The 230,044-nt window shown below is 32.4% G+C and overlaps 11 protein-coding genes, 3 long non-coding RNA genes, 3 other non-coding genes and 1 pseudogene across 21 annotated transcripts; 5 read left to right on the forward strand and 13 right to left on the reverse strand.

The window, feature by feature from the left end:
- The first annotated feature begins 34,740 nt into the window (after window positions 1-34,740).
- Window positions 34,741-39,233, forward strand: LOC25495639 (uncharacterized). 2 transcript variants are annotated; one of them, XM_039827188.1, is made up of 6 exons: window positions 34,741-34,755; window positions 35,046-35,233; window positions 35,700-35,770; window positions 36,099-37,691; window positions 38,180-38,291; window positions 38,381-39,233. In XM_039827188.1, exons 2-6 carry the CDS (start codon window positions 35,065-35,067, stop codon window positions 39,091-39,093), a joined length of 2,658 nt encoding a protein of 885 aa, XP_039683122.1. In that variant the 5' UTR covers window positions 34,741-34,755; window positions 35,046-35,064; the 3' UTR covers window positions 39,094-39,233. The 2 variants fall into 2 exon arrangements, with proteins under 2 accessions (XP_039683122.1, XP_013451319.1); XM_013595865.3 differs by lacking the exon at window positions 34,741-34,755 and having other exon boundaries at window positions 34,970-35,233.
- A 496-nt stretch (window positions 39,234-39,729) lies between these two features.
- Window positions 39,730-41,457, reverse strand: LOC25495640 (uncharacterized). The gene has a single exon (XM_013595866.3). The coding sequence runs from the start codon at window positions 41,323-41,325 to the stop codon at window positions 39,961-39,963; it is 1,365 nt and encodes a 454-aa protein (XP_013451320.1). The 5' UTR covers window positions 41,326-41,457; the 3' UTR covers window positions 39,730-39,960.
- A 3,647-nt stretch (window positions 41,458-45,104) lies between these two features.
- On the forward strand, window positions 45,105-51,759 carry LOC25495641 (plastidic glucose transporter 4). Its single transcript, XM_013595867.3, has 14 exons — window positions 45,105-45,285; window positions 45,600-45,860; window positions 47,077-47,191; window positions 47,574-47,641; window positions 47,790-47,922; window positions 48,005-48,104; window positions 48,190-48,302; window positions 48,520-48,613; window positions 48,881-49,034; window positions 49,756-49,902; window positions 50,147-50,220; window positions 50,452-50,540; window positions 50,666-50,780; window positions 51,280-51,759. The coding sequence occupies exons 2-14, from the start codon at window positions 45,605-45,607 to the stop codon at window positions 51,460-51,462; spliced, it is 1,641 nt and encodes a 546-aa protein (XP_013451321.1). The 5' UTR covers window positions 45,105-45,285; window positions 45,600-45,604; the 3' UTR covers window positions 51,463-51,759.
- Window positions 51,760-51,996: 237 nt separating this feature from the next.
- LOC25495642 (uncharacterized) lies at window positions 51,997-55,413 on the reverse strand. The gene is made up of 4 exons (XM_013595868.3): window positions 55,276-55,413; window positions 53,740-53,800; window positions 53,455-53,629; window positions 51,997-52,392 (listed from the first exon to the last, which is right to left on the reverse strand). Exons 1-4 carry the CDS (start codon window positions 55,387-55,389, stop codon window positions 52,350-52,352), a joined length of 393 nt encoding a protein of 130 aa, XP_013451322.1. The 5' UTR covers window positions 55,390-55,413; the 3' UTR covers window positions 51,997-52,349.
- A 13,168-nt stretch (window positions 55,414-68,581) lies between these two features.
- On the forward strand, window positions 68,582-94,424 carry LOC25495643 (delta(7)-sterol-C5(6)-desaturase). 3 transcript variants are annotated; one of them, XM_024785634.2, is made up of 3 exons: window positions 68,582-68,977; window positions 92,489-92,794; window positions 93,893-94,424. In XM_024785634.2, exons 1-3 carry the CDS (start codon window positions 68,749-68,751, stop codon window positions 94,183-94,185), a joined length of 828 nt encoding a protein of 275 aa, XP_024641402.1. In that variant the 5' UTR covers window positions 68,582-68,748; the 3' UTR covers window positions 94,186-94,424. The 3 variants fall into 3 exon arrangements, with proteins under 3 accessions (XP_024641402.1, XP_013451323.1, XP_024641401.1); XM_013595869.3 differs by lacking the exons at window positions 92,489-92,794; window positions 93,893-94,424 and adding exons at window positions 70,350-70,655; window positions 71,801-72,345 and having other exon boundaries at window positions 68,595-68,977; XM_024785633.2 differs by lacking the exon at window positions 68,582-68,977 and adding an exon at window positions 90,896-91,124.
- A 2,065-nt stretch (window positions 94,425-96,489) lies between these two features.
- On the reverse strand, window positions 96,490-98,107 carry LOC120575890 (uncharacterized). The gene is made up of 3 exons (XR_005642132.1): window positions 97,659-98,107; window positions 96,711-96,865; window positions 96,490-96,547 (listed from the first exon to the last, which is right to left on the reverse strand). It is a non-coding gene; the product is annotated as an uncharacterized lncRNA (long non-coding RNA).
- An 8,516-nt stretch (window positions 98,108-106,623) lies between these two features.
- LOC25495646 (delta(7)-sterol-C5(6)-desaturase-like) lies at window positions 106,624-110,262 on the forward strand (annotated as a pseudogene).
- Window positions 110,263-113,488: 3,226 nt separating this feature from the next.
- Window positions 113,489-114,529, reverse strand: LOC25495647 (floral homeotic protein AGAMOUS). Its single transcript, XM_013595873.1, has one exon. The coding sequence runs from the start codon at window positions 114,527-114,529 to the stop codon at window positions 113,489-113,491; it is 1,041 nt and encodes a 346-aa protein (XP_013451327.1).
- Window positions 114,530-117,640: 3,111 nt separating this feature from the next.
- On the reverse strand, window positions 117,641-125,183 carry LOC25495648 (alpha/beta hydrolase domain-containing protein 17C). Its single transcript, XM_013595874.3, has 5 exons — window positions 124,658-125,183; window positions 122,602-122,638; window positions 118,990-119,226; window positions 118,857-118,904; window positions 117,641-118,463 (listed from the first exon to the last, which is right to left on the reverse strand). Exons 1-5 carry the CDS (start codon window positions 124,993-124,995, stop codon window positions 118,044-118,046), a joined length of 1,080 nt encoding a protein of 359 aa, XP_013451328.1. The 5' UTR covers window positions 124,996-125,183; the 3' UTR covers window positions 117,641-118,043.
- A 7,637-nt stretch (window positions 125,184-132,820) lies between these two features.
- Window positions 132,821-143,028, forward strand: LOC25495649 (choline/ethanolaminephosphotransferase 1). The gene is made up of 20 exons (XM_013595876.3): window positions 132,821-132,987; window positions 135,733-135,925; window positions 136,846-136,855; window positions 136,964-137,014; window positions 137,265-137,342; window positions 137,775-137,850; window positions 137,940-137,962; window positions 138,042-138,142; window positions 138,614-138,708; window positions 138,989-139,057; window positions 139,989-140,058; window positions 140,303-140,366; window positions 140,440-140,480; window positions 140,565-140,649; window positions 140,995-141,057; window positions 141,386-141,444; window positions 141,539-141,591; window positions 141,913-141,985; window positions 142,377-142,421; window positions 142,801-143,028. Exons 2-19 carry the CDS (start codon window positions 135,771-135,773, stop codon window positions 142,396-142,398), a joined length of 1,188 nt encoding a protein of 395 aa, XP_013451330.2. The 5' UTR covers window positions 132,821-132,987; window positions 135,733-135,770; the 3' UTR covers window positions 142,399-142,421; window positions 142,801-143,028.
- Window positions 143,029-147,165: 4,137 nt separating this feature from the next.
- Window positions 147,166-150,717, reverse strand: LOC112422440 (uncharacterized). 2 transcript variants are annotated; one of them, XR_003012723.2, is made up of 3 exons: window positions 150,582-150,717; window positions 150,253-150,404; window positions 147,166-147,567 (listed from the first exon to the last, which is right to left on the reverse strand). It is a non-coding gene; the product is annotated as an uncharacterized lncRNA (long non-coding RNA). The 2 variants fall into 2 exon arrangements; XR_003012722.2 differs by lacking the exon at window positions 147,166-147,567 and adding an exon at window positions 149,813-150,035.
- A 13,510-nt stretch (window positions 150,718-164,227) lies between these two features.
- Window positions 164,228-170,041, reverse strand: LOC11408825 (uncharacterized). Its single transcript, XM_003618705.4, has 8 exons — window positions 169,658-170,041; window positions 166,873-166,953; window positions 166,720-166,779; window positions 165,733-165,776; window positions 165,310-165,352; window positions 165,140-165,211; window positions 164,783-164,884; window positions 164,228-164,516 (listed from the first exon to the last, which is right to left on the reverse strand). Exons 1-8 carry the CDS (start codon window positions 169,970-169,972, stop codon window positions 164,397-164,399), a joined length of 837 nt encoding a protein of 278 aa, XP_003618753.2. The 5' UTR covers window positions 169,973-170,041; the 3' UTR covers window positions 164,228-164,396.
- Window positions 170,042-171,668: 1,627 nt separating this feature from the next.
- On the reverse strand, window positions 171,669-175,137 carry LOC11422537 (GDSL esterase/lipase At5g33370). The gene is made up of 5 exons (XM_003618707.4): window positions 174,831-175,137; window positions 174,149-174,276; window positions 173,463-173,705; window positions 172,580-172,832; window positions 171,669-172,347 (listed from the first exon to the last, which is right to left on the reverse strand). The coding sequence occupies exons 1-5, from the start codon at window positions 175,072-175,074 to the stop codon at window positions 172,115-172,117; spliced, it is 1,101 nt and encodes a 366-aa protein (XP_003618755.1). The 5' UTR covers window positions 175,075-175,137; the 3' UTR covers window positions 171,669-172,114.
- A 7,080-nt stretch (window positions 175,138-182,217) lies between these two features.
- On the reverse strand, window positions 182,218-198,595 carry LOC11416863 (uridine kinase-like protein 5). The gene is made up of 14 exons (XM_003618711.3): window positions 198,475-198,595; window positions 198,292-198,383; window positions 197,890-197,959; window positions 197,624-197,739; window positions 185,526-185,622; window positions 184,917-184,996; window positions 184,444-184,635; window positions 184,263-184,346; window positions 184,117-184,177; window positions 183,793-183,853; window positions 183,397-183,490; window positions 183,223-183,295; window positions 182,552-182,634; window positions 182,218-182,463 (listed from the first exon to the last, which is right to left on the reverse strand). Exons 1-14 carry the CDS (start codon window positions 198,593-198,595, stop codon window positions 182,317-182,319), a joined length of 1,371 nt encoding a protein of 456 aa, XP_003618759.2. The 3' UTR covers window positions 182,218-182,316.
- Window positions 198,596-207,340: 8,745 nt separating this feature from the next.
- LOC25495653 (uncharacterized) lies at window positions 207,341-208,093 on the reverse strand. The gene is made up of 2 exons (XR_003012790.2): window positions 207,895-208,093; window positions 207,341-207,766 (listed from the first exon to the last, which is right to left on the reverse strand). It is a non-coding gene; the product is annotated as an uncharacterized lncRNA (long non-coding RNA).
- Window positions 208,094-219,053: 10,960 nt separating this feature from the next.
- Window positions 219,054-219,126, reverse strand: TRNAA-AGC (transfer RNA alanine (anticodon AGC)). The gene has a single exon. It is a non-coding gene; the product is annotated as a tRNA-Ala (tRNA).
- A 490-nt stretch (window positions 219,127-219,616) lies between these two features.
- TRNAA-AGC (transfer RNA alanine (anticodon AGC)) lies at window positions 219,617-219,689 on the reverse strand. The gene has a single exon. It is a non-coding gene; the product is annotated as a tRNA-Ala (tRNA).
- An 8,881-nt stretch (window positions 219,690-228,570) lies between these two features.
- On the reverse strand, window positions 228,571-228,643 carry TRNAA-AGC (transfer RNA alanine (anticodon AGC)). Its single transcript has one exon. It is a non-coding gene; the product is annotated as a tRNA-Ala (tRNA).
- Between the last annotated feature and the right edge of the window lie 1,401 nt (window positions 228,644-230,044).

Below are 230,044 nucleotides of genomic sequence, written 5' to 3' on the forward strand. Positions count from 1 at the left end.
ATACATACAACATTCATTTGAGGTGCCCATCTTTCAAATTCGCGCTCCCAGTTTCGTAGTGTAGAAAGTGGAGCAACCACCAAATGCGGAGAAACACATACCTCCTGAAAGAAATTCGGGGGTATGTTCATACTGTTGAAATTCATTCTGCTGCTTTATCAATTCAGCATCATCACTAACACTGTTTTTTTGCTTACTATAAGAAATCTTCCTAGACCTAGAACCAAATATATTGAATCTCTCTATTTCTGCCTAAAACGAAGAGATATCTGACTCAAGCTCCCAATGGCATTCATCATAAGGAAGCTCTTTCCACTTCACAAGATATTCCTTCTCAGCACCATTGTCCCTGTATTAAACAAAATATTCCTTAACTTGGGAATTTTACGACATTTTCATAAAAAAGATGGAATAAAATTACTCCAAAAAAATTAAGCCATGGAACAACATACTTCAGTGTCAAAATTCTCTCACAAGTTAAATACAAAACAATTATAAAATCATTTCAGAGGCGAAGGAGACTAAAATACACGATTCATCAAACCATAAGGATAAAACTAGATGAAAAACATGGTGATGAAGTGATGAAACGGACTCCTTTTTGAAAATCTCAACAAGAACTTATATAATGGTCTAAACCCTCCATCCCCAGCACTTGTTTATGGCAATAAAAAACCCAAGCTTGCTTCCTAGGTCAATGATTAGTGAGCCTAAATTAAGAATTATAGTTTGAACTTAACTTAACAACCAGTTTTCTACCAAAGTTCCTGTTAACATTCTAGGACAAATGAAACTCAATCCGAAGTTCAAAAACATTTAACGTAACCAGGAACATAATCATCTCATATTATTTTTCATATAAACAAGGATAGAGAAATGTAGCTAATAGCTGAACCTGTAAGCAAGTATTCAATGAACCGTAGTCCATTCAGGTCGAATGGCAACAAAATCATCATCCGATTTTCTGACTGGTCCCATTTGACGATGAAATTTGTTTACTTTGGTCTTTAAATGATGATTGATCTTGAAAGCCTTCAGAAACGCTTCCTCTGGCACCCTGAAAAGAAAATTTATAAAGCTGGTAAATAGAAATACCCGCAGGCCACAGTGATAAAAAAGACTCGGCAAATAAAAACTCTTTAAAGCATTTTTGGAAAGTGAAAATTGTACATAATACTCAAAACTGAAAGTTGTAGTGATAGTAGTAAATTGGTTGAGATTCGGAAATGGAAATTTATATATATAAGATTCACAAGACACCGTTAGAAGCTGAAAAAGCAGGTGTTAAACTTAATTGTAAAGCCATTTAAAAAATACAAAATTGATTTCCCAACAGCGGTTTTGAAAACAGATGTGAAATATACATATTTAATTTCAGGGTCTATTTTAAAACTGATGTAAAAACCACATTGTCAATTGTTAATAACAACAGTGGAAGAGAGATCGGATGTAGAAAACAAGATTTCACAACAGTCGAAAACCGATGTAAAAGGATGTTGACTTACCACATCATGTCACCTTACATCTGTTGTGACCCGATGTAAAAACTCATTTTCAACTGATGTAAAAACTTTGTTTTGCAGTGACCTATTCTCAATTTCAAGCAAAAATAAGACGGTGTACAACTTCTATTGGTTCGTGATCTAAGTGTCTATAATATCGACAACAATATTATTATTATTGCGATTTCAACTTCATAAAACAGTAGTTTCTACAATCTTTAAAAAATGATATATATATATATATATATATATATAAAACATTTACAACCAGTCAATCAACAAAGCTGTTAGAATTAAAACGAAAAATTCAAATAAACAACAAATAATGTGCCTCATAATAAAATACAATAAAAAAATACAATAGTATTAGTCATTCAAAAATTATATATATAATTATAAAATATCAGATAAAAAAAATATATAAAACATTTACAACCAGTCAATCAACAAAAGCCATTAGGATAAAAACTGAAAATTCAAATAAACAACATATAATGCGCCTCACAATAAAATACAATAAAAAAAATACAATAGTATCAGTCATTAAAAAAAATAGTGTATATGTTTATGATAACATTTACCTTCTTCAATGCGTCTCAAATCAGTTATATTTAATCAAAGAAATTACACTCGTCGAAGATTTCTGCAGAGCAGCATGGATGAAACATTTGATCATGTCATAAATGATGATCCGTAAGCAAAGTCTTTTTACCTTGTTCGTGGATCTAGAAAAGAAAAAATCACAAGATTTAACGGAAAAATGGAACCAACAAGAAATAGATGAAAATAAAACAAAACACGATGATAATTACCGATGATTTTTCATATATATAATACTACTTTGAGTATTATGGTGTTTCCATTGCTGTATCCTGATCTCTAACATTAGATCAGAATCAATCCAATCATACACACAATTCTAGATCGAGGGAGGGAGGGAGGGAAGGAGGGAGGGAGGGAGGGAGAGAGAGAGAGAGAGAGAGAGAGAGAGAGAGAGAGATGTTGTTTTGGGGCTGCCGTCGTTGGTCCTTGTCAAGTGAACACAACCATTAATTTATAAGAAATTCAACAGAGGAGAGTTGTTGCCACTAGATTGCACGTTAGTGACATAATGCCACATGACATAGACCAATCCAATTGTGCCACGTGAAACAATAATTTTTTAAAACATAAAAGGATGCGACACACACAAGGAGAATAATTCAATTGGTACACGTGTCACAATTGAATTGGTCAATGTCATGTAATATTCACAACATACTGTCCCTGAAATACAACCCTGTTTGATCACTCATGTGAAGCTCCTAACTTTGAATATCATTGCACTACATTAATTATTGCAATATCATTTTCTTTCATATAGATAAAAAGCATGTATTAAAATCAAATAGAGTACAACATATCAAAATCAAATACAATGGTTGTTCGTAACATTTGTAGTGAAGAAGAAGTTTGTCCTTCATCTTTGAAAGAAAAAAAAAAAGTGCGTCGTTCATCTTACCTAGAAAATATTTCGATGGTATGGCTTTAACATAGTAATCTTTGACACACATGAAATCCAAATGATGGAATGCCAAATAAAAATAATTAACTTCCTCCACTTTCCTCTCCTAGCTAGACGAAATATTGTGGAAAAGGATATATAAATCCCTTGGCATAAAAAAAAACTCAACACAAATATTATGGAAAATCAAAAAAATTCTTCTTAAGTTGATTTTTTAATGATAACAAACTTATTTGAACGTAAGATCATAAAGATGTAGAAGGACTTAAAATAAAATTTGTGATATTTATAGGGATAAAAAAATTATTTAACTCTAGAATTAATCTTCAAGCTCATTGGTTCCTTAAATTGGTTTTTATGCTCCTACACAATCATTCTATTTGTTTGTTGTTCACTTTATTTTCTTTTATCACAAAGCTAAGAGATATAAACATAAAAGAAAAAGAAGAAAAAAAAGAAAAAGAAAAAGAGCCTAAAGTCTACGGAACCCAGGTTTCCGCATAGTCTGCAACTAGGAGGTTTGATAAGCATGTCAGAGGAGATCTATGAACTACAAGCTCTAAAGTAGAAGAATCACCAAGTGTAGCTAGGAAATATACACAATTCTTTCTCCAAGGGTGTGATCAATGGAAGCTAGTCAATCAAGGTTGAGGAGATCATAGATGTCTTGAATCAACGTAGCATACTCATGAAATTTAGAAGTTGTCTCCTTAAGAATTTTAACACATTGGAGGGATTCCGTGTAGGACACTTCTTGAAAGTTCATTTCCTTAACAAATAACTTCCCACGGTGAATGGATGGAGCTCACCAAGGAGGATGTCAAATTGGCTGCAATGTAATTTAAGAAACTAGCAATTTGACACCCAGTTTGGTGACTAAGCAAGCCTCCATATCCCACTTAAATGGAATTGCCTAAACAACTGCCATCAACATTAAAAATGTTGCATGTTTGATTAGAAGAGTTCCACCGCATCCATATCCTTAAGCCTTGAGGTCGGAGAGGTAGAGAAGCAAGACGTTAGAGTGTAACCAAAATACTAAATTAGAAGAGTTCACTTTATTCTTTCAACTAAACTATAAGATTTAATTTATCGTGGAAAAATACTAAATTATATATTACTAATAACAATAGTAATGATAATTTTTTTTGAAAGAAACAATAATAATATTTGAACCTCTTATAATTCCCAACATTTATTTCATACCTCATCTTATATTTAACTCTCTTTTTATTACATCCTTTCCCATCTCTTTATTTTTATTTTACGTTGTATATAGTATTAGGGGTGTTCACCTAACATTTTCTAACAATAACACAAGTACTATGAAAGGTTTTTTCATGTAACGTATTTTTTTTGCATTAGGTTCGAGAAAATTCAACTGTATAGTTTCGTTCATTACTAACTTACTCCCATATTATAAGTTGCTTTATCTTCACTCTTTTTCAAACCCGTAACCGTCACCTAACATCTCTTTCTTCTTGTTAATCCAAAATCACCCCTATGTGTTGTTTCCCCTTTGTTTTTTGTGGAAAAGAGAGGACTATAACTATAATTTTCAACTTGTTAGTTGTTACTAGACATCTAGTCTAGAAAGAAAAAGAAAATGAGAAAGAGAAAATTAGTACACAAAACCCTAGCTTCTAGAACATCATAGGATGAATACATCAATTCTTTGATCCATTGGTTGTGTACGACCATTTTACTACTTGCACTTTCCACTATTACTAGTAAAATCTCATATTTCTAGATTAATCTGAATAAATCATATTTCATTTACGTCACAATCTAGAAAAATATAATTAAAACATATATCACATCACACTTACTAATAATTAAAGTGAACACACACATGCATCAATAAAATCAACTTAAAGTTGTCCCCGTGAGTATATTTCAGTTGGTAGGGGCAAACATTGTTGTTATACCCTGTTTTTGGACCTAAAAATACTGGGCCCAATTTCATTTCAAACTTTGTCAAATGTCAAATTTCAACTGCACAGTTCAATTTGTCTCTGCTACGCAATGTTTTCAGTCACATTTTACCTATGTTTTTCTTGCATAAAACCTTTCGAAATGTCTTTACTTGTCTTGTAAGTCATTCAAAAGTGTCTCTGAATCATCATTTTACTTTTCCTACAGTTTATTTCAAAATTTGCAAAAAGTCATACAGAAGGGTATTTTGGTCATTTCCTGCAGTGGGACCCATTTTCATCCTTGTGACTGTCTCTGAGTCTTTTCAAATGGTTTTTTTTACATTTCATCAGTAACCTTTGTTAAAATTCATTTCAAACTTGCGTCTGAGTCAGTGTCAAGTCAATTTGAGTCTGTTTAGGTCATTTTTAGCCCTAGGGGCATTTTGGTCATTTCACACGAAATTTTGGCATGGGGAGGTTACTTTGAAGTACCTCATTTAGGCCATTGGTTCGTTTTAGTCCGTTTTGTCAATTTTTATTTTTTGTTTCGCTTTACGTTTGGTCAAATTACGTTTTTTATTCAATTTTATTTTTAATTACATTTTGGTCCCTCAATTGAGGTCCCAAAATTACATGTCAGTCCAGTTTCTTTTCCAATTTTCATTTTAGTCCTTTTTCTGGTCAATTACAGTTTAGTCCTTAAGTGTTGTTTTTTGCAGAAAAGTCCATTTTTTTTTTGTACAAGGCCGTGTCACTTTTTTTTTTCAGGTCCAGGTGTCACTTTCTCATTTGTTCAGAGGCACACATGTCATGCTATAAAAGGTGCACAGTGCCACTCAAAGCCATTAATCACACGCCAACTCATAAACACAAAAGAATTTTCTCTTTCTCAGCAATTAGATCAAAAATAGAAAATTCTCAGAATTTCTCAAGAACACCAAGAACATTCAAACCCTAACCGTTTTTCAGAATCACCAGAATCATTGAATCATCAACAAGTTCATCAAATTCTCTGCAATTCTCAGAGATTCAATACTGAATCTTCATCATTGAATCGCCTCCTTCACAATACGAGTGCGAATCCATCGCTGTTAGCAACGGACTCAAGCACGATCACGAAGGGGACAGTGAGAAGAAGAGGGAAAGAAAACGAAGGAGACTGAACCGGTGAAGCAGACAAAGGATCACTGATTTATTTTCAGTGTCAAAGCCAAGAATCAACAACACAGAAAGCACAGAATCAAGTTTCCCGGAGAAACTCAACAGAATCTCCATCACAAACATCAGGTAAAACTCAGAACCTCATTTTCAAAATAAAATCATAGTTAAACCTGTAAAAATCACGCGAGCATATCAAATTTTTTTTTTCCAGAATCACAAACCGTAACTGTAACCGTAAACGCGTAAATCTCGCTTTTCCCTTTTCAAAAAGCATCAACGTAAGCGAATCGTTACAGATCAAGAAGGATAAAAAGATTTGATCCAAGGAAGTTTCAAAGGAAAAAAGAGTTTCAAAACCGTGACATAAAACCTCAGATCTATAACGATTCAGACCTTGCATGCAAAATCTAACGCCATATTCTTGTTTAGAACGAAAAAGGATGTCTTAATCTGTAAAAAATTTTGAAAACGGTTGAGTTTCTCGCCTCCGGCGCGGCGGCGCCGCCCTGTTGGGCCGGCAAGCCACCACACCGGAGCGGTGAAGCTCACCGGAGAAGACAACCGGAGGAGAGGAGAGAGGTGAGAGCTTCTCTCACTAGGTTTAGGGTTAGAGAGAGAGAGGAGAAGGAAAAATGGACTGGACCGGTCCTGTAATCCTTTTATAAGCAGCTGAACCGGACCGGTCCAGCTCTGGTTCGTTCCCTTCAATCTAGACCGTTGGATCTAGGGTTCCATCTCCTGGATCAATCCAACGGTCCCTGCGTTTTCCTGTGTTTTGACTTTGGGCTTTGGGCTTGGGCTTAGTCTGTTTTCACGTTTTCTTTGTTTTTTTGCTACTTGTACCATACTTGCCTGCTGTTTGCACCCGTTGTTCATGCTAATTTTTACCAATAAATTCCAAGAAAATTACCATGTCATTTTGCTATTTTTTTGATAATTTTCAGTGGTATTTTACTTGGAAAAGTTGGTAAAATTTTGGTGTTGATTTGTCAAAGGGTTTTTACTATTTTAGGTCACTTTTCTCGCATTTTTACCCGTTACTTCGTGTGCATAATGTTCGTATTCGTCATGTTTGATTTGCATACTATTTCATATGAATTTTGCTACTGTTTGCTATGCGTATGTCACTGTTTTGATGTGTTAGGTTTTATTCTTGCATCATACGCATTATTCATCACATGTTTCCGGCTTATTTTCATCGTCACTCTATCGTCTTATGCCATACTTTCTTCTATCACTTTATGCCGTATTTTTCTTTTACCATTTTCTACTAACATTTCCTTTCATGTTGATCACTTCATAGCACTTCATTATCCTCACTATTGTCTTCTTTAGTTTAGTTTTCTCTTTTACAAATTGTAATTCATTTGGCGATGTAATATTTTACCATTGGTTTGTAGCTTGGCAAAGAGGCCATAGAATGTATTTAGGAAATGTTGTAATATGGACTATGGACACTATGACGCACCGACACGCACACACTCACCTTAGATGTATGCATAGGATTGTATGGTTAAATAAGCGTTTAGGTTTTAAACACTTAGAGAAAATCCATCTTTTTTCCAAAAAAAAAACAATTGAACTTCACTTCAAAAATTTTTCATAATAAATATGAAGTCAACACTTCATTTTCTCCTTTCTTTTTCTTAAGGAAAAATTCAATTCATCTTAACCATTTAGACTTTCTTTCTAATCACTAATCAAACCTCACTTTTTTGCTAAATCTAACGCTCATGAAGCCTCCCAATCTCCTTCTTCAAAATTTTTTTTCAAAACTTAAAATCAAACAATTAAAACAAAGAACGAGTTTTTTTAGCAAGAACTACGCCGGTTTTGATCCCGTAAAACGGTACGTAGGCAATGAGTCAAAACTCATCCAAGCCGAAATAAAATTAAAATCTTACAACTTCTCTCCCCCATTCTTAACTAAATAAACCTCCCATTTTCAAAAAGTAAGTAAAAATAAGCGTGAATATAGACTTAGGAAAACGGCTCCTATAGAGGACTATAGTTACTCCGGGTGCCTAACACCTTCCCGTAGTAAAACCGACCCCCGAACTTAGAATCTAAGGGTTTTTTCTCAATTTTTCCCTTCCCAAGAAAAAAGAGAGATATCAACGGTCAAAAGGTTCAAGTCCAATTAATGGCTTGGCACCCAAAAACCATGATAACAGAAATGGCGACTTCACTGGGGACTTCTTTTAGCGGGTCGCGCCTAGTTTTCCTTAGTTTATATTTACGCTTTGTTTTATTGCTTACATATGTGAATACTTGTTTACTTTCATTTGACATGTGGGGTGAGAATATCAAAAGTCCTATACCCGGGCTGAGTGAACTTATGTTTAGGTAGAGATATAATCGACAATTCGATCCGGGGGTTGCCTCGTGTATTGGATTATGCGATCAATCTCACATAGCTGAGGCATTTTGAAGGTGATATTGTCGGCGTGTGTTGTCATGCTTAGGCACTTCACTTTCAATTGTTCGACGAAGCTATGAACCGTAGTTACCAAACCCATCCTAGCCTTTTTAGGACGTAGTGCGGTGGCTAAATTGAGTGTTGTCTCAAACTTTAGTCGTCACGCGATACTACACTCAAACTAGACCTTCTCACAAATAATCATGGAACGGGTGTCGTCCTGTACTACCATGATATATGTGAGAGAGGTTGCAGTTTGGGAACTGTGTTAGAACATTGGTTACTACTATCCAAAGCCTTAGTTCACCGGACGCCGTGTCCATCCGTGGCCCTGTTACTTTGAATCTCAATCCACCTTGTTCTTTGTAACTAAACAAAACAACCATGCATACATGCATTCATGCATAAGTTTTTTTTCACGCATACATCGAAGATTTTTTTAGACAGATCGAAACATTGTAAGACACCGCAGGTGTGAACTTGTATTCATAAGTTTACCATTGTAAAACCTTATTTTGCTTGTTTAACAGTGTTTACAATGTTTCGAATTTGTTTAAAAAGTCCTTCGATGACATTAAAAAGAGTCGTTTTTGCATTTGCATCTGCATATCATGCATCATATGCATCATACATCGGTCACAAAGGCTTCCAATTGCTCACTACTTCCTGGTTCCTCTGCCACAGTTTGAAAAGTGGCTCGTGCTCAGAAGGTCTACGAACCTGACAGAATTGATCGAACCAGAGAATACAGAAGAAGGAAAAAGGCTATGGAAGAAGAGAACGCTCAGCTCCGTACCGAGTTAGCCACTCTAAGGGAGGAATTGGCTAAAGCTAATGATGTCATGACTGCTCTGCTAGCCGCTCAAGAACAATCAGCTACGGCTATCCCTATAGTCACAGCTGTACCGGTGACTACAAGCGTGCTCCCAACCGCATCTGCAGACGCTCGCTTTGCTATGCCAGCTGGGTTTCCGTATGGGCTTCCACCGTTTTTCACTCCTAGTACTGCAGCTGGCGTTTCTGGTACTGTCAATAATGGCCAGATTCCTGGGACGAACCCTGTCTCTGTCAATACCAGCTTGCCTCAGACAACGGCCACTCCGGATCAATTGAGCTATCGGGGAACTCCCTTGGGAAGGAGCACCTTTCTGGTTAAAGCCTTCGACGGATCCCGTAAGAACATTCTTGGGGAGATAGATCTGCCAATAACTGTCTGTCCCGAAACCTTCCTGATCACGTTCCAGGTCTTGGACATCAATGCTGCTCAGCTACCTCCGTCGTACCCGTATGCGCAATACTCTCAGCATCCTTTCTTTCCACCATTCTATCATCAGTATCCTTTGCCATCGGGACAACCTCAGGTACCCGTTAATGCCGTCGTTCAGCGAATGCAACAACAGCCTCCAGCTCAACAACGACAGCAGCAACCAGCTAGACCTACCTTTCCTCTGATACCAATGTTATATGCTGAATTACTCCCGACTCTACTTCTCAAAGGGCACTGCACAACCAGACAGGGCAAGCCTCCACCTGATCCGTCGCCTCCCAAGTTCCGTTCGGACCTCAAGTGTGATTTTCATCAAGGTGCTCTGGGTCATGATGTCGAAGGATGTTACGCGTTGAGGTACATTGTAAAAAAACTCATAGACCAAGGAAAATTGACCTTTGAGAATAACGTCCCTCATGTCGTCGACAATCCTCTTCCGAATCATGCTGCTGTAAACATGATTGAGGTATATGAGGAAGCTCCCAGATCGGACGTTTGTAACGTTGCAACTCCTCTGGTGCCACTACACATCGAGTTATGCCAAGCCTCTCTGTTTGACCATGATTATGCCAGTTGCCCAGAATGCTTCCATAATCCTTGGGGTTGCTACGTCGTTCAGAATAACATCCAGAGACTGATGAACGACAATTATCTGACTGTCAATGACATCCAAGAAGGACAAGCTGCCGGCTGGGGCAAGTTAATACAACTCCTTGAGAATAAGCATAAAGAGGGTCTCGGATATTCCCCAACTTCAGGAGTCTCCACAGGAACCTTCTACAGTGCTGAGTTTGTCAATGCAATTACTGAAGAGGCGACTGGATGTAGTCCTAGGCCTATGTTTGTTATACCAGGAGGCATTGCGAGAAATTGTGATGCCATCAACATTCATTCAATCATGCATGTTTCCGAATAATGTGTCTTGTTGCTTAAGTGTTTTGTTTTTCAAAATAACCATCCTCTCGCTCTGCCCGAAGCGAAAGTGATATTTCTGGAAGGGCGTGTTTGTTTCGGCATCGCCGTTATTAACAAAAATCGTCGTTTCTTTCACGACTTTTATTTTTTAGTGATTTTTTTTTTTTTTTGGAAATAATGGTAATACCAGAAAAAACCAAAACATCTTTATTTTTCTTATCAATTTCAAAGAACTGCATAAAAAGAAAAAAAAACTCTTTCTAAAATCATTCAACCATTCTATGCAGTTTGAACCATAATAAACCCGTTGAACACAGTAATCCTACGGTTCCTCCAAATTTTGAATTCCCTGTGTATGAAGCCGAAGATGAAGAGGATGATGATATACCATATGAGATCACTCGACTGCTTGAGCAAGAATCAGCCTATTGTATGGAACGATGAATGCCAAGAAGCTTTTGATAGCATCAAGAATTACCTGCTGGAGCCCCCTATCCTTGTCCCACCCGTGGAAGGAAGGCCTTTGATTATGTATTTGGCAGTATTTGATGAATCCATGGGATGCGTACTTGGTCAACAAGATGAGACTGGAAAGAAAGAACATGCTATCTACTATCTAAGCAAGAAGTTCACCGATTGTGAAACTCGGTATACAATGCTTGAGAAGACTTGTTGTGCCCTAGCTTGGGCTGCTAAACGCCTGCGTCATTACTTGGTGAACCATACAACTTGGTTGATATCCAGAATGGATCCGATAAAGTACATCTTTGAGAAAGCTGCTGTTACTGGAAAGATTGCACGCTGGCAGATGCTTTTGTCTGAATATGATATTGTGTTCAAAACTCAAAAGGCAATCAAAGGTAGCATTCTTGCAGATCATCTTGCTTATCAACCTCTTGATGATTACCAACCAATTGAATTCGATTTCCCTGATGAAGAGATCATGTATTTGAAATCCAAAGACTGCGACGAACCGTTGATTAATGAAGGTCCAGATCCCAATAGCAAGTGGGGTTTAGTCTTTGATAGTGCTGTCAATGCTTATGGTAAAGGAATTGGGGCAGTCATTGTATCCCCACAGGGGCATCACATTCCTTTTACCGCCCGAATTCTGTTCGAATGTACCAACAATATGGCTGAATATGAAGCATGTATCTTCGGGATCGAGGAAGCCATTGACATGAGAATCAAACACCTCGACATCTATGGAGATTCTGCGCTCGTCATCAATCAGATAAAGGGTGAATGGGAGACCCACCATGCTAAGTTGATTCCTTATCGTGATTATGCGAGACGTTTGCTGACATATTTTACAAAGGTTGAGCTGCACCATATTCCTCGTGATGAGAACCAAATGGCTGATGCTCTTGCTACTCTATCCTCCATGTTTCGAGTAAACCATTGGAATGATGTGCCAATAATCAAAGTGCAACGCCTTGAAAGACCTTCGCATGTGTTTGCTATTGGGGATGTGATCGATCAGGTTGGTGAAAATGTGGTTGGCTATAAACCCTGGTACTACGACATCAAACAGTTCTTGCTAAGCCGTGAGTATCCGCCGGGTGCTTCCAAACAAGACAAGAAGACCTTGAGAAGATTGGCCAGTAGATTCCTGTTAGATGGAGATATTCTGTACAAGAGAAACTATGACATGGTATTATTAAGATGTGTTGATGAACATGAAGCAGAGCAGTTAATGCATGATGTACATGACGGTACCTTCGGGACCCATGCTACAGGGCATACTATGTCAAGGAAGTTGTTACGAGCAGGTTACTACTGGATGGCCATGGAGCATGATTGCTACCAGCACGCCAGAAAGTGCCACAAATGTCAAATCTATGCTGATAAGATTCACGTGCCTCCGCACGCTCTCAATGTTATTTCGTCCCCATGGCCGTTCTCAATGTGGGGCATTGACATGATTGGAAGAATTGAACCGAAGGCTTCAAATGGTCATCGTTTCATCTTAGTGGCAATTGACTACTTTACCAAATGGGTTGAAGCAGCATCTTATACCAATGTGACCAAGCAAGTGGTAGCTAAGTTCATCAAGAACAATATCATCTGTCGATATGGTGTTCCCAGCAAGATTATTACCGACAATGGTACCAACCTGAACAACAATGTGGTGCAAGCTCTTTGTGAAGAATTCAAAATTGAGCATCATAACTCTTCTCCCTATAGACCTCAGATGAATGGTGCAGTTGAGGCCGCGAACAAGAATATCAAAAGAATTGTCCAGAAGATGGTAACCACTTACAAGGATTGGCATGAAATGTTACCCTATGCTCTGCATGGCTACCGTACTACTGTGCGCAGTTCAACCGGGGCAACCCCTTTTTCTCTTGTATATGGTATGGAGGCAGTTCTTCCTTTGGAAGTGGAGATCCCATCTCTCCGTGTGATCATGGAAGCAAAGTTATCCGAGGCTGAATGGTGCCAAAGCCGGTATGATCAGTTGAATTTGATTGAGGAAAAACGTATGGATGCCATGGCTCGTGGACAGTCATATCAAGCAAGAATGAAGACTGCCTTTGACAAGAAAGTCCATCCTCGAGAATTCAAGGTAGGGGAACTTGTATTGAAAAGGAGGATAAGCCAGCAACCCGACCCAAGGGGCAAGTGGACGCCTAACTATGAAGGTCCTTATGTTGTCAAGAAGGCCTTCTCTGGTGGTGCTCTAATCCTTACACACATGGATGGTGTAGAACTTCCAAATCCAGTGAATGCCGATATAGTCAAGAAATACTTTGCCTAGAAATGTGAAAAGAACAGCGTGGTAGGTCGAAAACCCGAAAGGGCGGCCTAGGCAAAAATGTGCTTCCCGGTGGATCGAAAACCCGAAAGGGCGGTCCAGGCAAAAATAAGGGACAAAAAACAAATATGAAAAAGCTCGCTGAGATTGTTCGCAACTCAGGCAAAAATGAGCGTCTCGATGAATCGAAAACCCGGAAGGGCGGTTCATGCAAAAATGAGATTGAAGCAAAAGGCAAGTAACTATATCTGGCTAACCACCGTCCCCTTGGGGCATCTGCAGCTGTTAATGACCATCTTCATCAAAAGCTCCTATGCTTGCGAATTCAAAGTTTCTAGGAAATGTCATGATTACTGTGTTCAATGTATCACCAACCAATAAAATTACCATTTTCCAAGCTTTGTAAATCCGTGGAGTCACGCCTTCGGCTGACCACCACTCTTATACATCAAATTGAGCCTGTGCTTTTGTTTAAAACTCTACTTTCTTCTACTTTCAAAGCTATATACAAATCATTTTCCTTCTATTTTGATAATGACAATGCCTGAAACGAACATTTTTGAAAATTGAAAACTTTTTGTCTATTTTGAAAAGCAAACCTGAGCAACAGGGTACATTCAAATGAAACATGCATGAGCGAGAGTATGTTGATGTCTATTTCAATATATGTTACAAGCAGGTTCTCCTCCGGGATAGTCTGTGGTCAATGGCAAGAATGAAAAAACAGAATGAAAATGCATGAAAATGAATGAGCTCGCTAAGTTGAAAACCCGAAAGGGCGACTTAGGCAAAAATGAGCACCCCGCTGGATTGACAACCCGAAAGGGCAATTCAGGCAAAAATGGGGCATTGAAAAGAATTTATTTCCCCGGTGGATCGAAAACCCGAAAGGGCGATCCAGGCAAAAATGGGATGCAAAAATGAATGAAAATGAGAATATAACATGCAAAAGCATTGACCACAGATGCAATGTCTACAACATACCCAGCGCTGAAATGCCCAGCACAACGGCGTTTTCCCCAGTCGGGTCTTCCAAGATTCTATCCCCAGCAAGATGCATAGCTACCTGCCCTCAGCCATGGTTCCGAAACGTCTCCCAACGACGTCATCTCCAAAGAGGATTTCCAAGAATGTGTAATATAGCACGAGCCACTACGTGCCCAATACTCTGATGTCTTGTCTTCCCCGTGAAGTCGTGCCTACAAAATGCCAACAGTCATGCATTACAAGCATTTATACATGCATAATCATGCATATTACGTACCCATGCATTTAATGAAACTGTTATATCATCCATGCATATTGCATTTCCAATGTCAACATCAGTCTCCATTCAGTACTCATGTCAGGTTCTCTGTCAAAACCTTGTGAGCCAATAATATCGGTCAATTTTTACCTTTCAATTCAAATCGACGTCAAGTCAACCTCAATCTATATTTTGTCAACAAACCAATCCCCAGTGAATGTGTTTCTGTTTGGTCAAGTTACTAGTTCGCATCCAAGAACGACTTGTACCCGTTTACTTTTCAATGTTATCGGTCGAGTGCCCAGCTCAATCCAAGAGCAGCTTGTACCTGTCAATATGTTTCTGTTTGGTCAAGTTACCAGTTCACATCCAAGAACGACTTGCACCCGTTTACTTTCCAATGTTATCGGTCGAGTAACCAGTTCAGATCCAAGAACTACTCGCACCTGTCTGTCTGCCTTTATTCCCGGTCGAGTGCCCAGCTCAATCCAAGAGCAGCTTGTACCTGTCAATATGTTTCTGTTTGGTCAAGTGGCTAGTTCAAGTCCAAGAACAGCTTGTACCTATCAATTTGCTTATGTTATCGGTCGAGTGCCCAGCTCAATCCAAGAGCAGCTTGTACCTGTCAATATGTTTCCGTTTGGTCAAGTGGCTAGCTCAATCCAAGAGCAGCTTGTACCTGTCTATATGTTTCTGTCCAGTGGAGTAACTAGTTCGCATCCAAGAACAAGCTCACACCTGTTTATTTGCCTTTGCTTTCGGTCGAGTGACCAGTTCGAATCCAAGAACAACTCGTACCTATCTACTTTTCCATGACCCCGGTCGAGTTACCAGTTCGAATCAAGAACAGCTCGTACCTGTCTATGTGTTTATGATTTTGGTCAAGTGCCCAGCTCAATCCAAGAGCAGCTTGTACCTGTCAATATGTTTCTGTTTGGTCAAGTTACCAGTTCGCATCCAAGAACGACTTGTACCCGTTTACTTTTCAATGTTATCGGTCGAGTTACCAGTTCGAATCCAAGAACGGCTCGTACCTGTCTATGTGTCTATGATTTTGGTCAAGTGGCTAGTTCAAGTCCAAGAACAGCTTGTACCCGTCTATCTGTTTCTGTTCGCTCAAGTGGCTAGCTCGATCCAAGAGCAGCTTGCGCCTGTCTATTTTGTCTTTGTCTCCGGTGGAGTAACCAGTTCGCATCCAAGAACAAGCTCGCACCTGTCTATTTGCCTTTGCTTTCAATCGAGTGACCAGTTCGAATCAAGAACAACTCGTACCTGTCTACCTTTTCTATGTCCCCAGTTATAGTCTCGGTGCGTCTCTCAAACGACGTTATCCCCAGAGAAGATTCCCCATGAAGGAAGTCTATTTCCCTAGTGAACATGTGTTATAGCACGAGCCACCACGTGCCCAATACTCTAATGTCTTGTCTTCCCCATGAAGTCGTGTCTACAAACTGTCAACCATCATGCATTTCAATCATTCATGCATGCATGATCATGCATATTACATGTCTATACATCTGATAAAAATTGTTATACCATCCATACATGTTGCATTTCCAATATCAATGTCAGTGTCAAATTTCAGTTCAAATGTCAATGTCACATTCAATTTCCAATACAAATCTCAATTCAAATGTCAATGTCAATTTCAATTCAAATATCAATGTCAATTTCAATTCAAATGTCAATGTCAATCTCAATTCAAATGTCAATGTCAATTTCAATTCAATGTCAATGTCAATTTCAATTCAAATATCAATGTCAATTTCAATTCAAATGTCAATGTCAATCTCAATTCAAATGTCAATGTCAATTTCAATTCAATGTCAATGTCAATTTCAAATTCAATGTCAATGTCAACTTCAATTCAAGTATCAATGTCAATTTCAATTCAAATAGCAATGCCAATTTCAAGTCAATAATCAACACCCCTGTTACCTTGTGAGCCAGTGCAGTTTGGCCACTTTCCACCTTTCAAACTAAGATGACGTCAAGTCAGTTTCAAATTCTTATTTCAATCTCCAGTGATTCCCATACATGTTCGGATAAGTGGCTAGTTCAGTCCAAGAACAGCTTGTCCCAGTCAACTTACTTCTACCTCTGTTATCCTGTGAGCCGGTGCAGTTTGGCCAATTGCTACCTTTCAAATCAGGACGACGTCAAGTCAATTCTAATCCCATTACAAATCCCCAGTGATTTCCATCCATGTTTGGATAAGTGGCTAGTTCAATCCAAGAACAACTTGTCCCTGTCTATTTACCTCCGTTATCAGTCGAGTAACCAGCTCAAGCCCAAGAGCAGCTCGCACTTGTCAATTTTCCATGTTTCCGGTCGAGTCACTAGTTCGAATCCCTAAGAACAACTCGTACCTGCCAATTTTACATGTTTTCAGTCGAGTCACCAGTTCGAATCCATAAGAACAACTCGCACTTGTCAATTTTCTTTTTTTTTCAGTCGAGTCACTAGTTCGAATCCTTAAGAACAACTCGTACCTGCCAATTTTACATGTTTTCAGTCGAGTCACCAGTTCGAATCCGTAAGAACAACTCGTACTTGCCAATTTTCTCTTTTTCCCAGTCGGGTCACCAGTTCAAATCCATAAGAACAACTCGCACTTTCCAATATCCCCAAGTGAGTTACCAGTTCGAATCCATAAGAACAACTCATGTTTGTCCAAGTAACCTCTATCCCCTGTGAAGTGACCAGTTCGAATCCATAAGAACAACTCGCAGTTGTCTGTTTGTTTCATTCCCGGTCAAGTGGCTAGTTTGAATCCAAGAACAGCTTGTACCTGTCCAACTTGTTTCTAGTTTCCCGTTACTCTGCTATTCGCTATCTTTGTCAATGTCTACCAATCCCGCAATGGATACGACATATTTTGTTAATTCCAATCCCCATGAGGTCTTGCATTCATGGCATGCATATTATTTGAAAATGGGTAGGTGTATTTTTACGTCCAAACACAGTGCAAATGCTAATATTTAAGTATCTTCGTCCTGTCAAGCCAAAGACCCCGTCTCTTGACTCTCCAGACAAAGAAACTTAAATAGGGGCAGCTGTTATACCCTGTTTTTGGACCTAAAAATACTGGGCCCAATTTCATTTCAAACTTTGTCAAATGTCAAATTTCAACTGCACAGTTCAATTTGTCTCTGCTACGCAATGTTTTCAGTCACATTTTACCTATGTTTTTCTTGCATAAAACCTTTCGAAATGTCTTTACTTGTCTTGTAAGTCATTCAAAAGTGTCTCTGAATCATCATTTTACTTTTCCTACAGTTTATTTCAAAATTTGCAAAAAGTCATACAGAAGGGTATTTTGGTCATTTCCTGCAGTGGGACCCATTTTCATCCTTGTGACTGTCTCTGAGTCTTTTCAAATGGTTTTTTTTACATTTCATCAGTAACCTTTGTTAAAATTCATTTCAAACTTGCGTCTGAGTCAGTGTCAAGTCAATTTGAGTCTATTTAGGTCATTTTTAGCCCTAGGGGCATTTTGGTCATTTCACACGAAATTTTGGCATGGGGAGGTTACTTTGAAGTACCTCATTTAGGCCATTGGTTCGTTTTAGTCCGTTTTGTCAATTTTTATTTTTTGTTTCGCTTTACGTTTGGTCAAATTACGTTTTTTATTCAATTTTATTTTTAATTACATTTTGGTCCCTCAATTGAGGTCCCAAAATTACATGTCAGTCCAGTTTCTTTTCCAATTTTCATTTTAGTCCTTTTTCTGGTCAATTACAGTTTAGTCCTTAAGTGTTGTTTTTTGCAGAAAAGTCCATTTTTTTTTTTGTACAAGGCCGTGTCACTTTTTTTTTTCAGGTCCAGGTGTCACTTTCTCATTTGTTCAGAGGCACACATGTCATGCTATAAAAGGTGCACAGTGCCACTCAAAGCCATTAATCACACGCCAACTCATAAACACAAAAGAATTTTCTCTTTCTCAGCAATTAGATCAAAAATAGAAAATTCTCAGAATTTCTCAAGAACACCAAGAACATTCAAACCCTAACCGTTTTTCAGAATCACCAGAATCATTGAATCATCAACAAGTTCATCAAATTCTCTGCAATTCTCAGAGATTCAATACTGAATCTTCATCATTGAATCGCCTCCTTCACAATACGAGTGCGAATCCATCGCTGTTAGCAACGGACTCAAGCACGATCACGAAGGGGACAGTGAGAAGAAGAGGGAAAGAAAACGAAGGAGACTGAACCGGTGAAGCAGACAAAGGATCACTGATTTATTTTCAGTGTCAAAGCCAAGAATCAACAACACAGAAAGCACAGAATCAAGTTTCCCGGAGAAACTCAACAGAATCTCCATCACAAACATCAGGTAAAACTCAGAACCTCATTTTCAAAATAAAATCATAGTTAAACCTGTAAAAATCACGCGAGCATATCAAATTTTTTTTTTCCAGAATCACAAACCGTAACTGTAACCGTAAACGCGTAAATCTCGCTTTTCCCTTTTCAAAAAGCATCAACGTAAGCGAATCGTTACAGATCAAGAAGGATAAAAAGATTTGATCCAAGGAAGTTTCAAAGGAAAAAAGAGTTTCAAAACCGTGACATAAAACCTCAGATCTATAACGATTCAGACCTTGCATGCAAAATCTAACGCCATATTCTTGTTTAGAACGAAAAAGGATGTCTTAATCTGTAAAAAATTTTGAAAACGGTTGAGTTTCTCGCCTCCGGCGCGGCGGCGCCGCCCTGTTGGGCCGGCAAGCCACCACACCGGAGCGGTGAAGCTCACCGGAGAAGACAACCGGAGGAGAGGAGAGAGGTGAGAGCTTCTCTCACTAGGTTTAGGGTTAGAGAGAGAGAGGAGAAGGAAAAATGGACTGGACCGGTCCTGTAATCCTTTTATAAGCAGCTGAACCGGACCGGTCCAGCTCTGGTTCGTTCCCTTCAATCTAGACCGTTGGATCTAGGGTTCCATCTCCTGGATCAATCCAACGGTCCCTGCGTTTTCCTGTGTTTTGACTTTGGGCTTTGGGCTTGGGCTTAGTCTGTTTTCACGTTTTCTTTGTTTTTTTGCTACTTGTACCATACTTGCCTGCTGTTTGCACCCGTTGTTCATGCTAATTTTTACCAATAAATTCCAAGAAAATTACCATGTCATTTTGCTATTTTTTTGATAATTTTCAGTGGTATTTTACTTGGAAAAGTTGGTAAAATTTTGGTGTTGATTTGTCAAAGGGTTTTTACTATTTTAGGTCACTTTTCTCGCATTTTTACCCGTTACTTCGTGTGCATAATGTTCGTATTCGTCATGTTTGATTTGCATACTATTTCATATGAATTTTGCTACTGTTTGCTATGCGTATGTCACTGTTTTGATGTGTTAGGTTTTATTCTTGCATCATACGCATTATTCATCACATGTTTCCGGCTTATTTTCATCGTCACTCTATCGTCTTATGCCATACTTTCTTCTATCACTTTATGCCGTATTTTTCTTTTACCATTTTCTACTAACATTTCCTTTCATGTTGATCACTTCATAGCACTTCATTATCCTCACTATTGTCTTCTTTAGTTTAGTTTTCTCTTTTACAAATTGTAATTCATTTGGCGATGTAATATTTTACCATTGGTTTGTAGCTTGGCAAAGAGGCCATAGAATGTATTTAGGAAATGTTGTAATATGGACTATGGACACTATGACGCACCGACACGCACACACTCACCTTAGATGTATGCATAGGATTGTATGGTTAAATAAGCGTTTAGGTTTTAAACACTTAGAGAAAATCCATCTTTTTTCCAAAAAAAAAACAATTGAACTTCACTTCAAAAATTTTTCATAATAAATATGAAGTCAACACTTCATTTTCTCCTTTCTTTTTCTTAAGGAAAAATTCAATTCATCTTAACCATTTAGACTTTCTTTCTAATCACTAATCAAACCTCACTTTTTTGCTAAATCTAACGCTCATGAAGCCTCCCAATCTCCTTCTTCAAAATTTTTTTTCAAAACTTAAAATCAAACAATTAAAACAAAGAACGAGTTTTTTTAGCAAGAACTACGCCGGTTTTGATCCCGTAAAACGGTACGTAGGCAATGAGTCAAAACTCATCCAAGCCGAAATAAAATTAAAATCTTACAACTTCTCTCCCCCATTCTTAACTAAATAAACCTCCCATTTTCAAAAAGTAAGTAAAAATAAGCGTGAATATAGACTTAGGAAAACGGCTCCTATAGAGGACTATAGTTACTCCGGGTGCCTAACACCTTCCCGTAGTAAAACCGACCCCCGAACTTAGAATCTAAGGGTTTTTTCTCAATTTTTCCCTTCCCAAGAAAAAAGAGAGATATCAACGGTCAAAAGGTTCAAGTCCAATTAATGGCTTGGCACCCAAAAACCATGATAACAATTGTTATATGCAGGGGCTGGGGTTTGAACCTCGGACACCCCACTTATTCACCTTGAAAAAGGTGAATTCTAGCCAATTGACAAAAAAAATCAACTTAAATTTAATTTTTGGTCAGACTTTACTTACCGCTCGACCTCGACCGAACTCTAAATTATCAAGGTTTCCTTTCATCAAGAACAAGAAGGTTAACACACAAAAAAAAAAAAAACAACTTGAGGCTTATTTAATACACATAGAATAAGTTAGTTATGTTAATTTCTTCCCTTAATAGTAAGGTCCACTATCAATTCTTTTTGTCTATCTTTCTTCAAATTGTATACTCCATTTATTTTATCCAACGGAGAGGATTTTAATTCTATCTCATTTTGGTTTCTAAGGCCTCTTCAATTCATGTAACTCAATTAAATTTTTATTATAATTTCTCCGCTATGCAAGCGTAATGTATTTACAAGAGAGAATTGGCATACATCTCTTAATGGGTTAAACCTCTTGCGTCAATGATATATAACGTTGGTACCTTAATGATACACAAGTTCTATCCCTTGCATGGCCGTGCTTCTCGTGTAAACCAACTTGATCATCATCGTAATATCTCAGAATCACAAAGTTAGATTACATTTTAAGTATTTGCATACCGGTGGAAAAAAATGAAAAAATAATAGCCACTTTCCTATTTTCTGGAAATAGTGATAAAGAGATTTTTTTTTTTTTTTTTTTTTTGTGGTGTATGGGGTTCGAACCCCATGACCTTACATGTATTATGCAATGTAATCATGAGCTTTCTCTAATAATTAATGGGAGCTTTTACGGTGTAGTCAGGAAAATGATTTTTTTGAAAAAGTTAATTTTGATCTTAATGTTCGATTTATTTTTAAATTGTTGATTGTTGTTGATTAATGATCAATAGTAATTCATCTAGTAATGTTTGCAACATCTTGGACTTACATGTACTATTTTATCGTTGGCATTTTTAACATGCAAACATAGTTGATGATATTATGCGATAGTCTTAAGCGTTACACTTTCTGGGGTGTTACACTTAAAACAAGGTAGGATAAAATTAGATTAAGTGCAGTCTTGTTAATCTGATGAATTGATAATACTATGAGACTGAACTTTTGATGGCACCGTACAAACAGTGGGGTGCTACTCACTACACTTTTGATGTTATAGTGTTGACTTCACCGGAAAAGTCATTCTCATAACTTCACCATAGAATTTTCCATAATTAAATGAGTTAGTTGGGAAAGTAGTATACAAATGACCATTTAATGTAGGCGTGCTATCCCTCTTTAACCTAGGTGTGTTATTGCTTTGCTAAATCATAAGATGCACATATAATAAAGGAGAAACAACAATAAACAAACTAAGGACATATTAGAGGTTGTGTGAGGCATGATTCCAAATTCCTAAATGAAAAATAATTACTCTCTGTGTTCCTTTTAAGTGTCATTTTTGAAGAAAAAAATTTATTTTAATTTAACTGTCACTTTCAAAGTTTAATGTAATATTAAATGTTGTTTTACTAATATTACCCTTAGTTATTTATTGTGGAGAGAGGGATATATGAAATGAGATATTAAATGAATAAGGTTATTATAGTAAAAGTATATTGTATTGTATCAAAAGTAGTAATATTTATTGATTGTTGATTAAATATAAAAATTAACTAAGAGATGAAAAGATAATAGAAGAGACAGAGAAACATAAAAAAAAAAAAAAACTAACCAAGAGATTGACAAAGAACTTGAGGAGAACGAACAAAGAACTTGAACCGAAGAGATAAATAAAATATGTGAAAGTGAGTCTGAGTGATGAGATGATGATGGGAGAAACCGAATGAAAATGAATTAACTAAGGAGTCTTTTATATCAAGTTTTAATGTTGGGTCTAACCTCAAGTTTGTGTGAGGAGGAATGATATTAGTAAAATGACAGGTGATGTAACGCCCTAATTATTTATTTAATTATTTTATTATGTGGAGTATATATATATATTATTATATATGATGTTTGATGATTTATGCGGAGTATATATATGCATATATTTGTATATATGTGATTTTTGGATGTTTTATGTGGTGCATTATTTTATTATATGGTTTATTTAATAATAATTAAAATAAGTATGAAATAGTAATTATTTTGAAGTTTGGGAAAATATTAGGAGTTATTAGAAATTATGGGGAGTTAAGTGTAATTAGGAGAGAGTTACTTTTAAGAGGGAAGTTATCAGAGAAGTTAGAATTAGTTTTACGTAGAAGCAGTTTTTGGGAGAAAGCAAGAGAGAACCAAAGAGGAACCAAGAGTGGACTTTTGCTGCACATTTCTTCTGCAATTTTAAGGTAAGGGTGAGGTTTACTTCAATAGTGTAGATTTTAAATTCTGATTTTGTGTTTAACAGAGTTCTGGTGAAAATTGGGAAATTATGGGTTTTGTGAGAATTGATGATTTTGGGTAGAGAATGTAGTTCTGGTGTTAGAAATAATCTCTGAATGTATACAGCAAGTCAATTTACATCTGGAAACTAATTTGGGGAGTGAATTGAAGAAAAATGGGATTTTGGGGAAAAACATGTTTTCTGCCCGTACAGAAGTTCATCGCTCGCCTCGCGAGCAGCTGTGCTCGCCATGGCGAGTGAGCAACTTCATAGCTCGCCTCGCGAGCAGACCAACTCGCCATGGCGAGTAGCCCATATCAAAACTTGATTTTTGAAAAGTTGTTATAAGATGTTTTGGGGATGGTTTAAGGTACCTGGATGATTTTAATGATGAATGGTGAAAGTTTTGGATTAAAAAGATGAATAGGAAACTTAGAAATGGGATTTGAGTGAGAAAATGGCATTTTTCCCGAGAGCACCTGATTTTCATTCGCCTCGAGTTCGCCTTGAACACGCCATGGCGAGCTAGTGTTTTTGTGAACTCGCCATGGCGAGCAGATGTGCTCGCGAGGCGAGTTGCACAGTTCCTGAGTGCTAACTTGCTTGTATGATTAGTAGTGGTTTGAGGTTGTTGGATTTGAGCATAGTTATATTTAATTGTGCATTATTATGGATTGATGAATTGCTGGTTGTTGTTATTGCTGATGGCTATGATGTATGATTAATTATTAAACCATACAAGTTGTATTAATTGGAGTCACATGGAGTTGCATTGCATGGTCAGTTGTATGTAGATATACACAAGTAGGTCCATTGCATATGCATAAAACAGCGGTGAGGGCTTCGGTCCTGGAGTACTAGTTGCTCAACAGCGGTGAGAGCTTCGGTCCTGATGAATGCTTTAACCATTCAAAAGCGGTGAGGGCTTCGGTCCTGATTGGTACCACATGCATAATGCATTTCATTAAGAAGTCTAAGATGGTGTCTTAGCAGTGGTCATGTCATTTGCATGAGTCTTGGTTGTTGTTCGGTTTATCTGATGTTGATGTTGATGTTGAATATACATTTATTTATATATATTCATTGTGATCTTGATGTGTTGTTGATGTTATTGGTAATATGTACATTGTATACATACTTGCTAAATGGATTATTATGGTGATGTTGTTGTGGCTTGTGAATTAAATATTGATATTTGCAAGATTAATATGTTGGAAGTAATAGGGTGTTAGATTCATTTGATGATTTTAATATCTATATTTATTGTTGTGAATCTCACCCCTTCTGCTTGAAAACGTTGCCCTTCCTATGGGTAACTTGCAGGTGATCCTGAGTAGTAGGTGGTGGCTCAAAGTCGTGTCTAGGGCTCTGATACGTGGGATGGGAATTATCATTTTTTTTGTTATTGTTGCTTTTCCTTTCCATGTATCAAATTTTGGAACTTGTTGATGTGGCCTTTGTTGGTCGACTTATTGTTGTTTAGGCTTAATGCCAAGATGTTATTGGAGACTTAAACCGTTGTAGTTGTTATTGAAATGCAAAACTTTCCGCTGCATGATTTTGAAGTTATGAATGATGTTGAATTAAATAGTTTTATTTTCTATTTAAGAATTTTGAAATGACGTGTAGCATGCCCGTTTGTGGAATTACTCTGATGTATATATGCTATGTTATTGTTTTTGGGTAACGGGGTGTTACAGGTGATGTTAGCATCGGTTTGGTCCGTTGGATCTCAAAATCAAAACCAAAAACTGAATCAAACTAGGTCGGTTTGGTTTTGAATTGATCATACTTGATCAAATAATTTTTTGGTTTGGTTTGAATTTTTGTTTTCATCGGTTTTGTCCAAAACCATTTCCACTCCTAGTTTCAATGGTCAAGCAGCCCAAATTTCTAATATCTTTGTATTTTCTTTGATGTAGGTTGAACGATTCGTTGTACCATTTATTTTCATATTAGTTCATATTGTAAAAAATTTCATTATAAATGAACTCAATAAATAAAAATATTTATCTCAACTTATTGTCAAAAAAAAAAAAAAAAATCTCAAAACTTGCACGTTTAACTTTTAAAAGTCAAAATATCATTCTTATTATCAATATAAAATTAAGTTACAAGTTTGCAAGATTCATAAATTAAAATACAAGAGTATCGTCTAAAACATTACTATCTTTATTGCAAATTGAATGACAAATTTCATACATAGTCTAACAACAAAAAGAAGACACATTTTCAATTACACCTTAAACAACACAATTAGCCTTTCACAAACACCACTATCACTCTTTTCATTTCCATTTTGCAATGTCAATGTCTACTTACAACAAAAATAACACACATTTTCTATTCCACGTGCTAATTCCACCATCTTCTCCGGCCCCTCAAACTTCTTCTTCCGAAATCATCTATCCACACCCCCTCCCCACTATTTCTTTCTTCCAAAACTTTGTTCTCATCAATGGTGACCAACCTGAATACATTCATCCCTACCTCATTAAATCATCGAACTCACCACTATTTAGTTCAAGATCATGAGTTGGTTATAGATGTTGTTGTTGTCTAGCATATTGCCACCAACTTGAATCATAGTTGTTTCCACTAAACTATGTTGATTCTCTATTATTATAGAACTTGTAGCTGATGGAGCATTGAGTCAGAGAAGAAACAAAATACTGGAAATATTGATCCAAGAAAAACACGTTATAACAATAAATAAATGACCTCACAAAGTTTACCTTATAATAAGGTAAATCAATATTAATCAAACATATATATTCAATGCTCATATTCCATTGATGCTATTCCTCTTTGACCTATTCTCAATTTAAACAAAAATAAGAAAGTGTACAACTACTATTGGTCTGTGATCTAAGTGTCTGCAATATTAGCAACATTATTATTATTATTTATTATTATTATTATTATTATTATTATTATTATTATTATTATTATCATTAGTGCAGTTTCAGCTCTATAAAACAGTCATTTCTACGATTCTTGAAAAAATTCTATATATAATTAAAAAAATATCAAATAAAGAAAATATATAAAACATTTACATCCGGTCAATAAACTAAGTCGTTAAGATTGAAACTAAAAATTCAAATAAACAATAGATAACACGCCTCAAAAAACGTTACAATAAAATAAATACAATAGTATTAGTAATTCTGTAAAAAAATATCATCACCGCCTAAAAAAGAGTGTATATGTTTATCATAACACTTACCCTGTTCAATGCCTCTCAAATCAGTTATATTTAATCAAATAAATTACATTCATCGAAGATTTCTGCAGAGCAGCATGGAAGAAATATTTGATCATGTCATAAATGATGATCTGTAAGCCAAGTTTTTTCAACTTGCTCGTCGATCTAGAGAAGAAAACATCACAAGATTTAACAAGAAAATGGAAGCATAAAAAAATAGAGGAAAATAAGACAAAATACGATGATAATTATCGATGATTTTTTATGTATATAATACTGCTTTGAGTATTATGGAGTTCCCACTGATGTATCTTGATCTCTGACATTAGATCATAATCAATCCAATCATACACACAATTCGATATATATATATATATATATATATATATAGAGAGAGAGAGAGAGAGAGAGAGAGAGAGAGAGAGATGTTGTTTTGGGGCTTCCGCTGTTGGTCCTTGTCAAGTGAAGGCAACTACTAATTTATATGAAATTCAATAGAGGAGGGTTGATGCCACTGGATCGCACTTTAGTGACATAATGACACATGACATAGACCAATCCAATTGTGCCACGTGACAATAATTTTTTTTTACATAAAAGGATGCGGCACACACAAATGGAGAAGAATTCAATTGGTACATGTGTCACGATTGGATTGACCAATATCATGTAACATTCGCGACATATTGTCACTGAAGTGCAACCATATTTGATAAGTCATGTGAAGCTCCTAACTTTAAATTTTCTTATTCAAAATTTTGAGGTGGTTTCAACTGTGACCTCAAAGATTTCACATGTTATACACTTTCTTATGTTTGTCTCAGTAAACCTGCATTCACTTTTCCTTTTCATAGCAATATGTAACAAAATTTGAGTGACGACAACCGTAATATCCCGTAATCTTAATATTTGACTAGTTTGTAGACGTTCCATTGCATCTTGAATGGCAATTTTGATTATTAGTCTGCACCAATAGTGCTTTTATCATTTGAGGATCGTGAGTTGGTCCAAAAAGTAGTTGTTGTTGCCACCAACATGAAACGGGTCGGGGTTCCCTGCTATAAATAGGAACCCGCATGTACGCATCGAACTTCAAGAACTGTCAAATCTTGATCGACAGTCTAAATTTAATCTCCAAATTTAAAATTATAATACAAAAATCAAATCGGCCTTTCTTTTGAACCGTCCCATCTAGATCAGACAGTTCGGATTGTCCCAAATGCGTGACTTTATGCTTTTGTTGACAATCGTAACTTCAATTTAGTTGTTTCCCTTGAACTATGTTGGTTTTCTGCTCTTGCTCTCGAATCTAAGAAAGTCATCAAAAGAGTGAAAAGTTGTACAACTTATATGGGTTTGTAATATGTGTTTGCAATATTGGCCACTTTTCTTTGATGTTTCAAGGTTCAAAAAGTACGATTTTTTAAATATTTGGTGTTTATAATCAACTCGCTTTAACTCCACTTAAAACTAATGTTTTCATTTTAAGTATTGCTCCATAAAAAACCATTCACTTACAAATGTAACAAAAGAAAATATGTCTTGAAGGAAAAAGAATGTTTCTTTTTACTCATGGAATTCAACGATCACAATCTAGTATATCTTTATAAATCATTTCTTTCTTCAATGATTTAAAATATTCGGTAAATAAAATATCAAATAAAAATAATAATTAAACCTATAAATTCCAATGAAATATTAGAAATTACACTTCAAAATAAAAATAATAATTTAAAATGAGTAACAATTGTAATTATACGAAAGAATATATATTTTACATAACAATTACTTTCTTCAATGCATCCAAAATTGTTTATATTTAATCAAAAAAATCACAGTCATCAAAGATTTAAACAGAGGAGTGTGTACAAAGGAGTTCATCAAACGTAAAATGATAGTCCATGAACCATGTTTTGCTCCCTGGTCGTGGATCTATTAAAAAGAACGTCACAAGATAAATAAAAGAAAAAAACCATTGTAAGAAAACACCTGCGGATGCGTCTTCTGGGTTGTCACCTATGCCAATTTCATTTGATATTCCGATGACCGTAGAATTTTCAACCTCAAAAAGGGGTGGAGGGTTTTATGATTTTGAAGATGATGGGATATCAAACTCCATTGGTTCCCATTTCACACATCGCGAGGATGTTGCAGCAAGAATTTCTCTTCTTGCTCCAGACTTCCAAGCTATCTCAATTCTATCTGGATCTAGCCCTATTTCAAGCTTCACAATTGGTCTACCGGATTCTAGTATATCAAAATGAAAGCAGTAAATAAAATATACATACGATATTATTAGTAATTATGCAAAATAATATATACTTATCATAATAATTACCTTATTCGACGCATCCCAAATATTTTATGTTTAATCAAAGAAATCACACTCGCTGGAATTTTTTTGCAGAGCAACATGGATAAAGATTTGATCATGTCATATATCATGATCCATACACCAAGTTTTTCTACCTTGCTCGCAGATCTAAAGAAGAAATATCAAAATATTTAACTGGAAAAAAAAAAAGGAATCAACAAAAAATAGTTGAGAAAAGGCGAAAAAAACAGTAATTACCGATTATTTACTATGTATCTAGTATCTATTGATTAAAGTAAGATAAAACACAATGAATCCCGATCTCTATACTCGATCCAATCAAATGCAAGATGAGAGAGAGAGAGAGAGAGAGAGAGAGGGAGGGAGGGAGGGAGGGAGGTTGATGTTATTTTGTGAAAGCGGCTGCGGCCGCGGATGGTACTTGCCAAGTGATTCCCAACCCTAATTTATAAGCAAATAAAAGGAGGAGGATTTTTTTTAGGTCAAGCTTTCATTAGGGATGTAATATGGGTTGATCCACACGTTTGGCCCATCCCACTATTAGCCCGTAAAGAATGAGATGGGGACAGGCCAGGTGGTGGACACAAAGGAAAATCAAGCTCAGCCAAAAGACGGGTTGATGGACTGGCCCGTCGAACTTATTTTCTCGAAATCAATTTTTTTATAATTGTTATTAAAAATAGACGCAGTTGTTGTATTTTTTTTTCTTCAAAATCATTGTATTCTAATTCTAATCCCATACAAATAGAAAATTCTTTTAATATTGTTGTTGTTGTGGCAAAAAAAAGTTTTGTATTGCTAAAACATTACACAATCCATGCAATAAAAATAACCAGGAGCATGAACAAGCATCAAGAGGAAGCGACGACATCCCAACTAGGTTGGCACCCCGAGGAACCCCCATTCTATACCGATCAGCTCAAAATTTTATTAAAAAAAGGAAAAAGATGTACAAGAGGAGGATTAGGCCAAGACCCTCGAAACAAAAAAAAAAGAGAAAGAGAAGACATGAAATTCGAATCATATACACATGCTTTCATTAAGTCAATCTAACAAAAGTTCTTTAAGCAAAAGATCTAAGTCAGTGATTAAATCGTCCATAACTTTCAACCATAAATTATTTTCATTGCTAGCAGTTAGGGATGTAGACCTACACCAAAGTGATAAAAAAAATATTCCTATAAAACTACAAAATAAAAATATTTTATACTCAAAAATAAAATAATTGATTAAAAATACAAACGCGATATACTCATTCAATTCTTGAATTAAATATTATTCTCTGTGGTCCTTTATACAAGAAACAAAAGACATAAAATATCAGGACCAAAGAAATACATTGAAAATAGTTATCTTCATTTAATACACCTCTACATTTAAAAAAAATCCATGAATACCCCTAAATTAATTATTCTTTATTCCACCAACTTACTTACTTTTAATATTCTCTCTCATAATAAATAAGGGCACAAATGAAATTTAACTTCAAACATACTTGAAACTTGGTCAATATTTCTTATAAAAAAGACCAAAAAAGTTCTCACTTTTGTTTATAATAAAAAGGACCGGACAGAGTACAAGAGTTTACAATTTGATTTGGAACTCAACCACCAGGTTTTCTGTCCATTATGCAAATCTTGGTTATGTATTAACATCACTGGATTATTCTCAAGACCTGTCAGACCCGTTTGACACAGAAGTTCAGCAAACCATGTTTTCAGAGCTTCTTCAGCATAGTGTTTCCCACACTTCTTCATCTTCTAAAGTGCTTCATCTATCTCCTCACTAGAAGCATCCCAGTTAGTAGCGTGCTCTTCAAAATTCGTAGTGTTTCTTCTTTCATCTAGTACGTAGACTCTGAACTTTAGTATACATAAGTGTCATGAACTCCTCAAGTTCAGAGTGTGTTGTTGGTAGTGGTTCAGATAGGTTTATGGTGAAGTTGGGAAGGTTTATGGTTTGAGAGAGTGGTTGTTCAGAGTGTCGTGTCATTTTTTTTGAGATTAAAGCTATTTTATTAGCTATTAAAGCTATTTTATTAGCTTTTGACTCACTAATTATTTCACAATTGAACATTTAATTTTTTCAAAAGAAAGTGGAAAAAAGGTTAAAATACCACATTTTTAAAGATTAATGGTTTAAGGAATGTATTAGCACCATTAATATTCGTAGTACTTTACGAGAACCTCATGATTTTATTTATTTTTCGTGTTATAACTTGCTTGCTTTTTTTTTTTTTGTTTAAAAGAAGGAATTAAAAAGTAGTGATTAAAAGAAAAGGAAAATTTTTATTTACATTTTTTATTGATTTGGAAGGACAAGGTTCTTTGCCTATGTACTCGTGAGGGATCAAAACCTCGTAGTTCAGGGTAGAAATAACGTTTGATTTGTTTTGTGTTTTTTATTAGTTTTGAAAAATGTTTTAAAATGTAAAAGCAAAAGTGGCAAATAAGTTGGTTTGTATTTTTTAATATTAAAAAGAAAATAAACTCGAGGTATGATTAAATTGATTAAAGTTTGATTAAGAAAAATAAAATAAAAAAAGGATCACTTGATTTTGCAATCAAGGTTTATTATGAAAATATTTGTGATTTTGATTATTTGCATGTTTTTGTTGTTTTGGAATAATAAATGAAAATTAAACTAACGGAACAATAAAAATAAAAACGCATGAATTTTTGTAGTGACGTTGGATCACCACAAAATCCCTAATCTTTTTTTTCTTTTTTTTGCATTTTTGGATATATATATATAAGGCCGTAAAGAAATAAAAGGACACACACACACATTTTTCTCATTTATATTTACATTGGACCTAAATACATTCTAATTGCTGAAAAATAAATAACAATAATTAAAATGCTAAATAGAAATAAAATAAAATGCAAAAATGTTGAAAAGAAAATAAAAATGCAATAAAATAAAAGAAAGGGACAACCGAAGGGACAAAAATTATCGAAGAGATAAAATTCCGAAGGGACATAAAAAAGAGGGAGAAAAAAAGAAGAACTCGTCAACACAAGCTAAATAGGGAGAAGAGTGAAAAGTTCTTTGACAACTCAAGAGAAGGTTGATATAAATGGAAAATTGGTTTAATGAAAATGATGGACAATTATGGTGAATTTTGAAAAAGGAATGTTAAAGTTGACACTAAACTTGCAAATTTTTTTGGACCTTGGACATTTTATTTTTAGACTTATCGACACTTTGTTTTTTTTTTTTGGACACTAATTAATTAAAAAAGAAATAAAATAAATCTAATACGAAAAATAAAAATAAATTATCTGAAGTAAAATAAAATTAAAAGATGGAAAATAAAAGGTAAGATAAAACTAAAAGACTAATAAATAAAAAAAAATAAAAAAGTGAGAAGAGGGGTTGGAATCGGTATATAGATGATGTATTTTAAAATACCTCCCTGTCGAATTTTTCACTGAAAAGTCAGTGTCAAACGACGTATGAACGTGGAACGTTAGGTCAAAAATTGGGGTATAACAAGGAACTTTATTTATGTTTTTGTTGAGTCAATGATCTTTGTTGTTATTGTAATGTATGAATATTATGTTTTACTAAAAAAAAAAAAAAATGTTTGTGAAGAACCTTTGTTTCTTAAATTTTAGCTAAAAAAAGTTAAAACAAATTTTTTATTTTATTATTATACTCCCTCCGTCCTAAATTATATGACGTTTTGGACATTTCACGCATATTAAGAAATGTAATTAATATTGTGTGATAAGAGATATTATAAGTTGTTTTACAAAATTATCCTCAATAAATGATATGGGAAAGATAAATGAATGAATTGAAAGAAGAGAGCAATAAATAGTTAAAGATATAATAGGAAAAATAAGATTAATTTTTCATTGGTATTGTAAAGCGACATATAATTTGAAAGAAATATTTTTTCTAAAATGACATACAATTTGAGACAGAGAGAGTAAATATTATCCATATCTGTCTAAACCTGCGGATACCTAAAAATTCGTAGATTACCCGCTAAATAGGTACTCGCACATATATGAATAGGGTATGAATTTCATAAGTTTTTTTTTTTTTGTTACAACTCCTCTCCTCTCCTTCAAGTTTGCTTCAATCGATGCGCGTGGGTGACTTTTTTGTATCACGTGATTAATGAATGAATCCCACGCGCGCATGTTACTGCACGCGCTGCTTCACTTGCACCAATAAAAAGGTAAAATTCGCTGGCAGTAACAGGTTTTTTCCTCGAGCTACATTTGTGTCTAGGGTTTCTCAAAAACTGTCCCACGTTGCTTGATTATTGCATCATGTGTTCGTTTTGCAGATTCTTGTTATTTGTTACAAAGAGATTCTTGTTCTTCATTGTTACTCTCCGTCCCACTCATTTGCCAACATGTGTTTTTAGAGTGCAATCAAAAGTGATAATTTGTGACCAAAATCCAAAAATTGACCAAGTAGTGGGATTAAAATTGTAATTAAGTCTAATTATTTTAGGAAAATGTTAACCGGATGCCTTGAGGGCACTAGTTAAGGATGCTAAAAGAAGAAATTCTAAATTAAAAAAGATATTTTTTAAGCTTTTAATGTATTGATTACACAACTATCAATGCAAATATACTATATTTGTTTCCTTAACCAGTGCCCCGGAGCACTAGTTAACATGACCCATTATTTTACTATAATTGTTCTCAAAGATTTGAATGGTGTCCCTTAATACTACACAAGATTAAAAATCAATGGAGGTTAGATTTAGCATAAGAGACTAAACTCATACAATGGGACAAACATCGTTGTTTAAATATTGATGGAGAGAAATGTCCATATTTAATATCCTACGATGTCTCGAATATGATTAACTTCAGCGGAATACTCACTCCATTTATAAATATAAGCAAAATTGACTTTTAGGTTCATTCAATTAATGATGTATGTGGTCCACATATATTATTAATTGAATGAACCTAAAAAATTAATTTTATTTATATTTAAAAACGGAGATAGTACAAAATTAAACTCATATTACTGAGACGACATCACATTGAGTTTCTCTTCAATAAAAAATAGCTGAAAGTTGGTAAACAAATTCATGACGTATGAACTTATAGAAGATATATGATAATAGATAAACCAGTTGATTTAATTTATACTATTTGATAAAATTAGTGGTTCAAAATAGATATATGATAAAAAGATATATTTAATGAACAAAATTTGAGATAACATGGGTAAAAATTAAGAAAAATTAATATACCTTATAAAATACTTGAAATAGTTTATCGTAAAACAATAATAAAAAACTAAACTCCTGAGAAATAATTGTTATAAATCATATCTATTTTTTGTCATATAAGTCTATATCCACTATAAACTTAAAAAAATATTCATGTCAAACATGATTTTGTCAGACGTGCATGTGTAAATTACTCTTGTATCATGTACAAATTTGTTTTTTCACATTAAATCAATAAATTTCATAACATAACATTTGATTCAACGATAAAACTTATAAAAGCAAATTTGTGCTCAATGTAAATCTTGTCTCACATGGGTCTAATACTTGGTGGCCAAACATAACTTGATAATATATTCAAATTATATTATATCAAAAAATTATATTCAAATGTATACTATTTTATTTTATATTTTGATATCAAAAAATTATACTATAGTTTTCCAACAGAATCATATGTATATTCAAATTTGCTTTATGTCTCATCTTCGGTTCTTCTACTGCTCCTATCTGTCGTTTTTCCCATGAAGGGTCGTTTTCTTCTTAGGTGGTTTTACAGGACTGTTCATTCATCTTGTCCTTTTGTGATTGTCATTATTGCTTTGTTCTATGCAGAAACTTCTTTCTTCCTTTGTTTCTTCACTTTGTATTTTGGAGGGAAAACAATCATGTGCTACTCTTTTAGATTCTAAGTTTGAAAAATGTGTTTTTGTTTCTAGTGAAGCTGTAAAAGTTATCTTCTTTTTTTTTTTTTTTGGATGTTTTTGTTTTTATTAGGTAGTGAAGTTTTGGTGTTTAGTTTTTTTATTTAGTTTTTTTTTTGTGTTTTTTCATTAGGTAGTGAAGTTTTGAGAAAATGAGTGATGATGCAAGTGTGAATGGTTCTTCTTGTTTAGCAATAACAGAGAAGAAGAATAATCAAAAGCTAGGTGGTGGTTGTATTGGAATTTTCTCTCAGCTATTTGATTGGAATAGTAGACTCACAAAGAAGAGATTTTTCACCAAAAAACTTCTTCCTCCTCCTGGTTAGTCTCTTCTAATCTAAACAATACAAACAAGTTCTGCATTTTATTTTATTTATTTTTATATGAAGCACGGATACAGACATCAGACACGGCACCACTAATAATCTGAGGAAATCACATAATTCAGGGTAATTATATGTGTTGGAGTCGTGTCGGTGTTGGACACAACATGTGTCCGACACCGGGACACGTCAAATCCGAGGAGTGTCCGTGCTTCATAGTATCACACCACTTGAGGTTGGTAGTGTAAAGGATGCTCTCATTTGACTTTCATTGTCAAATGAAAGTGTTTTATGTCCATTTCTATTGTTTTCTTAAATAGTTAAATAAGTGAGAAATATAGAAATTATCAATATTTATGATAAGTGAGATAGGCAACATAAATGTGAAAATTTGACATGAGGGTCTTATACAAATTTGTGGAAACTGATGAGAGGGTTTGGTTTTTTGTTGTGAACTGTGACAGCTAGTGCAAAACAAGATTCTTTGAAGAAGTTTAAAGGAGATGACAAAATGCCTAATTCCAAACTCCATTTGGTAAGAACATATGATAATTTGTGCTGGTTTGAATTTAGTTTTCTTTGGTGTTAGAAAAGCTTTCTTTTAGATTGCAGCCGTCACAAATTCCACGTATTCACACGGTCAGCACTTCGATGACCATTGGATTGTGATCGGACGGTTCATAAAGCAAGCAAATTTTGTTTTTTTAGCTCGAAAATACCGAGTTTGAAATTTAGACTGTTCGAACTTGACTCGTGGCTTTTGATGTGCTGACTGCATGGATTTATTATTGCAGCAAATTCAAATCCTTCTTTTAGGTAGTTGCTTATTGTGATTATATTAGATATATTTATTTTGATTGTAGATTGCTAATGGGAACAGTGGAGGTTTTTCAAATGCGAAAAAAAGTGGGAATTGTGTTATAGAGGTAGAACAAAAGCATGAAATGAAAGCACCAAGTCTTGTAGCTAGGTTGATGGGTCTAGAATCAATTCCATCTTCAAAGAGAGATAAATCCAAGAAATCTTCATTTTCTGATAGTGATGATGGTGAGGAGTCTTTGGAGATCAAAGCTGCGAATGCAAGGAATGAGTCAAGGCCTCAGAAACTTCGGAAAACGGAGGCGAACGAGAGAAGAGCAGTGACTAGGTTTGGTGCTGATGCATTGCAAATCAAGAGTGTTTTGTCACAAGTGAGAAGGTATAATCATCACCGTCACAATCACCATCACGCTAATAAACTTGTTTCACCTTTGAAGAGTCCTAGAATTTCATCGGGAAAGAGTACATCTCGAAGCTCAAGGTTGATAGAAGCAGCTACTAAGATCTTGGAACCTGGTTTGCAGGCTACAAACAGATCCAAATGTTTTCTTGCATCTTCCATTTCAAAGTGTCCTCCCAATAATGGCATTGTGACAGAAATGGCTGGAACTCGGGCACTAGATATACACAATCAATCATGTTATAATTCTGGCATAGACAAGTCATTGGGAGAGCCTACATGCAAAAATTGCGGCAATTTGCTTGATGTTGAGATCAGCAGACCTATTGTTTCAGATGTTTTCACCGACTTCTCTTCAGCATCAGTGAAAAACAAAAGGTCATTCATACCCTCTCATGAAAATGATGTAGTTCTTCTCAGAAGCCAGGAGAAGATCATAACTCATGTTGATGATGATGTTAAAAAGAATGTTTATGCTTGTAATGAATCCACTTCCAGAAGAATATATGTGCTTGCAAAATGTGATTCATCACGCGAACCGCATGGAGGCTTAGAGGATGATGGTGTATCGTCTTTTTCCTTCAAACATAAAACTCAAACACAAGAAGGGATGTTAAACAATGAAAGAATATCATTTGAATCAAGAAATAGTAATATGCAAGAGAAGAGAGTCTCATCAGCTACAACTTCAAGCACTGTGAGTGGAAATAAAGACTTTGTTTGTTTGAATCAAAGCCTAGGTGGTCGAACTCGGATAAGGTCTCCTACAAAGGCAGATAGATGCAAATTTGATCTAGAAAGGAAACCTTCAAGCAGACAAGGTTCTGATGCACAAGGAGAAAAAAGGAAGAATTTTGACGCTTTCTCTCCAAACAATTCTAATGTCAGATGTAAAAGAGGAGGTTATCTAAACACCGATAAGATTAACGACAATAAGATGAACAAGGTAGTACCATCTACCTTTAGTTCACCTCTTAAGAAAAAGGAAGAGACGAGAAGTGATAATGAGATTAGAACATGTTTACAAAGACATCATCAACCCCTGAGAGAAGATGTTCTAGGTGCTTTTCTAGAACAGAAGCTAAAAGAATTAAGGTCTAGAGAAAATGTGGAGTTGGTTACTGGTGATCAACCTAAAAGATCACCGGCATTGATTCTTCAAGAATTGATATCTGTTCTGAATGCAGAGCACCTAACATGTTCCAATGATCAAATGCTCAATGGCAAATGTCCCAAGGTTGGTTTCCATGTACATTTTCTCTTTCTATATTGTCTAATTGTTATTTCTTTGGTCCTTCTGCATCTACTTTTAGTTATCACTTATCAGTAAATGTAGGTAATACTCAGTTCCTTATTTTCATTATAATCAATGTTTTTTAATTGACTTATTCATCATTTTTTTGGTCCTACGAATCATATGTTGGATATTAGCTATGGGGAAACCTTAGATTGAAAGTGTGTCTGGTGTCCGACATGCCATCAATACATTGATTATATTCAATTACTTTCATTTTCTCAAATTATTATTGGTGTCAACGTGTCAGTATTAATGTCGTGATTGGTGTCCGTGTCGGTGCTTCATAGCTTATAGCCAAAGAGCTTTTTCTTATACTCGGTTTAAGCGTGATCTCTCTGTTAAATGTAATGTTTTATTTAAGCTTGTACTTTGGTTGGCACTTTATGACTATTATATCTGACATCATACTTTGTTTCTACGGATATCAGTGTGAGACAAATCATGTTGGATTATTCGGAACCTCGTGCAATGGTAATCATCTCAGTCCTGGATCAGTCCTGGAAGCTTCCTTTTCTTCCAGTAGTTTCGATGAAGGCTCAGGTAAACACAGTTAAGAAAATATGATTTCTAATTTTCATCACAATTTAATCCTCTCATTTTAATGTCTTTGATCTTCAATTGAATTTCAGGGCATTGTTTTCACCCTGGCTCTATAAACTGTTCTTACGACCAACCTGAACCGTTGAAACATGAAGGCGAACTTTTAGATTCTGCAGCATCATTTAACACAGGAAAGATAGGTTGTAAGATACTGACCAAACTTGTTTACCGAATCGATAAGATATTGCAAAGTTTAGATTCTTTTTGGACAAGATTGACAGAAAGCAAGCTAGATCATATGAAAGAAGTTATCTTCATTGCTGAGTTGGTTCTTGGAAATGTCACTAGGAACAATGAGGAAGGAGTGTTGCCACAGCTTCTCATTTCTTGCATTCTTCTTGATGAACTCAACATTGCAACCGAGGCTATGCAGAGAAATTTCAACCGAAGCCAACTTAAGGGATTTCTATTCGATTGTGTAATAGAGTATCTAGAATCAAATTGCTGCCATAACTATTATAGTGTGTTTAGGTCATGGTGTGCATGGACAAAGGCTCCATTATGCATGAAAGCTGAGATTTTGGTTCAAGAGGTCAAGAGTGAGATTAAGAAGTGGGAATGTATGGTTGGCATGGAACTAAACCAAGTAATTGATTGGGAGATGAGTCACTCATTAGGAAAATGGACTGATTTCGACATTGAAGCTTTTGAGACAGGTGTTGATATTGGTGGGGATGTGCTTCAAATTTTGGTTGATGAAATTGTTGAAGATCTTGTAGATTCTAGGCACGGTAATGTTTGAATTTAATAAGATTATGCTATTTGTTCATGCAACATATCACCACTAATTTATCTGGTCTTTTTTTGTTCTGATATAAGAATCATTCTTTTTTTGAATGGCTGATGTAAGAATCATAGTAATTATACATTGGTGTACAAATATTGATGATGGTGTTTCTCTAACAAAGGTCTTTTGGAATCTTTTGCATAATGATCCTTAATTTTGTGTATTTTCCCCGAAATTCTGACCAACGTGAGTGTTTTTAACAAAGGTTTATGATCATGATTTATGCTGCAATATCAAATTTTTTGTCTCCGCAACCTATAACACAATTGCAATTGAGATTGTATTTGACTACAATTTTCTGCGATATTAAAAATTCCAACGCAACTACGGTTTTAAACTAATATGCTTCATATTGAAGACCAAGTCAAGCAAATGGAAGATCTAACATCAATCATTTCCTAAGCATACCATAAAGAAGCAAAAGATTCCCCCAAAATTCCGACTAATATGCTTCATGTTGAACTTGATCAATTACCAGATTACTATTTTTTATGAATCTTGAAATTATACTTCACTTCAGAACACAATTAACAACTTCATCAATAAAAAGAAAAGAACACAATTAACAAAATCAAATCCACTTAAGAAGAATGATAACTATGTATTTTTCCTATAATATTTGTGGTATAGCAATTAACACTCGTACTTACATCAAATCTTTACAGAATACGATACTGTAAAACCATCAAAAGCAATTCAAAGATCCAACAGAATGAATATCGAAAAACAAAAGAGAAATATCAGAACAATCAACACAGCCTCTCAAATCAACAAATTCAACAAACAATGAAAAAAATATTGAAACTTTAAGGAACCTAGCATTCAAAACTGTCTGTGTGCTGAAACAGACTTCCTCAAAACTCTACTGTTCCTTCCTGCTCTTCCTTCACCATTGATGGCAGTAGCAGTAGCAGAAGACAAACTCCTAAGCTCATCAATGCAAGCATAACTCTTCCTTCCCATCAAAACACCGCCACCGCCAACCGTTTTCTTCTTATTCTTCTCCCCTGCACTCTCTGACTTACTCCCTCTTGAGTTTGACATCATTCTATCATTATCCTTAGAAAAACTACTCTTGGAAGGTGGTGTCATTATCTCCATCACTGCAGGCAAATAATTCAATGGCTTCCTATTCTCTTTCCTCAATACAGCAGAAAAATCAGGCACAGATTGACCAACAACAGAAGACCCTTTTCTGCCACTAACCAATCCACCTTGAAACTTAACATCTTTTCTTGCTTTGGTTGCAAGTTTTTGTGGTTCAATCTCAAAATATTCTTGTTCCATAGAACCTTTTCTCCCATAAGAAAATCCACCTTGAAACCTAACCTCTTTCCTTGTTGAGGCTACAAATTTATGTGGTTCAATCACCAAATTTTCTTCTTGTTCCAGTGACCCTTTTCTCCCATAAGCAAATCCACCATGAAAATCAACCTCTTTCCTTGTTTTGGTTGCAAATTTTTGTGCTTCAATCTCAAAATATTCATCTTGTTCCACCAACCCTTTTCTCCCATAAGCAAAACCACCTTGAAAGTTAACTTTTTTCTTTGCTGAGTCTACAAGTTTTTGCAGTTCCATATCAAAATTTTCGTCTTTTTCCAATGACCCTTTTCTCCCATAACCCAAATCACCTTCAAACTTAGCCTCTTTCTTTGTTCTGGCTGCAAATTTTGGTGGTTCCATCTCAAAAAATTCTTCTTTTTCCAAAGACCCATTTCTCCCACAAGAAACAAGTTTCTGAAATTCAATCTCAAAACTCTCATCATTTTCCAATGATCCTTTTCTCTCATAACCAAATCCACCTTCAAAGTTAACATTTTTCCTTGATGGGGCCAAAACTTTCTCTGATTCAATCTCAAAAAATTCTTCTTTTTCCAACAACCCATTTCTCCCATAACCTAAATCACCATCAAACTCAACCAAATTCCTTTCTGGGTCAACAAGTTTTTCACTTTCAATCTCAAAACTCTCATCTTGAACATTCATCAAACACCTTAACTGCAACCTCTTTTCCCTCAATTCAGCATAAGCATTGTAATTCCTCCCTCTCTCCATAACAAAACTATCTTCTAAAGAAGAAAGTCTAAGAGGACAAGGTTGGTTTGAATTTGAATTTTGGTTAAGGATCAATGGAATTGGATCAAGGACATGAAGTAGAGGTTCAAGAATTGGGTTTGTTTTTGACATGATGTTTGGTTTTTTTATGATCAAATGTTGAAATTGTGAAAGTTAAGGTTTTTGAGAGTGTGTTTTGTTCGTGTAAAGTGAAAATAAGTGCTTTTGTGTAACGGTCTAATTTTGGGTGAGAGAGTGAAGTCAAACCTAACGTTTAACGTTAATAAATCAGATACTTTATTTGTAATTTTTCTTGCTTAACCAAATAATTAAATTCAAATCTACTAATTAATATAATATATCAGCAAAGTGACTAAACTATCCTTTTCTAATTTTAATCATGTTCCCTAAAACTAATTGATACAATATATGCATTTATTACTTCTTTGGGTTAGTTTTTTTTATTAAAAAATAATCTACTCCGGTCTAAGTCGGTCTGCTATCAATATTTTCAATTTTTTTAAAAATACTCCATTTTTAAAAATTAAAACAAAATATGATCAATTAATTAAAAAAATTATATCCATATATTTACGGTGTACATCTATCATCTACAATATAAACAAATCAAACATATTTCATTCTCAAGTATATTTGGAACTTTTTTCCGCCTAAGATACAGTTAATGTGTGTTGTAATATGTGAAGCTTCGATACTTCAAAATGGACGATGTATCGTATCCCCTGTGTATCATGCACCGATACATGCCCGATACGTATCAGAAGAGTATCCGAAGATTAAATTTTATTTAAAAATAATAATAATTATCTGATACTTCCCGATACGTATCAGGAGAGTATCCGATAAGTATCATGCACCGATACCTGCCCCGATATTTTCCAATTAATGTTAACTTAAATAACTTAACTCTTGAGTACTGATGTGTTATTTTTTTGATATAGTGCTTCTTTTTTGGATCGATATAGTATAACATTAACAAATGTTCCTTTTGGATATAGTATAGCACTGATTGTGCTCTTTGTGGGATATATTGTGTAATTGACTAATCATCACTCTCTTAATCGTCAATATTATTTATATTAATGTTGATGTGCTACGAGTCTATGACTGATTTCTTTTGTTTGTTAATATATTTGCATATTAAAAAAATGGTTATAATTATATTGTACATTTAATTATATAATTTTTTTATTAACGTATCTCAGTCGTATCGTATTTTAATTTTTGAAATTTTTCTGTATAGACGTATCGGTGCAGTATCGTATTCGTATCTCGTATCCGGGCTTCATAGGTTGTAATCAATGATAATTGATTCGTTTTTCAAATGTTTAATAATGATGCACTTCCTCAGATATTATTTATGATGAGATATTTGAGCTAACAAAAGTTAATGTATTTGATCCAATTTTTGAATTAGATACATTATGTTTTATTGACTCAAATATCTCTTATAAATATGATCAACACTATATGGATAGACTAGATGTATATGTAATTTTTTTTAAGGACAGATACATATGTACTTAGTTGTATTTCACTTATAGTCTGAACTTGCTATCCATTATACACCTGTTAGAAAGGGAGATTAACCCAAATCACCTATATATATTGCTATATTAGAGCTATGTCTCGAGGTTACAAGGTCAAACTTTTACCAACCATTGAGTTGAAACCTTATCGACAAAATAATCAGTTAATTATAAGGAAGAGGAAAGACAATCCGAATACATAATTCGACCCAATTATTCTCTTTATTGGTATTTATTTTGCTGAATTAACATGCAAATTAACATATCCGGTGGCAACCTGTGATAGTAAAAAGCATGTCAAATTAACATGCAAATAAGACTAGCCATGCAATACAAGAGATACAGCATATACAAATCAACATATTAAGCATGCAACAACCAGATGGTTCATTTTTCCGTTTTATCATATCAAGCATGGTTATCAAATCGAGATTCAAATCACGAATCAGAAGACCTATGAATCGTAAGATACAAATACAATGACCAATGCAAATATGGCATTTTTAAATAGAAATTAGATACACACTTGAGATTTGTATCGATAGAATTTAGTTTTTTTTATCTAATCGAGATACGACTAGCATATATAGTAAGATACTGACAACCATGCTATCAAGTATCGACATTACTGCACGGTTACAAAATCCTCACAAGGAGAGCCTTCTTAACTGTCTGAGGTGCAGCCAAACACTTAAGTTGAGTTAAAGTACTTTATGTCAAAGTGGGAAAGGATTCCTCCAAAGGAACCAACGAACTGTTACAAAAGAAAAATGATCATATCACACGTCTTACACATTTAGGACATTATAAGGAGGAAAATGTAAAAAGTTTAGAACCTGTCATGGTTGATTAGATGAAGATGATGATGATGAAGAGAAATACTTATCCTCTCATAATATAACTTCGGTTTAAGGGTTAAAAACAGTCTAAAAAATACTTTTTGAACTTCAGTTTTTTGAGACAAAGTACAAAGTTAGACTATGCCTTTCAATTACATCAATCAAATACCACACTCTTTGAAGTTGTGGTGTGAAGTCAGGCAGTCACGTGAGTTGAAGAAATAAAAGAAAAATATAAATAAAATTGACACAAAAGAAAGTGTTATTATAAAATAAAAGAAAAAAAAAATGTCATTCATATAAGTTTTAGAGTTGTTATTATAAACGAGATAAGTTCTCACTAATACAAATTTTAAAATAATTATTAATTTATTATTCACGAGATAAGTTCTCTTTTCTCTTCCTCTCTCTCTGCTTCTCTACTTCTATTTTAAACAGAGTTTTTCATAACTGGAGTCTATTATTAGGGGTTCCATTATTTTTCTTTATCTATATAGAAAAAATTCAATTGGGACCAGTACACGTCAGAAAACAAGAAAAAGGACATTAATCAGCAGAAGCAGCAGTGCCAACGTGCGATCGACAATCTAAGCCACAACTCCCACGTAAGCAAATTATGTTTCTTTAACTAGATTTTCTCAAAACTCCATTGTAAAAAATTAATTTTTTTTTTTTATTGTGTTGACCTTCTTGTTTCTAATGAACAATACTACTCCCTCCAATATTATTTACAAAAAAATATTTGACTTTTTTTATTCATTGCATAAATAACTTATTTAGCTTATATTATATATCAAATACATTAATTATTCAATGAATTTAAAAAGTCAATTTTATTTTATAAATAGGATCAGAGGAGTACATTAATATGGATTTTGATCCAAAAATAAATAAAATGATTAAAAAATGTTTTATCTAAAAATAAAACTAATTTACAACTTTACATTTATATGAATACATCACATCATATTTAACAAGATTTTACTGAGTTGATTTAGTTTTAAATCGAACTCCAGATTAGTTATGTTCAAAAGGGTTAAAAAAAAATCATAATGAGACTCTAAATTTTTATAAGAAGTTAAATTAATTCACTTAAATTGACACTGAAAAAAACTACTTTAAAAAGAGACATACTCTCAAGTCAATATCAGCATGTCGATCAAAGTTGGTTAATTAAGATATGAAATATTTACGATATAATCATTGATTGATTATGTAATTGACGTATCATTCTTAATCAAATGAACACCACATTATGATAGAAAATTAAATATAGTCGGACAAAGACGGCCAACAAAACAACATCAACGGCCAAAAAAACAAAAACAAAAAACTTTTATCCCAATTATCAATTATTTAAATTAAAAGGGAAAACATAAGATTATTTCGAGAAAAAATGACCCAAAATCACTTGAAAAAGAAAATTATTATTTTTGAAAATGATGAATTTTGCACCAAAAAAATATTGGTATTCTCTTAGCACATAATAATAAAACAAAAAAAATTACCAGATTTTCCATTTTTGTTAATAATTGAAATTCATCACCATCTTTGATCTTTGTCATTAGTTTACTCAGTATCGATCCATTCAAAGCTATTTCTTCATATTCATCTCAAATCTCAATACAACAAAATTTTCGTTCTCTATTCACTGATATCACCAAAATCTTCAAACTCAAAAGATTTCATCACCCTTTTGTACGGTAATTCATCTTTAACTCCCTTTTCAATCTTTTTTTCATTTTGTTATCAAATTCCTTTTTGCATGCATGCTTTGCATTTTTTTTATCTATTTTCTACATTTTATGTATTTTTTGATTTTCTGTATATTGTAATTTAAGCATTAGTATTTTTTTTGTTTTCTACATTTATATTTGCATTTTTTGAAAAATAAGTGTTTTGATTTTCTGTATATTGGAATTGAAGCATTAGTATTTTTTGTTTTCTGCATTTTCTTTATGAAGTTTTTGAGAAATTTAAGAGTTTTGACTTTCTGGGCCATGGATTTTTTGAGCAGATAATATGCAAGCATCAACTGTTTCTGTTAAAGGTAGCATTTTTGGTGCTAAAAACCAAAAGGGCTTGATTGGTTTTGGAGAATTCATTAATGGGAGTGGTTTAAGAACAAAAAGAGTTTGCATGAGCAAAAAATCCAATTTCTGTGGATCAAGGCTTGGTTCTGTGGCTGTTGAAAGTGGAATGAGTAGTGCAAGAGTTACTCTTGGTGGTGTTTTGGCGAATTCTGTTAAGTCGAGATCAGTCAGGGTTCAGGCTTCAGGTTTGCATACTGTTGCTTATTGCTTTCATGAATTTTTTTGGACTGAATTTGATGGAGATGTGTAATGCATGGTTCTAAATTGGTGTCTTTATATTGCGATAAAATTCGGCTGATGTGACTGCAATTGTGGTTTGATGCAATCGCTAGGCTTCTAAAACTGTTATAGTGACTGCAATTTAAAACTATGATGTATTGTGCTTGATTCATGTAGAAGAACCATGTTTTGTTTGCTTGATGATCTATTTAGCACCGACACTTCATATTGAAGGTGTGTTTGACACTGACACTTGTGATCACATACAATCACTTCTATTTTCTTAAATTTACCGGTGTCTATGTGTCTTTGTCGTGTCCGGTGTCTGTGTCAGTACTTCATTGTTGACTTGGCACGGTTTTTTCTAGAAGGCTTTGCACGCTGTTGCTGATTACTTTTTAATGTGTTTAGTTTATTGGCTTTTATGAATGTTTTTTGGACTGCATTTGATGGAGATATGGAATGAATGGTTCTAAATTGCAGCCGCGGTTGCAGTTATTCTGTAAACCTTTATATTTTGATAAAATGTGGAAAAATACATGCATTGAAATTGTGGTTGTGATGTCGTTGTTGAGGCCTCTAAAACTGTTATATTGCGGCTGCAATTTAAAACAATGATGTAATGTGCTTGCTTCATGTAGATGGCACATGTTTTGTTTACTTGATGATTTCTTGTTTGACTTTCATGGCAAGATTGGTTATTTGATGGTTTCTAGCTATGCAGCACTGAAACTTCATATTGAAGGTGTTTCCAATGTTCGACGCCGACACATTTAGTTTCTCAAATCATTACCAGTGATCGGTGTCGATGTGCCAGTATTGTGTTTGGTGTCCGTGTTTGCATTTGTTCTTCAAAAGTTTATTGTCCAGTTGGTGCATCATACATGAATGGTTAATTTTGCAATAGTTAAGAAATTCAATTATCAACAATAATGTTTATTTTCTTTTTGGTTTTGTAAAACTATTTTAAGAGTGTATACTATATGTGTTGTGGATTTGCTTTGATTTTGAAAATACAGTTTTAGTGCTGAAAAATCTGTTTAAAAGTCTTATATTTGCAACAAAGTCTCTGAACAATTTTTGTAGGTTTCATAAGCTTTTTGTGTGAACCTAGTACTTCTTGCTTTTTTCATGTATTACTGCGCTGTTGAAACAGTCATGACAAGTAAAACCTGATTGCAGATGGAGATACCGAGCATGTTATCCCCTCCGTTCCTCAGGGAAAATCTTCCGGAACTGTTCTACCCTATGTTGGTGTTGCTTGCCTTGGAGCCATTTTATTTGGATACCATCTTGGGTAAGGATACGTCTTTGTTTTAGTATGCTGGTCAATGGACTATAATTGCGCATGCCATTTTCTTCATAAATCAATCTGAGTTATATGAATGATCTGAGCCACTTCTATTTGTCCGGAATTTGGTGTATGCTATGTAGCACCACCAACACATCGGATTGAAGGCACACTGACACGGCATTGACACATTTAGTTACATTCGATCACTTCTTTTTTCTTAAATTACTATTGGTGTCTATTTGTCAGTGTCATGTCCGGTGTTCGTGTATGTGTCCATGCTTCATCAACTGGATGGCATGTATTGAATCTTATGTAGACTGTAACTACTTTTCATTTAATAATATATTTTCTTTGGATAACTCTAGCAATGCCCTTTTTTGTACAGGGTTGTAAATGGTGCTCTTGAATACCTTGCTAAGGATCTTGGAATAGTTGAAAATACGGTTCTACAAGGTACTCAAATTTTTTAAATGAATACATACTTTAAAATTTATGATTGATTTTTCAAACAATGAGAATTGTAGATATTTAAATTATTTATGAAAATAATGTCTCTTAATTTTTGAGTAGTCTCATTCATGAGTGCGAAATCCATGAACAGGATGGATTGTCAGCTCGCTACTTGCTGGTGCCACTGTTGGTTCATTTACAGGTGGAACATTGGCCGATAAATTTGGCAGAACTAGAACTTTTCAGTTAGATGCAATCCCTCTCGCTATTGGAGCATATCTCTGGTCTGTCGTTCTTGTCGAGTAAATTATTTGATGTTTTATATATTTTTGAAATCTGATTTATTAATCTGCGATGTACTCACAGTGCTACAGCGCAAAGTGTTCAGACAATGATCATCGGTCGTGTGCTTGCTGGAATAGGAATTGGTGTTACATCTGCTATAGTACCGTTATACATATCTGAGGTGGTGCCTTTGTAAATTTATTGAATCTTTGTGATTGTGATTACATATTTATATTTGCAACACAGTGACTTCTTCTTTTGGGCAGATTTCACCAACTGAAATTCGTGGCGCGCTTGGATCTATTAATCAACTTTTTATATGTATTGGGATTCTTGTAGCACTGGTGGTTGGGCTGCCTCTTTCAGGAAACCCTTTATGGTATTGAGTCATTTCCCCTTACCACTTCTGTTGTCGGCGTGAGTGTGTTTTTCATTTCATGTATCCTATCCTAACATTTGTCATACTAAGTTAATGTACAACAAGAAACGATAGGATAGTTGCAACTATAGTACACGAGAGATTGAAATATTCAACATGCAATATGTTGATGTATAGAAAACGATACTAATCCTTTTTTTTTTCTTCATCTTATCAGGTGGCGAACAATGTTTGGCATTGCAGTGGTTCCATCCATTTTATTAGCTCTAGGAATGGCAATTTCTCCAGAAAGTCCCCGTTGGCTTTTCCAGGTTTTCCTGCTACTCTCTGGTATCTTTTGTTGTGGAAGCAATAGGTTCACATCGACGTTAAAGTTAAACCATTGGAAAAAAAAGTTACAATAATTAGACAAATCGATGACTTTTGTCGAGTATTCATATCATGACCTTACCATACTCCAACAGAATATAAATATTATACATACATGTTATCTTGTCCTTTTATGTATACCTTTTATGAATTTAACAAGATAATTTTATTGTAGGTTTTCATAAAAAATTCCATGTGTTGTTTTACAGCAAGGTAAAATCGCTGAAGCTGAAAAGGCTATTAAAACACTATATGGAAAAGAAAGAGTTGCTACAGTTATGTATGACTTAAGAACAGCGAGTCAAGGTTCTTCTGAACCAGAAGCAGGGTGGTTTGATCTGTTTAGTAGCCGATATTGGAAAGGTATCCTATATTTCATTTTAGTTTAACTCTAGGTTGGATAGCACTATGGACAAAAATATATTTTACTTTTGGTGCTATCCTGCATCTTTTTAACGTCTTTTGGTAGCAACATCCTTGTTTGAAAGGTGTTTTTGTAAAGGTGGTCTAATGTAAAAACCATAATCACTTAATAACTTAGGCTTTGTTTGGTAAAAACTAGCAGATAATGGATATAAGGATAAGCTAGCAGATAATAGATTGAGTTTGAAGTGTTTAGTAAAATTAATGGTTGAACAAGTGATAAATATAGAATGACATAAAACATATATTTTTAAATAATATTTAATTTTTTCAATTAGGGTAAAAACGAGAGAAAAAATGATACACTATAAGCTATAAATTCAAACGCTACTTAAAGTAGCATCTCAAAAAGCGCTATAAGTTTGTGAGAGAAGGATCGTATCCAAACAACTCTACTTTAATCATACAAACGTGTACACTAGTTGTCCGCTATAAGCTAGTGGCTTGTCCTTGTCAAAGAGAGCTTTAATCTAAAGTCTAATTTGATAAACCATGAGACTTCCTTGTATAATTGATTGTAAGAATGATCATGTAATGATACTCATGTCATGGTATTTGTTTTAATTTTGTCTCACCACTTTCTTTTACGTTACTCAATAGTTGATTATTGCTTTCTTATATGAAAAAGTGTAGCACTATACTAAAAAAAATCATCGTGCAGTTGTCAGCGTTGGGGCAGCGCTTTTCTTATTCCAGCAGTTGGCTGGAATAAATGCCGTGGTGTACTATTCAACTTCTGTCTTTCGCAGTGCTGGAATTGCTTCTGATGTTGCAGCAAGTGCCTTGGTTGGGGCATCAAATGTTATTGGTTAGTATTTTTTAAATCTTAAAAAGGTTATGTTTGGTTCCACTTTTAGATGAGGCAAAATTGATTCTAGAAGTGTAGAATTGATTTTGACATTTTAGGATGTTCTCGAGTATAATTGATTTTTCCTCCAATTTTTTTTTTTTTAACTTGAAGCGATTTTGGAGCTTTTGCTTCTACAATTGATTTTTAGCCTTGCAAAAATACGAAATTGTTTCTGACTGCTGTTTTTTTTCTCTTGTTGCAGGAACTGCTATTGCTTCCTCATTGATGGACAAACAAGGAAGGAAAAGTCTCCTTATCACAAGTTTTAGTGGAATGGTAATTGGCTATTTGTTTTAGTGCACGCCTTTCTTAGACCTATAGCAAAAAAAAAAGTGAGATATTACACGATAGATCAATGATATGTGTGAAATGAATCATCTCAATCTCAAGTTTAAATGTAGAATATATCGTCTTTTGAGACCAATGCTTTGATTTTAGAAGCTTTCCGAACACACGCTATAACTTGTATTCATATGATTGACATTGTTTGCTTCATTTCTTTGTCAGGCTGCTTCTATGTTACTTCTTTCTCTATCTTTTACTTGGAAGGTCCTTGCACCATACTCCGGCACTCTTGCGGTTCTAGGAACTGTTCTGTAAGTCATTTAATTTCATCAATCATTGTGATTCTATTCATGAAGGACTTAACTTCAATGAACTTTGGTTTATTATTTAAAATTTTGATTTATATTTGATTCTATGATCTATGAATTTTAACCAGCTATGTCCTATCCTTCTCTCTTGGTGCTGGTCCTGTCCCCGCCCTTCTTTTACCGGAGATATTTGCTTCGAGAATTAGAGCCAAAGCAGTTTCTTTGTCATTAGGCACACATTGGGTGAGTGACTTCACTATGAAATCTAACATTCTTCCTGTAGTTATGATGTCTTTGTCTTTCCTTAAATGTTGAAAGTTGAAACTGTACTTAGAGGCTTGAAAGAACAATATTTTTTCGTACTTCATGTGTGTTTAGGGGATCTAGATTCGCTGCAGTAATGATTCCATGCTGTTATCAATATCCATTGATTCGAGATCAGACGACTTAAACCATACATTCACTAATTCAATATTAAACAATCTCAACCAACAATTTAGATTAGACAGTCGAGATCATTAACTGCCATGCCGTTACTGCAGGGAACCTATTTCTGTGTTTAGGTGATTGATTGTAAACTTTATTTTATATATTTTGATTTTGCGAAATTGAGTTTGAAGTGTAGTTTTCGTCTCAAAAGTAAATTAATAGTAAAACTTGGACCGGAAATTTTCAACCTAATGAATAACCTGCATTTTCTCATTTCTAATTTAACATGGTTTGTTTTTTCTTGTCTTATCAGATATCCAACTTCGTCATCGGCCTCTATTTCTTGAGTGTTGTAAACAAGTTCGGTATCAGTTCCGTGTACTTGGGATTCTCTGCTGTATGTGTTCTTGCTGTTTTGTACATAGCTGGTAATGTCGTGGAAACCAAGGGCCGGTCATTGGAGGAAATAGAACGCGCTCTTAGTTCTTCGGCCTGAGAAACTTCAAGAAGTAATTGTAGTCGAAACATCGATGCTTCTCAATGAATTGTTTTTATCTTTGTACTCTTGCTACTTATCTACACCATAGGGTGGCAATTTGTGCAGGAAGAGTGGTAGCCGAGCTAAGGCGAAGTTGTTTATTGTAAACGAATTTTGTTTCTGTAAAGTATGGTAGTAACAATAATGTGAGGTTTCGTTAAGCATTTGTATTCAGTATCATCTTTTACAATTTTTTTGCATATTAGGAAGGACATTCTCACTTTAATTTGAAATAAAATATGCCCCTGCACAGTATGCAGTCATTTGTACATAGTTGACATAAAAAAATCATCACTGTATTTGACAACACTTCGCAATAAATTGCATATCACAAAACAATAGCGGATTGTTAAAATTCTGCTACACTATAGTGATATAGCGCCGCTTTTTGACAATATTGTTTACACTAAACTTGTAGTACCTAATCTTCAATTTAGGAAATGGAGGGAACAAAAGATATTAATACAAACAGATAAAAAGGAAAAAAGAACATTAAATTAAACAAGAACTCTTAGCTTTCTATTTGTCTAAAGACAAATATGTTGTTTGTTTGCATTGTTGCTAATGCTAATATTACCAAAATAGAACTCTATTATTTAACTCGTTACCTATCATCTTATATTTGCTATAATAAACAGAGTAGAGTTACTGTGAACCATGATTATACATGCCATCTTAAATAATGGAGCACACATGCAAGTGCCCTTATCATGGAGTACATGTGCAAGTGACACACATCAATTTGACCACTTCCAGGACCAGGACTATCCTCAACAATACTAATTTACAAAACATTTGACAAAATTTGATGGATTCCTCATTGCAGTTCCATGGTGATATGATATCTACATGTTGGATTTCCTCTCCCACCTCTCCTTGGTGTCAAGCCTGCAAATGTTCACAACAAACAGATCAAAAAGATTGTAAACAGCTCACATGAAACATAAATAATTAACCATATACATGAATAACATAAAACTAATATATTACTATCAATGAAGCACGGACGCTCCTCGGATTAGGCATATTCCGGTGTCGGACATGTATTGTGTCCGACACCGACACATATAATTACACTGAATTATGTGATTTTCTCAAATTATTAGCGGTGTTGGCGTGTCAGTGTCCGAATACGTGCTTCATAGATTACTATAACACATTTAAGGCGACCTGTGCAGCTAAAATCAGGATTGGTCGACAATACACTCTTTTCGCAATCTATTTCTAATGAACTGGAATTGCTGCGTAAAAAATCGTTCAATCACGGCAATCTGAAAATCAGAACAGTTGTATGAGATCAGATGACTCATATTCTATTATCTATGTGTTTCTATTATAAAGTAAAGCTTTGATTTTCCAACTGCAGTGATTGAACTGTTCTTTTTAGCCTCATTTCTAATACTTTCATTTAATGAAATCCCATGTAAATATCCTAAGCTCACTCTACTAGTGGGCCAGAGCCAGTGTTGTCAATTATGGATCACAGAAAACGGCAGTTTTTTCAAATTTCACTACGCTGCAGCCGCTATTTGACAATATGTTGTATTAAATCGCGTATCGCAGAACAAAAATGGTTAGTTATATGCTACGCTATAGTATCACTGGAGCCGCTGTTTGACAACACTAGCCAGGGCAACATGAAATTTCACTAGTGTGTGTTTGTTTTAGATTGTGCGGCCCCAAAGGTCCGTTTGATAATTATCGTGTTTTGAATTTTATGAGTAAATCATGTGTCAATCGAAACCGTTGCGTGAAGGTTAGATAACTCATATTTTGTTTCTGCAAGTCAAATTCAATACAAAAACTAAGAATGTGAACTATCAAATTTTTAGCCGTGGATATAATTTTCTGATGGGCATGGTTTTAGGATAGCAATAAATCCAAATTTATTCCGAAGAGTGTGTAAAAAAACAACTTTTTTTTTCATTTAAAGTAGAGTTAGAACTATACCCCCAATGCAATTTTGGCTTCTTTGATGCAAATATACCACCCTTTGAGTCTTCATTTTTCGAATCAAAGCTTTCACAATTGTTCAAGAGGCTTTGTTCTTTGTTATCAATTTTGAATCCTTGAGCACTGTTCTCACTATATACATCATTGCCTCGTGCCTTCTTCTTGGTGTCATCTGCAGAACCCAATTCAGAACACACAAGATACATATCAACAGAATCAGAACAAAAACAATATCAACCAAAATTTGAAAACCACAAAGAACTACAAAAAAACAAAAAGAACCTTTTTGTTTTGTCTTAAATTTTGATTTTGACTTTAGTTGTAATCGCTTCTTGTGCAGTTCCTACAGATTCAAATGTTCACTCAATGTTAACAGGGAAGAACAACAAACATAGTATAAAACATGATGTTGAATGCAAGTGGTTAATGTGCTCCATGTAAAGGAACAAGCTTGGTTGGTAACCGAGTTCGATCCTGGTGGCTGAATAATTCATAGCCTAATTTTAATAATCTCCTTACCAAAAACAGATTAGTCAGCAGACTAGTCCATGGCCCATTTTGTAAGGTCGCGAGGGAACCCTAACATATTGGGGAATCATCATATTGGACCAACAACAACTATATAAATGGTTCAGACACCGCGTCTTTTTCTAATTAAGGAAGCTATTAAATGTTTCTTAAGATAAATTAGATCGAAATCTCGAATATATACCAAAATATAGATTTAGCATTCCAAAACTCTCCCCTCCATAATCCTCTGAAGAGCTCCATCCAAACATACGCTGGTTATTGAGTATATGAATCTACTTATCTGTTATCTTGCTCAACACTCAAACTTAATGTTTGTTGGGATTGACTTATTTTAACTTATCTGTTGACATAAGAATTTACAACAACAAAACCCAAGCTTTATCTCACTATGTGGGGTCTGCTACATGGATCAAACGACATCATAATGTTGCATCATATATCATATTTTTATCCACCTCGGCTATCGCTAGATCTTTCTAAATAGTTTTTCTTATGAGCCTATTTAGAAGAGCTTATGGAAACAACTTACAACATGTCCAAAAGTTAATTTCACCTTATAGCTTTCTAGAATAACTTATGAAAATAGCTTATAACTTATATTAAAACAGTTAGAACTTATTTTAATTCTGGTTAGAGATATAGCTTATATATAAGCACTTATGTGTAACACTTATTATACTATATACAATTAAGTTGTTTATCCAAATAGGGCCGGCCCATTTGGATTGGCTTGTTTTTTAGCTTAAGTAAAACGGCTTATGCAAACAAATAAGCTTTTATGTATTATTCATAAGCTTGCCAAGGTAGTTTATGAAAAAACAACTTATGAAGGTACAATTTTCGCTGGTGAGAAGTGAGAACTTACGAATTAACATAAAAGCTTATTTATTTGCATAAGTTGTTATTCATAAGCTTAAAAATAAGCCAATCCAAACAGGCCATCTACAGACATAAGCACTTATGGGATACCTTTTGAAAACCCACTGCCTTAATTTTTCGATATAAAAATAACTTATAAATAAACACTTATACTATAAACACTTAATTAAGTTGTTTATCCAAGCAGGGTCTTAAACCACCAACATTTTTCTTCAAGAATTTGAAAACCAGTACATAAAAACACACAAACAAACCTAGTAAAACAATACCCAGGTTCCAGAATTTTGGGAAAATAAAAAAAAAATCGATTTTTTTTCAAAATAAACAAAAAAGGGGAAAATTTGCAATTTGGAAAATGTAAGCAAAAAAAATTGATGAAAATTGAAATGGAAAGAAGAGAATACTGACACGAAACTTGGAGAGTTGATCTTGAGAAACGCCTTTGGGATTGAAATTGGGTTGCAAACAAGGTGTTGATGAAATTGCTGCTTCTCTTCTTCGATCTTCTTCTTCCTTTTCCATCTTCTATTGTTTTTTAGGATTAAATATGTTTTTAATTCCAATAAATATATCAACTTTTCATTTTAATCCCTTTAAAATTTTCCTTCAACTTTTAATCGTTATAAAATTTTCAATCACTACTTTTAGTCTCTATTTTTAAGTTAATTTTTGTATTTTTAAATAAAATTGTGCAAAAATGTTAAAAATATTGTAAAAAATTTCCCAAAAATTCTAGATTTTTTAGCAAAAACACAAATTAAATATGAATTTTTAACCTTCAAAAATATAAAAATTCATATTAAATTCATGTTTTTGTTAAAAAAATTCTAAATTTTTTTAGAGAGATTCTTATAATATTATGAATTTTTCTGGAAAATTTCATTCAAAGATATTAATTCTAGGGTTAAATATGTTTTTGGTCCCTATAAATGTACCAACTTTTCGTTTTAGTCCCTCTAAAATTTTCCTTCAACTTTTCGTCCCTATAAAATTTTCAATCACTACTTTTGGTCCCTATTTTTAAGTAAATTTTTGTATTTTTTTAATAAAATTGAGCAGAAATTTATGGAATATTGTAAAAATCACTCCAAAAAAAATAGAATTTTTTAACAAAATATGAATTTTTTACCGTAAAAAATATAAAAATTCATATTTAATTCATGTTTTGGTAAAAAATTCTAAATTTTTTTGGAAGAGGTCCTTGTATTAGTGTCTTATGTACGACTTTTGCGTACATATACGTCTCTTGAATTAGTGTCTTATGTACGACTTTTTGATATTGGCTAGCTTGTTTAAAACCTCACAGAATGGACATATGGCTGTTAATTTTTCAAATTTCTTTGGGTGAGCCGTGGTCCACCTCAATTCATGAAGGACTCCGCCATTGCGTGAATCAACTTAAAAAGTATCTGAACCAATCTAAAAAGTATTGAACGGTAGTTAACTTTTGTTCAACAAGTGTCTAAGAACAATTAGTAGATACATAAAGAGCAGGTGTCCTCTTGAATAATGGCAGAGAAAGATATGTTGCCAGTTCAGGTTTAGAGGGGATGATCTGGTCCATTATGTTTAGGCCTAGTTTTTATTTATTTTTCTTGGGTGAATTTCTTAGGCCTAGTATTAGCCTTACTCGGAATAGTTTTTATATTAGTATTTGGAATTGGAATATTTTGTTTCGGTTTCCCATGAAGATAATATGGAAGAGCTTTTATATTTTGCATTTTAATTTTTGGAGAATGTTTTTTTTAACAAGTATTTTTTTATAGGGTCATATTAACTTGTGCCTTTAGGGCACATGTTAAACATTAAATTCTTGTCAGTAATAGTAAGTATTAATTAAAAAAAAACTAATATTAAATTTTTTAAGCAATAAATTAAAAGTGTGTGGTCCCGCTTTAAAGTGGGGGTCTTAAATAAGACCCCGGATCTTATGAGATTCTGAAAAAAAATTTCCCCAATGAAGATACCTAATAGATATCGGATCTTAAATGGTTAAGACTCTTCTATTGGAGATGGTCTAATCAGAAAAGTAGAGTGGTAAAATTGAGGCTAAATTACTTTTTTAATCCTCTAACTATTTAATTGGTATTGGATTGGTCCTCTAACTAAAAATTGATTTATTTCGGTTCTCTAAGTTTCTCACCGTTACTACATTTAGTCATTTCTGTTAGTTTTTTATTTAAATAAATGTTAGGGTTTGTGTTATGTGGGTCCTCTAACTTTATTTATTAGTATCATTTTGGTCATATGCCTTGTTAAAGTATTATGATTAAATAGTGACTGATATTGTTGATAACTGTTATGGTTCATATGTATGTGTGAAACAGGAGGTCAGGTACCCACATACCACAAACTCTAACGTTTATTTGAATAAAATTAACAGAAAAGACTAAATGTAGTAACGATGAGAAATTTAGAGAACCAAAAAAAATTAATTTTTAGTTAGAGGATCAATTCGATACCAATTAAATAGTTAAAGGACCAAAAAGATAATTAAGCCTAAAAAATTGACTTGTTATATTTATCGACTAAAAAACAAAAGAATTCAACAAGACAATGTAACTCTATAAATGCTCATGTGAGGAGACAGGTGGTCAACCACTGCATGTGGTCCAAATCCAATAGCTATAGTAGCTTATAGCCATAGCCATAGCCACTTATAAACTCAACAATCTCTGTCTCTGTTTCTGATTCTCATTCTCGAAAACCTTTGTTTGAAAGTCCAACATCTTTACTTTCATGTGAAAATTAAAGTCCAACATGATATTGGATTGGTCCTCTAATTAAAAATTGATTTATTTTGATCTTTTAAGTTTCTTACCGTTACTATATTTAGTCTTTTTTGTTAGTTTTATTCAAATAAACGTTAGGGTTTGTGTTATGTGGGTCCTCTAACTTTATTTATTAGTATCATTTTGGTCATATGCCTTGTTAAGGTATTATGATTAAATAGTGACTGATATTATTGGTAACTGTTATGGTTCATATGTATGTGTGAAACAGGAGGTCATGTACTCACATAACACAAACCCCAACGTTTATTTAAATAAAACTAATAGAAAGGACTAAATATAGTAACGATGAGAAACTTAGAGGACTGAAATAAATCAATTTTTAGTTAGAGGACTAATCTGATACCAATTAAATAGTTAGAGGACCAAAAAGGCAATTAAGCCTAAATAGTACTCCCTCCGTCCCTCAATACTTGACAATTTCACACAGATTAAGAAAAGTGTAAAGATGAAAGAAATAGAATGATATTTTTACTGAATTGCCCTTGTCATTATTTTGAAACTTTTTCACTTTTAAGTAATGATTACTTTCTTTATTCCACTACAAACTTTAACATGGGGACAACAAAAAGTATTTATAAGGGGTAAATCTGTCAAATTCTGCTTAGAAATCTAAGAAGGTCAAGTATTATGGGACAAATATTTTTTTTCAAATAGGTCAAGTATTGAGGGATGGAGTGAGTAACACATTAATGATGATATATGGATTTATAAATAAACTTTGTTTGGGACAAAAGCACTCGTTATATATTCCGAGCGTTTTTGTCCCAAACAAATCAGGAAAGAGTATTGAGTGTTGGATTTAGTAGTAGCAGGGCCGTATCTAAGGTAGAGTGAAGAGGACGATCGCCCTAGGTCCCAAAAAATAAGTACGAAATTTGGGTCCTCAAATTTTTTTAGGGGTCTATTAGACCGTAAAAAAGTTGCTTAATTTTTTGTATCAAGTTTGATGTTTGAGAATTGCTCTTCTCCCATTTGTTTTTGCTCATTCTCATGCTACTGAGTTAACTCACACTGAAAAAAATGTCTGACTAACGTTGAAAATACATCTACGTGAGTTAACTCACGTTCGGGTTTTTTATGGGAATGGGCTCTAAATGGAAGAAGAGAAATTCTCTTGATGTTTACATATATATTTATTAGTTAGGTTAGGATCCAAATTGTAGATTCGTCCTATGCCACCAAAATCTCATAAACTGCCATGTATAAAACATGGTGCAAGCAAAATGAAAAGGGCCCACTATGTATAACTACAAATCATGTGTCGTGATCCTCTCGGGAATAAAATTTCGTTAAATGTAGCATTTACGAATAATTCATCATGTTGTCCTTTGCTATTTTTTCTGACTTAAATACAATTTTGATCCCCCTATTTTTAAAATTGTAACTTTTGATACCCCTATTTTTAAAATCAGTTTTTTGATCCCTTTATTTAAAAAGTCAACAAAATATTATGGTCCCCTCCCCTTTGAATGATGTGGTATGTTCACGAATGATGTGGAGCTTACGTGACATTGTTTACATGACTTATCATCTAACACCTCATTTCCACGTCCTTTAATTATACATTATACTTATTACAATTATCAAAAAATTAAACAACATATTATTATTGAAATTAAAAAAGAATTGAGATTTATCTGAGTGGTTTTGTTTATCATGTTTGTCGTTTATGATACCTAGGATTTGATTGCATTATTTTAATACCCTCTTTTTATTCACACTATATACATGCATTACACATAACAGAGTCAATTGGTTACCAATTGTTACACATAATTCAACTTAAACAACACAAAGAGGGTTGATGACTCAACTTAAACTTGATCATATTGAAGGAAAATGATGTTGAAGGAATAAGGAAAATCTGAAGATTAATTTGAGGATTTTTGGTGTTAGGGTTTTAGTGGAAATCAATTTGGGGATTTGAGGTTTTTTTATTCTCCTAATTCTTATTTAATTTCAATAACAATTTATTATTTAATTTTTTGATAGTTGTAATACAGAATTTATAATTAAAATGATATGAAAATGATGTGTTAAATGATATGCTATGTAGACAAGGTCACGTAAGTTCCGTGTTATTAATGCATATCTACATCATTTAGTGGGGAGGAGGACCAACATATTTTGTTGATTTTTTAAATAAGGGGATTAAAAAATATGTTTTAGAAATAGAAGAATCAAATGTTAATAATTTCAAAAACATAGGGATCAAAATTGCATGTAAGCCTCTTTTTTAGGGATTCTCTGGTATTTTTTTTAAAAAGATCAAATATATTAAAATATAGAGGAAACTGAATTTTTATTTGTTGATATAATTAACGAATCACCATATAACCATTAACGTCCCCGTGAGCTTAACTCAGTTGGTAAGGGATAATGAATAATATATGCAAGGTCTGTGGTTCGAACCCTCGACACCACAAAAAAAATATAACCACTAAAGTGTAGACAATCCAGTGAGTTGGAGGACACATTAATTTATTTTATGAGGTGGAGGTGGCATGATTGTTGTTAACTTCACTTAAAAATCAATTTAATGAAGAGTGATGATGCATGTACCACCCCATGTGGTAATACACTCTTTACACCCACACAAAATTCTGACACGTGGCAACTTGGACCCCACATAAATAGAAGATAAAGTGTGATTGTGAGATGAACTTACCAAAATATCTCTAATACATGGGGTGTACAATAAGGTGTAGGAATAAAGGGTGTTCATGTAACATTTTCCTTTATTGAATAGATAAACTAATTGAAAATCCTTACTCTAATGAATAAATAAACAATCAATTTAAGAAGATGATATAGTTTCTCTCAAAAAACAAAAAAGAAGATATATTAATTTTTTAATCCGATATTTCAAAATACTAACTCTAACATAATTTTAAGTGTAATTTTTTTATTTTATAAATCTTGTTAAGGTCGATCTCAAACTTAAGTATAAATATAAAGATAGAGTTGGTTAGACCTCGACAACTAACATAAAACTTTGTCGACTCTATGATATGTTTCTTATTCTATGACATGTTTATTATTCTATCAATGTAATTTTCAACTCCAATCAATTTTTTATAGAATGATAAAAATCTAACTAAAGAGACATGATAGTAAAATATAGTGGGAAGAAAACAAAAGAAATCAAGGTATTATACTTATTTTAGTACTACTCCTATTTCCATCTTATTGAAGAGGCACAAGTGAAATAATTTTCGATAAATGTCCATGTGAAGAGACAAGTGGTCACCACTGTCCAGTGCATGTGGTACAAATCTAATAGCCATAGCCAGTTAGCCACTTATAAACTCAACAATCTCTGATTCTGATTCCCTTTCTCGAAAAACTTTGTTTGAAAGGCCAACATATTTAATGTCAAAGTGGCAAATCAGTTTGTTTGTTTTTCTTTTTTTAAGTATGTGCACCAATGAATGAGCAAATTAAAGTCGACATAGATTGGGTATATTTATTTACTACTCATATTATTTCAAAAGAGAATGTTAACCATTGTCTTTGGGACATTGGACAAGGGAATAAATATAGAAATATAACATTGGAAAATGACGAAAAGTGATAAATTTAACATTTTAAAAGTTAAAATGTTGTTGAAATCAATACAAACATGTTACTTTTGGTTTCCTTAATCATTGCAAGACCCTATTTGTAATGATTCTTAAACATATGAATAGGATTTTGATCTCTAATTGGAGTACATTCATCGGTGGAAGTCACACTTTTAAAAAAATATTCTTATTTAAGAGTTTATTGATTCATCAACTTTCATCTAAAGATAACTTAGAAAAACAAAGATGAAAATGATAGGGAGAAATTAAAAACAAAGACATTCTCAACAATGATGAAATAAAAGAAAGGATGAAAAAAGAACGGTTGAATCTAATAAAAAATATTTATATTTTATAATATTTTGAATAAATGTTTAAATTTCAATTGAGAGATGTCTTTATTTAAGGTATGTTTAAATGGAGGAAAGTGTTTATTTTTCTCGTTTAAATTACAAATACTATAAAATGTATTTTAAAATCAACTAAATGTGATTGGAGTACTATATGATCATCTATCACGTTGTTATTTGATTTTATTAAAAAAAAAAGCAAATGTTTTAAAAAACATACTCCCTCCGTCCTAAATTATAAGCAAAAAAACAAAAATCACACTTATTAAGAAAACTAAAACATAAGAATTTGTAGCATAGTTTTTTGTATTTTCTTTGGAATAAGTTTCATGGGAAGATGTAAAAACAATTTTCATTGGCTATTGGTTATGGAAAAAATGAAAGAGAGAGAAAATTAAATGTAATTTGTATTTAATTTCATGAGAATAAGCAAAAGTTTTTATTGGAAAAGATGATTTTTTTTTAAAAACAAGATTAAATATAATAAAAGTTTGTATTTTTTGCTTATATTTTAAGACAAATAAAATGAGTTTTTTTTGCTTATATTTCGAGACGGAGGAAGTAGTTAGCCCTCCCATCCCAAATATAAATTACCGTACAAAATTTTCTTTAAGAACATAGAGAGCAAATATATTACGAATGGTGGTTTGATGGATAGACTCTGATACTTTATAAATGTTTATATCGAACCTAACTCAATCTTACAAAATTGATTAGTAAGATGACGATTGTCACTATTTATAAAATTTACTCCGGTCATGTCTTAAATCTTTGTAGAACTTGAGTTTTTCTCAATAATTTTTATGAGAAATATTCTAAAAATGTAGTATTTCATTAATGCATCAAGAAGATTAAGTGAAATTTAAGTATTATTATTCTTAGTAATTATATTCAAAGTCGGGCGGAACTTTTGTTGTTTAGTTAGAACAACCATATAAATAAGTTTAGACACCACATCTTCATTCAAAATTTTAAAATAACTATACGAATAATCTTACTTATATGTTGTCTAACATCAGCTTTTCTATCAAATTTAACTTGCATTTGACAAATATCAACATTTTTTTTCTTTTTCTTTTTTTCTTCTTTTCTGTCTCTTTAGACATGAAACAATTGCAACATTTTTAAAATCGGAGGGAATATTCTTTTATATAAAATGATGAAAATACTGTATATAGAAGCATCATGTATGTGAGTATGTCCCTTTCTTACTTACATACTCTATCCTCTAAGGAATTAAAGAAGCATAGTGTCCCTACCAAGTTTGTCTTCTTTGGGCCCACATGAAAAGGAATCCTGAATTGGCATTCGCTGGAAAGTTCAATTCTGCAAAAACTTTTTAGTCAAAGATGGGATCACAAATAGTCAAATACACAATGCACCCTTTATGAGTAAATTTTAGTATGGACCACTCTGTCATAGGTTGGTGACACATCACTATGTAATGCTATTCTCAAGATTTTATAGTGTGGTAAACACATTTGAATATTCTATTTCCCTCTCAATTTTATTACTATTTATCTATCTCATCCTTATGCATATTTCCTAAATACATGCACTAACGAAATGTCGCATATTTAATGTGCCTACGTAGACAAGATTAGGTTTAAGTCTTACAATAGTGATTTATAGATTCTTTACATATTTGGTCCTTCAGAAATAGTGACAAAGATCCACCAATGATCATGGAGTTTGGTTAAGAGATGGATTCGACAACCGACGGAAGATGAAAATATCGAAGAAAGGGAAAGAGATAAGTGAAAGAATGTCTGAGGTGATGAATACATTATAAGTTTTGTAAATTCATTTTCTTCAAAAAAAAAGTTTTGTAAATTCATTTGATCGAACATTTGAAAAGTCTAATCCATAAAGTTGTGCATTCATCCTTCAAGTCTCTCATTTTTTCTATTGTGGATCGAGGAGACAAGATTTATCTACATATGATGAATAAAATAATCTATCGACAATACTTGTATAAAAAGATCAAGATAAATAAAAGCAATCAATTCAGCTAACAAATTATACATTTGGAAATGTTTATGTAATTTTAGTAAATTCATGAAGAACAATGATAGTGGCTCACTTATTCATCGACCAAATTAAAATGACTATTTACGCGTAAATTTACCGTTTACTTTCTTGTAGTATTTAATAGCACATATGATGAGAAGATATTTAAGTCTAATTGTCAAAAATACACCCTTTCTTAGAATCCTACAACATGACCAATCAAACTTTAAATTCTCGCTAAAAGATGTATTCATATTTAGTGTCTGACATGTCTTGAATAAGATTACCTCAAGTGGATGAAACCTATAGAGAAAAAACTCTCTAACATCAAAATCACCATCTTTCCAGATGAAATTGAAAATTTTCCATAGAAAGTGAACTGTATTACCAATCCTTCCCTTGCCTAACTTGGGGATCTTCGTATGTATAAAATGTTGGCTAAAGTTTTAACAAATCGACCGAAACTGATTATTGACATGATTAAGTTTAATGATAGTATTTAAAGGTTGTTATGATTCAAATGAATTTCTCAGACAAATGGGGGAGACTGGTTTCGGAGTGTGTGAGTACAGTCACTGCGTCTATTTTAGTTAATGGAATCCTGACCGATGAATTTGTATTAGAGAGGGGTTTTGAGACAATGTGATGCATTGTCACCTTTCTTATTTTCGTCAGCCACAACAGGTTTAAATATAATGATATGTAATTTTATTATAGTTCATTTATTTTCTGATTTTCAAGTTGGAGTTGATTTTGATTAGAGTATCTTTTTTTTGAACAATTGATTAGAGTATCTTATTTGCAATTTGCAGACAATACTCTCATTCTGGGAGAAGAAATTAGGGCAGTAGTAAGAACTCTTAAGGCTATTTTGTTGCTATTTGAATTGATGTAGAATTTAAAAGTCAACTTTCATAAAAGTTTTCTCGCTGGGGATATCAGCTTAACTCCCAAATTTGTAAAGTTGTATTTAAATATTTTGGTCTCCCAATATGAGGTTATTTCATATTTCATTCTGGCTCTCTTTTATTGAAATGATTGATAATAGTCTAATTGGTATGAAATGTTGTAATATGTCAATGAGTGGTCGTGTTGTTCTTCTTAAAGTTGTATTGTCTTCTTAATTGGATTATTTTCTTTCCTTCTTCAAGGCTCTTTCAAGTATTATATCTCAAATTGAACCCCTTTTTAGGTATTTTTTGTGAGGTGGGGATGGTGGGGCTCGCAAGGTTCATTGAGTGCATTGAGACCATGTGTACTTGGATTGTGATAAAGGAGGATTGGGTGTTAGTGGGGTGAGAAGTTTAATTATGCTTGGTTAAGTGAATGGTGTTGGAGGTTAAGGATTAATCATGGAATTCTTTGGATTAAAGTGTTATCTTATAAATATGTATGAAAATTATAGATGGAAATATTTGCATATGGTTCATGATGGGGTTGGGTTAGATGCTCCTAATTGGTTTAATATTCACGTTGTGATAAGAGTTGGTAATGGTAAGGAGACATCATCTTGGTGTGATCATCAGTTGAATCTAAGAATGTTAATTGGACCCAAACCAAAAATACACCCGCAAAAAATACCTACAACGAATCGGTAAATACCTACGTTGTTGAATTTGGTGGCTTAAAGTGAAAGATTAAGGGATTTGATTATGATTTAAATCTCTTAAATGTTTTGGTTATGTTGATCGTCTAATTTCATACTTTTTTTTTTTTTTATCCTTTATGCTTCAATTGAGTTGGGATTTTCTTAGTTTCCACTTTTGCATGGTTGTGTGTTGTGTTATCACACTTTATCCTCATTGTAGTTTTTGATCTTGTTGTCTTATTTGAGCATACCGTGTGTCACATCAAACAATTTTTTTTCAAACATGTTACCTATTTTACTTATTAAAAAAAAGTTTAGAAACCAAAATAAAAATATATTTCTCACAAAAGTAAAAAAAAGTTTTAACCACAAATAAAACTAAAAGGATGAAAAAGAAGTATGAATGTCATAAGTACAATGTTTAATGAGTCCAAATAAAGAAAACATTTATTAAAGAAATGAAATATTTCAATCTTTAATGCATTGAATGCATATTTTTTTCATCAAAATCTATTGTTTTAAATAATTTCATACATCACCATTAGAAAATCCTCAAGAAAAAAAAAAGTTTTTGGATGTTTAAGTTTTTCATACATCCCTTTCAAAAAAAGTTGATCACCCATCTCATTACTTATTTATAATATTTTAATGCTACTATTTAATAAACACACAACCATCCTTTTTTTTTGAAGAAGAACACACAACCATCCTTTAAAAAAAAAAAATACACAACCATGTGAGGTAGTGGCTTAATATGAAAGTTTGAGGATTTGATTATGATTTGCATCTCTTAAATGTCTTGGTTATGTTGATTGTCCAATTTCATACGTTCTTATCCTTTGTGCTTCATTTGAGCTTGAATTTTCTTAGTTTTCCATTTTTGCATGGTTGTGTGTGGTGTTATCACTCTCTATCTTCATTATAGCTCTTGATGATATTGTCTTTTTTTTTGGTGGTGCTTGATCTTGTTGTCTTATTTGGGCATATCTTGGGTCACATTAAACATTATTTTTAATTTTTACCTATTCATCTTATTAAAAAAATGTAAAGTCTATAATAATTTATTTTTCGTAAAACTAAAAAGTTTTAACCAAAAATAAAACTAAAAGGGTGAAAAAAGAAGTAAAAATGTCTTAAGTACCATGTTTAATTTTTTTTGAAGAAGCATAGGTACAATGTCTAATGATTCAAAATAAAGAAATTATTCATTAAAAAATATTAAATATTTCAACTTTTAATGGATTGAATGCATATTTTTTTTTTTTTAAAGTTATTGTTTTAAATTTTTTTGATGGATTTGATTATGATTTGAATCCCTTAAGTTATCTTTGTTATAAAAGATAGGCAAAATTACACTTTTAGTTTCTTAACTTAATTTCAAGTAACAGTTTGATCATTTATTTTTTTTTTCATTTTAATTTGTTCCTTTTTGTCCATTTTCATATGAATTTTTAAGCTTGAATTATGTTGATTGTCTTATTTCACACGTTTTTATCATTTGAGCTTGGATTTTCTTAGTTTTCCACTTTTGCATGGTTGTGTGTGTGTTTTGTTATTGCACTCTATCCTTATTGTAGCTCTTGATCTTGTTGTCTTATTTGGGCATACCTTGTGACAATTTTTTTTTTAAATTTGACCTATTTATCTAATTAAAACAAAAATTTAGAGACTAAAATAATAGTTTATTTTTCATAAAACTAAAAAGTTTTAACCAAAAAAAAAACTAAAAGAGCGCTCTAAAAAAACTAAAAGGGTGAAAAAAAGAACTAAGAAAGTCATAAGTACAATGTTTAATTTTTTTTACGAGGCATAAGTACAATGTTTAATGATTTCAAATAAAGAAATTATTAAAGTTTAATGTTTTCAACTTTTAATGTTTTCATTGCATATTTTTTTCTTAAAAAGTTATTGTTTTAAATAGTTTTGACGGATTTATTATGATTTGAATCTCTTAAGTCATCTTGGTTACAAAAGATAAACTATTCCTCTAAAAAAAGATAAAAAATGTAAATTTTTTATTTTTTCTTTTGAAAAAATGACAAAACCTTTTAAAATTCAAACACGCAGTTGCAAGATCTCATGTTTGAGTTCGAGTAAAAATGTGGGTTAAACAATATCGGAATTATCAAATGAGAACTATATAACATGTGTGTGTTTGATTCCACTTTTAGAGGGGTCATAATTGATTATGGAGGTGTAACTTTTTTGAACAATTGAAGGTGTAAAATTAATTCTCACATGTTTGGTTGCTTTCAAGTAGAATTGATTGTGTCCCTAAAATTGATTTTACTTAAAACTAAAACTTGTAGCTTTTGATTTCAAAATTACTTTTTACACACAAATTTATCGTTCAATTCACTTTTATATAAATGTCTTCAAACACAATTCACTTTTACATTTATCTGACTTTTAGTCAAAATCAATTTTACAGAACCAATGCATCCAAAATCAATCATTGTAACCGCACAACTAAAACATACACTATATAACCTTAAAAAAAAAAAATCAACCGAGGTTAACTGAGATTAATTCTAAAATTTTGCTGGATAAAAGACTCGTGCATTCGTACGAGTCGCGTAACATTGCCCTATTTATATTTATATAAACATATATAATTATATTAATAACATTATGAAATATTTTATAATATTAAATGACAATTATTAGTATTAATGTAATGTTTCTATTATATAATTTTTCTTTGGGAAATGTTAATGAGTGTCTTCGGGCACTCTTTAAGGACCATAATTAAAAAATATTTATGAAAAAGCGCGTAATCAATGTATTGAAAATTGAATCATTTGATTTAATTCTTAAAGAGTGGCCCAGATACACTCGTTAACAATACCATTTTTCTTTTATATGCAAAAAGCTGTCACATACTTGCACCACCCCGTTGCCTATTTTATTTGCTCATATACGTGGATGCAAATTTTATGTACCGAGAAATTTGATATGATAAAATTTAGAAAACTCGTGACTATTTTTAAAATATAAACATTAATGAAGTATTTTTTTAGTATTTTATACACAAAATACTGTTAAATATTTACACCGAATTCGTTATTGATTTTAGATGCCTATATGTGCGAAATCAAATTTTTATATAACAACATAAGTCGATGTGATATAATTTTAAAAATTCATAACTACTTCAACATATTAAGATTTCTTTTTTGTGGTGGCCGAAGTTTAAACTCCAGATCTTACATATATTATACATTGTCTCTACCAACCGAGTTAAACTCACGAGGACTAACATATTAACATTAATATAGCGTTTGAATTAATTTTTTTTTTATATTCATAAAACACCGTTAAATATTTGTACCACATTCGTTAACAAATTGTTCGTCTTTATACTTCCGGCCATTAAAAAGAATTGATGGAAAACACTTTAGTAAAATTTATTGGACATTAGATTGATCATTATCACCACCAAAACTTTGCTATATAAACAACTTTACCAAAAGAACAAAAGAGAGAGAAATTCAACTGAGTTTCAACACTCTCTCTCTCTTCCTCGTACTCTTCTGTGTCTGTCTCTTTCCACTGTCACTGTTCCATCTCCAACAATGCACACGATGGAACAAGATTACCGTACTCTCTTCATTGAAGACACAGATTTCTACAACAGCATTTTGTTGGGTACCTTGTTACCTCAGTTTTTGTGGGTCCCACTTCCAAGGTTCTTCCAAACATGGCTTCGTAACTACATTGGTGGTCTTCTACTTTACTTCATTTCTGGTTTCTTTTGGTCCTTTTACATTTACTGTTGGAAACGCAATGTTTATCTTCCTAAAGGTGAAACCTTTTTTTTATCATCATGATCTTTGTTTTTTTTTCATTGATTTTTGAGCTAGATTTTACCGAATTTCAAATGGGTTTTGCTTTTTTGTTTTTAAAATAATTTTTGTTGTAATATTTCGTTTTTGATTATTTTTTGTGAATTTTTTAATCTTTTTGGTTTAATCTGAAATTTGTTTTTGTTGTTTTGTTAATCTCTGATTTTTTTTGCTTTTTTTTTTTTGTAATGTTGACTCTTTGACTAGTAGTTTTATGATTGATGAAGCAGAGACACACGACACTGACACATTGACACCGATAATAATTTGAAAAAATAAATGATATAAATCAGCGTAACATGTGTCCGACATCAGACATGCCGTCGATTAGAAGTTTTTTTGCTTCAGAGATTATCATATCATATTTGGTTTTGGATTGATCTTTTTGCTTTTTGTTTTTTTGTTTTTTTTTGTTTTAAGTGGATTGATCTTTTGTTAAAGATGTTATGTTTTTGATTTGGTATGAAATGGATTTTGTTTGTTTTGTTAATATTCATTCTTAATTTAGTTTTGACTTTTTGACTATTTGTTTTATCATTTTGCTTTTGGATTGTTCTATTGTGAAAGATGTCATCTTTTGAATTTGATATGAATTGTGTTTTGCAGAAAATACTAAATACTTATACAGGGTATGAAGCCAGTTATAATTTTCAATGGTTGTCATTTTTTTTTTTTAAATACTTACACAGGCTGTGAAGCCAGCTATGATATCCAACTATTCATGCTGATATAAATATTTTTAATATTTTTTGGACTATTAATTGTAATGTAATGTACTATTATTTTCCCTTTTGAAATGACCATTTTATCTTCATGCATTATTAGAGAGCTTTGTCACACTCATCTTTGAACTTTACAAGATGTAGCAGACTTATGTTTTCTGGCAATAGTTTAACCAATTAGATTGTTAGATGTTCATTGTTGCATACTACATGTATTGATTTGAGACACATTTAGATCATACCAAATGTTAGATGTTAATTGTTTGTTTACACGTTTGGAAAACGCAATGTACATCTCAGGGGTCTTGCCGAAATCGCCTTAGTTCATGTTTGATTTCACTTCCGGGAGATACAAAATTGATTTAGACATGTTTAGGTGTCATCAAACAGAATTGGTTTTGCCTCCGTAACATATTCAAACTTGAAGCTAGAATTTAGAGCGTTTAAATCACTCTTACCTGAATATATCCAATACACTTTACATTCTGGCATCCTTGTGTATAGTATTTGTTTGTCATTGTCTCGGCAGTTGTTTATTTCTGCGTACAAAGTATTTACAAGACCTTTTGTAACATTGTTTTGTTGATATATTGAAATCTGTTGTTGCAGATGCGGTTCCCTCACGTAGAGCCATATTCTTACAAATATCGGTTGCTATGAAAGCCATGCATTGGTACACTTTGCTTCCAACTCTTTCTGAGTACTTGACAGAAATCGGCTGGACAAGATGCTTTCCTAGATTAAATAATGTTGGCTGGATTGCCTACATCGGTTATTTAGCGATGTATATGGTTATTGTAGAGTTTGGTATTTATTGGGCGCATAGAGTGCTGCATGACATAAAACCACTTTACAAATATCTTCATGCGACACATCACATGTACAATAAACAGAATACTCTCTCCCCGTTTGCTGGTGAGTTCATCAAATATTCAATATTTCGATGCCACAATCGTCGTTATGTGAAGTTAAATTCTTTTATTTTATATGTTCACTTTTTTTAATCTCTTATTATCCTTGATATAGTATTGAAAATGTTTTTGGTCTATTGTTTGGGTTATTTATTAACTTCTGTTTATGATGTGTTTGATGATTCTGTTATCGAGTTAGTGATTATGTTAGAACTCTCTCATAGATGAAGATAACAACCTCTAAATCACCACAATAAACTAAGTTCATAACCATAAATTCATCGGTTCACAACATTAGTGAAACAGAAGGTCCTCACGTAAGAAACAGAAATGAAGGGAAGATGGAGGACACTGTTTTGCAATCGCTGGTGGAGGAACAAGGTGACGTTGCAAAAACAGTCGCCAGCAGAGGAGGGTGTGAGAGACTTGCGATCTTACCAAAACTGCTCAAAGCTACTTTAGCTATGAAGTAAAAGCAGTCCTTCTGAATCGTAAATCATGGAAACATATCTGTTACACCAAGAGTCAGTGATTCTAGGCAGGAAGTGAACCTGACCAAGAAGCTGAAAGGGCATACAAAATTGAAAATCTACAAAATAATTTTACTACTTAATAATATGCGATGGATGAGTGGTCATACAAAACATGCAGGTGATTAGTACAAAAGTGCAAGGAGGGAAGACAGTCCAATCTCAGAGGTCGAGGTTATCTAATGAAAAATAAGTTGATCCCTTAAGTTAGATTTAAAGTTAAATAAATGGTCTATCTTTCCATATGGTTCATGACAGTAAGACTTTGGTGGTTATTGTTATTTTTTGATATAGCATAGTTTCATTGTTTATTGTTAGGACTAAGGTTTTAAGAAGTACAATTACTTGATCTACACTAATGTGATTTCTTTTTATTCATTTTGCTCCTTCAATGTTTTAAAAACCAAACTCGGAGATTTAACTAGTTGAACCGTAAACCTGCACTAACCACGGTTCAGGCAGTTCGGCCACAGTTTCGTCTTGGTTCAAGCCATTTATAGTAGTTGAACCATGATCTTGATATCGTGCCAGTTCCATATCTGGTTTGGTTTTGTAATACGTTGTTTTAATCGCAAGATCAAGGGCGGACTAACTTTTTTTTTTTGGTGATAAATCTCAGGTTTGGCTTTTCATCCTCTTGATGGAATACTTCAAGCATTACCACATAGTCTGGCTTTGTTTATTGTTCCAGTCCATTTTATCGCACACTTAGTGCTCTTATTCATTGAAGGTGTTTGGACCGCAAATATTCATGATTGCATTCACGGAAAACTTTGGCCTGTTATGGGAGCTGGTTACCACACCATTCATCATACGACATATCGGCATAACTATGGTCATTACACCATATGGATGGATTGGGTGTTCGGTACTCTTCGTGATCCCGAGGAAGACGTAGGCAAAGTGATGTGATTGGTTAAATGTTATCTTTACTGGATTGCTGTTGAGCATAAAATTGGTAAGTGTAATTTTTGTTGTGTTCATCAGAAGGGTGATGGTAGAAAATATAGACAGGGTTAAGGGTTAAAATGGGAGAGTACCCTATATCTGACTCAATTGTTACTTTGTGTATATCACATTTTGGTTTACTTGGTTACTTTCTCTCTCAAATTGTTCTGCAATTGTTGGGATGATGATAATACAAAATTTTCCATATTGACACCATTTACTTTGTCAATGTTTTCATTTCTTTCTTTCATATTGTGTCTATGCTTATATTTTGAGTTTAATTTTGATACATCATCAACTAATCGGTATCGATTAGTATTACATTAATCTTAATAATCATAAATAATCATAAGCTATTACATGAGTAATGTAGCTTCCACATAAGAACATGTAACATGAAAACATATTAAATTGAATCCATTTAAGAATATGATATAGGAATATCTTCAAGACTGACTAAGTAACAATGATCAGTGGCGAAGAATATATAAAAAGATAAATAGGGAGTACATGAAACTTATCAAATTTAGCTTCCAACGCAAGTCCGTCACCATAGTTGACAACTCAAATCAAATCCGCTACGGAATCGATTACAAAGACCTGCAAAAGGAACAAATTGTAAAATAGTTAGTTAATCACGTCGTCCTTAACGTAATATTCGCTAATCCCTCGAGATTCAACAGACCCTTCTGATATAATCGAGGACACAATACTAGCAAGAAAGAAAACACTTTCAAAAAGATGCCAACCCAGAGTTTTTATATGAATGGAAGAATATATAAAAAGGGGTTTTGTTTATGGTATGAGTTTTTATATGAAATGAAAATGATGTTATTCTTATATCTGCGTTGCCCTTTTTAGAGCCATAGAAAATAACCGTTTTACAGAAGGGGACGTATGTTAACAATTACTCATAGCATGAAAATAGGGAGCACATATCTCATGTATGCATGATTGGCTTCTGCTCCTTATAATAAGGAGTAAATAAATATGTTCAAAGATTTTCATTTTGGGAAAATAGGTTTAGACTAAGTCCACTATATTATATGACCAAACGGATTGGACCATGTCTAATAAAATAGTAATAAGTTTTTACTAATATTATTTTTTTATTTTTTTATTTTTTTATGTTTCTCACTTGAAAATGTTGTACACAATATTTTTTTTTAACAAGTAAAAATGAAATATATTAACACCGACCGAGAGTCCTTACTAGCACAAGGTGTGAATATTGTACACAATATATTATGAAACTTTTTTTTTTTTTTTTAAATATACAAAAATTTAAGAAGAATCAAATATTGAAGACGGTCAACTTGATAATAAGAAAAAATACAAAAATGTTTTTATGAGACGTTTGGCCAATTTGAACAAACCTGTGGTTCCTATCCTAGTGGTATAGTGTTCCTTATATTTGAAAAACAAAAGGTACTTGATGTTTTGATGAATGGTATTTTCAAAAGATAGATCAAGAAGTTGTGAAATGAAGGTTATGTTTGATGCAAGAAAGTGTGCTTCGACATGCAAGACCAAAATCCAAATTGTGCATTGGTGAAGATCTTTAAAAAAAACAATGCTATAAAGAAGAGTTTCTTGTTCTGCAAATTGTTGAAATATATTTGTTGTAAAACAATGCATCAGTAATATACTTGTCATTCATGTGATGCGACGACAAATTTAATTTTGTCAAGCTGTTGAAGATATATGACAAAGTAATGTGTTAGTATCTATCTAGGGTTTCAACAAAACCTCAATAATTTTTTTTTATAGGTAAATGTTAGTAGTTATGTTAGTTTTCGTAAATCATAAGCTTTCTATCAACAAAGTTAATCTAAGTATTCATTTTCTCAATTAGGACCAACATTGTCGATATTTCTATTACTTAAGTATTCCATTTTTAAGAAGTATTTTCTTTTACACACTTCATCCCTCTTTTATATCAATTTTTAGGGATGCTTTTATTTAGATCATTTAACATGATGTGCTAACAAAGTTGTTTGGATAGTTGATGGAAACTCAAGGTTTTCATTGAAGAAGAGAGACAAAAGGGAGTTATCAATTTACTTAGATGACATTCCAGGCTTTTCAAGATTATCAATGGATTTTGCAGTTTTCTCTCCACCTTCTCTCTCTTTGATTGACTATCATCTATGCTCCTCATTTTTGTTGTGGACTGTGGTTGATTTGTAGACTACCATTTTTTAGTTGGAATTTTTTTGATGAAGTGGAATAAGAGATTCACTAATATATGTGGTTTCAAGTTGGACAATTGGGGGATGTGTTAGAATTTCTAATAATTCTTAGAAGAAGAACAACAGTGGAAACGAAAATTAGAATTAAGGCACATGCCTCCGACCATTGCCCTTACTTGAAGATATTGAGACTCTTTCAAACCTTCAATGGTCTCATTTTGATGGTGCAAGTTTTCTAAATTGGGACTTTAGGCCTAGAGGTCCAAAATAAGTGAATCGTACTCCTTCATATAACATTTATGGAATAGGCCTAGAGGCCACTTGTTGGAGCCGTGAAGAGGCAGTGCAGGACATTCTGAAGCCTCTTGACCCACCCTAGATAGCCCAAGCCTTTCGAGATTTTATGGTTCATGTCATATCGTTGGTTGATCTGGGTGTGGTGGCATCAGATCTGTGGCTGACTAGAGGGACGTATTTTTCTTGGTTCTACAGTATCTCTCATCCGCTGATGAGCCATCCAACAAAGGTTGTTGAGAAGCCACCTCATAGACCTTCTAATCAGGAGGTCATTATTGAGAGGAGTGTGCGAGAGAGCGTCCCGACCCATTCCAGGTTATGTGAAAAATCTACGGCATTATGGAGGAGGTGTTGCGTGATGGCGAACCACATCCATACTATCACAATATGTTTAAGAAAATCCAGGAGAAGCACCCAATGACCAAGCTACATATTGTCCAGAAGAGGAGGAGGGAGATATAGAGTCCGAGCTTGTGATATGGTTGATCATTTTTTTGGGTTTTTGTGATTGTAATTTTTCGATTTTTATGACATTTTGGCTCTTGATGTAATATAATGACATTTCTATGACATTTGAATGATTTTTGAATTGATTTTGATTTTGTGTATTTTAAGTTAGAATTGATTTTAAAAATGATTGAATGAATGGATGAAATGATTGAGTGAATGTGGTGGTAGTGAATGATTAGAAATGAAATGATTTGAATGATTGGATAATGTGGTGGTAGTGAAATGGAAAAAATGCACGTCTCGGGGTTTAGGTGCTTAAAAAGAACAAAAAGCAATTATGTCAAGAATTGCTATTTTGTTAGTAAAATTGAAACCAGCGTAAGTTAGCTGCCATTGGGGGTCAATGTAAGTTAACTGTCGCCGGTTCCTAGCGTGAGTTAATTACTGTTGGTACCAAGCGGCAGTTGAACAATTTTAAAAGGGAGAAGAGTAATTTTCTTTTGTGCATTAAATAGGACCGACTCTTAAAAAAACAACTCTTAAAAAACTCTTTGTGTGTAATTGAAAAGACCGAGCAATGAAACCTAGAAAAAAAAACCAAAACTCAGGTAATTGCAAGGAAATCATTAGTGATTCACGCCAAGTCACCTTATTCCCAAATGATTCTTTCTTTAGATGAATTGCTTCAAGTTTATGTTTTTTTTTTTCCAAGTATCACCGTGAAATTAAGTCCATATATGGATGATGATTGATTACTTTTATGAAGTCTGTGTTTTAATTTTCGCCTTTTTCCAATTGAAGTTTGCGACTTGTGTTGTGTCAATATGCAATTAGTGTCTATACATTATTCTCGTGAGCTTAGCTCAGTTGGTTGAACAATACATCAAATATGTAAGGTCTGCCGTTCAAACACTGACCACTACAAAAAAAAAAAAAAAAAAAACAATGTCTATACATTAATATTGCAATTTGTGTTGTTTCAATAGATTAATCTTGCATTATTCAATAAAAATGTTGGACAGTTTCTTATCATAAGTGATAAAACTATTGACCTGAGTTGCTAAAATTCCAGTCTATTTTTCATCTTGCATTATTCAATAAAAATGTTGGACAGTTTCTTATCATAAGTGATAAAACTATTGACCTGAGTTGCTAAAATTCCAGTCTATTTTTCAAGTGCTATTGTTCTTAACTTTAGTATTTCTATGACTTTTTTTTTTATTGGTTTATATTGAATATTTGATTTATTTTAAGATGCTGTCTAAAAAATATTTATTTGCTAATGAAAAACGAAGGAAAAAAAACGAAATGAAGAGTCAATAAAATCACAACAAGAGTTCTTGATAAATTTGTTTTCAAAAAGGTTGTTAGCCAAGAAAATGTTTCTAATGATGTGCCACATTTGGGTTCGGTTCGGCTCCCCCAACTTTTTATGTTTTATTTTTCCTTTTTATTAATAATATATATAAGATGAGGTGTATTTGACACACAATGTTTTGGGTGTGATTATAGCTGGGATGTCAAAACATCTTATGATGGTGACTTGGGGTGCAAGTGTAGTTAGGATATCAACCACCATAACTAATTCATGTCTCATTCATCATTTGTTAGAAGAAAAATATGTTTATGATGCATTATATAAATGACATTTTTTCCATACTATGCATAAGACCAGTAAAATGCTAGGAACGACTCTGGTCATTTTTAAGATTTTGAGTGTCATACGTACCTAACCAAAAATTTTAACATAGAAGAAAATTGTAATTCAAACTTCTCTAGGGGCTCCATCATCTCTTACGTCTTCCACCCGTTTCCAAAATTCCTCCAAATATGAATTATGTCATCATTTACACTATGGCTCTGTTTGGTAAAAACAGCGAATAGCTTATAAGTTAGCTGATAGCTTATAGCTTATAGCTTATGGAATATAGCTGATAACTGATAGCTTATAGCTGATGTCTTATAGCTGATAAGCTAATTAAAATGTTTGGTAAAAATTAGCGGTTTAACTAGCTGATAAATATAAAATGACATAAAAGGACATTCCTGATTCGTAATAAAATCTATATTAACTAATAGTATTTCAGATATTTGAAAAATTCTTGTTTTTTTAAAAAAATTGGTAATTTAAGTATTTATATATTATTAAATTAGTTTCTTTTTTTTTTTCCTAAAATTTTATTTTGAATTATTTTTCATTTCAGTTTTTATAGTTTATAAAAAAAATTAATGTGTAAAGTTTTATTTTAAATCAAAATACAAAATAATATACCCATAAGATAAAAAAAAAAGTGCTAAAGGAAAAAAACAAAGATGCATATATATATATTTTTTTAAAACTAGTGAGGTGCAGGGAGCATACTCACCAAAATATATACCAAAAAACGATTGTTACAAAAAGAGAAGGGGGGTCATGCCTGACCTTCTCAACCAAAAGAAAATCTGTAACTAGGTAACCCTAGTCTCTTGTGTACATAAGTTTCTCTAGCTTCCAAAGGCAAAGTGTAAAAATACTGAAAAGAGGTTAGTGATAAACCTATATGAGCTAACCTATCTGCACAGACATTCCCATCCCTATATATGTGGGACACCATGAAATTAATACTTTCAATATATTTGAAACAGTTAAACCATTTGTTCCTTATATGCCAAGGAACTATCTCTTTGTTTTTGAAAGCAAGAACTGATATCAAATAACCAGTTTCCAACCATAAAAATTTGTAATTTCTCTGTTGAGCTATTTCCAATGTTCTCATTATGCCACAAAGCTCAGCAAAAAGAGAGTTACCACCGAGCAAATTCTCAGCAAAGCCTCCAAGAAACTGACCTTTACAATTTCTGAATATTCCACCACATGAGGATGCAACTGTAGTGGCAGCACCATCACAATTAGCTTTTATCCAATTCAGAAAAGGCAGACTCCAAAATACTTCTTTGACCATGCTAGAAGGAGGGGGATTGATCTTACAATTGAGAGCTTTTAAAATTGAAAACTCAATCATTGATGAACTAGCAGATAACCTTGACTTGCTTGTAGATAAGGAAACACCAGAGATAATGTTTGATACTGCAGTTCTCCACGGTATAATTTTGTTGTTGAATCTAGCAGAGTTCCTGGAGAACCAAATAGCATTGAAGATGAATATTAAAGCAGCTTTAACAGTCAACTAACAATGAGGAGACCAACCTCTATTGCATAGGTTCCAGACATCCTCAATATCAGAAAACTGAATTGTTAATTGAATGATAGATTCAAACCATCTCCATATTTGCATTGAGTAGGAGCAGTGAAAGAATAAATGAGAAGTAGAGTCTTCATGTTTGCCACACAAAGATTGCAGATGGAGGCCAAACTACAACCTCTGTGCTTAAGGTTTCCATCACAAGGTAATTTGTCATTCATTATTCTCCAAACAAGAAGGGACTTGGAGGGTGGGATGTGTTGAGACCAAATAATCTTTGCCCAATTTAAAGGCTGATATTGATGAGCTTTGAACTGGTATGCTTCTTTGAGGGATAAGGAGCCTGAGGTTGTTGTCTTCCACACCAATTCATCTTGTTTATCTTGAGCAGCAATTGTTACTTGTTGAATAATGTGGGGCAATTGAGGAAAATTATTGATGAAATCTTGATTAAAATTCCATTGGGAATCAGTAATGAACTCTGAAACTCTAGTGTTAATGTCAATGTTGTCAGCAGACACCTGATTAACAAAAGGTTCCCCACACCAAGAATCAGTCCAAAACCTAATGTCTTCACCATTTCCAAGAAGCCAAGAAGAGTTTTCCATAATAACACCATATTCTGTTTTGATGCTTGACCAAATTGAGGAAAAAATATGGTGGTTAATAACTTTCTCATTTCTGATCACTCTGTTAGTTAAAAGGGAGGCCCAGCTTTGTTTAGATTGCAACATGTTCCAGCATAACTTCAAGTTTGATGCTGAGTTTAGCTGGATAAGAGATCTAATCCCCAATCCTCCTTGATCAAAAGGCCTGCATAACTCGATATTAATTTGAAGTGCCCACTCGATGTTCTATTAAGGTAATAGCCTCATTTTGTTTTAAATAATAATATAAGTAATATTATTATTATTAAGGGTAAAAGTGGATTTTAATTAAAATAATAAGAGTAAAACTGGAATTAAAAGTGAGACGCTATAAGCTATAAGCTCAAACGTTACTTGAAGTAGCTTATGAAAAATAGCTTATAAGCTTCTGAAATAAGCTATAAGCTCATTGTAAAAAAGCGTTATCAAACAGAGCTTTTTTTATCCGACGAGCTTATAAGCTATAAGCTCTTTTTTGGATGTTATCAAACAGACCCTATATAATCAAATCTATATTAAAAAGGAAAAGGAAAATGTTACAAGAACACCATTTATTCATACACCTCATTATACACCCTATGTATTAGGGATATTTTGGTAAGTTCATCTCACAACCACACTTTATCTTCTATTTGTGTGGGGTCCAGGTTGCCACGTGTCAGAATTTCGTGTGAGTGTAAAGGGTGTATTGCCACATGGGGTGGTACATGTATCACCGCTCAATGGAAAAATAGACTTCTCAATCAAATTATATTGAAGGAATTTACACGGGACATGTGATGTATATATATGTTAATTGATGTTGCGTAAGGAAAAAAGAATTTGAAATTTTGTTGATGGATTTAATTGATTAATCCTTTCAAAGATTAAATAAAATATCCTAGTATGACTAATTTAGTCATTTGGTTTCTTAAAGAAGACAATTGAAAAATATATTAAAAAGTTATTCAAACACAAGATATGTCAAGAATGGGGCAATCGTAGAGTATAAAATAGAAGCACAACATCACATAAAATATCTTTAAATAACGTTTTAGAAGAATCAATCATTTTAAACGAATTAATTGAATTCAAGTGGTTAATGAACTCCACTAAAAAATAAATTGTTTGGAGAAACCAAATTCAATTTCTAAGAGAAACAATTCCTCCTCAAAAAACTAGGGGATTATTAAAAGAAAAAAAGAAAGAAGAATCATAGTATTTGCTTTTAGGAAAAATCATATACTATTTTTAAATGGATAAATCCAAGACTTCTTTGAGCCTTTACGCTAAAATTGTCAAGTTATATATCAAAAAAACTCTTTTAAGTTTATCATATTTATTAGTTCCCTCGTTATATATATACATAACACACACTGTTGTTTTATGACTCAAAATTGATGTTTTAGAATCTGCTAAACTTGGCGGCTGATTTGGTAAATCGGGGCTCAATTTTTGGCTCAGTTTTGAAACGTTTGCCTCGATAAAAATTGGTGCCCGAAGTGATAAAATCGGAGCCCAATTTTGCGCTGAAGGAGAAAAATAAAACGTATTTTTTAGCTTGAGATTTGTTCCAAATTTTGAGGGTTTTATTTCTCTATAAATACAGATCACATATCAGATGAAAAAAGAGAGAGTAGAAAAATAGGGTTTAAAAGCAAACAACAAACTAGGGTTCATAGAGATTTCTCTTGGTAAGAAACACTAGGGTTGGTATTGTTTTCGCTCACCTTGAACAAACACTATTAAGATAGAGTCTCTTGGTCACGTAAAGAGATTCAAGACTTAGGGTGGAATTAATTTTGAAGACTAATTCTTGTAACCTCTTTGTATAGAAACTCATCATTATAGTGGAACAGAGAGTTGCTCTCTCCCCCAGAGTAGGTCAGTATTGGACCAAACTGGATAAACAAATTTTTGTGTGTTATCTTTCTCTCTTTCTCCTTTGTTGTTCTATCTTTTGCTTGATTTATAACTGCCACTCACGTTGTTTTGATTCCTTGATTAATTTTCTCCACACATCAAGTATTTTATTGGTGTGATTTTTTAACGAATTCACAACACACACAATAAACGTGAATATGTTAAAAGCCACAATGATACCAAAATTTTGCATGGAAGAAGAGAAATGACCTTTTACTAAAAGAGTCAACAAGATGTCTCTGTGGGATAGTTAAATTGATTGGAACAGTGCATTGTAATATGAACATGTTAATGTTCGAATCTTAGACATCTCATTTATTCGATTTTAAAAATGTATTCTAACTGTAGAGTACTTGCCAAAAATTAAATAACTAGATGAACATGAGAATAAATATAAGACAAAGAAGCATGAAATGACAAAACCTTGTCTTAAAAGTTTTGATAATTTCTTCACCTCCAATAATTTAGCAAGAATGAATAATCGTTGAACAGACAATATCTAAACCTTGGGAGACTAGACACAATGAGAGATAATATGCCATTAAAAAAAACACGATGAGAGATAAAAAAAAAAACACGATGATACATGTTGAGTATGATTCATATATAGACACAAAAGATGAGAAAAGAATGGAGGAGCTGAGCTAGTAGCTTGTAATATTGTAAACCCTAATTTATTCAAGTAATATACAGAACTATAGTTGTGTTATAATCTATAGCCGTAGAGGTAGGCACAATCGATCGAATTGCGTAATCAGATGATCATGTTTCATTATTTACGGTTTACATAATCTTTTGTTACTAATTGTTGTTCTAACAATATACTAGTATGATCAATCGAAAGAACAATAAAAATGCTCCATAGTTTCAGCAGTTGTATGACAACGAGTACACATGGTTACTAAATAACAACCATGACTCTAGAGAGAACAAACTTTATGTCAAACAATAATCACTAACTTCTTGACATTGGTTCCCCCATACCAAATGAAATTTCTTATCAATTGATTAACCTGGTTTAACAAAGATATACACCATTAATAGACCATAAAAACATGTAACGAGATACCTTGCACCACAAACATGTATAGCGTGGAAGATGTCCACGAAAACAATTTATTTTTGTTCTCATCTGGAACAGGGCCGGCCTAATGTATTTTAAGGCTTAAAGCGAAATTTAAACAGAGGCATTTTATATGCGTTTAGATAGAATAAGACAAAATTAAGAAAATAATTTCATAAGTTCCTTTAATCAAAAGTAATTATATACGATGTGTGTCAAACACTAAATAAATGAGTATTTTGTCAACTAGAAATCAAACTTTGGTTTGTCACATTGTGTGAGTATATCCTCTTTCGCTATAATCAACTCCGTTAGTGCGTGACCTTTTTAATAAATGTATGTGCGTGCGCGTGCGTGTGTTGAAAATAATATTTTAATATAAACATTATTTACCAATTGTTCAGATAGAAAAAGACAAAATTAAGAAACTTAACATTTGGAGAAAGATTAGGGGGTGGATTTTGTGGGTTTTCAATAGTTGGAGTTTGAAACTGAACATTTGAATGAAGATTAGGGGTTGAATTTTGGGGGTTTTGAAATACAGTAGACATGTACCATCTCAGATCATAATCAATAGAGGGAATTTGAGAGTGAAAATATGAAGGAAGATTAGGGTTTGAATTTTGTGGGTTTTCAATAGTTGGAGTTTGAAACTGAACATTTGGAGAAAGATTAGGGGGTGAATTTTGTGGGTTTTCAATAGTTGGAGTTTGAAACTGAACATTTGAAGGAAGATTAGGGGTTGAATTTTGGGGGTTTTGAAATACAGTAGACATGTACCATCTCACATCATCATCAATAGAGGGAATTTGAGAGTGAAAATATGAAGGAAGATTAGGGGTTGAATTTTGTGGGTTTTCAATAGTTGGAGTTTGAAACTGAACATTTGAAGGAACATTAGGGGTTCAATTTTGGGGGTTTTGAAATACACTAGACATGTACCATCCCAGATTGTAACACCCCGTTTTCCCAACATAAAAATTTCATTTAATAATCAAAGTTATTCACGTAAACGGAATGCTACACTTCTTTTCATAAAATCATAAACTGAATAAATAACTATTTATCCTTTAAAATTCAATAACAAAATCTTTAATACTTCGCAGCGGAATTTATTCAATAACTAAAACCAGTCTTTGGCACTAAGGCCTCTTTACAATTATGTCATAAAAATCCATTCTAAAAACATAGTCATAATTCTTCAAAAACAATACGTAAGGAATAGAAAGCAATAACAAAGTTCCTATCAGAGCACCTAGAGACACTTGAGCCACCAGTCCTACTAATCATTAATACCTGCAAGTTACTCATACGAAGAGCAACATTTTCAAGCAGAAGGGGTGAGATTTCACAAAACAATAATATCAAGCATATAATTCAATAATTATATTTAACAACATAAATAACTTCATCTATTAGTAATAATAATTCTTCATGTAATAATTCTTAATAGTTCAACCAACTTTTAATTATCATTTACTTCATATTCATCACATTATAAACATCATCATATAACACATAATAACCAAATCATAACCAACATAGATCATCACATCATAGTTCATATACAACATAACAACATCTTTAATTCGTAATAATACTTATTCATCAAACATCTCATTATCAATTCATGAATAAAAGACAACTTATCAATTTAACATAAACATCATCAAGTACACTTAACAACTCATAGATATCATCATCACTAATAACTTTAAAACAACACAATGTAATCAACATCTCACTATAATAATAATCATATATGACACAACATAATCATCGCTTAATAATAATAATCATATACAATACAACATAAATCATCATCTTATAACGACATGAACAACACATATTAATCATCTTAATTATATAATAACAACATATACATCATCTCGTCATAATATAATAATATAACAACAACATATTCATCTTCATATAATAATATAACAACAACAACATATTCATCATCTTATCAAAATATAATCAACACATACTAACAGCATAATCAACATCATAAACCTTCAACATAAACATCTTAAACATAATCATCTTAAACAATATCATCTTAAACATCATAGCATCTTTGATAAACAATTACCAAGTAATCACAACATTCGATCATCATCAATAACATAACATAATATTCACTTAATAATATTAATCATATATAGAACAACATATTCATCACTTAATAATAACACTTATATACATCACAACATATAGCATCATAATAACATCATATAATCAACATCGTAAACAACATCATAACATTATAATCAGTATCATATACAACATCATAACAACATAACAATATAACAATATCATAATCAATATCTTAAACAACATAGCAACGTAACAATATCATAATCAATATCTTAAACAACGTAGCAACATAACAGTATCATAATCAACATGTTAAACAACATAGCAATATTTTAGTCAACATCATATAATTCACATCGTATAATCTTCGTAGGTACTTCTTTAACAACACATGGGTAGAAGACAACTCGACAACTCTTCGTAGGTACTTCTTTAACAACACATGGGTAGAAGACAACTCGACAACTCATAGATGATAATTCATCGACAACTTAACAACTCATGGATGATAATTCATCAACAACGACTTTGACTCGACAAATGCGACAATGCAACTTAGACACTTATATGCATGTGGTACCAATCGTCATCATAAGTATTAATATACTTTAATCGTGCGGAGGACAAAGCTCCTAATCGTGCGGAGGACAAAGCTCCTAATCGTGGTGAGGACAAAGCTCAATGAAATGCTATGCATGGACTCTTAACAACAAAACACCGTAATCATCGTAATCAACATATTATCATGCATCCAATAATTTGGAGCTAAACGTCATCAACTTATTCATACTCTTGCAACTTAGTTAAATAACAATTGCAGCATAATCAAATCACATCAAGTTAAATAACAAATCATTCTCGAAAGTTTCTTGATCATTCAACAACAATTCAAGTAGGTATAATTCAATCCATAATTCACTTCTTAATCATTTAACAATTCATTTTAACAACATCTTGATCATTCAATAATATTTCGAGTAATGCATTTAATCATTAAATCATATTACAAACAACTTAGCAGTTCATAACAGCAACAGAAACAACACAAACAATTCACAACATAGCAATATTAATATGAAGTATCAACAACTTAAACATCATACATCTTCCACATAAGTCATATAAATATTTCACATAACCAACAACAACAACATAGGCGACACATAAACATCTCAGGATATAACAATATCAAATGATAATCAACAACAACTCATGCAACTTAGTTAAATAACAATACCAGCATAATCAATTCATATCAAGCTTAATAACAATTCATTTCAACATCTTGATCATTCAATAATATTTCAAGTAATGCATTTAATCATTAATTCACAGTATATAATATTCTCTCATTAATCATATCATTAAAGTAAATCATATTCATCACAACAACAAAATAGCATCAATCAATAATGATAATCATCATATATAACAATTACAAATGCACGTCATCAACATCTCAATCATCAAACATAATTCATGCAATATATATCTAATTATATAACATTATAAATATCATCAAATCATCTTAATCATTATCTAAGGTCTAAGGACAGTTTCTACATCTTTTTAACAAGTTTCCACCGTTTATTTATTCATTAATTCTAGAATTTTAACCTACTTTTCAATTCCTCAAAAACTCATCCTACATCATGTTAAACCTAATCATTGATTCACATACTTAATAGAATTGCAAAGTTAGTCTCACCCTTACCTTTGGATTGATCGACGAAGGACTCTACTGCTTTCTCTTATCTAAAAGGATATTAAACCGAAGAGGGATTATAGTCTTAAGAACACTTTTAATTCCGAAGGGACAGAAAGGAGTAGAAAAAGAAGAAAGACTCGTCAACACAAGTCAAAAGAGGGAGAAGAGAAGAAAAGCACAGGAAGTATCAACTGTGAATTTCGGTGTGTAGAATGCACTGTGTGAGTTCTCTATTTATAGAGATAATTTACAACTAATAAGTGAGAAACAAGTAATGCACCTATTAGATCTAGTAATTAAATATATCAATTGAGTACCAAAATATATCATATTAAGTACAAAAATATATTATTCAGTACAAAAATATATTAGATTGCCTACCAAAATCTCAATATTCTATTCTAATATATATATAAAATATTTATACAACAAATAACAATTATATCTCTATAACAAATATATTTCTATAACATATATATATTTCTACACCAAATAAGAAATATATTTCTACACCAGATAACATATATTTCTACACAAAATAACATATATCTCTACACAAATTAACATATATTTCTACAACAAATCACATTTATTTCTGCAACAAATCATGTGTATTTCTACAACAAATAACATTTATTTCTATAACAAATCACATTTATTTCTGCAACAAATCATATGTATTTCTATAACAAATAACATTTATATTTTTAAATCAAATAACATTTATATTTCTAAACCAAATAACATATATATATTTCTAAATCAAATAACATTTATATTTTTAAATCAAATAACATTTATATTTCTAAACCAAATAACATATATGTTATACTAATAAATACCAACATATATCATAACAAAATATCACTCATCAAAATAAATCATATAAATTATACAAATCATATAAATGTATTCTAAACTCATTAAAAATATTTAAATAATTAGAGAGGGCGTTACACAGATCATCGTCAAGTAAATTGATTTCCTCCATTGCGTGATCAATACTTTTGATTTTTTTAAGACTCCACTTTTTACATTTGTGTACTGAATTTAAAGAAGAATTCACTTTTTATGATATTATTTGTGCAGAATTAGAGTCATTGGACCTTATAAGACTCCACTTTTTACACTTGTGTACTGAATTTTAAGACGCTGCAATATCAATGATGTACTCCCACCGATTTTCGACCCATCAATGGTGAGCGACTCATCCGGCTCGTGCGCAGAGGCATGCACACTGGCCAAGCGTTTGATTACACACTACTTGTCTTAATATATTTAAAACAATCAACATCGAATTAGATTGATAGGAATATGAGGCCTAAAAAAATCGAGGTAAAATATTTTGTCAATCGAAAGTAATTCCATACGATGTGTGTCATCCACTAAATAAATGAGTATTTTGTCAGCTAGCAGAAATCAAACTTTGATTTGTCACAATGTGAGAGTATATCCTCTTTCCCTATAATCAACTCTGTTACTGCGTGGCCTTTTTAATATATGTGTGCGCGCGTGTGTGTGTGTGTGTTGAAAATAATATTTAATATAGACACTATTTACCAATTGTTAAAAATCTTAAAATAACAAAATAATATTGAAATAATACAAATATAAATATAAATGAATTTTTTACTTTTACAAACTTTGAATACACACTACTTATCTTAATATATTTAAAACAATCAACATCAAATTAGATTAATAGAAATACGAGGCCTAAAAATCTAGAGATCTAAAGCCCTCGCTTTAGTGGCATCTCCTTAGATCGGCCCTGATCTGAAATGGATTTTTAATGTATAGTCCTCAAGTTAAACAAAATAAAGCCTACACGTCGAAACACCAAGGATTTTAGAAATGTGAACCTTACTTCCTACTAGAGATGTTACCTACATAGAAAAATATATTTATGAGCATTGATGATCTGCCTAGAAACAACAACATACTGCATACTAACCATCGTCATCATTATCAAAATCATAAAACATACTCACTCCGTCTCGGATTAACCGAGGCAAAAGCTTATTTCACACGTATTAAGAAAAATGTATAAATAAATGAGAGAAAAATAGTTTTAAGTGTGTTTGTTAAGTATTTGTGCATTCTCCATTATCATAAATGTAAAGTGGAATATATTGAATTGAAAATGATGAAAGTAATATTAGTTAGAGTTATAAAGGGAAAAAAATAATTAATATTGTATTGAAAAGTGAAATGACTCTATTATTGGATTTAAACGGCCAAAAATCTTGTGAAATTTTGATCATCATCAAAATCACCATCATCATCAAGAGTGAGAACTGCTGGGGAGTGGCAATGAGTTAAACGTCTAGGACCACTAAGAGACACTCTTGCCCAAAAGGCATCATGTATATGTGTCCCCTTTCTTATATATCCAACGTTTCCTCCATTTCTAGTCGATGTGGGACATAATCACTCACACTTAATTTTCAACAATATCCTCCTCAACTGTGACTCACCCACATCACTAGCCTGATCCACATTAGGATCCCGCTCCCACTCCCCCATCGAGCCTAACCATGGCTCTGATACTAGTTTGTTGGGGAGTTTGGGGAGCGACAATGGGCTAAACCTCTAGGACCACTAAGAGACTTAGACACCAAACTCTTACCCAAAAACCTTAAGATATTAGGTATATGTGTCCCCTCTTTTATATATCTAACATTTTCTCCATTTTTAGTCGATGTGGGACATAATTACTCACACTTGATTTCCAACAAGAACGAAAAGGAAAATATGATTGTAGTTCAAGAAAAAAAAAAACTCATGGACTCATAAACTCATCATACACTTGTGAGTCTATACGAGTCTACCCGAGTCGACAACAAACGATTCTATATGTGATTTAACTCATTTTTGCCTTCTAGACTCGTAATCTCTCGTCTACAAGTCTACTCGAAAGATCACTAGCCCATTACAAAGGGAGTATATAATTGTTTTTTTTTTTTTGTTTTGTTGATAAAGTGGTAAACACCACTTAAAATTCACACACACAACTATAATGTCTCATGTTAGAACCCAAACGAAAATATCAATATTACCAATTGAGCTACACCATACAAGCATATAAATTTCAAGAGAAAGGAATTTCTCAATTGCACAACTCACTCTTTTCCTCCCTCGTGCTCTCTCTCTATCTCTCTCTATCCATTATCACCATTTCTTCTTCTTCTTCTTGTTCCAACAATGCAAATTATGGAAGATCCAACAACTGACTATCATAGATTCTTCGTAGAAGACACAAACATGTACAACCACGTTGTATTAGGAACCTTGTTACCACAATACTTGTGGGTGCTACTCCCACGGTTCTTCCAAACATGGCTTCGAAACTACGTTGGTGCTGTCCTTCTTTACTTCATTTCTGGTTTTTTATGGTCCTTCTACATTTACCATTGGAAACAGAATGTTTATGTCCCTAAAGGTATCTTTTTTATTTATTTATTTTTTATTAATTTTGGTTATCATCTTTGTTTTTTTTTATTACTCTTTTGTTAAAGATGTTATCTTTTTTATTTCATATAAGTGTGTTTTGCTTGTTTTTGTTTTTTTTTTTTAAATAAATGAGATTAACGATAGTGAGTTGACAGTCCAAAACAATTTTGCACACACAATTAGTCAAAACATTTAGAATTGCTACATTAATTAATGTGATAATTCTAAATGTTTTGATTAGTTGTATGTCCAAATTTGTTTTGGACTGTCAACCCACCACCATTAAACTCATAAATTTGTTTTTATTTCGTATTCATCATGGTGGAGTTTTGTTTTTCTTTTTTCTTTCTATTATTTATCTTTCTCACAAGAAAAAACAAGTCACTCTCTGAATTTTAAAATACATGTCGCAGTCAACTATTACACGTATGCAAATAAACGATTTTGACAATTACTCCTTTCGTCTGAAAACGACTGAGCCAGTTGAAAAAGAAAAAAAATCCAAAATAATTATGATTCAATGAAAAATTATTCTTGTTTATGGTGGTCTCTAAGATTTTGAATTTCATGTGCACCTAAATTATTTTCCCATCTAGCGCCAAAGAAAATTATTCTTGCATTTTCTTTTCTAATCATTGCATCATCTCTTCCATCTTAATAAAAAAACAAAAGGAAGCTGTAAATGAAAAATTAACTATTGGAGGAAAGTGAAAAAAGAAAAGACAAACTAACATTTTTTTCCTTCACTCTTTTCCTTCTTTTTGGGTGTTTAACGTCTCTCTTTTTTAAGAAGAATCAACTTCTGAATCAAATTTGTATTTGCTTAAAAAAATATTTTAAAAAAATATTTTAAAATATTTTAACCATATCAGGGTGACTTGTTTAAATCAATATAAATATTACATTATTTAAAAAAAAAAAAACAAAGAAGAAAAAAAAATCCAAAAACTCACGAAATTAGAAAAAACAGAAGTTAAAAATATGAGAAGAAATGCTAACAACACACATTTTAATACACGTTTTTCAATACATTCTCTTTGATTGATAAAATTTATATATGATCCACTAAATTTATATGGAACCCACATGATTTAATAAGATCTATTTAAATTTTATCCAATAAAAAAGAATCAATTGAAAAATGTGTGTTAAAACTTGTCTAGTTAAATATGAGATATCCAGCAAACAAAAACAAAAGTTAGAAAAGAGTGATATGCAATAAAGCAGCAACAAGAGTAACTACTAAACTAAAAAAAATAATAGTAAATGTAAATCTAATAAAGAATGTTATTCCACCTAGTAAAAATCTTGCACATGATGTCCCGTGAGCATAACTCAGTTGGTAGGACAATATATTATTATATGCAGAGGTTGGGATTCGAACCCCGGACATGGGGTCGGGATTCAACCCCGAACATCTCACTTATTCATCTTATAAGGTGAATTTTAGCCATTATACTATTGACAAAAAAAAAACTTTCACGAGATCTAAAAACAAAGTCAACATATTTATTCATTATATACAGAGGAGTGATATTTGAACAACTCTTTTGATACAACTTTTGAGACAACCTCATTGTTCTCTCTTCTCATTGGTCAAAAACAATAGAGAGAGAGAGAGAGAGAGAGAAAAAAAAAAAGAAAAAAAAGAATAAGAAGATAATGTAAATATGAGAGAGAAAGTTGTACAAAAATTGTATAGAAATCGTTGTACAAATATTATTTCTCTTGGATATATATATATTGAATGAATAAGAGATACAATGAAGATAATGGAAGATCTGAAAACCGATTATCGTAGATTCTTCATAGAAGACACAAACATGTACAACCACATTGTATTAGGAACCTTGTTACCACACTACTTGTGGGTTCCACTTCCAAGATTCTTCCAAAGATGGCTTCGAAACTACGTTGGTGCTGTCCTACTTTACTTCATTTCTGGTTTCTTATGGTCCTTCTACATTTACTATTGGAAACGCAATGTTTATCTTCCTAAAGGTTCATAATTTACTTTTATTTTTTTAATTTTTTGTTCTCATAATCTTTGTTTTTTGATTGATCTTTTTGTTAAAGATGGTATATTTTGGTTTTAATTTGAAATGAGTTTTGCTTGTTATGTTAATTTTATTCATTCTTGTTGTAGTTTGACTTTTAGATTATATGTTTATCAACTTTGTTTGTCGATTATTATTATTATTATTTTTATCATAATCTTTGTTTTTTGATTGATCTTTTCTTAAATATGGCATATTTTGGTTTTGATTTGAATGGGTTTTGCTTGTTTTGTTAATTTTATTCATTCTTGTTGTAGTTTGACTTTTAGATTATATGTTTATCAACTTTGTTTGTTGATTAATATTTTTTTTTAATCATAATCTTTGTTTTTTGATTGATCATTTGTTAAAAAATTTATTTTTATGATTATCTTACAAACATGGCTTCCAAACTTCATTGGTGGTGTCTTTCTTTACTTTATTTATGGTTTCTTATGGTCCTTGTTCATTTACTATTGGGAGCACAATGTTTATGTCCCTGAAGCTGCCTTTTTTATTTAATTTTTTATTAATTTTTGTTATCATCTTTGTTGAAGATGTTATCTTTATGATTTCATATAAATGTGTGATGCTTGTTTTTATTTTATTTTAATAAATTTGTGTTTATTCCATATTCATTTTGGTGGGGTTTTGCTTTCCTTTTTTCTATTCGATCATATACATAATTTTTCACTCTTTTTAGCCTGAAACCTACTGTTGAATTCACTTATTCAAGTAAGTTTTAAATTACATTATAGCGAATTCATTAATCAATTTTTCAAAACAATTCATCTAAAATTATTTTGTATTGAGTATCGCCCACATATAGACATAGAAGAGGGAAAAGGGATACAAAAGGAGATAGTTAGCGGAGCGAAGCTTCCTACATCCTTATGTTTGGCCCAATTGTTGTTGGGGATCCATGGGGCGATAGTCCCAGCAATACTATTTAGAATTATTGTTGTAATCTTTACCGTTGTACTATATGTGTTGTTTGTAACATCATAAACCCTAATTCATGAATGATTAAATACAAATCTATAGTTGTTCTACAGGCACAAAGATATATGAACAATTAGCCGAAACACATAAACAAAGATAGTGTCTCATTGTCTTTCGATTTTTGTTTCTTTTATTATGCTATTGCTAGTTGTTTTTCCAACATTTTGTCACCCTAAAAACATAACACATATTTAAAGCATGTTCCCTGACAACATGGCCTTTGTTTTACAATTGACAATATAAGTTGGTTCGTGTGTTTATTTTTTATCTCTACTCAAACATCTAGTTTTGTTTTCTTGATATATTCAAACATATTAATTTTTGCAGATTCCATCCCATCACGTAGAGCCATGTTCTTGCAAATATCGGTTACAATGAAAGGAATGCCTTGGTATAGTTTGCTTCCAACTATTTCTGAGTGCCTGGTAGAACTTGGCTGGACAAAATCCTTTCCTAGAATAAATAATCTTGGTTGGATTGCCTACATTGGTTATTTAGCAATTTATATGGTTATTGTAGAGTTTGGTATTTATTGGATGCATAGAAAGTTGCATGACATAAAACCGCTTTACAAATATCTTCATGCAACACATCACATCTACAATAAACAAAATACTCTCTCCCCATTTGCTGGTGAGTACCCTAATTATTTAATAATTTCAACAATACAATCATAGTCATGTGAAGTTATTTTTTTATTTATTTTATATGTTCATTTTTTTTTTAACCTTTTATTGTCCTTTGGTATATTATGGAAAATGTTTTTTTTTTATCTATTTTTTCGGTTATTTAATAACTTATGTATATGATATGTTAGATGATTCTGTTTTTAAGGATTAGAGCTTGGTTAGAATTCTTAAATGTGTTGTGATTATGAATAAGTGTTTTCCAAAATTAAACATTCATATTGTTTGGGTTTGAACTCCGAGCTCCAGGTTAGAACTCTTTCATTGTCCTCCAGTTCATTAACGGACCTCCCGTGTATTAAAACTATGAAATGTTCTATTCAAGTGTTTTATCATACACGAGAAAGCTATATAGAAAATTCACACAGTTTTCCGCAATAGCAAATTTTGGTCATCAATTTATGATATGACGGTTCTAAATTCATAACATGGATTTCAACAATTTTACACATTATCAAATCTTGATCGTTTACTTTGAATCGGACAATGCAGAACAACTAGTGCGTCCATGTAGCAACTCTGTTATACCCAACTCCATATTTCTTAATAATTGAGTAGGACCAGTCAAATCAACCAATAACTCTAGTACTATATTCATTTCATTCCAAAGAAGTTGGTCATTTCAACGTAGCAATGAGCCAATAACACTATATTCCTTTAATTCCAAGAAGTTGATAGCTTCATATATGAGCTTAAAATGCTAGTATAATTGAAACACTATAAATGCATGCTATGCTACTTTACGATCAAAGTCTTGAATTAATATAATTTATCACAGTTAATAATTTTTTTGCCTTATAGATAAATGCATCTCTAGTCCTTTTTTCTTTTGATTTAGGCTGAAATATCTTTAGTCCTTGAAAAATAGGAACGTTATCTTTTGCTTCCCTACTTCTTTAGTCTCTAATATTAATTTTTGTTCCGAAATACGACATCGGTTTTGTATCTTGAGATTGTGCGAGTTCTATATCTTGTTTGATTTTTAAAATATTGCATTAATAACAAGATCAAGGATGGACTAACTTTTTTACCCTATGTATCTCAGGTTTGGCTTTTCATCCTCTTGATGGAATACTTCAAGCATTACCACATAGCCTGACTTTGTTTATCGTTCCAGTCCATTTTAATGTACACTTAGTGCTCTTATTCATTGAAATTATATGGTCTTCAAATATTCATGATTGTATTCATGGAAAATTGTGGCCTTTTATGGGAGCTGGTTACCACACCATTCATCATACAACATATTGTCATAACTACGGTCATTACACCATATGGATGGATTGGATTTTCAATACTCTTCGGGACCCTGAGGAAGTTGAAGGCAATGTGATGTGAATAGTTTACATGATCAAAGCTCGAATTATCTCGGTTTCATCAGATAAATGTTATCTTTGACTTGATTATTGTTGAAATAAATTCGGTTTGTTGCATGTAACATACATTCTTCCGTCTTTATGATAAGCAAATATTTCTTTTTTAGGTTCATGTAATAACTAGATAAATCAATTATTGAATGTACCTGAGAAACAAATATTTGAATATAAAAATGACGAAAGAGTACGAGGACTAGCTAATAATTAAACATATAAAATTGTTTAGAATTGATATTGTATTTTTAGTATTGATTATATTGACCTATTGTGATAGCTCACACCATTATAAATAAATAATATGTGTGGTCTCATTTGAAACATAGCCATTATATAGAAATATAATTTCTTTGAAAAAATATTGTATAATTTAATTTCTACATGGTATTACTCGTTTTTAAGTTTTCAGATCAACATGTGAATAGTACGTGCGACCACTTAGTGCCTTTGCTCCCAAATACATAGGTTCTATACAAAATACAACACCTAACATACTATTTTTTTTCCTACAAAATATAATACACTAAATATTAACAATTATGGATGTAAATTATTGGTTAGGTTTAAAACATACGAAATTGTAAAACAAAATCGATTAAATTTAACTAATAGTTATTATTAGAAAATAAATAAACCAACAAATAATAGATGCAATATATGTAATGATTGGCTTCAAAATCAGCATAAAATAGCATAAATGTTTTTTGTCAGGGCTGCCAATTTGCGCTTAAGCGAGGTAGTTTTGCGCCCAGGCGCAGTGGGACAACATATATATATATATATATAGCTTAATAGGTTATTTGGTCATTTAATTAATTTCAAGTTTTCATTTTGGTCCCTTAGTTGTCTCTCCGTCTGTCAAAAAAGTCCCTTCCGTCAAACCATTGAGCTTCTGTTAGTTTTTATTACTTATAGGACAAAAACTAACATGAGTTTTATTACTTATAGGACCAAAATGAAAACTTGAAATTAATTAAGGGGCCAAATGACCTATTAAGCCTATATATATCTAGTTTTTTCTGCTTTTAGCAAGGGCTATTGCTACCAACACTAAAACTAGGGTTAAGAGAGATTTTTTTTTTTTTTGCTTTCTCTGCTCTAGGATTAAGATTAGATTCACCTTCTAGCCCTAGGATACTAAATCATAAAATCTATTGGTCATGGAAAGAGATTCAGGAAAATGCTAGAATTAGGTTTGAAGATTGGTTCTTGTAATTCCTTTTAGAATCTCTTTGTAAAGTTACTCTTTTGATTAGTGGAACAAAGAGATGCTCTCTCCCCATAGTAGTTCATTATTGACTGAACTGAGTAAACAAATATTGTGTGTTTCTTCTTGGTCCCTTAATATAGGCTAAATTGCATTTTTGATCCCTTAATTAATTATTGAGTTTCATTTTGGTCCCCTAATTAAAAAAGTTCCATTTTGGTCCCTTAATTTCATCTTTGTTTGGCAAAAATGTCATTTTCGTTAGTTTGTTAACATCTAATATTCATGATATGATTTTTGCTATTTCATTGCAGGTCCATTATATGAAATTGTGAACCACCAACACATAATTGTTTTCTACTTTTCTTACTTCCTCTTTCCCTTCATCTTCATCAACTTCACAAATATTCAACAATCAAACCCAAAATAAACCCAAATTAAAATAAATCAAAATGTTTTTTTCCTCCTTTTGAAAACAAGATTCATATTTATGATTAGCCCGTAAAAATTAATATTGTTAAGTCTACCTATTATTGTTCATCAATCTAGAACCCTTTCACAAAACCAATTCCCCTTTCTTCTATCTTTTTCTTCTTCACCCAAAAATAAACCCAGAAAATGGTGATTAATGCAGTAAGAAAACTTCACATTTCTTCTATCTTCTTCTTCACCCTTTCACAAAACAAGTTCATGTTTTCTCTCAACAAAAAGTATATAATTTCTCTTACCACCAACTCTCACCGTTTCCTTTCAGCTTCTTCTTTTCCTTCTCTCTGTCGAGTACAACTTAAACTTTTTTGAGAACCCAAAACCCATAAAAAGTCAAGAGGATGCTAATTTATGGCTTAATTAAACCTTTGGTCCCCTAACTTATTTGTTGTTTTTATTTTTATCCCATAACTCTAAACAATTCTTTTCGGTCCCTTATTTATACTTATGTCAGTCAAATTGATCTACTCCATTTAGATATAATTTCAGCCATTAGATTGCAGGTCCATTGTATGTAACAGTGAACCATCTGCACCTAATATTTTTACCTTTCTTCTTCTCCTTCCTCTTATTCCTCTTCATCTTCATCATCTCAAATATACCAAGGAACAACAAATATACCCTTTTTTTTCTGCAAAAACAACAAATCTCATGACCCCAAATCGAAATCCAAGAACAACATCAGCAACAACAAACAACAAACGTGAATTAACACCAAATCTCATGACCCTAAATCGAAATCCAACAACAAGGATCGTGCAACAACAACACCAAACATGAGAGAAGTTACGAACCTAAGTGGAAGATGAAATTGGGGGATTATTAAGGTTGTTGTAAATTTTGGAAAGACGACCAATTTGGAGCTTAGATCAAATAGTTTTTTTTTGGACTAAAAATCTCTTGTACAAAGGAACGTGAACCAACACCAGTTTCCATGCCAATAACCAACCTACAAAAAAAACTCAATTTAATAAATTGTAGATGCGATGGAGAAATAGATAGAAACAAAATTAGCTTATTTGATCCATCGGTCCTTTAAATAATTTTAAGTTTTCATTTTGGTCCCATAATTAATAAAACGTATGTTTAAGTCCTTCAGGTTTTTCTCCGTTTACCAAATAAATCTCGGCTGTTAAGTTTAACTCCAAATGTCTATGGTGAACCAACCTTAAAAATGGTCCATCGTAGCAACTCATAGTAAACAATAGCAGCAACAACAACATCATCAATTCAACAGCAACATCATCGTCATATATCCAGAATTTGGAATCATCATCAATTAAACAACAACATCATCACCATATATCAAACTAAACCATATCTATATGATTTTTTTTTCTTTTCAATTAGTTTTTATTTCAACACTATCATTTAATTATTTAAAAGCAAGACAACAAAATATAAGAAACAAAGCTAAAATAAAAAGAACCCATTTTTCCCCACACTGGTGTGCAATTGGAGCTGGCGGTGGGAGTTTGTTCTTCGTAAATTACAAAACAACACTACAGGACATCATCATTGTCATTCCTTCAAAAAGAAAGAAAGGACATCATCATCTTCATGATTCATCATCCCAGAAACTCATCAATTCCTTTCTATTTTATCTTTTGTTAAACTAAAACCTTATCATATCATTTTTCTCACCCAACCTTTCTTTCCCCATCTTCATAACCCACCCAATCTTATGTGATAAAGATAAAAAAAAAAAAAAAAACCAGAAAATCAAACCCTCTCCGACTCACCTGACTCCACCGTCATTAATTCTGATTTCGTCATCATCCTCGTCTCTCTTCAACCACAGAGGCGTCAAGAAGAAGGTTCTCCTCTCTCTTCCAAAGCTTACAACAACAGAGGAATACGCCGTGAAATTCTATTACACTATTTGTTTAAGCGAATTCTCCGTTGAAGATGAAATCCGAGTGTTGCCTCAGTGCGGCCATGGATTCAATTCTAGATCCAAAGTTGTAGTGCATTTTCACTTGTTATCTTCTACCCTCCTTTCTCGTTAGATATGTTGCCAGCGATACTGAAATTAAAAACGCGAATGTTGTTTGTTGATTCCGTGTTGTGTTGTTGATGATGAGAGAATTTGGAGGAGGGATGAAGATGAAGGATTTTTTAGTTTGTGGAAGGGATTAGGTGATTGGCTTTGAAGAGTTGATGAGATCTAATTTTTTAAAAAAAAAAATATAAAGTTAGAGTTTTTAATATTTAATAATTTTCTGGGTTTTATATGGATGAAGATGTATGAAGATGATGAATAAGAAGAGGAGGAAGATGAAGAATAAGAAAAAAAAAGTTAAGTGTTGATGGTTCAACGTAAGATAAAATACATCTATGTGATCCAACGGTCCTGCTTTAAACAAAAAAATCAAACGGTTTAAATTAAAATAATTAATAGGATTTATGGTGGACCACTCTTAAGGTTGGTTCACCATAGACATCATTTGGATTAAACTTAACTGTGAGGATTTATTTGGCAAATAGATAAAAAAGTAAGGGACCAAAAGGTACGTTTATTAATTGTGGGATCAAAATGAAAACTTAAAATTATTTAAGGGACCATTGAATTAAATAAGCCAACAAAATTATATACCAACCTAGAGAGATTAAGGAGAGAATTAAAAGTATGACGAAGAGGGGAATTTAATGAAGAGTTTCAATTGTTTATGGGTTTGTTTATGAATTTGAATGTTGCTGAATTTTTTATGAATTTGAATTTTGTTGTTGCTGTTGATAGAATGTTGTACTCGACTGCAAAAAAAAATCTTGAGTTTTTGAACTTTTTGATGAATGTATGAAGATGATGATGAATATGAGGAGGGAAGAAGATGAAGAAATGTTAACAAAATTGGATGTTGATGATACACTGTTAGATGCAGTAGACCTCCATAATCTAACCACCCCCTTTTTGGAAAGAAAAAAAAAAGATCAAATGGTTGAAATTAAAAAATTAATAAGATCTACGGTGAACCACCTACAATGTTGGTCCATCTAATACATTTGGGGTTAAAGTTAACTGACATGGATCAAATTGAATGACGGAAGTGTATTTAAAGGAGCGAACTGAAAAATTTAGAGTTATGAGACCAAAATAAAAACAACAAATAAGTTAGAAGACCAAATATTCAATTAAGCCCTAATTTAATCATGATTATGTGTTGTTCAAGTGAAATTGAAAGGAAGCTGGTATTTGGAAAGGGTGAATGTGACAGTTGATGATATTCAGGGTGATTTGAAATAACAACAAATTGAATGATATTTTCTCTCAAAAGAGGAGTTAGGAAAATGAATCAGTATTATTTTCACCGAAATTGTTTTTTCGAAAATGAATCAGTGTATTGTTTGTCAAGATAAATTTGGGAATTGATGAATCAAAGAGGTGTTTGGGATTTGTGTTGAAGTGAATCAATTGAGAAGGGATCAATAAAAGAAATGGTAAAAATTGATTATAACTATTAACATGCTGAAAAACAATTTTGAAGATTTTTGAATAAATTTGATATAAATCAATTATGTTTTTTCTTTTTCTGGATTTCTGATGAAGGTGTTATGAAGATGATGAAGGTGAAGAAGAAGAGGGAGAAAGAAGATGAAGAAGTATAAAATAAAATTAGGTGTTGATAATCCATTATTAGATTTCATATATATAGACCTTCAAAATCCAATGGTTCTCTATTTGAACAAAAATCAAACAGTTTAAATTAAAAAAATTATTAAAGCCTATGGTGGACCACATATAATGTTGGTCCACCTTAATGTTTTATGGTTAAAAACTAACAAAAAATGACTTTTTGGCAAACATAGATGGAATTAAGGGACCAAAATGAAATTTTTATTAATTAGGGGACCGAAATGAAACTCAATAATTAATTAAGGGACGAAATAATATATATATATATATATATATATATATATATATATAAAATATAATAGGTTCTCTATTTTTTTTACAAAATATAATACACTAAAATTTAACAATTATGGACGTAAATAATATTGTTTACGTTTGAAACATATGAAATAGTAAAACAAAATCGATTAAATTTAACTAATAGTTATTATTAGAAATAAATAAACCAACAAATAAAAGATATTAGAAATAAATAAACCAATAAATAAAAGATGCAATATACTATGTGCAATGATTGACTTGAAAATCAACATAAAATAACAGAAAGATTTTTGGGTTAATGGTGCTTTACCCCCTGTAATATAGGTCATTTTTTGTTTTCCCTTCAGTAAAATATTTATTTTGATCTACCCCTTGTAAATTTTTTTTTTTTTTTTTTGGAATACCCCCTAATAGGTCATAAAAAAATGAAAAAAATAATAATAAAGTCGTTTTTTTATGACCTATTAGGGGGTATTCCAAAAAAAGAAAAATACAGGGGGTAAATCAAAAAAAATATTTTACAGGGAAGAAAACCAAAAATGACATATATTACAGGGGGTAAAACACCATTAATCCAAGATTTTTTGTCAGGGCTGCCAACTTGCGCCAAAGCAAGGCAGTTTTGAGCAAGGGAAAACACAAGGGTTATTGCTGCCAACACTAAAACTAGGGTTAGGAGAATCATTATTGGATTCACCTTCTAGCCCTAGGATACTAAACCATAAAGTCTCTTGTCATGGAAAGAGATTCGGGAAAATGCAAGAATTAGGTATGAAGATTTATTCTTGTAATTTCTTTTAGAATCTCTCTATAAAGTTACTCTCTTGATTAGTTGAACGGAGAGAACTGCTTTCTCCCCCAAAGTAGTTCATTATTGATTGAACTGGGTAAACAAATATTGTATGTTTTCTTCTTCTTCTTCTTCTTCCTCCTTCATATTGTTATTTAATTACTTTTGTTCAAAATGTCATGTCAATGTTGCTTTCATCCTTGGATAACATTTTAAGCTATACAATTCTAATTATTTCAGTAAAGTATAATACATTTTTCAAAATAATGTTTTTTCAAAAATAACGGTAAAATTAGAATGAAAAAATTATAAGTCATTCTATTCCGTCTCATTCTCAAACAATGGAATGACAACTTTGTTCCATTCCACCATAAAATATCCAAATAATAGAATGAGATCTCTATTCCGATCCGCTCAATTCCACTCCATTTCATTTTATTCCATTCCGTTTCGCTCCGTACGTTTCCATCATTATAAACAAAGTCTTAATGTGTGATATTTTGAGTTAAAATCATTTCACTTCTCATACGTTAAGGTACATCATTTCAGTCCCTACCACTTTATGAATTAAAAAAGGGATTAATAGTGCTTTTCACCCCTGTAATATATGTTATTTCCGGTTTTCGCCCCTATAAAATTTTCGGTTTGATTTGCACCCTCGTAAATTATTATTTTTTTTAGAAAACACCCCTAATATGCCATTTTCAGATTTTTTTTTTTCAAGAAATTTCGGTTTTTGAATGGCCTATTAAGGGAGTTTTCCGGAAAATAAATTTTTTACAAGGGTGCAAATCAAACCGAAAATTTTATAGGGGCGAAAACCAGAAATGACATATATTACAGGGATGAAAAGCATTATTAACCCATTAAAAAGACAAAATTTAGTTTCTTAAAAGGTCCCTCGGTAAAAGAATATGAATAATATTTTTTTGGCTAAAGTGCACTTTTCCCCCTCTAACTTTCAAAAACTTGCAATTTTGGCCCCTAAGTATCAAAACAACAATTTTGACCCCCTAAGATTTAGCCCCTTTGCATCTTTGGTCATTTTGGTCAATTTTGACTTATTCAACGCCTACGTGGCAGGCCACGTGTGTAATTAATTAATTAAAAAAATTTAAAAAACCAAAAAATCAAATTTTAAATTAAATAAATGAAAAAAAGAATTAAAAAAATCAGAAAAAATAAATAAAAATAAAACCCAAAACACTTCTTCATGTTATCTTCATCTCTTCCAATCCAACCCCAACAATAAGAAACATTGCTGTCAGAATCATCAGAAATATCACTATCACTACCAGAAATTAAATAATTCAGAAAAATTAATCTTCATCATCTTGTTCATATCTTGATAATTTTGTTCATCATCTTCATTGAAATCCTAGAAGAAAATTTTTGCTTCATAAACAACAATCACCCTCTGCATACTATTCCCCATAATATATTATTCAAATCCAAAATATCAACAATTACAACAAATTCAATGCAGCAATTACACAATTGCCAAACATCTCTTCATACTGTTTTTGAAAAAATTCATGGGAGCAATTACGAATATGCGACGGAACTCCACAACAAACACAGCCTAAATTAAATTGGAGAACAATCACAACAAACACACACTTCCATATCTTTTTTAGATCTAGTTCTTCATCATGGCAAGCTGCTACAACTGATAAACAAACCCCTGCCTACTGTTAAAAACGCAGCAGCATAAAGCGCATGTGCAGAAAAAATAAGCGCAACATACAGAGGGACATACAAAGCCAAAACACCAAAAATAAACAAAGCAAAATACATGCCCACCCTAAATGCCGAACTGCAACAACAGAACCTGCACCAATAGCTGAAAGGTCCAAAAATACCAATCCCCATAGCAGATCCAAACAAATTAGCGTCGTTCATCGTCCTCGTCGTATTCGTCAGTGTCATTTTCGGGTTCGTTGTTGGGATCGGTGTCGGAAGAGCAATTGACGGTGGAGGGAAGTTCAGAATCGATGTGGTCGGATTCTTCTTGGTCTACGGTGGTGGCAGTTGTTACCTTGGGGGTTTTTTTGGGAAGGTGATGGGTTCAAGAGGAAGAAGAAGAAGCCATTGGAATGGATGGTGGTGCTGGTGGCTGGGGTTAGTAGAGAGAAAGAAGGGAGATTGAACCAAGGTTACACATAGATTGGAAGAAGCCATCAGAAGTGAAAAGAATGGATTTTTTAATTTTTTCTGATTTTTTTAATTTTTTTAATTTATTTAATTTAAAAATTGATTTTTTGGTTTTTTAATTAATTAATTACACACGTGGCTTGCCACGTAGGCGTTGAATAAGTCAAAATTGACCAAAAGGACCATAGATGCAAAGGGGCTAAATCTTAAGGGGCCAAAATTGTGGTTTCAATATTTAGGGGGCCAAAATTGCAAGTTTTTGAAAGTTAAGGGGGGAAAAGTGCACTTTAGCCTATTTTTTTCCATTTTTTTAATTTTATAGTTATAAAAGAAAATCCTTGTGGCAACAGCCATACGACAAGATTTCTATTTTGAGTGTCATATGCACCTAAATTACCTCATCTCTTTATCTCTTCCACCTGTTTCCAAAATTCCTCCAAACATGAAATTATGTCATTATTCTAAATTATATAGTCAAATCTATATTAAAAAGGAAAAATAGACTTCTAAATCAAATTGTATTGAAGGAATTTAGAAGGGTCACGCGATGTATTTGTTAATTGATGTTGCGTATTAATTATAAATAGAGAGCTTGGAATTGAAGTAATTCACAATCTACTAGACTTGTCAATCAAATTGTATGATTAAAAAAAGAGAGCATGGATATTGAAGTGATATTGAAAAAAAGGGAAAGAAAAATATACTTCTCAATGAAATGAAATTTACACGGAACCAAGTGATGTTATATGTTAACTGATGTTGCGTACGGAAAAAGAAACGTGAAATTTTGTTGATGGATTTAATTGATTAAACTTTTCAAGGATTAAGGCTCTGTTTGGTAAAAATAGCGGATAGCTTATAAGCTAGCTGATAGCTTTTAGCTGATAAGCTAGCTGATAGCTGATAAGCTAACTGAAGTGTTTGGTAAAATTAACGGTTCAACTAGCTTATAAACGTAAAATGACATAAAAGGGTATTTTTAATTCATTATAAAATTTGTATCAATTGATATTTAAAATATTTAAAATTTCATAGTTTAAATATATTAATCTAATATGTCTTTTATATGTTATTTTTAAATTCATAAATTGGCTAATGTTTTATTTAAAATTGATTTTATTTCAGTTTTTAGACTTTATAAAAAAATTAAACAAAACCTTTAAAAAAAAATTAATTGTTACCCACTAAAACAAAATTAAACGTATTGACCCAAAATCAAACAAAATTTTGTTTTTAGACTTAAAAACAAAATTAAACATAACGTAATATGATTTATTTAGGCAAACGTAACATATATTTTTTTAAGAAAAAATGTAGTTTTTATTTTTGTAAACATGAGCAAATATTTTGTAAAAATAAATAAAAGCGTGAGCATATATATTTAGTTAAAGTGAAATCTGGGATTAAAAGTGCTATGTTTTTCTTCAACGTAGTTATTTATTACAAAGGGTAGATATGAATTTTTGTTAAATTGATAAGGGTAAAAATGAGACAAAAAATGAGAAGCTATAAGCTATAAGCTCAAACGCTATTTGGAATAGCTTCTGAAAAATAGCTTATAAGCTCGTGAAATAAGCTATAAGCTCATGGTCAAAAAATGTTACCAAACAGAGCTTTTTCTGTGAAACGAACTTATAAGCTATAAGTTAAGAGCTAAAAGCTCTTTTTTTGAGTTTACCAAACAGATCCTAAATATCCACGATTGAAATATATTTATAAGTCATTCAAGCACGGAGATGCGTTAAGAATGAGAGAATCATAAAATTTCAAAGTATAAAATAGAAAAGCAACATCTTATACAATATTTTTAAATAGCGTTCATAAGATTCAACCTGGATAGGATATGTTCTCTCAGTTTCGATGCGGATTTGGTCACTTAAAACAGCCGTTACGGTGGTCAATTTCTAGGTTTACAAACTATCGCCACTTGCCTACCGGTGGAGGTGGTTCTGGTTCTATCCGAGTTTGTTCTTGTTCACTGAAGTTGGGTTGTAGATCCTTCATCTTTGGATTGAAATATAATGCTCGAAAGGGCTTTTGTGGTGGGTTTCGGGGACTTATTTCCGTGTTGACGGACAGTTTCATCTTCCACTGTTTTGATTCAGTGGAACGTATATGATTTGGAGTTGAAGGCTCGAATACTATTGCAATTCAATGTGTGTTGTGCTGGTAGACGATTCATACACCGGTTTAGTTTATCCATTCTTTATGTTTAATTTAGATTGTGGCATTCGAAAGGGTCATTTAGCTTGCTGCCATTTGGAGCAGGGAGTTGATGGTACATGGACTCGTTTTCATGTTGACGGACGACCCTATCACGGCATTGAAGACCTTTGATTAGTTTTAGGATTAATTAGAGGATGATCCACTTGTGTTGTGTTTTTCCCGCTTGGGGTCGACCTACATTTTTGTGTGGATTTACTGGGTTTGGTTTATGTCCCCTCAATTTTCATGTATTTTCCCCCTTTTTTTAATAATGCATATGAGCATTTGATAATAGATTAGAGATGGGTACCAACTTAGTTGGGAGCCACTCTTTTTTATGTCATTTACTCTTGCCTTATAAAAAAATAATTTCAAACGAATTGATTGGGTTTAAATGGTTAATGAACTCCACCAAAACACGAATCGTTCAGAAGAAACCAAATTCAATTTCTGAGTGAAAGAATTCTTAACCATACTATAATTACTTCATGACCGATCTCCGAATTATCAAGACCTTATCTCTCTAAGAACCTAAGGCTTAACAAAAACAATAGTTAAAAAAGAGTGAACTGCAACAAGGCAACAAGAGTAAATACTAAACTCATAAAATAATAAATCTTGGACATGAAAAATACAATCAAGATTCAAAATATTTATTCATTCCCTTTACATAAAAAACACTAAGTTTGACATCAAATCTGAACGGTCTATAACGTACCGAAAAGACAAGCATGTTTCTTCTCATCGATCTCAAATTGACAAATTCTCAACACATTACATGATACAATAAAAGATATATCATTAATAATATATAAAAATAGAACATACGATGTCATGTGAAAATGTGAGGAGTCGACTTAAAAGATGGAATGGCCAACATTTCTAGGAAGACGAACTAATAGGAAGAGCAAAACAACATAATAGTGGCAAGACCATCACATGTGGCAAGACCAGGACTACCTTTAATTTTGCATGGAAGAAGAGAAATGACTTTTACTAAAAGAGTCAATTAGATGTCTCCATGAGTATAACTTAATTTGGAGGGACAATGCGTTGTAATATTTAAGAGTCGGAGTTCGAACCTCGAACACCTTACTTATTTGTTTTAAAAAGATGAATTCTAAAAACTAGATTACTTGAAGAAAAATAAAAAAAAAAAAAGTCAACAAGATTAACACAAGAATAAATATAAGACAAAGAAGCATCAAAAGACAAAACCTTTTCTTCAAACATGAGAAGATTTATCCACCTCCAATAATTTAGCAAGAATGAATAATCGGTGAGTAGACAACATCAAAACCTTGGGAGACTAGACACTTGAGAGATAATGGCATTCAAAAAAAGAAAAATACAATTATAAAAGAAAGGCTTAATTGTAGTTTTATCCATTTATTTTGGCATTTTCATGTATTTTTTTATGCAAAATATTTTAATTTTAAAAAATAAATATAATCCACATCAGCAAATAAAAATTAGGTGGATAATGAAATGATATAATATATTTTGATATAATATATTTCACATCTGCAAAGATGAACTCAAATGTGGTGGCGTTGTAAAATCCTAAAAAATATAAAACGAGCTAATAAAAAACCACTCGTTTTTGCCTTCTAGACTCATGAATTCTCACAAGTCTATAAGTTTATCCGTGAGTTTGACAATTATATTGTTCTAAAGTTAACTTATATAATTGTTTTTTTCTTTGGTTGATGAAGTAGAAAACACCACTTGAAATTCACACACACAACTATTTGAATCCGGATGAAGATGTCAATATTACAGGTTGAGCTACAACATACGACTATATAAGAAAAATGAATTTCTCAATTGCACAACTCATTCATTTCCTCCCTTGTCCTTTCTCTCTATCCACTATCACCATTTCTTCTTCTTCTTCTTCTTCTTTTTCTTCTTCTTCTTCCAACAATGCAGATGATGGAAGATACAACAACCGATTATCGTAGATTCTTCATAGAAGACACAGACATGTACAACCACATTGTATTAGGAACCTTGTTGCCACAGTTCTTGTGGGTTCCACTTCCAAGATTCTTCCAAACATGGCTTCGAAACTACATTAGTGGTGTTCTACTTTACTTCATTTCTTGTTTCTTATGGTCCTTCTACATTTACTATTGGAAACAAAATGTTTATGTCCCTAAAGGTGTCTTTTTTATTTAATTTTTGTTATCATCTTTGTTTTCTTATTACTGTTAGAATATGTTTATCTTATGATTTCATATAAATGTGTTTTGCTTTTTTTTTTTTTTTTGTAATAAATTTGTGTTTATTTCGTATTCATCATGGCGGGGTTTTGTTTTTCTATCCGTATCTCACAAGAAAAAACAAATCAATTAGTATTTTAAATTTAAAATGAAAGTTTGAGAGCCACTTAAAAAAAAATTAAAGTTTGAGAGAGGGAGAGAATTTTTTGATTAAGGGTAGTTTTTTTTTTGAAGAAGCTAAATTAACCCATTCAAATTGGCACCATAGAGAATCGACCTGAGACCTTCAGGAGGAGCACACTCAACCCAAGTGGGTAGGTTAAGGGTAGTTTTTTATTTTGGGTGGAGTAATGAATTTTGGGGTGTCTTCTTCTTCTTGTTGATTTGGCTTGAAACAAAAAGAGGTAGTTTTTTATTTGTTGTTGCATAACTATATGAATTGATTAGAGACTATTTTTGTGTGAAGTGTATATATTCCGCGAGTAATTCATCAAACCGTGTAGAACAGTAATGAGTGACAAAATTCTTCCAAATTTAACACCCCTACATTTCTAATACAATGTTATTTCACTTTTCTTTCTAAATTATACATCCTTCGGTCACTATTATAAGCTGATTTTGTATGTTGATTTTTTTATTTCTGTTCAAACATCTAATTTTGTTGTCTTGATATATTGATATGTATTAATTGTTGCAGATGCCATTCCATCACATTGAACCATGTTCTTGCAAATATCGGTTGCAATGAAAGGAGTGCTTTGGTACACTTTACTTCCAACTATTTCTGAGTACCTGACAGAAATTGGCTGGACAAAATCCTTTCCTAGAATAAACAATGTTGGTTGGGTTGCATACATTGGTTATTTAGCAATTTATATGGTTATTGTAGAGTTTGGTATCTATTGGATACACAGAGAACTGCATGACATAAAACCACTTTACAAATATCTTCATGCAACACATCATATCTACAATAAACAAAATACTCTCTCCCCATTTGCTGGTGAGTACGTTAAATGTTCCAACACCACAATTATAATCATGTGAATTTAAATATTTTTCAATTCATGTTTGTATTGTTTAACCGTTGTTTATTATCCATAATATAGTGTTGTTATAAATGATGTTGATTTTAAGAATTAGAGCATGGTTAGAATTCCTAAATAGGTTGTGATTTTTACAAGTGTTTTTCTGTAGAACGTTGAAGTTAACCATTTGTATTGTTTCTTGGGTTAATAATGTTTTACTTCTCTGTAATATAGGTCATTTTCGGTTTTTCCCTGTAAAATATTTTTTTGAATTTCATCCTTGTAATTTGAAGATTTTTTGGTTTTGGACCTTCACGGAAAATTTCACTCCCTGTAATTTGAGCAAATTTAGGTTTACCCCCTTGTAATTTAAGCAAATTTTGGTTTACCTTCATGTTAATTTGAGCAAATTTCGGTTTACCCCCTATCATATATTCGATTTTGCACAATCAAAATTCATGAAGGTCCAAAACCAAAAATCTTCAAATTACAAGAACGAAATCCAAAAGAAATATTTTACAAGGGGTAAAATCAGAAATGACCTATATTACAGGGGGTTAAAACACTATTAACCCTTGTTTCTTTCTAGGAATAGGAAAATGTTAGATATTAATAACAATAATTTCTAAGTTTGAATCTTGGACCTCCTTGTTATAACTCTTTCAACATCCTTTAGCCAACTAACTGAGCTTCATTGTATTAAAATACTGTCATATTGGATGTATGTTTGATGTAGAGGCCACTTATATAGGAACCCAAAACCACTTTAGCTCTCAAGTAAAAGCGCTCCTTCAGAATATTATGGTCTTAGAAACATAAGGTGTGTTTGATCTGTTAAAAAATTAAGGATTGGATAGGATAACTCTAATTTGTGTTGTGCTTGATTTTAAATTTGTTCCTGGGATTTGACAAATTGGGGGCATGCATGCAAGGGATAGGTCAAAAACTGAAATTCTTATCCCTCACTACCACAACACAACTTTTTGTTACAAATAACATTTTGTTCACCAATCATCAAAAAGATAAAAAGTTGTTCAATACTTTAAAAGTTTATCTTGTGATATTCTCTTTTCTATTGTGTTTATGCCTTGTCTAGTTCTATCTGGTATTAATTTTGTCTTGTTTTGATTTAATCACCAAATCAAGGTGGACTAACTTTTTTTTTTGGTGATAAATCTCAGGTTTGGCTTTTCATCCTCTTGATGGAATACTTCAAGCATTACCACATAGCCTGGCTTTGTTTATTGTTCCAGTCCATTTTATCGCACACTTAGTGCTCTTATTCATTGAAGGTGTTTGGACCGCAAATATTCATGATTGCATTCACGGAAAACTTTGGCCTGTTATGGGAGCTGGTTACCACACCATTCATCATACGACATATCGGCATAACTATGGTCATTACACAATATGGATGGATTGGATGTTCGATACTCTTCGTGATCCTGAGGAAGTTAAAGGCAAAGAGAGTGAATAGTTTACATGGTCAAAGCTCGACTCGGATCGTCTCAGTTTCATTTGTTGAATGTTATTTTTGACTAACTCTCTTTGGTTGTGGGTTGTGGGTAACATACTCTCTTTGGTCTTTATTGTAAGTAAATATTTATTTCTTAGATTCATTGAATAACTAAATAAGTTAATTATTTAATGAATATAAAAAATAAATATTTATTTATAATAATAAATGGAGAGTATGAAAAGTAGATAATAAAAGCATATGATTGATTAGAATTGATATTGTATTTGTAGTATTTTGTGTTGGCTTATTGTGATAGCTCACACCATTATAAGTAAATAATATGCGTGGTCTCATTTGAAAAAAATAAATATATAATTTCTACATGGTATCACACGTTTTTAGGTTTTGCGATCCACGGATGAACAGTATGTGCGGCTACTTAGTGCCTTTGCTCTAGGTCATTGTGCGTCCTTTCACCGGTGTGCCACCACCATTTGGTTTGAAACTCTCTGGTGAAGCCCTATTCACAGCTTCGTCGTATGAACCTACACGCGCGACCAACATATCAACATGTGAGTCCCACGCGTCAGTTCACAAATGTGCTTTTCTGCGCATTTTTTATTATTGGTGTTGTACGTGGTGTGTGTTGGATTGGTTGTGAGGTAGAAAGTCGCCCAATCCAAAAAATTTAAATATCAGCGGTTTAGTTTAATTTGCATGACTTCTAAAAACATATGATCTAATATGATCCAATTTCAAATAGTAGTTTAATTTCGACCGGTTTTTTAATATCTAAATTACATTTTTGTGAAAAAAAAAATCTATTAAAATTAATATTATAAAGGCTAAAATATGGTTTTAATTAGCCCTTGCAAATATGTCTCGTTTTGGTTTTAGTCCCTGTAAAAAAAATTGTTTTTTGGGCCCTGCAAAATTTTTTGTTTTTGAAAATAGTACAGGGACCTTTTTTAAAAACAAAATATTTTGCAGGGATCAAAAACTACAAAATTGGTTCAGTTATAATGTGCCCCGTATGCAAATCATCATAAAAGTGGGGTCAGGGACTATTTTAAAAAACAATATTTTGCAGGGACCAAAAACAAAATTTTCTTTTTACAGGGACTAAAACCAAAACGAAGCATATTTGCAGGGACTAAAACCATATTTTAACCTATTATAAACACACAGTAAAATTACGGGTTCTATATAAAATACAACATATAATATACTGAAATTTAACAATTAGGAATGTAAATAATTTTGATTATGTTTAAAACATATGAAATTTGTAAAAAAAAAAATCGATTAAATTTAACTAATAGTTATTATTAAAAAATAAATAAACCAACAAATTTAACTATATGTGATGATTGACTGCAGTAAAATAATAGAAAGAATTTTTGGGTGTTCTGGGCTACCAATTTGAGCCTAGGCGTGTCAGTTTTGCACCGAAGCACAGCGGGACAACAATATATAAAAAAATTGATTTTTCTCTTTTTGCCAAGGGAAAAAAATAAGGATTTTTGCTGCCAACACTATAACTAGGGTTAAGAGAGATTTCTTAGGCTTTCTGTTGGTAAGAGCTCTAGGTTTGGGAGAATCATCATTCGATTCACCTTTTAGGATATTAAATAGGTTTAATTGCATTTTTGGATCCCTATCTTTTCAAAAGTTGCGGTTATAGATCCCTAACTAATTTAAATACAAAACAGCCCCCTATGTTTTGATTCTTTGGCAGTTTTAGACCCCCAGTCCATTGTTGACTCGGTCAACGCTGACGTGGCACCCTAAGTGAGGTGCCACGTGTCATTTTTTATTTTTTTTTTGCCTTGGGGGTCCAAAACTGCCAAAGAATCAAAACATAGGGGGCTGTTTTGTATTTAAATTAATTAGGGGTCCAAAAGTGCAATTAAGCCTATTAAATAATAGAGTATGTTGGTCAAAGGAAGCGATTCAGGAAAAAGTATAATTAGGTTTGAAGACCGACTCTTGTAATTTCTATTGGAATCTCTGTGTAAAGTTACTCTATTGATTAGTGGATCGGAGAGACCAAAGTAGGTCATTATTGACCGAACCAGGTAAACAAATATTGTGTGTTTTTTCTTTTTCTTCTTCTCCTTCCTCCTTCATATTGTTGTTTACTTTTGTTCAAGATTATTATTGCATTCCTTTTGTTTTTTTGTTGTCATTGATTTGATCCACACATCAAGTCTGGTGTGACTCTGTTCGAATTCACAACAATTGACATCCACAATGGGGCAATCAGAACAAATCATTGAGAAATCACCATGGGTACCAAGTGGTACATTGAAAAGTTTACCGGAAGCAACAGTTTTAGTTTGTGGAAACTCGAAGGGCGGTGGCAAGTCGAAGGTACAAGTGCTTCTAATGTCAGAAGACTTTTCATTTCAAGAGGGCTTGTCCTGAGTAGTGTGTGTGTGTGGGTGGGGGGGATGATGACTCTAAATTTTAAGTTGCCTCAGAGAACTATGAGGACATGAGTGCTCTAGTGATGTCTTATTTTAAGAAGGAATAAGGTGGAGCTCCCTCCTGTAGAGGGGGTGTTCGTCTAGAGAGACGTCATACCCTCAACATCATCTTAGAGAGATGGTGCTAATAATACTCAGGGTTAGTCTGGAGAGGCGGACGTAAGAACACTTAGGATCAACCTTAAATGTGGATTTTTACAATGTGAAATACATATTTGGTGTTCATATTTAGAAGTTGCGGTGGAGAAAGCTCAACATGAGGTGGAGTATTCCATTAGTGGGACTAGATGGAGGCAAATGGTAACACCATAATGGTACAATTATGGAAACCTTATAAAGTTGCATGCTCTAAATGAGGGCAAGAATTTTCTCAAGAGGACGGAGAAGCACACTTCAGGGGTAGAAGACGGTGTGGTATCTATCTTCTTTTTTTTACTAAGGTCCAAATTAATTGTCGTTAAGGAAAAATAAATAAACCTATTTGTATTATTCTTGTATTTAAGGAAGTGAAAAAAACTAGTTGGTTCGAATGGTAAGAAATTAGATCACCTTAAATTAGTGATCATGAGTCCAATTTTTTGAGTCTCGCATAAAAGAAAAAACTAGTTCGGAGGGAAACACTCACCTATATTCCCAACAAAATTGAGGATGTTTATAACAAAATAAGTATTTTTATTTCAAAAGCAAAATAAGGCCTAATCTAAAATGTTGTTTGCTGCAAATAAGTGAAGTTAGCTTCATTTCATACCGAAAAATCAAGCACATTGACAACGCAAGCTATTGGCACTATTTCCCTAACATTTTTTTTTGTTAAGTAGTCTAGTGGCTAAATTCACACACATTATGTGTGGAGAAGTGGGGAATCTAGGGTTCGAAACCCGACCCCTGCTCAAATTATCCCTGGTAGCTACCAACTGAACTTACGGGACACACTTATTTCTTCAAAATGTAGCATGTCTTTGTAAAATTAAACAAACAAAAATGGCATCAGTAAATGTTTTTTCCATGACATAAATAAGGATAATTTTATCCCTTCATGTCAGTATACATACATGTAATGTAACAAATTTAGACAAATGTTCATAAAACAAATAGCAACAAAGGAGATTTGCATGTAATAATAAACATTACATTCAATTTTCAGTCCAAAAGAAATATAATAAGCAATTTATCAAACTATTTATTCCACTTAAAAACCAAGAAAAGAAATTCATATTCATTCAATAATCTAAAAAACTAATGATAATAAGTCTTAAAAAATTAAAACATAATTCAACAACCTTATTACTAATTAAGAAGCTAGCATGAAAATTTAAAGTGTTGTGGACTACTTCCTTCCATCCATGTAGTTGAACTTATGAGCTTGAAGCATATTTATATCATTGAATCCATTAAGTTGAAATCCATGTGGTAGGTATGAAAGATTCTGGAAAGGAAGAGAATGCATAGCAAAAGGATATGATTGCATCGTCGATGCATTTCCATTGTAATAGTATGGTGATAAGTTTTCATCATTTTCAGCTACATCCTTCCTTTTCATATCGATTTTCAGATCGCATGTAACATTAGTATCAACTCGATTGGCCCAGTTAGCCCAATTAACATCAATTTGCTTGCAAGGGTAAGATTGTGGGTACCTACCTTCTTGAGACTCCACGTAGTATGAGCTTTGCGCATTGGAAATCATAGAAGAAGGTTGAGAGCTTTGTCCGAGTTGAAGTTGCCAAAACCCTAATGGGGTTTTATCATTAATATTCATCAATGGAGGATGAATTTTTGCTTCAAACATGTTGTTTTGCATGAGATTGAAGTAGCTACTTGGCTTTGAGGCTAAGTTAGGGTTACCTATAAGTATATCAACCTTGTGTGATTCATGAGCTATTGTTTTTCCTTTAAGATCTCCTTTTAGCATATGCATCCTTTGATTACAAGCATCAAGCTTGGAATCCAACATGCTAGCAAATGACCTCACTTGTTCCACTCCAAGTGAATTGTAAGATTCATCCCAGGATGGATACATCATCTTTATCTTCTCTTTGCGCACTTTGGAAATCTCAAATTTAATTTTTTTCATCCTTTCCTTAAAATACTCTTGAACATCATAGATCTTAGGACGCCTGTCACTTGTTGTATTATAGTACTTTTGAAGGATTCTTTGCACCTCTCTTTTGTCTTTAGGCCATGTTTCAGGTTCAACGAATCCTTGGGCTTCAAAGTTAGGAGCATAGAGAATTACACAAACATCAACATCACAAAGAATGGAAAATTCATTCACTTTTTTCATTAATCCATTCTTTCTCTTCTGAAATGTTGTCTTTCTTGATTTCTCCTTTTGAATGAGTTCCATAGATATTCTTCCACGACCCATTTTCTCTAGAAGAAAAAAAAATACAATCATGCATTGAAACTTCAAACCGTCGAATAGTATATTTAATTAAAAAAATAGTATATATTATATTGGTATGTATATACATCACTTATACATGGTATTGATATGAGTATGGAGTATAGCATTTAAAAGATGATTTTTTTTCTTTCTAATTTCTTGTTCAAATGGAAACAAAAACATCAATGTAAAAAACTTTAGTAAACAACCATGGCAGTAGAAACGTCCATTATACACAAACTAAACTCTATAATATAGATAAGTAATGTTTTAAATTTTTTAATTACAATTACAATAAAGAACAGACGAAATGCAAAATCATGTGAAGTAGCTCCAAGATCATATGATTCATATTGCTCTCCTAACACTTGTAGTCAAATAAAGAAATAAATAAAGAAGGTTTTGTCAAATGTATCCATGTAAAATAATATTCAACATAAGTGTGTATTGAAGTTTCAATTGATTGGATTAATGGTAGCAATTAATTAGTGTAGCAGCCCAGAAATATCTCATAATCAATTGATGAAGTATCAATTCTCTCTTTTTAGATCCATAATAAATGCAGTTAAAATAGTTGGCAAACTATTATTATTATTATTATTATTATTATTATTATTATTATTATTATTATTATTATTATTATTATTATTTTACAATATTATTATTATTATTATTTGTTGTTGTTGTTTTTTTTGGTCAAGTAGCCTAGTGGCTAGAGCTCACACAATTTAATTGTGGAGAAGTGGAGTGTCGAGAGTTTGAACCCCGACCCCTGGATATAAAATGCAATATCCCTACCAACTGAGTTAAGCTCACGGAATATTGTTATTGTTATTGTTATTGCATTCAATAAATTTATCTTTTTAATGATTCCAATCACCAATTAAATAATTTAATTTCAATCCCTACTGCTCAAATGCATAGACTAATCTCTCAATCTAGGTAGGAGCTCTAAAGATTGCAATGTTCGATTTAACATTGTTGGAATAGAACTCGGAATCTTTGGATAAGAGGGAAGAGGTCTCTTATTATCTCATTCAAGTGTTATCTATATTATACCATATTCTAGTAGATATAGACGGACCAATATTTTGTTTTATTTTATTTTTTAATTAAAAAAATTAGAAACGGTATAGTAGAACAGGTTGTTTTAAATAAACCAAACAAAAATATTACAAAAGTCATTCACAGCATAAGGTAAGCTGAAAATAGGGGAAAAAATGTACAAAAGATTTGGTTGCACACTTTTCATTGATAGATAAAAAGAAAAATCTTGAATCTAAGATTTAATCTATAACCATGAAAGAAATTTTACCATCTCAATAATTTTACAATGAACCTTTTTTTTTTTGAAGGAATTTTACAATGAACCTTGTAAACCAGTTTTTTTTAATCGAACTAAGTCTTAATTCTTTCAAAACTAAAAATATTTTTTAAAAATAGAATTCAAATTCATACCCTAATCGACTGAATCAGAAATTATCAAAAACTATTATAGCTTATGTTTTTTTACGAAAAGAGAAACAAGGCTGAAGTTAAACCACTAAATAACCTAATTTCTTTCCAAAAAGAAAAACCTATATAATTTGGACCATAATATATTTATTTATTTTTTGAATAAGTTTGGACCATAATATTTGAACACCTTCAATTTTTCATACACCTATTCAACAATTCAAATTATTTTTATCTTTTTTTTATTGCATCTTCAATCTATCATATTTATCTCATCATTCTATTTTTCTCTTTAATTCAAGGTGTATACAGATAACGTTCTCCTACCTCTTCATCAAAATAAACACAACCAAAAATGCAAAAACTATATAAAAAAAATTAAAAAAACACAAAAACAAAAACAAAATTATTGAGGCAAATAAGAAACTAAAAAGAGGAAAGACAAACTAACCTTGTTCTTCGTCTTTGTTCTACTTGTGCTTCCTGTCTCTCCTTTCCAGTCTCCCACGCTCTGTTGCTAAATTCCTCCAATTATAAATTATGTGATGTAATTTTCTCCCCTACATATTTTACTATATATAAAGAAAATTAATGCACTACCAAAAATATTAATTTGTTAATTAATTGTTTTTACAATGGGCACGTCATCAAATTAAACTTTGCAATCAAATAGAAATCGTTTTTTTAATGGATTCAACTAATTGATTGTTTAATTTGGGTAACAATGGATTCAATTGACTAATATGTTTGATGATTCAATATTCTAGTATGGTCATGATTCTAATTGGAGTTTTTACGGTGTGATTTTAGATTGATTTTTAGGTGAAAACATATAAAAAAGGAAATAAAATAAAATAAAACTTTGCAATCAAATTAAAGGTGTATTCCTGCCTAATTTACAATGGGCACGTGATCAAATTAAACTTTTCGATCAAATGTATTCAATATTTATTTAATGGACTAAGTTAATTGGTTTTTGTTTGGGTAATAAAGGATTCAGTCGATTAATATTTTTAATGATTATGATTCCCATTAAGTGTTAGCTATGGGCGAAGTGCGGGTTATGAGATAAAATTATTTGATCCAAAAATAAATTCACGTGGTTTGGCTAGATGACTTCTAAAAAATTAGAATAGGTTTGTGTGTGAACTTAAACTCATTTGGTATAAATATTGCGGTATACAAAGTTCGAAGTTCGAATTCTGAATTTTCCACTTATTTATCTTAATAAGTGAATTTCTAGCCATTAATCTACTTCAAGAAAAAAAATTGCATACATCTTTTTTTTTTTGTAATTTAAACATCTGGCTAAATTTTTTGACATGTTTAAAGTTGATTTTTAAAATATTTAAAATAAAATTTAAATAGAATGTGATCAAAAGTTAAATTCTGTAAAAGGTTATGCTATTTCTCAAAATAGAACTTAATCTTGTTAGCCTTATTTACCAAGTTCTACATCACTCACCAATTGAGTGGTATAGGCTTAAGTATAAAAATAAAAAAATAAAAAAAAATAGTTGTAGGTCTTTAAACAAACTTCTAATCCTTTAGGTGTGTTTGTTTCAAGTTAAATTGGTAGATTCTTATGAATAGCAAGAATGAGAAAATGTGCCAAATCACTATCCGAGACTGAAACAATTGGAATCTACCGAAACAAATTACATGGTTGCATTTACTAGATCAAGATGTTGATTTTACAGGCCATACAAATGCATATTGCTTTATATCATTTAACATACAGATAACTCACTCAATATATTCATCTTACAACAGGCATCATTACACGAGGAGCTGGAGTCGGGAACCCCGCATCCACGCGGTCGGTAACAATAGTGGTCGTTCGATCAAAATCGGACGGTTAAAAAAATGCAAGTTTTAATTTTACTTTATAATTTAAAATACCAAGGTTAAATTTGGACTGTCCGATCTTGGTCGTACAACCACCGATGTTCTGACTGCGTGAATGCGGGGAATCTCGACCGCAAGGGAGCTGGATCTGTGGAATAGTGGATAAGAGCAGATAAATTATTCATCTGAGAGACTACCAAACTAACCCCTTTCTTCTCCTAAACCTATCAACATGATCTGTGCTCATTCGAGATTTCTCTGGTTTGTCTGGTTTTTTAGACTTTTTAAGACGGCTATCTAAACTGTTTCTGGAAGCTTCAGGAATTTCTGTACTCAATTCAGAAGTACTAGAAGTTCCAGTTTCTGATTCTTTGCTTGCTTTGTTGCTTTGATTCTCAGTTTCAACCACAGCTTCCTTTTCAGAACCATTTGCAGTAGTTGGTTTAGGTTTTCCAAGTGTCTGTACAAATTTCTTTAGGTGTTTAATGAACTCTGGGTAAAGCTCGAGATTACAATGTCCGCCACCACTTACCCACAAGGGTTCATACTTTACCTTGCAAAGTTCCCATAGCTGTTTTCCATGGGACACATCTACAACTTCATCTGCTGTACCCTGACATTGGACAAAAAAATATTATCATTACTACAATCTATGAAATACAGTTAAATAAATGATTAAATACATAGGTTAATTATGTTTCTAGTTCCCTAACTTATGCTAATGTTTGGTTTGATCCCTAAAATTTAATAAGTATTACTTTCACCCTCAAAACATGTATTTAAGGGGAAACTAGGTGCGTGTTTGGAAATCTGTTGGTAAAACCTCATAAATAAGCTTGACCAAATCCAATGAATTTCCAAACACACTATTAATTGAGAACTGAAACCTAAAAGAAAATTGATACACCAACAACAAAGGCAGCAAAGATGAACATATAGTCCCAAAAGAACATTACATATTTGGGGGAGGGAGGGGGAGGGAGGGAGAGGGAGAGGAGTCACTTACATGGATAACCAAAACAGGACATTTGACCATGCCAATTTTATCAATATTCTGAAAAGAAATAAAAAAAGAACCACATAAGTCACAAAGTATTGAATGAACCATATTGAAAAACCAATCTGTAAGAAAACTCTACCTTATAAATATCAAACCAATATGTCCGTTTTACAGGGTATAGTACTCTCAACCCTGACAAAATTGGACTATGCAACACAACACCTCTCAATTCTGATATCCTTGAAGCAAGGTCAAGTGTGGGACCGCTGCCAACAGATTGACCATACAATATCAATTGTTCGTCTTTCACCCCGTATTGTTCCTTCAGGCATTTATATGCAGCTTCAATATCTGCGTATGTATTATATTCAGTTGGCTGTTTCAAGAGAAAAAAGGATGACTGTCAACGAACAAGCAATGTCACACCGAAAGAACCAGAACAAACAACATAATAGTATTAAAAACATTGGTAGCTCATTTACAAGTGAAAAAAAAAAGCTTATTTAATGGAGATAAACTTATCCATCAGTGTATATAATAACATACATTTGAAATCATAGTTAATGCACAACTATTTAACAATTGAGATGCAGCCTACCTAATGGTCATAACTAGAATACTAAAGGATCGTGTTTTAATGGCTCACAGAAAATCATGCAAAATCACGCGAAAGAACTCAAATCATATGTTTACGTATAAAAGAGAAATAGTCTGCCTTCTGCTCTAGCAAAATAAGTTATTAAGTGCAGGCTAATATAAAGGAAAAGACGCTAGATGGTGGAGCCAAAATGCTTTTTCAATTTCTACGATTTAGAGATTCAAATGTTCAGCCAAAAATGTAAAATTCCTTTTGGAAGACAACAAAACAAGTATATGTATTCCTGAAACCATGGTTGGGCCTAACACAACCCTACAAAACTGGCTTGTGAGGTGAGGACCGCCTCCACTTATAAACACTTGTTTAGGCCGCCTCTCATCTATTGTGGGACTCTTTAACATGTATTAGTTATTCCTTCACAGGAGTATATAAGAACCCCCAATACACACAAATATATAAAGGAGGGATTGAACTGCACCGGTATAATACTTGAGTATTGTTATACCGATGTGACAATGATACGAAATTTCGCAAAATCATAATGTCACATTACTAGTGGTTATTAAGAGCAACGCTATATCCCACGAAGGGATTTCCACGAAAGCCACGAACTATATTATTGTTCTGTATCAGTTTCTATTTATTTTATAACAAAAAAATAAAATCTAGGAGTTTGACGCAAAACATGGGTGGCTGGTGTGTAATTCTTAGGATTCGTTGATTAGTTTTCGTGGTAATAAGCATCAACCGGTTATTAATGCAATACACTACTTGCCATTTGAATTGAATTGTTATGCATTGAACCCCAATGTTTATATGTCAACTTATAATAATTTGTTTGAGAATTGGCAACAACCAGCCAGGTTAGCAAAATGTACTGGCCCATTATCTAGACAAAACTCACTCAGCTGAACCACATAACCTCCACATGAAATCAAGTAGGATTGACTTTTTTTAAACCCGTGGCTAGGGCTAAGAGCATGATTCAATCAAAGACAGCTCACATATAGTAAAGCTAGAAAGCTTATTTACTGATGCTTAGCTCAAATTCTGTGGGCAAGTTATTTGTAGCCCAAAAATGCTTTTAGGGATTGAAAATGGTTGCTTTGAGTTTCTTCTCCAAGACTAAGGTTCCGAGCTATGTGTCGACCTCGTGACAAAAGCTCAGGTTTGTGTTTGAAAAGTAATTTGGTGCAGAAAGTCATTTGCACTTCTAACAAATTAATAATCAATAGATGGGCAATGTAACCTTTTAAATCTTTTTGAAAGTAGTACTTTGCTATTAGTTGCATGACTTGTAGCCATGTTATGCAGTCTACAATCTTGAATATAAAATATTGCAGGTTCTGCTGAAAGAAAGAAAAACATGAAACATATCAGAACAAAACAGACACGGGAACTTTGAACAAAGGATAGTAATCTTAATTTCCTTTTTCAGAAACAAACTTCACTTGACTTGATTGAGGAAGTCCTAGAGAAGATCTAAATGTAGGGTCGCATTTTTGGCCGATGATTTGTGTGTGTACTTCGATGAATATTTAATAAATGTGATTATTTTTATAAAATAGCATTCTTGCAGAGGCAGGAGTTGAATCTGAAAGTAGAGGAAAGTTGAGAAAAAATTCTAGAGTTGAATCTGAAAGACTCTTGAATGGTCCATTATGATTCTCACAAGTAAAATGGTGTATTTATAGTTAGTTGGGTGAAACCAACTTTAACAACAACTAACAAAATTCTGACTTGGTGATTGGAGGGGATTGGGTCAAAGCCCAACTGTCAGCACAATAGGACAGTCCACTATGTATTCCTAATAGGCAACCTCGATGAATACATACATACATACATACATGTATATATGTAGCAACCTCCAAGCATTGAATCCACTGCTACATACATCAATATATGGCAAGCATCACAAAGCTTTATATGGACTCAAACAGGCCCTTGTGCCAGGTTCGACAGGCTCCCCAAAGCCTTTCTTCGGTTTAATTTTCACTCAAGTATATGTGATCCTCCCAAACTGAATACATTTGGGATACTCGAGTATATGCTATTTTTCCTTAGAGAAATTTGCGAATCTTAATAACTTTCTTGGCATAGGGGTCAAAAATCTGTCAAATGGCTGTCTCTTACTCTGCCAAACTAAATGCATTTTGGACTTGCTCACTGAAGCAGATATGGCTTGTGAGAAATGCATTTCAATACCTATAGTAGGTGGCTGCAGTTCAATAAACTTGGCAATGGCTACATATTTGATGCACCACTATAGATCAGTGCATCTCTATAGATCAGTTATGCAACCTGATTGAAAAACCCCTAAATCATGTGCCATTCTGCCCTAAATCACACAATATACACTTCAATAGAATAGACTCAGGTTTTGCAGTAGTGGTCGCACTGGTTCTCTATAGGATCAAGCTTCTCAACCGCGACTCTCGACATTCTGTTACGAGCCTTTCATTTGGGCTGAAGCTTTGAAGGCTATGTGTTTTGAATGCTAGTGACGTCATACATAAATTACATTGAATGCTAGTGACATCATACATGAATAACAAGGATATAACTCGAATTGATTTCGAGTTCAACTGCGTACGAAAAGAACGAAGGGGATTCTAACCCTAGCTGCTTTAACATGTAGAGTTTCTGAAGTTTTGTAGATTCCATCTTTGATCTCAATTTACTTCAAAAATTATGCGTTACCTTCTCCATTCATAAATTAGCTATTACGATGGTACATTCGAGTAATTAATAAATCATGTTTGTGTGTTGGTACGTAACGTAACACAATCCTCATAAGGAATGGTATTTTACTTCACATTTTATTACTTATATGACTAGTACACTAGTCGATTGACTAAACAATTGCATTCAGGTCACACTATAAATGAAAGAAGTCTATTCATGGTTAAAGAATAATGAATAAAAAAATTAAGAAACACTATCTAGTCTCTTTCTCGGTACTCTTTTTTTTTTCCTGCATTTTATTTTTCAGTTTCGTTAATTCTATTGAAAGCTTCCAAGGTCAAACACTATTTCAATCATGATAAGATGCATGTAGGAAGATATTTGAACCTCTGACCATGTTAAACATGAAACATCTTAGTTATATTAATGGAGTGGTAGACGTAGAGGATGAAAAGTTAGACAACTAACCTTCCCTGTCGACTGTCCATAACCAGAGTAATCATAACTGGCAAAAAGAAAAGATGTTAATACACAATATAATTTCAGTTCATCAAAAATATACAATATATAATATCATGAAATAAGATTTTGAAAGAGAACATGAGAATGTTTCAGATTATGACAATTGAGAATAAGAAAACCATTATTACTTTAAGATTTACACTTACTACTTTATATTACTCGAACACAATTTTAAGCCACCAAACATGTATCTTTATGACAGAGGCAGTGTGTAAAGAATGAATGATATATTGGAACTGCAATAGCCTAATCTACTGATATAACACCAATAAGCAAAATACTAAAAAATAAGTTTTTTCATCATAAAGTTTTGCAACAAAAAGAAGTTCCCTCGAGCTTAAAATAAAGACAATCTACGCATACGGTATAACATATATAGCCCCAGGAAGTTTAATTCACTCAACATCAGGCACTGCTTCAAAAATAGTAACAGGAAGATAGATAACAGCTAACTTTTCTACAAAAGTAATAATAAAAATTTATTGTGCTATAATTCATCTAAACAGGAAAAGAATGTATGATGTATCTTTTTTTAGCAAACAAATTTGTTACTACTATAGCAGACATCTCCAGTAAAAAGTTAAATCACTTCCTCTTTAAATATTTGGCAACTATGACTTACCTAGAAATCCTCTAAAAAAAATAAACTTACCTAGAAATGACAGAACCTACTTAAAGCATTTGTTCCATAATCGGAAGTTCAAAACCACCACAAAAGACACAATTACCAATTCCAAGCATAAAATAATTACATTAATAAAATTTCACAGAACAAAAAAGAAAAAACAGTAGTACTATAAACAGCGAAACCGTTTATCCCGAATTCTCTTGAAACATTACGTGTTTATTTTAAGAGTAGACAGTGTCTACTCTTAAAATAGCGGTCAAATTTTCAACTCCGGTCTGGCCAGAAAAACAGTCAGTGGTGGGTATAAATTTTCAATTATATGTGTAGTTTAACTTTGTGATCTTGTCGCGATTGGTTTCTTTCGTGAGGTGAAGCATTTCCAAAATAAAATGTAAAAAAAAAAAAAAAAACTTTTTTTTTTGTGTTAACCCTCGGTTCCCAGGATAAGAGGCCCTGGCAATCCAAAGTTCGGTCATGAGTCAAGTATAGGTATAGTTTGACCAAGAATTGTCTCACTCAGTAATCGAACTCGGGTTCTCACGAACGATAAAACAAAAACAACAACAACCAAGCTTTATCCCCCTCTAAGTGGGGTCGGCTACATGGACCAAATTACGCCATAATATTCTATCATAAACCCATTTTAGATCTTAACTTTAAAATGAAACTAAATTCATTACCTCTCAATCAGGCAACAACTACTTCAATAGTTTCACCAAATCTCTACTCTCTTTAATACATTAATCATTAATTAAACTATAAAAGCAACACTAATTAATGAACAAAGACAGCACATTCCCATTCCATTTGATCATCATAGATAATCACACAATTATTGCAAAAAACAAAACATCAACATATACTCCATCTTGAATGAAATATAAGCAAAAATGTCATGTGAAAAGTTGATGTATCCGGTAAAATATACCCTTTTTGTTTATGAGTTTAATTAGTATATTTTGTGAGTGTACAATTATTTTACACAAGCATCTAATACATGTATCCCCTGATGTGTTGCGACATCAATTAATGAAAATGACAATTCATGTGAATATTTATTAATTGACGTGGCAACATATATGCATGTGTAAAATAATTGTAAATTCTTCGGACAAAGTATATGCAATTTAAACAATACTCAAGCTAAAATTAAATGAATTTCATTCATATATACACCCAATGTAAAAAAAATTACACCATCAATTAACCGCAACTAACAAATCATTATAAACCTTTTACATAAATCATAAGTATTTATAAAGTTACACATATTAAATGGATGTGATCTATTGACTACTTTTTACAAAGTCAGTGTAAAAATCTCAAGAAATTAATAAAAAAATTAACAAAAAAAAAAAAATGAAAGAAAATTACCCCATAACATTAATTCTGAGTCGATTACTCAATTCAACAAACAATTCAAACATCTGACCCAAATCAGCAGCATTTCCATGAGAATAAAGCATGGTACATGCAGGTCTATGATACTTAACATACACCGCCGCGATTTCATTCCCTCTTCTTGTTTTCACCTTCACTACATCCACGTTCTCCTTCATCGGAACTTCCGGAATCAAAAGCTTCGTCGCAGGTGAAGTACCGTTTGCTGCGGCGGTGGTGGCGGTGGATTCAGAAACGGTGAGTGTGTAGGATGGTGGTTGTGGTGGGAAGAAAGCGAACTTTGCAGCTATTGAGGAAGTTACTCCGCCCATGGGGAGGTTGATTCATAGAGATGGCGGTGGCGCGTGAAGTTTTTTTGGTTTGGATTTGGAGAGTGAAAAGTGGCGCGTGAAGTGTTTGTGGAAATGATTCTATGAGTTTTTTTTTTTGTTGAAATTTGATTTTGAAGAGAATAAGAATAAGAATAAGAAGAAGAAGAAGAAGAAGAAGAAGAAAAGAAGTAGAAGAAGAAAGAAACTGTTCAATGGTGTGTTGTATTTGTCTACTTTTGTTTCTGTTTTTTTTTTTTTTTATAATTATTATTGGTTTTTTTTTTTACATTTTTTTTTGTTTATAAGTTATTTTTTGTTTACATCATGTGACTATGTGAGGGAAACAGCTATAATAATGTAGTAAATAAACTCCCTCAGAAAACTATAATAATGTAAGAGTTTAATCACTATTTTACACATGAATTTAATAAGAGAGAAAAATAATGAAAGAAGATCAAAAGATATATGAATTATTCTTTTTTGTCGTGGTTGGAGTTTGAACCTTAAACCTTACATATATTATATATTGTATATACCTGAGCTAAGTTCACGAGGATAATTATTCTACTCACACCCTATATATTTTTTGTTACACTTAAATTTACTTAAAATTTTACAATAACTAGTGTTTTTATTCGGTGTTGTTCGGGTTAGAAATATAATTAAGTATGACCAAAATTCTGCATGCAAATAAAATTCACCATGGACCGGCATGAGACGAATATCTTAATGGATACACACGAATATAATAAAATAAACTATATTTTAAATACTCATAGATTAATATATGCACATGCAGATGAAATTAACTGAATTTAGTTTTTTTAGGGGTAAAATTAACAAAATTTAGTAAAATTATCAACACATATAAAATAAAATACATATTTTCTAAGTATTCGAACTCGCAGAAATCCGTACCCGTTAGTAAAATTATACAATTGTCGTATTACTTAAAAAATCTTCTTTTCATGGAATAAAATACAACTGAATTTTCTAATTAATGATTGTTGTTTGATTAGTAATTTGTTGTCGAAGTGAAAATGTGTGGTATAATATTTTTGTCTTATCAAAATAGAAGGAATAAGTCTAATAGATGTCAACCCAGTAGTAAGAAGTTGACTTCGTAACTTCAAGACGTTGTTGTCATGTAAGTGTAACTTAGTTGGTGGCTATCAGAAATAATTTCTGCAGGGGTCAGAATTTGAACCCCAATTCTTCACTTCTTCACACATAATGTGTGTGAATCTAGCCACTAGGCTACTTGAAAGATTTTTTTTTTTTAAGGAAGCTATGCTAAAAAGCAAATTGATGGCACAAACTAGTTACTACTATTGAGTTAATAAATCTCGTTAATAAATTAAATGGAATATGATATGATTTATTGATCTAATTATAAAAAAGATATTTGTACATCATGCAAGACAATTTTGTTTGTATATATTAAACAGATCCATAAGCACATAGAAATTTTAATGAAAAATATTTGATGTTGTCTTTCAATTTAAAACCAGAAGTTCACAATGACTTTTATTGTAAGAGAAGTTCACGATGACTTGATCCGTACTACTTCTATAAAAAACAATTAAATGAACGGTATAAACCACTAATGGTACCCTAATAGTCCCTATACTACATGCAATCAATAAAATATACTCAAAGTCAAACCACTAATGGTACCCTAAACGTAGATGTTAAGAATTTCACAATCAAAAGGTATTTATTGAAAAAAAAGATAAATTTTCAACTTTTATATAAATAAAAAAAGACAATTTTTAATGTATAATTTATATTTTTGAATTTTGACATGTGCCTGGTATTTCCTTTTTTATATAGATGAACGAAATTGAAAATAACTATTAAAACTCTCAACAAGTAGTAGGGTTGAAATTTGAATCTCAATTACGACGTCTGACTTAACGATTTTTATATTTTTATAAAAAAAAAATAAAGAAGAAAGAAATAAGAGGAGTGTCAGCAACACTCTATTTTCAACACTCATTATAACATTCACTTCTTTATTTGATGAAACTCATCTAAGACTCTACATAACTTTCATTTCATCTAATAAGTGAATGGATGTTAAATTAAAATGGTGAAAAGAGAATGTTGAGAATTTCTCAAGAAATAAATGATGGTAGTAGTGGTGTCACATGTCCCGATATTGATGAACTAGTGTCCAATAAAAAAAAAATGGTATCGGTATAATTATTTTACAAAGAGTGATAGTTTGGTATGTATTTATTATTATGGGTGTTGTTAACGAGTGTCGTTTGAACATTCTTTAGGAATTTTCAATTAAAAAATTATTCATTGAAAAAGTATAATACTTAATTTTTGATGCATTAAATGCATAAGTTTTCACAAAAAATTACTCTTAAAGAGTGCCACACTCATTAACATTTTCTATTTTTTATTAAAAATATTAACTAATACCTCTGAGACACTCTTACACCGTGTTTGGTTGAAGAGAAACTCTGAAGAGAGAAGTTGGAAAGAGAGAGATAGGGGAGAGAGATCACAATTATGTGGGGCCTACCACTTTTTGTGGTCAAATGTGAAAGAGATTGCTATCATACTTACATTTCCATCTATGCCCCTCGTTTCTTTTGAAAAATCACTATAATAAAGGCAACCTGACCACACTACCATGTGCTTGCTAGTTAGGGCCGGACCTTGGAGAATGCAAGAAGCGCTACCGAATTGAGCCTCTAAAATTTGTGAGCCTAAAAAAAAATTATAATACCCACCACCACTTAAATTAAAAAATTATATGTTACTTTTTTCTTCAGTACACATATGAGTTTTTTCTAGACTCTAGTTCCACTTTCTGGACATAAATTTGATGTTATTAAACCACCGTCAATTTGAATAATCACTTATTTCTCTAATATTTCTCTTTTATCTACCAATACATCAAATCTACTCTATTTATCACATCTTTCTCTCTTCTCTCACTCTCTCACCTATTTCTCTCTTCACAATTTCTCTTCCAAACCAAACACACTCTTAGAGAACCTTTAATAATAAGTTTTTAAGAAAATACTCATGTATTTACATTGGAATTGGTAACATTTGACTTTTTAAAAAAATAATTTATAAATTTAAGATCCTTAATGCTCCGAAAACAGTGGTTAATAAGACTTTTTTTTTTATGACGATGGTGGAGTGATAAAAAAAAAAGAGCCTAATTTTTATGTTTGGGTGTGATCCAATTCTCAACCTACTTGCAACTCTATTTTTTAACTCCTTCATCTCAGCCACTGAATTAGGTATTCTTTATATTTTTTACATTTTCCTGGATTCGAATTCCTCGTAGTTATTGTGTAAAATAAATATTGATGTCGACCATCTGATTAAAAATAAATGGCTAAGATAAAAACACTACGTAAAATCGTAAATTCACATTCCATACCACATAAATCAGTCATTAAATCAAAATTCTACGATTGAGATTACCAGTTACGTACAAAAATCTAAAGCAGACAATTCGGATCTCATTTTCCTTTCTTTGAAAATTGGAGTAAATTTTAAAAAAGACATGTTATAAGGAATGAGGTTAACCTACTTTGCTCTGAAAGGAGCAAAAGCAAAAGAAAACTTTGAACATTTTCTTTTCTTTTGACTCAAGAAACTTTGAACATAAAAATAGACATAGACATGGTTGTGTTAAATCAAGCGATCAACATGTGAAAAAAGACATTATGGCCACGTGCCTTTTTATGATAGCTCAATCAAATAATGCGGCATAAAATTTACCTTCTTGTTTTTTTTAGGAAAAAATTTACCATTTTTAAACACCACCATTACCATCCTCGTGAGTTTAACTCAGTTGGTATATACAATGCATAAAAGGTCTGGGGTTTATCCCAGCCACACCAAAAAAAAAAAACACCATTACCAAGCTTTCAAAGTGTACTTTCTTTTCTACCTATTAAAAAAATGTACTTTCTTTTGGTCTATGTACATAAAAAAATGTTTGAAGTTTTCTTCCTCAAATACTCCCTTTGGCGCTATAATCAAAAGAAAATAGGATTAAAAAAGTTGATACATGTAATTTAAAATTTACTCTTTTATGTATCTTGTACTCTAAAGACACAAGTTAATAAATCAAATATAAAAGTTTTTGCTTTTTGAAATTGTGCACTTAATATATTTAAATTTTTAAAGTTATCTTTTCAATGTAATTCTTGTTTTTATTTCATTTTTAACTTCTTAACTTACACTTTAACACCACAATTTAGCATAACCTTTATGTTATGCACGCATTTTAGTTTCATAATCTTTGGTCATTATTATAAGTAAAAAATGACTTTATAGATTCATCAATTAACTGACGTATCTATCTGGACTATAATATAGTCCAAATACGTTAGATATTTAACGATTTTATTTATAATAGTTATCATAGATGTATTCAATTTAGTGTAAATGTATATATCATGTATAAGAGAATCTTTACATGGACTGAATTTATTATTGCTAATAAATATTTGTATGATGTTATATTTTCTAATTTTAGCAAAGTGGTATATATGAGACTTTCAAAATACATAAAAAAAATCTTTCTAATAATTGGAATGTGGGGACTCACTAAAGTTGATGACATGGGTCTTTAGATCTAAAGGAAAAGGAGGTGTTAGTGATGTGTGATAGGGATAATGGTGGAGGAAGGAAGTAAGAAAGAGATGTATTGGGAAGCATGTGAGGTGTTTTGTGTTTGGCCTAAGAATCCGTCGACATGTTGAAAGATCTAATACTACATCAGATTAATCATAGAGTGTGAGACCATGACTTAAGTTGATTGGTCAAATTATATTGACAGCCTTTAAAATTCAAAGCTTTTTTGAACATAAAAATTGATATTATATGGACGGTAAAAAATACTCATTCGTTCCAAAATATAAGCAAATACATAAGTCAACATAAGTTATGTATTTGGTACAATTTTGAAATAAATATATTAACTTTTGTTGATCAATTTTTACTTATATTTTAGGACGGAGAGAGTTCACTCTAGACAATGCTTTTTAGTTTTTTCCCAAGAACAAGATTAATTAACTTTGAAGTTTGGTAATTTTGTTAAGGCTTAAATGTGAAAATAGTCCCTGCACTAAAAAAAATTACGTTTCTAATATTATAAACCAGATGAATTACGTTTCTAAAATGGTTAATTAACTTCACTAAAAAAAATTGTTCAAGAGGACTTACGTTCGATTCTTAAATGTAACCGATTTTAGCGAGACTATATTTACCTCTCAACCACACAAAATGAGTGTTGATTCCATTGTACATTCCTTCAAGGAATATCTTTGGCAGATCTTCCACAAATTCAAACGGTTTCAACTAATTATAAAGACACGAGTCGTCTTGATACTAGTACTAGTTTTGTAGGGATGACTATCTTAATGGTGGGACATTGGTTTAAACTCATTGTTCAATTATTACTAGTACACTTCTCAAAATTGAGGGCCAAAACTTCTTAAGTTTAATAATCATTGGTTGACACACAATTCCTTTTGAGAACCTATATAGTCTTAACTCTTAAGATTAACTATATGAGTAAAGACTATGGTTCCTCAATCCACTAACTATGTGTAGAACAGATTCATTTGGTTACTACTACTAAGTTATTGGTTTGGTAACGTTCTACCCAGATTTTGACATATTTTGCTATCTATATTGATTTTAAAATGTCACAATATAAGTATGTTTCAACCTACTATAACACTAAGGGTGTGTTCGTTTCAAATTATAATTGTAAATTTCCGAGAATAAAATGATAGGAATGTATATGCCTATATTTGTTACAAGTTTACTAAATTTTATTCCCAGGTATAAAATGTTCCTGGGAATAGAAAAAATTTCCCAAGGAAAAGGGTGGGAATAAAGTTCCCATGGAGATGGGAATAAATTCATAAATAGTTTACCTATTATAATCCCTATTTTTATGGTTCCTAGGAATATTATAAGGGGACTTCTACGGTACACCACATAAATTGAGGTGTACCGGTACTCCTACTCCAAAAATTTATAATTTAAGGATTATTTTATGAAATAAAGAGTTATTTATCGATATTTATATTTTAGAAAATATCATTTTATAAGAAAAAACATTATTTCATTGTTTATAAGAATTATATTAAATTTTTAACATTTTCTCATAAAAAATAATCAATATTCTTTGTTATATGTAATAAAAATTCAAAAAAAGTAAATTTTATTTCTTCGACGCTTTTGGTAAATACGATTTAATTATTGTCAATGATAGAAAACAATTATTTTTCTTCAAAAAAAACAACTCGTTTAATTATTGATTTAATAATTTGGTGTACCGGTACACTCAAATTGTTGGGTGTACCATAGAATTTGCCATATTATAAAGCTAACCAAACATATTTTTCCTAAATTCCTTAGAATAAAATTCTCATATTTATATTCCAAGGAATGTTATTCCTAGGAATAAATTTGATAAACTTAAAAGTCATAGGGGATGAATGTTTTTTCCCCCAAAGAAAGAATGTTTTTTTAAGAATGTTGTTGTTCACAGTAGTAAAAACAGTGAATCGCTTTTATGAAGCATTAAAAGAGCAAATATCGCTCATCATTGGAATTAAATATAAAAATATTAGTCTGGAAATATGAAATAAATAACCTATTAACCAAGCAATTTTAATGAGTTGTACCAAAGACGAATCGATTGAAAGAAAGTAGGTTTGATTCCTAGACGAAACAATCTTTGATCAGATTATCATTTTTTATCGATGACAACTAAGGTAGACATGGAAGAATGGTGGGTAATTTACCCCAACCAATACACATTAGCCACATAAGCACATTTTTAAGTGGTATCCATGAACTATTTTGACCCCACCAACAAATTGCTCATTTTCATTGGTTGGTGGGTAAATTACCCACTATTCTTCAAAGGTAATCTAGAAAAAACCCTTTTTATCGGACTATTTTGATCCACGACCAAACTCCAAATTATCAAGGTCCTTCTCTGCAAATAGGAGGGTTAACGTAAAATAAAAAGACAATTGTTCATGTCACAAGAGATTACTACGAAGATGTCGAACATGCAACTCCCGCGACATCTCCCATGAGAAGCAAACGAAACTTCTTAAGAAGATCAGTCATAACCATTAACTTGTTACCGAATCTAGTTTAAAACAATATTGATTTTATGACGAAATAAAATATAAAAAATAAATTTAATTATCATAAACAAACACGTATGATCCTCCGGTTTAATAAAAATTGCCAAAAAATAATCACTTTAACTTACTTTCAAACTATTGAACCCTAGCTCTCTCGCTTGGTTGCTGTCCAAGTAGGTGAAGCACTAGCTCTTTTTCATGCTTTACAATGGATACGTGACATGTGGTTTGACAACGTGAATTTTGTAGTCGACTTAAAATTAACAGCAGGTGCTATCTTATCGAACATAGATGATTTTATTGAGTTCGACCAAATAATTGCAGCACGTCAGAATACTTTGTCCTCCTCTTTCACAAACTCTAGGGTGGAGTTTAACCGGCGACAAGCTAACGTGGTAGCACATGCTCTTGCTCGTGAAGCCACTGATTCAGCTAGTTCCATTGTATTGCTACTCTTAATACGAATGAAATGTTATAAGCATCTTTTTGTCAAAAAAAAAAAAACTATTGAACCCTAAAAATAACAATTATTTTTAGTGATTTGTTTGTTAAAATTTTATATGTTAGGGATTAACTCAATTTTATTTTTTGTAGGAAAATAAATTGTAAAAAGCAATTTAGGTTTTTGTTTTTCACTCTTAAGTCCTCATAAATCTAAAAACAACAAAAGGACAAAATAGCGTTTGGAAAAAGCAAAGCCTTGTAACCAAATCCTACGTCGGAGGTTACGAAACAACACAACACAACACTCTCTGTTCATTCACTGTTTTCTCGCTATCTTCTTCAAATCATTCCATTTTCACGAACCTTCTCTCACTCTGCAACAAATGATTTGGTAACCCTTTCTCTTCTCTTTTTCTTTGTATTTCTCTTTTTTCTCCAAAAGGGTATCGCATAATGCTTTTTGTTTTTCGATCCGTTGCATTTTTTTCTGCAAAAATATTTGTTTTTGATTATACCCTTTTAGAGTTTTGTGTGTTATTTATGATTTTTATATGTTGTTTTGCTTAGTAAGAATGATAGTGTGTTTGTTTTGATTGTGTGGTTATTATGAATTACTAGATAGTTAATGTATTTGTGTAGTCGTTATGAGCTATGTAGCTGTGTGTCCAGTTCACTGGCACGATACATGTGGTTACATTCGATCACTTGTATCTTTTTCAATTATTACTAGTGGTTATGTGGCGGTGTGTACTAGTGTCATGTACCGTGTCCGTGTTGGTGCTTTTTAGGTCATGACATGGCAATCTACTTTGTATGTTTTGTTAAAGATTTGATTTGATGGGTTGTTTTGTTCATGTATTTGTGTTGTGTAGTTTCTATGAGCTATGTAAGGGCGATGTTTGTAATTGAAGAGTTGTCTAGTGTTTGATATGTCTAGGTGTCTGAAACCAACACGACATTGATACATGTGTTTATATGTCAGTGTCGATGTCATGCTAGTGCTTAATAGGTTATTAGCAATCTATTCTGTTTAGTCCATGTATTTGTGTGCTGTGTAGTTGTTATGAGCTATGTAACAGCGACATTTCCAATTGAAGGCATGTCTAGTGTCTGACACACTAACGCGATACCAATACATATGGTTACATTCAATCACTTATATATAACTTTTTAATTTATTACGGGTCTCTGTGCTGTTAATATATATAATTCACTGTAATTTGCTGTTAATATTTCTAATTTGTTGTTGTTTAGTTTGTTTAGTATAAAGCTCTCAAAGCTGCTAGTTAGTTTATAGCATAGTTGTTGTTAGTAATAGTATAGCTGTCAAATGACCTGTATATTTAGTATACTTACCCAATTGATGAATACAATTTAGGAATTCATTTTACCCAATTGACAGCTGTATACTAAACAAAGAAACTAACAACAAATTAGAAATATTAAAAGAAAATTACAGTGAATTAAATATATTAACATGTGTTAGTGGACATCGACACGGCATTGATACATGTGGTTACATTCAATCATCTATACCTTTTAGATTATTACTAGTGTTGTATACGTGGTGGTGTGTATTAGTATCGTGTACAGTGTCCGTGTCAGTGCTTTATAGGTTATGTGCAATCTACTTTGTGTGTTTAGTTAAAGATTCGATGGGATGTTAAAATCACTAGAAATTGCTGCTATAGAATATTTTTCCTCAAAGCTTGTATGTTTGTAACATATTTGCTTGTTTACGAATGACTGATGAAATACTAGATAGTTCATGTATATGCATTGTGTAGTTGTTATGAGTTATATAGCAGGGACACTTCTAGTTGACGGTTTGTCCAGTGCCCGACACGTGTTAGCATCCGACACCGACACGACATTGATACATGTGGTTACATACATTCAATCACTTTTATTTGTTTAAAATCATTACTAGTGTCTACGTGTTAGTGTTGTGTCCATTATCCGTGTCAAGTGCTTTATAATATATGCGCAATCTAATTTGTGTGTACTGCTGTTAAAGATTTGATGGTTTGCTTAGATCACTAGAAATTGCTGTTCTAGAATATTTTTCTTCAAAGATTATATATTTGTATTTTGAATGAATGAAGAGAGGATTAGTGAGTTTAGTTCTATAGCGAGGTGCAAGATTCAATTTTTTAATCATTCCTACTAGTCTTTGACTAACTCTTTAGTGAATGCCTTAAGCAAGAGGCTTCCTTCAGAAAGCGCATGCTTCACTGAAGAAAGGGACTCTTAGTTAATGAAGATAGCATAACATCGATAGTTTGCAAAACCCTTATCCAGTTACTGCCAAGATAAAAACCTCAGAGATTGACAACTTCTTATTTTCTTTTAACATTTCTCCACTCTATCCCATTTAGCAAATGCATTTTAGCAAGTACCAAGAGTGACTCCAATGCAGTGTTCTAAAACTTCAGAACAATTAAGAACACTGCTTGATTTTTCCCAACATTGAAGTTGAGTGACATGCCAATAATATGTCAGAAGAATTCCAATAGTTGGACAATTCTTAGGCCAAAAAGTCACAAATTGTGGGATCCTATAAAATAAGTTAAGAACAGAATTTTGGTTCTTGCTTTGGAGTAAAAGTGAGCGAGTGTCTATAAATCCTGTGTAGCATCTTATGGCCCACCAACATAATGTTAAGAACTCAATTTTGGTTATAACATCATATATGCTCTAAGCCTAAAGGCTCGCCTGAGACGCTCGCCTTTATTTGAAATCTGAAGCCTTTGTTTGTTTGCATGATTAATAAGCGCAGTTTAAGCCCATTGATTACCTTATTGTTTTGGATGTGACTGCTAAGTACTGTTCAATTTTTCCCTTTAATCATGTTCCATTCAGGGTGTCTTATTTACTTGTTTGATGTTTTGTTTCCCATTTTTTCATATTTTATATAAAGAATTGTTCTTTCACCATAACTAAATATTGTCGCTTTGTTTGATTTGGACAACACATGGAAAAATGAGTTTCAATATATAATCCATAAATAGATCATGCTTGTCGTTTTAAATTTGTTCAAATTGGTTTTTGAGCTTTGAATTCAATTTGGTTTGTCACTTGGGCTAATTCGTATATTTAACCGGTCGGTTTAATATTTTTCTTCAAATTTTCGCAGGTTGTGCTAAGATTTGACTGGATTTTGAAGCATATTGTATGGTTTTGATAGAGAGAATGGGTTATATTGGTTCTCATGGTGTTGCAGCTCTGCATAGATACAAATATAGTGGTGTAGATCATTCCTATGTGGCAAAATATGTACTACAGCCCTTCTGGACTCGCTTTGTTCATTTTTTTCCTCTATGGATGCCGTAAGTACTTTTTTCATTTCAAACTAATGTAGTTTTTCTGTTATAAATTAGTTATTTTATAATTATAAAAATATCTATTCACTTCGAGGTTTGTTATGAGTCCCATACTGGATGAGATATGACATGAAAACTGTTTACAAGTGGGGAGCCGTTTCACATTTTACAAGTCAGTTCTGTAGGGTTGAGGTAGGCCCGATCCAAATTCTAAGTTGGTATCCGAGTCTATCCAAGATTCATCGGGCCACCTGCTATTGCGCCACTTGAGTCACATTCAAGATGTCGAATTTTGGGTGTAAGTGGGGTGTGTTGACAGTCCTACATTGGGTGAATATATACCTAATAAAGTGTTAATGAGTGAGACATCGCTCACCTTATAAGTCGGTTTTCTAGGGTTGATTTAGGACTGACCCAAATTCTAAGAATGATGATAAACCACGTTAGGAAATTTGTATGTGAAATTGAGATTTGTTGTGAAACTTTTCTCGTATAATAATATGTTATCATTGTTATGTCTCTTCATCTTGATACTATCGTTTAAATGAGCACGCAAAGTTGGCCATAGCCTTAAGGTATAGAGAGGATTTGCCAGGAATGAAAAACAGGATAAAATTTCTCATTTTTGAATCAAGAGTCATATGCAGTTTATTAAAATGACAAAATGATTAGAACATCAAGTTTTATGATCAAATGTCATTTAGACTTTCCTTTCAATCTAAAAAATGTAAGTAGATGTTTTGCATTTTCTGTCTCTTACATGCACACACACTCATTCATGGAGACTATACTATTATTTACTTTTCTGTTGATACTCTGGTATAATTATTCTTCAATCTTATTTGTAATTTCCTTGTCACTAACTTCTACCTTTTATTTCATATATCCTCATTACTCGGCATTTTGGCTTCTGCGATATTATGCAGTCCAAACATGGTAAGCCTTTGCTTCCTTTATATTGTAGTATCATCTGTAATTGCGGCTGTTATTATGATCATAAGCTATATCATTGGCACTGATATTTGTTAAATTGTTTGGTTCCAGATAACTCTGATGGGATTTATGATGCTACTATTGTCTGCGTTGCTTGGCTATGTAAGTGAAACCTGAGTCCATTAATCATCCTAATCCATAAAGTTGAAAACATAATAGTGATAATTTTCCTGTTCCTCGCATTAATTTTCATTTTGCAAAAATGATATACAATGAAGTTTGCAATTTGTAGAAACAAGTATATACGAACTACCTTTAATATTGCTGATTAATTTCATGGTTTATTGAGATTATATTTAGTTGAAGTGTTCGATACATGGTCGTAGAAGTGATATTTCTTAATTTTATTCAGATATACTCACCTCAATTGGACACAGCTCCTCCAAGATGGGTTCATTTTGCACACGGGCTACTTTTGTTTTTATACCAGGTTGGTTAAATTCTCATATTGTGGTACCGGTCTCATGATGGTAACCGATTTTGGTAAATTTTATGCTTCAATATATATTTGATACTTGAAAAACAAGTCTTTTGAAATTGGTTCCTATTTATTTATTTTTTCAGCTTTAGTTCCTACATTTAAAGAAATAGCGTGCTTTAGTCCTTTTTTTTTTGTGCGACTCTCACTATCTAGAGACCACATTGGACTTGGTCTAATCCGAGTCAAGACGAGTGCACTAAAACACTTCCATAAATATGGCGTGGAGCTTTTTCATTGCCTATTTTTTATTCTCGCCAAGGACTTAAAAACACGGTTTTAAAGACTAAAGCACACTATTTTTGTTAAAGATTCTTATGGTTTATCTATAGGGGCCTTTTGTGTTATGATGGCTAAGTTAGTGATTAAGTTGTTTATATATAGACATTTGATGCTGTTGATGGGAAGCAAGCTAGACGAACGAATTCTTCAAGTCCATTAGGGGAGCTGTTCGATCATGGTTATTTTCCTTCACCATTTTTTTTCATTTTCTTATTATATTTTTCATCATGTATGTCATTGATGAAGATATTTTTGACTATATTGCAGGGTGTGATGCACTTGCTTGTACAGTACGTCTCTTTTAGCTTTATCGCTATTGTGTTCAAACCATCAAAAGAAAATAATGTCATCTTGAGAACTGCTTTTCAGTTTGAAGCACTTGCTTTTGGGAGCACATCGATGTGTGGAAGAAGTACTTTCTGGTGGTGGTTAATATCTGCAGTTACATTTTATGGCGCAACGTGGGAGCAGTAAGTTACTATGTTCAATTAATATTTTTAGTAGAATTGTTTCATTTTCCATTAGCAATATTTTTAAGCCTTTGTTTACAAGTTTAAGGTCTGTTTAAATTGACTTATTTGAGTTTATCTACTGACATAAGCACTTGTGAGATTGTTTATGAGAACTTACAGAGACAACTTGTGTAAATAGCTTATATGAAAACAGTTTAACTTTATTTTATAGTTTATTATATAAATAGTTTATACATAAGCATTTATATGATAAGAGCTTATGCTATAAACTTAGTTAACCTGTTTATCCAATCAGGGTCTGTTTTTGTCCTGTATATATCGTAGTATTTGAATGAAATGCATCTGATTCTCAAGCTGGCATCTATTCTATTGACCATTCGGCATGATTGTACAATTTAATACCATATTCTATGTATACTTTTAGACAGTATAGCAATATTGATATTCTTTTAAATGTTTTTGATGCAGCTACTTCACCAATACACTGATACTTCCTGTTGTAAATGGACCTACAGAGGGTCTTATGATAATATACCTCAGTCACTTTTTCACTGCTGTCGTTGGTATGCCCTTTCTGTGAGTTTTTATTGTAAATTTAATTTGTATACAGTGACAGTGTAAAATAGTTTTATACAGACATTCAATCAAATTTCACCTTTTAGATATTTGTGTAGATATTTTAGAAACTAATAAATTAATAACTTATGTAAATGGTGAGATCTTATTGGACGTTTTTGTATAACTTTTTTTACACCATCAGAGCATACGAATTAAACTCGTTTATTATTACATATGCTTAAAAAGCCAATGCGTATTGTTATCGTTGTAATTATTTTTCTACAGGTGCTGAGTGGTGGGCTCAGCAATTTGGAAAGTCTTTGCCTTTTTTGAATTGGTTGCCTTTTATTTCTGGTAAGACTGTCGATCTGTATATTCTTTCTTTATTTGGGACAAAAGCTTAAATTTCTCTATTCTTTAATGCTAATTGCGATAATGATTATACTTCGACCTGAGTTTCACATCCCTAATAATTATGCTTCTCCAATATGATCTGGTTTACACAACCTTCAAATGATATAGTCGAGCTTAACTTGAAAAATATTATCGGTCTATTTATAGTTAGTCTCATTGTTGGGTAAGTTCATGATAATTGTTGCTTGATTTTCATGGTTGTTAATAAGGGCACTGAAGGAATGAAAGGAAAATGCAAAATGACAACAAATAGTGAATTGATCTGGGGCTGAATGTGAAATCTAAAAATAGGCTTCTAATGTAGTAAAACAAGTCAACGATTAAATTGTACAATTCATAATCACAAAAGAGAATTCAAAACATACCTTGGATCCATTGATGAGAGAAATGAGGCGTGAATGATCATGTATGGATGATGGATGGTTGAAATATTTGAGTTTATTAAAGTTGTCTTATGAAATGAATGATGGATGAATCACTACAAAAAAACTCAAATATTTGTAGTGATTCATAAGACAAATATTTGAGTTTTTTTTGTAGTGATTCATTCATCGTTCATTTCATAAGAAAACTTCAACAAACTCAAATATTTCAATCATCCATCATCCATACATCATCATTCACGCCTCATTTCTCCCATCAATGGATCCAAGGTATGTTTTAAATTCTCTTTTGTGATCATGAATTGTACAATTTAATCGTTGACTTGTTTTATATTAGAAGCCTATTTTTAGATTTCACGTTCAGCCCCAAATCAATTCACTATTTGTTGTCATTTTGCATTTTCATAACTCCTTTTGAATTTTCTTTTTGGATTTCAGATGTTCCAACATACAGTGCTATATTTTTGAATTTTCTTTTTGGATTTCAGATGTTCCAACATACAGTGCTATATTGTGTTTGATGATAGCTTTTGGAGTTATACCAACCGTCGCACTCAAGTATGTATAGCTAAAACTATTGAAGTTTAATCTTTTCTAGCATGCACAGTACCGCGTTAGTCCTTGGCATAAAGTTTCTGTATTCTTTTCCAACTTTTAAACCTGAAACAATTTCTTTTAGGTTAACTTTATATTTTGTTACTGCGCGATCCTCGTGAATTTCTGTATACTTATTTACGAAGTTATTTGATGTTGATGAAGGTTTTTTCAAATGTCAACATTATTATCTATTGGTTCTATGCAGTGTTATCAATGTTTATAAGGTTGTGAAGTCAAGAAATGGAAGTATGCCTCTTGCATTAGCAATGGTAAGACCTTTTCTTATTGGAATTCTTTCCTATAATCTGGTTACTTTGTTCATGATTGCCTTTTTGTGTGCAGCTTTATCCGTTTGTTGTCCTTGTCGGAGGAGTGCTTATGTGGTATAACTCAACTCAACACGCATCATTTTTGTTCCTAGTTTTATTTTGAATGCAAGCGCTTATACTTGGGTGATTTTGTTGCAGGGATTATTTGTCACCATCTGACATCATAGCCAATTATCCACATTTAGTTGTCATGGGAACTGGGCTTACTTTCGGATATCTTGTGGTAAGATAGCTATGTCTTCAATCCGTAAAACTGTTGAGTTTTGTAAGATAGCTTCTAGGGTTGAGGTAGGCTTAGGCCCTGTTTGGATAAACAGCTTTGTTAAGCGCTTATAGCATAAATGCTTTTCATACAAGTTTTCATGTATAAACTATTTCTATAACAAAAGATAAAATAAAATCGAACTATTTTCATATAAGATACAAGCTGTTTTCATAAACTATCACAGCCAATGGACATGTCATAAGTTGTTTCTTAAATTATATATTTTGCATTTAGCTTCCTTATGTGTACAATCATCTCAGTCCTTATAGTATGACTTTTACTGATAGAAGCTCAATTTTGCAGGGAAGGATGATTTTGTCTCACTTATGTGATGAACCAAAAGGCTTAAAAACTGGAATGTGCATGGTATTAAGCTGTTTTATTTGGATGTTACTTTCTAAATTTCTTAAGATGCATTATTTTTTCATATTTGGCTATTGCCCCTCATTATGAATTAACGAAGTAATGAATCGATAACTTTATAATAATAATTGAGTTATATATATATATATATATATATATATATATATATATTATTACAGACTCATCGTTCATGATGTGTTCATGACGGCAAAGAAAATGTTAGCTCAATGAAAATGCTTTGATCAATGTAGCCAAATTATTGGAAGTGATATTAATTGTTAAAGTTTATTTCACAAAGATAATTGATGTAAGCATTGTTCATCTTGTACAGTCCCTCATGTATCTACCACTCGCCATTGCTAATGCACTTGCATCAAGGCTAAATGATGGGTATGTACTGTGATTTTACTTTCTAAATTCCTTTGATTGATGTAATTTGATTATTAGTCACATTTATCTTCTCATGGAAATTGTTTTTTGGCAGGGTTCCTTTAGTTAATGAGAGACTAGTTCTTCTTGGTTACTGTGCATTTACAGGTACATATACCGGTTTAATCATTGATATTGCTGGCATCGAACAGTTTACTCCACGTCCACATAACTAATGAAAATTTAAAACGGTCAATGAAATTGAAAATCATCGATTACATTTATTCTTTTGGATCAGTTAATTTAGTCTTTGATATCATCTGAGAGAGTATTGTGATCGATGAATTTCAATTTCAACGATTTCTTGGAAATTTATTAATATCAGGGACGGAATTTTAGTTTTGTTTTACAGTTGAGATGTAGTACTTATGCAGTTCATTATATCACTTCTGGTTTTCCTGCCTGATGATTCTGTTTCTGCAAACACAGCATCGCTTTACTTGCATTTCGCGACATCTGTCATTCATGAAATTACGAATGCCCTGGGAATATATTGCTTCAGGTAAGTTAACTTGAACTAAATTAGTGTCTAATGTATGGTTGAAGTTAGTACATAAATATGAGTTTTTGTTGAACTTTGTTTTTGGAAAAGTTGATGATAACTTGTCCTAAGCTATGTGTCCGGGTGGCAAACATGCGTCGGTGTCCGACACTCATACAATACTTGTATGACACGTGTCGAACAACTCAGACAAGTGTCCTAAAAAAAATCTTTTGACACGTCTTGGACACTCCTCACACACAAGTTTATCTAAACGATGTTAATATTTTATTTTATCATAATAAGTATATATGTATTCACGTCGGTGTCCGTATCGGCTATGTTGTCCACATTATAGGTCCTAAGAACAATGTTTTTTGATTCTAAGTGCTTTCCTATTGTTCCATTGCAGGATAACTAGGAAGGAAGCTTAAATCTACCAAGATTTTTCATTTAGGTATGCCCTTTTCTAATTCATTGGTTGAGTTTTTGGACATTTTCTTTGATCACTTTTGTGAAAGCCAAAAATGATTTTGGACAGGTAAAATTGATTGACATGTTAGAGTATTCTTGAGTAAAATTGATTTTCTCTCTAGAATGGATTCTAGCACAAAATTGGGATTTTGAAATTTTGCCTCCGAACATAATTTTTCTCTCTCAGATTTGTCATACAACTTACTTTTATGCGAATGTATCAAAACTTAAATAATTATACATCAAATTCACTTTTGATCAAAATCAATTAATTCGTAGTTAATTTTCATTGCCGCAAAACCAAACACACAATCAATTTCATCTCTCCATGTTTTGTTGATTCACTTTTTTTGTCATTTCAGCTTGCAAGTCAAGAGAACTACCGGCAAGGTTTTGGTCAATACTAATTTTGCTACATGGCAATTTTCATTATGTATTGATTCTTAGATAGGTTAGGAGATTTATTTGTGGAAAAATTCCATTTTCACCACTATGAATATATTGATGATAGCTTTAATGTGAATTGAAAAGGAAAATACTTATCTCAATGGTTGATTTCAATTTGAGAACCATTCCTCTCAAATCTCCCATAAAAGTTGTTTTTTGTTTTACAAAAATATTAAGTTTCACTTGTGAAAACTTATTCCTTTATTTTATTGACAACAATATTGAACAAGCATAAATAAACCTATGATAAATTAAACAAATTCTGATCAATAATTGGAATGTCCATTGATAAATTAAACATTAAAATTTAGTGAAAATGTGTTCGATTATTTAATAAGACAGTATGATATAACGTCGAAGTGTTCAAAAAAGAACAGATGTTAACATGGTTTGTTCAATTCAACTGTGTAAATACGAGGAATGCAACTCCATATCGATATACCATACACATTCAACGGTCATTGTTCGTTACTGTCTTTGTTGCAACATTCATAAAAACCACGCATAACACAATCAAATACAGTAATTATACATAAAAACCACCCATAACTAATTCACTTTTCCTTTCCTTTACTTGTTCCCTCCCAAGGAACTTTTTGGAACGTATACAAAAGTTAACGCTTAGCAAAGCTTGTAGCTCTATTCTTTGGAGCTTCTCATGTATGGAAAAGGTCGACTAACAGTTCCTGGTACAAACACGGGAATACTTTGCAAACATTAAAGTTTAGTGAGAAGGTGTTTGATTAATTGATAAGACAATATATGATACTATATCGAAGCATCTACATAGTTAGTGTCTAAAATATACCAAACATGTCACCGCCCATCTGTGTTGCTGCGAGTATTGGTGGTCGAGACCATTGTGTTTGTTGGGATGATTCTGAAGTAGGAGGATTGCATGTACGCTGGTGGTAGGTTAATACTTTCATAGGGTGATGATTGGTGGAAGAGGTGACTTGATTCTGCCTGGAGAGTGAATGAATGCTGGGATCGTTATTTATGCACTAGAGAAATCTGGTCAGTCTCCACCTCCTCCTCTTCACCATAGATCGAATAAGGGTCTTCATTGTCGTTCAGAATCGGCGCTCTTGTGTGGGCGGACTCTTCAACCTGCATGTTCGCCATTTCACAGTTAGAACATGCAAAAAAAGGGAGAGAGGATTATATATACCTTTCTATATTGATAGATGATGAATACTCTTAAACTATTGTCTGTTGTTTGTTATTGTCTTGTCACAACATTCATAACTATAAATCTCAATTGCTATGATATGAACATATTTGCTTTTTGGATCCAATTTTGTGTATGGTAATGGTTGTCCACTATCTTGTGTTATAGACTTCCAAAAAAGAAGAAAAGGAGGAAGAGAATTATAGTGATGAAATGATGGTTGATAAGAAGAATAAGAGTTGTGCAAAAACATTATATATTATAGTGAAAGATTAATGTTGCAAAACCTGAATCCTATTTGTGACTATTGTTTCAAAATCGAATGAAATAACACTAATGCAAATTCAACTCTCTTTGGCACATGAAGGGTGTGAGCTCTTATTTATATTGGAAATTGTTCTTGAAATACAGTGGAAGTGGACCCCAATTGTTGTGTGTTTTATTCTTGAATTAAGGTTGCATTCGTCTGTTTCCTGCAAAAAAAAAAAAAAAAAGTCCAAACGTTGAGACAAATGACCTAAAGTCCATTAATTAAAGTCTGAAGAAAAATAAATCTTAAAGATTTGGCCAACAAATTAAATATATTTGAGAAGGTATACTATGTTTGAGACCTTCTTATTTAAGGTTAGGGTTATTTCCCTTGTGAAGGATATTTTGAAGTGGAAGAGAAAGATCTCAAACTCACAAAATTATAAGCTTCCCTTTCACTTAGCTACATACATTTAAATTAGGAAAATCTTAACTTATACCCTTAAAGCACAAGATAAGGAACCCAATATAATAATTTTTTGTTGAAATATGTGCATTTAATTTTATTTTTGAATTTGTAATGAATAGAATACATAAATTAAAGGAATATTTCTACTTAACATGACCCTTAACTTAATTAATGGCAAAATCATTTGTGAACTTGGAAAACGGGAAAGGTGAATTTGCCTTTCAGTTAATAACCAATGGCTGATTGATGATAAGTTGATTTCCTCCATTATTGCCTCAAGGGTGATCAATGCTTTCGATTTTTTTAAAGACTAGAAGAATTCAATGTTATTAATACTCTTTCCGTCCCAAATTATATATCACTTTAGAAAAAAAAATTGTTTCAAATTATATGTCACTTTACAATATCAATCAAACATTAATGTTACTTTTTTTATTATATTCTTAATTATTTATTACTTTTTCTTCTTTCAATTCTTTCATTTATTTTTCCCATATCATTTATTAAGGAAAATTTTGTAAAACAACTCATAATATCTCTTTCCCACACAATATAAATTACATTTCTTAATACGTATGAAATGCCCAAAATATCATACAATTTAGAACGGAGAGATTATTATTATTATTATTTATGCTTTGTGCTGAATTAGAGTCATTGGATCTTTTAAGACTCCACTTTTTACACTTGTTTACTGAATTTTAAGCACTCTGTCAGATCAATACTCCCTCTGGTATCAAATGTAAGTAACTTTTCACTTTTTTGGTTCATTCAATAAATAATGCATGTAGTCCATAATATAGACCACATACATCAATTATTGAATGAACTAAAAAGTGAAAAGTTGCTTACATTTGAGACCGGGGGTAGTAATGTATATTCCCTTTCAGTCTAGTCTAATAAGTGTAGTAGGGGTGTTCAAAATTGGAAACCGTTAAGGATTACTCCATCCGTACCATATCATAAGCAAAAAAAATCACACTTATTAAGAAAACTAAAACATAGTACTTCCTCCGTTCCACAATAAATGAGCCATTTGCAAAAAAAAAATGTCCCAAAATAACTGAACCATTTCACTTTTCAATACAATATTAATGTGGCTCCTACATAAAGTAAAGCCTTGAGTTGACAGCATTTGAACTACTACAGGGCCGACCTAATGTATTTTAAGGTTTAAATTGAAATTTAAAAATTGAAATTTAAAAATAAATCTTGAAGATTTGCCCTACAAATTAAATATATTTGAGAAGGTATACTATGAATTTTCCAAAAAAAATCAGAATTTTTTAACACCAAAAACATAAAAATTCATTTTTAATTCATGATTTGTTAAATAATTTTTTTTTTGAGAGATTGTCATAATATTCTACCTATTTCTTGAAAATTTCATTAGAATATATGATGTTTGGACATGAGTTGATTAAAAATTAGGGATTAATTTCATAGATGGAAAATTTTGGGGGATCAAAAGCCTAAATAATATTTTAGGGGGAGTAAAATCAAATGTTGGTATATTTAGGGCGACGAGTTACTTATTTAACCATATTTTTATTTATAATCAATTTTACAAGTAAATAAATTCAAAATCTATTTCTGTTACTTTAGAACCTAACACATACTTAGCTTATTTCAACTAAAAAAGTCTAAGGTTCACAATTTTTTATCTTTGTAGGAATAAGGAAACATTTCAATCTTGCAATAGAAATGTGGGTAGAAATTGTTGTCAAAATTTCGATTTAATCCTAAAATTTAAGATTTAGCGACTTTATTCACCTTCAACGACTTAAGTTCATATTTCTTACGAGGATCAAGTATGTGATCTCTTCTCCCAATCTATTGTACGCCCCCTTATAAGAAATATGTTATATTGGATATACAAGTTAAATTTATCCAAGCACCTAAAAGCAAGCCCTAGTGTTGTCCAATCTTAGCCCAGCGTTGAACGAAGTAAACCTTTTCATCTTCCTTCTTAACATCAACCTCAAACTCATTTCCGATATGATCAAACACAAAGACATGATTTATTAGTACTACGAATAGCAATCAACAGTAAAGAGTACAGGCAATTCAGCTTTCACCTACAAATACCAACATATTTGTTCCTAACAAATTTTCAAAATCATCCCGTGTAATGTTACCGAGAAACCATCAACTTTTAAATCCAATATCATATGAATGTCCTCGAACGTTATTGTACATTCACCGTTGGAAGAATAAATGTGTGCATCTCAGGTCGCCAGTGTTCAAGCAATGCACCTGTTGCAATCTAATTTGAAATTTGTTATTTTCGTTGGCATCAAAAGACCGACTTGCTCTACATATAGAGATATGCAACAAAAAATACGCCTTATTTTAACGACTTATCCTTTTCCCCAAGACAAAAAAGAATTTTAATTTATGCATGCATTGCAAACGAGTAAGAAAAATAGAGTGGCATATGAGTTACAATAAAAGATGTGTATTGTTTTTAGTATCTCAAACTTAAAGCCTCTTGCTTATGAAAATAGCAAATATTAGCATAACACTGGAAATCCATGAAATTGGGCGTTCTAAATTTAGATACAAAGATAAACATTGGTTCCAAGACACGAACGAGGATTAACACCAAAAATCGACAACCTTGACTACAATTTAGTTCAAGACATCAAAAGAAAAATTACATAGTTGGGTAATCCAAAATAAAACGTTAACAAAGATCCATAAACTTAACACATAACAAAATAGCAAGATTCAATAATTAGTCATCCGTTCCAAATCAGTCTGCAACGCCCTTGCCTTTTTGCACTCGCTTATCTGAAAAAGAACAAATAGCATGGGATGAGATCTACTTATTTTTATATGTAACACGAAAATCAGCGTTTTTAGCTTACACAACAAAATCCAAAAATACAAATTATAGATTAAGAAAGCGATTGTGTTGGAAAGCTTTACAACTTTAGAGTAAAAGTGATGACTTAACAAAAAGGTCATTGGAGTCTTCATAATCAATAATGAGAATTGCTGTTGACACATTGCATAAGGCTGTGGCACACGAGTAATTTACGTTTTTGTCCCGTCGGCAATTAACTGCTGAGGATTTTAAAAACCGGCTGCAGTTAACTGCCGAGGAAATCCTCGGTAGTTAACAGTCACCTGCTCCCCCTACATACTATTTTCATCATCAACTTCAATACCACCTTCATTCAATCTCAAATCCAATATTTTTTTTTCATCAAATCTTAATCCAAAATCATTCAAGCATCAAACATAGGAGGTATCAACACACTTTTGACATAAAAAAACAGGTATTGAGCATTTTAATCCGTTCATTTTTTGGTTTTGTTATGGGTATCTACGTCAGTTACGTAGAACTCTGTCATGGGAAACCTCGGCAGTTAACTGCCCAGGAAAACTCCGGTAGTCTAGTGCCGAGGAAAACCTCGGTTGTAAGGTGCCGATGAACTCTTGTGAAAAAATTTCACAACGAAAAATGGCAGCTACTGCCAGTTTTTAAATTTTTTTTTCTTTTCTTTTGTTTTTTTTTTGTTTTAATTCATTATGGCATTGATTGTTATGCATTAGTTATTTGTTAATTCATATTTATATGTTGTTTAATTATAGTAATGGTAGAGAACGCGGAAGATGTTCCGGGAAAGACAAAGCCAAATTTTGTCGAATTTTCCGGAGATGTAAAGCCGCCTAAGGTTGAAGCGAAATCAAACATTGATGGAGGTTCCGTCCATGTTGAAGCTTCAAAGTATGTTAGTGGCTCTGGTGTCCTCCCAATTCAAGCCCACGAGGTTGACACGGCTAGGTTTTTTTCAGACGACGTTACGTCGAAAGATAGAGAAGAATTGCTTGAGTGGGCGCGTCGTCAAGCAAATAAGGCCGGATTTACAATTGTTACACAAAGATTAAGCTTGATCAATCCAATGTTCCGCCTAGTGTGTGAAAGGAGCGGAGCTCACAAAGTGTCGAAAAAAAACCGAAGCATGCGATAACGGGCTCAAGAAAATGTGGATGCTTGTTCATGATTAGTGGATATCAAAGTAAGCAAACAAAGGAATGAGGATTGAACATTCTTAATGGAGTTCACAACCATGCGATGGAGTCGACTTTAGAATGACACATTCTTGCCGGTAGACTAAAGGAGGACGACAAGAAGATTGTACGTGACTTGACCAAGAGCAAGATGCTTCTTGTCGTCCTCCTTTAGTCTACCGGCAAGAATGTGTCATTCTAAAGTCGACTCCATCGCATGGTTGTGAACTCCATTAAGAATGTTCAATCCTCATTCCTTTGTTTGCTTACTTTGATATCCACTAATCATGAACAACCATCCACATTTTCTTAAGCCCGTTCTCGCATGCTTCAGTTTTTTTTTCCCGACACTTTGTGAGCTCCACTCCTTTCACACACTATGCGGAACATTGGATTGATCAAGCTTGATCTTTGTGTAACAATTGTAAATCCCGCCTTATTTGCTTGACGACGCGCCCACTCAAGCAATTCTTCTCTATCTTTCGACTTAACGTCGTCCGAAAAAAACCTAGCCGTGTCAACCTCGTGAGCTTGAAGTGGGAGGACACCAGAGCCACCAACATACTTTGAAGCTTCAACGTGGACGGAAGCTCCATCAATGTTTGGTTTCGCTTCAACCTTAGGCGGTTTTACATCTTCGTAAAATTCGACGAAATTTGGTTTTGTCTCTCCCGGAACATCTTCCGCGTTCTCTACCATTACTATAATTAAACAACATATAAATATGAATTAACAACTAACTAATGCATAAACATCAATGCCACAATGAATTAAAAAAAAAACAAAAAAAAAAAAAATTAAAAACTGGCAGTAGCTGCCATTTTTTCGTTGTGAAAATTTTTAACAAGAGTTCCTCCGCACCTTACAACCGAGGTTTTCCTCGGCAGTTAACAGCCGAGGTTTCCCATGACAGAGTTCTACGTAACTGACGTAGATACCCATAACAAAACCAAAAAATAAACGGATTAAAATGCTCAATACCTATTTTTTTACGTCAAAAGTGTGTTGATACCTCCTATGCTTGATGCTTGAATGATTTTGGATCAAGATTTGATGAAAAAAAATATTGAATTTGGGGATTGAATGGAGGTGGTATTGAAGTTGATGATGAAAATAGTATGTAGGGGGAGCAGATGACTGTTTCATCTGATGAAACATATTCCTCGACAGTTAATAACCAACGACTGATTGATAGTTGATTTCCTCCGTTTCCTTAAGACTCCACTTTTTACACTTGTGTACTGAATTTGAAACAGGAAGAATCCAATGTTATTAATATCAAAATTAATTAGTTTGCCACTATATGATTAATTTTACTTCACCTAGAAATGTTAGAGTGTTTATAATCAATAATTCCATTTGCATAACTTTACTATTATAAATAAAAGTTAGAAAATATTCTATAAAACATATTAAATTAATCTAAAATAATATAGTATAAGTAATAACAGTTAATACCTTATTATTTATTAATAAAAGAAATCACGGTCGAAGTTTGACATTATGCACAATAGAGCAAATCATAATAGAGAAGCTGTTGAATGACCTCCATTTAATCAAGCCCGGAATGATATTGTATGACCTCCATTTAAGTTGCCTCACTTGTGTATCTGGTGACAAAACAAGATATTAAACATGAGGAAAAAAGAGCCAGCAAAGATTTAAATATCTCACATTTCGACCATTCCAAAAATAATTTAACTGCCATTTTCAACATACATCTACCAAAGCTAGTTTGTTAGGGTTAAAATAATCCTTTTTTTTTTTTTGTGTGGTTGAAAACTTACCAATACAATGTTGCTTTGTAGTCTAGGAAGTTGTAAGGCAACCTTCTATTTATTTATAATTGGAGAAAGAGAGGAAAGGAGGAATTATCAAAGTATACAAAGAAGAAGAAGAGGGTTTGAATATAAGCATAATGAAGCTACTTTTACTCTCTCTCTATATATAATGTTTATGTGTCCTTCAAAAAAATAATATAATGTTTATGTTCTGATTTTGAATTAGGTTTGGTTAGAGTTTGGTAGTCTTGGTTATTGTTTTTCTTTACTTCACTCAACTACCTATTGCATCGCTTTAATGGCACCCCTAATGCCTATTACGGTATTACCTTAATGAAATCGTTCTTTGGCTTTATACCAAAAAGTCTTAGAAAAAACTAAGGCTCTGTTTGGATTGACGGAACATAACGGAACGAAGCGGAATGGAATGGAATAGAGTAGAGCGGAGCGGAATGGAATGGAATAAAGATTCCATTCCATTGTTTGGATATGTTATGTTGTGACAAAATCATGTTTCCATTCCATTGTTTGTGAAGTGAACAGAACGGAACAAGTTAAAAAATTTTATTTCACTTTTACCCTTATTTAAAAAATACTATTATTATAAAGATATTACTACTAAAACTTTATCGCCTTCAACCGTTAAAACATTTAAACAAGAGTTTAGCATCCTAATTTGATTTAGACATGTCATCCATATGTTTAACAAACTGCATTTCTTCAGAACTCTATAACAAATCTAGGATTATACACGCATGTTGAAACTTTAAAACTCATTATAACTCATCAGTTTGTATACTAGGTATTATTGGTAAAATAGCAAAAATAAAATTGAAGAATATATAATCATACATCAACGTAGCAAAGTTTCTTAAAAAAATAAATCAACGTAGCAAAGTTCTTTTTTTTTTTAAAAGGTAAACATAGAGAAAAAAATATATACCAGAGTAAGAAATAATAAGCATGCACATGAGGAATTAAGAGGAAGACATGACAGCAATGAAAAATTTAAACGGGAGAAAAAAAAAAAACGTAAGAACAGTAGTTGGAGGAACATGTTACAGATAAAATAAAAACAGGGGTAAAAATGTAATATTTTTTGTTATGGTACTCTATTCCATTGAATACACCCTAATTTGAGGGGAATGAAAAATTGAAGGTTTGGGTGGTATTGGATGGAATGAGATCCATTGTATTCCATCCCACTCCATTCACTTTTTGCAAATCCAAACAATGGAATATAATTATGTACCACTCCATTCCATCACATATCACCAATCCAAACATAGCCTAAGAGATTCTAACGGTTGGTAAAATCATTTGCATGTTAAACAGTAAGTACCTGTAGACCAAAAAAAAAAAAAGTAAGCACCAGAAACATCACAACACAAGTTAAAATAACACATAATATATTTTTATGGTATTAAATAATTTTTAGTCTTATACCATTTTTTGCGGACAAATGACTATTTTGATATTTTAGACAATTTTTATGTGTGACAAAAAGTTGTATGTACTCCCTCCGCCTTTATATATAAGTTTTCTTTACCTTTTTTACATTTTTTTAAGAAAAGTTAGTGCAATTAATGTTCTATTTTGTGTTTGCATATTACTAAATTATCATTTATTTGTATTTGTATTATATTTGATTTTTCATATTTCAAAATAAGTTAATAGTATTAATTAGGGGATGTTTATGAAGAAAATAATAAATATATCTAATAATTTGAAAATGAACTTATATTTAAGAATAAATTTTTCAGTCAGAGAGTAGTTTAATATAGGATAAATTTTTTAGTTATTATCATGTATCTTGTAATATTCTTAAAAAAGTTTAATAAATCAAATGTTGTGATCATTCAATCTTAACCAAGTTGTGAATAGTAGTTGTTTGAAAGAGGTCTTGATGTTCTGGCTGTTATGAGATGTTGTTGTTGTTGAATTATATCATGGATGTTCCAATTTGTGAAGTTGTGGTTTGAATTGTGGAGTTGTGTTAAGTTTGTGTGCGAGTGACTAAAATGAACTTTTAATTAATGAATTTGTTGACCGAAGTTTTGGTGTTGTTGAGTGAGTTAAACATAGTGGAATTTCTGGTTTTACATTAATGTTATGTTAGTCGAGCCGTTTGAGAGAAAACGGGATTTATGTGATTATGTGAAATTAAGTGATTATGTGAGGTTTTGGAAATCTGTTTTGGGATGGTTGAAACTTGAATTTCTCTGTAAAATATGATAGAGCTAAGTGTCAGGAGCACATAAGCAAAAACGGCAACGGATTAACAGTATGAATTTTACGCGCGAAATGACGAACGACGAGAATGGGATTTAGTCCTTGATATTGTAGGCATCATATCACACATTTATTGATACGTCAAAATGATCCATGAAATTAAAAATCATCGATAACATTTATTCTTTTGGACCGGTTAATTTCGTCTTCGATGGTTCACTAATATATTGGAGTTATATTTTGTTTTCGGTTTACAATTGAGAAGGAGTACTTACGTAGTTTATCATATAACTTCTGTTTGAATATATTCCTTCACCTAAGTTTTTTCCTTTTTATGATGCCTAATATATTGTTTAGTGTATATATAAAATTGCTTTTCTATGCTATATGTGGATTATTTGGTTTCATGCCCTAGAAGTCGTAGGTATATATAGGTATTGTATACCTACAAATGTGGAAAAACAACCGTGGGTATTGTATACTTAATCTCGTTTTTGCTTCTCGCTATGGAAGGAATATCCATCGACGAACACAATTACTCTGGCACATCATGATTCTGTCAACGTCACCATCAATTCAAATATGCACTAAGATGAATTAAAAATAGGAGATACCATTGTGAAATTCATTACCAAAGCTAGTATGTTTTCCCTTATCAAGAAAGATGAAATCAAGACAAAGTCGATCGTACCTGTAAAACAAGACTAAGCTTCCATTAAGAAAAATTTGTGAAAATAAAACAAAGATACAAGTCAGTTACAAAATCAACTTATTTTTAATCATAATCAACTTATTAATTCAAAGTTTTTTTTTGTTACTTTAGAACCTAACACACACTTACCTTATTTCAACTAAAAAAAAGTCTAAGATTCACAATTTTTATCTTTGTAGGAATAAGGAAACATCTCAGTCTTGCAATAGAAATATATATCATGATTATCTTAGTAATAGTAGCAATAAAATTAAACAACAACAAATCAATAACCAACAAGAGCATATTAGACATTAATACTGCCACTTTAGGATTAGTTGTAACAGTTATATTACTGTGTTTCAATTCAAACTCACTAAGATATCTATGTTTTTTTTTTTTGACGCAAAGATATCTATGTTATTAATTTATATTTTTGTATACTTTAAGAGTGCTTTCAAAACTGGGAACAATGTGAAAACACCAGCGGAGTGGATGATCAATCAATCAAATTCTTGAACTATTTGATAAACAAATCGATTCATAATCAATTACAACCAAAAAAATCAAGTAATATATAAATTAGTTGTTTTATGAAAAGAAAAGAAAAAAACTAAGGCTTCTATCGACCAAAAACACATGCAGCAGTGAGTAGTAGAGGGTGAGTGGGCCGAAAGTAATTTTTTTAAAGGAAAATGTTATATGAACATCATTTATTCATACACCTCATTGTACATCCCATGTATTAGGGATATTTTGGTAAGTTCATCTCACAACCACACTTTATTTTCTATTTATGTGGGATCCAGGTTGCCACGTGTCAGAATTTTGTGTGGGTGTAAAGGGTGTATTGCCACATGGGGTGGTACATGTATCATCATTCTTTTTTAAAAAATAAATTCAAGGGTATAACTTCGGCTGCGGTTATGGTGCATAAGGAAATCCTAAATAAATTCAAGGACAAAATATATATTTCCAAAACCATTAGATGTATTTAATGGTTTCCAGCACCCTGCATCTATACCTATTAATAAAGGCAATACTTTCTTTTGTTGTAGCCTATTTTCTTTCCTATTTTACCCCTAATTAATTGCAAATATTCCAAAAACAAATAAACTGTTTGAAGTGAAGTTGGTTACCGAAATTCAAAATAAAATGTAACTTCTTCTTTTTTGATAAAAACAAATGTAACTTCTTCTGCCTCTTTTCCATTACAAGCTTCGATTACAATTTCACCATCTACCTTTTTTATTTTATTTTTATTACTACCATTTCTTTCCATTGATATTCTCAACATGAAATGAGGTGGGCTATTTAAATTAATTCATTCCTTAATCCTTTCTTCTTATAATTGTATACAAATATCTTATATGGAAAGGGATAACCAAAAAAAAACTAAAGGGAGAGGAGTTGAAAGGAAATGGTAAATTGTATGGCATGTTTCAAGTGACTTGAAATCTAATTTCTTTTCTATGATATCTCTTCTTTGTTTCTTTCCATTGCAACTTAATTTTTTACTCCTTTCTTTCTGTTTTTATTTTTCATCAACAACAACCGTGAGTACTATTGCTGAAAAAGGAAGAGGCCGTATTTGTCACTAGGACTTCATTCCAATTGCTACAACGATGCATAACCGGTAACAATTCAATATGGTGCATTTTTTTATAATGTTTTCTCTTATTCATACTGCCTTTTTTTATTTTCCTATTTTTTTCACATTTTATTTCCTTATGTTTTTATCACAAAATCATTAATTTACTCTTTCATTTGTTCTTTAATAACTATAGTGACCGTGGCAGTTAAGGTGTCGCCGGTTTGACATTATGGGCTTCTTCCCTTTGTTTCTTTAATTTTATTTTTTCTTACTCATATTGTTTCTTTTTTATACTTCTGATTTCCTTATTCTTCTTACTCATATTTCTTCTATGGGGATGCTCCAAGTTTGAGACTGCATCTGTAACTACTGGCCCATGGATTGGAATGAATGATTTTTTTGACTCAATATTTCTTCTCTGGAGTGAAAGACTTAATGCATTCTTTATTCCTTCCTTAATTTGTTGCCTTTATTTATGTCTTTGATATTGTATTTTACGGCTAAGTAGTTGCTCCATTTTTTGTCACGCTGCTAACACAATTTTGAGAAGAGTGTGTTCTACTATATATATGAAGCGTTTTAATTATTGGGTTTTTTTTATTGGGTTGATTAGATTTATTTTTGGTTGATTAATTATTGATTCTGTCACCATATGAATCAGAATAGGTTGTTATGTTCATTTTTATATTTCCACCGAGTTAGATGTTTGTAACAAATTACTTTTAAGTTTTTTCTGTACCAAGTTATTTTTTAGTCCGTAAAAATTTCTGACTTTAGCCTTTGAGTATTGAAGTTCATAAATAACAATGTCATTTTCATTTTTTTTTTACTTAGTTCTTAAATATTCTTTAAGAAGAGACATAAAAATAGTGGTTTCATAACTGTAATGACAAGTTTTGCCTCTAACTCTAAGACCAACGTGGAAGGCATGAATTATGTAAGTAAAATGGATATCTTTGAATTTTGTATGATTGATGATTATATTTATCACTTTGAACGATGTTGAACTCTTGGGTCTCATTCCTCATATAGGATAGAGATTTTAGTTTTGCAGTAATCTTCAATACCATCAAGATTTTGTCAAGAGATATTTATTTTCATCATTCTCGACGTCATATACCACACTATTTTTCTGATATGTATTTTTTTGAACATAACCTTTTTATGATATGTTAAACAACATATTTATGTCTTGCAAGACAAAATATTTAACTGATGAGTCATCATAATTATACTATGTGTGAATAATTATCTTCTCAATAGGCATGAATGGAAAAAATATCTTCCACCAAAACTTCAAACACCATGTTTTCAAAAAAGATCATCGGAATCTTGGGGAACAAGATATGGAGAGGTCCATCTTTCACCAGAGCTTTTTTGATCGTCTTGCTTGGATGTATTAAACAATTTTAATTTGTGTATTAAGGAATTGTAGGTTTCTTCAACCAAAAGAGGAAAGTAAGAGTATAACCAATCTTGACAAATGATGTACTGTATAGTTGAAATTGCTAAGAGAATATGCAAAAAACATGAAAACTAAGCACATAGTGGGGGTGAAAATGCCAAGCAACAATGGGATGCATACATGTATGTTCAAGTATTACGACATACAATTTCAAATAATTTCAAAGTATAATTGACATTTTAAGATACTCAATATATATTTTCATCATTGTAGTTCCTACAAGTTATTATCCTATTGTCAAGTATCAATTTTTTAATCGTGGAATAGCCCAACGGAGCAAACTTCTCAATGTAGTTTCCTTTTAAATTTATATTTTTTTAACACGAAAGTAATTTCATCATAATTTGTGTGCTACGTATAAGGAATGAATAAAAAAAACAGCATGAAGGAGAAGTAAGAAAGGATGAAGAATACCTAAGTCTTTGGGTAGGAGTCGTCCTTGACAGAGATGATATTTGGGCGGAGAGATATATACATATGGATACAAAATGTAAGAAATCCGTAAGCCACACGGTGGCAGCAAGAGGGCAACCAGACTCGCGATGACTTTGTTGAAGGCCAACCCCCCTATTCTCACTCTCATGGTCTTTCTCACAAATATTTTGGTTTCCTTCTATTTGAAAGATTCTAATTTTATATTTAGCAATTTTATGTAATATTTTAGTATCATTATGATATTTTCACGTTGGGTCATGTAAATGACATGATAACCGAGTGAAAGAGATTTTATGCTTCTTGACAGAGAGATTGAAAAAAATTTCAAAACTTTGTTTTCGTTCCATTTTTGCATGGAACACTAAATGAACAATATTTTTATATTTATATATGCGTTAGCACATAGAAAAAGCGTAAAAATGGGCACATAAGTTTTAATGATAATGTGATTTTTAATTTCTCAAGTGCAATAGTGTATTTTCACTTAACATATATTCTACACTAATCTTATATATTAAACATGTATTTTCATTTTTTAGTTTACTAACTTTATGTATAATCCATTTTTTAGTTATGTTGAAAATATAATATGTCAAAAACGTAGTAAAGTATATAAATACATTAACGCAGTAGAAAGAGTGCCCATCTGGACGCTAGTATATTATAGTATGTTTTGTATAAAATTATGCCAAAACTATTTTGCTTTAGAAATGGTTTCTGTGAGTTGTACTCCAAAACCATTTCTGGATTTAAGCAGGGTGCATAAAGATTTTCTTATGCACCATAACCGCACCCTATAACTTCCTCTATATAATTTTTTTTGACTAATACCTCAACTTCGTCCTTGAATTTTCAAAAATCGGCCAAATTGGTCCCTGAATTTTGCGAAATAGATATTTTGTCCTTGAATTTATAAAATGTCAATCAAATCAGTCCCTCCTTTAAGTTGGTCTGTTAAAGGAGGTGACGTGTAACATTAACCTCTTATAAGACTTACCACGTCAGATACCACGCAAGCAGGGACCAAATTGATGGATTTTCCGAAAATTGCCAACGGCTCTTTCTCATTAACGACTCTTTCTCCTCTTCCTCATTAACGACTCTTTCTTCCCCAAATATATAAATTTGGAACCCTAATGTTATAATTTGTCACCTAGAGTTCAAAATCCCCCAAATTTCTTCCATGAATTGATGTCAATGTTCTTCCCCAATTCAAAAAACTTAAAACCCTAATTCAAAAATCAGTGGTCATTGTTGAAGATTCGGTGTTCAGAAATGATGGGTGGTAGGCGTGTGGGCAAAAATACCTACAATAGTCGGTTTTCATCTTCAAGCTATATGTACAATGATGAGGTGAGAGAGCTTCAATGCTGGTGTCCTAGAATTTGTGTTGTAAGAAAAGCCAACACTGTCAACAATAGTTATGTGACATGTGAATGATTTGTTTAAATAGTACTGATTTTGTCTTTTGATTGTATAGAATGATGGTGAAAATTGTAATATTTTGTGTGGGTTGATGAAGTTGAGGAACTAGGCTATTTTAAAAACAATGGTGCTGGTCATGGAAGAAATGCAAGGTTGATGGAGAAGCCAAAGGATAAGGGGAGAGAAGAGGTTTGGAGGGCAAGGTTGATGGATAAAGTTGATTGTGTAGGAAGTGAGCTTAGGTTGATTAAGATATTGATAGGAGTATTTTGTTTGATTGAGTTGTTTAAAATGGTATTGTATTGTGCCAAGTCCATGTAATGTTGTAATGAAAAGAGGTTGTCAATGAATGAATCAAACCTTTCTGTCAAAAAATATCAATCAAATTGGTCCTTGAATTATATACATATTCATCATATCGATCCTCAAATTAGTGAAAATACCATCAAATAGGTCCTTGAATTTTCACAATCGAATCACTGTGATCCTTGGTGCATACATTTGTTGAACAAAGTAAAAAGTAAAAGACAGACACTTTGATTATAAAAAGACAGACATTTTCATACCATCATAAGTCATATATTTGATGTTCATAAGTCATTACATAGCCATCAAGTCATCAAATCATTTGATGTTCTTAAGTGATTACATATTCAAAAAAGCATAAACTAAACAAGTCCAAAAAGCATTAAATAAACTAGTCCAAAAGCATAATTTAAACATGCATCAATGCTTTGGAAATCCTGGAGTTGGGATAAACTCCATGTATTGGGGTTGAGTAGAAGCGGATGACCCGTAATTTGGATTTGGAACTCTAATAACTCCAGGAGCAGTTGGATTTTGTGGAGCAGGACCCCTCAGTGGTGTTTGTTTATGCATGCCATTTGAAATCACTAGTCCTCTCATGCCATATCTCCTTGTACACATTCTCTGCAAATAAAATCAATCATATCACCCCTTAAATTATAACAAAATCCATCAAATTAGTCCTCAAATTATGACAGTAAGTCTCAAATCGATCAAGGACAACACATGTAATAGAGGGGTATAATTGGATACACAGAAAAATTTACACTAAAAAGTTAAATCTCGAATTATGACACTTAGTCCTTGTACACGTGGCTGCCTTGTTGACACAACACAGCATATAAGAGCACACATCATCACCACTAATGGAGCTTTTGGACGGAGGGACCATTTTGATGGACGCCTGTAAAATTCAGGGACTAAATAAATATTTCGCAAAATTCAGGGACGAATTTGACCAATTTTTAAAAATTCAATCACGAATTTGAGGTATTAATAAAAAAAAAAAAACTTTTTATTTTGAGGGTGGGGTCATGGCCCGCCTTTGGTCCCTACAATGCTGGCCATTAGCGGTAATAAACTCTCGTTTACCGGTAATCGGTAGTTGACTGTCGTTTCAAACCTGTCATACACACCAAAACACATTTATGTTAGAAACAGTGGTTAATTGTGGTTGATCTAATAGGTCGTTAACTATCGTTGATATCAATTTTATTTTCCACCTTGATAGGTAGGTCTAAATTCACAATGATGATTATACAAGCAAACCTATAAACTAACTTTTGACATCATCAAGCAACTTCGTAGAAACTCAAAGATATGTTAGGTAGTATTTGCATCACAATGTTAATAGTTGCTAATTAACTCCTTTACAACACCAGCGGAATTTGAGAGCACTCATCACCATGCAGAACTAGAACAAACTTCCTAATATAAATAAACAGTGCAATTTATTATTATACACTATAAATCTCTGCAAATTATATATATGATTGATCATATGGCTAAGAGATTAAGGACCATATATGTTTCTTACTATCATGTTTAGTTCATTGTTACAATCAGGACCCTATGCACAGACAGCATAATTTGGCGAAAGACAAAGAAAATACTTCTTTCTATTTTGCTTTAGATAATGTCACAAATGAGATTGTTCGAACACAAAATGATTTGGATAATGTTCAAAACAGTTCGACGTGAATGATGCAACAAATTTTTCTTACCTCGTCGTCCCCAAGATAAAACAACCTTTTCAAACTTGACTATGAGTACTCTTTGCACAAAGAGAACTCATCAAACCAAACACCCTCAACTATATCAATATTGTTCGGAAGACTCCTCAAATTAATAAAACAAAGTTTCTTTATCTTTCTTTACTATATTTTTTTCTTTTCAAAGCAACCAAAAAATCATCTGAAAAACTACTCTCATTTTTTTTTTTGTCAAATAGTTTAGAGGTTAGAATTTATATTTTTTAAGGTGAATAAGTGGGGTGTTCGGAGTTCGAACTCCGACCCATACATATAACAATGCATGTCCCTGCCAATCGAGATATGTTCACGATGACAAAATTACTCTCATTCTATTATAGTGTCAAAGCATTTTCATGACTTGGTCATAACTTTTTGCATTAAACCAATTAATTCATTCAATTTGCGGTTAAACAACCTTAAAACCATGGGTTAATTGGTTTTGAATGCAATTAAAATGTTTTCAAATAATAACGTTACACATAAAGAGTTTAAATATTCCCCTAAGAAATAATATAATATTACTATTTTATTATCATTTTAATAAAATCATCAACATATAGTGTGACTTGGATTGAACTAAATTTTAAGAAAAATTTGTATGCTTTCATGCATTATATATGTAACTAACGGGGGCTTGAGGTCCCAAAGCTGATGATACAAATTTAATCATTTTGCCTCAAAATAAAGTTTAATCACTTAGTGCAATTTGATTGGTAAGTGTACATTCCAACTACCAACCTTTTCTCATCTATTAGTCTTCAATGTTCAGTTGGTTCTCAAATATAACTAGTTTGGCGTGATAGACATAAATTCAAGTACAAGGATAAATTCAAGTATATCCTTGTCTTTGATTTAAAAATTAACATGTAGAGAATTAACTTTATTACTAAAATACTCACATGTAATCAATGACATGTTAATTTACTCACATATACTTCATTACTCAAAATTAACTCTACTTGGGAGAGTTAATCACATAACTAAAAAGTAACATATCATTGAGAAATTAACTCTCACAAGTAGAAGAAAAAAAAACTCTTATAAGGTGAATTATTTACTCACATATAATCAATTAATCGCATAACTTAAACAAAATCTTTAAAACTTGTTAGTAGTGATTCTACTTACCTTTGAGTCATTTGAAAGCTGTTGAAATATCGTTTCCATCGAGAGCTTTGATGTCACCTAAAATACTCACCTAAAGTAAACTACAGTAACTTAATTTAGTTCAAAATGCAAGATTATGAGAATGAAATACGAATGTCTATTTCATATTGTTTGTCTTCAAATTGTTCTAAAGAAACATTGAAATACTAAGTCAAATATTTATTACAGACCAAGTCTAAGTTGTTTCAAGAAACATTGAAATACAAATATTTATTACAGACCACAAATCACAATATTTTCAATTCTTGAGTTGTATCATTCTCCGTTGCCAACATCTGGTTGTAGTTAGCTTCCATAGCAGTAGTACATGTTGGAACAAAATGTGTTTTACAATGAACCTTAATGAGTTTTGATGATAACAAGGTATTAAAAATTGTCAATTGGTTATTACTAATAATTGTTCAAGTATACAGGACCAAATGCTAGTCAAGTAATTTCAATAGGTCTTGGAAGAACAATGGAAAGCAAAGGAATTCATAGCATCTGAAGAAAACTGCGTCTGAAGCTTGAAGTGCCCCTGAAGCTGAAGTGCATCTGAAGTGATGACGTCATCAGAAGCAGAAGCTCATTAGAAGCAAGGTTTTCATCAGAAGCGATATCATCACCAGAAGCTACATTTTATCCGTAAATTCAAACTGAAGATCCAAAGTAGCTGTTTCTCATTTCAACATTATCTAAGAAGAACGAAGAATTGAAAGGGAGGTATCAACGGTCATTTGGATAGCACTGAGTATTTGTCCTTCGTTAACAGAGTTGACAAAGTACAAGTGTACAACCACTACCTCCACTACTCTGTTTTGTCCACGCTACAAGACAAGACAACAGCTATGCCAGCAGAATTTGTGCCTTCAAGATGGGAATGAATTTGAAGCTAATTCTTCAAAGGACTACACCCAAATCAGGCAAAGGATTACTGGTGAATGATCAAAGGATTCCAAACGACTCTTTAGACGTGCTAATCATCTCAACGTCTCTTTCACACCTCTATATAAAGGAGTGAAGACTTGAAGATTGTAGAAAGATATACACAAGTTAAAAAGCGCCAAAACTCTGTCAATTTGATTCTACAAAGCACACTGAATTTCTGCACTGATTTGATACATCTTAGAAATTCAAAAGTCTAGAGTCTTTAACGTATTGTATTGTGAACACCACTGATTGTATATCAAGTGTTCAAGTCAAACTTATTTCATTGTATTTTTGTTTGATCAGAAGCCTCTTGCCTGCGTGCTTGAGCATTAGAAGACTCTTGCTTAGTGCTTGAGCATTGGAAGACTCTTGCGTGTGTGCTTAAGCATTTTTGAGAAGTCTCATACTTAGAGAGTATTGAGCATTTTGTAATCTTCGTGATTATAGTGAAATCTCCTTGGAAGTGCAAGGGGGACTGGACTACTTCCGATTTGTGGAAGGAACCAGGATAACTGCTTGTGTCTTGCTTTTCTTTTCTCTGCTTTGATCTTTTCCGCTGCATATCTGATTCTGATCATTTCATCAGAAGCATTCACAAACTGCTTCTGAAGTTTTATCAGAAGAAGAATTTTTTTTAGAGAGAAAAAGAAAACACAATTCAACCCCAACCCCCCCCCCCCCCTCTCTTGTGTTTTTCTCACCTTCAGTACACACACCTTTCCACTCATTAGTTTTCCCAATTATTTCTTGGCAGAATGACATAACGTTTTCTCCATATTGAACTCAAAGGTAGATGCAATTATAGAGATCAAGGCACAATCATGGTCAAGTTGTCTTTGTCACAACATTCATAACTACAGATCCCAACCGAAAGATATGAACAAATTTGATTTTTTGTATCCAATTTTGTGTCTGGTTATGGTTGTCCATTAATTTGTGTTATAAACCTCCAAGGAAGAAGAAGAGGGGAAATAGATCAGTTGTGCAAAAATAACATTTAGAGTGAAAGAACAATCTTGCAATTATAAAGGTGTTTGTTGAAATGAGGCTTCAAAAGCTTATCAAGCTAAAAAAAAAAACTTGAATTTGAATGAGAAGGGTACGTGTAAAGAGAAGAAGAACAAATATAGTTTCTACTAAGACTATGGACACAAGAATGAATGAAATAAAACTAACACAAGTTCAACTCTCTTTGCAACATGGAGGGTCTGAGCTCTTCTTTATATTGGAAATTGTTACAGTTTTTGATGGCATTTATTGATTTGAATTTACTCCCAAACAAGAGAGCAAAACATTGAAGACTACTACATGAGAATAAGGTTGGTAGTTGGGAATTTGAATGTAAACTAGATGCAATACATACTCAAAATAAGTTAAAATTAACTAAATGTTTTCTAAACCAACAAAATTAAAAATCATTGTTAAGAAAGATTGTTTCATTGTTTATAAGCATTATACTATTATTTTACATTTTATTGTAAAATTTATTCAATATTCACTATTATTATGAGTAACAAATTTCAGAATAAATTTAATTTAATTTTGCCGACACTTTTGGCAAATAACCTTTAGTTATTATGATTTTTTAACCGATAGGAAATAATTTCTTTAAAAAAAACATTTAACTATTAATTTAAAGATTGAATCAATCCGTACATGTCGAATTGCCGAATATACAGTAGAAATTCTCTTTTTGATAACAAGTAAAGTTTGTTTAAGTTATGTATTCAAGGGTAAAATTGTACATAAAAGGTCCAATCAAAATTGGTAGTTAATTTGAGTTCACTTTACATTATGGTATAAAACTACTAATAGAAGAATGAGATTCAAATTGAATATGGTTTCAAATGGCTTTCTTTAACCATCTTGGCAATTTTAGTGAAGACTTCATTCCCATTCTAGTAAGAAAAACAGAATACAACATGTGCAGCAAGAACATGAAACATCCACCATTCAACAAAACCTGAAACAAAAAAGCAAATCAAGAATGTTTCAATACCTCAAGAAATATAAGTTATGAAGCACGGATACGGACCCAGACACCGGACACAACACAGACACCCCGACACCGCTAAAAATTTGAGAAAATCACATAATTCAATGTAATTATATGTGTCGGTGTCGGACACGACATGCATCCGACACCGGGACACGGCTAATCTGAGAAGTGTCCGTGCTTCATAGAATATAAGTCAAGTCAATATAAACACTCAAAAAAATGTAACATACCAAAATCCCAAATAGGGTATATATGAAGTTCATTGAAGGAATTGAATTGACACCAGCAGCAGTCAGCACAAATGTAAGAGAAGCGTGAATGTTAATGGTGATCTACAAGTCGTTTGCACGAGAAAAACATGAATGAAAAGGAAAACAAATACGTCAATAGGTTTGTGGTATAAGAACATGTTTGGATCGATTGTGAGTTTGGCGACATCACTTGGCAGTCTGATTTTATTAAAGATCTAAGGTGTAGCTTTTGCCACGATCATAGTGTCATACTGTGATTTTGTTAATGTCACTGACAATCCAAACATGTACTACGATGAACGAAAAATTAGGAGATAAAATTGTGGAATTCATTACCAAAGCTAGTATGTTTTCCCTTATCAAAAAGGATGAAATCAAGACAAAGCCAACGGCACCGATCGATCTTACCTGTAAAACATGAATAAGGTTCCATTATGAAAATATTGTGAAAAAATATAATCACATCAAACGGGTATAAGATTGAGGTTAAAGGTGACAAACATTACAATTGCGCACAAGAAAACTGACAGGCTCCAACTGGTTTCCAACCTGATAAGATGCAAAAAATAAAAGAAGACAGAAAGCAGTTACAAAATCAACTTACTTTTATCAAAATCAATTTTTGTCACCACATAACCAAAGTTCCAAACACACACTTAGCTTATTTCAACTAAAAAAGGACCAGTGGTTCACAATTTCTATCTTTGTAAGAATATGAAAACATTTCATAATCTTGCAGTAGAAATGTGCATACTATCAAAAGGTGTAGATAAGGAAATATGTATCGTGATTCGTGATTAACTTGAATTAAAAAATGTGCATCATGGTTAATGATTCACTGCATTTTACAGAGAACAATAATCTTAATTCAAATAAAGTTACGTGGAAAGTTAATTAAGAAAACATTATTCAGTGAATGAATGACATACCTCCACAGAGTACCCATTGTATAACCAACTATACCATGCTTAAGCTGCATGAAAGAAATAAAATATTCACAAATCAAGTAATTTATAGGAAGTTTCACTACACTACACTATTTGCCGCAAAAGGAAGAAAAAAGGAAGCAATTTTTTTTGTTGCACCAACATTAAGTTTCTCAACATTCAAATCTGCAGTTCTTACAAAAGATGGTTTATGGTGTTGATTTAGTTATTTCATATGCAAAATATTGGCAAGTCATCTAGATGGAGTCTCTAGTAAACCTCTTCATCGACAACTACCGTCTCTAGAAGGAGAAAATATAAGTCACATGTTCAATGCATGGTAATAGATTATCAGTATCTTACAATACATGCGAGTCATGTCTCAATTTCAATTCGGTACAAAGCTGAACTCAATCGGTATGAATCCTTAGTGTGTATCTATTTTAGACATGGATTTCATCTTTAATCCCGATTCATTCAAGTGATTTCTACTTAAATTTAGTATAACCAGCCACTGTTTTTTTGTCAACTTTGTAATGCCATACGCTTTTCTTTTTCATTTGATTTATGACTTGAATCTAGAATTATATAGAGGTTCATATATGATATACCAGCTTACGATTTTGACGTGTCACTGGTTTTTACATAAAAATGTCATAATTTTATTGGTAATGTATCTTACAATCATAAGATTCGATTCACAAATCGGAAATTGAGTCTTCCGATTCACACGATTTGAACCTCGAATTGATTGAATACACTTATTATAATTATATTATGTCAAACAGGCAAAAAAGTAACACAATGTTTATAAATTAGTATATGATCAAATATAAATATAACCTCCAGTCTCATAAAATGTTCTTGTAGCTCACAAAATGAACAGTTTGATCTTTCGTTAGTGTTTTTAATAAAATTAAAAATTACCGACAACTAGAAGGAAAACACAGAGTCGAGAGTCTTAACCAATGAAGTTAAAAGCAAGCTCACCAGATAGGTTAGAGCTTTTACTGGACCGGACAAGACAAACAAAAGTATAGTTGTTGCAACCTACAACAAGAACAAAAAAAATATGATCATAATGCAAGAATAACTATTCAAGAATTATTCATTGCATTTTGTTAAGCAACTAGCAATTCTAACCATAGTTTTCCTTCCAGCATCAATACCCCATCTCATCGATGATATCACTATTGGCAACGAGAAGAAACAACTAAAGTAATTCTGCAACCAGAAAACAAAAACAAAAAACAGAATAGTGAGGCCAAAAATAAATTAAATACCTAAAACACGAATTGAAACTTCTCTATCACCCATTTTTGTTAATATTAACCAATTCTAACCTAAAAAAAATAAAGAAAACAATGTCCATAGTTCAACATTCTTAGCCAAACCTCGCACAAAAACAAATATTCGAGTTTGGTTAGAGCCAACCAATTTTCAACCCCAAAAAAAGAAGACCCTCAGCAGGCAATCTGCGCAGTCACAAATTTAGTGAAATCAACAGCATAGTTTGAAACTGTGATCCGCAGCAGCAATTGTGATTGCAATATAAAGGTTTTAAAGGCTTTTGCACCCGTAATTACAGCTGCATCAGTCACATTTTCCCACGTTTTGTTGCAATATCAAGGTTTGCAGTGTAACAATAACAGCAATTTAGAACAATGATCAACACCATTCATGTAAGATCAGATGGTTCATATGATAAATTACACAAATCAGTTTCAACCGTTCAGACTTTATCAATAGTCGAGATTGCAACTTAAGACAAATTTTCCCCTGAAAATCTATTTCTATAAACTTATTATACTTTCTTAGCCAAACCTTACACACAAACAAATATCCCCTTTTTCCCAGAGCTAACAATTTTCAACCAAAAAGAATACAAACCCATTATTCTAGTTACTTAACCAAACAAACATATATAAAAACCAAAGACTCAAATTTTGATTCACTGTAACAAACCTGAATAGCATGAGAATTGCTCAAGAAATAGACCAAACCACACAAATAAAAATCCAATTTTTAATAGAGCTAACCAATTTTCAACCAAAAAGAATACGAGCACATTGTTCTAGTTCCTTACCCAGACAAACCTACATAAAGACCAAAGTCTCAAATTCTGATTCACAATAACAAACCTCAATGGCAAGAGAATTTCTTAAAAAATTGACCAAACCGACACTTTTGATTGAAGGTGTGTTTGAAACCAGCACGACACCAATACATGTGATTACATTCGATTACATCCATTTTCTCAAATTATCACCTGTATCAACGTGTTAGTGTCAGTGTCGTGTTCGCGTCTCTGTCGGTGCTTCATATGTTAGAGCTAACCAGTTTTCAACCAAAAAGAACACAAACCCATTATCCTATTCTATTTCATTAACCAGACAAAACCTATAAAAACAGAAGACCCAAATCTTGGTTCACAATAACAAACCTCAATAGCAAGAAAGAGAATCCCTCAAAAAGTAGACCAAACAACACAAACAAAAATCCATTTTTTGTTAGAGCTAACCAATTTTCAACCAAAACTAATACAAACCCATTTTTCTACTTCCTTAACCAAACAAGACACAAATTTTGATTAACTAAAACAAACCTCAATAGCAAGAGATTTGCACAAAAAGCAGACCAAACCACACAAAATCCAGTTTTTGTTAGAGCTAACAAATTTGCAGGCAAAAAGAGCACAAACCCATTATTCTATTTCCTTAACCAAACAAACCTATATAAAAACAAAAGACCCAATTTATTCACAATAACAAACCTCAATGGCGAGGGAGAATTGCTCAAAATGTATACCAAACCACACAAACAAAGATCCAATTTTTGTTGGAGCCTTTGTAGCACCGAAACTTTTGAATGAAGGTGTGTCTAATGTCTAACACAGACAGGACACATACACGTGATTACATCAATTTTCTCAAATTATCACTGGTATCAACGAGTTAGTGTCTGTGCTGTGTTCATGAACGTGTTGGTGCTTCAGAGGTTAGAGCTAAACCCATTATTCTAATTCCTTAACCAAACAAACCTTATCAAACAAAACACCCAAAATTTAATTCTTAATAACAAACCTATGTGGCAATAGAATTGCTCAAGAAATAGACCGAACCACACAAACAAAAATCCAATTTATGTTATAACTAACCAATGTTCAACCAAAAACTATACATACCCATTATTCTAATTCCTTAACCAAACAAACCTATATAAAAACAAAAAGTCCTAAACTTTGTTTCACACTAATAAACCACCCAAACAAAGATCAATTTTTCCTATAGCTAATCAATTCTCAACCAAAAAGAACAAAAACCCATTATTCTATTCTAGTTCCTTAACCAAACAAACCTGCATAAAAACCAAACACCCAAATTGTGATTCACAATAACATACCTCAATGAAGTAGACCAAATCACACAAACAAAGATGCAATTTTTCTTAGAGCCAACCAAAAACAATATAAACCCATTAATCTATTTCCTTAACCAAACAAGACCCAAATTTTAATTCACAATAACAAACCTCAATGGCAAGTGAATTGCTCAAGAAATAGACTAAACCACACAAACAAAGATCCAATTTTTGTCGGAGCCCTCGAAGCACCAACACTTTTGAATGAAGGTGCGACATCGATATATGTGATTACACAGACCCAAATTTTCAACCAAATTTATTATAAACCCATTATTCTATTTCCTTATCCAAACAAGACCCAAATTTTGATTAACAATAACAAACCTCAACAGCAAGAGAATTACACAGAAAGTAAACCAAACCACACAAATAAAAATCCAATTTTTCCTATAGCTTATCAATTATCAACGAAAAAGAACACAAACCCATTATTCTATTCTAGTTCCTTAGCCAAACAAACCTATATAAAAACCAAAAACCGAAATTTGAATTCACAATAACAAACCTCAATAGCAAGAGCATTACTCAAGAAGTAGACCAACCCAGTAAGAGCAGCAAACATGGAACATTCAACCAACTGAAGTGTCTTCTGATACACTTCCCCTTCTGGTGACAAATCCTTAACTTCTTCATTGTTGAAAATTGCCACTTCAATATTTGAAACCCTTTGAAGAGGGAACGAACATGGTTTGAGTTTGAGAGGAAGTTTCAATGGTGGAGATGGTGGAAGAGAGAGAAAGTGAGGGTGAAGTGGGTTTGGTTTGGAAATGGAGGAGAAGATGAAGGGAGAACGGTGTTGATAAGTTTTCAGGGGAATCATGGAGATGATGAAGACTTCAAACTCGTGTTTGGTTCATTGGAAAAAATTAGAGCTCGATATATATGGACCGTTAATTTACATTTTACAACCACCTAAAATCAATAAAGAATAGTCCCGATAATGCACAATATGTGCAGGGGTTGGGGTGTCCGGGATTCGAACCCCAACTCCTGCATATAATACCTGAGCTATGCTCACGGGACAAAAAGGGGAGATTTTAAATCGCATGTATGTATAAATAACGTGGTGTTACAAAAATTTGTGAAAATTCGACTAATGTGGCCAAATTTACAAGTGCAATGAGATTGCACAAGCATAAAAAACTTACCTTACGACCATAATTTCATTCATAATGTCAACAGAGAATGCAATTTAAAACTTTGAGTATAATTAGCAAAATTAACATATATTTTCGTTGTGTTTGCAGCAATGAAAACATCTCTACCAGTTTTTTGTTGTCAAAACAATGTAGTTAAATGAGTCAAAAATGTTAATATCACATTCAAGAAATTATTAATTTATCAGGACACAAAATAGGTAAACTTTTAGTGTTGTTTTAACTAAAATCTTACAACTACCATAATTTCCCTCAAATGATTTCTTACTATAATTTTCTTACAATGTAGTAAAGGATAGTGAATCATATAAAGGGGAGTTAAATCACTATAAAATTATAAGATAAATTCCTCAAAAATAAAAATATAAGATAAACTATCAGAAAAAAATCTAAACGTCAATGAGTTTGATAGAAATATGATATTTGATAGAGCATTATGACTCTCTTTGATTCATCTAAAGAACAATCAAGTCTCGTCTTATTTAGTGGGATAAGACTTAACTATTCTTGTTTCTACTTATTGATAGGGTAACTTTTGATGCAGTTACTAGACCTATGATTTGGAGGGTCCGTAAAAGTGCAGTTATTAGTATCATAAATAACGCCATTCAGCCATTGCTTGAGACTATTCAAAAAATTAGACTTAAGAACTATGAATGCAGAGATACATTGTTAGCACTTAGCACTGTGAAGAAGTTTTTGCTTTAGGATTACAAGGTTTTTCTTCCATACTGTTTTCTATTTTTAACCAATAATATATGTTTTTTATCTCTTGAATTCAGGTTCATATCACTTACTATGTTGTAGGGTAGCACTTAGGTGATATAGAGTTGGATGACATTAGTGACATTGACCAATCACAATGTCATAATGTTTGTGAAGAGCATGATAAGTATCTAAGCTAAGCAATGCATGTAAATTTGTCCAAATTATTTTATTATTTTATGCCATTTCGAAATTGCTTATAAATAAATGTATACTTTTGTTATATTATCAAGTTTGAGTTTCTTGATTAAATTGACCAGTTCTATCCGGATGCTATCGTGCGCCAAAAGTATATTCTCTCCTATTTCTATTATAAGAAGAAAAAAAACCAATTTTTATGCTTGAATAATTGATGCATCTAGTCTATATTATTGATCAAATACATCAGTTATTCAACCAATCTAAAAAATGATTTTTTTAATGACCACTAATAACTTTTGATATAGCAATTTTAAATTATTTCAACGCAAGGTACATGAAATTAGTACTACGTACATAAAGGAAGAAGAAAAATAAACCTTTTTAATTATTTCAAAGCAAGGTACATAAAATTAGTACTTTTGATATAGCTTCCACACAAAGGTGCACCAACAAGAAAAGAAAAAACAACGTAACAACATTCTAAGGAGGAATACATAAAGGAAGCTTCTCTCTATTATTGATCATGTTTCACAATCATAAAGAGCACACTATAAATCAAAAGTTACAATCATAAAGAGCACACAATAAATCAAAGTTAACATAATAAAAAAAAAACAATGAGCTAGAGATGTCATCATGAACTAAATATAGCATCCAATGCAAATACTTGTGCTTGGTTTTATTAATTAGGTTATACCCTATCTTCATGGAAGATTATTGTCTACACTCCAAACAATGCTAAGAAACACCAGCAAATGATAATTTTAACCTCGAATTACATCGATAGTTAACTGCCGCCGGTTAAAACCCATCATCAGTTAACTGCCGAAGAAGTTAAATATTAATATTTTCATGGTATTTCCTAGCACCCTTTGATGTGGGAACAACAATCTTCATCTTCATGTGGTAGCATCCAATGCTAAGATAGTGCTAAGGTTCATTGGATTCATGTAAGCCTTAGTGCCTGTCATAATATCATTCACAATAAGCTTGTTTGCCTTTTCAGATGGATGGAATGCATCCCAAAATGCATTTAAGTCTCTATTTGAGCACAAGTTGGAAAGTTGTGTGCATAGTCCAATTCCATTGTTAGGTCCTTGTCCACAACAAGCTATTTTAGATGTTTTGAATCCTGGTCAAAGCAACAACAAAAATATTAGGGTTAATATGTATTTATCCCCTGTAATATGAACGGCTCTGGGTTTACCCCTTGTAAAAAAAAGTTAGATTTCAACATTGTAATATGAAGATTCTTTCGTTTTAGACCCTGGTGTCGTATGACTGTAATTTTTTTTTTTTTTTGTGATGATTGTTTCGACTGCAACTGCAATTTAAAGCTTTGAATATAAGATTAGAGTAATTACCGTATTGACCGGGATTATTAATGAAATTAAGATGTGTTTTCCCGGTGTTTGCAGCAATGAAAACATCCCTGCCAATTTTCTTGTTAAGTCCTAGAAGCATGTTTTCAAGTTGAGGGTTAAACAATGATGAAGCTCTTTGTAGTTCAGTTGAACATTGTCCATTTCTTCCACGTTGAGCAATTTCTGAAGGAACACAACCCATAGGTCCTGTTCCTGTCACAAGAACTCTTCTAGCTCCCAAATCATATAGTTTCTGCATCATATATATAACTATGAGAAATAGCATATGCATATTATCCTTGGACTTGTTTGATTGTGTTTTTATTTTTTACTTTTTTGAAATTTGTTTTATAAAGTAGTTCAATTTTTTTTTTGTCAAAAAGAAACTATTTTTTGAAATAAGTATTATCTATTTTCATTTTAAAAACAGAAGGAAATAAAAATACTCCTTTTGAGTCCCTACTTTGTAAAGCTCTTTTTTAAAAGTCAATGATTTTTTTTTTTTTTTGGTACAAGAAAATTAGTCATTGATTTATTAGTGGATCAATAGTCAAAGACACCTAGCTAAAGACATTCAAATCTTGGATGTACTATTTTTGAAAATTATTTTAGTTTATTAATATTTTAAAAATAAAGTTGTTGTATTAACTTCATTTAGTAAATTCATTATTTTAAAACCTAAAAATCCAAACAAATAATATGTGTTCTAAAAAAAAATCAAAAATATTTTATAAACTGATTTATTTTCTATGAAAAGTACCATCAAATTATTCCTTAAAATTCATGCTAAGGTTGTTATGATGTTAACCTAAGCTTTTGATTAGTTGTACCTAAAAGATGTATATTAAATATTAATCAAATAATTCTCATTAAAGGGTGTTACCTGCAAAAGTTTTTGGTACTCAGAAATGAGATACTTGACATATTCAGGTAATGGATATTGACGAGACCTTGCAGAATAAGGCACCAAGTAGTAGTTATTCACAAAATCATTGCCACCAACAGTTATGAGAACAAGTGCTTGATTCACACGACTCTTTGCTTGTGATGCACCAATAAGAGCACTTAACCTACTTTGGTACTCTTGAAAATACTCATATTGTCTATACATTCTTATGATATTTATCTGCAAAATTTGCATCTATATTAGTCATTTCCATGTGCATAATAATAAATCCTCAATTTTAAATTTTTGAAGTTAAATTTTTTTTAAGTTTAAATATATTTTTAGCACCTGAAAAATGAGAGAAAAATTATAGGTACTAAAGCGAAAAGTGAAATATTTGTGGGGGCCTAAAATATATTTAAGCCATTTATTTATTTATTTATTTTAATGTGTCGGTGTTAAGATTTTAACTTTTGAACATGCATTAAATGTCGCCAAAGACAATAGGCAACGCTCACATAGGAGACGCCTGAAAATCATCGCCTATTCTTTTAGGCAACGTTTTTCACAGTTCTGGCAACAATTTTCAACTGTTGCTAAAAAGATAAACGTTGTAGTAATTATTGACAAGAATGGTTAGAGTATAAAATTGGATAATGAAATTAGAAAAAGAATCAATTTACAAATTGAATCCCAGTGTCATTGAGTATTCCAATTCCAGCTGAAGCAAAATTAGCTCCAACTAGAAGCTTTTCTCCTCTTAATTCAGGACTTAAGTATGGCAATGTTGGCTCAGCACCAAGTTTCTGACCTGAAAAATAATTCAATTAGTTAGATATAAATGCATATACAAAAAGGTTTCAAATCAAATGTGCATGATGAAATTTGAAGGTTATAAAAGAAATGAATGTTATTTTTTAGGCAAAAAGAAATGGATGTTCTAACAAGAAAGGTCATTCAATATTTTAAAAGCCTGACCGAACCAGCCGATTCAATCTATCAAACCAGTTGAACCATAAATCGGCAAATTTTATGATTGGTTTGATCATTGTTGTATAGTAGTCTCATTGAACCAGTTGAACTAGTTTTTTCAACCGGTTTTAATTTTTTTACTTCTTAATTTATATTTATTAATCATCCAATTTAACCGTGATTGAACTGATTGAACCAATTACGTCATTCCCCTTAAATATCACCGATTAGATTTTCATTTCGGTTTTTAAAACATTGCTTAAACTACAAAGTAGAAACAATAGAAATGCATCATATAACAAGTTAAACCTTGAAATAAATAAATGTTGAAACAAAGGGTCATTCAAAATATTGCAATATATATCAACACATATGAAATGAAATTAAACTTACTGATAATATCAGGAATATTGTAACCATTGGAGAATCTACCAGTTGGTCTATGAGATGGTTGATAATCAATACCATAAGGGGGTGCATCAGCACGTGCAGTAGTAGCCAAGTAATTGTTATTTCCATTATCAACAAGTGAATCTCCAAACACTAAGAATGTTCTTGGAATAGCTTCAATCTCATGAACAAATATTCCTCCAACAACTAAAATGACCAAAGCAACAAAACTTGATAAAGATGCCATTGAAAATGAGTGTTTGAAAATTGACTATTGTTTTTAGAAATGTGTGGATGTGGAAAAATGTACATGATTCAAGTCTTTATATAATAGGGAATTATTTATTTCATAGTATTATTGTGATTCTACTAACATAGGAGGCTGCTTTTAGGTGCTCTTTAATAGTTGCAAGGTTTTTTCCTTCAAAAAAAAATAATTGCAAGACTTTTATGTTATGTTTCTGTAAATGGTGGCATTGTTAAAAAAGATTAAATGTGATTGGTTGGATTCATTAAATAAGATTCAACTACAATGGTAGATCATTATGTTTTCCACGGTGCTTAAAGTAAGTTGCAAGTGTAACAGATTTTTATGTCATTTAATTTTGCTTAACTAGATTATATAATTAGGACTAATTTTAGTTAAGCATTTGTAGACCTAGCTAGTATATACAATTAGTAGGAATTATATTTTTTTTGTGTTAACCTTCCCTTCACAAGGGAAAGGGGTCATGTAATATTCGATCGGGAGGTAAGTAAAATTTTGTAAAAAATTGTTACACTTAAGAATGGAACTCAGTTCTTTTTTGATGAAGCTAAATTAATCCACTCAAATTGACACCGGGGAGAATTGAACCTGAGACCTTGAGAAAGAACACACCCTAAGATCTGAAGCTAATACCACCAGATCAACCTAAATGAGTTAATAATAATGAATGGTTAACAAACCATTTTTAACAAGCTGGAAAAAGTAGCAAAATGTCATAAGCATGGCTACACAAAATTATACTCCCTTTATCTCAAGGAGATATTTGTTGATTTCACATATATTAAAAATTATTAAAGTATTCATATATAAAACATGGTATATGTGAATTTGATACAAAATAAATGTTTGTGAAAATTAATATGAATTTGGTGAGACAATAGGAAGTCACAAAAACTTTGTCATTTCTATATATGGTTGTATTACACATCTTCACGGGGTCGAGAAGAAAACGATAGGCATGCAAAAGCACCTCTTTTTTAATTTCTAATATTCCATTTTTGCACTCCATGTTCAAACTTCATGTTATGATTGATTAGCATGCTATGGTTATATATATGAATGTAATCAATTACACACTAATGGGACCTCAACATTGGTCCTATGTGTCATTTTCCTTTCTCAAATTATATAAACAACAAAAATATTAGTACAATTTAAAATAAGAATTTAATTTAAAATTATTTTACACACTCGTCTAATGATTAAATGTCACATGATATAATAATTTATGTGTTTTCAAATACATTAAATGACGTGGCAACACATCATTAAAATGTATGTGTAAAATAACTTTACACTAACCGTGCATCTAAATTAAATTCTTAAACTAAATAATTTTAGTCTATATAATGATATTATTTTTAAAATATCATTAGACTGGTTTGTTCGTTTGTATTGTTCATCATTGAGTTATTATGTACTTTATTATAGTTTTGTGCACAACATATACTTAGAATGATATATTAATAAATTATGTTTGGCTTCTTGAAAAAACAATAAGGTGCAATCTAATTTAGATTTTATTTCCATCTTAATTTAAAACCGTTGCAGATATGAGAAATTAAAAAATAGTGTTCGATAAATTTGTGTCGATTTCAATATAAATAGGTGACAATTGTGGGTAATGTAATGCTGGCACAATGAAAGTGTAAGGTTTAGGGGGGGCAAACATTGCAAGAATTGTGGAGGGTGTCGGATGCCTATAATAGTAGTGGAGAGTGTGTAATCAACTTAGGATGAGTCAGTTGGTAAAGAATTGATTCATATCGTACATGGTGTGAGTTTATATTGTCAAACGTTACGATATTGTTAGGGCAATTTGTAAGTATATATGTATATTAGAATGGCTTGAAATATGCTCTCATGTCTACCGAGACTCTCCGTTTTTATCAATTGTTACATCTTAGCTATAAAACTCATCTCCTTTTTTCTTTATAATTTTACCTTTTATTTTAAAGGCGTATGTTAGTGGCTAATTTGTTAGATTAATAATTATTCTTTCGTTCGAGTTGAATACTAAGAACTTCTAACTCATTTCCCTTTATTCATGACCTCTTTTTTCTCCCTATCTCATATTTAATGGTTGATATATAACAATTGAGAAAATAGAGAGAATTTCGAAGGAGGGAATCCACTCTCTATGAAGACCGACAAGTGACTGGAACCGTGTAATAAGATTAACTATTACTTCTAGTTTTTTGAAGAAGACTATTACTTCTAGTTTAAAACACAAGGACATTAAATATCGATTTTTATAACATGTTGATACAAAATTATACTCCCTCTGTGTTAGCTTGTAATTTCGAGAGGCTCATTTAATATGGTCAACGTTTGTTTGACCTTTAACTTTGCAGGAATCAGAGACTTTCTCATTTCAATTTGAAGATTTCTACAAGATGGCAAGCCTAGCGCGCATAGTCAGAAGTTCCACAGAACAAGGCTGAGAGTGCAATCGTGTCGAAGAAAGCAATCAAGGCGGGAAAGACACGATTTCAAGCTCAGGAGCGGTTCTCTTAGTGGAAATGTGGGGACAAGCAGTTGTCCAAGATAGAGAAAGTGTTGATTATGAGATTAGTGGTTCGTCAGTTAGTTATTTTAGTATAAATAAGTGTTTCCAAGTCGGAAAATGGGTCGCAAGTCATTTATAGAAATTCTACAACACTCAAACTACCAGCGTCTAGGGAAACGAGTTATACAGAATATACGTAAACTGATTTGTAGACCACTTTACTTTGAATGCAATGCATTTTACATTTCCTTTAAGTGTATGCGTTTAAAATTTTACCCTTTCCTTTAATTTTGTCTTGCTTTTACTTGCAATCTCAAACCTGTCGAGAGACAATGCCCTTTTTATTTGAAAACTCGTCCTGCTCTCTAAGTAACCTAAGTGCATCCCGTGGCCCTTTTTCAAACCGTTTTCGATCAAAACCTTTGCGCAACATGTCCTGAGATTTCTTGTTCGAATAATCAGAACTAGCCCGTAGTTTGTCGAAAACAGCGGTAAACACTCTAATCATTATTATGAAGGCTTAATTGCACTTTTGGACCCCTATCTTTCCAAAAGTTGCGGTTATGGACCCCTAACTAATTTAAATACAAAACAGCCCCCTATGTTTTGATTCTTTGGTAGTTTTGGATCCCCAAGGCAAAAAAAAATTGACACGTGGCACCTCACTTAGGGTGCCACGTCAGCGTTGACCGAGTCAACAATGGACTGGGGGTCCAAAACTGCCAAAGAATCAAAACATAGGGGGCTGTTTTGTATTTAAATTAGTTAGGGGTCCATAACCGCAACTTTTGGAAAGATAGAGGTCCAAAAGTGCAATTAAGCCTATTATGAACAAAAAATATTTTTTTAGGTTCATTGAATAACTGCTATATTTGGTCTACATTAGTTATTCAATGAATCTAAAAATAATTTTTTATTATAATAGTGACCTAATTGAGCAGTAACACCTTAGTAAAGTCATGTTTGTTGGTTTTTCTTCTAGGAACTTGAATGATTTATTGGAACAAAATCTCTTAAAAAAATAAATCGGTCTAAATTTTGTCCTTAATTTAAGTAACATTTGAGACGAAATCGATTTCGTCCAAAATTTTCATTCGAAACGCCAATTTTTTAGTAGTCAAAATAGTCTAAGACTTTTTGGGATGCTAAAATGGATGTTCGAGTTTAATGGATCAAGCTATCATGAATTGTCGGGGAATAAGTTTTTTTTTTTATTAGTGAGACACTTATTTATCACTAGAGATAGAGTAAGCGATACAATAAAGAATGTCTCATCCATAGACATGTGTTTCCAAGGTGAAAGGAATGAATATGATTTGGTTTGTTGTCGTAGTGATGAACTCTAATGATTGTGAGATACTTTGAATCTTTGTTGCTTGAGACGGACTTCACTATAGTGGTTTTTGCACCTTTTCTAACTATTGTTCATTGAAGAGACCGAGAAAATTTGAGGAAGGGTAGCTTTATGGTGGTTTTTGCACCTTTTCTAATCCGAAACAATTTATAATATTTTTTAAAAGATTATAAGGAGCATAAATTAAGAATAATAAAATATGGTTATATACGTCTCGTGAACATAGCTCAGTTAGTAGGATAATGCATTATTATATGCAAAGGTTGGGATTCGAACCTCAAACACCCCACTTAAGATGAATTCTAGCCACCAGGCTACCCAAAAAAAAAAAAAAAAAAAGGTTATACACTTTTGAGAATGAAGCTAGCTAGGAACTTTTCGATTAGCCTATGCCTATAATTGTCTTATTTATAAAGAAAGTGTGAGACTAATGTTTCGTTATGTCCCGATCAAGTTTGTAGCCCCCTATTTGTCAAAATAGTCACAACTAGTAAAATAATTGTCATATGTAGCCATCTATTGGTGAAATTTTAATTTTTTTTAATTTTTTTTTATGAATTTTCTTTATGAGTTTATTTTATTTGTTTTATATTTTTTTAAACAGAAAAAGCTTATACCAATCGTAATCAAATGTTACAAACATAAAATACAATTTTTTAAATTATTTCTTATTCAATTAAACAAGCAAAAAAAATAATTAGTTTCCGTTAATGTCGAATTGATCATCAAATTAAATTTGATGGTATTTGATTAAAACAATTATTAACTAGACTTTACTTATTTATCTCTAAATCTAATTTTTAGAGATGAGGCTTTTCTTTCGTTCAAATGTTTATTTCTATCATACCAAATAATATAAAAATGTACTCTCCTATGAAGAGATGGAATATCTGATCTCTATATTCACTTTTGGCTGTGGAAGTACACTTATATATGTCTTAATTATTTTTTGCTACCAATGGACATGGCACTATAGCTACCCGTGAATTATTTCTCATACTTTTAGTAGTAACTTTTGTAGTTGATAATATAGTACTGTCGATAAATTTAATTTTGGAGCTGAGACTGCGGTGCAGTGATTAATTATAGACCTTTTTGCCACCTTAGATTGCCCATTTTATATATCTTTTTTGTGGAAATGCACTTTCGATTGTTCCTTATTATATCATATTTCTATACCAGATCTGTCCTAAAAGTACAAACATAATGTAACGTAAAGAATCAATTTAAAAAGAAAAAAAAAAAAAAAAACAATTTAAGAAAGGTGACAATTATGGTACCCATGGAAGAATGGTGGGTAATTTACCCCAACCAATACATATTAGCCACATAAGCACATTTTTAAGTGGTATCCATGAACTATCTTGACCCCACCAACAAATTGCTCATTTTCATTGGTTGGTGGGTAAATTACTCACCATTCTTTAAAGGTAATCTAGAAAAAACCTTTAAGAAAAGGGTAAACCATAAAGGATTGAAGATAGGCACGGCAGCAAATTAAAACCCATACATTTGGTTACACGTCCGAATCAAATCCAATTTGACGGATTTTCCCCATTTTGATTGGGTTTGGATTTTCCCCGATTTCAAAACACGAGTAAGAGACGGATAATGGGTATATAGGTATCCACCCCGAACCCATACTCAAACTCATCCTGAATGCATAAATTTATTTTATGTTGGTATATCATATTATTTTGTTTGATAATTACCGTGTTATAAAAACTAACATTGATATTTAAAGGAACAACTAAATCAATCGGTCTAACAAATGTTAAAGTGAACATATTGTTGGATAATGCATTACAACATTTATTTAGAGGTTGCAAAAAAAATTCTATTTTTTATTAAAAAAAAAAAAAATTATTCAATGCAGGGATGGGCGGGGATACCCGAACCCGTCAGAGACAGGGATGAGGTTCAATTTCTCATCCCCGTTGGGTATGGGTATGGTAAAGGTAAATATATGAGAATTGAGTTTGGGGACAGGGAATGTAAAACCCGTCCCCACCCTGCCCTATTGTCACATCTAATTGCAGACGTATGTTTTCTTATCATACTCTTAATTCTTAACCTAAACAAGAGAGCATTTTCAAGGCATTAGAGGTAGAGCAGTAATAAAGTTTCTCACAATATAGCTTAGTTGATAGAGATATTACAATATGTAAAAGTCAGAGTCTGAATTTGAGATTCCTCATTTATTCATTTTAAGGAGGAAAATTTTGATAACTATTAGGATACTAAAAAAAGGTCGACCAATAAATATATTGTTGCCTCAATACCTTCAAATATGACTCATTTATGTCTAACCATATTAACAAAAGACATCACATTTATTACTTATTTGAAGTTTTACCATTGTTGGAAGCTAGTCAGTCATTGTTAGGTTTATTAAAGAAAAGTGTAGGAAAGTCATTGTTAGGTTTATTAAAGAAAAGTATAGGAAAGAAAGTAAGAATGAGAGTAAGAAACATAAAGAAGATGTACGAAGAAAGAAAGAATGAAACATATTTGTGAAATTACATAAATATTATTAGTACTTTGTCTTCACTTATATATTTCACATTGATTTTACCTACAATGAACGATACTATGAGAATTACAAATTTTCTTTGTCGCTCTTTGCAGCAACAATCTCAAAATGTACTTAATGTTATGAGTAACATGCCATTGTTGTAAAATGTTGATGCATAAATTAAGAGATGATAGTTGGCAATATTTATTCAAGGATGTGTCATTGTTATATCATGAGCAACATGACATTGATATTTGCGTTTTCTTTTTCTGGATTACCATGATATTTGCATGAAGTTTTCACCGTCGTATAGCTGTTAGGGAATTTGTGGGGCCTATAAGGTGGGTTCTCTCCTCCCAACCGAATGTTTTCATACATAAGAGTCAGGAATCGAACCCCTAACCACATGCTTAAAGAGCTCAAATTTCTTATCACTTGAATTAATCCATTGTTGAAATTGTTACCATGATATTTGTGATTTTAGTTCCTCCTATATAGCACATCATGTGATCTCTTTATATCAAAAAGACAAATTCAACATTTATTTTCAAATCAACATATTTTAATTACAATTCTCGATGTTGATGTAGGTTTACAATATGATAGTTCAACCATGAAATTAAAACTTGTTTGAAGATAGAAGAAATATTGATAACTCATTGCTTTATCATTCATCTACAGAATTGCATCACTACTAAAAAAAGTTGAAACAACGAGACTAAAAATATAAATTTGATCTTTAAATCTGAAGTTTCTAACTTAATAAGCGACGAAATTAGAGATGAATTTTGTCTTTTTCCATCTCTAAGTTTTCGTCGATATCTCAACATTACTATCGTCGAACTAATCATCCGTCGCAAAGTAACGATCACTAAACTCCCCCATGCCAGGGATCACACGAGAATTCTCATTTAGGGTTGCATCAATCTCTGATGTGACAAGTTTTAACATTGGAAATTTCTCACAAATGGCATTTATTCCTTGTGGTGCCTGCATAAATTGCACTTTATATTTAGTTCATAAGTGCAAGGAATCCAAAACATAACTCACAAGCATATATATAAGTCATGTAACTCACTGCTATTAAATTTAGGAAGATGATGTTGGATTCTTGTACACCTTTCTTTAGAAGTAGAGAGATGGCTTTCGTTGCAGAATTTCCTGATAATTGTAACCATTAGACAATGCAAGACAACTCATAAACCAATTATGCGTTTGATTTGCTAAGAAATGAAGGACATGACAAAACAATTTCAGTTGTATGGTGTTTGATTTGTAAAGCTGTTTCTGGGACATGACAAGCTGGAAGCAATGGACAGGACAAAAACAGAAATCTTGTCCCTCACTAAACCACTACACAACTTTTTGTCTCACGTACAAGTTATCTAAAATACAAAAATAGTGTTTTGTCCATCAAAAATGGTATGAGACAAAATTATTCAATACCATAAAAATTTGTCATGTGTTGTCATGTTCTGTCTTGTGTTGTTCTAGTGCATATTGTTTAGCGAATCAAACACACCCCAAATGTGAGACATATTTGTGTGTGTTTTATATGATATAACATATATTAAACTAGTATTATTATTTTTTGTGTAAATCAGATATCTTTCGCGCACAATTACAGAGACTAACCTCTCGGATCTAGTGGGACTCGAATGAGCGACAATTTCTAACCTAAATGCTTATTTGATAAGGGAAACTCAATTAATAAAAGAATAGACAATTAGGGTAAGTAGTTTATTAAACCTGTAGCCAAAACTGGATCAAGTAACAACACATGACGATTTGCTATATCTGATGGTAACTTCTCATAGATTAACTGCATTACATTGTGAGATTATAAGATAATCATCAAAAACTAGTTGTTGAAAAAAGAATAATAAAATGCAAGATGGATAGAATGTATTTGCCTACACAAACCTGTCTTCCATTTGAGCCATCTCCAAGAATAAGAATTTTACCAATTTTGATTCCTTTGCAACATGCTCTCAATGCATTTTCCATGCTTTCTCCACTGATGTTAAAGTTGGATTGAAGATGAATTAATTTAAAACTAATAACAAATAAGTTATATATGTTTCAAATAAGTTATATATGTTTCAAACTTGAGATACTAGCTCGGTGATAAGAGTTTATTCATGTAACCTCGATGAACTGGGTTCAAATCTTATCGAATACTAATGTAAAATTATCATCAGTGCCACTTTAATTAATAAAAACGTATATAAGAAACGGTTAGGGTTTAAATCTGGCGAATGGTTATCCTACTTCATAAAGTTGAGTTCTAAAATGGATCAAAAACTTAAAATTAAGTACCTTCTAATAATTGATACTCCACATAGGCTGCTACAGAAAACAACACCAGAGTATACAGATCCTACACCCATATGAGAAAAAATTAATACATTATTACCCTTATTAGTAATAATATTAAGAAAATTTATAGATATGAGTTATATGCAAGTCCATAATTTAAACTCATTTCTAGACCACTAGTACTAAGAGATAACAATTTGTCTAGCTAAGAAGTGTGTGATTGTTAAAAAACTATGAACGAGGTATATTTCTTGGATTAGACGTGTCCTGGTGTCGGGTAGGTATCGTGTCTGAGTCGGTGTTTCATAGTTAGAAAAGAAATACCTGTTGGTGTTGTGACTTGCTTTTCTGTGAAAGGAAGGTGACCTAATCCATGCTCAACAACCTAATAAATCAATAAAAATTCATCATTCTTCAACATTTATGAACGTTTTTCAACATTACTTCATTTTTAAACAAAACTTGTTTACCAGCCTAATAAGACGATCTGAATAAAAAACAAAATCATGCTTTGAAGTTCCAACATCACGTATTAGAGTATGCATTCCCTTTATCTGAATACAAATATAAAAATTTAGATCACAAGGTTTTTATCATTATTAATATTATTATTTTTATAAGAGAATATGATTATATATGAGGGAATTTTACCTGAAATGTAGAGAAAATGACAAAAATATTTGGATATATTTTACACATATCATGTTGACCAAGCTTTGAACGTATATTTTGTATTATCAAGTCAATAGCAACATCATTATCTCCTCCAGGGATGATTATATCAGCATATTTTTTTGTTGGAAGTACAAAATCTTCAAAACTTGGTTTTACAAATCTGCAATACTAAAAATTTATTTTATAATCAGTCAGAAAAAATATTTTTACATTTTTTTAAACAGCCTTAAATAACTTATATGCTTTAAAAGAGTTACAAGAATAAAAATCTTTAAATTAAATAATATAAGCATAAATCTTCAACTTTATAGATTAGTACATTTCTGCACTAATCTACAAAATTGTAAATGTGGATTCCTTCAAAACAAAATAAATACCAGAGAGAACACCAGAATCTGCATTTCTTAAACCCTAAGAAATTAGAGAGAAAAATAATTAAATTCACTAACTTGGTCTAGAACATTTTGAATGTTCCTCCCGCGTTCAATGGCGAGACGTTGAATCCTTCGTGTAAGACGCACATCAGAATCTGCATTTCTTAAACCCTAACAGTATTTTTAACCATATATTTGTATTGCTAATATTAAGTATAATTTTCATGGATTTACAATCTAAATGAGAATGATGAAAACAAGTACATTTTAATACAATAATTTCATGTTATTGAAATTTAATATATAACAATAAAAAGCTAAAGAAAAATAGATGTTGATATATTTTTTTTCGAAGTTATGATGCACTGCATCCTTTCAATGTTCAATAATGTAAACATTTTAAAGTATAGTCAATTTGGATAAGATAGAAAATCAGAAATATTCTTCTTCTTTTTTTTATTTTGGTCTAGAAATATATTTTTTTTTAACTAGCCAAAATGGAATATATAAACACTGCATTCTCCCTTGATTAAGGCATACCAGAGAGAACATCAACGTTTTACGACATAATGTGCCGGAAAAATCACAAAAACACAGGAGTTAATCAATGCCCAAACAGATAATAAAAGTATGAATTTTCACCTTCATCCACCAAAAAGAAAAATGCTTAAAAGATTAACTAACCTTCATCAACAAAGATCTTCATGTTCAAAAGATTGCGGACACGAGAATCATGAAGAACTAGTATCCCTTCTAAAACTATGATATCTGCAGGGTGAACCTACAAGAGACCAAAAAGGAAAAAGAAGGCCATATTGATATTATATCAACATATTGCATAAAAAATATGTGAAGTTTATATGAACACAATAATGCAATGCCATTACATTATATATATGATGCATCAAAATAAAATTATACATTAATAATAGGCTTAAATAACTTTTCAAACATGTAATATATACTTTCTTAAAATTTAGTTCTTAAATCTCTTTCGAACAACGAGGACCAACTCAACAAAATGTTAAGCATAAATCGCGAGACCATAAACTAATTTCAACATATATGGTGCAACCATTATAAGAAAGGAGTTTCTCATCTCGCCCTACTTGCTTCTAGCGCGTCCTACAACATTTTAGATTGTATATTCCAAAAGGTCTAAAAATGTTGAAAAATCCCTCCATAAAGCCTTTATTTTTTGGATTTTAAAATCCGAAATAGGGCGCACAATAAGCTTAGTATAGATTAGTCACTACAAGAAATATTGGATTTTCCTAGGGAAATATTCCTCGGAAAACACACCTATTTCGTAGGAAAACACGGATTTCCTAGAAATTACCGAGGAAACAAGTTGTAGGAAATATTAGATCTATTCCTACGAGATTTCCGAGGAATTTCCGAGGAAATACTTTTTCCGACGAAAAGTTTGGTAGGAAAGCATTTTTGCAGGCTGCCACATCTGACACACGCTTTCCGACGAAAATTTCGTAGGAAAAATTAATAATTAAAAATTGCACACGTTTTCCTACGAAACTTTCCTAGGAAACAATTATATTTATAAAAAAAAAATTAGATCCAAATTTTGATATCGAAAAAGGCGCCAAATAATTCAAATGAGGTGCCAAAATATTTGGCGCCAAAATTTCATAAAAAATCAAATTAAAAAAAAAAACGAAAAAATAAAAAAAGTGCGCCAAAATTTGAAAATAACCCAAATTTTTTGCTAATTTGTTTCCTACAAAACATGTCATGTTAATAAATAATTACATAAAACAAAAGTGGCCAAAATCCCTAAGCAAAAGTTTAATTTTCTTTGACAGTAAGAAAAACAACAACTGAAATCCCTAACCAAAATCCCTAACCACCTAAAACACCCCAAAAGTGGCCAAAATCCCTAACCAAAAAACAACAACTGAAAAGAATATTAATTACCCGTTATGATCATCATCCCTCTCCTCGTCCTCATCATCATGATCATGATCATCATCATCATCATTGTCGTCGTCATATGTTCGATCTTCTTGAACCGACGGTGATGATTGACTCGATGGCGACGATGATTCCGATGTTTTCCTACTCTTCATGCCACCCATCCTTTTTGTAACAAGCCTTTTGAGTTTTCTCATTTCCTCTGCCTGTTTGGCCACCAATTCCCTTAACTCATTCTCCGATTCTTCTTTCTTTGCCAACGCCTCCTTTTGAGATTGCAACTCATGGTTCATTCGTTGTATCACTGCTTGCATCTCAAGAGGCAGCTCTGTAGAACGAGATGAGGACTCTGGTGGAGGAGGAACATAGAACAAATCTCCATGTACCACATTGCCGGCTAATGGCCCAAGACCGTACATTCTACCCTTTCTTTCTTTTCCTCCATCCAGTCTTCCTTCTTCTGCAGCCTTCGCCCATAATTGAAGTTTAATGGGGAAGGGAATTTCTGGATACGATGGAATCTCAAGATTCTCCTTCAAAAACTCCTCTACATTCGTGCGATAAGCTGCCTATAAAGTAAAGTAATCAATAATAAAGTCAAAACCGAAAAGAAAAAAAAACAAATACACAGCAGCAGCAAGCTATCAACACCAAAACATAAAAGCCACATACAGAAAATGGATCACCTAAAAAACTCACTCCCTAACCACTGTCAGTAACAAAACAGCATGCCATTGATGTTGTGTTCGTCTTTCGGCTAGTACACGTGATAATAGTCATTTCCTTTTTTCATAAACCATTGATATCAGCATGAAATGCAATAATATTTTGATAACTAACATACTTATTAGGCTCTTAGCAGGTAGGTACTTTGGCATCATTAGCATGATACTATATATGTAACAGAAGCTGTAGAAGACCTTTTGATGTATAAACTAAAGATCCAGCTACTACAATTCAATTCACTAAAGATCAAGCTATAAACCATATGACCGACACACGACCCACATCCTTTGAACACAGCAGAGAAAATAAAATTATTAAGAATTTACCTGTGTATTGCTAGCTCGAGCATCAACATACCGACCAAGATTCTGACTGAAACGAGTTAAATCATGGATCTCTTCCGGATAAGGAACTCTACCCAACCTATTTCGCTAATTGTACACACAAATATTAACCAATTAGAACATTTGGCAAATTGAATATATACATATATATAGAAATATAAATAGTTAAATATTTTTTTTTACCAAATCTCTAGCATAGGTAGCGGTACTGACAGAACCTTGTGCGTGCAACTGCCCTCCTACAATAGATGCCCTATTCACCTTGTTAGCTTTGGACCGATTCTTAAAATGTGGATCTTCATTCCAATACTTCAGCAATAACTCCCAGCTTTTCTCTCCGATCCATTGTGTACGATAATTGCCCTTACGTTTTTTCAATTCCTGCCGTTCATCATATAACAAATCTGATAAACGTCTTGCAGCTACCCTATGAAAGTTTCTCTCTACAAGAGTGTGATGATGAGGTTGCCATCTACAAAAATCCTACAATAAAAAAAATTATTAGACATTCAGTAATGTAAAAAATAAACCATATTTTAAAGTAAATACAATTATTTAATATTCAATAAAATGTGTTTACCGAAAAGTAATTAAAAAGGTCGTTCCTGTCATCGGTAGTAAGATCTGAATATACAGCCCAACGCCTATCTTTAGGGTAAAACGTCTGGATCGCCATTCTAATATGTTCTGATACTCCGTGAGATGGCTCTAACCTACAAATTTGAATTGTCAATTAAATTATGCATTTAAAAAACTGATAAGAATTAAGTCAAACATAGGTAACAAATTAAATTTTTATTACTTACGTTTCAGGTGTTGGTGTAACCACAACAAGGTTATCCACATACTCCCAGTCTTCAATGATTTGACGTCGTTGTCGTCGTCTTTGATCAGCCCCAGACGGTACCTCTTCATTTTGGTTGTTTTGTTGTTGTTGTTGTTGTTGCTGTTGTGGAGGTCGTTGATCAGCAAGTAAGGCTAGGAAATTTCCAGTTTGCATAAGATCTTGCATCAGTTCCGTTGATGATTGTGATGGATCGGATGTGTTAAAGCCTTGTCGGACATTAGATCGGGTGGTGTTGTAATTTGGCGAGTGTGTCGATGGCGGAGTAAATCCAGGCATGGCAAAACCAGGACTAGAATATATGGGGGGCTGGCTAGTAGTAGCATGACTAGTAGTAGCTGCTGGAAATGATGCGGGAAGAATATGTGAGAATGGTGCGGAAGGGGGCTGGCTAGTAGTAGCTGCTGGAAATGATGCGGGAAGAATAGGCGGGAATGGTGCGGGAAGAATAGGCGGGAATGGTGCGGGAGGAATAGTCGGGAATGGAGTGGGGTAAGGAGGTGGAGTAGTAGCAGTAGGAATAGGAGTACCAGTAGGAATAGGAGTACCAGTCCGTTCATCAATGTTACGGAAGGTAATCCCCGTCGGCCGAACCCACTGTCTGGTAGGGTCTGAGGAAACATCTATTCTTCCATTCTTCTTTTTCTTTGGCTTCCCATGATCTACAACATGAGCCTTACCCTTATCCTTGTCTCGTCCAGACATCCCTGTCTGCTTGCCTAAACAGTCGGGAACATAAATAAAAAGAGTTGATTAATGCTCTAAAATACGCACAGGTTTAACATCAAGAAAAAAATGCAATGATACATTCAATTCAACTACATTGTATCAGTAATTCAGAAAGATGGATGCATAATACAATTGCACAGAACTTAGAACTGAGAATGCATAATACAAATCTAGAAATTTACCAAAAAAACATAAAATAAAATAAAAAGAGCAATAGTAAGATCATAAAAAATTGGCAATACTGTGATCATGGTACGTACAAGATAACAAAGAACATATCATAAAAAATGAGCAATACTAAGATCACACTAACCATTCATTTTCACAATGCTCAAATAGATTTTTTTTTTTTTTTAAATATTGTGAAAGATCAATTCGATAGTTAATCTGTGATAAATGATCTATAGAATCCAAACTAGTGATGACTTACTAGAGTTGAAAGATCAATTAACAAAATCAGAAGGCAAATGAGTGACTCTATTTGAAAGATCAATTAGCATATCTAGACTTTAACATGGATGCTCTAGCAGGACTATGAGTGACTCTATTTGCTTGCCTCTTTATAAATAATAGCTTATAATTTGCTTGAGGGTAAAGGAATCATGAGTGACTCTATTTGCTGGACTACCAAAATAAAGATTAGTAGTTTTAAGTAATGATGAATCCATCACACGTATAACGTATTCAATCTAACGTAATGGAACCAAACTTTGAATTTTCTAATAATATAGTTAATTATCAACTGTGTGAATTAAACAAAACTGAATTATTCATCCAAAACTAACACTCTTATGAAAATATTGTTCCCCTGTCTACATTTCGTTAAGAATCTTATAAAAATCTCTAACCAATCTTTGCAGCACCATTAATGTAAAAATCAGGAGTTGGTATAAAATAAAACTTTATTCAGTACGATATTAACTATAAAATTAGTTACCCCTGAATCGTCAACCCTGCCAAGAAGCCTCGGTCCTAACCGCCTGCCTAAACAATCTGGAACACAAATAAAAGGAATTGATTAATGCTCTAAAAAAGGCACAAGTTGAGCATCAAGGAAAAAAAGGCATAAAACAATCAACAATCAGAATCTAATCAAAGTAACATAAAAAAGCAAATATAGACAGCTAAGGTTACAATAATGTTATTCTTAAAATCAATAGTTTTTATCTGACAGGAACCTTAAAAACAACTCATATCAGCTCATGAAATGTTATTCTTTGTTGGTATACCATAACGCTACGAAATGGTTTTGCAGTCAATAACACACAAATATTCATTCCTTACAAGAAAAACTTAACAACTTATAAGTTATATCAATTGAATACACATCAGCAAAACATCTTGATCACTAAATTTTGAGCTCAAGTGTAGTCTGAACCATGCAACTGAAGTTGTCTATATCAGATTCGTTATACTGTAAACACTTAACTCTCACTTTCTACTTTCTACGAAAACTCAAAGTTCTAGCTTCAAGGAAACGCGTCTTGAAACGCAGAATCAAATCCAATTGAAGCTTATAATGAAACATACTATAAATCTACCAATCTCTCAAGAAAACTAATTAGCACCAGTTTGTTTTCACCGTAGAATAGCCGGCACGAGTTAACTAACTCTCACCTACAATGTATAGCTCCCACATAACCACACATTGTCGAAAATCAATAAACACAACTGACTCTGAAACTACAATTTATAGCTCATACGTAACCAAATTATGGATAACGGAGACATCAAACATATTCAAAAAATTTCATATATGATTGCAACAACACAAATGTATGGGGACTATAGAACTCCATTGGTAAATAACAAAGTTGATTTATTAATTGAAATAGCTACAGAAAAAGGAAGAAAATATTAACTTAAAATCATTGCCTTTGGATGGGTATCATGGAATTAAGCCATTTTGCTTTCGACAAACGAAATAATAGAATTGAATCAAACAACATAGAAAATCAAGGGTGCAAGCTTCCCCCAATTGAATCAAACAACTCAGGAAATAAAGGGTTCAAGTTTCCCCCAATTTTTTTATTTCTAGGGTTCATGCAACATAGAATAATTCCATACCAACTTTGAATTGAACCAAATGATAATTTTAAAGAAAATAAACAAACAATAAAACAAACAAATTGAACTCCTGAAGTAAAAGAATCAAAATTAAAGGGAACAAAGAAGTGAACTGAAAAAACATAGAACAAACAAACAAACCTGAAAGTGACTGAGATCTGAGAGAGTAAGATAGCAGATGCCTAGCGCCTCCACACGCCAGAGACTGAGGCACCAGAGCCTCATAGCATGGCCGTCGCCGAAGTTGAAGAGCCCAGTGAGGGGTACCAGAGAATTATATCATGGAAAGAAGAAGGAGGAGGAGAAGAATGAACGGCTCGATGATGTTGGAGGATGGAGATGGCCAACGGGGAGGAGGAGGAGGCGGCGGCGACTAGGTTTTGTTGGAGGTGAAAGCTTCTCGTTGAAGAGAGGAGGGAGATTGAAATTGGGGAAAAGAGGTGGGAGGGAGATTGAAATTGGAATGGAAACTACGAGACCCTTTCTTTCATTTTCACAACATTTTATTTTAATTATTTTACAATATCTTATAAATAATTTTTTAATATATGAGTTAGATAATAAATGATATAAAAAATACATTAGATAGATAATTAATACTCCCTTCGGTCCTATTTACAAGAGACAATTTACTTTTTAGATACATTAAATAATTTATGTATTTGGTTTAGGTTCTTGACTAGATACATACATTATTCAATGTATCTAAAAAGTCAATTTTCTCTTGTAAATAAGACCGGAGGGAGTATTAAACATAAATGTTTCATTATTATGATAAAATAATTACATTAAAAACATCATGTGTTTTATGAAGGGTTATTCATCATCGTCACAATAAAAATCATCCACATTGTTGTTGTCATGGTTATTTGCATCTTCCTCATTGTCTCTAGAGTTACTTGACTCCTCCCCACTATCAGTGTCAATAAGTAACATTTGAGCTAACGTTTCAGCATCAAGTTGTTGACCGTCAACATCTCTGTCAACCAAATTTGTAACAGGATCAACTTCAATCACATCTGGAACTTGTGATATTTCATCATCTTGGTAAGGTATTTCTTTATCTGGAACTTCTGTCTCAAATTTACCTCTTGGTTTACACTTGATAGCAGCACGCCATCCATGTTTGCGCCGGTGATGAGAAGGATAGGGTACATAATACACTTGACTAACTTTACTTGCCAAAATGAAAGGGTCAAATGCATTATACATCCTGTTCATTCGTACATCAACAGTTTTATGCTTTGGATCAATTTTCATCCCATTTGCAGGGTCAAACCAGTCACAATAAAACAATACAACTTTGTTAGGTTGATCTACATATAGGTAAGTTACTTCAAATATGTGTTTGATCACACCATAGAAGTCATCTTCACCTCCATCACTGATTCCTTTGACGTAAACACCACTGTTAATTGTTTTTTTGCCCACTGACCGTGATTGAGTATGAAATTTAAACCCATTGACAAAGTAAGTGTCCCATTGTTTGACTTTTCTTCCCGGACCTTCGGCTAATCCCCTCAAATGATATATTTGTGTAGTCGGATGAGAATTTAACAATTGATGCTTAAACCATCCTTGAAAACTTGTATATATGTTGCCGATATTTAATCCTTGAAATATCTCAATGTATGGTCCAACTTCGCTACAATTAATCATCACATGAATTGTCGCTGACTGCAACTCTGCGTCGTTCATCCAGTAATATTTCCCTGGATGACAAGGACGTCCTTGGTGACGAAAAACTGATAAGGCAGACTGAAACCCTTCATTTTCAACAATAAATTCATGTCGTGTATTTCTTGGGGTCAACATCAACGGGTTGAAGTAATGAGAGATGAAATAGTTTGTTTCCCGACGCACATAAGCTGCAACTATTGATCCCTCAACCCTTGCTTTATTTCTCACCATTCGCTTTGCATAACCCATGAACCTTTCAAAAGGATACATCCACCTATATTGAACAGGTCCACCGAGCCAAGCTTCGTATGCGAGATGCACAGGAAGATGTTCCATAGAATCAAAGAAACCCGGGGGAAAAACTTGCTCTAGTTTACAAAGAGTGATAGGCATATTTTGATCCATTTTAACAAGTTCATCCATCCTCAAGGTTGAAGCGCACAAGTCTTTAAAAAAAAGGCTAATTTCAGTCAAGGGGTTTAAGACATTGTTTGGCAATGAGCTAAACGCAATTGGAAGTAAGCGTTCCAAGAAAACGTGGGAATCATGACTTTTCATTCTATGCAGTCTTCCTGAGTTGACGTCGGCACACCTCGACAAGTTAGAACAATATCCGTCTGGCATCCTCAACTCTTTCAACCATTGACAAACAGATTTTGCTTCATCAGCAGTAAGACTATAAACAGCCTTGGGTTTTAGATATTTTCCATTTTGAAGAAGTTGTAGCTCCATTTCTGGTCTCTTACAATGCAATGGCAAGTCCATTCTAGCCTTCTCATTATCTTTTGTTTTACCAGAGACATTCATCACTGTGTGAATTATATTGTCACAAAAGTTCTTTTCAATGTGCATAACATCAAGATTATGTCTCAGTAAATTATCTTTCCAGTAAGGGAGATCCCAGAAGATACTTCTTTTGGTCCAATGGTGCTCGTTACCGTATTGTGGGTGTCTGACTCTTTTGCCAACATCTGTGAATTTCAAAAGTCCTAGTTCATTGACTCTACGGTATACTTCCTCTGATGTCGTCCTAGGAGGCGGGCCATCTTTTTCTGTTTTTCCTTTAGTAAACAAATTCTTCTTCTTACGAAATTCATGTGTCGCGGGTAAAAACGGACGATGACAGTCAAACCACGAATGCTTTCTTCCGTGATGCAACCATATGGCCTTTGTTTGTTCCATGCAATGTGGACAAGCCAATCTTCCATGAGTCGACCATCCAGACAACATTCCATATGCAGGAAAGTCGTTAATAGTCCACATCAGAGCTGCCCTCATTCTAAAATTTTTCTTCCTTGCAATATCATATGTCGATACACCGTTCCACAATCTATTCAAATCATCAATTAAGGGTTGTAGATACACATCTATACCATCTAATGGGCTCGTAGGTCCTGGTACAATACAACTCAAAAACAAATAAGGCTTTGACATGCACATCTCAGGAGGAAGATTATACGGGGTAAGAAGAATTGGCCAACAAGAATAAGGTGTTGCTGATGCTTGGATATATGGAATAAATCCATCAGAGCATAATCCAAGCCTCACATTACGTGGATCTTCTGCAAAATCACGATGTACTTGATCAAAGTGCTTCCATGCCACCCCGTCACAAGGATGTCGCATCACACCTGAATTAGTTTTATTGTAATAATGCCAGGTCATTTTATCAGCCGTGTGAGTTGATGCAAACAATCTCTGTAATCTTGGTATTATTGGCAGATAAAACATTGACTTGATTGAGACTCGTTTCTTCTTCTGAGAACCGACATCATCCCATACTTCATACCTCGGTGCATTGCAAAATTTACACGCCACCAACGCCCCATCATTTTTACCAAATTCGTTGTCGTAAAACAACATGCACCCATTAACGCAACAATCAATAATTTTAACTTCCAATCCCAACTTCTCCACCAACTTTTGAGCCTCATAAAAACTCAAGGGCAAATTGTCCTTTACAGGAGTTGCGTCCCTCATGATATCTGTATAACACTCTGAGCCTTCTTCGGCTACACTCCAATCTGATGCGGCAGCTAAAAGCCTCACACTCATTGATAACTTAGAATCAGACGACCCTTCAAACAACGGCTTGTTTACTTCTTGCATCATCTTGTAAAACTTCAACGCTTTCTCATTCGGGATTGTTTCCTCTTCACCACCCTCGTTGTAAGACAGGTTCACCCCAAGTGCATCACCGACCATATCTTCCATCACGCCAAAGTTTTCACACTCCATACGCGCCTCGCTGCTTGAAGCGTGCATATTAACATCAGACTCGGTATTATTTGTTGGCTCTTGTTCATCGTGATAAATCCACACATAATAATTCTCCATAAAACCAATGTCCTTTAAATGGTTTAGAACATCTTTTGGGCTCCGAATCAACCTACACGTACATTTAACACACGGACATCTTATCCCTCCCTCCAATTGAAAGGCATCTTGCGCCATGGCGTAAGCAACAAATTCACGAACTCCATCCACAAAAGCCGCCTTAAGTTTCCTTTTCCCCGGATATTTTCTATCGTACATCCAACTACGATGGAAAATATGTTGATCCATTTTTCGCGTCGCTGCAGTTGACTCAAATTAGTACCATATATTTTTATACGTAAATATTTTTTTAATATAAATAACAATTTTTTTCTAATCACCTAAATATTTAGAAATTTGTACAAAATAAACATGCTATCGCGTAAAAATTATATAAGATTTTATATTTTATGACTAAAATATATAACATTTTCTAATCTATATCAAATTTTCTAAAATTTGTATGAAATAAACATTGCGTGCATATACAAATTGCGAACCACAAATAAATGTTAAGCGCGGACGCCTGAATTGGTTCCCACAAAATAATTCACATATGTCATATTAATTAACTTCATAATTTTTTTGCTACTTTACATTATTTTTCTAACAAACTTAATTATACATATTTCTTTACTAACTTAACTTTTTTTTAAAGAACTACGGTAACATTTTTACTAGCTACATTTATTTTACGTAAAACAAATTTGATCTAAATAACATATTTACTACAATTTAATTTTACTAACTATGTTTCTAATATCTAATATTTTTAATACTAATCCATTGAATAAATTTTAAATAAATAAAAGATAATAACCTCAAATAACAAGCCAATGAACAAGTGGATCCAAAAAAAAAAAAGCAACAACCAGCTAGCAACAACACCAACTTTAAAATGGATCGAAAACAAGAAAACTACGAAAAATAATGCAACATATTTTAATAACTAAATTAACAATATATATAAATACACACATTTTTAAAAGTAAACATTTTTAACTAAACTACAAGTTTTTCTACAAGCTAACACTTTTTTTATTATACTCTCTCTAACACTAATAAGTTGAAATTTAATTTAATCCCACTAAATATTTTTTTAAAGAAGTTAATCCAACTAACATTTTTTTTTAGAAAAATCCCGCTAACGTTTTTATTAATTACAATATAATAATTTTAGTAACTATTTTTCTAATAATTAATATTTAGTACTAATACCATTGTAATAATTATTTAAAATAAGTTAGAAATGTACCAACCTCAAAGAATAAGTCGACGAACTGAGCGGAGACAACAAAATCAACGGCAACGAACAACAACACCAACCTCAAAATGGATCAGAACCAACATAACTATAAAAAAGAATGTAACTTATTTTAATATATAACTACATTAAATATTTATAAATTTAAACACATGTAAAATTGAAATCAATTATAAGAAAATATCAATAATTACCTTTGTTAGAAACTTCAATAATGATAATAAAATGATGGAGAATAAAATTTGAGTGATATTAAAAAAAATTGAATGAGAAATAATGATAATAAAATGATGGAGAATAAAATTTGAGTGATATTAAAAAAATTTGAATGAGAATAGAATGAAGATTGTAAAGAAGAAAATAGAGTGTTGTATATATATATACAAAAATGCTGCAACGGTAACAAACGGCTAGTTAGCATGTGGGTCCCATGTTTTCCTACGAAATTTTCGTAGGTAAATTCCACCAATCACAACCATGCACACACCCTTTATCCAACGGCTGTGTGCATGTGGGGCCGCAGCTTTCCTACGAAAATATTCCTCGGTAAAGTAGGCCAATCACATGCCTCCACACAGCCTTTTTCTGCATGTGGGGACCGCCACTTTCCTACGAAATTATTCCTAGGTAAATTAGGCCAATCACATGCTTCCACACACCCTTTTTCTGCATGTGGGGGCCGCGGCTTTCCTACGAAATTGTTCCTAGGTAACTTCAGCCATTCACAATCAGCCACGTGCCCCACTTTTCTGTCTATAGCACGGGTTTTTACTGAAAGTTGCTTTCCGACGAAAATTTCGTCGGTAATTCGTAGGAAAACGCTTTCTAGGAAATTTCGTAGGAAAGTTTTGTAGGAAAATCCACATTTTCTTGTAGTGAGTACCTGACGCGAAGGTTCGGTTCTCTTACGGCTATTGATATCATAATTTGGTATGGAAACAGCTTGTCCATGTTTTAATCTATCCATACAAGAAAGCATAAGCTCCGTATCAAATGCATCTGAAAGTTAAGGAGTAAGTGTTAATTATTCCTCCCCTAAAAAAAAGGATGTTAATTATTCTTCTAATCTTGTAGATTCAATTTTTCAAAATAACTATACATTAAATCATGTCTTTCTTTTGTTGTATAAAATTGAAGCAATGTACTCACCAGGATGATCAAAGTTGTAGTCATTAACTTTTTGTAATGTCTCATCACTCAATGAGTGGTAAAATGAGTCCTACAAAATCATGTGTACATTAGTTTATTCACAAATAAATTTTAAAAAATAAAAAATAAGCAAACCATGTATGCTTGTTCAACAAAATAAACAAAAAAAAAAATGCAATTATAAGTTTATATGAGTTTATTCCTTCAAGTATACCTCAAGAAATAAAGAGACAAAATTCTCACATTTGCGATATGATTCAATCTCAAACTCTTATGAGTGCATATAGAGAGAGAGAGAAAAAATGGAGAGACAAAATGGAGAGGATCTTCAATCAATTGGACAACTCTTTGTTGATAAAATATAAAACAAAAAAAAATTATATCAGAGTGCATTTTAATTACTTGATTAATGAGGACAACACGTTGATCATGAAACTGGCTATTTATCAAGTTGCACACAGTTGTTTTCCCAGATGCAGTTCCACCAGCAACCCCTAATTTTTTTAATTTGTTTGAAAACCAAAAATTAGTGTAAAAAATTAAATCAATAGTAATAATAATTGTTAAAAAACAAATATTTGTTACCGATGAAGAAAGGTTGCTTGGGAGATGGTGGAGCTTTGGAGGCATTAGATAGGAGAGAAGAAATCTTATTCTTGATGTTGAGATTCAATGGTAATGCAATCTCTTTTGGAGAATTGTTCATCACTATCTATGTTTCTATGATTCTTGTGTGTGACACACACATAATACATTCACCTATGATTAAGATCAAAACAGGCTAACACATATGGTAAGGAAGAACTAAACACCCTTTTTCTCTGCTAGTGTTTTGGGAAGTTAGTTACTAATATGATATTTTTTTGTTTAATTTAATTAATTAATGCATCACTTCAAATTATTGGTTTTAGTTTCTATATATAGTAATAATTATGTAAAACATAGATGAAATAAAAGCTTCTGATCGTACCAGATTAGAAAGTAGCTGACGGGCTTGGTTGCATGTGGTGGTTCACGGTGGTAGTTTGTATTTTCGGTGAACGTTGGATCGAATGGGGGTGTGTACCTGCAGACACTCCGACGCTCAAGTCAGTAGAGTTCAGAATGGGGGTTTGAGAGTAAAAGAGATTCACCTTGGGGCTGCGAGGAGCCTCTTATTCATAGAGGTGGGTGAATGCAGAGTTGTTGTAAGGCACATGTGTGTCCGCCGGTTACGAAATCGTAAGAAGTGTAACCGCCGGTGAGATATTCGCGGGAACTTGGGAAATAGACGTTACTATTCGTTTGAACAGATATCCCCCTCGCGGAGAAGGGTTGTGCTGCGGGTAAATTGTCAAATACAACATTTAGATTTGGTTTGTTATTGGGCCGAAGCAGTTAAGCCCAGGTCTTTGGTCGGTCCAGAACAGCTTCATTGTTTTTGGAGCATTACTTTTCCCACCCTATGTCTTTCCTCGCGCACCCTATTTTTTTTTTCAAAATTACCCTCGGAGCATTCCGGATTATATAATCTGGAATGATGTTTTCTTTTGTTAAAGGGTGAAAAAATGAGTAACGGGTTTTTCCGGATTTTGTAATCCGGAAACTTCAAAAAATAGGGCGTGTTACATGATGTTTCCGGATTACATAATCCGAAAACCCCTAAACACCCTTTTTCAAGGTAAAACACTCCGGATTATACTTCTTACGATTTTGTCATTGTTAAACATGGATACCTGTTCTTAGCCAAAAATCAGGTTTTCGGACTAGTTGATCGGATTGCTCCGAAACTTCCACAGAAAATCAGAAAAAACTCAAGGACCATAACTCCCTAAGAAATGACTTCTTAGGTGAAGTGACTTCTTAGGTGATTCCGCCCCTCAAAATCCAAAATTTCATCGTTTAGACCCATTATTCATTTTTTACTTCTCAGAAGAAAAAAAATCTGCATTAGTTTTACTTGACTTTTAGACTTTTTTGGTGCTATTTGTATATTTTTATGATTTTATTTGACAGATTTTTAGCATTTTTTTTGTGGTTTTTAAAAGCAAAACTGCTGAAATGTGATAAAACTACAAGTTTAGTGGCTCAGTTCCCATATTGGTGCAACGCATTCGAAAACTCATGGCTTTGGATTGGCGAGTCCAATTTTGTCATACTTGGAGGGAGGGTAATCGATGTGCTGATTGGTTGGCTAACTTTAGCTTATCTCTAGACTCTTTTAATTGTATCATAACGGAGAATCCGTCCAGTGAGCTCCCTAGACTTCTTTTTGATGACATCTTTGACGCTTCTATACCTAGGAATGTTTGGCTAACTTTTTAACTCTCTTTTGGGCCTTTGGCCCTCTTTTATACCAAAAAAAAAAAAACAGAGGTGATGCCACGTTTAATGTTCGACAATATCTCAAATAAGACTACCTTCATTGAAGGAAACCTATAGAAAACAAAACAAAAAATATGATAAGAATTCAATTCATATCCTACAAGAACTGAATTTGAATGTCATTGTTGATGCAAAAATGTCATTGTTGGATATTTGTAAATACATTTTTCATTTCTTTGAACTATGAATAGTGATGACTAAAAAAATCAATAAATAGCAAGTAATAAACCTTCTTCAAGCAAATCTATGGGAAAATTACACACTTCGATAAGTTTTTTATTTTTTTAAGGAAAATAGCTTATAGCTTGTCGTTATTAATCATTGTCGAAATACAAAGATTTATAATATTAAAGATATGGGGACTAGCTAGGAATAAGGTCTCCGACTAAACTTCATCTTAGAGTTTTCAAAATATAAATTGCGACAACGTTTACATTCTTCTAAAATTGCACTGAATTTTGAAACATCATTGCTACCTCTATCGAATAATCTACAATTTACTTCAAATAAGTTTTTGCTTCTTATGAATATACAATTTTTCATTTTTAGTCCCTCTAAAGTTTTTCTTCAAATAATTATCCCAAAATATTTTTCCTTAGTAAATTTGTTTCTTGCTGTTAAATTTTAATAGCTTCATTAGTAAATTATCAGTTGTTTTTCTTCATGTGTCTTTCATATGATTTTTAGCTTGAAATATAAAAATTTTAGTTATCGTGAGCTTGGCTCAGTTGGTAGGGATATTGCATATTATATGCAAGGGCCAGGGTTCGAACTCTGGACACTTCTCCACAATTTAATTGTGTGAGCTATAGCCACTAGGCTACTTGACAAAAAAAAAAAAAAAAAACTTTGACAAAATGATGAATTTGAAAAATCATGGACAATTTAGTTAAAAGCATATGAAAAGCATCTAAGTTTTGTCCTTAAAATCTCCTAAAAAAATGTTCGTAAAAATAATGATAAAAATGGAGTTGCAAGGTATCGATCCCCATACCTCTCACATGCTAAGCGAGCGCTCTACCATCTAAGCTACATCCCCATTTAGTTTTAAATTTATTCTTTAAAAATAAGAATTGAGCCTGGCAGAAGGAGTTAGACTCCCACGACGATGACCCAATGTTTTATTCTCGGGTGAGAGATGTGTTATACTTAATGTCTGACGGTGCCTCATGTAAGATTACTATCAGTTAAGGGAAATTATAGAAATTAAAAAAAGGTTATATAAATTCAGCTCGAATCTCACAAGATTTGGATTTAAATTTTGTTGCCGATGAAAAAAAAATGTCATTTTAGATATTATATAAATACTCCTTCCGTTTCTAAATATAAGCAAATTTTGTTGCCACAACAACAACAACATGCCTTTCAAAAAACATGTCTTTATTTTAATTCATCGTGTTTATTCCTTTTTCTTTGTGAAACGTGTTTGTCCTTTTTGCCTACTCATATTTGTCTCGTGCTAATATCTTTTTTAAGATTAATTTTATGGTGTACAAATGAGACAAATCTTTTATCATATACAAATTAATATTTATCATTTGATCAATAAATTAAATGAAATATAATGTAATATTTTTTATCTAAAGGTATATTACAAGATCATTTTATTTGTGCATCTTAAACAAAACCTTTTTAACAACATGTCTCTATTTTGATGTGTCATGGTTGTCCTTTTTGCCGACTTTTGTTTGTCTCATGCTTATAACACACATCCTTGATAATAATCTTACATTAAAAATATTGGTGTTGATCATAGTTCATTTTCTTAGGTATTTTCTGAAAAAACTAGTTTTAGAAGAACCTATGAGACAATAAAAAATATACAAAGAAATATAGATAATGATATAAACACCAAAACAATATAGAGAGTAAGAACATAATGAGAGTGATAGGGTACTTAGAATAATGAGTACTAATGTGGTGACTCAGCTAGTTCTAGAAAATATTATGACTCATCTTAATTTAGAAGGATCTAGAAATTATCTTGTTAGGGGATAATATTGAGTATGTTATGGTGCACTTATCTTATTATGAGTACACATAAGTCTATATAAGCATTGTATGCCTTATTATGAGAATCAATGAAAAATATAATGAATTTTCTTTCTCTTTTCTCTAGTTTCTCTCTCTAATTTCTGGAGTGTGATCCCTACTCAAGTTGGATCGTATCATTTGGTGCTTTCTTTTTTGTTCTCATTCCCGCCGCATGGCAATTTCATTATTTTTCGGTGATTCAGATGGTTATTGGTGGATTCTCTGCACCGAGGACCATTTCAGGGTGAATGGAGTCCCAAACCAAGCTCAACTTTCGGCGGCAGTGAGTGCTTTCTTAACCGTGAAATTATCGTGATATAAAAAAAAATGTATACTTACTACATTTGCTTTCTTAACCGCTGCTCTCACAACCCAAACTGTGATACAGACGCAAATGTGTACTCCTCAGATCGCTCAAGTTTTTGTGCCTTCAACACCAAAGCAGAAAGTGCAGCATGCTCAACCAGAAAAATCCGCCCCTCAAAATCCAAAATTCAATCGTTTAGACCCATTTTTCATTTTTTTTAATTTTTCATATTCTCATAAAAATTCGAAAAAATTTCCATTAGTTTTACTTGATTTTTAGAATTTTTTTGTGCTATTTTTATGATTTTATTTGACAGATTTTTAGCATTTTTTACTTCGTTTTTTTGTTGTTTTTAAAAGCAAAACTCAAAACTGCTGAAATGTGAGAGAGTATGATGGCTGATTATACATAAAAATTGTCCGGATTATAAAATCTGAAATAGTAAACATGAATCCGGATATTAACATCCGGAATACACAAGGACATTTTTGAAAATTTTATAGGACGCGGGAGAAGACCATAAGGTGGAAAAAGTAATAGTCTTGTTTGGTCTTAACTAAAGACCAATAGATGTTGGTTTCATTTGTTTTGTATGTCCAAGTGTTACATGATGATGGATACAAATTGGATGCTACAATAGATAATACTAAAATTGAAGAACAAAAATATTGATAGCTTCTTTTATAATTATCATATTTCTTCCGTTAGTCATTGATGTGATTAAGCTATAAAGATTTAACAATAATGATAAAAATGGAGATGTGGGTTACCAATCCTCTCGTACCTCTTGCATATTAAACGAGCGCTCCACCATTTAAGCTACATCTCTACATAGTTTAAATTTTTAAACAAAGATTGAGTCTAGAGGAAACAAAATGGTGAGTCAATGTTTGATTCTCGACTGATAAAGGTGGTGCCACATTGTTTCTCCACGTCCACATGAACCAATATTGTTCAAAAGAAAGATTTGTGTTCAAATCAACGACTTCATCGAAATTTCTCAATGAAAGAGACAATCTACATAGGTTGGAATAAACCCCCTGAAGGTTGGATTAAACTCAATAGTGATGGTGCTTGCAAAGGAAGTGGAGATTATTCAGGTTGTGGTGGCCTCTTTCGCGACACTGAAGGGGGATGGCTAAGAGGCTACATTCGAAAGATTGGAGTTTGTGATGCACTTCATGCTAAAATGTGGGGCATGTATCTTGGTTTGGAGATAGTTTGGCGAGAGCACATTCCGCAACTCATTGTTAAAAGTAATTCTAAAATCTTGATTGACATGGTTACAGAAAACTACAAGTTTAGTGGCTCAGTTCCCATATTTGTGCAACGCATTCGAAAACTCATGGCTTTGGATTGGCGAGTCCAATTTTGTCATACTTGAAGGGAGGGTAATCGATGTGCTGATTGGTTGGCTAACTTTAGCTTTTCTCTAGACTCTTTTAATTGTATCATAATGGAGAATCCGTCCAGTGAGCTCCCTAGACTTCTTTTTCATGACATCTCTGACGCTTCTATGCCTATGAATGTTCGGCTAACTTATTAGCTTTCTTTTGGGCCTTTGGCCCTCTTTTGTACAAAAAAAAAAAAAAGAGGTGATGCTACATTTAATGTTCGACAATATCTCAAGTAAGACTACCTTCATTGAAGGAAACCTATAGAAAACAAAACCAAAAATATGATAAGAATTTAATTCATATCCTACGAGAACTGAATTTGAATGTCATTGTCGATGCAAAAATGTCATTGTTGGATATTTGTAAATATATTTTTCATTTCTTTGAACTATGAATAGTGATGACTAAAAAAAATCAATAAATAGCGAGTAATAAACCCTCTTCAAGCAAATCTATGGCAAAATTACACACTTCGATAAGTTTTTTATTTTTTTTAAGGAAAATAGCTTATAGTTTGTCATTATTAATCATTGTCGAAATACAAAGATGTATAATATTAAAGATATGGGGACTAGCTAGGAATAAGGTCTCCGACTAAACTTCATCTTAGAATTTTCAAAATATAAATTGCAACAACGTTTACATTCTTCTAAAATTGTACTGAATTCTGAAACATCATTGCTACCTCTATCGAAATAATCTACAGTTTACTTCAAATAAGTTTTTGCTTCTTATGAATATACAATTTTTCATTTTTAATCCCTCTAAAGTTTTTCTTCAAATAATTATCCCAAAATATTTTTCATTAGTGAATTTGTTTCTTGTTGTTAAATTTTAATAGCTTCATTAGTAAATTATCAGTTGTTTTTCTTCATGTGTCTTTCATATGATTTTTAACTTAAAATATATAAATTTTATTTATCGTGAGCTTAACTCATTTGGTAGGGATATTGCATATTATATGCAGGGGCCTGAGTTCGAACCCTGGACACTCCACTTCTCCATAATTTAATTGTGTGAGCTCTAGCCACTCGGCTACTTGACCAAAAAAAAAAAACTTTGGCAAAATGATGAATTTGAAAAATCATAGATAGTTTAGTTAAAAGCATATGAATAGCATCTAAGTTTTGTCCTTAAAATCTCCTAAAAAAATGTTCGTAAAAATAATGATAAAAATGGAGATGTGGGGTATCAATCCCCGTCCCTCTCACATGCTAAGCGAGCACTATACCATCTGAGCTACATCCCCATTTAGTTTTAAATTTATTCTTTAAAAATAAGAATTGAGCCTGGCAGAAGGAGTTAGACTCCCACGACGATGAACCAATGTTTTATTCTCGGGTGAGAGATGTGTTATACTTAATGTATGACGGTGCCTCATGTAAGATTACTATCGGTTAAGGGAAATTATAGAAATTAAAAAAAGGTTATATAAATTTAACTCGAATCTCACAAGATTTGGATTTGAATTTTGTTGCCGATGAAAAAAATGTCGTTTTAGATATTATATAAATACTCCTTCCGTTTCTAAATATAAGCAAATTTTACTTTTTAGGTTCATTCAATTAATGATGTATGTGGTTCATAATATAGACCACATACATCATTAATTTAATGAACTTAAAAAATAAAATTTGCTTATATTTAGATACGGAGGAAGTACATCTTTCAACACTCTTTGGTTGAGTTAATGGATTAACGGGGTTAAAAGGTCTACGATTTAAAATTTTGCAAAGGAGAATATATTAACATAACAATTTTATATTTGTCATTCAAAATAAAAGGGGGAAAAATCATTAGACTATAAATAGTGATGGGTCAAAAAAACTATAAAAAAATTATAGAATTAAATAAAAAATTTATCCATGTAAATATATAATTTTTTTCATTTTTGGTCCCTCCAAAATTTGTCTTCAAACAATAGTATTTCAATATTTTCCTTTATCAAATTTAGTTTCCGTTGTTATAAGTTAAAGTAACAATGTATAGAGAAACTAATAACGAAAGATGATATATTTATAAGAACCAAAAACTTATTTTAACATCAATTTTTTACCCTGTAAAAATTTCATCTTTCATTTTTAAGTATACACTACCACATGTGTAGCCTTTAACGACGAGGACTATATGTGCTAACAGAAAACTAAAAATTTAGAGAAACTAAAAATAAAAAATAGAATATTGTTAGCTACAAATGACATGGCCTACAATATTTATCCTTCTCGGTTATTTGTGCGGATAAAGCGTAAGTTTTCCCTCGTGGAGGGTGTACATGGAGCTAGACGTTCGGTTGGTACCTCTCCATTTTGTGGCATGATCTGATGATAGAGTCCAATGTGTGAAGCCTCCCATTTGCTAACTCCTAATAATTACAACGTGTCACAAGTACAGTGGCGCTTAGCAAATGGGATAAAAAATTTAAAATTTGAGTTTGGCCTAAATCTATCCTATAAAGTCGGATTGAAAGTTGAAGGATGTTTAATGTTTTACTCTAACCTCATCTTCCTCATGATTATGACTTTAGATCTGAAGTATAATACACTGACTTCACAGAGAATGATTCAATAAATCTTCGGTGTACTTCGATATTATCTAAAATTTTATATTGGTTCACAAAATTGACTTTTAGTCATTCAATTCAATGTAAGATCGTATGATGTTTGATCTAAGTGGTTTGATAGCAAATAGCTCAATCGATCTTGAATAAAATCTAATCTTATCTTTACATTTGGATCGATTCTGTTTCAACTCCACAAAATTGCCTTCAAAGGTTGGGAAGGGTTTGTTATTTTCTTTCTATAATTTTCACGTCTCCGCAGAACCCCTAACCCAAAGCACTAATTTCATTGATTAGAAACAATTATGTAAAACCTAGATGAATTAAATGTCATTGTTTTGGTTTTAATTGGAGACCAATATATGTGAATTTGATTAATTTTGTGATTAATATTACCAACACTTTTTTTTTTGGTTATAATATTACCAACACCGGAAAACAGAAAACGTTGATAGCTTCTTTTATGATTAATTTATCATCATATTTCTTCCGATTAGTCATATTTAAAATGACTAAGTTATAAATATTTAAAAACATAAAGAAAAACAACCATGTTTTGTCCTTAAAACCTCTAAAAAATAAGTTCTTAAAAAATGGAAATACAGGGTATCGATCCGCATACCTCTCGCATGCTAAGCGAGCACTCTACCATCTGATCCACATCTCCATATATATTAAATTTATTCTTTAAATATTATTGTTTGTATTCTGAATCACCTGTCTCTTTGTCTCTTGAGTAGGATCTGGTTTTTAATAAAATTTGTTGTTAAAAAAAAATACTAACCCAGCAAATGCTTGAACTAGAAGAAGGATACATAGATAAATATCAGTAAGAACAAGCTTAACAAAGCTGCCCAAATAAAACACCAAGAAATACAACAAGACTAAAATACACCAACAAAGCCAATGAAAGTTGGTTAAGTTGGTAATAATTAAGTTGACTCATTCATAAGTAACTCTAAAGCTTGTCGAGCTTTAAGGTTTGACTTGACTCTAATAAGTTGAGGAGCCCAACTCACATAAAGTCAACTTTTTATTAAAACAAATACACCAACAAAAGAACAAGAACGCTTTCATAGGAAAGATATAAAACAACAAAACTAAAAAGACACAAAGATGATTCTCCAAACATGGCAAATCCACAATGACTAAATGCACATCCTTCCATTCTAACACCAACAATACTTGCAAAGTATAATCAATATGCTTCTTTGCCACCTGTCAAAGAAATTTAAAGGTTAAAGAGAGAAAAATTGAATTGTGCGTGGAATCATAAGTGTAAGAATATTTTGAAATAAAATTATAAGTTTAGAAGTAACTAAATTGGTTGAAAAAAAAAACTTAACTGCTAAGACAGAAGCAAATATGTGAAACACACTTCGGAATCTGAGGTCCGGTACAAATAAATGGGCAGTCTTCATCTCTATTACATCGAGTTCCATTTACGACATAAAGTAGGAAAAGAAATATGATCATAATATAAACAAATTTGAGAATTACAGCCATGTTTCTTCTTCTTTATGTGTAGCAAATAGAAGATTGTTTGATCACTTTACAATTCTTAACACTTATATATAGGCATACAGAACCCTTCTTAAAAAAATTATCTTTAACCTTCATAATAATAATAATAATAATAATAATATGGTTTGTATAATATGGACCCTGATCAATGATGGACTATTATATTTTTAATAAATTTTGATAAAATATTGCTTTTATCCTTCATCTTTTATTATTATTAAAGGAGTCTTTAACGAAAGCATTCCAAATTTAGTAATTATTTATTTAAAAAGTCAAATATTACAATTTTCAATGCATTTAATACACAACTTTTTAATAAAACTTTACTATTTAAAGTGCTTAAAGAGTGTCACAGGAACACTCGTTAACATTTTTCTTACTAAATTTATATTTTGCATTAAATAAATTTCGATCATTTTTTAGAGTTCCATATTTTGATTTATCGTGTTTATCAAAAACAACATGCCATCCTTAAAATAAAATAAAAAATGCCATTATTTTTTAGGGGTCCTACAGATAAAAAAAAAATGCCACAACAACAACAACATGCCTTTCAAAAAACATGTCTTTATTTTAATTCATCGTGTTTATTCTTTTTTCTTTGTGAAATGTGTTTGTCCTTTTTGCCTACTCATATTTGTCTCGTGCTAATATCTTTTTTAAGATTAATTTTATGGTGTACAAATGAGACAAATCTTTTATCATATACAAATTAATTTTTATCATTTGATCAATAAATTAAATGAAATACAATGTAATATTTTTATCTAAAGGTATATTACAAGATCATTTTATTTGTGCATCTTAAACAAAACCTTTTTAACAACATGTCTCTATTTTGATGTGTCATGGTTGTCCTTTTTGCCGACTTTTGTTTGTCTCATGCTTATAACACACATCCTTGATAATAATCTTACATTAAAAATATTGGTTGTGATCATAGTTCATTTTTTTAGGTATGTCATCTGAAAAATTAGTTTTAGAAGAACCTATGAGACGATAAAAAATATACAAAGAAATATAGATAATGAAATAAAAAACAAAACAATATAGAGAGTAAGAACATAATGAGAGTGATAAGGTACTTAGAATAATGAGTACTAATGTGGTGACTTAGCTAGTTCTAGAAAATATTATGAATCATCTTAATTTAGAAGGATCTAGAAGTTATCTTGTTAGGGGATAACATTGAGTATGTTATGGTGCACTTATCTTATTAAGAGTACACATAAGTCTATATAAGCATTGTATGCCTTATTATGAGAATCAATGAAAAATATAATGAATTTTCTTTCTCTTTTCTCTAGTTTCTCTCTCTAATTTCTTGAGTGTGATCCCTACTCGAATTGGGTCGTATCATTTTGTGCTTTCATTTTTGTTCTCATTCCCGCCGCATGGCAATTTCATTATTTTCCGGTGATTCAGATGGTTATTGGTGGATTCTCTGCACCGAGGACCATTTCAGGGTGAATGGAGTCCCAAAACATGCACAACTTTCGGCAGCAGTGAGTGCTTTGCAGGTTCGTGCACTCCACTGGTGGAGATGGTGGTATCCACGACATCCAGATGTGGATTGGGAATCCTTTACGACATCTTTTATCTGGAGATTTCAACCAGAGTTCAGGGAGATTTTGCCGATGGACGATGAAGAAGAGGAGCCACATCAGGAGTTATCAGTGCCAACCGCTGCTCTCACAACCCAAACTGTGATACAGACGCAAATATGTACTCCTTAGGTCGCTCAAGTTTTTGGGCCTTCAACACCAAAGGAGAAAGTGCAGCATGCTCAATTAGAAAAATTCGCCCCTCAAAATCCAAAATTCAACCGTTTAGACCCATTTTTCATTTTTTTTTTTTTTTTTTTCATAATCTCAGAAAAATTCGAAAAAATTTCCATTAGTTTTACTTGATTTTTATAATTTTTTGGTGCTATTTTTATATTTTTATGATTTTATTTGACAGATTTTTAGCATTTTTTACTTCGTTTTTTTGTTGTTTTTAAAAGCAAAACTCAAAACTGTTGAAATGTGAGAGAGTCTGATGGTTGATTATACATAAGAATTGTCCGGATTATAAAATCCGAAATAGTAAACATGAATCCGGATTTTAAAATCCGGAATGCACTAGAGCATTTTTGAAAATTTTATAGGGCGCGGGAGAAGACCATAGAGTGGAAAAAGTAATAGTCTTGTTTTTTTGTCTTAATTAAAGACCACTAGATGTTGGTTTCATTTGTTTTGTATGTCCAAGTGTTACATGATGATGGATACAAATTGGATGCTACAATAGATAAAACTAAAATTGAAGAACAAAAATATTGATAGCTTCTTTTATAATTACCATATTTCTTCCGTTAGTCATTAATGTGATTAAGCTATAAAGATTTAACGATAATGATAAAAATGGAGATGTGGGTTACCGATCCTCTCGTACCTCTTGCATATTAAACGAGCGCTCCACCATTTAAGCTACATCTCTACATAGTTTAAATTTTGAAACAAAGATTGAGTCTAGAGGAAACAAAATGGTGAGTCAATGTTTGATTCTCGACTGATAAAGGTGGTGCCACATTGTTTCTCCACGTCACATGAACCAATATTGTTCAAAAGATAGACTTGTGTTCAAAACAACGACTTCATCGAAATTTTCCAATGAAGGAGACAATCTACATAGGTTGGAAGAAATCCCCTGAAGGTTGGATTAAACTCAATAGTGATGGTGCTTGCAAATGAAGTGGAGATTATTCAGGTTGTGGTGGCCTCTTTCACGACACTGAAGGGGGATGGCTAAAAGGCTACATTCGAAATATTGGAGTTTGTGATGCACTTCATGCTGAAATGTGGGGCATGTATCTTGGTTTGGAGATGGCTTGGCGAGAGTACATTCCGCAACTCATTGTTAAAAGTGATTCTAAAATCTTGATTGACATGGTTATAGAAAACTACAAGTTTAGTGGCTCAGTTCCCATATTGGTGCAACGCATTCGAAAACTCATGGCTTTGGATTGGCGAGTCCAATTTTGTCATACTTGGAGGGAGGGTAATCGATGTGCTGATTGGTTTGCTAACTTTAACTTTTCTCTAAACTCTTTTAATTGTATCATAATGGAGAATCCGTCCAGTGAGCTCCCTAGACTTCTTTTTGATGACATCTCTGACGCTTCTATGCCTAGGAATGTTCGACTAACTTATTAGCTTTCTTTTTGGCCTTTGGCCCTCTTTTGTACCAAAAAAAAAAAAGGTGATGCTACATTTAATGTTCAACAATATCTCAAGTAAGACTACCTTCATTGAAGAAAACCTATAGAAAACAAAACCAAAAATATGATAAGAATTCAATTCATATCCTACAAGAACTGAATTTGAATGTCATTGTCGATGCAAAAATGTCATTGTTGGATATTTGTAAATACAATTTTCAATTCTTTGAACTATGAATAGTGATGAGTAAAAAAAATCAATAAATAGCGAGTAATAAACCCTCTTCAAGCAAATCTATGGCAAAATTACACACTTCCATAAGTTTTTTATTTTTTTAAGGAAAATAGCTTATAGCTTGTCATTATTAATCATTGTCGAAATACAAAGATGTATAACATTAAAGATATGGGAACTAGCTAGGAATAAGGTCTCCGACTAAACTTCATCTTAGAGTTTTCAAAACATAAATTGCGACAACGTTTACATTCTTCTAAAATTGCACTGAATTCTGAAACATAATTGCTACCTCTATCGAAATAATCTACAGTTTACTTCAAATAAGTTTTTGCTTCTTATGAATATACAATTTTTCATTTTTAGTCCCTCTAAAGTTTTTCTTCAAATAATTATCCCAAAATATTTTTCATTAGTAAATTTGTTTCTTGCTGTTAAATTTTAATAGCTTCATTAGTAAATTATCAGTTGATGATTTTTAACTTAAAATATAAAATTTTTAGTTATCGTGAGTTTGACTCAGTTTGTAGGGATATTCCATATTATATGCAGGGGTCAGGGTTCGAACTCTGCTCCACAATTTAATTGTGTGAGCTCTAGCCACTAGGCTACTTGACAAACAAAAAAAAAAAACTTTGACAAAATGATGAATTTGAAAAATCATGGATAGTTTAGTTAAAAGCATATGAAAAGCATCTAAGTTTTGTCCTTAAAATCTCCTAAAAAAATGTTCGTAAAAATAATGATAAAAATGGAGATGCGGGGTATCAATCCCCGTACCTCTCACATGCTAAGCGAGCGCTCTACCATCTGAGCTACATCCCCATTTAGTTTTAAATTTATTCTTTAAAAATAAGAATTGAGCCTGGCAGAAGGAGTTAGACTCCCACGACGATGAACCAATGTTTTATTCTCGGGTGAGAGATGTGTTATACTTAATGTCTGACGGTGCCTCGTGTAAGATTACTATCAGTTAAGGGAAATTATAGAAATTAAAAAAAGGTTAGATAAATTCAGCTCGAATCTCACAAGATTTGGATTTGAATTTTGTTGCCGATGAAAAAAATCATGTCTTTATTTTAATTCATCGTGTTTGTTCTTTTTTCTTTGTGAAACGTGTTTGTCCTTTTTGCCTACTCATATTTGTCTCGTGCTAATATCTTTTTTAAGATTAATTTTATGGTGTACAAATGAGACAAATCTTTTATCATATACAAATTATTTTTCATTATTTGATCAATAAATTAAATGAAATATAATGTAATATTTTTATCTGAAGATATATTACAAGATCATTTTATTTGTGCATCTTAAACAAAACCTTTTTAACAACATGTCTCTATTTTGATGTGTCATAGTTGTCCTTTTTGCCGACTTTTGTTTGTCTCATGCTTATAACACACATCCTTGATAATAATCTTACATTAAAAATATTGGTTGTGATCATTGTTCATTTTCTTGGGTATGTCATCTGAAAAACTAGTTTTAGAAGAACCTATGAGACAATAAAAAATATACAAAGAAGTATAGATAATGACATAAAAATCAAAACAATATAGAGAGTAAGAATATAATGAGAGTGATAGGGTATTAGAATAATGAGTATTAATGTGGTGACTCAGCTAGTTCTAGAAAATATTATAACTCATCTTAATCTAGTAGGATCTAGAAGTTATCTTGTTAGGGGATAATATTGAGTATGTTATGGTGCACTTATCTTATTAAGAGTACACATAAGTCTATATAAACATTGTATGCCTTATTATGAGAATCAATGAAAAATATAATGAATTTTCTTTCTCTTTTCTCTAATTTCTCTTTCTAATTTCTGGAGTGTGATCCCTACTCGAATTGGGTCGTATCAGAGAGTATGAAAAAGAGTTGTCACAAAATAACGGTACAACTATCATTTTTGACTTTTTTTAACCCAATTTCACTTTTCTCCTTTTTTGGATTTTCATGAGAGAATTGGCCTAAATCTCAAAAGAGAATATTGGCTTTTTTTATTTTCCCAATTGATCTAGTGAATGGTGATTTCCTGCTTGATGAGTGGATGACTTCTCTTTAACAATACTCGTATTCATACATGCAGTTTAAAAAACAATATTTGTACTTTTATTCATTGGATATCTATGTACGTATACCTTTTGCATGCAGTTTAACTAAAATAAATTCTAAAATAACAAAAGAAAGTGGAGTAATCAATCTCTTCTAGGTTTAGAAATATATAGATATTAATTTGTGTAAAATATCTTTACATTCATTCTATTAGGTTTTATCATAATTTTGTTATATCATCTAAAAAAAACTTTCGATTTAATAATCTCTTTTATCTCTCAATAGTTTCATATATGTATCCACACTCATACCGATTTAGATTTACGGATAATAATTAGTGTTTGTACTTATTTTTTTTAGTCAAATGGGGTTCAATTATGAACCAGTTGTATCACGCTCTAAATGTACGAAAAAAGGAAACAATAATAAAAGAAGATGAGGAAAAGAAAAGAAACAAACTCAGAGAAAGTCCTTAAGTTAATCTGGTAAAATACCTCTAGAGTTTGAGAGTTAAATCTTATTAAATATTAATTATATAACAACAAGTGATCTTTACATACGAGACTCATTTAAGCAATCAAACGGAGAGGACCGTTATGGATACTCTAACAATTGATTAACTTATCAATGAAAAATCTCGGTTGAAAGTAATACAAAATAAATGCTTGCTGAAATTATCAATTTTCAAATATTATTGTTATTATTATTATCATTATTAATAAATATTGATTTTTAATGTTTTTTTAGATATACTAATTAAATGTATCAATTAAGTTTGCTAACTAACTTTATATTTGATATTTTATCGAGTTATTATGAAATTGGTAGGAGTTTACACCACCATTTAGCAATGACTAATCTTGGTTCGAAAACCTGCAGGACACATAAGATGAGTTCTCTCATCTCATCCAAATATTTTCAATACGCATGAGACAGAAATTGAACTACTATCCACATGCTTAAGAGGCTCTAATCTATTATCACTTTGACAAAAAAAAAAAAATTCTAGGGTCATAGTATACATGTTACTTCTATGTGTTCGTAGAAGAGATGAAATTGGATCTGCCAATGAGAGTGGAGAAATTAAATTATGTATTACTGATAAACTTTCTGGTGTATTCGTGAGAGTATAGGAAACATAATGAATTGATGGTGATTTTATGAATTTGTTGAAGAAGTTTGCTACCAAAATATTAGACTTATTAAAATATGTACATCTATTTAAAATGCCCAATAAATATGCATTTTGTCAACTCATCAAAATACATCTACATTTTTCTATTGCAAGATCCCATGAAATAACAAAAGTGAAGGAATTTTAAATGATAAAGGTTGAATTTTTTTTTTCTTCTTCATGAAAGCGAATGACATTCAAAAACTAAAATTTAAGATAAAAATTAAACAAATGACACTCAAAAACTAACGAAACAACTCATCACATTAGGCAAAGATCCTACATTGGATTATATTATCACATTAGACTAAGAACAATCACAGAAGTGAGATTCACATCACATATTCTTTCAAAGTCTGAAAGCATTATGTATGTGAGTCATCTCACTTAAATGTTTCTCATATCTACTATTGCATACAATATAAAATTTTAACTCACACTTGACACATTAACATCTCTCCATTAAGTGTCAGGATCTTTGTGTTTGTAGTCCACCACCAAGAACAACTCTCGCTCCCTCACAATGTCTAACGGAGATGTGATACCACAGCTGAGCTTTCTGTGGAAGCTTAAACTGATGTAGATCGACAATTTGGGGAAAGAGGAAACCACACAAGTGATAATAATTGTAACACCCCGTTTCCCAAAATCAATTGATTAATAAACATGCATCAGAGTAATTCCCAAACGGACATGTCACACTACATTTTCAAATTTCTAAAATAGAATATAAAATCTATTTAATAAAAATCCTTCAAAATCATCATTAATTTTGCAGCGGAAAATTTGCATCAAAACAACAACAGCAACTGTTTAAATCTCCATAATTAAATCTTGGCATAAAAGCCTTATCAACATAAATTCAACAACCATAGGGCTACGTCAGCAATATTCAAAACTTGATACATAGGAATGAAAAACAATAAGAAAATCTCATCCCGTACGTATCAGAGCCCTAGACACTTTGAGCCACCACCAACTACTCAGGATCACCTGCAAATTACCCATAGGAAGGGCAACATTTTCAAGCAGAAGGGGTGAGATTCACAACAATAAAATATAGATATTAAAATTCATCAATTGAATCTAACACCCTAAATATAATCAGATCATCACCATATATATATAAATATATACTTCATAAAACACATCATCATCAAATCAAGTCTTCATCAATCAAATCATCATTATATGTGTATAAATATATACTCCATCAAACAACATCATCATCATCAATATGACATTTACAACCAACAACACCGACTCATGCAAATGACATGACAACACTGTATGCACTCAATAATAATTCTTCTTAACATCCCCTTAATGCTCATGAATAGAAGACAACTTAACATAACCCCCCTCGAGTACATTTAACAACTCATAGGTAACACCATAACCTCATCATACTCATCAACATAAACAACGTAAGAGTACACCACCTCTTATAGACAACAACAAAGTAAGAGTACGCCACCTCTAAGAAGAACGATAAAGTAAGAGTACACCACCTCTTATAAAAACGACACGTAAGAGTACACCACCTCTTATAAAAACGACAAGTAAGAGTACACCACCTCTTATAAAAACGACACGTAAGAGTACACCACCTCTTATAAAACATCTAACATGATCAATCACCAACAACGGATACAACTACTACTTCAACAACAACACCAACGATGATAACAACATCGAAAATTTGCATAACTTACTTATGACTCATTCGGCAACGTACAACCCAGCACGCTTACAATTTAAACTAACATTCACATCTTAATTAAGATCCAACAGCAACACTAGTAGCACATAGACATCCCAAAATATGACAATACCAAATGATAATCAACACTACTTAAACATCATACATAATTCACATAATGCATTGGCAAATTTACCATAACATTAACAACCTCAACCATCTTTTATCAGACTCACTGAACATCAACAACATTTTAATAAACTTTCATTAAGATCTCCTTGGAGTATTTTCATCATATCTCAAAAACTAAAAATCATTTTCAAGTCAAACCAAAGCCATTGGAAAGCTAACAAAATTATCTACAACTTTCATGTTTACACCAAAGGTCAAGTCAAAACAGAAACGTGTGAAAAAGACGCAAGAACATGAAACAGGGTATGCATCAGACATACTGAAATTTACAGATTTTCTGTCAAAATCGCCTCACGATCACTGGGATCGCCTCACGATTTCGACAGCATCAGACATACTGAAAGTACAGATTTTCTGCGATTTTCTACCATGGGAGCCTCCTTGGCTCCGTTTCTTAACCCTAAACTCTCCAAAATCATCCATAATCATCACCATATGATTACCCTATCATTAAAACGTTAACCCATCACTAACCTACCTGATTAACCACTCTTTCCACCATTCAATTCTATGGTTTCTACACTTTTTCATTCAAAAATCAATAATCAAAACTTAATCACAAATTTCCCAATTTCTACCAGAAACATGTTAAATCAAAATCAGGATTACAATCTATACTATTGAAAGTAAACCTCACCCTTACCTTAATTCAGATGAACAAAGCTCTACAATTCTGATTCTCTTCACCTGGCTCTCCCTTGGTTCTCTTGCTTTCTCTTGTTTTCTCCCAAAACTGATGTACGTGAAAACAGTTTCTCTGACTCTTTCTAACTTCTCCCTTTTCTTTTCTAAACCTAATTCAACTTCCTCTATTTCCACTTAATCCCACACAACTCTCCTTATTTCTAAATCAGCCCCTTGAACTCCAAATATTCTAAATTCCCACTTATTCTATTAAATAGTAAAATAACTCATTTAATAAAATATAACACACCACATAATTAACATAATTATATAAAATCATATATAAAAAGACTTTAAATCAACCAATAATAATTAAATAAAATTGGGGCGTTACAATAATACCACCACAACTTCATCCAAAATTTTAAGACTTAAAGTATATGATTTTTGTTAGTATATATAATATATGCGACGACATTCTAGCCCGTGCTTGGCATGGGTGTCCATGCTAGTTAATTCTATTAGGTTTTATCATAATTTTGTTATATCATCTAAAAAAAACTTTCGATTTAATAATCTCTTTTATCTCTCAATAATTTCATATATGTATCCACACTCATACCGATTTAGATTTACGGATAATAATTAGTGTTTGTACTTGTACTCATTTTAAGATATTTTATTCTATCAATTGTAAATAATTTTTTCAACCCGATAAGAATGTCATTCCCAAGTGCATGTTATTTAATGGGATAAATTTTTCAAAATTTGAGTTTGGCCTAAATCTATCCTATAAAGTCGGATTGAAAGTTGAAGAATATCTGGTTTAATGTTTGAATCTAACCTCATATTCTTCATGATTATGACTTTAGATCTGAAGTATAATACACTGACTTGACAGAGAATGACTCAATAAATCTTCGATGTACTTCGATATTATCTTAAATTTTATATGGGTTCACAAAATTGACTTTTAGACATTTGATGTAATGTAAGAGTATGATGTTTGATCTAAGTGGTTTGATAGCAAATAGCTCAATCGATCTTGAATAAAATCTAATCGTATCTTTACATTTGGATTGATTCTGTTTCAACTCCACAAAATTGGCTTTCAAAGGTTGGGATGGGTTTTCTGTTTTGTTTCTACAATTTTCCGTCTCCGCATAACCCTAACTCGAAGCCCTAATTTCATTCATTAAAAACAATTATGTAAAACATAGATGAACTAAATGCTTCATTGTTTTGGTCTTAACTAATCAATAGATATGGTTTGATTAGTTTTGTAAGTCCAAGTGTTACATGTTGATGGATACATAGTAGACGAGATCACTAGATTGAATCGTACAAAAAATGTTAATAGCTTCTTTATGTATCTTTCGTATGGTTCTTAACTTTTTTTTTTCTTTGCTATAATAAACTCTGAGAAAATGATGAATTTGAAAAATCATGGATATTTTCGTTAAAAGCACCAAAGAAAAGTTTAAGAAAAGCATTTGAGTTTACATCCAAGTGTTTACATGTTGTGTTGATGGATACATAGTAGATGAGATCATTGGATGCTACCGTGGATAATATTACCAACACTTAGAGAACAAAAAACGTTGATAGCTTCTTTTATGTCTTTTGTATGGTTCTTAACTAAAAAAAATTTGTTATAATAAACTTTGAGAAAATGAAGAATTTGAAAGAAAAAAAAAATAAATAGTTTTGTATAAGCACACCAAAGAAAAGTATAAGAAAAGCACCTAAGTATTGTCATTAAAACCTCTAAAAAAAATCTTAAAATAATGATAAAAATGGAGATGCGGGGTATCGATCCCCGTACCTCTCGCATGCTAAGCGAGCGCTCTACCATCTGAGCTACATCCCCATATAGTTTAAATTTATTCTTTAAAATTAAGAATGGAGCCTAGCACAAGGAGCTAGACTCCCATAATGATGAATTAGTGTTTTATTCTCGAGTGAGAGATATGTCATATTTCATGTTGGACAGTGTCTCAAGTAAAATTACTATCAGTTAAGGGAAACTATAGAAATTCATAAAAGATTATATAAATTCAACTCATATCCCATAAGATTCTGTTTGAATTTTGTTGTCGATGAAAAAATGTCATTCCGCATATTATATAAATACATTTCAACACTCTTTTTGATATCTAATCTTATTTTACATTTGGATCGATTCTGTTTGAACTCCGCAAAATTGACTTTCAAAGGTTGGGAAGGGTTTTTTGTTTTGTTTCTACAATTTTCAGGTCTCCGCAAAACCCTAACTCGAAGCCCTAATTCCAAGTTTTGTCCTCAAAACCTCTAAAAAATGTTCTTAAAAATATTGATATATATATATATATATATATATATGGAGATGCGGGGTATCGATCCCCGTACCTCTTGCATGCTAAGCGAGCGCTCTACCATCTGAGCTACATCCCCTTATATATTAAAATTATTCTTTAAAAATAAGAATTGAGTCTAGCAAAAGAAGTTAGACTCCCACAATGATGAAGCAATGTTTTATTCTCAGATGAGAGATATGTCATATTTAATGTATAACGATGCCTCAAGTAAGATTAGTATCAATTAAGGGAAACTATAAAAATTCATAAAAGGTGGACCGTCATAATATTCCTAAAGGCTTAAAAGACCTCCAGGAAGGGCTTTTAGACCCTCTCAGAGGCCTCACTGCCCTCCAAAAGGGCCCTGAAGCCCAAGGTGCGTCCTTCTCAAAGCTTCGCCTTTGTCTGCTTCTAGAAACCTCTAGAGCACGCCTAAAATACCTAAATACCCCTGTTACTTGCTGCCTAAGTAACCACAAATCAAGCTCATGGAGGACTATAAATACAACCCTTGAGAGTTTCTCAAGGCATGACCAATACAATACAAACTCTAATACGATTATTGTACTTTTAGCAAGTACAAAAGGATATATGAATTCAACTCATATCCCACAATATTTGGATTCAAATTTTGTTGCGGATGAAAAAAATGACATTGTCGATATTATGTAAATACATCTTTCAACACTCTTTTTGATTGAGTTAATGGATTAAATATTTGTCATTTGAATTCTGACAAGGGAGAAAAATTAACGTAACAATTTAACATTTATTATTCAAAAGGAAAGGAGAAAAAAAAAAATCTTTGAACTATTAATAGTGATGAGTAAAAAAAAACTATAAACAAATTATATAGTTAAATAAAAAATTTATCCACATAAATATATCATTTTTTTGGTTTTTGGTCCTCTGAAATTTATCTTCAAACAATGGTATTTCAAATATTTTCCCTTATCAAATTTGGTTTCCGTTGTTAAAATAAGTTAAAGTGACAATGTATAGAGGGACTAATAACGAAAGATAGTGTATTAATAAGAACAAAAACTTATTTTCACATAAAAAATTTATCCCTATTTTCATTTTTAATTGTAGTACACTACCACATAACGATGAGGACTATATTTGCTAACAGGAAACATTAAAGGTGCCATTATTTGAAGGGCAGATTTAGAGGAAATTCTATAATCTATATAATCTATTTAGAGGCAATTAATTGTTGCACACAAATAATTGATCAATTGGTGTAGTGATGTAGTTTCAATTTATAGAGCTGTTGTTTGGTAGAAAGGTTGTAATAATTGTATTGATTGAAGATGAACTTATTCAGCTTAATTTTTTCATATCATATCATGATATGAGCTTCGACAACAAGAATGATCAAAAGACATATAAAGTTCAAATTTGAACTTTATATTAACGGCATCACAACAGCTCTTCTTTATTTTGCTTTCGCTAACGAACAAGAGAATATAATTATGACTTATGAGAGCTTATCAAATGTTGTTTCTTTTGCTTCTAAAAATACTTAGATCAGGTATAAACAAGTTCTTATTTGCATATCATAAACAACTATGTCATTTTTTAAACAAGTATTGATAAATGCAAATTTCAGGCATCCTAGGTATGCTTGATACAATAGATGCTTTTAATACAAAGACTCAGCCATCGCATAAATTGAATTGGCTGCAAAATTTATTCTTGTCTTAATAGATTACTACCTCCGTCTCAATTTATTAGCAAATAAAAAAACACATTTTCTTTAAATTTGAACTCATTTCTATTTTCTCCATGATCAATGATTAATCAGAATTGTTTTTAGATTTTCTCGTGAAACTTATTTTAAAGAGAACACAAAAAATTATATCTCAAATTTTACAATTCCATTATATATGGAGTTGTAAACATTCAATAGAGATCTATATGATTCAATCTTAGATATGCGTTACGAGAATTGTTTCTCGATGGACCACTTAAAATTATACTTTTTATGGACAAAGGTAACGAGAGAGAGGTGATTCAGTTAATCAACACTAGATAACATTTGTGTTGAGTTCTTTTAATCAATGTTTATTTTCTTCAAGTATTTTACATACATAGAAGTTTTAGTATAAAATTTTTTGTTAACGTATCTTACTCGTATCGTATCCTAAATTTTGAAAAATTCGTGTATTTGTGTACCCCTATCGTATCGTACCCGCACCCATATCTGTATTCGGGCTTCATAGACCAGCATTAATCGTGTAAAAGACAATAATTAACTCTAAAATAAATAGAAAATAAACTATTTAGACAATGTAGTTTGCATGTTATCAGGTGTGGAATAATCTTCTTAGAACAACGATATTTAGTCATATAGATGCATTCATCTTTGGTAATTATTTACAACCAATAAATCGTTATAAATTGGACCCGTTGGTAATTATTTACAACCAATAACTCGTTATAAATTGGACCCGAAATAATGACAAAATATCATTATTATATTTGTATATACGCTTTCATCTTTGGTAATTATTTTCATCCAATAACTGATGATAAATTGGGGCTGAAAATATGACATAACATTTTTTTTAAGGAAAAATATGACATAATATCATTAATTCAATGACGATGATTAATGTTTTTTGTTACAATACATTATTTTTATTTTTTTACAAGAAGAAATTTATTGCATTTCGTTCATAATAATAGTAGAGATACAAGATGGAATCCTAATATGAATATGGAAACTAGCATGACGCAAAGCCACTCTAGCAAAGCTATTAGCGACTTCGTTGACTTGTCTCCGAATAAACCTAACATCAGAGGTTACTAAATCAGAAGTTAACAGGCGTCTACAGTCATTGATTACTACGCTAAAATTAGAGACGCTAATTTTACTGCCATAAAGACTATCTACCACAGTTTTGGAATCAAGCTCAAAGAGCGGAGACATCCATTCAGTCTTGACCAATACATAACGACCTTCATCATCTCGAATGCACACACTAATGCCAACCCAATTCCGAGCTTGAAAAAAGGACGCATCAACATTACATTTAAATCTGCCGGGACTTGGTTTAATCCACTTCAAGTCGTTCGGGGTACCGGGATGCTGAGGGATAGGATGACGAATAGACTGAGCATTCCTCCAACTAGTAAGAAAAGATCATGCATGAGCACAAATGCCTTGAGCTGTTTCGGTAACATTGTTCCAAACTTTGTTGTTTCAATGCTTCCATATACTCTAGAGGGTCACACTGAAAACTTGCTTTTGTGTTGATCCAGGTGTTGTAAGATAGCAAACACATTGGTTGGAAAGCTTGCATCAATATCAAAAACAGCCACCAAAACACTCTATAAATCACTCTGCTGCCAACAAATCTTGCTTTTATCACACATAAAGAACAGATGGGTACTATCCTCACCAAAATCATCACACACTGCACACCTATCAGTACACTGAACTTCTTTTGATTGCAATCGGATTCTTGTGGGCAAACAATTACGACAAGCTCTCCATAGAAAATTCTTGACCTTTGGGGGCAATTTTAAACTCTAAATACAATTCCAGTTACCCGGCACACGGTGTTGTACAACTGCCACATCATGATTCAGAATATCCTTGTAAGCACTTTTAACTGAATAGGCACCTTCCCTCTCGAATTTCCAAACATGCACATCATGAGTTACCGAAGGGAATAATGGGGTATTAAAAATATTTCTAGCAGAAGCACTGTCAAAAAAAGCATTAATTAGCTCTAGGGCTGAAAATAAGTCGAGTCGAATCGAACCTGTCTGAGCTCGACTCGACTCGATAAGAAATGGTTCGGCTCGAAACTCCACTCGAGTTTGAAACGAACCTTTTTTCAACTCGAGTTCGGCTCGTTTAAAGTTCACGAGCAACTTGGTTCAGCTCGTTAGGTTCAACTCGTTTGCTCAAATTGCATATTTTAAAAGTTTTTTTAAAATGTTTTTTCCTGTCAAAAACACATGTCTTTGACCTTTAGAAAAACAAATTATATTTTAATTAAAACTACTAGTATGGTAGTAGTCACTTTAAATTTAAACTTACTATTGCAGCACATACTACTATTATGTTTTACATTGTATCCATAATGTTGTTCATATATATATACTCCTCCTTTCTAATATCTTCGAAACTCCCCGATGTGGGACAAATTTTATGCATATGTTTGTTTAAAAGTCATGTGAAGGTACTATTAACTATTTTTTTCCTTTCTCTAGTATAACAATTATCGTTGATTTTTATTCAAATAGTAATTATTAGAAGAAACTTGTAATAAATTTTGTATTATATATATCGAGTTGGTTCATGAACCAAACGAGTCGAACTATACTTAGTTCAAGTTCAGCTCATTTATTTAACGAGCTTAATTTTCAACTAAAGTTCGACTCATTTGGTTCGTGAACCAAGTTCAACGAACCCATTATCGAATCGAGTATCGAACTATTTTCGAGTTAGTTCGGTTCATTACCAGCCCTAATTAGCTCCATATTCCATTGTTTTTGGTGTGTAACCAACAAATCAGAAACAATAATAGATGGCCACTCCAAATGATGATGAGTAGACGGCAAAATTCGTGTTGCATTACCGAGCCATGGGTGATCCCAAACTGGAATGTGTTCTCCTGTGCCTATACTCCACTCAAAACCACGGCGAATCACGTCTTTGGCACTCCATATGCTACGCCAAACATAACTAGGATTAAGGCCTATGCTAGCTCCAGAATAGTCACTTCGAGAAAAATATTTAGCTTTGAGTAAACGAGTGATTAGAGACTCTGCAGAAGAAACTAACTTCCAAGCCTGCTTTCCAACCATAGCCATATTGAAAGCCTTAAGGCCTTTAAAACCCATACCTCCAAACACCTTAGGAACTGAAAGGCGTTTCCAAGATAGCCAGTGCAATCCTCGAGAATTCGCTGAATTATGACCCCACCAGAAGGAGTTTAACATTTTCTCTATCTCATTAATGAGGGATCCCGGAAGAAGGAAAACACTCATCACATAGGAAGGGATTGATTGCAAAATAGACTTAATGAGAACCTCCCTTCCAGCCTGCGAGAGACATCTACTACTTCAGGAGTTGATTTTATTCCATATATGATCCTTAATAAATTTAAAAGTTGCATGTTTACTACGTCCAATCATAGATGGTAGCCCAAGATATTTACATGTTCCCAACACTTGACGAACACCAAGAGTAGTAGCAATGAGATTCTTCAAATCATCTGGAGTATTACGACTACAAAATAATTCTGACTTCTGGAGATTAATGATTAATACATGATGTTGATAATGACTAAATTTTCCAATAAACACAATATCAATAATTTCTAAAATGGCTCAAGTCAAAACATACAACGATTTGCTGATTATCGACCAGTTGAAAATTTCAATCAAAAATTTTGATCCCTGTTTTTAAGTCGACCATTAATCCATTATACAATTCCGATGGGATGAAAAATTAACACTGCCTGAACCACTAAGGTGCTTATCTACTGAAACTTAGGTTTTTCTATTATCTAATAGAGCAGCTTCAGTATTCGCATACTCAGTTTAACTTTTATTTATCATGTCAATATCCTTCTGTTCTTTCTCATTTTTCCTAATGTATGTTGTAACTCTTTTAGTGATCATATTATCAGCTATATGTTCTGCTTCATTTTTTATACTATCTGCTATATATATTCGTCTGTTTTTTCTTTGTTGAGCGCCTATGGCTAAGTGTATGCACAGGACAGTTTTGTAGTCCCTTTTTCTAGCCTTTTCTGTTGTTTAAACATAATATTTTAGATTATTGGAAGTTGAATTTTAGATTTTTTTTATTGATAAAATTAAAGGCTAAATTATCTTTTTGGTCCTCTAACTATTTAATTGGTATCAGATTGGTCCTCTAACTAAAAATTGATTTATTTCGGTCCCTTAAGTTTCTCACCGTTACTACATTTAGTTCTTTCCCTTAAATTTAATTAAAAATGTTAAGGTTCATCAATTTCTGGAAAATAGGAAGAACATCATCAACAACAGCAAGAACAAAACTCAGCAACATGAACAAACAAGAACAACAACAAAACCCTACAACAAAGAATCACAATAACCCATTAACCACAACAACAAAATCGAGCACTACCAATATAAAATTAGGGTTTTGAAAGGGGGAAAAAAAAAAGGGATAAAATTGAATTGATAAATCTACTTTGCTTGAATGACATAAAACGAATTCTATACTCAATTGCTAACCTTTTTTCGATTATGATTCCTTGTTGAAACACAAATTAAATTCAAAATCGATATGGGGTTTCTTCTTGAATTCGATTATGAGTTTGGGGGTTTGAGATTTTGGTTGATTTGGTTGCTGGGATTTGATGAAGATGATGATGAAAAGGAAGTTTTTTTATTGGGTTTATTTTTGTTTGTTGTAGTTTTTCTTCCTCCTATCGGCTCGTAACAGCTTGGTTTCTTTAGGGAGGTTGTTTTTTAGCTTATGCATTGTTTGTTCCTTAGCTTTATGCTTAGGATTTTGTTTTTGACACCATTTCCATTTTCTCATGGAGTTGCTTGTTTTAATTTATTGGCTGTTCAAAAATAAAAAAAAAAGAGGAGGAAATAATATGGAAGAAGATGAATAAAAGGTTTCCATAAATTTAAATGCCGTCTCCACCATTGTTGTGCTCTTAACCTCCTCCATGTGAACTCAAATCCCTTCAAATTAACCATAAGCGTCGTTCAATTGTTCAACGACGATTGCAAGACCATGTCCTTTGAACCCTCTCAGTAAAGTAGTTCTTCACCTGTCTTCTCTCATTTGGGAGTAATGCATGCTATCTTTAATTAATTTATATAGCTTGGCGGTTAGTAACCTTCATTTTATGGGAAGAAAATTACTATATTTTAACATGAGTAATGCTATGGACAACCTCTCAAACACTCTCCTTTTGACACTTGCTTATTTATTGGCCCACGTCACTCTCTTTGCAAACTCCATCACCGGGTAACCGGCTAAGCCATTGCCTAAAATAGCGTTCTCTCTCTTCTGCCATCTGAAAGGTTTTCTCACCCAATACCTGTTCCCACTGTCTTCTTTGTTTATCCCACCAGCACCAAACTTGCGATTAGGATCTACAGTTCAAGGGTTTAAGATCATCTTCGCTAGATCTAAGAATCTATAATCCCAACAAGTTCAAGGTCATTTTCGTCATCAAGATCGAAGAGATTATGTTGTTATTTTAATTCTATTTGATTTATGGTTGTTATTAGCATGAATCCATAAATTTAGAGCTTGCCTCCATAATTAATTGATGCAGTTCTTCATAAAAAGGATTAATTTAAGGGTCTGAGTAAGAAGAAAAGAAAAGAAACCCAGCCACTGTGAAATAGAAACTTGGAATCTTTGATGGGTGTATATTGTCTTCTGGATTTAAGGTAGAATGAAAAGAAAGTCCTGTGAATTTTAATTTTTATTCAGTTTTTTTCTAAAAAAATTATTCTGATTGTTTTTATTTTGCCCTTTAATTTGAGATAAAGTTTGAGACTTGAACAAGCAAGAACCTTACTGTCATTGTGGAGTTATGTCATGTTAATTAGAGTCAATGAGTCATCTTGCTATTGTAGTTGTTCGAAAGGTTCTTTTATTTGGGCAAAGAGTTTGGGGGATTCATGTATTCCTTGACTGTGAAAAAAAAAAAAAAAACTGGGAATCTGAAGTGATGCGTGTGTGATTTTTTGATCAACAATAGCATGTCTGGGTTTTCTTCACAAAAGAGGACAATTTAAAATAATAAAAAGTATTAAAATATACTAAACAAGATGGATCGATTGCCGGTTAGAGGATTAATGAAAATTGATGAAATGGTCCAATAGTTTAGAGAGTAGCAAAGAGAGAGTGTTAGAGCGGTTGTGCCTAGCACTCCTCATTTTAACATTCGTCCTCAACCTCCCTTTTCTGTTTTATGCAACAATTCTTAACATCATTATTATTCAACTATGACCCTTGATCCACTTCTACCGATCCTAGGATACATGAACTAAATGTTTCATTGTTTCGGTTATAATTACGGTTAAATCACTATATACTTTTTTGATTGGTAAATTTCTTCCTCCTAAGGTAAATTTCTTCCTCCTAAGGTCTTAAGTGCGGCAACAAGAAGAGGATTAAGGAAAATATGGTCAAGTTTGGCTCCGCAAAAGGTTCAAATTTCTCTTGGTAAGTAATTTTTGGTAGACTTCCCACTCGCTCAAATTTATCTAGAAGATGAGTGTTAGTGGATAGTGTTTGTTTGGATTATGTGTGGTGTTGGAAATTCAAGAGGTGGAGAATCACTTGTTTTGTAGATGTAACTTTGTTATGGAAATTTAGAATTGATTTTTAAATGAATCATAATGGAGGTCAATCTACCAGGAAATGTGATCGCCCTCCTAGATTATTTCTCTTTTTCTTTATTAAAAAAGCATCGTAAGGGCTTAACACTTATGTGGCATGCAACATTGTGGAAGATTTGGGAAGCGCGGAATAAGGTTATTTTCTTCTCAAAGATTGTGGGGGTGGAAGAGATTGTAGAAGGTATCAAAGTGGAGATGGTTTCTTGCTAAGAAAAAAGGGTGACCATGTTTGTATTATAAATGGTACTCAGACCCTCTTCTTTGTTTAAACGCATTAGAATTTGGTTTTTTGCAGGGCAAGTACCCCTTATACTTTTCCTGAGTTGCGGGTTAAGTACTCTTTGTACTTCTCTCCTTTCTAATAAAATTGGTTGTTCAAGATAAAACTTAGTTATTTTTCTTTCTGTCGTTTGTATGGTTCTTAACTCAAAATATAGATTTTTGTTATAATAAACTTTGAGAAAATGATGAATTTGAAAGGAAAAAAATCATGGATAGTTTAGCTAAAAGCACTAAAGAAAAATATAAGAAAAGCATCTAAGTTTTGTCCTTAAAATCTCTAGAAAAAATGTTCCTGAAAATAATGATAAAAATGGAGTTGCGGGGTATCGATCCCCGTACCTCTCGCATGCTAAGCGAGCGCTCTACCATCTGAGCTACATCCCCATATATTTTAAGATTATTCGTTAAAAATAAGAATTCAGCCGAACAAAAGGATTTAGACTCCCACAATGGTGAACCAATGTTTTATTCTCGTGTGAGAGATATGTCATACTTAATGTCTGACGGTGCCTCAAGTGAGATTACTATCGGTTAAGGAAAATTATAGAAATTCAGAAAAGGTTATATGAATTCAACTCATATCTCCCAAGATTTGGATTTGAATTTTGTTGCCGATGAAAAATTGACATTCTAGATATCATGTAAATACATCTTTCAACACTCTTTTTGGTTGAGTTAATGAGTTAACGGAGTGAAATGGTCTACGATTTACATTCAAACAAAGGAGAAAATACCAACATAATAATTTGATATTTGTCATTCAAAAGAAAAGGAGTTAAAATCTTTAAACTATAAATAGTGATGAGTCAAATAATACACAATATAACAGTGATCTGACCTATAAAGCTCTTGATTCATTATTATATAAAAAAACTTATTTCGTTTATTGTGATGATGAACCAAATAATACACAATATAAAACTTAAAGCTATTCTCATGTTATGGATAACTTTTTTATTAGTATTATGAAAGTACCATGCTAAAGATTAAACTTTAAGTTGTTTTTGTTTTAAGATTTATTTCTTTGAGAAATTAGTTTTTTTAAATGTCAACTTATAAACGTGCATGATAATTTCCTAAGTAATAGTGTACAATGTAAGAAGTTTTGCTAAATATATGTATCAGTGTTCATAGTTTTATTTTTACCATCACTGTACTCTAAACGCCGTCTCTAGTCCACCATTGTTGTGCTCTCAGAGGTTACTTCCACCATCGTCGTGCTCTTTACCTTCTCCATGTGAACTCAAGGCCCTTCAAATTAACCATAAGTGTCGTTCAGTTGTTCAACGAATGATTGCAAGACCATGTCCTTTGAACCTTCTTAGTAAAGTAGTTCTCCCACAATTCAGTTATCGTTGGTCGGTCTATCACACTTAACGTCTTCTTTTTTTTTTTTGAAGAAACTCAACGTCTTTCTTTGTTTCCTCTCAATCACGTTATTTTGTAAGGTATCGATTTGTTGATGCCATTTTTTGTTGTTGCAACTTTCTTCTCCTTTTGTTATAATTCCTAATATATCTATTTTTTTAGTGTTTGAATCTCATGTGACTTCACTAGCAATTCTGGTCCAATTTATTATCATTGTTTCTTTTGTATGCCGTTAGGATTTTTAGCCTATGTTTGATCTATTTTGCTTAAGTTTGATCTCATTGGTGTACTAATATTATGTAACTTGTACTAATATTAAGTTTGATCTATTTTTATATTAATTTATTTAAATCAAATTTTGAATGAGTTTTACATACAAAGTAATGGTACTCAACCAAACTTCATTGCATCTAAAAA

The sequence above is a fragment of the Medicago truncatula genome, chromosome 6, assembly GCF_003473485.1.
Source record: "Medicago truncatula cultivar Jemalong A17 chromosome 6, MtrunA17r5.0-ANR, whole genome shotgun sequence".
Lineage (NCBI taxonomy): Eukaryota > Viridiplantae > Streptophyta > Magnoliopsida > Fabales > Fabaceae > Medicago > Medicago truncatula.

Excerpts from the sequence above, each read along its gene's own strand:
- LOC25495642 (XM_013595868.3), bottom strand. The coding sequence starts at position 55,389 with ATGGAAAAGGAAGAAGAAGATCGAAGAAGAGAAGCAGCAATTTCATCA. Across the intron at positions 53,801-55,275 it reads ATCAACTCTCCAAGTTTCGT|GAACTGCACAAGAAGCGATT; the intron begins GTCAGTATTCTC and ends TTGAATCTGTAG. Across the intron at positions 52,393-53,454 it reads AAGCCAAAATTGCATTGGGG|GCTTGACACCAAGGAGAGGT; the intron begins GTATAGTTCTAA and ends GAACATTTGCAG.
- LOC25495647 (XM_013595873.1), bottom strand. The coding sequence starts at position 114,529 with ATGGGTCGTGGAAGAATATCTATGGAACTCATTCAAAAGGAGAAATCA.
- LOC25495641 (XM_013595867.3), top strand. The coding sequence starts at position 45,605 with ATGCAAGCATCAACTGTTTCTGTTAAAGGTAGCATTTTTGGTGCTAAA. Across the intron at positions 45,861-47,076 it reads AGTCAGGGTTCAGGCTTCAG|ATGGAGATACCGAGCATGTT; the intron begins GTTTGCATACTG and ends ACCTGATTGCAG. Across the intron at positions 47,192-47,573 it reads TTATTTGGATACCATCTTGG|GGTTGTAAATGGTGCTCTTG; the intron begins GTAAGGATACGT and ends TTTTTTGTACAG.
- LOC11416863 (XM_003618711.3), bottom strand. The coding sequence starts at position 198,595 with ATGAACAATTCTCCAAAAGAGATTGCATTACCATTGAATCTCAACATC. Across the intron at positions 184,178-184,262 it reads CAGATCGTCTTATTAGGCTG|GTTGTTGAGCATGGATTAGG; the intron begins GTAAACAAGTTT and ends TTGATTTATTAG. Across the intron at positions 183,854-184,116 it reads GCAAGTCACAACACCAACAG|GATCTGTATACTCTGGTGTT; the intron begins GTATTTCTTTTC and ends ATATGGGTGTAG.
- LOC11408825 (XM_003618705.4), bottom strand. The coding sequence starts at position 169,972 with ATGATTCCCCTGAAAACTTATCAACACCGTTCTCCCTTCATCTTCTCC. Across the intron at positions 165,777-166,719 it reads TAAAAGCTCTAACCTATCTG|CTTAAGCATGGTATAGTTGG; the intron begins GTGAGCTTGCTT and ends TCTTTCATGCAG. Across the intron at positions 165,353-165,732 it reads ACAATGGGTACTCTGTGGAG|GTTGGAAACCAGTTGGAGCC; the intron begins GTATGTCATTCA and ends GCATCTTATCAG.
- LOC25495649 (XM_013595876.3), top strand. The coding sequence starts at position 135,771 with ATGGTTTTGATAGAGAGAATGGGTTATATTGGTTCTCATGGTGTTGCA. Across the intron at positions 140,481-140,564 it reads GTCGGAGGAGTGCTTATGTG|GGATTATTTGTCACCATCTG; the intron begins GTATAACTCAAC and ends ATTTTGTTGCAG. Across the intron at positions 141,058-141,385 it reads TAAAAACTGGAATGTGCATG|TCCCTCATGTATCTACCACT; the intron begins GTATTAAGCTGT and ends CATCTTGTACAG.
- LOC11422537 (XM_003618707.4), bottom strand. The coding sequence starts at position 175,074 with ATGGCATCTTTATCAAGTTTTGTTGCTTTGGTCATTTTAGTTGTTGGA. Across the intron at positions 174,277-174,830 it reads CAATATTCCTGATATTATCA|GTCAGAAACTTGGTGCTGAG; the intron begins GTAAGTTTAATT and ends ATTATTTTTCAG. Across the intron at positions 172,348-172,579 it reads TAATAATCCCGGTCAATACG|GATTCAAAACATCTAAAATA; the intron begins GTAATTACTCTA and ends TGCTTTGACCAG.
- LOC25495648 (XM_013595874.3), bottom strand. The coding sequence starts at position 124,995 with ATGGGCGGAGTAACTTCCTCAATAGCTGCAAAGTTCGCTTTCTTCCCA. Across the intron at positions 122,639-124,657 it reads CTCAGAATTAATGTTATGGG|TTATGATTACTCTGGTTATG; the intron begins GTAATTTTCTTT and ends TCTTTTTGCCAG. Across the intron at positions 119,227-122,601 it reads ATGGACAGTCGACAGGGAAG|CCAACTGAATATAATACATA; the intron begins GTTAGTTGTCTA and ends CTCTTGAAACAG.
- LOC25495640 (XM_013595866.3), bottom strand. The coding sequence starts at position 41,325 with ATGTCAAAAACAAACCCAATTCTTGAACCTCTACTTCATGTCCTTGAT.
- LOC25495643 (XM_024785634.2), top strand. The coding sequence starts at position 68,749 with ATGCACACGATGGAACAAGATTACCGTACTCTCTTCATTGAAGACACA. Across the intron at positions 68,978-92,488 it reads CAATGTTTATCTTCCTAAAG|ATTCCATCCCATCACGTAGA; the intron begins GTGAAACCTTTT and ends TAATTTTTGCAG. Across the intron at positions 92,795-93,892 it reads TACTCTCTCCCCATTTGCTG|GTTTGGCTTTTCATCCTCTT; the intron begins GTGAGTACCCTA and ends TATGTATCTCAG.
- LOC25495639 (XM_039827188.1), top strand. The coding sequence starts at position 35,065 with ATGAGTGATGATGCAAGTGTGAATGGTTCTTCTTGTTTAGCAATAACA. Across the intron at positions 35,771-36,098 it reads CTAATTCCAAACTCCATTTG|ATTGCTAATGGGAACAGTGG; the intron begins GTAAGAACATAT and ends TTTTGATTGTAG. Across the intron at positions 37,692-38,179 it reads TCAATGGCAAATGTCCCAAG|TGTGAGACAAATCATGTTGG; the intron begins GTTGGTTTCCAT and ends TACGGATATCAG.